Below are 215,727 nucleotides of genomic sequence, written 5' to 3'. Positions count from 1 at the left end.
TGGAATCATATGGATTTACAGTGAGTGGGCCCATGGAATCCGATAGATTTACAGTTGTAGGACCAAGTGCTTTAGCAGCTTCCCAGGGAAGTCCTGACAGCTTTGATTTGTTTAACAAGAGGACATTAGCCAAGAAGGGGACTTACTTTCCCTCCCCCCACCCCCATCTCATTAAGACACAATTTGTCAATTAAAAGGCTGAGTGCGGTCAATGCCAGCAATAGAGCGAGAGGAGCCAGCTTCTACCGAGTTTGGGGGAGGGAGGCTGGTTCCATCATCTCTTTCTTTCCCAGATGAAAGTTTGTATCAGCCGCTTTCCTCTAGAGCTGGTCAGGAATTTTTCAACACAACTGTTTTTTGGTCAGGACATACTACTTTTGAAAAAGCTTTGAGCCAGGAAGGTTTTTCTGGTCCAGGATGACTTTCTGGTCAGCTAGAGCCCACCCCCAAATAGCTAATAACCCAGTGGGTCGTGCACTCACCAGGGATGTAGAGACCAAGGTTTGAGTCCCTTCTCCATATAAGGCAGAACAGAGACTTGAAGCTGGGTCTGCACATTCCTGGTGAGCATCCTACCCATTGGGCCATCAGCTATTCTGGGGCCTGTCTTCCTCAGACTCTCCTCTTGGAGCTGTTCCATTTGGTATAAATAATTAAATATCCACAGGACCAGAGCAAGAGCCTGACTCCATAGGCTGGTGGTTAGAGCACTCATGTAGTATGTGGGAGAAACAGAGACTTGAACCTGAGTATCCTGTATCCATGCCCTAACCCCTGGGCTACAAAGTCAGTCTCTCTGGCTCAATGAATGGTTAATTATTTATACAACGTGAAACAGCTCCACTAGGAGAGACTGACTCTGTAGCCCAGGGGTGACTCTGATGATTATGGCATGCACCTGGGGTATGGTAGACCCACTTTCAAATCCTTGATGTGGGTCTTCCACATGCCCTAAACAGTGGAGTATTGGCTTTGCTGGGATGGGTTTATCTTTTTTTTGTAATTAAAATTGTCAAAGGGTCTTGGGTTCATCCCAGCACAAAACAGGAAACATTTTGAAATCTCAGAAATTCTCACAGGATGGGAAAATGGTTTCCCAACCAGCCTCCAATTTCCTGCAGACATTCCCAGGATAGCTGAAAAACAGTCCTATCTGCACTTGCTGAACAGATGTACAGGTAGGAATCTGGGCCAAATTCTTGAGAAGGATGTAATGATTGTCTGCTTCTGCTGCATCTGTTCTCTCAAAGCCAGAGAGACTCCCTCAAAAAGTGTTGATCTTTTCTGGGCAATCAGACAACAACTCTTTGCAGCTAGAGGTGGTCTGGTCAGATATTCGATGGAGACAACCAGGGGCGCCATTTCAGATTTTGGTGGTGGGGGGCGGGGTCAACTTTAACCATGATTCCAGGTGCTACTTAGGCAATGGAAATGTCTCTGGCTTTTTTTGTAGATAATAATTTAGAAATTAGCTGACAGGAGCACTATATCTAATTCCTAAAGAATCTCTAATACTCAACTCTAATACTAACATGTTGGGACATAAGAACATAAGAACAGCCATACTGGGTCAGACCAAAGGTCCATCAAGCCCAGTATCCTGTCCTCTGACAGTGGCCAATAGCAGGTGCCCCAAAGGGAATGAACACACAGGTTATCATCAAGTGATCCATGCCCTGTCACCCAATCCCAGTTTCTGCGAAACAGAGGCTAGGGACACCATTTCTGCCCATCCTGGCTAATAGCCATTGATGGACCTATCCTCTATGAATCCATCTAGCTCCCTTTTGAACCCTGACATGACACCTTGTGTCATGTCACTTAAGGAACACTGGTTAGGTTTAAAATTTTAAAGAAATTCTTACTCTTGAATATGACCATAGAAACAATTGTAGAAAAATCTAGATTGCTTTCTATAATTTATGCTACTTACTTTTTGCAGTTTACTAAGCTTGGAATAGCTCATTTAACTTTTGGAAACATCATACTAGGGCAAGACTCTGTGAGTTTATACTGCACCAGCTTGGGGCTCTGGAGGTATTACTATACTACAAGTAATAGATTAGAAACTGACTTTAAACAGGATTGAAACTGAAACTTTCAAGTTACTTTCACAGTATTGCCAACCCCAAATGTTCAAAAATCATGAGTCAGGCTCACCAAAAATCATGAGATTAGGTAAAAATAATATATTTTGTGTTCCTTTTATTTGTCTTCTGCTTCTTGAGCCTTTAAGGTGCACTGGGGTCACATTCTGAAGCTTTCTCCACAGCCAACAGGGCTAGAAACTCACTTTTTCTCAAGAATGAAGGCTGAAATCATCACATATCCACTTGACTCTAGGAGCTAGGGCTTTAAGGAAAACAGTAATCATCATGAGACTCATGACAAAATCATGAGAGATGGCAACATTGCTTTCAGTTCTGTTTAAAGGCTAATTACTTTCCAGAAGGCTCTTGAGAAAAAACACTACAGTGATTGAGTTGCAGTTCTCACGGACAAATATTTAAAACCAAACACCAAGAAAATTCCACTTTTTAAAGTTGAGAAAAAAATTGGGACTTCTGAGGTATATCAGGGCCACTGCAGGCAGTAAAGGAAAATAAAGAGGCACAGGAGTTCTGGGCAGCTTTTGCACTTGAAAAAAAGTTGGAGGGTCAAATCTTCTAGCCCTTAATTGGGTAAAACTTCTATTACCATCAGCTCCTGCAGCCATGTATATTAACATGTGCTCAATAATTATACACTTCATATTTAAATATTTTCATATATTTATTTCATATATTCATATATAAACATCTTATCTAGGGCTACATATTTTATATGCATTGGCTCAGGGACTATATTTTCTGGCATATTCTGAACAGTTCTGAACACAATAAGAACACAAGAATGTCCATACTGGGTCAGACCAAAGGTCCATCTAGCCCAGTGTCCTGTCTTCCAACAGTGGCCAATGCCTGGTGCTTCAGAAGGAATTAACAGAAGAGTTAATCATCAAGTGATCCATCTCGTTGCCCATTCCCAGCTTCTGGCAAACAGAGGCTAGGAATACAATAATACAATACCATGAATAATACAAATCATGACAATAATCATCGACTTTATGGACTCTATGGCTGCAATTTCTGTTCTTTGTTCTGAAATTGATTTGAATACAGCTGAAACCCTAAGAATATTGAGGAATAAACACATACTCATATGATACTTTCTCATTCCTTCCTTTTCTCAAACTCAGATAAAAAATGACAAAACAAAAATGGTTTTCAGCTAAAACATAAAATTTCACAGCAGCCATTGCTCTACAACCCAGCATGGGGCAGAACCTGCCACCCCTTGGGGGTTAAGTGACCCCCTCTCATCTGACTCTCATTCTTCATCCTTCCTGACCTCTGTGCTGCTTTTTATGCTGTCAGCCAAGACATCCTTCCCAATGGCCTGGGACCGTTTGCTGGAGTCTCAGAGAACTGGTCTTCTTGGTTTTGCTCCCATCTATCAGAGTCCTCTTTTTTTGCAGCATGCAGCAGAGAGAAAGGCTGGTCCAGTGAATAGGGAGCTAGCCCTGAGATACATGGGTTCTACTCCCCGCCCCCCTCCCCCGGCCTCGTGGACTTCCGGTATGACCTCAGGCCAGTGCCTTAGGGACGGAGTTTCAAAGGCTTTCAGGCACCCAAAGATGCAGCGAGGCATCTAGTGGGGCTTACAAAGCACTTAACCTAAGTGCTTTTGAAAATCTCACTAGGTGCCTAAATACCTTTGAAAATCTGGCTTTTAGTCCCTCTGTGCCTCAGTGCCCCATCTGTACAATGGGGATAACAGCACTGCTCTACTTCACCGAGGGGCTGTGAGGAGAAATAGGTTACAGATTCTGAGGTGCTCAGATACTACAGTGATGGGGTCACATAAGTACCACAGGAAGAGAGGGAACTTGTGTATACTACTGCTATCCCTTCTCTGGGTTTTGGCCCCTTCTTTTCACCTGTCCCCCTTACATGTCTCTGTTTTCTGAATGTAACCTTGGCTCAGGCAGGGCTTGGCTGTATTTCTTCTGAGTTCCCTACATTCTGTCTTCACTTCCAGATCCTTAATTGCCAGCCCTTTCTTATCTTAATCACCCTGCCTCTGTTTGTAAACAAAAAGCTGACTCCCTGCCCCTGGAAAACAAGATGAGACCAGCACCACTCCCCTGATGAACTCACATTCCACATTCAGCATGTCTACATTGGCAGAGTTACAGCATCGGGAGTTACCGCACCGCTCAGAGAGCGCTGAAGGGAAACCGCTGTTTTGTGTTCACACTGTCAGCTGCCTGCGCAATAGCATGTTCACACTTACGGCATTTGCAGTGGTATTCGGAGCGGTGCACTCTGGGCAGCTATCCCACAGAGCACCTCTTTCTCTTCTGCCGCTAAAACTTGTGGGAAGGCGGAAGGGATCATGGGGGATCCTGGGTCCTGTCCCAATGACCCATGATGCATTGCTTTTTGCATCCCAGCAATCCCTGTGCTTCTGTCCACATTTGGCAGCATCTTTCAACGGTTTGTGATTGGTGTGCTGGAATGAATCCCGAATGTTGACCAGTATGCTGCTCGCTCTGACCAACAGGTCACGAGTGGCAGTGGAGTAATTCCTTAAACTACAAAGGCAACAGGAGTGTGACATTGATCTTGCCACACGTAGTAGCTACGACATGAGATTGCTTGTGGCATTCACGGAGGTGCTGACCACAGTGGAACGCCACTTTTGGGCTCGGGAAACAAGCACTGAGTGGTGGGGTCACATCGCGATGCATGTCTGGGATGTGGAGCAGTGGATGCAGAACTTTCGGATGAGGAAACCCACATTCATGGGACTGTGCAAGCACATTCACCCCAGCCCTGCGGCACAAGGACATGAGAATGAGAGCTCCCCTGCCGTTGCAGAAGCGCGTGGTGATTGAACTGTGGAAGCTGGCTACTTCAGACTGCTACCAATCGGTCGCTAATCAGTTCGGAGTGGGAAAGTCGACCATTGGACTCGTGTTGACGGACGTTTGCAGGGCCATTGGAATCATAGACTTTAAGGTCAGAAGGGACCATTATGATAGTCTAGTCCGACTTCCTGTACAACGCAGGCCACAGAATCTCACCCATCCTGCTCCAAAAGATTGTGACTCTGGGCAACGTGCATGATATTGTAGATTGCTTTGCGCAAATGGGGTTCCCTAACTGCGGAGGGGCAACAGATGGCACGCATATTCCAATTCTGGCACCAGTCCACCTAGCCACTGAGTACATTAATCGCAAGGGGTATTTCTCAATGGTTCTCCAGGTGCTTGTGGATCACTGTGGGGGTTTAACAGACATTAATACAGACTGGTCCGGAAAGGTGCATGATGCACGCATCTTTCGGAACACTGGCCTGTTCAGGAAGCTGCAACCAGGGACTTTCTTCCCTCACCAGAAGATCACCCTATGGGAAGTCGAAATGTCCATTGTGATCCTGGGAGACTCGCCTACCCCTTAATGCCATGGCTTATGAAGCCATACATGGGGCAACTTGACAGCAGTAAGTAGCAGTTCAACAACAGTCTGAGCAAGTGCCGAGTGAGTGTGCTTTGGGCCATTTAAAGGCCCACTGGCGCTGCCTCAGTGGGAAGCTGGACCTGGCCGATGACAATATTCCTATGCTTATAGCTGCATGCTGTATGCTCCATAATATTTGTGAAGGGAAGGGTGAAAGCTTCACTCAGGGCTGGACCACAGAGGCTCAGCGCCTGGAGGCTGAATTTGAACAGCCAGAGGCCAGGGCTATTAGAGGGACACAGCATGGGGCCACAAGGATCAGGGATGCCTTGAGGCACCAATTTGATGCTGAAAGCCACTAATATTTGTTGCTATGCTTGGGAGTGCAGTGCTTGTAATGCTAGGAGGTGACTAGTGCACATGACGCAATATGTGGGTTTAACATAATTGTATGTTGCTTTGCAGTTCTCTTTTTGCTTTCAATTAATAGAATAAAGATTGCTTTCAAACCAACACAATTCTTTTATTAAAAGACAACAACTTTAGGAGAGAGTCAAACATAAAAAAACCATCAGCAGTGAGGGGGATGGGGGGAAGGGAAGGTCCCAGGAGGAGAAGGGGTCACGGGACGGCTAAAGATTTGTGTGTGTCCAGGGATTATATCCAACCTTTTCCTTTGGAGTACAATGCAGTGGGTACTGTACTTTTGCAGGGCCAAATTGCAGAGGGATAGATGTTGAGTGCAATGGGTAGTGGGAGTCTGCAGTGCTGGACTGTGAGGAGGGAGGAGTGGAATGCCGCAGGTATAGACTAGAGTCAGGAGGTTGATAAGAGTGTGCTGGTGGTGTGTGTGGGGTGCTTGGGAAAGAGTTTTGTGACAGCGGCTGCATGGGAGGGTGGGTACGGAGCTGCTCGGTTTGAAGAGCTAGTATCGCCTGGAGCGTGTCCACTTGGTGCTCTTATAACCTTTAAGAGCTGCTCCGTGGCTTCATTCTGGCATGCCGCATTCTCCTTTCGGTCCCTCTTCTCGCTGTCCCACCACTCCTTCAATTTCTGTTTCTCGGCGGCGGAGTGCATCATAACCTCATGAGAAAGTCCTCCTTAGTTCTTCTTGGCCACTTTCTAATTCTGCGCAGCCGTTCCACCGCCGATAACAAAAAGGGAGGCTGGGCGCCCAAGGACATCTCTGTGAAGTTTAAACACAACATTTTACAGAAGCTGTATTGTTTACAACACAGACGGCACTGATTCAGTGATTGAAAACACAGCCAGTACTCACACACCTGTCACTAACTGACTGACCCCAGGCAAGCGCACATGAGCCACAAGACCCCCAAAAGGGTGAGCAGCCGCAGGGGCAGGATAAATCGCTCTTCCCAGACCCTGCTGTACACTGGGCACGTGGCTCCTGGGGAGAGCCAGCACTGTAGCGGGGGCCTGATAATCCTTCCTGTTCCCACACTTTCCACAGGAGGTGATCATTATGGAAGATATCTCGCTGCTGAGGGTAAGCAGGGAATCAAGGGAGGGTCTTCTCCAAGCCTGCAGCTTCTACCCTGGCCCCTATGCGGCTGGCCTGTGTGCAGCAATGGTCCCCCCCCACCCCGTGATGGCACAATGGCACGGGAAAGTTATCGTTAATGGGGCAAGAAACAAAGCAGCTCTGCTGAAGAACATGCGACAGCAGATTGCCCAGTATCTCCACGAGAGTTTCCTGGAGATCTCTGAGGGAGATTCCCGTGAAGTGAGGGAGTCAATCAACAGCCTGTTCCGCCGCTCAGATTAGGCACGCAGCGGGAGACAAGCCTGCTTTCTGCAACCCTCCTGCCCACAACAACTCGCTTCAGCGATTCCCAAAATCAGATCCACTTACCAGAGGCCTCCTCTCCTGTTTGCACTTCACCAATCTCTGACAGCTGTGACTGGCTAGCCTCCTCCAGGGTAGAAAAGAGCTCCTGGCTGCATACATCTCTGACCTCTGAGTCATCCTCTGCCTCTGGGGCCCCCTCCCCATCCTCGTCCAAGATTTCCTCCTCCTGGCTCAGTCCACTCTCAATAGGCATTCAAGCCACCAAAGTATTCACAGTGGTCTTCACAGTGGAGGTGGGGTCACTGCCAAGTATCGCGTCCAGCTCTTTGTAGAACCGGCAGCTCGTGGGCACAGCATTGGAGCAGCGGTTTGACTCCTGCACCTTGTGGTAGGCATTCCGCAGCTCCTTCACTTTGACCCTGTATTGCAAGGTGTCCCGGTCATGGCCCTTTTCTGTCATGCATCGTGAACTCTGTCCATAGGTATCATAATTCCTACAGCTGGAGCGCAGCTGGGACTGGACAGCTCTCTCTCTCCAAATGCTGATGAGGTCCAGCAGCTCGGCATTGCTCCAAGTGGGAGATCGCCTGGTGCGTGGAGTAGGCATGGCCACTTGGAAAGATGCACTGAGACCACTGCACGCATCACCGAGCAAACAGGAAGGGGACTTTCAAAATTCCAAAGGAATTTACGGGGTGGGGATGACGGTTGCTCACATGAGGGCAGGGCAGTTGAGTTCAAATCCATGGCCAGAGAGGAGAGAACAGGCATTGTGGGACACCTCCCAGAGGCCAGTTGCAGCACTGTAATCGACCACGGTGTCTGCACTGGCACCACAGCGCTGTAGCCACGGCACAGAAAGCTCTATGCCTCTCGTTGGATGGAGTTTTTTTTAAAGCACTACAACTGCCCAGTTTCTGCGCACTGAGTGGCTTGGCAGTGTGTACACCTCGGGAGTTACAACGCAGAAAGCTACTTTACTGCACTGAAACTTGCCAGTGTAGACAGGGCCTCAGGCTGCAGGGAAGTTAAGAGTTCTGCCTGGAGCTAGGACATCCACTAGGAGCAGAGCTCCTGTACAAAACTCGGCGGGGGATGGGGGAGGGCTAGATCCCCCCCCCAGAGACAACCTGGGTTGATTAGAACTTTACACATCTAGCACAATATACTGGACAGAATTTGCAGATGCTATAGGGGAGGATGAGAAGGAATCCAAAGAACCTCTATCACAATCTCAGTATAGGATTATTCTGACACTTGTGCACTAGCATTTTTTCACGGCCAGTAAGAATACATCCCATTTTTGCCTCTCTCTAGCCTTGAAGTTTTTTACCCTATATTATGGGGAGGAGAAAGCTGCTGAGAGCATTTATTGTTAAATCTATTATGGGATGTTGGCCCCCTCAGTCTGGAAGTCCTTTCTCAAACTGGAGCGTCCATCATGCAAGAGCAACAAATAAAGACACTAGTCAAAGGTGCACCACTAAAACGGCAACACTCAAGCCAAGGGCTCATAATACTTCATTGATATGCTGTGAACCACAAGCAAAAGCCACATATAAATGTTATCACAGCAGCCAGCTGCCCTAAGAACGCAACCTCATGGACAAAGTCAAACTTTGGGGTTTTGAAAAGAAAAAACAAATGCCAGCTGCTCTCTCTTTTTAATGAATGCTGAAATTCTCATCTATGAGTTCTGAATGCTGGTGAGCATCTGCCTGCTCATCGCTGATCTGTCTAATCTAAGTATTTAGACAGATTACCATAGTGAAGAGTTGAATGTGTGTTTCCCACCACTGGGACCACTTAGGGTCAGGGATTATTACAGCCATTATTACAACCCTTCTAATGGCTCCAGCAGATGGGAGGACAACAGTTCCAGGGCTGATGTTTCTGAAAACAATAGAAAGGTACCAGGCTGAAGGAGGTGCCTCTCCTCTCACCTGACTATTGAATCGAAGTTGGGGCAAGGTCCTGCCCCCAATCCCTGGTAATGATGATCTTACTCCTCTGGTAACCAATGGTCCATGTAGCCCAGTAGCCTGTCTTCCGACAGTAGCCAGTGCCAGGTGGGCAGCTATGGTCAGAGGTCTCCACTGAAGAAGTGCATGTTGGAGAGCCCTTCCTCCTTTCCATGTGGTTCTGTGGATGACTCTCCATCTCAGCTCAACCTCAGAGCTATCAGCCAGAGAGGCCTAATTGTTCCTTGGTGTCAGCCAGCCACCAAAGAACCCCTCCCTCCCATCACCCAGGGGAACTACACTGAGCATATTCAGTCGAGAGGCAAAGAGAGTCAGGTTCAATATCTGCAAGAGAGCAGGTAAGGCCAGAACTGAATTACACAGCCATGGGCGTGTGGGAAAGAACCCAGGTTGCTGAATCCTGGAGCCTCATGGAGTTTCTGGAGGATACACAGCAGTGGAAGTTATTGTGGACTGGATAGCTCTAGATGTGAGCAGTGACAACAGCCAACCCAGGGAAAAAAGGACAAAAAAATCCTCCAGAAACCTCAGATCATAGCAGGTTAAAAAGCCTTTTAATTCATCTTTAATTACAAAGAGGGCTGTAACTGATTAACAAACCGAAGCATGAGAGGCTTCCACAGCAAGCTGCCCCTTTTAATAGCTCCACGCTCCACTGCACTTTAAATTAAGAGACTACATTCCATGGGGGATGTTATAGCTTTGCTATTTCTGTCATGTTCCGTTCCTTTTCTTTCAATGCTTAACTGTCAGAAGAGACTAAAAGACCCGAAGAACATAAGAATGGCCATAATGGGTCAGACCAAAGATCCATCCAGCCCAGTATCCTGTCTACCGACAGTGGCCAATGCCAGGTGCCCCAGAGGGAGTGAACCTAACAGGTAATGACCAAGTGATCTCTCTTGATGCCATCCACCTCCACCCTCTGACAAACAGAGGCTAGGGACACCATTCCTTACCCATCCTGGCTAATAGCCATTAATGGACTTAACCTCCATGAATTTATCTAGTTCTCTTTTAAACCCTGTTACAGTCCTAGCCTTCACAACCTCCTCAGGCAAGGAGTTCCACAGATTGACTGTGCGCTGAGTGAAGAAGAACTTCCTTTTATTTGTTTTAAACCTGCTGCCCATTAATTTCACTTGGTGGCCCCTAGTTCTTATATTATGGGAACAAGTAAATAACTTTTCCTTATTCACTTTCTCCACACTACTCATGATTTTATAGACCTCTATCATATCCCCCGTTAGTCTCCTCTTTTCCAAGCTGAAAAGTCCTAGCCTCTTTAATCTCTCCTCATAGGGGACCCGTTCCAAACCCCTAATCATTTTAGTTGCCCTTTTCTGAACCTTTTCTAATGCCAGTATATCTTTTTTGAGATGGGGGAGACCACATTTGTATGCGGTATTCAAGATGTGGGCATACCATGGATTTATATAAGGGCAATAAGATATTCTCTGTCTTATTCTCCGTCCCTTTTTAATGATTCCTAACATCCTGTTTGCTTTTTTGACTGCCGCTGCAGACTGCGTGACGTCTTCAGAGAACTATCCACGATGACTCCAAGATCTTTCTCCTGATTAGTTGTAGCTAAATTAGCCCCCATCATATTGTATGTATAGCTGAGGTTACTTTTTCCAATGTGCATTACTTTACATTTATCCACATCAAATTTAATTTCCCATTTTGTTGCCCAATCACTTAGTTTTGTGAGATCTTTTTGAAGTTCTTCACAGTCTGCTTTCGTCTTAACTATCTTGATCAGTTTAGTATCATCTGCAAACTTTGCCACCTCACTGTTTACCCCTTTCTCCAGATCATTTATGAATAAGTTGAATAGGATTGGTCCTAGGACTGACTCTTGGGGAACACCATGAGTTAGAATCATAGAATCATAGAATATCAGGGTTGGAAGGGACCCCAGAAGGTCATCTAGTCCAACCCCCTGCTCGAAGCAGGACCAATCCCCAACTAAATCATCCCAGCCAGGGCTTTGTCAAGCCTGACCTTAAAAACCTCTAAGGAAGGAGATTCTACCACCTCCTTAGGTAACGCATTCCAGTGTTTCACCACCCTCTTAGTGAAAAAGTTTTTCCTAATATCCAATCTAAACCTCCCCCATTGCAACTTGAGACCATTACTCCTCGTTCTGTCATCTGCTACCATTGAGAACAGTCTAGAGCCATCCTCTTTGGAACCCCCTTTCAGGTAGTTGAAAGCAGCTATCAAATCCCCCCTCATTCTTCTCTTCTGCAGACTAAACAATCCCAGCTCCCTCAGCCTCTCTTCATAAGTCATGTGCTCTAGACCCCTAATCATTTTTGTTGCCCTTCGCTGGACTCTCTCCAATTTATCCACATCCTTCTTGTAGTGTGGGGCCCAAAACTGGACACAGTACTCCAGATGAGGCCTCACCAGTGTCGAATAGAGGGGAACGATCACATCCCTCGATCTGCTCGCTATGCCCCTACTTATACATCCCAAAATGCCATTGGCCTTCTTGGCAACAAGGGCACACTTCTGACTCATATCCAGCTTCTCGTCCACTGTCACCCCTAGGTCCTTTTCTGCAGAACTGCTGCCTAGCCATTCGGTCCCTAGTCTGTAGCGGTGCATTGGATTCTTCCATCCTAAGTGCAGGACCCTGCACTTATCCTTATTGAACCTCATCAGATTTCTTTTGGCCCAATCCTCCAATTTGTCTAGGTCCTTCTGTATCCTATCCCTCCCCTCCAGCGTATCTACCACTCCTCCCAGTTTAGTATCATCTGCAAATTTGCTGAGAGTGCAATCCACACCATCCTCCAGATCATTTATGAAGATATTGAACAAAACCGGCCCCAGGACCGACCCCTGGGGCACTCCACTTGACACCGGCTGCCAACTAGACATGGAGCCATTGATCACTACCCGTTGAGCCCGACAATCTAGCCAGCTTTCTACCCACCTTATAGTGCATTCATCTAGCCCATACTTCCTTAACTTGCTGACAAGAATACTGTGGGAGACCGTGTCAAAAGCTTTGCTAAAGTCAAGAAACAATACATCCACTGCTTTCCCTTCATCCACAGAACCAGTAATCTCATCATAAAAGGCGATTAGATTAGTCAGGCATGACCTTCCCTTGGTGAATCCATGCTGACTGTTCCTGATCACTTTCCTCTCATGTAAGTGCTTCAGGATTGATTCTTTGAGGACCTGCTCCATGATTTTTCCAGGGACTGAGGTGAGGCTGACTGGCCTGTAGTTCCCAGGATCCTCCTTCTTCCCTTTTTTAAAGATTGGCACTACATTAGCCTTTTTCCAGTCATCCGGGACTTCCCCCGTTCGCCACGAGTTTTCAAAGATAATGGCCAAGGGCTCTGCAATCACAGCCGCCAATTCCTTCAGCACTCTCGGATGTAACTCGTCCGGCCCCATGGACTTGTGCACGTCCAGCTTTTCTAAATAGTCCCTAACCACCTCTATCTCCACAGAGGGCTGGCCATCTCTTCCCCATTCTGTGATGCCCAGCGCAGCAGTCTGGGAGCTGACCTTGTTAGTGAAAACAGAGGCAAAAAAAGCATTGAGTACATTAGCTTTTTCCACATCCTCTGTCACTAGGTTGCCTCCCTCATTCAGTAAGGGGCCCACACTTTCCTTGGCTTTCTTCTTGTTGCCAACATACCTGAAGAAACCCTTCTTGTTACTCTTGACATCTCTTGCTAGCTGCAGCTCCAGGTGCGATTTGGCCCTCCTGATATCTTTCCTACATGCCCGAGCAATATTTTTATACTCTTCCCTGGTCATATGTCCAACCTTCCACTTCTTGTAAGCTTCTTTTTTATGTTTAAGATCCGCTAGGATTTCACCATTAAGCCAAGCTGGTCGCTTGCCATGTTTACTATTCTTTCGACTCATCGGGATGGTTTGTCCCTGTAACCTCAACAGGGATTCCTTGAAATACAGCCAGCTCTCCTGGACTCCCTTCCCCTTCATGTTAGTCCCCCAGGGGATCCTGGCCATCTGTTCCCTGAGGGAGTCGAAGTCTGCTTTCCTGAAGTCCAGGGTCCGTATCCTGCTGCTTACCTTTCTTCCCTGCGTCAGGATCCTGAACTCAACCAACTCATGGTCACTGCCTCCCAGATTCCCATCCACTTTTGCTTCCCCCACTAATTCTACCCGGTTTGTGAGCAGCAGGTCAAGAAAAGCGCCCCCCTTAGTTGGCTCCCCTAGCACTTGCGCCAGGAAATTGTCCCCTACGCTTTCCAAAAACTTCCTGGATTGTCTATGCACCGCTGTATTGCTCTCCCAGCAGATATCAGGAAAATTAAAGTCACCCATGAGAATCAGGGCATGCGATCTAGTAGCTTCCGTGAGTTGCCGGAAGAAAGCCTCATCCACCTCATCCCCCTGGTCCGGTGGTCTATAGCAGACTCCCACCACTACATCACTCTTGTTGCACACACTTCTAAACTTAATCCAGAGACACTCAGGTTTTTCCACAGTTTCGTACCGGAGCTCTGAGCAGTCATACTGCTCCCTTACATACAGTGCTACTCCCCCACCTTTTCTGCCCTGTCTGTCCTTCCTGAACACTTTATAACCATCCATGACTGTACTCCAGTCATGTGAGTTATCCCACCAAGTCTCTGTTATTCCAATCACGTCATAGTTCCTTGACATCACCAGGACCTCCAGTTCTCCCTGCTTGTTTCCAAGGCTTTGTGCATTTGTATATAAGCACTTAGATAACCTGTTGATCGCCCCTCATTCCCAGTATGAGGCAGGAGCCCTCCCCTCACAGACATTCCTGCCTGTGCTTCCTCCCGGTATCCCGCTTTCCCACTTACCTCAGGGCTTTGGTCTCCTTCCCCCGGTGAACCTAGTTTAAAGCCCTCCTCACTAGGTTAGCCAGCCTGCTGGCAAAGATGCTCTTCCCTCTCTTCGTAAGATGGAGCCCGTCTCTGCCCAGCACTCCTCCTTCATGGAACACCATCCCATGGTCAAAGAATCCAAAGCCTTCTCTCCGACACCACCTGCGTAGCCATTCGTTACCCCTCTCCATTCTGTAAATTTACCATTTATTCCTACCCTTTGTTCCCTGTCTTTTAACCAGTTCTCAGTCCATGACAGGATCTTCCCTCTTATCTCAGGACAACTTAATTTACTGTAATAGCCTTTGGTGAGGGACCTTGTCAAAGGCTTTCTGGAAATCTGGTAAGACATGATCTCCCTTTACAGAAACCATGTTGACTTTTGCGCAACAATTTATGTTCTTCTATGTGTCTGACAATTTTATTCTTTACTATTTCAACCCTGTTAGTTTTCCTCTTTTTTAAAAAAAAATATATATGAGAAGGTTGTTGCAGCAGTGAGTTTTATTTGTTGGGCCATCATGCAGTAGTTTGCTCTAATGTTAATAGCAGCTATTAATTATTAGTACCTCCAACTTCAATGGACTCAGTCACAAGCCATTCTACATGGCGGCTACGTCCGAGATCCAGCAGCAGAACAGACAGAATTATTTCAGGTTTTTCCTTGGTCTATGTCACCTTTAGGTTTTCTCTGTACTTCTGAAAAGTGGCACTTATTTGAATGGTTTATCAGAATTATCCTTCCCTGTAGAGAGCACTGGAGTGAGTGCTCTTAAGGAGGAAAAGCAATATTTTCTTCATCATTAAGAAAAGTTATTCTCTCATTTTATTTATAAGAATCCTACGGGTTTCAGAGTAGCAGCCGTGTTAGTCTGTATTCGCAAAAAGAAAAGGAGTACTTATGGCCCCTTAGAGACTAACAAATTTATTTGAGCATAAGCTTTCGTGAGCTACAGCTCACTTCATTGGGTGCATCCGATGGAGTGAGCTGTAGCTCACGAAAGCTTATGCTCAAATAAATTTGTTAGTCTCTAAGGTGCCACAAGTACTCCTTTTCTTTTTAAGAATCCTACAGAAGTTTGAAACTCAATTCTACTTCCAAAACAAAGGGTTCGGTGATTTGTTGGATAATGAGCAGCTAGCTTGCAGCTAGAATGAACAGATGTGTTGCTGTTGACAGATTTTATTTTTAAAGGAACAAAGGTCACTGAAATGTTGGGTTTTGGTTTTGGTTTTTTTAAAGGAAAAAACACAGTTACACAAGACTTTAAAAACAGATGCAAGAAAATCAGAGGTAGATCAAATTTGGGGCTATCTGGCCTTGAGAACATCCCTTTAGGCTGAACTTTAAGAGAAAAGTGTAAATTTAAGGAATGCCCACAGCCCTTAATGTGCTTAACTCTTTAACCTCACTCTGCTCCCTGAAGATTGCTCTCTGAAGAGTCACTCAGAAACCTCTCTTTCCACTCTTCCTGCAGTGGATCAGTGCTGACCACAAAAAACAGCACAGGAAGTGAAAGCTGATGGTAAATAGATAAATTCCATCTCCTCCTGCTGAGTCATTTTTACAAACTGTTTTATCTTTCATGAAATAATATGGGTGCCTCCCCTCATTTTATGAAAATCTCAGATGTTACTTTTGCTTGAAGTACTCAAAGATATCTTCTGTGGCCCCCATGCTACTGTGTGTAGTCTATATTGTTAGAGGAACATACTACCTACATTCAAAAGAACATAAAATCTTCTTTGTAGGAACAGAGAGATGCTGGTTTTGAGGGTGTTGAGGTTTCAGGCCCTTGGTGTGCATTTCTAATTATGCTATTAGCATACTGAAAAAAATTGCCCTGCCTCTTTAAGTATGTTAAATACCGCAAGGAAAAAGAGAGAGAGATGATTCTAGAAACTTATAATAAGTGTGCCTTGCAGCTTGTGTTTGAAAAACTGCTCAAGCTTAATATATGTATAATAATTACTCTTTCGACTGTTTTTTTTAATCTGCACATTAGATTGAACTATATTATTAACAGATTATTTGCTCTGAGATATTTAAAGGAACATTCAGTGTTTTCCTCTGTTTTTAATACCTTCTTAGATGCGTGAAATTATGTTTTCTTTAGTACTTGATGGCTCAGAGATTAGTCTCAGAAAAGAGAGTTTTCCCCCACACTTAAAAAGGCCCCATCTCTTGTTTCTGAATAAGGCTACATTTATTACCCCAGGAAGAGTAAGGTGGGGTCAAAGGAGATGCACTAGCTGACAGCACTTTCCTAAAAAGTCTCAAAACTCAAAGGAAGTTTTGTGCAGGAAGTTTTCATGTGAGGGTCACAGATCACATTTACATTAATAGTTTATATCAAGGGTCAACTTGCAGCAAGTCAAGAGAACCCCAGCTGCCTCTCATCACTACCTCCTATATGAACAGTAAGGAAAGTCTAATATGAAAAAAGTTCAGTAATTTAAAAAACAAACCAACCACACATGCCACCCACAGAATGGAGGATCAGGTCCAATGCACAGTACAGGACTTAGCAAATGGGAGACCAGGGTTCAATTCCCTGCTTTGCCAGAGACTACCTGCATGAATGTGGGCAAATCACTTACTCTTTCTCAGTTTCCCATCTGTAAAGCAGGGGTAATAGCACATTACTACCTTACAGGGGTGTTGGGAGGATAAATACACTAAAAGATGGCAAAGTGATCATATTCTACAATAATGGTGACCATATAAATTCCAAAGACCATATGAACAGGGATACAGTAAGAACTACCATATATGAAGTGTAGTTGGTGCCTGTGAACTTTTTCCAGTCTTCCTCTCACTGGCTAAAATGTGTCACTTAAAGACCTTGGGGGTGAGTTTGACCCAGCAAACAGCACCTGAATTTCAGTTTCATGTTTTGGCAGATTTCATAACAAGAATTCAAGAGAAGCTTTACTTTGGTTTTGTCTCCTCTGACACCTAGAGCAACCCTTGGATTAAATCGCTCAGGTTTAATGGCACCTAATCCCAAAATAAAGCCAGCTGCGACTATAGGAAGGCCACACTCTGCTTGGCGCACCAACACAGTTTACATAGGAAAGGGTGTGTGTGAGGGGAACTTACTGGGGACTGACCCACATACAGGCTCTCACCAGGGCCAATTTCCAGTTAGGCACATTAGGCACGTGCCTGGGGCACCGGTGTTCTAGGGGCACCTAAAAATTAAAAGTTTGCTGTGCATGGTTCCCAGAAGGGTGCGGGGCCGGCAGAAGGGGAAACAGCCTCATGCAGCCCTGCTGGAGTGCTCCTGCCAGCAGGGAAAGCAAAAGAGCCCCCTGTGTAGGGCTGCCAACTTTCTAACAGCAGAAAACCGAACACCTTTGCCCTGCCCCACCCCTTCTCTGAGGCCCCATCCCTCACTCCCTCCATCTACCCTCCCTCCATCGCTCGCTCTCCCCCACCGTTACTCACTCATTTTCACTGGGCTGGGGGTTCAGGGTTTGGGAGAGGGCTCCGGGCTGGGGAAGGGGTGAGGTGCAGGAAGGGAGGAGGGTTCTGGCTGGAGGTGCGGGCTCTGGAGTAGTGCCGGGGATGAGAGGTTTGGGGTGCAGGAGGGGGCTGGGAGGTGGGGGCCGAGGGGTTCGGAGTGTGGGAGGAGGCTCCGGGATTGTGGTGTGGGAGGTGATATGAGCTCTAGGTTGGGGGTGCTGGCTCCAAGGTGGGGAAATGAAGGGTTTGGAGTGCAGGAGGGGCCTCTGGGCTGGGGAACGGGGTTGGGGTGTGGGCTCTGGGAGGGAGTTTGGGTGCAGGGGGGCTCAGGGCTAGGGCAGTGGGGTGGGGTGAAGGAGGGGGCTTCTGGCATGGGCTCTGGGCGGTGCTTACCTCAGGCAGCTCCTGGAAGTGGCCGGCATGTCCAGCTCCTAGACGGAGGGGTGGCCAGTGGACTCTGTGCACTGCCCCGTCCACAAGCGCCGCCCCTGCAGCTCCCATTGGCTGCAGTTCCTGGCCAGTGGGAGCTGTGGAGCCAGCGCTCAGAGGGGCAGCACATAGAGCCCCCGTGGCTTCCCCTACACCTAGGAGTCAGAGGGATATGCCAGCTGCTTCCTGGCATCTGAGCAGAGCTGGGTAGGGAGCCTGCCAGCCCTACTGCACTGCCAACCAGATTTTTAACAGCCTAGTCAGGGGTGCTGACTGGAGCCATCAGGGTCCCTTTTCGACCAGGTGTTCTGGTCCAAAACCAGACACTTGGCAACCCTACCCCTGTGGCAGGAGAAGAGCTCAGCAGTCCAGTGCAGGAGGCCCTGCCAGGCAAGTGGGTCCTGAGGGAACCCGGCCTGGATAGGACCTGCTCCTGCTCCAGCCTGTCTGATCACGCCACTCCCAGCAGACACAGTTACCTCCCACGGGGGCCGGTGAGTGCAGCTGGTGGGTAGGGCACGGGAGAGTGGGGGATTTGTGGAGGAACTGGGGGGGTTGTGGGGGAGATCTGTGTGTGCTGAGGTGCTGGGCAGTGGGAGAGTCTGTGTGAGGCACTGGACAGTTGTGGTGATAGGGCTGTGCAGGAGGCGCTGGTTGGGGGTGGGGGTGTTAGGGTTGCCAGTTCTGGTTTGATGTATTTCTGAAAGTTTCATCGCATCATGTAATACTTAATTGAATATTAATCTTTAATTGCTGGAGAGAGTTGGCAACCCTACGTGCTATGCAGGACGCTGTGCAGTTGTGGTGGCGGGTTCTCCGGCCTGGGTAGCCGGGGGCGCTGAAAATGCTGTGCCTAGCCCTGGCTCTCACCGGAGAGAAATCAACGTTTAGCAATAGAAAAACAACCTTCTCTTCTGCTTCCCCTTTTCAGCCAAGGAATTTAAAGTAATTTTTACTAACCTCAAACTTAGGAATGGACTAAAACATGCAAGGAAAATCCTGATGTCCTTCTCTGCTGTCACTCCCACTTCCAGCCATTTTATCTCCACAGAGCTTTCTTTAGACTCCTCCTCCTTGCTTTGCTTTCTCTCTCCCTTTTTATTTTCTCTTACTGCCTCTTTCCCCTCCTGAACCTCTATCTAGTTTTCCCTCCCACAGCCTCTTCTTCTTGTCACCACTCAGGTCAGCAGCACCCAGCCTAGTTCACCTCAAAGGCTGTATCTGTGGCTTAGCCTGTTTTAATCCTTGGGGAAAATCATTTGGAGTTTATTTGCAGCATTTTGAAGACACTCAAATGAGCGCAGTCAGCAAGTGCCAGCAATATCATATTTCAAACGACTATGCTTAATTGTGATGCAGACAGGCTCAGCCACTCCCCTCCAAAACTCTTCATTTACTAATCAGCTACTTTACCTTTTAGAGTAGTGCTTCTCAAGCTATCTGATGTGAGGGACCGGCAATTTTTTTTTCCAGTGTGCGCACAGACCGGCAGCCGATGGCTCGCGGACCAGCACCGATCCGTGGACCACCACTTCGAGTAGCACTGCTTTAGACCACTCTATAATGAGATGATTCGAACAACCTGTGACTCCTTGCCATCCTGGCTGAATTGATAATGAGCCTCAGCTGCCTTTCTGAAGACCCACGCAAGCTCCAGAAGGATGTGTAAAACCTAGCTAGGATAATGCAGACTCTTCAAGTCCCTAGTGCCAGCTGCTGGCTTTCAATCCATTGCTGAGTGCTCAGACACAGCACTGATGACAGGGACTTACCCCAGAATACACTATGAAGAGGGATAAGGGTTCACTTGCTGAATCCCAAAGGACTTTTTTTTCTTAAAAGTCCATTAAGAGAAAGAAGCGACCAGCTTACACATCTCAGCCAAAAAGGAGGACTTAGCTCTCACCCAGTGAACCCTTATTACAAGGAGACTAAATGGCCTCAATTTTTAACAGAAGAGACTTGATCTTCTGTAGATATTGAGCATTAAGACCCAGACAACCATGTATGCTATGTTTGAGCCTGGCTGACCCATACTGGGGAAGGCCGCTTGATGGAAAGAGAAGGGGCTATTTATTGCATGGGAGAATTACTTGGGGGGAAAGGGCATAGTAATCCACTGCCTGAATTCCTCCACACTCAGGATATGTCAACACAGCAAAGAGAAACCAGCAGCTGGCCTGTGCCAGCCGATGGCTGCAGAGCCGTTTCATTGATGTGCAGACTTCTGGGCTGGGGATGGCGTCTGAGCTCTGGGACCCTCCCACCCTGCAGGGTCCTAGAGGCTCGAATCCAACACAAGCCCAGAAGTCTGCACAGCAATGAAACAGCCCCAGAGCCCAAGTTGGCTGACACAGGCCAGCTACGGGTGTCTAGTTGTAGTGTAGAGATATCCTCAGTGCCACTGACACACATGCACAAACCACTGCCATGTCCTTCAAATCAGGATCAGCCAATTCTCCAGAAGTTTCCCCAGCATGTGGTTTGAAAGTGGCTATATTTATAAACAGGACTGAGTGCCCAGTTACTTATGGCTCAGCATGTGTAACTGCTCTTCTTTCCCCACAGAATCAAAAGCCATTCATATTAAAATGCCAACTAGATAAACAGATGTTGCAAGCTGATGCAATGACCTACAATGAAGTAATTTAACTAGAAGAACATTAATTGCAGGCAGTACTTGAAATCAGCAAAACCACTGGGCTTCCTTAAAAGTTGTAACAGGACCCAAATGACAGATCTAAAATCAGTTTGTACAGCTCACCCTGGAAACGGTTCAAACATTTCCTATCACTTCAGGCAGATAACTCCATTTGCAATGCAGATTACACTGATTTTGCTTAAGTAGCTGCAGAAGGCTGGATGATCTACTGCATAATTCATCTCTCCTAATGTCATGCATGTTAAATCAACTAGCTCAGTGATGCAGACTCTTAGAAGGGCCTGTGAACCAATTCTGACTTTAACTCCCCTCCCCCACACCATTTTGAAAGAACTAGGAAAGGGAACAAGAGGTGGCTTCATCACACACCTAATCTATCCAATACCCACCACTGACCCATTGCTACAATACTGATGGACCAACAGGGAACAGCATATTATTTCATAGGAAGCAGTCATGGAAATTGAAATGGTTTGTGAAAGAGTGGAAAAAGTACATATGTAAATATGTAATTAAAACATGCATTACCTCTTCTCTCACATACACAAAATTAAGTAGCTTTCCTGACCACATCCAAATGTAAACAGTATTAACTTTTGAAAAGTCACTTACACCAAGATATGATCAATGTGTTCATGCAGGGCTCAGAGCTAGCAATAACAGAGCTTTCAGTTATTTAAAGGATGCAGACTGAAAAATGTATCGGAGGATGTGAAGGGTTTCCTGATGCCCCACACCTTAGTGGTCACATTCCAGTCCCAGTTCCACTCTCTTGGTCCTTGGGTTGGCAGGAGCTAGGTGCATGCTGGAGGGAACGTGCGTGCCTGGGAGGAGGAAGCATGCCTTGCATCATGTCACAATGATTCTGCTCTCCAATTTAAGTGTATCTCTGGTTATCCCCCTGCACATGCTAAAGGGGGGGGGGTGACTATACCTTTTTTGTTTGCTTGTTTTTCTGACTCACGCAGCACTGCTGTGCTGTCTCCAACACACTTCCACTTCAGCCTGCCGTGTCCAGTGCCCTAGGTCCCCACAACTCCCCCAGCCAGCCAGCCAGCTGCTGGACTGCATTGGTGCCAGGCACCAGCTCTGGGGTGCAACTTTGACAAGTCAGCAGTGCACATAGAAAAGAGATGAATTTTGTTCCAGGCAACTGTTGAGGCAACTCCTCTAGGCACTGCCTCTTGAGGGTTGGGATTTCACATCCTCTGAGCCCTACCCCTCTCCAAATGGCTGCATTCTGCAGCAGACAGTAGAAGAATGCACCAGCCTGCAGTGTTGCAACATTTCTGCCACTTGCACCTCCAACCTGACTGGGACCCTAAATCAGTCTGCTCCTCCGAGGCTGCCAGCAGCTTAAGTGCTCTTGCATTCCACGCCACGTCTTGAGCCCAGCAGGCTTTGTGCGTCAGCCTCCTCCTGCGCTGTTGCTATTTCTTTGTCAGCTGTCTGCTGGCACTGCTATGTTTGACATCATAGGACCTGTGTAACACTTGCTTCTGAGACCGTTAGGATCAGCTCCATTTCCCTGCTGCATAAACACCCTGCCTCCAGGTTTGCAAAATGGACAGAAACTCCAGCAGCTTTACACAGCTCTATTCAGCATTTACACTCAGGTAAAAATCTGACCGACTGCAGAGGAAGAGCATCTGATAGCATTTCTAATATGGCAGCAGCACAGCAGAAAAATTCTTAAATTCTCTCTCTCTCAGGTATTTATATGGCCCCCATTACTGTAATATCTGAACGCCTCACAATCTTTAATTTATTTATCCTTGCAGCACCCCTGTGATGTACAGAAGTGCTATTATCCCCATTCTACAGGTGTGGAACTGTGGCACAGTGTGGATAAGTGACTTGCCCAAGTCTTCACAGAAAGCCTGTGGCAAAACTAAAAACGGAATCTCCAGCATCCCAGTTAACCACTGGACCATCTTTCCCCCTCTATTAATACAAATGCACAGCGAAATAAAGAGATTACACTCATTAATATTTTGCAAAGTTTTATTCGCAAATCAGAATGACAAATATATTTCATGCGTTCTGATAGAGTTTGTATTCTTGCCAGATACTCAATAAAAATCTGAGTATTTCTCCTAGTAAAAACATAGGTACAGAGGTTAAAAATAGCATTGGTGTGTCAATAATAAAATATCCATATTATGTCAATTGATTTATAATAAAATATTTATTTATTCTTTAGTCAGGCTATTGCATCCCTCTTCTTCAGATTCCCAAGGGGCCAGGCATGCATTAAAAATATAGATCTTCTCCCAAAGAGGCAAGTCCTGTAATATGTGCAATCATTATAATGAAGTACATTCTTACATTCTACTTTCAGTATCAAGAGGAAACCTCAAGGCTGTTGTACAAGGACAATTATATTTAAGATTCCAAATCATTAAGAGTGAAATTCACCCCTATGCACAGAGCCAGGATGAGGACTATGCACCACGTAAGTCTTCTAGATAGAACTGAACTAAGTGGTGCTTATATCTTGTACTGGTCCTTCTGCACAGGAGTGAATTTTACCCCAACAGAATACATAGGTGTAGAGGAAATATAGTAAAACGTATTAGGAAACCAGTGACTAGAGTTTGCACTGAAACCCCCCAAATATACACAGGCATTGGATTAGTATTTGAAAAAAGATCAGGAAATAGTTTTGCTGAAATATGAGTATTGCCTATAACACCCCCTGGTGGTTCCCTTGCACTGAATGCCACATCCCATACAAGTCATGTGAAGCTACAGCTCACAGAACAGTTTAGTAAGGAAAGGAGGGCAATGCTGTTTTATCTGGGAGTGACAGTACGGTTGTGGTTATTACTGCATACTCATGTCCTTAGCTGCACAGGGGTACAGCCAAAACTAAAGGGCAAAATCCTGAAAAATGCTAACTCATACTGACTTCAGTGGGAGGTGAGTGCGTTCAACTCTTCACAGGACTGGGTCCAAAGCAATGTCAGATCTTATAATCCAGGATGTTACTATAACCAGGGCTCAGGGGCCTGATTTTCAGAGGTGCTGCACACCTGCAGTTCATGCAGACTTCAAATTAGAGCTGTGGGTGCTCAGCACATCTTTAAATTCTTTCTTTGCTTATCTCAAAATCTCAGGGCCAGAGCTTCATTTCCCATATCCCATCTGACAAACTCAGGCTAATCTGAGCACCATCACCTGGGACAGGACAAAGAGAATCCTGAACTCAGAAACTGGGAGACAAGTGGAGGAGCCATTGATTTTTCAAATACATATTTTTAGTGTTTTCTTTATAAATATTCCTCTGTAGAATGAAAAGAAAATACTTTTTCTATGCACTATTCTCTTGTTATGTATCCATTACTACAGTACAAATTCACTTTTAGTCCAATGTTTAAGTCTATACAAGCGGATGTGTAAAAAAAATATAAAAATAGGTAACTGAACGATACACTGAAGACTTGGTCTCCATTAGCTTGTAAACACAGAGGAATTGGGTGAGTGAGTAGAAGAGCAAATATAATTTAAGATGTGGAACCAGGAAAATAACAATACTATTAATGCAATCATACATTAAAATATCAGCACAACAGCTAATAAAACTATATATATATATATTTGAGTGTAGTATATTACAACATATGAACACACTACGGACAGTGTTGAAAGTCCTCAGTATGATTGTATAATATAATTTATCAAAACCTAGGTTTTAATATTGAATTTGTACCATTTATGTTAAAGTAATATTATAATCCCCTTTCATCCTTAATAGTCAATTGGGCTATCTAGAATTCTGCATAAATACAGAATTGATATTTTGCTTGGTCCATGTGATACAGGTGCATTGTTGCCAGTGTTCAGCAATTACTCACTGTCTGGATACCTTATTAGAAAAGTGATAACAGCTCAGGACTTTAGAAGATGAGAGAGATGAAGAATCGGATATAATACATACTGCTGTACAAACAGTGTAAACTAGTTAAGGATGGTTTTAAGGACATGCATATATGACCAAGTGGCTCGGATACATGAAATATCCCTCTCCTGGAAGTGAACACAAAAATAAATTCCTTGCACACCGAAATAAACACGAATTCTTAGTGACCTAAACTGTAATCATTAGCAAACTTACCTTAACTTGGGAGATATTAAATATTATACACACAGAGAACTGCAGAGAGTAAGCAAAGAAGTAAATGGGTAGAAACATTGCTCTGTTGGGTACCTGGCTGACTCTTCAATATAAAAAGTGCAAAGAGAAGTGTTTGTTCTGCAAAGTGATGCTGACAAGTAAGCCAGACCCAGAGTTCCTCACAATGCCATTCTGGTGTTCAGATGCTGCTGCAGTACCTGCTCTAACTCAGAAGGCAGTTGTCCTCAATTAAAAACAAGGCTTAGTACTCAGGGAACAGTTGATCAAAGCAGAATTAAGTTAATTTTTTAAAAAATGTAGGGAAGCTACCTCAGATTTTACAATAAATATTCCGAACAAGGCTCAAGTCCATATTTCCAATCATCTACCCTAGACTTTTCTACAGTGGCCTATCAGCATAGTATCTAAGTCCTGGTTCAGATTTGTCATGCACAATGTCTCTCTAGCTCTCAGTAATCTAACTTTTCCTCCACTATCATCACTGTTGGGAAGCAGGCACTACTGCTGTGATAAGTGAATTTTTGGAAGCAACTTGTAACAAAAACAAAGATGTAGCACTTATTTCTCTGTGGGGAAAAAGAAAAAGGAGCTACCAAGACAATGCCAGTCACTGAGGCTAATGAGAGAGCACGGAAACACAGTAGAAACACTGAGGCAGAGCCTCAGCTGGTCTTAAATTGCCATAATTCCATTAACTTCCATGGAGCTAGGACAAGTTATGCCATCTGAGGCTCCATCTCGAAGAGTTTAGAATCAGACTTCTGAACAAGTCTAACAAAGTAAGGGAAGTCAAGAGCAGCTAAGAAAGTACTGTAGAAATCTAGATGAGAGATAAAAAGATTGCTGCATAATTCCGATACTCTGCAATTGGTCAGTTAGGTATTGTCTTCAATAGGAAAAAAAGGTATATTAACTTGAATTAGCTATCACAAGGCAAAATCCTAGTAAAAACAAGGCACTTGTAGTTTAAAATGAGTTAGCAGATCAAGATAAACCCTAGATAGCCATGTAGTCTTAACCTCAGCCAGCTAACATGTGCAAACAAACTGCCTGGTCTTCACGAGGGTTTTACCTTGTGTTTGCTAACGCAAATTCAGAATACACCTTTTCATCCTAGTGAAGACAAGGCTTTACAGGCTGAGGATCACCATAGACTTAGCCCTGGTCTACAGCATTGTTGAACATGAGGTAGCCTATTTTTTACATCAGCTGCTTCAGACTGTGGTCTGACATTTGGTGGAAACACTCTGCTTTCCATCCCTTTCCTTTGTAATTCTCCTAACTCTATTTTCCCTTCTCTCCTCCAGTCTTTTCTAACCTCCCCAGTTCTTTATCTACCCTTCCTAGCTATCCCTTTCAGTCATTCCTCCTCATGGATAATTTCCCACCTGCTTACCATTGTGCCTCTTCCCTCACACTTTCCTTTCTGCTTCCACTTATGCTACTCTTCCTTCCTGGATGCTGGATACTTCTTCCTGATGCATGTGCTATGCATGTTTTTATCCCCACTTAAAATCGGATATAAAGCTATGACTCAAATTTGATTTTTAATGCTTTGCAAAATGTTCACAGTGAAACCTGAAGCCAGGCAAAATTTACCTGGTATTATGTTTCAACACAAACTTGCAACTCTAACCTGTTAAAATCTCTAGCTTGGGATGACTGATACAAAACTGTTCAAATTAGGTGAAATTTTGTAGAACAAGCAGTTAATTCAGATGATTTTGCTTTGTGGTTTTAGCTACATCAAACCCAAAACAAAGGGTTGGTCTCCACATACTTTTGGTACCAATTTAACTATATTGGCTTAGAAACCAATATAGTTAAAATGGTGCAACCCCCTAGTGTGGATTCAATTATACCAGTATAGAGCTTATTTTCACAGATTTGTAGAGAATGGTCCCTAGTATAAAGCACAAATAGTCATTGGTCCAAGCAGACAGTATGGGACCGGCTCTATAGCCAGTGGCTGAGGCACTCACATGGGAGGAGGAAGACCCCAGATCAAATCCCTGCTCCAATGACTATTTAATTATTTATACACTGTAAAAACTGCTTCAACAGGAGAGACTGAGCGAGCTCCACATCAGAATATTCCATAGCCCAGTGGCTAGGGCACTTTTCTGCATCGAGGGAGCCCCAAGTTCAAATCCTTTCTCCACCTCAGGTAGAAGGGGGAACTGAATCCGGGTTTGCCATGAGTGCCCTAACCACTAGGCTAAAGCTTATAAGGAAGACAGCAACGGTGGTACCACCACTTCTCCCTGTCTTTTGCCAATGGCATCTCAGTCTTTGGGGAAAAAATTTTTTTTGCTGAAACTATGCAGTCCTTTGTGTTGATTCTGTGAATAGTTTCAGTTTGTTGAAAAATGCATACTGTTTATTGCAAAAAAAAATTCACTCAGGTCCACTCCTTACACCATTTCTGTGCCATCAGGCTAGAGCCTTCGATGATAAAATGGAAAAACATGATGACTTTTCATCATGACAAGGATAGCGGTATTATTGCAGACATCTCTCAGACACGTGTATCTGTGTTACTAATAATAATGATAAAAATTATTTGTAAAAGTTTTCTTAAGAAGCAATAACAGCTTCACTGCCATAAAGGCTGATCCTTTGGTATTAATATGCACATTCATATATGTGGCTCAGAATGTGAATTGCGCTACACTTAAGAGAATGTCAGTAAAAACGCAATGTTCTGGATACAGGTGATAACACAGTTCACAGATGAATTCAAAGAAGAATGAAAAGCTCTACAAGTAAAATTATTCTGACGGTGACAGTGGTGCCGCACTTCTCAGGGAATCCAGACTCCCCAGTTTTGTAAGTTTTCAGCGGATCTTGAATAATATTATGCAGGTGCTCTGTGTAATTTGAAAAGTGAGCAGCACATCATCACTGAATCTGACCACAAACCAGATTTGCTCTTAGGGCTGCATTTTTAGCCAGGATGAGGTTTTCCTCCCGTCTCTCTCTAGTGTGGAATACTAGATACACTAAAATATGCTGCTTTTCCTCAGATGAGTGCCATTTCTTTGGGAAAGATCTTCTTCCTGGTCACTTTCACAATTTCTCTGAAATAAAGAGGCTGCCATGTTTCAGTCTGTTGAATGAGATACAGAGCTCCTACATAGATTAGCAAACACATACTTAATCTGTTACCTATGGGGGGATAAGCAGTAGTGTGAAGAGAAACATCACTGAGTTTCTCTAGAGGTGTAAGGTGCATTATGGACATTTTCCCCATCAACTGGAACATTTAGTAGGCCACAGCGAGACACAGGATTCTAGACTGGTTTGTCCACTTTGGGGTGGCTGTTCCCAGATGAGATTATTGGGCCAAAACTAAAATAAGTGACCTCCCAGCCAAACTACAGCAGATGGCGTGTAGTGGGGTTGTTGATCTGACCCTACAGCAGGACATCCTTGTTCCTATTTTTCTATATTGACTAAAACTCACTGTCAAAACAGCTTGACAGAAACCCCTACTTTATCTTTGGCTAAATAGAGACTGGGAAAATGCATGTAAATAATAAAGCAAAAAATAAATAACATCCACTAAAAAACTATAGATGGTATAAGAACCTATATAGAATAGAATACTTAGACAAAAATGCATCAGGAGTACGTAAGCTTGTTATACTTGCAACCTAATGAATTTTTCGAATCACGTTTCTGCAAACCTAAAGTTTAAGCAATACAAACCGTCCAGTGATGTGCTCTCATGAGAAGCCACTGAACACAAGGGTTTTCCCATTTTAGATAAGACCTTTTATATTCAAGTGCTTCCTTAGTCCATGTTTGCTCACATAGCAACCTTCTGCTGAAGTCTATGGCAAAATCTCACTGGCATCAGTAGTGCAAGATTGGCCCTTAGCATCAAATTTCCATTCCCTATGCAAAGCCCATTTATTTTGGCTTTGCACGGGGGAACTACAATACACAGTGGGGTTTGGGATGAAATCCCCCTTCCCCACCCAGCACAGAGCAACTGCACCTCCTCGCCTCTCTCAGTTAAGGGTTTGATACCATGCTCATCACTATGGTAGCCATGTACCTAGTGCAACTTTCATACTACTCCCCCATATTATAATTTTGGCCAGTGAATTCAGTTTGCAGAGCCACCGGCCACTCCTTGCTCCCCATTTATGCTGCAGATAGCACTGTTGGAGCAATGGCCCAGGGTACACAAAAGGTACAGTATCTCATGGTCTGGTTTCTCCATGGGTTGACTACCCAGAACCATGGCAGTTCAGATTTTTTTGGACCTTAAGTGCCCATGCTAGGGGAGCAAGATTCACTTCACAGTAAAATGGTTACTTTTCCCTTCCCTTTTTCCCTTGTTTTTTCAATGTACCTACCGGACTTTCATCCTGCATCAGTGAGACCTTTCTCATCTGTGAGCGAGATAAGTGGTTGCACAGTGAGACAATACTGTAAGAGAGCTGGGGGAGGGGAGAGATGAGAATTAAGTGACACTTGCAATGTAGAAATCCCTAACATACTTAATACAGTGATAGTGCTTTACATCTTCAAAGCACTATGCAAATGTTAGCTTGCCCTCAAAGCCCCTCAGCGTAAGTAAGTATTACCACATCAGTATTAATGTCCCAATGCCGTACCTTCCATCGCCTTCTGGCATATTGCCTTTTGAAATTTTCCAAGTTAATGACAGATTCTCGCCTCACCAAGGCCTGCCGCTTGTCCATTGGCTGGAAGACAAGAGATGACAAGTTTCAGAGTAACAGCCGTGTTAGTCTGTATTTGCAAAAAGAAAAGGAGTACTTGTGGCACCTTAGAGACTAACCAATTTATTTGAGTATAAGCTTTCATGAGCTCCGATGAAGTGAGCTGTAGCTCACAAAAGCTTATGCTCAAATAAATTGGTTAGTCTCTAAGGTGCCACAAGAGATGACAAGTTGATTGCTTAGCTTTCCCTAGGGACAGAAAGTAAACATAACTCTGCTTGTGTCAGTTACACACTGAACTGAGTTAAAAACCAGAGAGAGGATGGCAGAGAGGCGCTCAGCCGAGGGAGAAGTTCTTGACTGTGCTAATTCTTCAGAGTGCTTCCCTCTGCTGACCTGTAGCACCTGTGTCTTATCTGCATTGAGCCTGAGCCCGCTGGCTTTCATCCAAGCCCCTTTCTCTGAAAGGCATTGGGAGCGCAGGGAAAGGGCTCCAGCAGGGGCTGTTGAGAAGGAGATGGAGAGGTGTTGTCAGCATACTGATGACATTTTAGCCTGTATCTCCACAGCCTTCCGCAGGGGTTTGACAAGTGTCGCTTTGGAATGATGATAGAACAGAACCCTGTGGGGTTCCTTAGTCAAGGCCCTTTAGGAAGGGAAAGAGGTTGCCTGGCTCTACCTCTGACCCCTTTGGAAGGAATGAGCGTGTAAAATTAATTCCATCCAGCTGCCATAGTTAAGTGCATAAGGAACCCTCACAATCCATGGTGCTGACAGACCAAGTAGTATTAACTTGAACATCTGTCATAGCGAGCTAGGAATTGTCATACCAGCTCAGACCTGTGGTTCATCTACTTCAGTGTCCCGTCTCTGACACGCATTCTGTATCTGTTTAGCTTTTTAAAGCCAAGTCACTGTTTCAACTCCTGAGGGGGTTTAAGGTCCCATCAAAGGCAAAATCTCAGTTCAGCCTTAACTCTAAAGTCATTATTAGTTCCTCCAGAGTAAAGGGGAAACAGACGAGTGTACTTTTTTCATTGTCCAAGCTGAGTGTGATGCTAAAAGCAAACAGCACAGATGGTGAAGGGCAAATTAGATTGATGATCAACGATCTGAAGTATTTAACAGAGACATTACTAAGAAAAGCTGCTTTTTTAAAAAAAGAAATATATGATTTTTAAACCTGATAGTGTTCCCTTTAAAAAATAATACCCCTTTCAGAGGTTCCATAGGGCTTAGTCAATATCCCAACTGCTAATCAGCCATGTCAGATCCTTCCCTATGTACACTGTCAGGTGGGTGGGAAATGATGCTACTGATGTCATTACTAGTACTTTAGAAATCAGGGAACTATATCAGTCCCAGTGCACCAATGAAATACTAACCATGGAAAAGCTGAGTAAGCCTCCAAAAAGCCAAATCATTGTTATTAAACAATCTGGAAATTTTTGCATTACACTAGTTCAGAGGTTCTTAACCCATGGGCCATGTCCCCAAAGGAATTCAACCAACTCTTCTCTGCTCCCATTCCCTCTCTCTGGTATTCTGCTGAAACTAGTTTATTCAGTTACTTGCATTGAGGTCCCCCATAAAGATGCTTCACATTGTACCGATCCTAGTGGTCCAAAACAACTGCATAGGATTCTGGGTACATGCGAGAGGAATCAGATGCAAGGAGTTGCACATGGGCTTATGTGATGAAAGAGGTGAAAGGAGAGATAATCTCTACTTAAGGGGAACATAAAATGTTACAAACATTTTAAGATTGATCACTAAACCTGATTCTCTGTTTTAATGCACGCAGCTTTTTCTAGAGATGAGCCTTAGTGACAAAGTTCAGATCTAGATCCTAGCTTTCTAGCTTTGGATGTGTTAATATTTAGGGTTTCCATGTTAGGCCCTTTAGAAAGATACGCTTCAGCCAAAGTTCAGAGTGAACCTTTCCCTAATTTCGTACCTCTTTTTTCCCCCCAGCATGTCTTTTTGGTGTGTAAGTTTACTGGGTTTACTATTTACCAGAGGGATTTGATAACCCCACCTCAACAGTGCTGTTTCGTGCTACCAATCGGCACAGGGAGACTTTATAGACACAAATAACTTTTTGAGGGACTTGTTAATCCAGTTTTGAAACTGGAGAATGTATAACATATGAACAAGAAATACTGAGAAACTTCAAAGAGATCTATCTACATGTCCTCTGCTACTCACACATCAAATTGTAATGCACCAACAGTGCTGCTTCTCCACTGACCCAGGAAGGAGGTCAGTAGCATACTGAAGCAATGGCAAAGACCCGAATAGGCTATAACTATGAGGGGTTTGCTGAGCAGTAAAACAGGACATAAGAACAAAGTTATAACAAAGATAGCTTTCAACTGGAAGTGATTCACATTACAAGAACTGGACAGTTATTTAAGATGGATTGCAGGAGGTGCTCATTTAGGTTGTGAAACCAATAGGTTCGATTCAGAACTGAACAGGAAAAGTAACCGAATACATAGGTTTCACTTGCATGAGGCCTGTCATGAAGTACCATTTTCATGAAATAGTGCAAACTAAAAATGGGAACTTTTCCCAAACTCCTCATAATAAAATGAGAGAACTTAGCTAACATTCAATATCAGTTACGGTACACATGCTACATCAGTAAATGGGGTCCAGGGAACTTACGTTGTAAGTAGATGTTATGGTGGTGGGAGATCCAGAATGCTTAGATTTAATTGGACGAGAATGAAACAAACAAGGAAATAGAAGCACCAGAGCAGGATGGAAAGTGCACCCTCAAAGATTTAAACATCTTGTCAGAAAACTGGTAATATTGTTGAGCAGACAGATTCTCTTTCACACAAGCTATAATGCTGTTAAACAGCCAACACTGTTCTAAACAATACACCTATAACAGGGTACAACACCACATCTTTTCTTGTCAATAGTTCTGCATTTTGCTGTAGCCCGTCTGCTGATGTATTTTACAGAATCTTTATAAGAAAGGGAGAGAGAGCAAGGAGGTGCCATAGGACATCAGCATCAATGAGGGACTCAGAGTTTTAAAGCTTTATGCACATGTATTCTGAGATACTTGTCAGCCCAAGGACAACCTCAGAGCCAGCAGCATCTAAGTGCAAGTTGTTCAGCTTTGGCTCTAAGATTTTAACAAATATTTTTATGCAACAGACAAAAGGTATGTAACACCTAGAAGATATGCTGTTAGATAGTCATGGCTTGATCATCAGAGGGGTTGAGATTTCACAAACCCCTTTCAAATGAAACCTTTTAGTGCTCAGCACTTCTGATAATCAGGTCATCAATGTAAAAACTCCAGAGGATTTACCATAGTATAGCAGACCACCACTCAACCCCTTTCTTCAGTCTTGGCCAATACCTGATCCTATCCCTTCTGGGCCACCAGAGGGCAGGGAGGCCATATAAATAGGACCGCGTGTTAAATGCGTACTTTTTCTATAGAAGAGGATATGAAAATGTCAGTTCTAAGAACACTTTTTGTGGGAAATCCAGGACAACTTTCACTGTTGCACAGAGAAATGTTTAAAGCCTAATGGCAAACACCTGAACCATTTGCACTGCTTCTGCTTCCCATCATTCTCCGAAACTGTCCTCAGCTTTGGAACCTGTACAAATAAATACAGAGGCTGCGATTTCATCTCCAATGACAAAGTATGTCAATACCTCTGAGAGAAAGGAGCTGAAATTATCAGCCTGCCCTCCATCTCCTTTAAAGATAGACAACATCTGTGCACAATTGACCCTGGATATTGAAGCATGACATGTCAGTTCCCCACATTATAAGGGGCTAGGCAGCATGCCACAAATGTGCTAAGTCAAAAAGACTGGTGAGAAATCGGGTTAGACCTACAAAATGTCACTGTTAAATGTCAGTTGAATAATCGTCAAAAAACATTTAAGTGCTCGTTCAATGGCAGAGCCCTTGAAGCTCCACCAAAATAATTAGTTTTTTGATACTCCAGACTGTTAATAATCAGTTGCCCCATATTGCTAAGTACCTTGCAAAGTTGTGATCTTGTCATTCTCAGCTGGACATGCTCCTTTCTCAGGAGTGGTACAGCACTGTCCTCCTTCAACTCATGAAAAAAGCACAGGCCTTGAGGAGTGGGTCATAATTATACTAGCCTCAGACATGCTAAAGAGCAGAGCACCTGCTCTAATGTCCCTTCTGTTCTGTGCTGGTACATCCATACACAGAGATAATCCAAAAGGACAGAAATATGGGGCCAGAAATGGGGCAGACAGATTCTGTACATTGAGGGTCTTTTCTCCAGATTTTGAAACTTACTAGATTTTCTTATTTTTCAAAATGAGGGGAAGAGAACTTAGATTCTGAAAAAGTTGTCTAGTCCCTCTGGACAGTGTCCTCTTCAACGTACCGTGCAGCACTGGGCAGAGCTCTAGGCTTGGACTCTCAAAGAAGCCTGACGCTCAATGGCAGTTGGGCACCTCCCTCCCTCCCTCCCTCAGGCACCCTTGAAATTACAAGCGAGATATAAGATTTATTAGGTCCTTGGTAAAATTTTCATTTAAGCACTTAAGTGACTTTTGAGCCTGAGTCCCTTTTTCAAAGATATTTAGGCACCTTACTCTCATTATTTCAGTGGGAGTTAGGCACCTAAATATCTTTGAGGATCTGGGCCTTCGGCACTTAGCAGCCTCAGTCTCATTGAAAGACAATGTCACTTATGTCCCTAAGTCACTTAGAAACTTTTGAAAATTCTACTTCCATCCTGTCGAATGTAGAATGTGTCTCAGGATAGGGTGCGTGCCTATTTTCTGCCCATCACCAGACACAGCTATTGTGCTTCAGATAGGTGTAAAACAAATATATACATTAAGCATGGTTTTTCACTAGTCTCCCAAAGTCACTATGAGAACATGGCACTTTCTGATTCATCATTCTCTGTGAATTGAATGAGAGTACACTGGTGCTTTGTAGATAAAAATAATAAACAGGATTATTCTTATAACCTTATGAGCAGCAGCCCATTACATTTAAATTATTAGCTTTTCCAGAACAGAGGAGTGGGCTTTTTGAGGGAGGGCAAGGGCGGACAAAGAGAAAAGTCTGACATATCATCTCTCCCTTTGTCCTCTTCTTTGTTCAGAGCATGATTATCTGAAAAGGGGGATTTTGGCCACTAAGACTGGAGAGTTTGCCTGAAGCTATACAGAGTGACTCTCACTTTTACCCTTTTTGGGAAAGCAACTGCATCCATTTCCAAATGGGCTGCTAGAAGCAGCACTGAGAGCAAACATCGTTATTTGACTCTTCTCTCATGGCCCATGCCAGAGCTAGAGACCCCAGGGGGGAGGGATTTCTTGCTTGATCATGTTGTTTGTATTGTGGTAGTGCACAAAGGCCCAATCAACATCAGCCCCATTGCAATAGCTGGCCCCGTACAAATCTGTGGGCCTGGCCCCAAGAGACTTCCACTAGATGCATCACAGAACTGGGCATGCAGATATTCTCTGACAATCTGCAGTCTTTATGTCAGGTCATTAAAAACATGGGTTTGATTCCTGCATTGGACCCCGCTATGGCATGGTCAAGTTCCCACTCCCTGATTCTCTGAGCTTCCAGGCAGCTCTATGTTGCACCACTGGTAAAGACTCCTTGAAAGGACCTATGCCAGTCTAGAACTGCCATGTGACACACAGGTCCACCACACTCCCTCCTGACCCACGACACACCCCTCATGCCAAAGTGGCAGGCAGCAGAGGGAGAGAAAGGAGGAGTGTGTGTGTGTGGAGTGTGAGTGTGACAACTGTGGTACAGATGCCCCAGCAGGCAATTCATTTTCTCTGCAGGGCATTTGCCACTGGATTACAGCCCCTTTGCAGTACCTCAGCCTCACAAAGGAGCCATAAGCCAGCTAGAGAATCTGGCCCTATAATTACTTCACTAAGTAGATGTTTAAATATCCTATTTCAGTCACAGACTTCCCCATCAGAGACTACAGCATTCTGAATAAGAGACTATTTATTGTGTCCAAAACGTGAAATGGTTACATTTGTGCACATAAATACAGCCCGAGCAGTTAACCTTTTCTTTGAAACACAGGAAAAAGGTGCATTATTCTGTTTAAACATTGACTTTTTTTCCTTTTCCTTTCTTGTAAGTTTCAAAAATGACCTTTGGAACAAACACACCAGTCTCAAGTTCCACCACACTGAGTCAATGAATTGTTTCCTTTGAGAGACCTTTCTTATTGTGAAATAAAAGTCAAAGATCTATTGACACTGCCTGATGGATCATCATCCTCACAAATAATTTTGCACAGCAAAATATACATACACAGTTCTCCAGTCATTCCATTACAGATTTATCATTCTGTCTTTCGAACAAAATATTTCTGGTACATAAAACATAAGGTACCTGTTTTTATGGCAAGAACTTCACATTAAAGAAATAAAAATGATCTAACACTGGTTCCCAAACTTTTTGCCTCAGGCCACCCCTTACCCCTGTCTGTGCCCCCCCGCCTCCAAGCTGGGTCTGGGAGCAGGGCTGCTGTACTGGGAGGGGGACGCTGACAGGGTTAAGGGGGCCAAGGCTGGGGCCACAGCTGGGGTCAGTGACGGAGCCTAGGCTGGGGCAAAGGCCGGCAGCTGGGGCCCAGGCACTTGACCGGCAGCTGGACCACTGGGAACAGAGACCTGGGGCAGGGAGCTGGTGTGGGGTGGGGTGGCGCTCCTACCCCAAACCCTGTGGAGGCTAGCCTGAGCCCCAGCTGCATCCCCGAGACATTCCTCTGCACCCCCCTAGGGGAGCATGCCCCACAGTTTGGGGACTTCTAACATCTGATGATAGTGAAAGAGAGACTGTACCCTGAATAACTAGCCTATAAAATAACCTTAACTTTCCTTCATTAGCTGCGATTTTCATGGTGTGAAATGATAAATCACTGCATCATTTGCTCCGTTTTAAAGGGCTGCAATAACCTTCATAAGTGTTTTTAATTATCTGCTGTACAGAATTATCCCCAGCAAGTCTGCAAGACTATTGCCCTCATCCAAACAAGAATGCTACCAGGTGATTTTATAGACTTCAAAGCATGTGTAAGCTGCTAAAAAAGGAGTGACATACTTTTTCATTTCAAGTGAATTACCTAATAATCTTCAGGATCTGTATGTTTACATATTATTATAATGTTAGTACAGAATAACTGCAGGGTTACACATGCCCTAGAACAAAGTGATTTCTAATTCTAAGGGTTCAGAAACTGGGCTGGTCACAACATCAGCACAAAAAACCACCTCCGAGTATAGGCTTTTGGTCAATAGTTTGTGCAACATTTCCATATTTCTATTTTAATGCATAGGTGCTGGTTTTGTGCTGAAGTTACACACTGAGATGATTTCTTATAGCTGCACATTGAGACAGACAGACAGCAAGGGGTTCTAATGAAGATTTTTGCCTATTAACCAACATTACTGTCTTGATTCTGCAACATCAAGATTCAAGCCTGCAAGGAATTCCTCACAGCAAGATCTATTTAACAGCTCCATTAGTGATTCATTAATATCTTTGTTGAAAACAGAGCCAAAGTTTCCATTCACATGTGCTTCATTTCCATTCTCCAGCTGAAAACTACTCATTAAATCCTGGATCCACGTGAGTTCCTCAGAAAGTTCCTGACTCAGAGATTCATACTGAGACTTTAGATCAATGTATTTCCCAGTGACATTTGCAAGACTAGAACCTACAGTCTTGATGTCATCCTGAAGATGTTTCTTCAGGGATTCAATTTTACGGTGCTCATACTTCAGCTGTGAAAGCTTGTGTCTCACATTTTCATTTTCTTCTTTGTACCAAGCTTCTTTTTCATTATATATGGAAACCAGAGCATCAATGTCCTCCTGCAGGGAATCGTGGGACATAGCCAGAGTGCTGAAACCATGTTCCATCAGAGAAATGTCTTCTACCACCCGGGCAAAGCGCTCAAAGTTGATGTAGGTGTTATTTGGTGGCATACTCAAATGACACTTGATGGTGTACTCTTTCAGACGTTTTGTCTTCAGCTGACTGTTCTCAGCCTTCTTGTTTTCTTGGACTTTTGTTTCTTCTATCAACTGGTGAGTCTTCAGACAGAAGAACCAGTATTACTGATTGTTTATCAAGATTGCAAGATATTGCACAAATTCAACTCTACACAGCAGACAAGGGATGCAAAACTGCATTTCCACAATGCTGGGGAGAAGCGTCGTTTCCAGTCATTGTTCATGCATTTGATTAAAATAAAAGGGGTGATGTGACAAGCATTGAGCATTCATTCATATGGGACAAGTGTAAATAAATTAAAGGGCTGTGAACTATTTGCATGCTACAGTTTGTGCAGTTAAATTTGCAAAACCATCAACATTTGTGGGGGAAAAATAATCCTGAAAACACTCCACTCAATGTTTTGTACAATACATAACAAAATTAGAATGATCCAGTGTTTAAACATCCACATTTGCCATGCTGAGATTGCAAAATTTATTTTCATTAAGAGATTTATCTACGGAGGCAAGCTTTGCTTAGAACAAAACAACACACACACACACACACACACAAATCCAAATACCAAGCAAATCCAGACAGCTACTAGCTCACTACACCAATGACATTTTGAGGGAGCTGATTTGTTTTCACATTTGGTGTGGTCAGCTCTTAACACCCAAAAGCACTACACCAGAGGTATGGTTTGTGTCCATGCAAACACTGATTAGAGATGAAAACAATACAAATTGTGTTCTAATACAGAATACTGTATGCCCATTTATTTATAGTCCAGTCACCTCTCCTTTGGAGTTTATTGTAATAACAAAAGTCATAATTAAGGCTTGCAGAAATCCAAGATTTTGGAAGGAACTGAAGCAGTTTTTACTACTGTTTGTCTTGCACCCAAGGATCTCAGAGTGTTTAGTAGCCAGTTATTTCTCATAACTTACCTGTGAAGAAGGGGAGTATTCTCCCTGCTTTGCTCATGAGTGAAAGTGAGACATGGAGAGGCTAAGGTTCACTGTCTGGTTCAAACTGATTTCTGAAAGCCGTAACCATGATGAATTCTCTTGCCGTTTAGGCACATAGCCTTTAGTGTGGAAATATAAATTCCCATAAAAATTCTATACTAGTTTGTCCTGAAGCAAATGTTCACCTGTTACAAAATCACCACCCATATTCTGTCACTATCTTTGGCCTTACCGTTATCCAAGGATGAGTGAGAGCTTCTTGAATTGTGAGCCGTTTCCTGCAATGAAACACAGACTTAAATGAGAGCCAAGCTGCTTACCATACACTTCTTTCAGGGTGTTTATGAACCAACATTTTAATATTGTACTCTGTATCTATAACACTGTCACCAGCAGCGACAGGATTACTTACAGTGAGGTACAACTTTCAGGCAGAAGGGTTCACACACAGTTTTCTGTCTTCAGTGTTAATACAGTGCTATCCCACAGCAGAGCTGTCAGCTCTACTTAATTTTCATTTCCACACAATCAAAATCTCTCCCTCTCTCATTGTTCTGTTAAAAAGAGGTGAAACGCTACTAATGTTTCATGATATGTTCTGTCTTACTAGTCTAACGTGCCTAATGAGTGAATTCTTCCTGCACACACTTGGTCTGCCTTTTTCTCTATATCAATTGATATAAGCTTAATGTAATCAAAAACGTCTTTAATGCACGAGCTATTAAGTCACCCCTGGAGCTCTTGCTTCCTGAAAGCAGTATTCCTGGGCGGGATGCTTCAGTACTAAATCATAAAATCTCACTTTCTCCTACAGCCTAGCAGCACTGCAAACAGTACACTATCACCTTCAGGCAGGATGGACATAAACAGGGTACTGCCTTCACAGCTGGTTATGGCACAGATATCAATATGCCTGATCTGCCCTGCTTGAAAGGCACTTGCTAAACCTGTGCAAAACATTCACATCAGACTCTAACATACCCCAACATATCCTGGGGTCTGAAGTTTGGAGAAATGTTTGCTGATGTGTTTGGACAGATACCCTAGCTGGCATCCTTCTCCCAACAACCCCCATTATTTACCTTCTCCCCCAGATGTCTTTAAAGGGCACCCTAGTGACCTGCCTTCCCACACCTTTCTGCAAATGGCCCCCACTCTGTTTTCAGGGGACAACCGATGACCACTCCCACTAGTACTAATAGACTCTTCAGAGGGCTCAGCAGCACATAACCCACAAGGATGCCCTTTCCTCCCTCCGCCCACCCCAACATAGTGCACGAAGTGTGGCAAGATAGTCCTGGTGCATCCAGCTCATTAAAAAACTTCAGAAGCAGAGATCCCTCTCCTATAATCCCTACTGCAGTAGCTAAAGAATCTCTGTGATTCCCTAATCACCACGAGGTAGGAGAAAAGCCCCATATAGCTGCTAGAGAAGTGCCAGGTGTACCTAGCTGATGCACAAGAGTTAATGGGCCATATTTGACACGAAGACAACTGAAGAGCAAGGAGTTTGCAGCAATAAAGGGTACGAGCTGAGTGCATCTCACTTCCTAGAAGGTTCCTAATGGCTTGGGATGTGGGAGCAATTATCCAACATCCATGACAGACCAGGGATAAGAGCCATCCTGCCTCAAATGATGGACTCTGTTAGGACAGTGAAGAGAAAATGGTGGCCTACAGGTGTGAGTAGATAGGGTGTCCCTCTGGAGGTTTGAGACTGATGAACACAAGCCTCCAAGTGAACACACAGGAGCTAGTTTCCTGACAATCTCTGCAAGCCAATCTGCAGGCTTTAGCATGTGATTAATAGATTCCAAGGCCAGAAGGAACCATTGTGATCATCTAGTCTGACCTCCTGTGTAGCACAGGCTGATAGAACTTCCCCAAAATAATTCCTAGAGCAGATCTCCTAGAAAAACATTCAACTTTGATTTAAAAATGGTCAGTGATGGAGAGTCCACCAGGCCCCTTTTATTCATAGATACTAAGGTCAGAAGGGACCATTATGATCATCTAGTTTGACCTCCTGCACAACGCAGGCCACAGCATTTCACCCACCCACTCCTGTTCCAATGGTTGATTACTCACTATTAAAAATTTATGCCTTACTTCCAGTCTGAATTTGTCCATGCAGAGCAGCTGCTTTTGAAACACTGAATATAAAATCAACTCTCTCTCTCTCTCATTCACACACACACACACCCAGGACATGTGAATTGAGATGTCATTAGAGGCAATAAAAAAAACATTTAAAAATTACCAGACACAAGGACAGCTTCTAAAACCCAATAAACTCCAGTAATTTGCACTTTACAAAAAAAAAATATATCCAACCCTACTGGTGAAAGAAAATCCATGCCAAATTTTGGCACATTTGGTGAATTTTGGTATAGGGCGTATTTGTAGGTCCTCTGTATATAGAGATTCACAAGAGACACAGCAATACACCTGTACTTAATGCCTCACTCTGGGACAATGACCAACTCTGTAATGAAACTCTGAACTGCTCAGTGTGCTCATTTTTGCCTGGGTGGCATGAAAGGCAGCCAGCCATTTTTGTACATTCACTTACCGCGTGTCTTTCACCAGGAGTTTCCGGATAAAGTCTTTTGCCAGATCACTGGTGTGACTGAAAAATTCCTCATCAAATTCGTAATTCACGGCTGTGATGTTGGCGAGAGTTTCCTGCTTCGTTTCTCCAAGGAAAGGGGATGCACCACTGAGCCTGAACAGGCCAGACAGGAAGATCATGTTTTGATTGGGGAAAAATAAAGTTACTTTGACGTGATTCTAAGATTGTGAAATGACAGCGTTAGAATGTGGGTCTCTCTTTCAGGGCAGCCAAGAAGATTTGGAAATAATAGGCTCAAATCTGCGTCACCATATATATAGCTACAAAACAGACTCACAAAAGCAGCATTAATGTGTTTCCATGTGCGACAGCAAAGACCTTATTCTCAGACACCCCCATCCCTGAGACACACACAGGTTATTGCCCCCCAGGGTAAGAATAATCCGCACTGGAGGAGAGGTCCAGTTGCTATGAATACATCAGGGGTACACACACAGATACTCACAGGCTATGTCAGGGAATGTCCCCCCATAGTTCCCATCAAGGAAGCCCTGTTCAGTGGCCTCTCTGTAGGCTTTTTGGGAAAACTCCTGCCCTGTGCTGTTTTTCCGCCTGCAGTTCACTGGCAAGCATCTATGCACAATGTGCACCTAGGGTTGGGCCCAAGAGGTCCACATAAATAGAGAAAATTAATTGCTCAGATTTTTGTGGCCTTGCCCTGATTTCTGCAGGGTGGGAAGGGGACATGGCATTGATTAAAATTAGTCCCCAGGACAAGCCAGGGGACTTACAATGCAATAAAATAGAACATGAAGAGCTAATTCTATCAGAGCTCAGCTCCATGCTTAAAACTGCAAAGACACACTGTAGTCATCATCCTCATAAAACACCATTCAGCAATCTTTTAGATGGAAAGGGCTGTGAGCCTGCCTTGCATCTCTCTCAAATATAACTGACATCCTTCATCTGAGACTCATATTTATCTAAATCCCACAAAAACCTGGGGTTAAAGCACTTCTATTAGAGTTCCTTTTTTAATACCAAGAGAGTTAGATATCCAGCAAGTGTTCTTTATACTAAGGAAACTGATCTAATCCCATTAAAATAGTACTACTATTCTTGCCTCCCCTGTTTGGACTTTGGTAGTGGAAGTTCAGGATGCAGTGGGTTCAAAACAGAAATGCAGCAAACCATTCAGCTCTAGGGGGAGTGACGTTGCTTGTTTAAGTGATTCTGCTCACAATGGGCCTTTATCATCCAACACTGTCACACTAACCAAGGATCTTTTGCATTACACCTTAATAATGGTGATTACGTCTGCTCAGTGAGGATACGAGAAACACGGAGGCACTATGCACAAAAACAGGGAGCTCCGAAACGCTTTCATAGTGTGGACCAAATCTCAACAGAGAAATTGCCATGTAACAACCCAGAACTGCCACAGCTGCTGACATGGGAAGGTAATATTAGAGCACCGAAGAGCTAAAAATACTTCCCTAAGTATTGCCCTATTTGACTACAGTCAATTGTTCTGACTACTTACGCTCTTCACTCATCCCCCACTTGTCCCTTTGTTCCATTTCAGTCAGGCAGAAACAAGGAGGAGAGCAGGCAACACGTGAAAAGCCAGCTCTTTGTGGCCCACCAGTGGTCACAAAACAGAGCTGAGAAATCCCTGCCATAATGTCTTTGGCCATATTTTTTCCCTTTCCTCAAAATCATACTGTGGGGCACTTGGCTTCTCTCCTCCCATCCACTGCCCCCTCAATTTGTGTCGTATTGGTCCTTTGTGACTTTGGGCAAGTCACTTCACCTCTCCACGTCTCAGTTTGTACATACATAGAATGGAGATGATGCTCTCCCAACTTTAAATCACTAAATGATCCTTGAAAGGCACTGTATAAATGCTGCTTTAGGACCTTGGCTCTATGAGAGTAATCATGAGGATGTAGAGAAACTGGAAAGGATCCAGAGGCAAGCAACAAAGGTGATCAAGTTGATGGAATGCAAGCCATATGAGCAGAGGCTGAAGGAACTGGGTATGTTTAGTTTGGAATAGAGGTGATTAAGGGGGGGCATAATAGTGGTCTTCAAATACTTGAAAGGCTGCCATAAAAAAGATGGAGAAAAGTCGTTCTCTCTTGCCACAGAGGGCAGGACAAGAGGCAGTGGGTTCAAACTACAGCATAGCAGATTTAGATTGAATCTCAGGAAAAACTTTCTACTTGTAAGAAGAGTAGGACAATGGAACTGCCTAGGGAAGTCGTGGAAGCTCCTCACGGGAGGTTTTCAAAAAGAGACAGGATTGCCATCTGTCCTGGACAGTCTTTAGACACAAGAAATCCTGCATCTTGGCAAGGGGTTAGACTAGATGATCCTAGTGGTCCCTTCTAATCTTATGGTTCTATGATTCTATGTCTCCATCAAGAGGCTGGCCCCAGTGATGATAACAGCTTACTACTTAGAACTAAATTAATTATTCCTTTAGCTCCGATGGTAGGGGCTCATGCTCCTGGGGCTGAAAGACCTGGGTTTGACCCCTGCAGTGACCTTGGTGTCCATAAGAACGTGGTCATGTGTGTTACAGTAAGTGATGGTATATATACACTCGGCATTCGTTAAGCATTTTGGGACCCCTTACAATGAGAGGCACCGTACAGTATCAACGGAAGTTAGTATCAATAAAATTAAGAAACAACTCTAGAAAAATACAAAATGGGTTTAAAAGTATTATAGTGTGTGCAGGGTCATACCCCACCCATTCAAGGGCTCACACAATCGTCTCCATCCCTTTCTACAGAGGGCTACTGTTTTTATGCTTGTTTACTATGCTAATCATTGCTATATGTATTAGCCTTTCTGGAAGCTACTGTTAGGGTGGGGAGAATATATATTCACAAGAACCGGGTAAGATGTTTTGATTTGTAAATGCTGTCAAAGGATTTACGTCAGGATAACTATGCCACTAAGGATGTGGATTTTTCACACACCTGACCAATGTAGTTAAACTGACCGACTTGTCTAGTGTAGACCAGGCCTGAGAGAGGCAGATATGAATGTCACCTAGCTGTCTGCGCCTTAGTCTCCATATCCAAATACCAGGACACTGACACCTAGCAACCGAAAGCCCAGAGGGAGACAGACATCCCTACCTCTCAGCAGGGAAGCTGAGCAACATACCCCTGCTCGAGAACAAAGGACTGGGGAATAGTATTCCCTCTAATTTTTTACGTCCATGTGCGGAATGAATTTTGTTATGTGCACCAATACGGAGGTGTTGTGAGACACATCACCTTCCTATTGGTGCACATAATAAAATTCATGTGGTGGGGGTTTGGAGTGTGGGAGGGGGCTCAGGGCTGGGGCAGAGGGTTGGGGGGGGATGTGGGCTCTGGAGTGGGGCCAGGGATGAGGGGTTTGGGGTGCAGGCTGTCCCCAGGCTGCAGTGGGGAGAGAGGACTTCTCCCGCCCTCTCTTGCTTCAGCAGCTCGGGGCCAGGGGAGAGGAGCCTTTCCCTGGCTGCGGCAGCTCCAGTGGGGCTGGGCTGGGCTGGGCCGGGCCGAGGGCGGGGCACCTCTCCCAACTGCGGCAGGTCCGTGCTTTGGCTGGCGGGCAGGGGCGCCTCTCCCTGCCATGGCAGGTCTGCACTGGGGCCGGTGGGGAGGGGCACTTCTCCCCACCGCAGCCCTGAGCCCCTGCGTGAGGCTTAATAGGCAGCTGCATGGCTGCACAGCTTAAACGGAACTTAACTGGGGAGGTATGAGGTGTGCGTTGGGGGGGTAAAAGTTGGCTGCTGGAAGGAGTCAGGGTTCTCACCTGATATCTGACCAAAGAGGTCGGTCAGACAGACAGACAGACACACACACACCTTGAACAATGGAGTTCACTAGAGCTCAGCTGGGCTCTGGGCTGACCTGAAAGGTCTTGTTTTAAGTACTCTATGCTACTCTTTAAGTACCATTCTGTATGCTAACCTAAGGACTTCCTATGCTATGTTCCAGTTGACTAATAAACCCTACTGTTTTGACAACACTGTTTGAATGTCACTGCAGAGGCTAGCGGACATATATTGATCCCTGGAGAACGTACAAGTCTCTACCAGGAATCTATCTTGGTTGGACTCACAGAACAGAGCTCATGGTATGAAGCAGGAGTGCTGCAGGCCCAGAGATCCAGTCTAAGGAGGTGGAGAAGCCGTCTGATTTACTCTGGAGGAAGAGGGAGACCCCTAGCAGGTCTGGCACACTGAAGGGGTTCCTCCTAGAGCAGTGGTTCTCAACTTGCGGCCCAATCAGCGCACGGGGGCGGCCCATAGTTAGTATTGATGTGGCCCACAATGGTAAATAGGGGGAAAACCACTGTCCTAGAGACTGTTCCAAAGTTGGGGGTATAGCACTAATGCTGTGGATCCGTGACACACCCCAAATATACTGCGATACAACAGAGCCAGGATTAGTAGTAATCTAAAGGGACACATTGTTTGCATTTCTTTTTTTTTTTTCCAATGGAGATTTTAGGTATAAGTAGAGATGGGTCAGACAAAACTCCTGTTCTGAACCACCTCCAAGTTTGGGGAAATTTGGATCTGGAATTCATGGGGCAAGCCCGTCTCTGAATACAAACTTATTATTGCAGAAGGTTTCTAGGTCATTTCAACCAGATGGAGCAATGCAAAAGCAAAATCAATGCTTCTATCTCTCTACAGAGCAAAGGTATATAAGTAGAAAAGAATTGTCCTATTGGAACAGAGTACTGCTCCACTCCCTCTATTATCCTGCCTCCAGCAAAGGCCTGTGTATGCGACACTTCAAAGGAAGGTGAAGGCCTCTCAGAACACCTGACTATCTGTGCATTACTGTCATCACAGGGTAAGCATTCTAACCTGTTTCTTCTCAACATCCAGTCTCCCTTCCCATTCATCTATAAACAGATGTAAATAGCAATTTATGAAGACATTGATGTCCTATCACGTTCAGATGTATCAGCTGATGACATGAGGAATGCAAATAAAGATCAAGGATCTGGACAATTTTAGAATTGCTCTTTAGCTGCTGGTGGGCTACCTAATGTGTCTCGGACTGTATCCATGTGCCCCTTACTGTACCCCAGGGCATAAGGGACTTCATAGCATCCCGGCTATGTTGTCAGCTTACAGCCCTTTTATAGCGGGCGGGTTCTAAGCTCAGGGAACAATCCAAAAGCTTTCAGCATGGCCTGTGGGTGTGTTTAATTCTGCTCCACTTGCTTTGCCCACCAGAAAGAGATTCCTCTTTTAAGTGTCTCTATCTTTGTTGGGCCTGATGCTGCAAAGATTGCTAATGCAAAATTCCCAACGAAGCCAATGGGAGCTCTGGGTAACGGCTGCAGCATGTAACCCATTGAGCCCAACCAGAAGAACCCCAGGGCTAGAGAGGCTGAGATTTAAGTGGGATTTTCAAAAGTGCTCAGTGTTAGCCTAACTCTGTTCCCACTGAAGCTGATGGGTGTTTGACATCAATAGCAGCAGCGGTCGGCCAACACTTGGTGACCACTTTTGAAAATCTCACCCCCAAAAACATAAGAGGTACAGGTGCTTCTGGTCCTATGTAGAGGCATTTGCTGGTCATTGGTCCTATCGCCTCTCTTTTAGTTTCACTTAATTTTCTTTGCTTTCTCTATTTTAAAAGGCCTCTGGAGATCACTTGTCCATCAGTCCCTTGCCCCATTCCTGCTGTGCAGCTCCTTCCCTAAGGGACTGATGAGAAGAGCTGCTTTTCACTAGCTTTCTACAACTTTTAAAGCTGTTCCATACAAGTGGATCGAATTCTGTACTTACAGTATGTAGGTGATGACTCCTATGCTCCTAGAAAACAAAAAGAGCAATTGATTGTAGGTTTTATACATGTGTGACATGAGTCAATTATAGCTGCTAGATTGGCAGATGAACTATGATATTAGCAGTCAGACAAAACCTATGTAAAAGTCAGTGCTTCATAAAAAGGAACATGAATTTTGGATACAGGCTCAAATGACGTGGATATCTGGGGTTTCTTTATATGGATTTCTTAAGTCATGTTGGTTCATGGTAGCTAATTAGCTATGGTACATGTCAGAAGCATGGAGGAATATCCGCACGGATGTTTTAGCCACTATGACCATTTTGGGCAGAACAGCTTGGTGTCGAAGCTTTCTCTATTCACAGCACTTTTATAAACAAAGCTATCACAAGGCATTGCAGGGACAATGGTGCCTTTCAAGAGGCTCTCTCCAAAAGGTGACAGCTAGCGGCAAATTGTTAACTCCTATTTTATATAGTTCAATTTTTTTTATATCGTGAGTAGAAGTTTACTATAAACAGCAGGTAAAAATGGAAGGATTGAAAGAACAGCTATTTACTGTATGTCAGCATTGTCTGATATGTAGAGAATGGATTTTACACAGAGCACCCTTAAGAAACTAGCAGTATAACATCTTGGAAGAAAAGTTAATGCCGAGAACTCACCACATATCTGCAGCTAGCCCAAGCGGTTCATAGTTCACTATTTCTGGAGCTGTAAGAAGCATTTATTCAAACATCAGCAACAGATTGAGTAATTAATTTTAGCAACATGAATTGTATGTGTAGGTCAAGAATTATATCAGTCCTTGGTAAAAAGCATGCCAGTAGTTATCTGAGGTCATTTCTGTTTAAAGTTCTACAGTGGTGTGCACGTGTGGCAGTAGGAATTTAATCTCCCAAACAGAGGGAGAGCTAATTTAGAGTCAATTGAGCATGAAAAGGGACCAAAGAATAAAGGACAGGAAGACATTACAATCCATCTACAGTACTAATTATACTTTCAGCAACAAATTATTTCATGTAACAGCATCCCTAAGCAGATGGATCTAAGCATTTTCTCCCCAATTATTTCAGAATGGCAATAAACTGATGCCATTAATGCCCGGTCTTTACTTAGTAATTGGCCAGTCAGGGGCTGCTCTAGCGCAACTTGCCCAAGGTTTCTTTCCAGCCAACACACCATTCATTACTATTGTTGTCAGCTGTTACTGTAGCATCTGTAGAAGAAACACCTTCTGGATGAAAAATATCCGTGTAGAGGACTGAACAAAGGAAGTGATAAACGGCAGTGTATCGAGGTGTGAAGAGGTGTCTAGAACAGGGCAGCAGGGATCAGTGTTTATTTAACAGCTTCATTTATTATCCAGAAGAAGAAGTAAATTAAACTGAATAGATCTCTGATTGGCAGGTGAAAAAACCAGTAAGGACCAAGAGATAATACAAGCAAACCTAGAGGTTAGAAACATGATCAGGAAGTCACAACATGACAGTCATCCTGGAGTAACAAAAGGATGGGAGCTATAATCCAAACAAAAGGAGTACTTGTGGCACCTTAGAGACTCTGGTTAGTCTCTAAGGTGCCACAAGTACTCCTTTTTTTTGCGAATACAGACTAACACGGCTGCTACTCTGAAACCTGTCATAATCCAAACAGGTTCAGTGGGAGGGAGTTATACTTAGAAAGCAGTAACATCAACAGAGACCTATATTACTCCATTTTACAGATGCAGAGTGGCTCTGACTTGCCACAGGAGAGTAAGTAGCAGAGATGGGATTAGTGCTCGGGGGGGAGGGTGTCCAAAATTTTAACCCTGTATTTATTTCTCTAGCTCACTAATTAGATAGCACCCTGATCTCTTCAGCTCAACACCTACAGTTTACAGAAGGCACCTTTTGGCTGCTCCACTGAGACGATTCAAGCAAGCCCTCTAGATGCAGTGCACCCAAATGGGGTGGCAATTTTAGGGGACTGAAAAGGCAGAGGTGTTGCTGGCTTCTCCCTGAATTCAGGAAGGTGTTGCTGGCTTCTCCAGTGAAAAGCTGCAACACAAAGGAATTGCTTGAACACTCACCTACGAACTCGGGTGTCCCAAAAATGTTCTTAAATTCAACTCCATCTTCTATTTTATGGGCTAGGCCGAAGTCAATGACTTTTATGTGTGGAATAGGAATATTCTTGTCTAGAAGCATAATGTTTTCAGGCTAAAAATAATGAAACAAAGATTAGTTATGTTATTTGTGCGGAAGCTAACAGATCAAGAGCCCAAGCAGTATCCTTTGAGTCACCTTTTCATGCTTGTACATGTTTGCAATACTGCAGAACAGGTAAAAACCACAAACCTACTCCCGGCAGTGCAGATTTCATTGTTTTGATAAACTGAACATATTTATGTAATGTGACATTCATTGTCAAATCATACTTGACAGCAGCAAAATTAATACTCCTCAGTATCTGAAGCCTCCCTCTCAAAAGCAATACTGTAATTCACTTCACTTATTGCCTTTATTCTTTTCTCTCACAAAAGCTGCAGCATGTCCTGCTTCCTAATAAGTCAGGACCTTCCTTGTTCTCTTCACCAGTTGCTTTCTCTCTCTGCCTGCCTATGTTTATTTTGTTAATTATAGTTGTTGTGGCAGGATGAAGATAAAATACACCTGGTTTCCAGGGAAATGATGAGACACCAGAGTTATTCACATAACTGTAAATAATTGCTTGGCTCAACTAGATGCGTTACGAGATATGTTATGAGACTGACATGCTGAGCATGGTGGTACAACATAGAGGGTGAGCTTACCATGGCCTGGTCCCTTCCACCACAATGGGGTACGTTCAGATCCTGGGATGAGGATCTGAATGGCCCTGAAATTAGAAGGGGCTAGGATTGGAGATTCTGGCCCACCTCCAGTAACAAGCTATTCTAAGAACACATGGAGAATTTCTGACTGTTATGCAACCAAAAGCACCAGGCCAAACCTGATAGAATTGTGAAAAGAGAACCATTAGCAGTCCCTAAGCAGCAGGTTCGACTCCATACTCTGTGCTGTATCTATTAATTATTTTTCCACTAACTTTCTTAGCCCCGTCATTCCTCCTTTATTTTATAGTTTTTAGAGCAACATGGCTAGCACAGCTCTGATGAAGAGCTCCAATGCTATTCAATTTTCATTTTTTAATCATAGCCTGGAAGCAATAGTCAGAAAGTTTGATTCCCTGTTGGCAGCTGCCTGACCATTTCAGAACTAATTCTCATGTGCAAGGAGCTACTGCTAACACACACTCTCACTCTGCATTACACTTGCAGACAGGCTACATGAATAATTTATTTTCACAGCCATTGGACTAAGGTGATTTTAGCTCCAGGCTAAGATTCAGTGCACACAGCTGCCAGCAGTGTGTGTTGCTGACGTGATGCAGGCCTATTTAGAACAGACTTGTGCTAGAGGCAGTACAGTGTGAAACAAGAAGTTAGTCAACAGTCATCTCTATTCATCGTCTCTGCATCTTGGTGCAGATCCTCACCTGATGTAAACAGATACAGTTCTGCTGCAATCAATGGTGCTGTGCCAATTTACACCAGAGAGAGCTGATCCCTGGTATTCTCAGGCCCGCATCTGGATTTCAGCAAGTGACAAGGTGCAGACTATACCAGCTGGAAGTAGGTCATGAGAACAGACTAGCAGGAAAGGGGGAGCTATCGGAAAAGTGGTTGCCTGGCTAATATCATAGGAATAAAACACAAATCCGTATTTCACTTCTCTCTAGTCACATAACTGGATACATGTACATGTCTGCCTTGTTCACAGTATAATTAATATTTTCATTATGTCACATTCTCCACCCACCATCTAATCCTCTTTACTGCTGCAAAACATCCCCCAGTATGTCCTGCTACCCCACTGATTTCAGCAGAACATTAGCAGAGGCCTGACAGTGCAATTATTATTGATATTGCACCAAGCTCTTCAGGGCAGGGTCTAGTCTATTGTGGGTCTTTGTACAGTGCCAAGCCTACCATCAGTGCTTGTAAGGAATTAGCAAGAAATGGTTATATATTTATTTAAGCTTCCTTTGTCCCCAGAATCTCTGTGGGGAGTGCTAGGGTTTATGGGCCACTTGGGAGAAAGGAATTTTCAGTTGTTATAATGGCTATAAAATATTTTAAATGTGATTTCCCTCTTTTACATCCCCCTCCCTCCTTTGGTGTATTGTGCATCTCCAGCAGTTCAGTGGCACTGGGTTTTGAGTTTTGTTTGTTTGTTTGGCTTCAACAGCCTTTGTTTTTGCAGACACTTCCACAGTCAAATCTCGGCAAGGCCACTAAAAACACACAAACAAGCCTCCCCCCCAAAAACCCATTTCAAACTAGTTCCCATTATATGTTCCCCAAACTTCTGTTTTTTTATGGCAAGATTGAAGAGATTGATAAGAGTGACAAGATAATTATGGATCTCCATTTCCCTAGTTGGATTATTGCTTAAAAATAAATGCCTAGCTTAATGCTGCAGAAGCTCTAAAAATAGTCCTTTAAAAGCCAGATGAGTGATATCTTGAATCCTGCTTTAAATCGCTTGTGAGTGATTTATTTACTGTATTTATGAAATGGTATCTCTTCTGCCCCACGTGCACATTTCTTTTTGCTCTTTTTCCAACATCATTATTGACCACTGAACTTTATTGACATGGGACATGTGGATTTCAGCAGCCAGAACTCGCCCTGGGAAGTTTTATTCATGTTCACATAATTATATTCCATCACTGAATGGTATCATATTTTTCAAATGCACAGTGTAAACCTTTGTTCTTGGGCTACGTGGCTTCAGGGTAACCCCAACATACTCACACTCATAAACAAACAAACATATGGACAGAAGTTTGATGAAGTGTACTATATTGCTGGGATATATGCAACTGCAACAAGAAGAATATATATTCAAGAGAAGAACTTGGGCATACATCTGCCCATGTAATACTCATCACTGCAGTAACTAGGCATCACACAATTCTAGAACCAAAATTATGATGAACAGCATGTGATCTACTCTAGGCCCCCCCACTCCCATTTTAAAGTTCCTCATATCTCCTCTACCTTCCACCTTGCTCTGAGGAGGGATGGAGCCATGTTTTGTACATAGTCCTGAAAATGGCAACATTTGTGGAAGCAAATTCCATAGCTGCAGGCCTGCTGCTGAGAATGCTCAGTCTCCCAGCCTCAAGTTTCATCCTTGTGGGGACAGAATCCTAGTTCCAGAGGCACATTGTTGTCGAGGCAGATCACAGTCATGGACAGAGACAGAGTCTCCCAGGAAGTCTGGGCCAGTTCCATGAAAGGCTCTGAAGATAAGGACTAAAACTATAAATTCACCTGATAGTACATGGGGAACACTGAGGTGATGTGCTCTCAGTGACCTGGATGACTAAGCAGGCCAGCAGCCATATTCTGAACCAACTGATATTTGGTGTTGGAATGACAGTGCCCACTAAACCAGTGATTCTCAACCAGAGGTATGTGTACACCGGAGGGTACAGAGAAGTCTTCCAGGGGGTACATCAACTCTTCTAGATATTTGCCTAGTTTTACAACAAGCTACATAAAAAGCACTAGCGAAATCAGTACAAACTAAAATTTCATACAGACAAGGACTTGTTTATACTGATCTATATACTATATGCTGAAATGTAAGTACAATATTTATATTCCAATTGATTTATTTTATAATTATATGGTAAAAATCAGTAAGTAAACAATTTTTCAGTACTACTGTGCTGTGACACTTTTGTGACACTATTTTTATGTCTGATTCTGTAAGCAAGTATGTTTTAAGTGAGGTGTAGCTTGGGGTATACAAGACAAATCAGACGCCTGAAAGGGGTACAGTAGTCTGGAAAGGTTGAGAGCCACTGAACTAATCTACCTCTTATTTCCTGGTCAAACATACATTGCCGAAGCTGTTTGAACTCTGTAGTTTCAGAATAATGTTCCTCATTCCTCACAGAATTCTAAACACAATCACTGTTGTAGTTTGTGCTATGTTTGGTAAAGAAATGAACTGGACAGGACTGGAAGCAGCATGTAGCACTCACAACGCACATACTATAACTTGAACCCAGATCGAGTGGGTCTCTACATAGGAAATGCTTGCCAGAAGTGGGAATATGGATTAAGTCTAATATTTACAAGGCAAATGTTATATTGACTGTTATTAATATTTAAAAGTTCACTTAGACTAATTTGCTTTGATGGAGTTAGCATTCCAAAGGAAAATTACTTAGAAAAGGACTCATGATGGTTACTAGTTTGTGAGTTCTCTGGGGCAGGTACTGTACATCTTCCAGTATGTTTGTAAAAGCATCCACCACGTTTTGGGTGCTATTATATGAACAATAAATAACAGTAGCATTAATTAAAATATCTGACACCCACAAGATGAAGGCTTCTTTGATTTCTCATTCTCATCACTAAAAAGAAATACAAGACTGGACATTAGGAAAAACTTCCTAACGGTTAGGGTAGTTAAACACTGGAATAGATTGCCCAGGGAGGCTGTAGAATCTCCATCATTGGAGATTTTTAAGAGCAGGTTAGACAAACACCTGTCAGGGATGGTCTAGATAATTCTTAGTTCTGCTTTGAGTGCAGGGGACTGGACTACATGACCTCTTGAGGTCCCTTCCAGACCTACGATTGTATGATTCTAAAATCTTGGGAAATACCATTTCTGCTTTCCACTGAGTGCTGTCATGTTCATCCATCACAGGAAGCCTCAGTCTAAAAAGCTAAGCATTCTACGCTTCCACCTTCTCTATTATCAAACATATTTTATATACCATCACATTTAAATGTATCACATATGCTGCATTATAGAATATGTGCTATAATTATTTCTTTTAACTAGGTCAATGTTTTTTACCTTTAAATCAAAATGAGCAATTTTCTTGGCATGGAGGTAGTTTACACCATCTAAAATCTCCTTAATGAATCTGGTTGCTTCCTCCTCACTCAGAGACTCTTTCTGTGCCAGAAAGTCAAAAAGTTCTCCTCCAGACACTCTGCAAGACATACAGGGAAGCCTTGGGTTAGCTACAGCAGGGTAAGGCACACAAACATCAATATAGTTAAAATGGCAAACAAACAAAATGCCACTCAGATCAAGCCCACTCTGAAGTGTGAGCCAGGATATGAGAGTTCTAGTCCCAGTTCCGCTACAGACTTCCTCTGGGATACTGAACAAGTCACAACCTCCTTATGTCCCAGCTTCTCCTACGGTAAACTGGGGATAATAATCCCCTACCTTCCTGGTGCTGAAAGGCTTAATTCATTAACATTTGTAAAGCACTTTGAGTCTCACCTAAAGAGTCCTATAAAAATGCACAGCATTTATTAATATATAAACACATATATATGTGTACATACGTACACTATAGCGCTGTTAACAAGTGACTTTTTTACTGTCCATTTTAATAGGGATGGAGGAAATAGAACAAACTGTAATATTGTTGTCTTGATGAAAAACCATTTTCCTTATCTTTCACCATCAGTAGTATGATGCAATGAGATCTGCCAATAGAATCTGCTTCCTATCCCAGGACATAGATAAAGACCTATTAGTGCTCTTATGAGAATGCTTGTTTGACATGTAACTGACAGAGAAACCTTTATTTTGTGCCAGATTTTAAATAAGCAAATTAACTAAGCCTGGAAGATACTGTAAGCTGTTTCCCCCAAACAAGGAAATGTGAAAATAATAATCTACTTACAATTATGACCTTTCAGACCAATAGTAAAAAAATATTTACCCCCAGACAAGAATTCTGCGGCCATTTTTGTTTTCTTATATTATGAGCTTCGGGACTGTTTTCTATATTGCAACATGGCAGAAGATCAACATAATGACTTAGCCAACATCTCTAGTGCTATTATTTTACAGGTCTGATATTTATACTATGATATTCCTCTTTCAGCTCATCACTTGTAGTACACAGCACAGTACATACTGAGTGCCTTTGGGCCTGCCTGATCCTGTCATTACTCACTCAAGGCTTCCTACTGAGGACCCAGCACTGAGCAAAGATTTCAGGATCCAGCAGTTACTATGGAAAATAAGCCACTGGCATCACTGATCAAACAACATATCACTAAAAGAACCAAGGGCTGGAGGCTTCAGATGCTTGAAGCTAAATAATGCTGGAGCAGCAGCACAGAAGTAGCTTGATTGCAATATGATTTTTATAGCTGTTCCTGCCTATTGCTGATTTGTTTAGCAGCAGGGTCATATGCAATCACCTGTCTGAGCTCAGGTTTCAGAGTAGCAGCCGTGTTAGTCTGTATTCGCAAAAAGAAAAGGAGTACTTGTGGCACCTTAGAGACTAACAAATAAGCTTATGCTCAAAGAAATTTGTTAGTCTCTAAGGTGCCACAAGTACTCCTTTTCTTTTTGTCTGAGCTCAGGTTCCTATGCAGTATTTTTTGTTATGTGACTATGACTCCCATTCCACCCTCTTCCAAATGAGCAAGTGATTTTCTGGGCACGGCTATAAAAGCTGCCCCAGAAAGTCAAGTGCAAACAAGAACTCGATGAAAGCACTGTTAAAATACACAACAGAGAACTGGGCGTGAGCTCATTTCTTAGCCTGTGCGGTTGCTGTGGGCAATGAAGTGTATTCAGCTCTTCCAAAGCCAATGACCAGAGCCGTCCCTGGGGTACGGCGAATCGGGGTGACTGCCCCGGGCCCCATGCTTTGGGGGGCCCTGTGAGCGGGGAGGTGAGGTGGGAGGCGGGTGGGCCAGCGGGGTGAGGAGACGAGCAGGGAGGTGAGTGGCAGGTGGGGGGGGGGTCGAGGAGGAGCCTCCCCTACCAGAACCTCCCCCTCCCCGCAGTGCTTCCTGCCTGCCAGCGGGCCCCATCAATCAGCACCTACCGCGGATCAGCTGTTTCACAGCATCAGGAGGCACTGGGGATGAGGGTGGAGGAGTGGGGCACAGCACGCTTGGGAGAAGGGGCAGAACTGGGCAGGGAAGAATCATAGAATATCAGAGTTGGAAGGGACCTCTGGAGGTTATCTAGTCCAACCCTCTGCCCAAAGCAGGACCAATCCCAACTAAATCATCCCAGCCAGGGCTTTGTCAAGCCTGACCTTAAAAACTTCTAAGGAAGGGGATTCCACCACCTCCCTAGGTAACGCATTCCAGTGTTTCACCACCCTCCTAGTGAAAAAGTTTTTCCTAATATCCAACCTAAATCTCCCCCACTGCAACTTGAGACCATTACTCCTTGTCCTGTCATCTGCTATCACTGAGAATAGTCTAGATCCATCCTCTTTGGATCCACCTTTCAGGTAGTTAAAAGCAGCTATCAAATCCCCCCTCATTCTTCTCTTCCGTAGACTAAACAATCCCAGTTCCCTCCGCCTCTCCTCATAAGTCATGTGTTCCAGACCCCTAATCATTTTTGTTGCCTTTCGCTGGACTCTCTCCAATTTTTCCACATCCTTCTTGTAGTGTGGGACCCAAAACTGGACACAGTACTCCAGATGAGGCCTCACCAATGTCGAATAGAGGGGAACGATCACATCCCTCGATCTGCTGGCAATGCCCCTACTTATACACCCCAAAATGCCATTGGCCTTCTTGGCAACAAGGGCACACTGTTGACCCATATCCAGCTTCTCGTCCACTGTCACCCCTAGGTCCTTCTCTGCAGAACTGCTGCCTAGCCATTCGGTCCCTAGTCTGTAGCGGTGCATTGGATTCTTCCGTCCTAAGTGCAGGACTCTGCACTTGTCCTTGTTGAACCTCATCAGATTTCTTTTGGCCCAATCCTCCAATTTGTCTAGAGGCGGGGTGGGGGCAGGATGTGAAGAGGCAGGGCGGGGATGGGATCTTGGGGGAAGGGGTGGAGTTGGGGTGGTGCCTGGGCAGAGCAGGGGAGGGGGGAGCACCACCCGGCAGATATGCGCCGAGTTTCTAATGTCCCAGGCCCTGCACCCTCCTAGGGATGGCCCTGCCAATGACTTACAAATGTTAACTGGCGCTGAGCAGGGATGATTATCAGTTGTATTTCAGAGCTTCCTCATGGTCAGAATCATAAGCAGTAGGACGCAGGACATGGAGCATGCTGATTTGGGAAGGAGTCGCGCAAAACTTTTGCTTTTATGAATAAATTGCTGGCAAACAAAAATTAACTTCACATGACCCAGGAGTCTGATACAACTATGGTTTCAAGAGCTGCATTTGCTCCTTCTTCCTACTAGTCTCAATCTCCTCACCATACAGTCTTTTCTCATTTGATCTTCTGTCTTCCTTTTAGGTGATGTTTAACAAAGCCAACCTAAGCACTGACACCATGCCAGGTAGGTTCTATAAACAGACAGTTTTCCTTCTACATTGAACATTTCAGGAGCAGGGGAACGTTGGCAAGTGGTAGCAGATTTTAGGGCCTTGTAGATCAGTTTAGAGGGGCCTGGAATAGATCTGCATAGATGGTGGGAGGAGAAAGGAATGTCACATATTTTCTTGGAGCAATTTGTTTGTTTACCAAATGTACACAAGTCCCATTTCCTTGAACAGAGACAAACCGCACACAGGCAATGCCCTGTGGCAGGCACCACTGCCCTGTCACCAGGAAGTAGCTGTTTTGGGCCTCTGTCGTGAACTCTCCAGGAATTTGACAGTCTGAACACACATTCTTCCTGTGGGCTTTTCTTCCGTGAAACCTGCTAGTCCACTCACCAAGGACGACTTGGCCTGGAAAAGTGAGCGTGGGCATCAGTCCACCTCTGGTGCAGCTGCTTTGTAACAGGGTGCCCTCGCCTCTTGTGAGTGCCCCCTTGGCCGAGTGCATGCCTGCACACCCTCTCTCTCTCTCTGACCGTCCCTCCTCTGGGACAGAGCAGCGCCCCAGGGCTCCCTTTCTGGAAACAATGTATCACCCTCTTGGGGCTTCCTGGCTCCAGTCCTCCAGTCGGGCCACTATAGTTCAGTCCCCCCCTCTGGGGTGTCTCACTGTTCAGGCCAGTGGCTAATGGGGGTTGGGGGGGAACCGAGGTCCACCCACTTCTCTGGGTCCCAATCCAGGGACCCTGTAGATAGCAGCTGTCTGCTGTGTCCCTTTATCTAAGTCACGCTGCCGCTCTAATTCCCTGGGCCACTTCCCCGTGGCCCTGTGCCATCTACAGCTTTACCTCAGGGCCTTGTCCTGATGGAATCCCTGCAACCATCTCAGGGCTCCTTCTCGCTCTCCCTGGCTTCCGACAGGACTACCTCACGGCACTACTGTGTCCCACACAGCCACTCTAGGAAGCTTGGAGGACCCTCTCCACTGCCCGCTTTTGGGGGCAGGGTGTGGCAGGGCCACAAGGCCTCCAGCAGTGAGCCTCAGAGGATCTGGTATACCCCATCACAATAATACAAAGGAATCTTAGAAAAGGGTTGACTGCCTACACAGGATACTTTATTCCGCATGATCTCCCCACTAGCTCTCACTGCACCCATCCTGAATGTTTATGCATCAGTGACTTAGAACACGCACGACATTAGCACAGTCTGCACTAACAGGAATGTCAGTAATATCACGATCCATTAGCAGAATCTTGGTTGACACTGAAGAAACTGCCAAGCTTTTGAGAATGGGAACTGTAGATGTATGCTGAAATAATTCCTCTTTTCTGGATTTTCCTTTTTCATTGTAATTTACACTGAGCTTGGTTCAGACTGTGACTTTAGGGAATTAGACTGTGGAGAGAAAATTTCTGAGGTAGAGCATACAAAGGCAAAACAAACATTTAACGGAAGATTTGTGAGGTAGTGAAAACTAAAACCCCTCACAGAGCTAGTTCAACACAAAAAAAACATCACAGGAATATAGCATCCTCTAAGAAGCAAAGAGTACTTTATAAACAGTAATGATTTAATCTCCAGCATCTTGGTAGGGTAGGAAAGAATTGTCCCCACATTACAGAGAGTTTAAGTAACTTGTCCAAGGTGATATAGTAAGTCAGTTGCACAAGTGTCACTAGAATCCAAGTCCCCGGACTAATAGACCTGTGTTTTAACCATTCGGTCCATGTTTCTCTAAGGAAAGAACTGTACCTTGAACCCAAAGATTACCTGAAGGGGGAAACTACCTCTGTTAGTTCAGTAAGAGATACATCACCTAACTTGGAGCTCAAAGAGACACAATGGCAGAAGAACCTACTCCTTCCCAGCTGCACCTGATTTCCCAAACATTTCTGAAGACAGTGCCTTTAGACAGCCACAGGTGAACGCACAGCAAAATGCTCTCAACACACTTACTCTTTTGTACCACAACACACAGATACACATTACAACATTTGTAAAAGTGGCAAAAAGTCCTGTGTCACCTTATAGACTAACAGACATATTGGAGCATAAGCTTTCGTGGGTGAATACCCACTTCATCAGATGCACGTAGTGGAAATTTCCAGAGGCAGGTATAAATATGTAAGCAAGAATCAGGCTAGGGATAACGAGGTTAGTTCAATCAGGGAGGATGAGGCCCTCTGCTAGCATTTGAGGTGTGAACACCAAGGGAGGAGAAGCTGCTTTTGCAGTTGGCTAGCCATTCATAGTCTTTGTTTAATCCTGGGCTGATGGTGTCAAATTTGCAAATGAACTGAAGCTCAGCAGTTTCGCTTTGAAGTCTGGTCCTGAAGTTTTTTTGCTGCAGGATGGCTACCTTTAAATCTGCTATTGTGTGTCCAGGGAGGTTGAAGTGTTCTCCTACAGGTTTTTGTATATTGCCATTCCTAATATCTGATTTGTGTCCATTTATCCTTTTATGTAGGGACTGTCCAATATGGCCGATGGACATAGCAGAGGAGCATTGCTGGCACATGATGGCGTAGGTTACATTGGTAGACGTCCAGGTGAATGAACCAGTGATGGTGTGGCTGATCTGGTTAGGTCCTGTGATGGTGTCACTGGTGTAGATATGTGGGCAGAGTTGGCATCGAGGTTTGTTGCATGGATTGGTTCCTGAGTTAGAGTTACTATGGTGCAGTGTGTAGTTGCTGGTGAGAATCACAGGACCTAACCATCACCGGTTCATTCACCTGCACGTCCACCAATGTAACCTATGCCATCATGTGCCAGCAATGCCCCTCTGCTATGCACATCGGCCAAACTGGACAGTCCCTACATAAAAGGATAAATGGACACAAATCAGATATTAGGAATGGCAATATACAAAAACCTGTAGGAGAACACTTCCACCTCCCTGGACACACAATAGCAGATTTAAAGGTAGCCATCCTGCAGCAAAAAAACTTCAGGACCAGACTTCAAAGCGAAACTGCTGAGCTTCAGTTCATTTGCAAATTTGACACCATCAGCTCAGGATTAAACAAAGACTGTGACTGGCTAGCCAACTGCAAAAGCAGTTTCTCCTCCCTTGGTGTTCACACCTCAACTGCTAGAAGGGGGCCTCATCCTCCCTGATTGAACTAACCTCGTTATCCCTAGCCTGATTCTTGCTTGCATTTTTATATCTGCCTCTGGAAATTTCCACTACATGCATCTGACGAAGTGGGTATTCACCCACGAAAGCTTATGCTCCAATACATCTGTTAGTCTATAAGATGCCACAGGACTCTGCCACTTTTACAGATCCAGACTAACATGGCTACCCCTCTGATACATTACAACATTTGGATATCTGTATGATTGTATTTTTTAAACTGGTGCCACACACATCAGACTAAGTTCCCTGTCTGCCCTAAGAACCCTAGCCAAGAAGAACATCCCCAGTCTTTCCCTCCACACAGCTTCTTCACTCCCACATTTAGCAGCTGGCACCTTATCCTTGTTGTGAAGGATGAGGCTATTCCAGCAAAAGCTAGTAAGAATGAAATGATGCTATCTGCTTATCCCTTGGAAACAGGTGATCACTTTGTTGTATGTACACAGACTTCAACACCCACCCCAAACACAGACTGTTGTTTCAGGGCTGAGAGCTGGCAGGACCCAAGAGGCCAAGAATGGAGGAAACGGAACAAAGAGCTGCAGCCCCAGGGTGACCTCCAGGTGCAAGGGCATGTTGTGGAACTGCTGAGCTGCACGTAAAAAGGATCAGCTGCCGACTTAGCAGTGTTCTTCCTGTCCCCTTGTCTTTGATGGAACATATTCTGCAGAGGAGGAACGGCAGCAGTCACATTTGCTATAGGAGGGGGCCATAGCCACAGCTGAGCCAGCAAGTTTTGGTTGGGGATAGGTTCACCTCTCTCCCCAGGGTACTGGAGATCCTCCTGTAAATACCCTATCAATGAATCAAACGGGAAGATGGGGTGGGGTGGAATTGGGTGGAGTACAAGGGAGAGTAAGGGGAGCTACTGAGACTGGGTGGGGACAGCCAGCTTCAGGCTGGGAATGGGCATCCCGGCAGTTCCTCCTGCCATTCCTATAGCAGTTCCTCAGCAGATGGTGCCTTGTGGACCCCTCCCTACTGCCCTGTACACTGAAGCCCCCTGCCCATGTGCCAGTGCACTGTCCCTCACCCCATCCCAATGGCCTCTCCAGCCCCTTCTCTGCATCCCGCTCCCCCTCCAGCCCCAGTGCACGCATATGGGGTGGAAACATAGCCGGGTCCTGCTCTTCCCTCCATGAGATATTGTGTGGATGGAAAATATTGTGGCGGCAGAAACATACATCAGACCCACGCCCAACATTTTTATGGAGGGGGGAGGAGCTAGTCCCCTCCCCCAACCACTGTCTTCCCCCCCCCCGCCAGCCCTGCAATCAAGGATATTGGAGTCAGCCTTTGAAGCCAAAGACCCACAGTCCCTGCCCTGAAAAGCTTATAATCTAGGTAAATTTGGTCATTGTGTCTCAGTGACAATAAAACTGAAAATAAAGACGACAAATTACAATATTTTCCAAATACTCAATAACTACTCTTAAAGTGGAAAAGGTGTTTGATGCCCCCAACAATGTGTTATTTCAGTTTATTTCAGAGGCTGATGGGTAGGTGGGGGAATGGCCAACTTTGTTCGTTTTAAAATTTTGTTGCAGTCAATCACGCAACTCAGAGATGGGAACGATACTAACTTGCCCCCTTGCGCACAGCTGCTCTCTACTGCCATGGACTCCGAGACAGAGGAAGCCTCTCTCTCCCTCCATGACTCCTCCACGATTTCAATCCAGGACCTTGCACAGCAGGTGAAATTCACTCCAGGGCAAAGGGCCGGCGCAAGACCTATGCAATGAGCCTTAAGTAGTGTTCTTTGTGCTAGCCCTCTACACGTGGTGAATTTCACCCAGCCACCTACTGAGCCTCTACCTGTTAAAAGAGCTACTTCCACTCATATCATCCTTATGTGTCTGGCGTGCATGCACATTCAATTCTTCCACTCTCTGCTTTCCCCTGCTTATCATTTGTCAGCTTCCCTAGATCAGGAGCATGGCCAGACACTCATTACAGTTCCCCATTTCCCTGTGGGATAAGGTCTCTGCTTCCTCAAAGTGGCACCTTTTAGAATAGATTTAAGGGGCTGGCCTTTGACATACTCCCTTGTTGCTCCATTGAACTCTGATGATTCTGAGGGCTTGTCTACACACGCACACCAGCTCTGAAATAACTACATCTGTTTTACCAACTTGAGTTACACTGAAATAAGAGGGGCCACTCACAGACTTGCACCCAAATAACTAAAGGTCTGAACTCAAACTGATTTAGTTATTGTGCCTCCAGTTTGTGTGTAGACAAGCCCAGATGCTTTGAGCATCTCCCATCCCTGTTGTAAAAAAAACAGAACATTTTGGGAGTGGGGGATTTCTTTTGGCTCAGTAATTGACAACAAACAGTTGCAAAATTCTCTTGAAAATGAGATTGAAACCAGCAAATTGATAGCAAATCTCTTAAATTTGGGGAGAAACAGACATGTACTGTGCTCAGCTCAAACAAAGGCAGTACAGCATGGACTTGGTGTTTCTATGGATCTTTAAGCTGTGATGACTGGCTTGTTCTGAGTCAATGTCATACCATTTACAGCATGTCAGAGTGGCTGACGAATAGTACTGAGATGGAACAGACACTCCTGGAAGCCACTAAAATCAGCAGCATGTGACCACTTAATGCTGCTAGTTGTCAGCTTCAGCCTGTGGAGAATTTCACACCATTATGCGGTGAGCTGTTTGCACAGTCACAGGATGTATCTGAAAAAGGTGACAGTGACACATTTAGGGGATGATTTTCAATAGTACCCAAGACTTACGTACATTTGGTCAGTCAAATTGCTTGATCAGCTACTTATTTTAATACCCTCCCCCAGCTTTGTACAGTGGGACTATCCTGGACAACATTGTCGCTGCTGTATGGACGTAGCTGTATTGTGTGTCTGTCTGTCTATGCTTCCTCAATAGTACTGCAAGAACAGTACTGTGCTCTGCTGGGATGTCATTGGCAGGCCTCCTACCAAACCTCGGCTTCTGTTCACCTTCACAGCAAGCTGCAGTGACACGGGGAGAGAGAGTTCCTGCTGCTTAGGTCATTTTGCATTACGTGTTACATTGCCCAGACTGTGTTGGAGGGGTGGACATGCTGTACCGAGTAGTGAATGCCCAAGTCCTCCCCATTGCTACAAAAACTGAGCTCCCGTGGCGTGGCTGTGGAAGGACATTTCTCCTCTACATGGTCTTCTTCACCTCTCTCCCTGCCCTGTTTTGTGCTATACAAAGGGAAGGAAATCCCTTATGTTGACATTTATTTGCATGTCTGTGGCGCTCACCTTGAGATTACTACCAGATTCACAAACTAAACCACCCACATACCCAGCCCAAGTATATAACCCAAACAACTTAATCATTCCTGGAGCACTGTAAAATTACCTGGCACCTCACACACCGTGTAAGACAAGTTCCTAGCCCTGCAGAGTTTATAATCTAAGGCCAGGAAGCTGAGGCATTTCAGTTTTAAATTGTCACACATACAGTGACAATGTCACTGGGAAGCAGAAATTAACCTGGGCAGAAGAACGTGTGTCATAGAAAGGCATACAGTACCACCCAACCCATCTACAAAATGGGGCTACATCAACTGTTTGGACTCATTTTCCATTGGTGTAGGAAGGGCAATGCAGTGTTAGAAATAGCTGGCTGGATCCCGCTGTCATTTTGTATCCAGAGATGTTGCCTTGGGAGAAGTATTTCTAGATCAATGGGTAAAGCACCACTAAGGGGACCAGATTGCAAGTGTGAAAAATTGGGACACTCTTCCGGGGGGGGGGAGTCGGGGGGCACAGCTGCGTACATAAGATAAAGCCCCTAATATTGGGAAGGTCCTAAGGGCCACTGGATCAGAAGATGTACAGCTAATTTATTGGTTATTTATTGGTTACTGTTGGAACTAGGAATTTTGATACTATCCTGAACGAACCCCATTAAAATGACAATTCTTTAATGAATAAAATCCCATGAGAGGGATTTTCGCACTCCGTTATTGTCAGCAGTATTAACCTTACATTGAGGGATTGCTGATGACATTACACATAAAGGCAACTCCCTGAATGCAAACTCAGAGTTCCAAGCCATGCCACATGAATGTTTCCCACTCAAGGCTTTGTTAACAGGATTCCCAAGCGCACCGCCAGCTTGCCGCTGCTGTACATTGGTAAAGCATACAGACACACAAGTAAAAGTTTGTTGTTATCCAAGCCAAGAAGCAGGTGAAGAAGTCAAATTGTTTTCAGTCCTTTTAAACAGCACAAACTGGTCTGTATTAAAAAGCAAAATCTGAAGCCAGATGATGCTTAGCCTTGTTTTGCAAACCATTCTTTCCTTTTAGGTCACACACTAGATGAAGAGTATGTTCTACACAATCTGTGCAACTGGTTCTTGGGGGAGGAGGTTCTTTGTGTGAGGAAGCTGCAGAACCCTAAGGATCTGCATTTCCCCCCTGCTGTTCTGGATATTATCCTTCTGGCTAAGGACAGAAACAACCACAACCTCTTTTGCCCATTACCTTCATCCTCACCTGTACCCCAGTCAGACACAGGCGTTCCCATTCATTGATCCAGAGACACTTTCTCTGTAGCACTACCAGCTCCTGCTGACTCAAGGAGCAAAAGTACATGTCACACTCAGGTCTGCCACATGGTGGGGCAGAGCACCACAAAAGGCTAACTAAATCGAGCTCATTGGCAGTTTTCAATTGAAAACGCAATTTCTGCAAAATCAAATTTTTTTGTGGAAAAATCTAAACAAAATATTTTGTTTTGGGTCAATTCAACATCAAATTGGTGTTTGCTGGAGTTGTTGCAGTGCATCATGAGAGCTTTAGTGCAGGCACCTTATGCTCTACATTTTCCTCTATTGGCCAGGCTCCCTGGCAGGACTACAGCTCCCAAGATGCACTGCAGTCTGTCCTCTAGTTGAATCATCACAATGCATCATGGGAGACCAGCTTTACTTATTAATAGGATTTCACAGCAATTCTATTGTCCTTGATTCGTCATCAGGTTAAACTTCAGACACACTGCAGCAGTTTACCCAAGGATTTGACTCCAAAGCCACATGCATGTGATACACTGGAGGCGATGCAGAATTGGGCCGTAAAATAGTTAAGGTATCTAATTGTCTCCTTGAAAATAAGGACAGACACCTTAAACTTGACTTAATATTCTTTGAGAAGTGTCAATATAGAACAGAGGACAGTTTTGAGGTGCTTGTGAGAGTCTGAGTTGCTGAGGAGACATGCTGCAGCGTTCTGTACTTGTTGGAGTTTCCTAATTGCTGATGGCTTCATGCCCAGATATATCGCATTGCTGTAATCCAGCCAAGAAGTGACTAAGGCATGAATAACTGAGGCCAGGTTGTCATTCTCCAGGATGGGACAGTCTCTCTTAGCCAACTAGATGGTATTAAGTGTTACTCTCAGATGCTGCTATGCAAGAGTTTAGTTTCAGCAAGGAATACAGGAGTACTCTTAACCTATGGACTGAATTGACCAATTGTGGGTGTGAACCTTCAGCTAAAGTTGACTGCATTGTGGCTGCAAACCTCCTCAGAATGCTTTCATATGCCCACCAGCATCACCTCTGTCTTGTTGTGGCTCAGCTTCAACCAGCGGTTCTTCATCAATAAGCTGATCTCATCCAAAGCATGGGGCTATCTTGGTGGTACTGGTGTGGTCATACATGGTGAAAGATAAGGAGCTATATGCTATCTGCATACTGTTGGCTCTGCGGTGCATATCATCTGATCAGTTCATTTAAGGGATGCATGCAAACAGGATCTGTTGTAATGACTGGGCCTACCCATTTGCCCTAATTGTGAGTTCTACTGTAAGGAGTGAACGAACATTTAGTAAATGACACAATGACTTATAACAATACATTTTGATGGGAAAAAGTACAAAAGGGAGGCAAAGAAACTTAATTAGTCTATACAAGAAGGCCTACAGATATAATTCAAGGACTGCGTTAAGACCATGCCTGGTAAACCAGGGAAGCATGGGACCAGAAATTAATGGATCAAAATTGGTGTGTCAGAAGCTAGGCCTTACTGATGAACAAAACAATGAGAGGATGGGCTATCCTGCCCATCATTCCCTTTTGGGATCCTCAGAAAGATATTTTGGAGGGAAAAGTTGGCTACCATGACACTGGCTGACTGAAAAAAGGAGAAGGAATGAGCGTCACCATCATGGCTGCCACCCCCACCATTTCCTGGGACCCTGGACCTTTGTTCTAATCTTGAGAGATGTTCTGACCACTCCAGGCCAGAAAGAGGGAGCCAGATGTGCACTGCTCCGGCTAATTCCTGAACACCAGCTGGGACTGACTATGACAACAATGCAAAATAAAAGAACCACTGCAGCAAGTCTCAGAGACCAGGTTAACTGACTTGGGCTTGTGGGGCTCATGCTACAGAGCTAAAATATTAGTGTGAATGTTTGGGCTTGGACTACAGCCCAGGCTCTGAGATCCACCCCCTCACCGGTTTCAAAGCCCAGGCTCCAGAACTTCCACACTGCTATTTTTAGCCTTATAGCACAAACCTTGAGAGGCTGAGTCAGTTGACCTGGGCTTTGAGACTCACTGCTACGGACTCATGGACTTTAAGGTCAGAAAGGAGTACTGTGATCATCTCGTCTGACCTCCTGCATATTGCAGGCCACAGACCTCACCCATCCACTCCTGTAATAGACCCCTAACCTCTGGCTGAGTTACTTAAGTCCTCAAATCATGAGCCGCCTTTTACACTAGTTTAAACCTGCAAGTGCAGAGGAAGGTAAACCCTCCCCCCTACCAGGGTCTCTGCCAAACCAGCTCCAGGGCAAAATTCCTTACTGACCCCAAATATGGCGATCAGTTAGACCCTGAGTATTGGAGAGGACCCACCAGCCAGACACCTGGGAAAGAATTCTCTGTAGTAACTCAGAGCCCTCTCCATCTAGTGTCCCGTCTCCAGTCATGGGGGATTTTTGCTACAGGCAGTAGCCAATGGGCTATTTTTGCAATACCCTTTAGTTCCCCATCCCTGGCTCTCTCTTCCAGTGGGTTCTTTTCCTTCCCCAATTTATTTCTTCTCTTTCCTATCCTTCTCCTTCTTCCTTCTGCCTATTACAAGTCTAGCTTAGCTGGCCAAGACTGCAACTTTTGCAACATTACTGCAAGCCTGTGACCAAAAAGACAGCTAAAACAAATGCCCGAAACAGTCCGATACCAGTACAAGTTTGCCAGGTCTCGAAGTGCATAATAAGACCGGGTGCTGTGTGTGTCTTTCTCCAGCAGCAAACTTGCAAGTGAAAGTTAACATCAGAGGCAGAAGCTGCATTTTCTGTCTTTGCTGTTCTTTTTTCTCCCCTTTCGTGTGTGTTTGTCTTGTTTTGCCTTCTAGGAGACTGGACTAGACTTTAACAGCAGCAGCAGCAGTTCCAGCCCATCTCAATTACCTTCTTTTTTCCCCACAAAAGGACAGTTACCACCGTCTTTAACACCACTGTCAGACAAGGGTTTTTCCCCTCTAAAGACTCTCTACAGCTAACGGAAAAAGGAACATGGGATGGTGTTAAATGAAATAGTTATTTAACGCTTTACATTTCAAATGCTTTTTCTTTCTGTTTTTCTTTCTTGTATCTTTAATAAAAGGTTAAAGACAATTTCTAATAATGTTTTTGCCATGGTACTAAGCAGGCTGAGGTCTCTGTGTACCCAACCCTGAACCTTGTTTAAAACTGTTTAATGTTGGACAATACCAGGATCATGTTAACATTTTTGACTATTTGGGCACCTTTATTTCATCTAAATTAATACAACAGATCCTTGCTTTACCCCGGTCCATTGGGTTCCTTATAACCTTTGAGATTAATTTGTTTATTAGACAATTCTGCTTTAAGAAACCTTTGAAAGAATCATCTAATTAAAAAAAAGCCAGATAAGGCAAGTGACAGTGCTACCCGGGGCACTACAGCAGGCTCCACCTTATCAAACCAGTCAGCAATGGGCTACAAACACAGTACCAAGTGTGTACTGCTGACAGGGCTGGGATTATATCACTACTGTGTAAAACCTCAATAAGGGATGGGCTAACAGGTTGGAGAACATTACAAACTGGTCCAAACTTCTGCCTGTCTCCCTAACAATTCTGACAGGTTTAGAACATGTGCCTTCCTCCATGCTTCAACTCCCACCATACCCACAATTAACTTCCTCCCTCCTTCCCCGCCCCCAACTCTCCAACCAAGGGAGAAGCAGACACATTTGTCTATAATCAGATTCCCATCACCGGCTCACCCATTCTCAACTCCACAAGTGAAAAGAGTGAAGGCAGAGCTGGTGCTAGGGAGGCGAGAACAGTGCCAGGCAATGCTTAGTGCCCCAGAGCCATCAGAGCTCTAGGCATCAGCTGTAAACTGAAGTTTTCTTTTGTAAAGCCTCAAGAGGATGCAGAGCATTTGAGGGGTGGATGAACATTGGATGTTTCTTGGGGTGGGCAGAGCAGGAGAGGAACTGAAGAAACTGGACCCTGTTAGAGATACTTGCACTTCCTCTAAATGTACATGTTAGGCCAGCAGTGAGCAAACATTAGGTAATCTCTGTGTTCACAAACCAACAGGACTCCATGGTTTTGCAGCAGTGACCCGAGAGGACTAGCAGGCACATCTGTCTCTAGAGCGTGTGCTGATTTATTCAGGGGAGGCTGTTTACTGGTGACCTCATTCTGTTTTCCTGCCTAGGTCTGCTGTTGGTTTCTCTAGCCCTATGGCCCAGCAGTTCCATTTTAAGAACACTCCTGTGCTCAGGAGGCCTCCACAGCTCTTTCCTGTTCCCATTTGCCTCATCCTACAGCGGAGGATAAGGAAATCACTCTACTCACAGCTCGAGGATAAGGACCATATCTGTCCTGTTCTCGTAGACGTCGTGCAGCTTGATGATGTTGGCATGCAGGATCTGCTGCAGAATGTTCACCTCCCGCTCAATTTCCTCACGTCTCACCCCCCGGCGGCTGGCCCGGCTCTGACGCTTCTTAATGAATTTGGCAGCATATTCCACTCCAGTGCTTTTCTCTCTGCATTTCTTCACTATCGCAAACTGGCCACTGTAAGGACAAAGTTATAACAGCAATTACACTAAAAGCTTTCACAAATCCCATGGGCAATACCATGAAGCTCCCACAATTAGCTTGCATAGACAGGGTCTGAACCTGCAAATCCTTTGGTGAATAACTCTTATTCTTACCAAAAAGAAAAGGAGTACTTGTGGCACCTTAGAGACTAACAAATTTATCTGAGCATAAACTTCCGTGAGCTACAGCTCACTTCATCGGAAGCTCACGAAAGCTTATGCTCAAATAAATTTGTTAGTCTCTAAGGTGCCACAAGTACTCCTTTTCTTTTTGCGAATACAGACTAACACGGCTGCTACTCTGAATCCTTATTCTTACTGCTACAGTAACAATTTTCAGGATTGGGTTAATAAATTGTACACTTTGCATTCACCATACTTTAATGCAGTGCTTTAGACCATGCAAAACAAAGTAACCTGTCTGAATGGAAGGGAGGGTCCTAGATACAATCATCAAAGAAATTTTTTAAATCATCAAGGTCTGAGAGCTCAAGTCATCAAAAACTAGAAAATTTAAAGTGAGTCCAAACTGCCCTTCATTTGCTAAGTGAAGTTCAGGAACTGAAGTACACAAAATACAGAATGCCGTCTGATGCTCTGGAGGGGTAGATAATACCTACTACACACCTTTGTGTCAGATCTGCAGGGTGTAATTTTCAGAAGGCTCAAAGAGTACACCAGCCTTTGTAATTGGAGAGTTAGAGACAAGTGCCCAGTTTGCATGTACAAGTGCAAGTTTGTGTGTGGAAGATGCTGGTCCACACACATTATTGCACTCGGCTTGAAAATCTGGCTCTCAATGTTATTTGAAACTATGCAAGTTTCTTAATGTCACTTTAAACTAAGAAGAATGTTTCCCTAATACTTAGCAGGACAATAGTCTAATTCACTGCATCAAACTTTTAAACGGCAGGCAATTGTTTGCAGTTGCAAGCAGACTTTTCCTGACAGCAGCTGCTAGATGTAGAGGTCATCATTCCAGTCCCAAATTTAATATTTTCTCCCATCCCATAAAAAGGAAACACTTGGAGATCAGATCAGTAATACAGAGTATAATGTCCTACATGTTTCAGTCTCATTTACGTGATGGGAGCCTTGTGAAATGAGACATTTCCTTTAACAGGAAAGTGCAGGGGAACTCCTTGTTTTAACCTGCATGAGGTCATTATCACTGACTCTGTTCCTCAGTTAGCTCCCGCAAGACGCATTGTTAGATCACAGAGCTGCCACTTTGGGTGCACAGCTGATAGTTGTTCCATTTCGTTTCTCTTTATGAGAGCTTCTCATAACTGGACAAAATGAAAGATCATGTCCAAGGCAGGAATATTGCACAAGATGGAGGGGTTATTCATGTGACTCTCTGACCAGTTCAGTTCTAACAACTTATTCTGGACAAAGAAATCAATGGTGTGTGAGTATGCGTGTGTGTATATATATATATGTTTAGCCATGAAAAAACATAATAAGTTTACAAAGCAGGATAGGAAGGCAAGGGGATAGCCTTGGACTATGCAGTTAGTCTGTACAGGACATGTACATAAGCCACTGATGTTTACTCAAAGTTTTTTAATAGAGAAACATAGAAGGAGGATGGTCTTGTGGTTAAGCCAATGGAGGGACTCTGGAGATCCAAGTTCAATTCTCGGCTATACCACAGATTTCCTGTATAACCCTGGTCAAATCACTTAATCTTTCTATGCCTCAGTTTCCCCATCAATAAATGGGAATTACACTTATTTTCTCCTACTTGTCTTCTCTATTTAGATTTTATGCATTTAGTGCAGGAACTCTCTCAATATGTGTTTTACAGTGTTTCACACAAAGGGGTCTTGACTTCATTGGGTGCTACCAAAATAGAATTATTATTCATAATCTATAGATGTTTCCAGGAGTGTCACTCCAAAGCCTAGAATGCCTGTTGAATCAGTGTGAAGCAATGGAAACAGCTACAAGCATGGCTGAGAGCTTTTTGTTTAGAATATCACCAGGGTCAATCGTCACTGGCACTCTCAGACTGTTACTATCCAATTTTTAATTTCTCAGCTGTTTTTGGCACACCCCCCCCCCTTTTTTTTTTTTTTTACATTCTACAAATTCCACCCATACAGCACCATGGGCTTTCCCCTAGCAATAATAATAAATGGCATTTGGCAAGCTAGCAAGATTCCTCTTAAAATCGGCTGCCTTTAATTACTAACACGGCTTATGTAGGATGTAGCAGACTGTCACTTCAACTGGATCTGAAAAACAGACTAAAAAATGTGCTGTGACAAAAATGGGTTGCTTTTAACCAAAGATAATGTAGGGGATTTAAATGGAAACACTTATTACTTATTATTATTTGGCTTGATGTAAATTTGCACTATTCATAGTAAGCAGAGAAAGCAGCAAGCACATGTGTATGAGCATATGTTAACCTTGTGCACAAAACCATGGTTGGTAGATAGGTCCGTGAAAAATATTAACAACAACAACATCTGAAACCAAGTGAACCTTGCCCAACTTTAGCTTTCATTACAAGCTTCAAATTCAGACAGGTTCATCAAAAGGGTCCCTGAAGTTCACAAGCCTGGCCAGATTTAAGGTTCCACACAAAATTTGTGCAAAGTTGTTCAGTTTGGATACAAATCTCTCACATTTCAGGTTCTTTCACTCAGATTTTGTGAAACCAAAACTCAAAGCTGAACTTGGGGCAGGAGGGGGAAGAAAGAGCAGGATAAAGCCAGATAAAATGCTGGCACAAACCTCTGCCAACCAAAAGGATGAGGATTCACACAGCTCTTCTAGCCAGTACCAGTACCTCTGTTTAAATTACAGTGCTAAATAGAAAAAAGAAAAAAGAAAAAAGAAAAGGAGTACTTGTGGCACCTTAGAGACTAACCAGTTTATTTGAGCATGAGCTTTCGTGAGCTACAGCTCACTTCATCGGATGCATAGCTGTAGCTCACGAAAGCTCATGCTCAAATAAACTGGTTAGTCTCTAAGGTGCCACAAGTACTCCTTTTCTTTTTTCTTTTTTCTTTTTACGAATACAGACTAACACGGCTGTTACTCTGAAACCAGTGCTAAATAGGTATCATTTCACCAGATTCAGATATACCTCCATATTAGGCTGCAGGGAATTCAGCCACAATTAGAAAGAGGAAGTGGTCAGTCTACTCCACTCATCGTGAGTTTAATTCGTTTACTGGCATCACTTAGTTCAGCAGAGAGTTAAGTTTTCTCTACTAGTGAAAATGCTGATCTTTTATACAAATTGACAACACCTAAACAAAGTTCTTTTATAACTATTAAATAGGCCATCTCAGGGTCTTCTCCAAGGTGATGGTGCTTTCAGGAATATTTATTGATCTTTTCATTATCAGCAACACATTGCTGTTACGTGGAAACCTGGTGAGACAATGCAATCATGTGGAAAGTACAGGATGAAATTCACTTCCCAGTATTAGCAGCTACCTTTTGTTACATAATTGCATCCCCACTGGAATTCACAAAATATTGATACTGATTTATGGCTGGGGGAAAAGTAGAATGAATGTTTAGACAATGTGCTGTTGTATATGTGCTGGGATAGTGACAAATGAATCCCATTATAGGGATACAAAATATTAAGCCACCTGAGGCTTGGATCTGTGGTTAACATCAAAGGCTTGGTGTTCTATCCAAGCACAAGAGGCATAAAAAATGGTGACTTGTATAGAAAGCCGAGTCGGTTGGAACATTTTTGGCAAAACTAAGTTTTAAAATCTTGAAAGTTCCTATGAAACAGAATTGTCGTCCTCAGGTCCAGTCAGCTCTAATAGTGTGTGCAGGGGGAACCTGATCCTGCATTAATGAGAGCACTTCTGTGAAGACAAAATGATTACTCATGCTTAATAGACTACAGAGGAGTTCAGAGCTATGGTCTCATTAATAAGAGGAGGATCAAGCTTAAACCTGTATCTCTTCAGAAACTCCCACTCTCTGCTCGTGCCCTGCCCCATTTTCATACTGTGTACTTGCAAGAGAAGGGATGCAAGATTTCGTACTGCACAGAATAAAAGACAATGCCCAGCACTTCACTTCACTTATACCCATGAGCAGCATCCACTCCCCCTTGTGCTGGCACACTATAACTTTGAGCAACCCATTGAGCACAAATGGGTAGGATCCTGGCCCAAATGTATTTGTTCAGTATCAGGTATATCCTCATTCAGGGCACTATATCCCAAGCTTGCAGCTAGTTCCATAGTTTCTACTATGAGCTTATAGACTACGCTCTATGCAAGGATCTCCTGATAACAATCACAAACATACTCATTAAATGCAGGTTTGAGAGTAGCTGCCGTGTTAGTCTGTATTCGCAAAAAGAAAAGGAGAACTAGTGGCACCTTAGAGACTAACCAATTTATTTGAGCATAAGCTTTCGTGAGCTACAGCTCACTTCATCGGATGCATAAAGTGGAAAATACAGTGAGGAGATTTATATACACACAGAACATGAAAAAATGGGTGTTCATCATGCACACTGTAAGGAGAGTGATCACTTAAGATGAGCTATTACCAGCAGGAGAGTGGGGGGAGAGGGGGAGAAAACCTTTTGTAGTGATAATCACGGTGGGCCATTTCCAGCAGTTAACAAGAACATCTGAGGAACAGTGGGGGGGGGGGGGAGATAAATAAACAAGGGGAAATAGTTTTACTTTGTGTAATGACTCAACCACTCCCAGTCTCTATTCAAGCCTAAGTTAATTGTATCCAATTTGCAAATTAATTCCAATTCAGCAGTCTCTCATTGGAGTCTGTTTCTGAAGTCTTTTTGTTGAAGAATAGCCACTTTTAGCTCAGAAATCGAGTGACCAGAGAGACTGAAGTGTTCTCCGACTGGTTTATGAATGCAAACACCTAAGATTACAGGCTTTCACTTACATTGGAGAAGCTATGAGCTGCAGTGATTTTCAACATTATTATATCCTTCACTGGCTTGTATGCAAGTGCAGTTGGGAATATAAATTATGTAGCACACACTGCAATTGTATTCACTACCTGATAATGAAACACTTTAAGAACCTTACATAATTAACACAGAAACAGCTATTTGGAGTCAGTCTTAAATCTACAAAAGGCAAGGAAACCAAGAGTTAAAACCTTCCCTTTACCCTAGCTTGCCCTGGAATGCCTCGGTAGTATGGGGTAAAATCTCACTCACTAATTTCAGATTCTTATAAAAACATATTGATATGTTTATGAACCTTAGAGCCATTCCAAACATTTCTGGTGTGGGCTAGAAGATTTATTTATTTAGAAGACTTTTAGTGCATTAGACCTGATGTATGATTAGACTAATCTACAACTACCTGCTTAAAGAATTTTGACAACAGACTACTAGTGTTAAAGTTCTCCCTTCTTTAATTTACCATTATGCAAAATCCTTACAACAGAACTTAATAGAGAATGAGATTCCTGCTATAGAATACCATAGATTACTTTAAAAATTCTATTACAAGATTTGATCCCCCAATAAACCCTGTAGGTTGTCTAGAGTGATTTCTATAGAACCTGATAGTTTTAATTCCTATTAAATCCTCCAGGAATCATCTACCAGAGTATTCTTTCCCAGGCAGGATTGTTTGATCATGTGTTTCTAAAGGAATTTGAAAGTAGCACTAGTTTTGTTTACTTCCTTGTCTTCATGGCTGTGTCATCAATTTTATTAGTACAATTCTGGGAAGAGAAATCACTATGTTGCATCCGATGAAGTGAGCTGTAGCTCACGAAAGCTTATGCTCAAATAAATTTGTTAGTCTCTAAGGTGTCACAAGTCCTCCTTTTCTTTTTGCGAATACAAACTAACACAGCTGCTATTCTGAAACCTATGTAACCACTGATTCAGGTGTGTACACACCACACACTCTTGTACGTATCCTAAATAAAACAGTGGTGTTGGGTAGCTTGGAGTTTTATTTTTTTTTAAAAATCTTTCAAGTTATCAGTTGCACAGCATAAAAATTGGTTTCCAATAGGTATTTATAATCCAGGGGGGTGCTGACTATTACAAAAAAAAATTTTAATTATGGCTTCCTGAGACATGGACTTTATTGAGTATAGGGACAGTTCAAGGGCTTGAGACAGTTGAAAAGAGGATGAAAATAATGGAGAGAGTGCATAAAGGAGCCAAATACACCATTGGTTAGCCAGAGATGTTCAGAAAAAGTTGATGTAATAGCACTGACATTATGAATAGTCCATATACATACACTGACCCGGAAACCTTTTCAGGTTTTTTCTTACATTAACATCAAGTGTTAATCCCCTTCCCCACTCCCTGCTTCTTGCTATATGGTGCAAATATATTCACTTTATATATACTTGTTGCCAAGATCCCATGTGTCTTCATTACAGTATCAGTGGACAATCAAAGCATTATTGGAGCATTCTTGAAGATGAATGGCCCAAAATAGCAGCTAGTGTTTAAAGATTTTCTGCACCACCAGTTCATTCTTTTATAAGGAATGGATATTCTTCAATATATTAAGGCAAGATCTAAGAGTTGGAGGGAGGGATGGGGGAAGACGAGAGCACAATAATCTCAGTCAATGGTTATAAAAGCCAGCCTGTTGCTCTCCTTAGACACTGACAGAACCTGTGTCTCAGTTACCCAAAGTGCATATTTCTTGCAAAACCCCATAAAATTATCTTTTATGACATCAAAGGGATTTCCTCTCACCATATAGCAGTTGACATTCACTGCCAGGAATGTGCTCTAGCTTCCTTGTTAACGATCATAAAAAATGACAGCATACAGTCAGAAAAAAAACCCGGTACTACAGTATTTCCTTGTGACCCTGACCAAAATAACAGCCCCTCCTCCCATGCACCATGTAAGAAACAGTTGCCTGCCCCAAAGAGCTTGCAATATAGACAAGACAAGGGCTAGCAGAAATGAAATATGACCTACATATGTGGAATTGAAGCACAGTTAGATTAAGCCACTTACTTACATTAACACAGAATCTTTAGCAAACCTGATAAATGAATCCAGATCTCCCAAGTTCTAGCCAAGAGCTTTAACACAAGCCCACGCTTCCTAGTGCATCAGTGAAATAAGGATGACTGAAGTCCTACATCGCAATATGAACAGCACACACGCAATATAATCCCAGAGACAGACATTTGCTAATGTTTTTTTAAACTAGTGAAGTTTGTTGCATTCCTCAAATATTTGGACAGCAGTACTGCAGTCCTCTCTCCCCACCACAGCCCTGGGGCAGCCTGCACCCAAAACCCCTCATTCCTAGCCCCATGCCCCACCCCAGAGCCTGCACCCCCAGCCGGAGCCCTCACCCCCCCCAAACACTCCAACCCTTTGCCCCAGGCCTGAGCTCCCTCCCACACTCCGAACCCCTCAGCCCCACCCCCACCACACATCACCTCCACATAATAAAATTCATTCCGCACATGGATGTAAAAAATTAGAGGGAACATTGACAGTGCTTAATGTATTTAGATTCCATTTTAGAAGCAAAATTTAGATGAGTACAAAATGCAGTTTATTTTATCATCCTATAGTTTATGGGCAACAAAAAGACCAGAATGATTGACACCACCAGTTTGGTTTGCTCTTTTTTAATGGTTATTTTTAATCCTGGTCTCGGAGGGGTAATCTTAAACTGAGTGGAGTGAACGAAACGCTTTGTGGCATCCCAAGAAGGCAGACAGCAATGCTAACAACAGTAACATCACCATGAAACATTAGAATAAAAATAGCCTAATAAGATGTAAATATACATATGGGATGGCATCCCACCCCCCCACCCCTTCTTCTTCTATTCCAGGAATACTGCTTCCTAGAGTGGCCATCCTGAAATGCTGCAAAATGCATGAATAATATTGAAAAGACACCGTGAGCTACGGTGTCCCAGCCAGACCCTCTTTCCCTGTTTGTGGGATGGGGCTGTCAGGCAGTTGACTCCTCCTGTGATTTGAGAAGAGCAGATAACTTTTTTAGGTTCAAGTATCACAAACATACATTTGGAAGTGATTAAGTTACTGTTTTTATATTTTGTTTTTTAAAAATGCTACGATTTGGAATATCTGTAAGATAGTCGGGAATCCACTGACAGGGGCTTCTAGACATTGGTATACCAGTGAAAGATGTGATATGAAGCCAAAAGAAAACACCTCTTACAGTTTGACTGTAGTCAGAAAATGACAGATTGTGCAGTTAAGGCAATGGGACTCAGGAGAAGAAGGATAGTCCAGTGGTTAGGGTGCTAGACAGAGACTTGGGTTCAAGCCTCTGCTCCCCCACAAACTTCCTGTGTGACCTTGGGCAAGTCACAGCGTCTGTGTGTCAGCTCCACATCTGTAAAATGCAACTACTACTAAACTCAAACTAAATGATAACATAATTATCATTGATTATAACAAAGGGGCCTGGATTTCAGTTTGGGCCCCCAGGCACTACTGTCATACCAATAATAATTGTAATCACTCTCATTTTTATTTTCTCTCAATACCTTTCTATTCACATATGCCCAGCCCAGCCTAAAAGTCACTAAGCTGAGTTCTCGTGTCATCCGCCCTGCAAACTCAATCTTGGACCCAAGCATTGAGCCGGGCTTCCTTCCGCTTCCACTTCTGGAGTCAGAATATGGCTGACAATTCTGTCGTTGCACGAGGCAGACCAGAACTCAGCTCGCTTTTTTATTCAGAGATGTTAACAGCAAGTAAGCTCAGCAGAGGGTCTGTAAAGAAATGTTAATAGTAATTTAGTTCAGCAGAGGGTCTGTAAAGCCAGCAGATAGAGCTCAGGACGTACGTAGAGAGCACACAAAATATGTTGAGCAAGCACAATTTTCCAGTAATTTTTCTGACCCTTCCTCCATCTGAATGGCACCACAGGGTAACCCTACTGGGCCTTTTAGTGACAACAGGTGCAGAAAGTTGAACGTCCCAGTTTTCCTTGACACGCCTGAACAGGCTGTTCTTTCCTTTCCACTTGAGGACAAACAGAGTGCGTCAGACTAAGGGACAGAGGTATGATAAGCAGCAATGTGTAGTTGTAAGCAATTTTGGCATTTTACCTCTGCCTGATGCAGTGATATTACACATGGTAAAGTTCAATAAACTGTGGTAGAGACAGAAAAACGTGCCTTTTTAGGGAAGCAAAGATGACCTTCCCCCACTTACTTTTTTGTGTGTGTTTTGTTTATTATGTTTAGCAAGGTTACACTTAACTTCCTACTGTGGTCCAGTTCCTGCTCAGATGTGCACTTCTCTAAAGATAGAAGCTGAGTTAAAGCAATTATGCTTGGTATGCCAGCCAGCTGGCTTTAACACAGTTCAGTCACATTCTGGGCCAAGGGACTTCAAGTGAACTTCGAACATCAGAAGAATAAAAAACTTAAACTGTAGATTTAAATGCAACAGAAAGCTTGGGAAGGGATACCATAAATATATACGTCTTTTTCTTTGCAATTTCTTTACACATTTATTCTCCAAGAGAATATCCCCAAAAGATAAAGCCGCCAAATCAATAACATTGAATGGGAACGCTTGACCAAAGATCATCTGTAATCAAAGAAATGTCTCTACTCCATATTATGGATCTCTGTGAAAATGCAAGGACAAACCCATTAAAACCAAATCACCTGTGCCAGAACACAGTTATTTTTACATAGGCTGTACTGTGCTGTTAAATACTTGCTACATTTCACCCCAGCAGTGGCTGCATATCTGCAGTGGTCAAAGGAATTACACAGTGATATAGTGTATGCAGTTTTTAAAATGTAATCTGAGATCTGTGTGGATGGAGAGGAATCATATAAATTTGAATAAGATATTTAATCTTTTAGAGAGAAAATACTTATGATTTTTTACTTTAATAACTTAACCTCTAGGATAGGGGTGGGCAAACTTTTTGGCCCGAGGGCCACATCGGGGTTGCAAAACGGTATGGAGGGCAGGGTAGGGAAGGCTTTGCCTCCGCAAACAGCCTGGCCCCCACCCCCTATCACCCCCTCTCACTTCCCACCCCCTGACTGCCCCCCCTCAGAACACCTGACCCATCCAACCCTCCCTGCTCCTTGTCCCCTGACCACCCCCTCCCAGACCCCCCAGGACCCCGCCCCCTACTTAATCCCCATTGTTCCCTGCCCCTGACTGCCCCAACCCTAGCCACACCCCAGCCCCCGACCGCCCCCTCCCGGGACCCCCATCCCTAACTGCCCCCCAGGACCCCACCCCCTATCCAACCCTCCCTGCTCCCTGTCCCCCCCATTCCCGGGACCCCCCAACCCCCTGGGACCCCATCCCAATCCAACCCTCCCTGTCTCCTGACCGCCCCCCTCCCCGATCCTCTGCCCCATCCAACCGCCTCCCTGTCCCCTCACTGTCCCCCGGGACCTCCTGCCCCTTATCCAACCCTCCCTCCCCCCACCCCCTTACCATGCTGCTCAGAGTGGCAAGACAGGCTTACTGGAAAGGCTGGGAGGTGGGCAAGCACAAGCCGCACTGCCCGCGCAGCAGCAGCACTACAGGGGAGAGGGGACAGTGCGGGAGGGGCCGGGGCGAGCCTCCCCAGCTGGGAGCTCAGGGGCCAGGCAGGATGGTCCCGCGGGCCGGATGTGGCCTGCAAGCCATAGTTTGCCCACCTCTGCTCTAGGACAAAGAAACTTCAGAAACTATCTATTAGGCCATTGTTTTACATATTTGTCCCTTTAGGGGAACTTTTAAATTTTCTTCTATTAGAATACTGAATACATTTTAAAGAGACAACCACTAGAAGCACTGAAGAATGGAAAGTATGTATGGACTTCCAACTGTCAGTTAGATAACAGTACCATAAGATCAACGTACATGTTAGCTTATTTCCAAGAATCATCTTGACTGTTGGCAGGGCATCCATATGGCCCTGGAAAGCAGGATGCTCTGATATTTCAATACTGTGCATATTCCCAAGAATGTGTCAGGCAGGAGAGGCCGTTGATGCAATTCACACTCATGCTTTACCCAATGCCTGTGACAGGGCTAATTTTAGGGTTGCCAGACTTTTCAGGATTTGCCAGTTGTTGGCTCTCTTACTATTTAATGGAATAAAAATGATGTTTGGTCTCTTGACAACCCTGATCTATAAAAATTTTAAAAAATAATCCCATCCCATGCTATATATCCTCTGAGCTAGGCGATACTATATTTTAATCTGAAGATAAGCATAGCCATCTGTGCTTACTGACAGCAACCAATTCGTTCATTTTCTACTGTACGTTATGAGGAAGATTTTCAAAGTCAGTGGCAATCAGGTAATTAATATCTAGTATCATGTAATGTTGAGAAGAATCCCATCCTATGCAGCATTGCTTATAGTTGAAGGGTCACATTGCATAGTACCTAGTGAATTATATAGAATGACTTCTAGTTATATTTTGTGTGTTGTTAGAATAATCTGGAGATCTATCAATAGCATGGTATCCATTCTAGTAGAAATAAAATGGTTCACTATGAATGTTTAACATTTTCCTGTGAATTTAAAAAAAAAAAACAGATAATTTAAGTGAATTTAATGCTAGCGAATGATGCCAGAATGACCTAGAAGTAGGATTCATCTGTGTGACTTGAAAAGATCACCACTAGAGGGGAGAGGGTAACTCAATCTTTATGGCCCATTCACTCCTTGCCAAGCTCAAATAAGGGACAATTAATATCAATTATGGTGGTAGTTTTGATGCCACAGACTTCAGATATGGACTTTTTGTTACTACTGACCTGGACTCGATTTGAACCAGTGACTTGGAGTTGAGAAATTTCTATATCCTATTACCATTTCCTCAATGTATCAGTCTCCATCTCTTTGTTTCTCCTTTACTTTTTTAGGAGGTGGGAAGGTTTACATAGTTTTATACCTCAGTAATTACTATAGTTGCCTGGCTTTCAAAGGTAAGCCCTTTGTTCAAAGCCTTTTTTTAAAAAAGCACAGGAACTCTAACACTGCTGTCCTCTCACAGTTAAGTAATTTTTCTTAATGGAATTTGTCTTATTACTCTACTGCTGGTCAGAAATTGTCCTCTCTCTTTCTCTGTATTGCCTGAAAGTTGCCTACCCAATTCTGCTGGTAATTTTAAGTGGCATGTTTTTCCCAGCAGAGAGGCAGCCACACGTTTTGATAATTCCCCATACTAGCTGTTTTTTCAGTTTTTGTTTTCCTATGACGCGTGGCTCAGACATAAATCATGCATGGTTCACAAGCTAAATATGTAAAAGGACTTTCCTGGAGGATCTCTGTGGTCACACTTACCACTTTCTGAAAACAGAATGCCACAGTATTTTTAACATGTTTCACTTCTAGTGATCACAGACAGCGAACTATACAGTGAGGTCCAGCAGTCCATTTCAGGCTAAGCTACTTAGATTGCAAGCTCTTTGGGGCAGGGACAGTCTTTCTCCACAACACCTAGCACAATGGGGTTCTGGTCCACAACTAGGGCTCCTAGGAACTATGGTATTACAAATAATTAAATAAATAAATAATTGCTTCAATGAGAGTTTAATCTGACCACAGTACATAGTAACAATCTATATCAGCGGTGGGCAAACTAAGGCCCGCGGGACCATCCTGCCCGGTCCCTGAGCTCCCGGCTGCGGAGGCTCGCCCCCTGGCCCCTCCCCCACTGTCCTGCCTTCCCTGCAGTGACGCCACCGCGCGTGCAGCGCGGCTTGCACTCGCCCACCTCTCAGGCTTCCAATAAGCCAGTCCTGCCGCTCTGAGCGGCATAGTAAGGGGGAGGGGGGGTTGGATAAGAGGCAGGAGGTCCCAGGGGGCAGTCAGGGGACAGGGGGCGGTTGGATGGGGCAGAGGTTCGGGGAGGGGGTGGTCAGGAGACTGGGAGCGGGGCGGGGGGGGAGTTGGATGGGAGGGTCCCAGGAGGTGGGGGAGCAGGGGGGTTGGATAGGGGGTGGGGTCCTGGGGGAACAGTTAGGGATGGGGGTCCCAGGAGGGGGCGGGGGTGTGGATTGGAGCGGGGCAGTCAGGGGACAGGGAACAGGAGACGGTTAGATAACAGGTGGGGTCCTGGGGGGCGGTTAGGGATGGGGGTTCCGGGAGGGGGCAGTCAGGGGACAAGCAGCATGGAAGGTTGGATGGGTCGGGGGTTCTGGGGGGGGCAGTCAGGGGGCCCTCCATACCGTTTCGCAACCCTGATGTGGCCCTCGGGCCAAAAAATTTGCCCGCCCCTGATCTATAGCATGGTATTTGAGACAATGGAAAAGAAATCTAAGTAGTGGAAAAGTCGTTGGAGAAAGTGTCACTTTACTCCCATGCAATTTTATGGAACAAAGACCTTATAGTAAATCAGGGGTGGGCAAACTTTTTGGCCCGAGGGCCATATCGGGGTTGCGAAATGGTATGGAGGACACGGCTGGGTAGGGAAGGCTCTGCCTCCGCAAACAGCCTGGCCCCCACCCCATATCTGCCCCCTCCCACTTCCCACCCCGACTGCCCCCTTCAGAACCTCCGACCTATCCAACTCCCCCTGCTCCTTGTCCCCTGACTGCCCCCTCCCGGGACCCCGCCCCTAACCGCCCCCCCGGGACCCCACCCCCCTATCTAAGCCCCCCCTGTTCCCTGTCCCCTGATTGCCCCGACCCCTATCCACACCCCTGCCCCCTGACCGCCCCCTCCTGGGAGCCCCATCCCTAACTGCCCCCCCCAGGACTCCACCCCCTATCCAAAGCCCCCCACTCCCTGTCTCCTGACTGCCCCCCTCCCCAAACCTCCGCCCCATCCAACAGCCCCCGTCCCCTGACTATTGAACCTTCCATCTAAACATCTCACAGTATTTAATAGACAGTGAAATAACCCTCTCAACAGACCTTTGAGATAGGGAAGGAAAAAACACCTAGATAGGCAGTAAGTGATTAATCTCTTTTTACTTAAGGTGTCTTATAGGCATGAGGCAAATCAGAATACTTCCAGCCAAACAAGAGACGGTGACATTAGGTTGTGTCACTGCACCCTGAATTGTCTTATTACTCTTCTAAAAATGGACTGGCTTTTTATTCTGTTAAAGACACTTTGTTTTGTTCATAAAGATCAAAAATGTCAGTTGCTAGTCAGTTCAAAGTATGGCATGGCATTTTCACAGACAAGTCATATTTTTACTTTTATTAATTCATTTTATGATGCCATTTCAAGCCTTCTTGCTTTAGATTAAGATTTAATATAAATGATTTGAAATTCCCGGTGCCATCCAATAAACTTGGCGTCTGATAATACTGACTGCCGTTTCTATAACATCTCTCTTCCAAAGACCTTTACAATCTAAGCAAAACTATCACAGTCTGTATAAAAAAAGGGATCACTCTGCTCATCACCGAAATGTAGCTACTGTTGTGGCATACAGAGCCTTTAAAAGAGAAGTACTGAAGTAAATTGAATAGGAGAATGTAAATTACCCATTTATGGGGATACGATTTTGTCATGGAGGTCACAGAAATCGTGAATGTGAATAAACGCCATGCAATCTTGGAAATGGCTGTAAAACCCATTTGATTAGGCGTTCCCTTCATTGTCTTTCCAAAATGCAGTCCATGTCATATGCTGAAGTCAATACAAATCTGTACTGATAATTGTTTAACTGTGTACACACACAGTGGTACCCGCAGCCATGTACATATTATGAATGGTGTGTAGCACTGGCAGAGGTGCCAATTGGGAGGTAGGGCCAGCCGGGGGGGGGGGGGAGAAAAGGGGCAGTTTACACTGGACCCCCGTTTGAGCGGGTCTTCCAACCGAGTGGCATGGCAACCTGGCACATAAGGTTGCAGTGCCACTCAGATTTGACCCACTGGTCCCTTGATGGGGGAGCTGCTGACATAAATCTGAATGGAGCTGTGCCCCTGTGCCAGGTCACACAACGGCAGGAGGGGGGGGGGAGAAGCCAGACCACACCCCATTGGAGAGAAACCATGCTACCACTGAGGTGGCAATGTGGTTCAGTTGTGCGTATCACTTGTTTAGTTGTGTTCTTATGTATGCTGATGTTGTGTACGTTGATGTAGCAAAAATGACATTGTTTGGTTAACTTTCTGTGACGTATCACTTTTTTCCACAACCTGTGCTGTGAAATTTACTAAAAATTTCCATGCCAAAATTGTAGCCTTACCCATTTGTAATTTAAATCAGGACACTGGGGCTAATACCGCCACTCTTTTGAGCAATGCTATCGGTTATTAACTGCCATGGATTAAGTGGTCGGGATATTGGCTTTACAGCTCTCAGCTACAACACCACCACACTGGGACACTGCCTGAAGAGTGACTCGGAAGGAACAGTGCCACCTACTGAATCACCAGCAGCATTTTCTTTAGTAGCCAGGCATTTCTTGGAAGTCTCCCAACCAGGTAATGACCAAGCAGATTTGGCCCTTCTGAAGTTGCAGGAGTAGATCACAGGCTCCAGTAATATGCTCTAGCCCAGCAATTCTGCCCATTTCCCGATAGTCTGACAAGTATTTTACATAGTCTCAAGCACAAAAATAAAACATGCATACTAAAATATTTTTCACTTATCATAGTAATTGATGAGGCAGAATGCAGCAACTGGAATGACAACTAATAGAATCCAGAAAACTTTGGAAGGTCAGAGCTGACACTTTTAGAAGTAATGGATGGATTGATAGGGGTAATTGCTCTGTGCTGCTAGGCTGAGCATGCTAGTGTATAGATAATATTTGTGTAGTGGTTTAGTATAACCTTTCTGTACCTTCAGTTTAAAGGTCAAAAACTGTTTAACACGTACAGGCTGCATCACTTATATAATGCACCCGAGAGCAGGAAAGATAGAACTTATGCTGTGCTATGAAAAGACATTCAACTATCAACAACTCCTTGGTTCACATGGGCCAGAGCTGGCTCAGGCAGAAATGAAAGGAGAGGAGAAATTTTTTTTTAAAGCTAGCAAACAATTCAAGTCTTTAGAAAAATCCACAAGGCCTATAGTGAGCACGTTTCTTTAAGCCGCCAATTTCTTTGTTCGTCAGGGATTTTTCTATTCTTCAGTGTAACTTTCTAGTCTCATTTAAAATCTGTGCTACAAGTAGCTGATGAGAATCCACCCTAGGTAGGAGGACAGCACAATGTCTATGCTGTTTATTCCCTCTGCTGCTCCAGTGCAGAGGGAAGGAATCTTAAGGGGGCAGTGGGGGAATAAATCTCTCATTACCACTGTTCTGAGCACATAGGATGGGACATTCAGATCAATATTGAGTTCGTTTCCTGGGAAAACAGCAGGTTCTGTGGTGGGAAAGAATTGACAAACTCCTTAGCATCCAATTACAGAGCAACACTGAAGCTTCATTGAAGGCCGCCTGTCATCCAGTGGCAGATTATTGACAGGCAGAGAAACAATGGTGAAGAGAGAAAGGTAGCCCTGAACAAAGAGTGGAGAGCTCCATAATGCATCCTTTAGTTAATGAATTGACGAGGACCCCTTTAAAAAGGCAGATACACTGTGTATCTTCCAGTGTAGGAAATCCTATGACTGAGGATTCCTCCATGCAAGAATATGGCAAACAGTTATTCCAAAAAAACACCTCCTTCAAAGGGTAGCGTGGTAACTTGTTCCCCATACATCTGAAAGAGGAGGGGATGGCTTTCAATTGCATCAGGTACACAGCATACTGCTCTCTCCCTAAACATGGACCAGTTTTACTCCAAGCAACACCTCCAAGCAGTGGGACTAGTTTAGCTATTTGGATTATTTTAAACTTCTTTCCCCTCTAAAGTGTCAAAATGCTTTAAAAGCCCACAGCCCATACTGAGTTCGTTAGAAACAAGAATGAATGAAGGAAAATCCAGAAGGAACGAATGTTGTAGACTCCTGATCACAACCACACATATGGTGGTGAAAGATACAAGTGTTGGAAATGCTCCAGCACTAAATTCAATCCACACCTGCACGTTCCCTTCACACATATGTATATTCTTCTGGATTTAGCAGCAAAATATTAGAGAGGTGCTGGTCACAACTAGAGTATGGCAACACTGCACATTAAGCCTGGGCTCTGACTCAGGTTTGAGACCAACCCCCCTTTCCGTCTATGCTCAAATCAGACTCGGGTCAGCAAGCACTTAGGTCCCAGATCATAGGACCCTGCAAGGGGTGGGTCAGAATCAGCGTCCCACTGTGACTGACTCCAAGCCCTGTCATTCTGCTGTGTGGACACAGGTGAAGCTGCAGACCCAAGTCAGAAGGTCTACATAGTGCTGTATGGACGCAACACAGCTGTGAGATCCGGGTCCAGCAATTGTAAACTCAGGTTTACAACACAGTGTGGACACTCAGGCACAGTTTCGAAACACCCAGTCCCACAGACCCAGGTTTAGTGTGAAGTGTAGATGTATCCATAGACTTTAATGCCAGAAGAGACCAACATATAATCTGACCTCCTGTATATCACAGGCCACCAACGCTACAACTCAATAGTTAAGGTACAGTTCCATTATGCATTTAAAGCAGGGAGTCAACCTCTGTGCTGTAGCTCACGAAAGCTCATGCTCAAATAAATTGGTTAGTCTCTAAGGTGCCACAAGTACTCCTTTTCTTTTTGCGAATACAGACTAACACGGCTGTTACTCTGAAACCTCTGTGCTTTGCATGAAAAATACAGCATAACCTCCCCAAATTTAAGCACTCACTCTGAATACTGAATGGATTTAAGGGCAGAGTTAAAGGTGTTTGGGTGGCTTAATTGTGAATTTTTTATCTCAATATGTCTGAATTTCTTTTAAGTGTAACCTCAACTCTAAATTTCCTGGGTTTGTATTGCTTGGCTTTGGGATAATTACAACATCCCGAAAATGCTTTTTACCCTTACTTTCACAAAATGTACTCTCAACCATAACACCATCTTGACAAATTCCTACAAAAAAACTGTAGAAGCATTAAGGTCTTTGCTGAATAAATTTTCTTGTGAGGGTGGCACAACTTAAGCCGATTTAAGCAGTACTTATTTTATTGGACTTTTTAAAAACATGATTTTTTAAAAATTGTAAAGCATTCACTCTTAACATTTCTCACCATAGCTTAATTTGGAAGAAATTAAACCAAAATAATAAGCACTCTATTTTCAGTTCTATAGTATACTAAAATCAGTAGACATCTCATTTTCTACTTCCTTTGAACCGGATACAAAAATATGTCTAGTGTTCAGTTATCTTTTAAAATCAAAAAGACATATTCTAGAAAAAATCCTCTCAGAGAGATAAAAATATTCTTTGGAACCTTATTTTTTCCTTTAAAAAATTACTATTCCTGCCTCTTTCATGAACAAGTGTCAAAATCTGCCTACATCACAAATTTTCTGGCAGAACAAAACAAGGCCCCTAGCAAAATGTTGAAAAGGAGCCATTTTAAAGTCTTTCAATCTCTTAATTTAATCAAAGTTTTAAGAAAATGTTCTAGTTTGTTAATGAGAACTAACCCTAAATAATAAAATTAGGACTTCTCTTTTTGTTAAGATGATATTTTGAAAATACAAGGATCTGTTTTCTTCTTAAATGTCCAGAGGGTGACTGGCCCCTTTAAGATGGAGCAGGGCACAATGCCCAACTGGGCTTAAGGGAAGGCACCTGGACCTTATAAAGGAGGACAGCACTGAAGGCAGGTTTAGGCAGATGCCTTCAGGGAGTAAGAAGGCTCCTGCAGAGCCCTACACCAGCAGGACGAAGATACCAGCTGGGAAGGCCCGTGGAGAAGGCCAAACTCCAGGCAAGAGGTGTTGGGAGAGAAGCAAAGACAGACCCTCAGAGAGGTGGGGTTGTGCCCAGCTTGGAGGTGGGGTGGGGAAAAAATTAACTTAAAGGGATGATAGACATGGGTTGGGGGGTGGGGAAGCTGGGCCCAGCTAAACCTGGGATGAAGACTTTGTAGGCCTGTGTTCTATTCTGAAAAACTTTGTGCAGGCTTAATAAATTGGACCCCAAAGAGGAAACATTTTGAATATCTAAACTATGTTGACATTAAAGCGACCTGAATGAAGGGAAAACTGAGAAAGACCTCAGTTGAGCCATGCTTGACCATCAGGGGGAGCTACAGGGCAGGCACACCCATTTGACTCCTCATCAGATCAGTCTTATAATGGGACACTGCTGATTTTAACATTAATCATGGGTAGGCTATTACTTTCCCCATACTAAACCACATACACCTACAGAGTTGAACTAGAACCTGGTTCTACTGCTCCAAATACACTGGTCTCTCCCATGTGAGTTAAAGGAACATTTCAGTTTCCTCCAAACTACAGCACTGCAATCTACCAATGGAAAGAAACATTCTCTTTCATACACAGCACCCTATTTTGTTCTCAGTAAAGCCATCAGTGATGAAAAAAACATAATCCACTGATATCAATGGGAGTCCAACTGGGTCCAAGGCTATTCACACACACGCACACACAAAACTTATTTTCTTCAAATATAACCACTGCATGAGATTTCAAGGAATTGTAAGTGTCATTTGCACTGAAGGGGCATATGAATGTTTAGCATATCTGGCACGTAAATACCTTGCAACTCTGGCTACAACAGTGCCATGCAAACGCCTGTTCTCACTTACAGGTGACACTGTAAATAAGAAGCAAGCAGCATTATCTCCCATAGATGTAAACAAACTTATTTATCTTAGCGATTGGCTGAACAAGAAGTAGGACTGTGTGGACGAATAGGCTCCAAAGTTTTACACTGTTTTGTTTTTGAGTGCAGTTATGTAAAAAAAAAATTCTATTTTTGTAAAATGCACTTTCACGATTAAGAGATTGCACTACAGTATTTGTATGAGATGAATTTAAACATACTATTTCTTTTATCTTTTTACAGTGCAAATATTTGTAATAAAAATAATACAAAGTGAGCATTGTGCACTTTGTATTTTGTGTTGTAAAGGAAATCAATTAATTGCAATTATATTTTAAAATTGTTTGACAGTCCTAAAAATAATATTGACCTGCAACTCAAAACCAGCTTGCTGAATTCTCTTCACACTTTGCAGAAACATTCTCCTTTGCCTTCACAGTAAATCTGACTATTTTCAGGCCAAACCAGTTTTCCAGGCCAAAGTTATAGATGGGCTAAAATAAGATGTTACAGTGGAAGCTGGCTGCTATCTTAGCCACTCCCTAATACACAAACACACACAAGAGATATATTTTTCATACATATATGTATGTGTACACACACACACACACTCACACACACACACTTTCCTAGTATTTGTTTGGCTGGCTGTCCAGAAAAGACCAGTGTTGAAAGAATTAAACATTGCTTCGAAGGATTTTTGCAGTTAGAAAAAATAAAAGCCCTGACCTGAAGCTATGACCAGTCCACACAAGAGATCCACCTCCTGGACACTACAGTGCTAATAAACGATGGTCACATAAACACCACCCTATACCAGAAACCTACTGACCGCTATTCCTACCTACATGCCTCCAGCTTTCACCCTGACCACACCACACGATCCATCGTCTACAGCCAAGTTCTGCGATAGAACCGCATTTGCTCCAACCCCTCAGACAGAGACAAACACCTACAAGATCTCTATCAAGCATTCTTACAACTACAATACCCACCTGCAGAAGTGAAGAAACAGATTGATAGAGCCAGAAGAGTTCCCAGAAGTCACCTACTACAGGACAGGCCTAACAAACAAATTAACAGAACGCCACTAGCCGTCACCTTCAGCCCCCAACTAAAACCCCTCCAACGCATTATTAAGGATCTACAACCTATCCTGAAGGATGACCCAACACTCTCACAAATCTTGGGAGACAGGCCAGTCCTTGCCTACAGACAGCCCCCCAAACCTGAAGCAAATACTTACCAGCAACCACATACCACACAACAGAACCACTAACCCAGGAACCTATCCTTGCAACAAAGCCCGTTGCCAACTGTGCCCACATATCTATTCAGGAGACACCATCACAGGGCCTAACAACATCAGCCACACTATCAGAGGCTCGTTCACCTGCACATCCACCAATGTGATATATGCCATCATGTGCCAGCAATGCCCCTCTGCCATGTACATTGGTCAAACTGGACAGTCTCTACGTAAAAGAATAAATGGACACAAATCAGATGTCAAGAATTATAACATTCATAAACCAGTCGGAGAACACTTCAGTCTCTCTGGTCACACGATTACAGACATGAAAGTTGCGATATTACAACAGAAAAACTTCAAATCCAGACTCCAGCGAGAGACTGCTGAATTGGAATTAATTTGCAAATTGGATACAATTAACTTAGGCTTGAATAGAGACTGGGAGTGGCTAAGTCATTATGCAAGGTAACCTATTTCCCCTTGTTTTTTCCTCCCTCCCCCCCCCCCCCCAGATGTTCTTGTTAAACCCTGGATTTGTGCTGGAAATGGCCCACCTTGACTATCATACACATTGTAAGGAGAGTGATCACTTTAGATAAGCTATTACCAACAGGAGAGTGGGGTGGGGGGAGAGAAAACCTTTTGTAGTGATAATCACCCATTTTTTCATGGTTTGTGTGTATAAAAAGTCTTCTGTATCTTCCACAGTATGCATCCGATGAAGTGAGCTGTAGCTCACGAAAGCTTATGCTCAAATAAATTGGTTAGTCTCTAAAAGGTGCCACAAGTACTCCTTTTCTTTTTGCAAATACAGACTAACACGGCTGTTACTCTGAAACCTATGACCAGAATGTACATTACTGGAAATTTCTCTCAGCAAGTAATCACATCGCTGGGGAGTATCTGTGCATAACACATGTTTAAACTATGACATCTTTTCTTATCATGGGTTGGCGAGCTCCTCCCATGTGTAGAATACCCCAGTTATCTCTGCTTTTCAGTTTCACTACAGTAAGTAAATATTTGTGAGCCATGTTATTAAAACACTGATTATATGCCAGGCTTCAAGGTCTTGTCGCTGGTAGTAAAACACTGAGTTTGATATCCTTTTAAGTCTATTTAAACAGTAGTAAATTCCACTGAAAAGGGCACTAAGGCAGTGGGAGTTGAAAACTCAGCACCTTGCAAGACAAAGCACACTGAAGCCAATGGGAATTGAGAGTGATCAGCACTTCGCAGGAGGCACTCAGCAGCCTGAGGGATTGGGCCTTTCAGAGCAACTAGCATTTCAGTCTTCAGCATACAAATCAATCCTGTTGATCCTACCATAGAGTACGGAAGGAAACAATATTGGCCAAAATAAATACCTACAGTAATTATGGGTATATTTTCAGAGCATACTTCCTGTTTTATTCTTCCGTGAAAGATCAGTGTCATCTAGTTCTCACACATTTAAAAAACCCACAAGAACATTTTATCTCCCATCAAAAATCTTACAGTTCAGAGACAAGTAAAAAAAAAAAAAAAAAAAAAAAAGAGAGAGATTCAGAAGCAGCCTTGATAAAGTAATGAAATGACAGTTCCCAGCTGGACACCACAAGAACAAAATCTAGCTCATGCACTGATTGGACCTTGCAAAGTCGGCTACTGAGCATGGTGACATAGCCAGTTTTTCAGGATATTTAACAATAGGCGACTGCATAAACCAAGAACAAGATCAAGCCTTCGGTCTCAGGCCTTTTCAAATAAAGCCAAGTAGGTTTCTCTTGTGAAGCAGGAGAAATAGCCACTGTTAGTTCACCCAGAATGACCTTTTACTTAGCTCATCAGAGTAGCAGGAGGCTGATAAAGGGTTTCCTTTTTCTTCCGACTGACAGGAAAGCAGATTTCCACAGCACTAAAGATACGGACATTCACTTGAGTCTTATTCTTTTCCTTATTATTAATCATTTTATTATGATAGTGCCTAAAGATGAGGGTCCCATGGAGCTAGGTGTGTATATCAGCAGAGTAAGAGACAGTCCTGGCCTTGAAGAGCTATAATCTCAATAGACAAGACATGCAAAGAGTGGGGAGAGGAAATATTAATATCCTCATTTTACAGATGGGGAACTGAGACGCCAAGCAGTCCTGCCTTAAATCTGCAGAGAATAAAATGCAAGATAACAAGGCAACATACAGTGGTTGTAATTTTTAAAGCAGAGATACTGTACATTGAGTACAGTACATTATATTGGGAGCTTTATTATAGGGAGTGAACAGCCCAATTCATTAGCAAATCATGACTGATTTTTTGTAGCCCTGTATTGTATTAAACTCCTTTGTTGTTCAGACATTTGGAGAACTGGATGTTGGAATCTATCTTTTGTCTCATTTCCCGCCCCATTCAGGACTGCCCAGAAGCGGGCATACGCTTTGATCTGCGAAGGACAAGGTAGCATACACTGCCCCTTCCACTACACAGAGCCCCACTGAAAATAATAGGTCTTGAAGATACATAATGGTCCATTCCCCAAGCTCTGAACAGAAATACCAGGACAGACAGATGATTGAGTAAGAAATGAACTAGCTGCAACATGCAGTTAGTGACATCTGAAATAACTTCGCTATTGAAAATTAAAACACAAGAAAAATGAATAAAAAGAGGATCCTAGCAAATATGCAGGAAGTGAGGATTTCAGCCAAAGTCTCTCTTCTCCAACCCAGTTTGAAACCCTCCAAGAAATGCACAGAAATGGCATGCATGTGCAGCCAAACTCGATCCCTCTAAGGTCTACAGTCTAAGCACAGCACTGACTGATGGTAATGCAGGAAAGACCAACTTGGATTCAGCACAGCTTTTGTGACAAGTGAGCATTGCTCTGACTAACCCATTCCTGGCCTCTCTGGGCAGTATGTAGTACCGAGGAACAAGATGGCTGTGTCACCACACTGATTTCCATACCTTCAGAAGGCTGTATGTGCTTCTCCAGACACAAAAAGGTAACCTGTACCGTGAAGGCACACCTGTCTGCCCCTTTGTAGGCCAGGGTGCAGTATCAGAAGCCACATCAAACAGCCAGGTGTTTCCTGCTCATTCCTATGGCCAAGAGGATTTCAGACACGCCCGAGTATTTACTAGCCCTAAGTTGGCAGAAGCGTTCCTTGCTTCTCACACACACTGAGCAACTTCTGGTTTTGGTTCCCTTCTGACATCAGCTCAGCTCCTGCCCCCTAGATCTGTGCAAAGAGGGGACCTTCCCAGAGGTGAAAGTAAGCTGTTACAGACCAGTATGGCATACCAGCAAGAGCTGGTACACAGCTGACCGTACCGGCAGGGGGCAGCTTCCCCAGGAGGCAATTTAAAAGGGCTCCCGGACACCGCTACTGCAGCCGGAGTCCCAGACAGGGTGATCAGATAGCAACTGCGAAAAAATGGGACGGGGTGGGGGAAGGGGGGTTAAATAGGTGTCTATATAAGAAAAAATCCCCCAAAACGGAATTGTCCCTATAAAAACAGGACATCTGGTCACCCTAGTCCCGGGCCCTTTAAATCGCCACCCAGGCCCCAGGGTAGCGGCGGCAATTTAAAGGGCCCGGGGATTTAAAGGCCCCACCCCTTCTGCCCAAGTTTCCCCCCCGACCCCCTTTTAGGACCCTGGCCCTGCGTACTGGTAAGTCCCTAAGTTACTTTCACTCCTGGACCCTCCATGTGTGGATCTTCTCCCTCCTGCACCAAAGGCTGCTCAGCCCTCTCCAAAAGAGGAGGCCTCATGGCTGACTCCGAACCCACACAGGGCGACAGGCTCAAGACAGAGCATGCGGGGTGAATGCACATTATTCCTCCCCCAGTGCCATAGACTTGCCTGTCACATATCGCCTAGGGCTATACGAACATCATTTTCACAGCCCCTGTGGCTGCTATGGCCAGGGAAGTGGGAGGGTCCAAGCCAAGAATGACAGGCCGCTGGAAGCACAGGGTCTTTCAGAGAGCTATCAGATTTAGAGGAGGAAGTTGTTGCCCCACTATCATGACCGGACAAGAAGGTGGGAAAAGGAGAGGGGATCTGCAGAGATTTCTTCCCCCAGAATTGCCTCCCATGGTAAGGATATCCTGGGCCTCTGGATGGAAGAGGAAGATACTGTCCCAGGGACCCGACTCATGCCAGGCACGGCAGAACAGCACCTGAAGTTCCTACCTCTGCCGTTCCTGCAGCACTCTGTGTTTGACGTGCTTTCTTAGGGGAAAGACTTCACGCAAAGCGTCCCCGTGAGCCACATCACACTTCCAGACAGCTCCATATGTGTAATACACAAGGTGGAACAATACTGTCAGGAGGACAAAAATGACAACATCAGCCTGTGGATGAGACTATGACATATTTAGGGGACAGTCTAATGACTCTAAAAGATGCACCCTTCCATTGATGATGATGATGTTATTTAAACAGTAAAAAGCCATACATACTGGAAAGCCCTTGTCACCATAAATCCATTAATCAGGGGAGCTGTGGTCTTTAAAATTAAAATACAAAACACTTAACATAGCTACTCCTTTTGCCTGCATGCAAACTTCTTTTAGCTGTTATTTTTGCTTTGAAGACAATGAGACTGCAGGCCTGGCACATTTAACAACCCAATGTTTTATGTCTATTACTAAGGTGGGGAGGGGGTGGGTGTGTGAGAAAGAGAGAGAATGTGTGTTGTGGTGTTACTGTGGCTTTAGGGGGATGAATAGAATCTTCAGGGCGTGGGAGCAGACAGTGGGAGGACGCTGTTGGTTTTAGTTTAGTTTGATAGATTGACTGAGTTAAGATGCTTGGTATATAAGTTAACTCTATATGTAATACAGATTGTTAAATTACTAGCAATGAATTATTATTAAGATTTGTGAATTACCTGAATACAAAACAATACATGTGTATGTCTGTGTGTATCTATCTATCTATCTAAGAGAGAGAGAGTGTGTGTGTGTTGACTCTAGGGTAATTATTGGAATGATTTTACCAAGAGATGTGGTGGATTCTCCATCGCTGGAAGCCTTTAAATCAAAATGGGACCTCTTTCTTTAAAAATGTGCTTTAGCTCAACCACAATATAGGAGTTTAATGCAGGGATTACTGGATGAAATTCTGTGGCCTGTGCTATGCAGGAGCTCAGACTAGGTGATCATAATAGTCCCTTCTAGCCTTAAAAATCAATGAATAAATACTGCAAACCACTCTAGAAGGCTGCGCTGTCAATGCTATTAATACCAGCCTTTATGCATCTTTGATACTGCACAGTATTAAAAATATAATTTAAGAAGGACAACTTGGCCCACACTGCTTCAGACAGAAGTGTCTGTCAAGCCCTGTCTCATTCATGTGGGCTCTGTGTGGTTAGAATGATCTGCCACTGCACTGCAAGCACATCTGTTCAACACTTACAGTAGGAAACAAAAAAATGGACAGGAAATGCTCACAGACAGCCTGTAGTGGACTGTCACAAACTGAACAACCAAAAGGGCCACACAATTTGCCATTACGTGAATAACAGTGACATTAAGAAGTCAAAGAACCTTTTATATACCCCTGAATGGGTTTCAGGGGGTTAATGCTAAAAAACATTCTGTGGAAAATACCCTTTGGAATTTCCATTCTCTAGGAAACATCCCTGCCGTCACATAGGTACATGGGAACTGGCTCCTCTAGTCTGGTTTCCTGTCTCCAAAAAAGGCCAGCCCCAGATGCTTTAGAGGAATGTGTAAAACTCCCATAATGGACAATTACGCAGTTGGATACCTTTGGGTTAGGAGCAAGATGGGGAACCTCTGTTCCTAACCCTGGGACAGGCAAAAGTTAGCTTATGCCCTGAAGTAGGAGTGTTGATTAGGTCTCATACAATTCTGCCCTAGCTAGTAGAACAGAGGATATTTTTATTATCCATATAAAAGTCTAGCCTTTTTTCTTGCCCTCAGTCGTAACAACAGTGGCACAAGACCCACTTCAAATCTGCTCATCACAAAGGCTTCTGGCAGGACTACAGTACTGCAGGATAGCAAGAAAGTGCCATGTCCCCTCTTTCCACATCCTGGCCAGCGGAGCTCTTGGGAGCAGCAAACCAGCTAAGCAAACCTGAGTGTTTGAGGTAAACATCAGACCCAAGCATCAACCTCTGCAAAAGATTTGTTTTGCCCTTTTGAAGATGGAAAGTGTGACAAGTGCCAATGTTTAGTCCATCAAAAATACAGTTATAGCTGTAGTCAAACGCACTCAGTCAAGAGCAGCCATCCCCTAAGCAGGAATGTATCTCCAGGCTGAATCTCTGACCCCAGGGCAGAACAATGCTGGGCTGTAATAAGAAATACTGTGCGTCTGTGTTTCTCGCCATATATTTGAGTAAGCTTTCACATTTCAAGGGTCATGATCTTCTCAGGCTGATCAATTGTGATGGAAGAGATGGCTCCCAACCCCTCAGCTGTAATAGCATGTCTGGCCAAGCCCACCTACGCCATGGAAATAAAAGCCTAAGATGAATCCAGTCTCTCTGACTTTAACCAAAAGCCCAAACCCTGAAGTGTCCACTGCCATTAAATGGAAAAGGGTCATAAGGAGCAGGAGAAAGAGGCTTTGTACATCTAGCAGGAGTTGGTCCCATTGCTTGCTCTTCATGTACTCTCACCTTGTGTGAACAATGTTTAAGTTGATGCTCAGCTGTGTTCTTGGCAGTTTCTTGCTGCTGTCCTCCAAACTAGACAGATGACAGTGTCCAGCAATCCACCTGCCACCCCATGTGTTTGTCTCAGAAGTGTTAAAAAAAAAAAAAAAAAAAAAAAAAAAAAAAGGGTGGAGAACTAACAACCAGGCATCTTCTGGCCACCCATTTGGGGATGAAGCTGTGGCTCTTTTCAGACTAGGAGTAGGCAGCAGTATGCCTTGGCTGAAGTTATGTTTGGATAGCCAGTTCATTTCTCCCCTATCTTAATTTCTCTAAACTGCTTTTTATATACTATGAGGGGGAGGGATTCATGATGCAGCTTCTGCAAAGTTCTAACTCTGTTTCCCATGTCGGCACCTCCTAAGGATTACAGACAGGATCACTGATACATGGAGTCAGACCTGTGTCCAAATCTAGCACAGGAGCCTTCCCCTCTTCCTCATGACAGCATAATGCAGTCCGTAAAGCATGCAAAGTAAATATACAAAATTTACTTAGACTAGATTTGTAAAACAGCAATGCATGGACAGTGTGCATGAATATGCAATGTTCTACTCTATCACTCGTGTGTGCAGGAAAGAGACTACACTGTCAGGTGCATCAGTTTAAATCACACCTCAGTGTCCGATAATGTTGCAGTGGATACATATCCTGTTTCCATGTCTAATGTTGTTGTCAGCCCCATGTTTATGGTGGAGAATGGGTGCCAGGAGTTTTGAACCTTCACGTCACATTTTGAAAGATTACTGCTGCATTTGAGGGGTTCAGTACTGCAATCTCAGATAGGTGACTGTGCATAGCCACAGCGGTTATAAAGTTTGCAGTTGTTCTTGTCTTACAGCTGAGCTTATCAGGCACGTGATACCAAGTCAGAGTAGGGCTGAGTGTTAGCTGATTGGGAGGGATGATTAAAAGCTATATTTCTATATCTTGGACACTGCTTTCCTCTGACCAAACTGCAGCCCCGCCTGTAAGTGTCTCATAGCCAGAATGTAGCTACTCCAGAATGTAGCAACTGGCTCCGAAGAGCTGCAATCCTTTCAAATACATAACTGCAAGGATACCTGAAATGAATCCCGGTGATGAAACTCTGATTCCTGGGTGTGGAGGCAGGGATCCCTCCTCCAGGATTGAAAGGACACAGAGCATCTCAATTAACTCCTATTTCTAGCTTCATCTTCAGAGCTCAAAATAGAAATGCAGGCTTTGCTTTGCATCTGACTGCAAGAACCAACTGAATCTCGGAACTGAGGACTCAAAATGCTGACTCTCAACTCTGCAGTATGTTCTGCATGGGTAAAAATAGATACCTGAGTAAGCAGTAAAAGTCACATTCTCTAGAATAAGCAAATGTACTACATTTATACCTTGTAGGTGGCACAAGGCTAAATCTCTGTTTGTCTGTATATATAGATACACACAGATTTTATATATATATATTTTAAAAATATGACTTTGCAGACTTAACTCAAAGTTGCTTTTGCTGGCAAACAGACAAGTTCAGATAATCATATATTGAAAGCTTCAAAGCTTAGAACTGAAGTCCCAAAACATCTCACTTGATCCAGAGTTCTAGAATTAAAGTGCAATGCACCCTCATTAAGCAGCACCTGTCATTTTGCTTTTTCCAAGTTACGGAGGTATAGGTAGTGATAGTGACCCTAGAGTTGAAGATGAATTCAGATTTACACTTAGAGCATGACTCAATTTAGTTTCCATTTTATACACACTAACTCTTCCTAGAACAACTGAATGTTCTACACATTCTTCCTCTCTGCCCCTGACAAAACCCCATATTTTCTTTTTGAAAGAGGAAACATTTAAAGACCAGCCCTTCCTAAAATTCGGTCCTGAGATTCTCAGTTTTCTAGGGTCCCTTTGAGCTAAAGAGCCATAATCACCACAAACTCCAGTCTTTACACGCACACTCTGATAACATATTGAAGGCAGCCTCTTTGAAAGTATTTATATCAAAATAAATTATTCCCCTGGCATAATCTATTCTAGCTTTGCCAGGTGTAGCTGATGGAACTATCAAGTACCACCAGCTCCTTCAATTTTCCAGTGCTGCCTGATGGACCAGATGTGTTCTGCACTTTGCCCTAGGGAGACAAGTTGGGCAGCACGGGTGAAGCGGGTGTGACAGCTTTCACACGGATGCACAAGAGGCCAAGGAAAAGGGAAGGAGAGGTTCTGTGCACCGGAGCTGGGGAGACTGGGACACACTATGGAACTGGGAGTGCGGGAAGCTCAGAGCCTTTACTGCTACAGCACCCGCACATGAAGAGTTCCACTGATATTACTGCATCTGCAGGCTGTTGTGATTTGTACGTTGTGAATGGTTCCACGTTAGAGCTGAAAGGGATTTCGCTGTGGAATCAGCAAGCGTATTTGGGCAGAAAGAAAAGGAGGACTTGTGGCACCTTAGAGACTAACCAACTTATTTGAGCGTAAGCTTTCGTGAGCTACAGCTCACTTTATCTGAATGCATCTGATGAAGTGAGCTGTAGCTCACGAAAGCTTACGCTCAAATAAACTGGTACTCCTTTTCTTTTTGCGAATACAGACTAACACAGCTGCTACTCTGAAACCTATCTTTGGGCAGAAAGTTATGCTTGGTGAGGTTGCTGTGGCTGTGGACATCCTCAACTGCGGGGTTATAGCCAGTTGCTGTGGATGCGCTGATTGATGACTGTAGGGAGGGGTCCATATCACTAGTACATATTTATGGCTTTCGAGAAGCGCCTAGAGCAAAGGACAAATGCTCCCTTTTTAAAATGGATGTGTATATAAATAAATAAATGTGTTTGCTTTACTAGCGACATCCTGGATTTTTACTGAATGTGCTGGTTGAATCTGAACTGGAACAATCTTAATCCTAAGTCAATGAAGATTTTTGTTCTGAAGTAATAAATAATAGAGTCAAGGAGATACAGTTAGAAGTTGAACAACTGCCAAAGCATGGAGATTACATTTCATACAAACCTCTTTGTTTGCCAATTACTTACCTGGTCACTGCTCCTGTAAATGATCTTTTTATCCACCTGTTTCTGCCAGCATTGAAAGCTGCTGCAAATACGAAATAATTAAAAGCAGCTATTGGCAAAGAGCTCCATCAGCCAACATTGGAAGAAAATCTTCTCTTAAAGTTGCTGGAACATGTCTAGTATGTTACTTTACTTACACTAAAGCAAGTAATCACTTGTCACAGACCCTGTAATTACTGCTCAGAGATCAAGGCATGATAACCAGCTCAAACTACAGATTCAATGCACAGCTGGAACAAGAAGTCTGTGAAGCCCTCACAAAATCCGAAAGAGTGAAAATAAAGCCAGCATAGGAAGTCAGTGTGACATTATATGCATTATAATTCCAACGATACATCCTGAAATTGTTAAGAATAAAAAAGCAATTCCAATGTGGATCTCCCCTGCTATAACCGTTTACAGGTTAAAACTGTTTACCTACAAAGTCTGAATTGGTAACAGAAAAGCAAGGAGTCAGAGTCTAGGCTTATCCATTAAAGTCTTTCATTGAACACGTTTTCCCTGTTGCAGTCCTAGATAAGTAGACCCAAATTGCTCATCTGTACAGAGAGAAGATTTCCTCCCCTGGTAACTAATCATGATCATTCGGAACACTTGGAAGTCAGATGTAAAAAATGTACTAAAATGTTAGCTAGAATAGTTTTGCAGTGTGCATTTCTTGGCTCCAGGGGATGAAATCTCCTTATGGTATGCTGAGAGTACTTGCGCACATACAGGAGTTCCTTCTTCTGGCTGATCTAATGGAGCAGTTCCTGTAGCTCACTAGGAAACGACCATGTTTCTGGATCCAAAGTCTAAGTATTGCATATGGTTGTCAGATAATCATGGTGCCACTACGTGAAAGGTCAAGGGATTGCTACACACCAAAAAGGAATGCCGATTTTTACCCACAATGTTGTGACAATTACAGCACATAATACTAGGATATAAAGTGACACTATATAAAAGATACAGTAAAAAATTCTGTACTGAGTAGAGAACTAGAAGATATTAAAGCAAGATGATACTAATGGCTATAATTCAGGTTACCTATGCATTTTCATTACAAACACACAGACACAAATGTCATTTCAGTCACAAATTTTCACCTTCCAAGCTGAAATATCCCAGACCCAGTCTCTGCCCAAAGTTAATCTGTTTCAGAATGTTTGAGCATTTCTGAGAGAGGAGAATGGGAGCAATGGAATAGCCGGGGGTGAAGATAAAGATTTGGCAGGTGTGACTAAGTGGGATTTTTTGTAATACTTCTATGAACCCTATGTGTGTCTCAGTTTCTTCTATATGCTGCATTGTTACCCAGTGGGGAGAAAAGGACTGTTTGCTCTTGGGACAAGCTAGGAGATAGAGGTGTGAATGTTGCCTACCTGTTTGGCCCTTAATCCCCGTATCAGTGGACCTCTTGAGAATACAATGGCAGATCCAATTGCCCGGACACTTAGCAAGCAATGACCCAAAGGGACATGGACTTCACTGCCTCTCAGCAAGGAGACTGAGCAGTATTTCCCCACCTGGAAAACAAAGGACTGGAGAGCTGTGAGGTGGGGGTTAACGTGGACTTGGGAAGCAGTCAGGCACACCTGGGCGTCTGACAAAGAAGCTCAGATAGACAGAGAGAGATGGAGCTTGAACAACGGAGTTCACTTCAGCTTGGCTTGGCTCGGCTCCGTGTTAACTACAACGGACTACGCTTTAATCTTCATTCTTCTATGCTAGCCTAAGGACTTCCTCTGCTGTGTTCCAGATGACTAATAAACCCTACTCTTTTGATAATGCTGTGTCAATGTCACTGCAAATGCTTGGAGGGGTGCACTGATCCCTAAAAACTCTACAAGTCTCCATCAGGGGTCTGTCTCTGTTGGACTCACTGACTGGAGTTCACAATATGAAGCAGAAGTGCTTCAGGTTCAGAGGTCCAGTCTAAGGAGGCGGTGAAGTCATGTGGCTTATCCTGGAGGAAGAGTGAGTTCCATGGCACACCAGAGGGCTTCCTCCTAGAGACCATTCCAAAGCTGAGGCCATAGCACTGATCTGTGGATCTGTGACAGCAGGGAAACAGCCCTTAGTGAGGAGTTTTAATATGACTAACTTATGGGCCTTTGAAGACCACAGTATGTCCATGCACAGCCATTTATCAAAGACAACTGCCTGATGTCCAGCAGGCGATAACTTAGCTGCATGTTAAAAAATTATTGGAGGTGTGATCTTTTTATGGGTATGGGCCTTCTGCATTCAGTGCACTGTAAAGTGCAAATTTAGTGGAGGAGACTTGCCTCATTCAGTCCCCAAATCCAGCAGAGCACTTAAGCATATGCTTAACTATCAGCTTGGGAGTAGTCCCATTGATTTCAAAGGTAGTAATACTTCAGTGGTAGTTAACACCCGTAAAGCCCTTTGAAGACTACAAGTGATATGAAGGTGCTAACTACTAAAGCTTAAAATTTGATTTTTGCAACACTTTATTGTTTTAAATGTTAGAAAGCAAATGGAGGATTGGAACAGAGAAACTTTCTACAGACTGAAAATAAATTTTATGCTAAAGAATATGTTTCTGTTGTAATATATTGGGAATAACACCAGTTATCTGGGACCTGTGCTGTTCAACTCAGAATGGACAAAAATCAATGATTTAAAAAAAAAAATCTGATTTTTTTTATAAAATGCTTTTTGAGGAAGAAACCTATCTAAAGATAGTTTTAATTAAGATACATTATAGCTCAAAGATATCTCATCATGGAATAAGCATTATAAATTCTAATTCTACAGTATGAGACAATATATTCATGTAATGTTTAAGAAAGGTTTTGTAAATGAGTTCCAATAGTTCATGGATTAGGGACCCAATCTTGTGGGGTTCCAGGGGTTTCTGTACAGAGATGCTTAGTTTTGCAGTTCTCAGACTATAGATTTGTGTCTCCAGAGAGAACATGCTTGTTAACAGCAAAAATGTTTTTAAATAAATAAATAATATATATAGGTGAGAAATAACAGACCTCAACCCTATTGTCCCTTTGCAAATTTATGTACACAGAGTCAATTCCTTACCTCTCTCTAAAAGTGCAAAGTTTCAAAAAGTTCAATGAATAGAAGATTGTTGGGGTCGGAATAGATCTGGACAAAGAAGAAGTCTGAAGATAATGTGAGAAGGGAGCCACAGGGAGTAGAAACAAAAGTGAAACTGTTTGAGCAGCAAGAAGAAAAGGAGTACTTGGGGCACCTTAGAGACTAACCAATTTATTTGAGCATAAGCTTCCGTGAGCTACAGCTCACTTCATCAGATGCATTCAGTGGAAAATACAGTGAGGAGATGAGCTATAGCTCACGGAAGCTTATGCTCAAATAAATTGGTTAGTCTCTAAGGTGCCACTAGTACTCCTTTTCTTTTTGCGAATACAGACTAACACGGCTGCTACTCTGAAACCTGTTTGAGCAGCATATTCCAGAAGTCTTGAGGTCTTTCTGAGTGTAGCCTTCATTGATTTGAGATCTACCGTACCATTCTCTCACTAGAAGGGAAAATCTATAATGGCAGCAGGCTGTAAAAGAGACCCAGTGTGGGAATAAGAACCATTCAATAAATATGTTTGCTGATGATGTTTTAAAGAAAGTCACACCAGTAAACTGGTGGAAGTCATTTAAGCACTTGGATTCAGAGACCCTTGAAGTGATAATTTCACTTTTAACATCAGTAGCTTCTTCTGCCGGTGTAGAAAGAATATTTTCTTCCTTTGGACTAAGTCATTCCAAACTGAGAAATCATTTGGGACCTGAAAAAGCAGAAAAGCTTGTTTTTCTTTTCCAGATTATGAACAAACAGGAAAATGAACAAGACGACGACTGAGTTAGCTGAAGAAGCCAATATTTTAAGTTTCTCATGTTGACCTGGCGCACATAGTCGATTTAATTTTTTTTAAATATTTCATTTAACTATTTTAGTTCAAAACAATTTTAACAAAAACAAACCTGATTTTAAAAAACTTGAATGTTTAACTAAATTCAAAAATTCATATGCTTGTTTTGTTAAAATATTATATGTTTGCTGTTGAAGAAAAAAATCCAGAATACATAATGTTGTTGTTTTAGTTAAATAAAACAATTTAAATATCTGTCTGGTGATGTTCTCCTCCTAATACAGCATGGCAAGAAAATCCTCCCAATGTTAACGATTAACTTGTTGAATTGGAGATAGTTCACCTCCCAATGACTTCATAAATATCTGCTTCAATTACCTTTGGTAAATGAAATAACCAAACAATCATTCATTTTCTGATACAGCTGTAAAACTAATCTGAAAAGTTTTCAAAATAAGTCACTTAAAAATGTATAGTGTGTACCTTCTAAAAATGAAACCTACATCTATCTCCAAGTTGTGAAGAATATGTATTAAGGTTATAACAACCAACAAGAATGCACTTTTAATGTAGAAATCCATGATTAAATCGAGTCTTCCAGACTAGTGATTTAACTCAAATCCACCCTGGTTCAATTTATTCATAAATGATCCAGAAAAGTGGGTGAACAAAGAGGTAGCAACATTGGCAGACAATACAAATTACTCAAGACAGTTAAGGCCCAAGTTGACTGCAAAGAGTTACAAAGGAATCTTACTAAATTGGGTGACTGGGCAAGAAAATGGCAGAAAAAATTCCATGTTGATAAGTGAAGAGTACCACAAATTGTAAAAAATAATCCCAACTATACATACAATATGATGGGGTCTAAATTAGCTGTTATCATTCAAGAAATAGATTTTAGAGTCACTATGGATAGTTCTCTGAAAACATCAGCTCAATGTGTAGCTAACTATGTTAGGAACCATTAGGAAAGGGATAGATAATAAAACAGAAAATATCATAATGCCACTATATAAATCCATGGTATGCACACACCTGAAATATTGCATGCAGTTGTGGTCACCCCATCTCAAAAAAGATATATTAGAATTGGAAAAGGTGCAGAGAAGGGCAACAAAAATTATTAGAGATACAGAACAGCTTCCGTATGAAGAGAGATTAAAAAATCTGGCACTGTTCAGTTTGGAAAAAGACCACTCAGGAAGATATGATAGAGGTCTATAAAATCTTGACTGGTGTGGAGAAAGTGAATAAGGAAGTATTATTTATCCCTTCACATAGCACTAGAACTAAGGGTCAATTGATTAAATTATTACGCAGCAGGTTTAAAACAAACATAAGGAAGTACTTCTTCACACAACACACAGTCAACCTGTGGAACTCCTTGCCATGGATGTTGTGAAGGCCAAAAGTATAACTGGGTTCAAAAAGAAAAAGAGTAAGTTCATGGAGGATAAGTCCAACAATGGCTATTAGCCAAGATGATAAGGGATGCAACCCCATTCTCTGAGTGTCCCTAAACCTCTAACTGCCAGAGACAGGGACTAGAAAACAAGGGATGGATCACTCAAATTCCCAGTTCTGTTCATTCCCTCTGACGCATCTGACATTAGCCACTGTCAGAGACAGGATACTGGGCTAGATGGACAATTGATCTGATCCAGTATGGCAGTTCTTATGTTATCAAGAAGAACACCAATTAAATAGTTCATTCATTCTTACAAGATATTGCAAATATCACTGCATCTGTCACCCTCTGAAGTGTGTTGGTGCCATCTATATGCACTTACCTTCCTAGCTCTTCCCCAATTTCATAAACGTCTTCCACCTTCTGTTGTTTGAACACAGCCATCCCTGGACTCCTCATTGATGCACCTAGATAATGTGACTGGAATATAAAATACAAAGATGGTAAATTAATTGTGCAGTTTAAGAGTAGCACAAGCTCAACCACAGTAAACAAAGAATCATTAAAAACACACTTCATTGTGACTCTATTCCAGCTCATTACGTTCAAAGTTACCATCAGCTGATGGCTGTTCTGTGGACTGTGTGAAATAAATGTGGTGGTGTGAGTCCAGCTGCCAGGACCTGATCCTGGGTGGTGCTGAGTACCCTCCACTCCTATTGGCTTCCAGTAGTGTACAGCACCATGCAGAATGGGCAAGCTTGCACTACTGCTGTGCAGATCAACAGAGGGATTTGGTCTCCAGGCACCTCTCAAACATGAGTCATTTCAAACAAGGGGAAAAAGCAGCAAGGGGCAGCTCAGCACTTGCGTACCTATTGCACTGCACAGCCATGAGATACAATCAGGTTCATTTCCCAGGCCTGCTCCCTTCCTGGGTAACAGCGTCTGAGAGATCTGCAGAAGCAGGGCCCGACACTGGGGGTTTCAGGATCAGGAGCGTATCACATTTCTATGTAGTGACTGCCTCTGACTATTTTAGGAGCAGTGATGGATTTTGAAGGGTGTCTTGCCCAAAGGAAAGTTATGGTAATATAAATCACAGGGCCTTGACAGGGTGGTAAGCAAGAGAAGTAAGTGGCTGGGTGGCCTAGGAGGAATAGTCCTTACTTTCTGTGCTAGAGGTATTGAGTTCACATTCGGGGGATGCTCTGGTGGACAGGAATTACATTTTAGGCTCCCAAATTTTTGGGGCGGAGGATGACACAAAGAACAAACCACAAGTGACAGATTTTATTCACATAATTTAAGACACTATTGGAAGGAGATCAGACGCTACAGGCATGAGGACAGTGTAAGAACCTATACAGAACAGAATTCTCCAACGCAGAGCTCCTAGGCTTTAATTTTACATTACAACATTTTTGAGGCAGCTGCTGTGTGAGAAGGAACTAAAAAGCCTATCTGAAAACCTTTTTTTTTTTAAGTGTTCATATTCATTCAAATTCCTGTGTATCAGGTGTTTTATCCCAAGGAGTTTTCATAATAAAATTAAAAGGATAATGCTAATGTGAGTGACTCTCAGTAGGGGAAAAAATTTAGGCCCAAACAGGCGGATCAGATGTCCTGATTTTATAGAAACAGTCCCGATATTCGGGGCTTTGTCTTATATAGGCACCTATTACCCCCCTCACACACACATCCTGTCCCAATTTTTCACACTTGCTATCTGGTCCAAGATCCGAAGTGTGACACTGGAGTTGTTAGAAACTGGTCAGAATGCCCTATGGATTCCATTTTTAAAAAATAACCCCCCAAAAGCTGACCCCTCGACTAGATCTCTTTTATGAACAATGTTGCTTTTCATTCCTGTCCACTTAGTTCAGAGACTGCTACCTCCTGAGCGGAAGTACAAGATCATGGACCCTGTTCCTTAGGGCAGTGATTCTTAACCAAGGGTTCACTTACCCCAGGGGGCAAGCAGAGGCCTTCCAAGGGATACACCAACTCATCTAGATATTTGCCTAGTTTTAAAACAGGCTACATGAAAAGTACTAGAAGTCAGTACAAACTAAAATTTCATACAATGACTTGTTTATACTGCTCTATATACTATATTAATGTTTGTCAACCTGGGGGGGGGTTTGCAATTTATTTTATAATTATACAGTAAAAGAGAAAGTAAGCAATTTTTCAGTACTAGTGTGCTGTGACACTTTTGCATTTTTATGTCTGATTTTGGAAGCAAGTAGTTTTTAAGTGAGGGGAAACTTAGGGTATGCAAGACAAATCAGCCTCCTGAAAGGGTTACAGTAGTCTGGAAGGGTTGAGAATCAGTGCACATCCCCACAGTAAAGATTGATAAGTTTTAAAATGGGAGCATGCTGAGCAGCTTACAATATGGTTTGGTCTTTCCTGTGTAAACAGGACCCCACGGTTATACTCATGTCATGGACCCATGCTACAGCTACTATGCAGTTCAATATTTTTAAGTATGTTTGTACATCCCTTACAAATATTTATAATGTTACAGTAAAAATGTAACTACCCCAAACTTATCTAACAGAAATTCTAGTGCACACCTGAGAAATACCCCTGTGTATTTCAGGCACAGCTGTGATTACCACACCTCTCAATTCAATTCTCATTTGCCCATGTGGATTAGCCCCAATGCTTGCAAGCAATACATTAGGAACTCCCAGTTTCTGTATCTCTGTACAACTCTTATGAGCTTTTTAAAGAATGTCTTTCACTCTATAATACTTTTGCACACTGGAGAACTAGGAGCATAAGCACATCAAAACCTATTTTGATCCTTTAAAATTATGTTCGATCTAAATGCTGCAACAAGACATGGCTATTTAGATAAATTAGTAGACTTGTAATGTCTTTAGACACTGTGTTAATAGCTTTGAAATACTGAAAAACCATTGAAAGGGACTCTGCCAAATTGAAACTCATGTTCCTTTAAAAGATTTACCTGTTTTCCCAACACTATCTTAAATCATAGCACTGAAAGAGTTGTACAAATCGAACTGCCTTATCACAATTCATGCTGTTAGTTTGCTTTTTCCACTGCATAGACTAGCCAATTTAGTCTCACTCTTTTTTTGCAGGGGGGGGGAGAAGAAGGGAATTGTCAGGTTTTTACACTTAGGAAACAAACACTGCGGGTTACGGGGATTCCTTTCCAAGGATAGTGTTTCCATTTAAACTAAGAAAGAAAATCAAGGAAACATTCCCCCCACTGCCACGTACTGCTTTTTGAAAGCCTGTTTTAACAAAGCTTATATGTTGGGCCTACAATTACTTCTCAGTGACCCCTAGTCTCAAGAGGAAAGATTCCTGTCTCAATGTCACATCAACCCTTAACCTGAATAGTGAACTATGACTAACATTTACACTCATAAAACCTTATCAGTAAATGAAGGGATGCAAATAAGATTACAAATCCCTTTTTTAAAAAGTCCAACTCAACTGATCCTTGCAAAGGGAGGAAGAGAACCAGTATCTGGTACCCTCCTCTGCTATTCCAGCCTTTTCCATAACTATTTAATACATTCCAATAGCTCTTACTAGATGCTACATTTAACATCTTTGTTGTGCATGCTTTTGTACAATACCATTTTCTTAGTATTTTGAGATCCAGATGAATTTTGTGATCATTCATTTTCCTTTTCTTACCGTTTCAATAATATACGATAAGCACTCCAGCTGTCTAACTGATCATGATTGCCCTGTTATATGCCCATGCCTAATGTCCATTATCCATTCATATTTTAGTAAATGCTCTACAGAATTGCCTTTCTGCAATTCCCAAGTTTGAGATGCTGAAATGTAGCTCATTTGTTCCCTAAATCCTCTTTTGACCCTTTCCCAAATAATGATGGGTCACTATTTTACAGTGTAGTAGAACCTAAGGGAAACAATGGAAATCCCAACACTGAAGACATTTAAAACTAGAATGGATAAAGCACTAGCAAAATATACAGCAGGGAACAATTCTGTGCTGCTGACAAGGGTGGACTAGATGAGCAAAAAGGGCTTCTATCTCTTATTCTCCCTTTCCATCTCCATTCACCTTCAGAGATCTTAATCTCCCTTGTTGATTACTGTTGCTATATGTTGAGCATTCTGAAAGGTTCAGTAATCTGTTATTTTGTTCATTGTTTACTATTTTGTTTTCTTCTCCCCAAATCTAATCCCACTACTGGCATAAAAACCTCTCTCCTCCAGCTGAAAATAAACAGCTCACTAGCAGCTTCACCCAAACTAGTGTATCCCTCAGGCAATTCTTTCGTCTCCTCAAAAAAGTTCTAAGATTAGCTCTGCTTAGGGCTTAAAGAAACAAGTTTACTACCTTGTGTTGGGTATCTTAAAAAAAAGCTTGTAAGGCGTGCAGTGCAGAACAGTACATATTTCCATTCCGAGAAAATATTTTATTCATAGATGTTAAGGTGGGATTTTCAGAAGTGCTCAGTGCTTACCTAACTCAGCCCCTCCTGACTTTAATAGGAGCAGAGTAAAGGCAACTTGAGGACTTTTGAAAACCCAACCCTTATACCGTGTTCATATCACTTTTCAGGAGAAAGTTCTAAGTGTGTGCAGCAGTTCACAACTAATGGCAAGGCATTTCTGGGAAGATACTTATCTATTACAGTACTAAACTCTGCTGAGACTTGTCAAAAGAATGTAATTCCTTTAGGTTGATTGCTCCCTTTATCACAATCCAAGATGTAAGCCTAACAACAACATTACTGCGAACAACGCTAAAAAAAAATACCATTGCCCTGAAAGAGACACGGGACTGTGACATGGAGGGACAAGTTGAAAATACTGCTCTAAGAATGAAGAACCTGCCCAAGACACCTCTGGGGGGAAACAGCTAGGTCCTGTCAACTGACCATTTACTCATCTCCCCTGAGGTTATCAAGTGGAAGTTTTGCCTGATTTGAATACATCACAGTGGTAGCCACATACAAAAAGAAAACCCAGACTTGCTGTTTAGATCTTCCTTGTTTCTATAGCTTTATAATTTGCTCATCTATTTCTGAAGTGACTAAAGAAACCAGCTTCTCTGTTGATCTTTGAAGCACATCTTTCTTCCAGAAGGTCAAACCAGCAAGCCTTCCCACAGGTATTATATACTGTAGTAGCATCCAAATGTCTCAGTCAGGACCAGAGCTCCATTTTATAAACTGCCTGAAAGAGTTTACAACCTCCAACCTACAAACCTTACAATCTTTGATATGTTGGTGTTTCCCATTCTATCACTACAGCCTATTCTATAAAACCCTCCACTCCACATTACTTCTGCAGATAGGCCTCACTGGCTCTCACCCAGCTGTAACTGTAGTAAAAGCCCAAAATAAATCACACACTTAGGAACCAAATTGCCTGTCATTAGCAAATATGGAGGCATGGGGGCGGGGGGGGGGAGCTAGCATAAAATGACCTTCATGGTGTTAAAATGCTTTTGGAATGAAATATTCCATTCTCAAGTGGCAGTTACTGTTCATAAACAGATCTATTTCCAGACATTCTGTGGTAATTGTAGAAAATTAGGAAGATTTCTCCCATACTCAGAGAACTAGATTATGCCATTTTTGTTATGATGCATTCAGAGGTTTGGAGCACAATCAAACCAAAGAAGGGATGAGAACCTTAATACTTTTTTAATCAGGTGGTCAATTTTTCCTTAGGTCAACTAGTGAAACCAAGTCAGCTGAATCAGGGTTGGGCACTCAGATTTGGTTGATTTAAACACCAAGGCATACACAATATCCTGGAAAAGCAGAAATAATCTATTGTATTTTCTGCCAATCTATTTTTATTCCAATATATCTCAGGCACTTCTACACAAAAACCATTCGTGATGCATTGGGCTATGATCATTTTAATCATTTTGGCTCTAATCCAAAGCCCATTTAAAAGTTGATGGGAGTCTATTGACTCCCAGTGGGCTTTGGATCAGGGCTACTTTTAAACTAAGATTCAATTACTGATGTTTGAAAGCATTTTATTGTGAGAAAAAGGTTATCCAGATACCTCTGCTGCATCTAATGTGCAGCAGTGACCTCAGCAGAGGATGTAGCCTTCTTCATTTTTCTCCGCTGGTTTTGTTGGACACTGTATGTGCATAAATGCATTCTCTTTCAGATTTTCTTTTCTGTGCAACAAGTAGCACCGTGTGTCCTGATATTTAGGTAAAAGGCGTTAACTAAAATAAATACCAGGAACACTTTTAAAAAATAGTTTTTAATCTGCAGAATAATCTCTATTCAGCAGCATCAGTATTGGTAATGGAGCTTTAATACTAGTTCAGAGTATTATAGTACTTTTTAACTCAGGAATTCAAAACACTTTACAAACAAATAAGCCTCCATATCTCAGTGAGTCAGAATGGTGTTATTCTCATTTTACAGATGAGAAAACCAAGGGAGAGAATTTAAGTGATTGGCCTATGGCCAGCAAGTCAGTGGCTCTAACCACTAAAAGGTATCCCTTGCCTTTTTTATTTTACATTCATGAGTTCTATTATATCATAAAACAGGCCTTGTCCACACAGGATAGCTTTTTCTGTATAACATAAGGTGTGAATTTGAACAGATATTGTTATATGAGTATTATCCCGGTGGGCAGATACTAATACTCCAGTATGCAACTCATTTTCCAGTTTATCTAATGTTGCTTGGAAAGGGGTTTAAACTAAATTGAACAATGCACTCATACCAGAACAAGTGACACGAGGGGGTTATATCACAGGACTATCCTGTGTAACTGGGGAAACTTTCCCATGTAGACAAGGCTTCTTTCTGTAGTCACTTAATTATTCTAGGGATGTGATAAGTAATGACTGGCCTGCACATGATAAATCCATAATAAATGCCAACCATTCAATCCTAGTGGGATGATAGAAATTAGATCTGGAAAATGTCTAAACTCTATTAGATCATTTGGCCTGGCCCCAGAGGGTGCAGGTTCTTCCCTTGGATATGTTCTCCATTTATTTGCCAAACAATTTCACTTTCCCAAATACACATGACATGAAGTCTCTCTCTCAACCTAGTGCTGAAATCAGAGAAGCTACTTCTGTGGCCTCATTTTACATTATATATGGTAAACAACCACAACAATTAGAACTAGATTTTTCCTGCATGGAATTTTTCACAGGAAAAATATCTTCATCAAAATTTTGGGGCTGAACACATATTGTTTCAAACTGACATACTGAAATAAACATAAAATTTCATTTAGATTTCAAATGTCATCTACTTCTGGTTTTTTAAACTCCAAAAATAGGATTGTAACATTTGAGTTTTTGGTGTTTATGTGCTTCCTCCACCTCCATTTATTTTTCCTCCTTTTTTCCACTGGAAAAGGTTGGAAGACTGTAACAAACTGAGAGAAAATGGGGAAAACCTATTTAAATACAAGAGTAAAAAGGTGTAAAAAAGTAGTTTTTCTCCACTTTGCCAGTTTTCTAACTTTTGCAAGTCAAAAATGTTTTCCCATGAATAATCTAGTTTTCACCAAACCCCTATTTTTCTATAAAAAAAACCTTTGTCAGGAAATTTTCAGCCACTTCTACTACTTATTATCCAGACATCTCTGAATGGTACATTCCAGACGTGCCAGTAACTCAATGTAACCAAGTCTTGTTTTAGAATCACCCCTATTGTTGCCACTAGTTCTCAAGAGACCCCCCTTTCCATTCTCCCAAGTTACTCTGGGATATTTAGCTCTGTGGTGGCTGACCACACACTGCAGTTCAAACCCCTTCCACTTCAGCAACGAGTGGCTATCCTGTCCTCTCTGCAGCTAATTATGGGTCAACAGAGACAAGCTAATTGCCTGGATTGCCATTGTAACTGATCCTAAGGTGTTTGGATGATGCCATAGCAATGAGCATGGAAATAAATGCCTAGACAGACAGCAGGGGAAAGCTCTTGATACATAATGGGTCTTGGAATGGACAAGCATGGAATTGCAACCCACCTCTCTATTCCTGAGTAGGCTACCTTCAAGCCTTTTGTTATCACAAGTGATAAACATCACAGGATTTTGACTATTAAATTTTTCTACCCTGAAGTCAAACAAGATTTGGCTTGCACGCTCTATGAACTTTGGCCACATGGACCAGTGAAGGCCAAATGAAGCCTGGGCCCACCTCTGGAGGACTGTCAGGGCATCTCAGACAAGCTCTTTACCTGTGTGCCCATGAACCCGCTGCTGAGTATGTTACAAGTCTCCCTCTGTGCCCAGTCTGTAAATGATAGGAACCTGTTATAACCCCAAGCTAGCATGCTTTAGCTCTTCATCTGTGAAGGTCCCCAGTTCAATCCCTGATGTATAAACCAGGATGGCAGCCATCACAACCCTAGATGGGGAAATCTCATTCCTTTGATCTTGATCTTCCCCTAAAGCGAGACAGCCTAGGGTGTTCAGTCAAGCGTGCACTGTACTGCATCCTGATATTCTGTTTCTGACTCACTGTCCCAGATACCAACAATCCAATAGTTACTACCCCTGTTTGTATGGAAATAAAAAATGAAGGGATCCACCCCACATTCCTGCAAGTCATAAACAAACAAGGCTGAGGACACAAGTAGAGTTTATGAATAGGTCTCAATGAGGTCACCACCACCCAATGGGTTAGAAACAAAGCCAGTGTATTAAACCAGCCTAGCCTACAACACACTTTTTAAACACAGTTCTAATCCCACCCCCCACTGGCTAGCCCATCAGCCTATGCTAAAAACAAATCTAGGTGGAACAACATTTATGTTTGGGTCCTTAACTCTGTTTGAAGTCCAGTGTAGATGGGATCTAGTAGCAAGAATGTCATGAACCTGTACAGAAGTGCTTTTCCATAATGGCTGCTTAAAGGAAAATTAAGTAGCGAAAAACCTCTAATTTGAGAAAAAGCTAAAGAAGACAGAGGAAAACTATAAGGGGCATAAGTGAAGTGAGGCAAAAGCCAGAACAAGAAGGATTTTAGTAGGACCTAGCTGCATAATGCTCATTCTGAGAATGCATGGACTACCAAAACATTTTTTTTTTTGGCCAGCCCTTTGGATTACCATGTTGCAGATCCATTTTTCACCCATTGCCATATCCTGGAGTTACAGCATATTGGCATAGTAGGTGCATTCTAAGTGTGACACCTGTGCAGAGATTATTAGGCTGATGCTTTAACCTAATCCTGTATAGCTGAAACCTCTTAATTTGGGAAGTTAACAGGATGATAGGAGACAGGTGTTATGATGATCTTCCACCTTCTAGGAAGAGCTTGATAAAATCCAGCCTGGTAAGGTCCCATGCTTTTCCTTTCTCGGCTTTGTCAGCTATTGCCCATTCCTGGGAGCACCACGTGCACAGCCAACAGTGTCCCCTGGCACCTCTGCAGAGCCCACCGGTCACCTATTTCCTTTCCTCCCTAAAAGCCACAAGCAGGAGAAGGCACCAGATGGATAAACCACCCCCACCCCTGCCCTGAGTCTAGCCTCACCCCCCGTACCTGGGAAGGCACCGCGACCAGGGCAGGGCAGACGGTCAGGAGCCGAGCCCGGCGCTGCCAGCGAGCTCGCGGGGGCACTGGCGGGCTGAGCCCTGCTGCACCTCAAGAGCCACCCAGCGAGAAAGCCCAGCAGCAGGTGCCGACCCAGGCCGGAGGGGCAGCCCGCCACGCCGCTCTCAGCCCGGGGAGCAGGGCGCCCTGGGGACGCAGGCTGGACAGCCCCCGCCCGGGGAGCTGTGCCAAGGAGACCCAGGGGCGACCCCTCGCTGCTTCGGCGGGGGCCAGGCAGCCCAGCCGCCTGCACTAGGCATCGGCCGGAGGGCGCGGGGCAGGGAGCGGGGTCGGCTCGCGGCGGGGTCCGGGGCGGGCGCTACTCACCCTGGGGAGCCGCAGTGTCCAGGCGCTGATGCTGCCGGCTGCTCCCCCTGCGCGCCGCTCCAGCCGACTCCCACTGCCGGCAACGGGGAGGAGCCGCTCCGCCAGTGTCAGGTCGCGGCTGCGGGCGAGCCCTGCGGGATGGTGAGCTGAGGGCGCCCCCTGCCGGACTGCAGCAGCCGCGTCCCACCAGCCCCCTCCTGGGAGCGCTCAGGCCCCGCGCCCCCTCACTGAGCTGAGATGCCCATTTGGGCGGCTGGGGGAAGGGCAGTGCCAAGAGGTTTGGAGCCCTGTGCACTATGGAAATGAGGCCCGCACCCCACCTTTCTGCCGGGGCCTGGGAGCTTCTCTTTGGGGCCTGGTTGCAGTAGCAGTGGTGGGGCCAAGTGCCAGGCCCGAGGCCAGCCCTCCATCCGCTGGGGGCGGCCAGGCCAGGTCCATGTCAGTGGTGTTGGAATGTGGCACACGGGGTCGCAGCGCCACTCCGGGCTTTGTCTTGGAGGCTTTTCTGGTGGTCAGGAGTCACCTGAGCTGGGGGCCTTGTGCAAGTGACCCAAATGCACACTGATCAATCTATGCCTGGGGTAGAGGGGGTGTTAAAGGGTGGCACCAGGCTCTGGTCATTTAAGGGGTTTTTAAACATCTAGATGATTAGTTTTGAAAGAACCTATTTTGTGAGTGAGTTCCTGACAATTAGAGGAAGAAATTAAACTATTCCCCATCTACCCCCATTAGCCAGGTTGGTGAATGTCTGTGTTGTAGATTAGAGAGACAAGATAATATCTTTTATTGAACCAACTTCTGCTGGTGAGAGAAACAAGCTCTGGAGGAGCCACACAGAGCTCACTCTCCCAGGCAAGGATTTTCTCTGGATTTGTGCCTTGTGCAGCACAGAGCACTTTGTTGGTGCTCAACAAATACCAAATGAGAATAAGGCTAATACAACTTCTGCTTAATGTTGTAAATAGGCATGTGTAGAATTGCTATGAAAATTCATCAATCCAGACAAACGTGCCCAGGCCCTCTCAGATTATTATCTGCTGTCCCTGGAACGTCTTTCAGCATATCTGCAATGTGTCATTTCACCCATCAAAACATATGGGTTGCTTTAGAACTACAAAATGTTTGTTCAGGATGTATTGGTATAGAGAGTAGCATTTTCCCTGTTTGCTAGGAACAAACAACCCACTGGGAGGAGTGCTCAGTGTGGGAACCGTGCTTGTAGGGAAGAACAGAGACAAATGACCATTGACCCCATCAGAACAGTACTTTTGCTCAAAATGCAGTGTTTTGTGATAAACTCACTCAGAACACTCATATAGTCTCCCTTGAGGAATATGCCCATATCACTTGTGAATCTGAAGCTGCAGTAGTGACATCATACACCCTTTCTAAAAAGAGCCCTTTTGTGTGACTATTTTACAAGTGTCCCAGTATTGCTGATTCCATGTGTTCAAAAATCATGAGCCAGGAAGCTCCACAAAATCACGAGATTGGTTTAAAAATCACAAGATTTGAAAAATAATACATTTTAGGTTCTTTTTATTTGCCTTTTGGTTGTTGAGCATTTAGGGTTAATGTTTTCAAGCTTTTCTCTGCAACCATGAGAGCCAGAAGCATTGTAGGTTAACATCTAATCCCAGAAAACATTAATAATACATATGCATCATTTGTAATGAACAAGCTGGAACTGAACATCAATGCCAGTTTGCCTTCATTTCCAGTTGGGTAAATACCAGTTTTAGAGAGAAACTTGCATGGGGCATGCTGGCTTCTGTCTCTCCAAGCATTGGGCTTATTCCCCTTCAAGAATTCCTAGGATCAGATATAATGAATTTCAAAATCATTTCACTCTGTCACATTATTGAACTGGAGCCAGCCTCGAGGCAGTGCTCTGCATTGCACTTCAGAAGACTTGGCTTCATTCCCGGTCCCGGCCTCTCTCCTTCCTCCAAGTCAGCAGAATTCAACTGCGACCCCTTCTAGCTGATTAAGGAGTGGTGTTCATGGCCTTTGAGTAAGTTCCACCCAGTTCCCCAAATCCAAAACGAAAGTGGCTGCATCAAATGAGGTTGGAATGGGGAAAGATGGAGGGGGAGGAAATGGGGAGGGATTCTAAAGGCTCTAACAGGCCTCTGGAGGAATCCAGATTTCTTCAACAAGGAAAGTGTACAGACTCTTTCTCCAGCCTCAGTGCTGAGGTTGTCATCTGATAGCTTGAAACACCCTTATGACAAAAGCCATGTTAGTTATCAGAGGAATAAAGACACTCATGGAAATCTTTTGCCTTTTGTTTGGACATGGCTGGAAGGGAGGGTGACAAAATAACATGCCTTGTACTGACACTTAAAATTGCAATGGCTTTTCAAACCTGGGTGAGCTTTCCCTACCCACTCTATTACATTGAGGAGTGTAACTCTGAGGCCTGATCAAGTTGGCACCTATAGCCTACATTGCAAGCAGGGGTGAACTGGCTCTAAACAGATCTTTTCCACCTCTAACCTCTACACTTTAATCCAAAGCAATAAATATAAAAGATTAAGGGTTAGAATAAGAAGAGCTCCCCTCTTCTCTGGGGCTTGTATACACCCCCCTTCCTTGGCTGCTGCAGTAAGAGCTTCTGTTCCTATTTCAGTCAGTTCTGACCACTGCAAAAGGTACATTTCTGTGCAGCACATAGTATTAATCTTAATTTAAAAGAACACTGTGCAACCATAGCCTTAGATCTCAATTAAATGTATCTTTGACAGCCTGCTGGAAATAGATCCTATGCAAAGTATGGTCCAGTGGGTTTGTAAAAAACAATCTAGATCTTACCTCAATAGAAAAACTTGCCCTTCTATCATTTATATAAACCCATCAGAGGCTCTCAAAGCCCTTAGATCAGAGATCTTCAATCTGTGGGGCACCCCCCCCCAGGGGGGCATGGAGTAATGTTCAGGGGAGCCCATCTGGGGCCCAGACCAGCCCCCACATGGGGCAGGAAGGGACCGCCACGCAGCTCTGCTCCTGGTCCCAGCTGCCAGCCCTGCACCCGGGCTGCCCGGGGAGCTCAGCCTGGGGTCCTGGCTGCCCAGCCACAGTTGCAGGCCGAGGGTCCACTCCCACCCCCAATTGTGGCCCCAGCCTCAGACTCCTTACCACTGTCTGCATCCCCTCTCCCAGAGCCATGGCCTCACTCCTGGCTGGGGGAGCACCGACAGGGGTAAAAGGAGGCATGAGGTAAAACGTTTGGGGACCACTGCCTTAGATAGATATTAGCAAACTGCTTTAAGGTCCAGAGATGCCTCTCTGTATGACACATTATTCTACTCTAATGTTTCATGGCAGTTATGGATCCTGTGAAAAAGACTTAATTGTAGAGATCATGCTCCAATTGCAGAGATAGTGTTCGAATTGCTGAGAGACGTCATGTGCATGCAAGACAGTAAGACAGGAAAGAGAACTCTGCAATTTGAATGGATCTCAAAAGAGGCAGCACATTTCTGGAACTGAGCAGCCCCATAAAGCATTGAGCTTTGGAGGTCAGCATTTGCTCTCTCTTCATTGGCCATGCTCTGTCACACACATCCCTTATCTCATCTCATTTAGGAAGTGATAGAAAAGGAAGCACATATCCTACATTCCTAAAGGAGAGTTCAAACTTGATATGGACTGACCAAGAAAGCACCATCTGTGTGTCACTTACAGAATATTGACAGTGCCTTTAACTATTGCTTCAAGTGTAATTTCCCTCTCGTATTTGAAGGGGTTTTAAAATATTATGTTGCAGATGTTACACGTTACACACACACACACACACACACATATGCACAAAAGCCGTGTTAAAACATTATTAAGGTTGCAAAGTCAAGGACTCAAAAGTTACAAAATGCCAGAACAAAGGTTGCCTTTGCAATCTTATTTTCGTCACCTTGTACATATGCATGATGATACGGCCTTTAATTACACAACCACATTCTAGCTTTTCCACAGGTCCCTGCAGTGAAAGTCCTGCTCAGCCCATCTTTGTCTGGAGCATACTCAATGTGGCTAGAATCTTAGGGAATTAAGATGCAAAGCTCTAGCAAATCTCTATTGAGCCTTAGAACTAGGCCAAATTTTGGCAGATTTTCACTAAAACAACAAAAGGCACATCTTGGACACAGAGGCCCTCTTTCTCCACAGCCAAATTTGAAGTCCCTACCGCACCAAAGCAGGGGTGGGGCGTGCTAGAGTTTTTTTAAAAATAGGTCACCGGAAATTTTTAATATGGGTAAAACAATGTATTTTCCCCTAGTTTGTTCTCAGAAATGGCTGAATCTGAACGCTTTTGGCTGAAATGATTAAAAAACATCAGCCTGAAGCAGACACCCAGCATGGAAAATTTTAGCCCAAATGGTTTAGAGACTGACAAAATTAAAAGCAACTGAAAACAGTGTCTTAAAATGGGAAATGGGCAACATTTAAAGCAGGAGATGCTAGCTGCCATGCTGCAACCAATGGGTATAATTTTTCAGAATAGCTCCTTCCCATGATGACGAAATACCAATTTGGTAGCTTGCCTTTGGATTTTCTTTAACCTTTAGTCTTTCTGCTTCCCTGGGAAAAATATTCAAGGTCCAGTATGCCCTTTGTTTGTACTGAGTGAAATAAAGACTTCCAGTACTGAAGACTTCACTATAATTAATATGATCACACAATTGTTTTAGTCTTTTATTTTTTTATTGACAGCCTGGTTTGATAAGGTTGGGTGGGCTAAGGGGTGGGATTTTCTAAAGCACTGAAGTCAAGTGGGAGCAGAGTTAGAACAGTGCTAAATGCTTTAGATTAGAAAATCCCACCCTAGGGGTGAAATCCTGGTAAATGAGATTGGTATAACGAGGTCCCCAGTGGACTTCTGCTCTTCTCCAGTTAGAAGCGACTCTTCCATGGCTAGTTTGTGCCACTCCAGAGGTTCAAAGACACCACAGTGCTTTTTAACTGGGTTACCTACAATTTTTAGACAAAAGTACATAACAGAGGGCATATGGATAAAATCATATAAAAATAATTCCTATTAAGGGTACAATTATTTGTCACATATGATTTTTCACTAGTATTTGAGCATATTTGCTTTGCCCTTTTATTAGACATGTTCATGATAAGAGCTTCAAGGCAAAGTATTTGCATATGTAAACATGAGCATCAAACTGCAGTTTTGTTTTTTAACTGAACTGGCTAATCGAAATTATACATGCTCATTTCACTTACTGTCTTACTGGCCTACATGTCTCCTTAAAGCACTGCAGTTCTTAAACAATAATGACAACTCTGGCTGCCTATTAAATCTAAAAAGACTCAACTTTTCAACATGAAAATTCGGTGTCACACTAAACCAGGATGTTTTCAGAATACAGGTTGTATCTGCCAGACTTTCCTAATACAGAGCACCCCCAAAATTCTGACACTGCATTCATTAGCTCTCATGACACTAATGCTCATCTGTGTCCACTCTTCTTGTAAGTTCTTTTGGCTGAAGGTTTTTCCCAGCTGTTTTACTTCCTCTTCTTTCCAAGTCTTTTAAACCAAGCTGTAGAGCTAATCAAAAAAAATTTTCATTTAAAAATTTTGTCTGTACAATGCCTAGCACAATGCAATCCTACCCCAACACAGGGGCTCATAGGTGCTGCTGCAATACAAATATTAATTTTTTTTTTATTTTTAAAAATGGCTTTTCAACTAAAGAAAAAAATGTCAGAAAATGTTTGTCCTGAGTCAGGACATCACCTCCATGCACTTTACTGAAGCATCTGAATGCCAGCGCTGGTTACGCCTTATCCCTTCAGATTACCATCTTCAGCACAGAAGGTCCTTACGCCACCTACAGCCATGTTCTGTCTTAGATGCTCTTCTTTATCCTTTACCGTGTCTTGTGATTAGCAGAGATTTCCCAGTTGAATGAGCTCCCACACTTTAAGAGCCTACTGTGCTCTGACAAAGCTAACATCCTATCAACTGCCAGTGATGTTTGCTATTATATCACTATGAAATAAAGCGATCATGCTAGCCATACAACTGTAACTGGTTGCATAACACTGTTGAAGGGGACAGCCCTAGCAACGGGTAACATTTTCAAAACTGCCTGAGTGACTTTAGGCTCCCAAGTCCAATTTTCAAAAGTGGCATAGGTGTTTCAGAATTTAAATCTCATTAAAAGTCAATGAGACTTAGACTACTAATTATTTTTCGAAAAAGGGGCTTTGGGACAGATTTTCCAAACTTATTTAGGCAACTAGTAGTATTTTCAAAAGCACTTAAGCAGATTACGCACCTAACTAGCACACACTTAAATGAGAGGTTTCAGAGTAGCAGCCGTGTTGGTCTGTATTTGCAAAAAGAAAAGGAGTACTTGTGGCACCTTAGAGACTAACAAATTTATTTGAGCATAAGCTTTCGTGAGCTACAGCTCACTTCTGTAGCTCACGAAAGCTTATGATCAAATAAATTTGTTAGTCTCTAAGGTGCCACAAGTACTCCTCTTTTTTTTTTTTTTTTTTTAATTTAAATGAGAGTTCGAGTCAGACTTTCAAAGGTATTTAGGGGTCTATGGAATTTTCAAAGCCCCCTACACAAGGTAGGTTCTTAACTACCATTGAGATTATGGTATTAGTTAGGTGCCTGACCTGCTTAGGGGTGTTGAAAATCCCATGGACTCCTAAATATCTTTGAAAAATCTGGTCTAACATACACGTTTGCAGTTTGGATCTTCCAAGTTCAAATCCAAAATTTCATGTTTGTTCTTCTACAGAAACTTTTCCATACCCCACTGCATCATGCACAAAAAACAGACTTTAAATACTGAACTTTTCAGTTCCAAAATAGCTTACCTTACAATCAATGTAAGAAACACAGAATAAACTGCATTATTCAAGGAAAATTAGATTACTGCAGAATAAAGTTCTCTTCTTTCCCTTCTGCCCCCTGGATCATTCACAGCCACTATAGCTGTTGGTTGCAAAACAGTTCCAACTTCAGGTAGATGTTTTTCAAGCTCAGACTCTGCCTGAAGATGAATTTTTCTGGGAAGCTTGAGCAAAAGCCCTGTAGCCATTTTAAACTTAAGGGAAAGTGAAAAGAGTCTAACCATGCTTATTGCAGACAGATCAACCGAAAAAATAGCTGTTCAAAATGTTTTAAAGAAGCAAACCGGGAAAAAAAGGACACAAACCCAATTCCACACCCTCCTCACACATACACTTTGTAGGTCTTATATATTTAAGTTTATAAAACTAATTTAAGGCTGTAGATTGGTTTAAGATGCTTATGCAGCTTTAAAGCCTTCCATCAGTGTCACTGTAAACTGGCTCCAAAACGTAATCTGGGGAGGAAGCTACAGCCTTGAAAGTTGGTTAAGGACAGAAGATACTCATTCTGTCTTAAACACTGAATGTATTGTACCAGTACATGCACGCTCAGGCATGAAAATACATATTCAATCTACAATACAAACATGCCTTTGAATGAGTAGTACCTATTATGCCTACAGGTGCACATGAGCGATAATCACATCACATTGAATGTTTGAAGTCTATCTAGGCTTCAGACTTTGATGTTGCATTGAGGTTTGTCACCTTCTTGGCTGACAGAACCCTTCCCCCCCGCCCTCCGTTCTTAAGGCAAGAAGTTTTCACAGCAAAACTAAAGAAGTGGGAGTTGTTTAATTAGCCAATACTGATTTAGGAAGGTCCATTATCATGTTATGTATGTGTGTTATTTTTAAAAGGGTGCAGAGGCACTACTGTTAGAAAAGCTCATGTTCCTATGATCAGGAACGGATGGTCAGACACTGCACAATTTATAAAATGCCATCTAAAGCCAAAATCGGAGTTGAATGTTGATTGTGTATGATTAACAAGTTGAGAAAAACAGTAATTTGACTGAATGCCACAAAAGTCCTTCTGTCCCCTCTCTGTTCTTTCACTGAAAAAAGAAGAGCTCAAGAGTGGCTTATTTATTATGAACTAAACTCAAAACTTGATGGAGACACCTAGTGTTATATGTCATTTGTATTCCAACCATAATCAGAAGAGACTGAGAAAAATCAGATAGTGACCTTGCATGACTGGGAAAAATTAACAAGATGGTACCAGCTTAAATAAGGTACCTACCTTAAATAAAAAGTTTCATGTTAAGAATCTCACCTATTACAAGACTTTATTTATTTTATTTTTTTTTGGAAAGTGTGCATGTATTTACCCCTGGAACCTGCAGGCCACTGGCTAAGGCCCTGATTCAGCAAGGTATTTTAAACAGGTGTTTAAAGCATAGCACATGCTTAAGTACTTTGCTGAATCAGCAAATACAAAACCAAATCGTTATGTGCTAGAAGTGTAAAGCTAGTGTATACTAGTCTAGATATATAACCGTACTGCACATTAAGCAGGAGAGGTCGTTGTTGGGCTTATCAGAGGAAGGTGTGTACCTCTTTAAAGGGTTAGAGAGGCATGGAGTGATTTTTACAGCAGCCACAGAGCAGGTCAGCATCCCTCCCCCCGAGGTGACTGGAAGAGAGGAGGTACTATATAGGTCCATGCTGGGTAGGAAAAGCTCTCTTTTACCTGTGCTAGGCGAGCAGCACCCACCGTCCCACCCATGGAAGTGGTCAAATACCAGGTTGTCAGGATGTGCTGTGGGCATTACACTAGTTGCTCCTTTCTCAAGCAGGCTGGGAAGGAATTTTTCCCTCACCGCCAGATTGGCCAAGGCAAAGTGGGGGTTATTTCACCTTTCCTAGAAAGTATTCAGGGGAGCTTAGTTGGGGCAAACATTAAATGGGAGTTAGGCTATGATGTCAAAACTCATTATGTAAAGGTGGGGCAGACATCCAGTGCAGGTACTGCATAGGGAAGGGATACAGCACTCAGATAAAATGGATTGATAAAGGAACAGAAATGGGCGGTTCGGGACTCCTATGACTGGCACGGCAGAGAGCCAACCCCTCCTCCTTTATAACTTCCCCCAATTCTCATTCGAGGGAGGGGATGGTGAGGTCCCAGCAACAGGTTGGCTGGGGTCCAGGATGGGTTAAGGAGAGAGCTGATGAAATCCCTCCTCCCAGGGACAATAATGGAATTACTTTCACTGTACACTTTTATCTGCTGGGTATTCCCACACAGTTAAGAATAAAGTTGCGGCCTAATTAAGCCACATCCAGTGCCTCCAGTACTTCTGGCATAGGTGAACAGTCTTCAAAATTGCATCAAATGCCAGTTGTTTTGATTAATTCAGACAAGAGAAATTTCATTAAAGAGAATTCCTGTAATATGATTCTCACACTCTCATTCCCTTGTTCTGTTTGCTTTCTTTTCCTTCATTCCAGAACAATTACAATCAGACAATACTTGCTCCAGCCCTAGACGAGAATGTTCCACTAAAACTCAAAATTGATGATCTGACTTTTAAAGGACTTAGAGTGTCAAAATGTATTCCTCTTCTAGATGTTTTAATGGCTCCAGCACATACGTCTATTAAAAATAAACTCAAGCCAAATTATAATGCAAAGTAATAAATGGTTTATTTTTCTTTCAATCTTACAATAATCTTTAGCAAAATAAGATCAGTTAAGTTTTGTGATTGAAAGTGATTTATTATACCATGTACCGTTGATTGTTTATGAAATATGGGTACTAAGTTTTATTTAAACATCTGTATATAACTCCAGAGTAGAAAAAATGACTAGTTTCATTTCTCAACAGTTTAACAGAACAAACTGGCATGGATTGTGAACATGACTTATTTGTCAAATTCAAGAATGCTCTTACTCTAGCTGTTTCAAACCACAAAATCCTATTCTTATTGCTCAGACACCCTACTATGTGTACATACCTGTACACCTACAGAAGAACAATGAAAAAGCAAATTCTCTCTCCTTAACTACATATATACTTTTAATTGGTAAAGAACCTATCCAATAATACTGGATTATAATACTGTAGGCATAGGTGGGAAGGGAATACTGTGCAGTCCTAATAATAGCTAAGATTTATAATGCACCATATTTCTCTGTATAATATAATAGAAGACAACATTTTTTACAAGTTACTTTGTATTTTGAATCATGCATAATGGCTGAGGGAAGAATAGTCTGCAGGATTTTAATTTAGTGGCTTGGTTTACATAAACACACAATGTGAGCCATGCATAACAAATATTTTGCACATATGTACATAACCTTGAAATTATTTTGTAAAGTCTGTAAAAGTGTTGTAGTGAAGAGACGTGAAAGCACTAAACAAGATGTTAAACATACAAAAAGATATTTGGTCATCAATTTTTAAGTTGCTCTTTATTATTTTCATTAAGGGGTTTATTTCCAAAACAATGGCAGGGATGCACACTTAAATCCTCATGCACTGTTTTGAAAGTTGGCCCTAAATGTTAATATTATTTGTTGACACATTCCAGCTTTTGAAGGTCACTCCGTGTGTGTCTGATGTCACCTGATGAAGATACTGAATGTGTGTAACCTTGCGTGTTCATTTTAAAAGGTGAACATTAGTGCTCTTGAAAGCCACCAGATTAAGCAACACTCAAAATCCTTTATTTGGCCACAGAGCAGGATGGACAATAGCAAAGCAAACTTCCCCTGCCACTGCCTCCTACTATATGCACCTCGCTCCTGTTCTGCAGGGATTTCTAGGAATGAGAGTACAGTTCAGTCTTTATTGCCCATTTAAATTTTTGGCCCTTCTGCCCAAGACAGCAGCAAGGATGCCAACTGAGATGTAAGCACCAGGCTACAGGGAACCTGACGGAAGCCACAACTCATTTCACATATGGTACCCAACAAAACAATTTGAACAAATGGTATCTGTGTATCAGATTTTACATACTTGCAGTTCAAAACGGTAAACAGTCATTCAATGTTACTGTACAACTTTTATACCCCAGCAATAACATTTAATACAAACTGCAGGAACACAAGAAATTAAATTTAACCATCAGCAACATCATTTCTTACAAGGAAGGGGCCTGCAACATTGCAAGTCATCTCTACTGCTCCATAAACTTGTCAGCTATGGGGAACATCCTGAACAGCGGTTCAGAAGTTAACAGTTTTCTCTTCATCACCTGAGGGCTTTTTTGTGCATTCAGTTTGAAAATGTTTGTAACATCACTTAACTGGTCTGTAATTAAGGCTCAAAATAGCAAGATCTCAACAAATAGTAGGCTAGCAAAATGTTCCAACCTAGTATTTTCAACGTTGCTATGCTAAGGAAGAACTTAAACAAGTTTACAAAAATGGACGGATTTCATTTAACTCTTGAAATTTTTTTTAAAAAAAGTAGAGACACAGATCTGGTTAGAGACCAGCTCCTCCAAGACACTGACAGCAAACAATCAGAACATTTAAAAAGTTGGTCTGATTTGTATATTCAAATACTCATTGTAGTAGTAAGTATAACAGAAATACAGAACATGCAATAATATGAAAAACTTGCCTAGTAAATTCAAGTATAAGGCAAGAGGTGCAAGTAAGAAATTTACTGCTTGTACTAATCATGCTAGAAATGTTTTAAAACACAACTGAAATAATTCTGAAGATCATTCCAGTTTTCTCTAATAAGCATAGGGGCTTGTTGCGTATTTGAACTTATATGTTTTGCTAGTTAAACAAACAAACAAAACAAACAAGTCTTTCAATATATATCTAACCAAGATTTTCAAGTTACATGATATGCGTTGATCTTATTCTGTTCAGGCTTAACACTGGACAATTTCTGTATAAAGGAAATATTTGTTGAAAAGCAAAATATCTTTAATCAAGTTTCAGCAAAGCCAACAGAAATTAAAAAAAAGGAGTTGTGAAATACCACCCCACTCCTCCCACAATATTCTAACCTTTTTTACACGAATGGGACTGAAATAGAAGAGTAAATAAACATACCATCTAATGGCTGAATGGAAGGTTATTGAAATCTGATACTTTAAACTGCAATTCTCACTGCTTTATTGCCAAGGAAAGGAAAACACCTTTGAGAGAGAGAGAGATATTTAATGACTTTTGTTTGACTTCTTATTTTATGTTGCCCTCACAAAGGTAATGTTTAGATCAAACAGACATTCTGATGATTGAAAAGCTGGGAAAAGCTTGGGAAAGAAGACTATCAAACAAACCTAAACAGAATAAGAACAAAGCAAGAAAAATCCATCAGGTTCTCTACCTAACCTTCTAACAGCGTACATCACAAAGTGAAACAACAGTGGTACCCAACAAGCTATTCATAGTCACAATGCCAGAGACAATGCTAGGGGAATAACACTGTCTATTTCCTGAGCTCTCTCGTGGATACATATGCATACAGCATTCACAGCAGCATGTTTTTGGAAGTGTGTTATAGGGTTTATTTCCACAAAAAAAGAATGTTAACCAACTTCTTCACAGGCTCTGTGGCCTTTAGATTGCTCTGATGCACTTCTAAAATTTATTTTCCTTTCTAAGAATACTGTAATGTAAACATTGCAATGTATAGTTTTTATTCATTAAAAAAGTTGTTCCCTTGGGTGCTTTTCTAAAATCCAATCATCCTCCTAGTATAGACCCCAAACAGAGAGAAGAATAGGACTTATTAAAAAACAAACGTTACAACTTAAGCAACAGAAAATCTGCTACATGTTTGTGGGACTCCTGTGGTGAACTCCATCTCCTTAACAGCTGCTTGTCATTTTTTTGAGAAGTTGTGGCCAGAAGAAAAACAAAAAGATTAAATGGCAGAACATGATGGACATTTCCCTCTGCACTAAGGGGAATCTGATAATATAAAACAGCTGTTCAAAATAAATACAACCATTATGTTTTGCACTGTAATTAAAGTAGTCTGAAAGATAAAATAAAAAACAAATACTCATTTAAAGTATATATACACACACACACACACACTTTCTTTTTAGCTATCCCATTTTCATGCTGCCTTTAGAGAAACAGAGCAACGTGAAAGCTCTTGCTGTGTTCCATTCCATACCCTCTCAGCTGTAACACAAATAATGGTTGATTTATTCATGACAATACTATGAAAGCCAGTTTTGTGCATCTGCCTGAAACTGAAAAATGATGTCTTTTCATGTTGTGGGGCTGTGCTATGCAAATTTATAACTACATTCAGTATAATATACAAGTTCAGAAATGAGACAAAATGGTAGATGCTACTTCTTCACATACAGGCACTGTGACGAGGCACTTCAGAAGAACAACTGGCAGCTCAGCTGTTTAACTGATTGAAAGACTAATTTTTAAGTGCTCTATACAGTTGCATGAACACAGAACACAGGTGTAAACAGAACTGTTTGGCCTCCGATACAAAACAATATTTTTGAAAGAAAGTGCTGAGGTTTGGAAATCTGTCCTGCATATTTCCAAATGCTACTATTTAACATTCAGTTTTAAAGGATTAATAAAATAGAAGTGTATTTGAAGTTACCCCATTCAATAAGCTTTGGTCACGATTCCAAAAAGAGAGCGTAAGTCAATGAATTCTCTCAACTATCTTCTTCGTCATCACTAATAAGGTCCCTTTTGTCTAGGCTAGTCTCCCGTTCACGCAGGAAGTCCTCACGAATGGCTTCAAGTTCAGTTAGCTCCAAGCGCACTTTCTCCAGGTGGTAGGTCCTCCGGTTCCTGATCTGACGCAGCGGGAAAGGATTCAGATCCCCAAAAGCAATGCTGATCAGTTTCCTGAAAGATTACCTAGCATTAGACGATCACAACGGGATCTATGGCTTTTAATGGCAGTTTTAAGCTTCATTCACTTTAGTGCTTTATACATGGTGCAAAATGAATCTCTGGCATAGCTCTCCCCATGTACCTGGTGTGTCTTGGGTGAAATGCTGAAATTTCAAGGTAGCTTTGGAAAAGAAGAAGTTTTAAAATGACCACTTTAGTTACAGAATCTCCCCTTAAATGCTGGCCAGACTGCAGAAGCAGCTGCCAAGTCTACACTATGCTATGGTTTTAAGGACATTGAAACATTGTGGCAGGAGGTGTAACCAAGCTTTGATTAACAAGAGTTTCATCAACCAGGGTGGTTACTGATTATTTATTTCCTACATATTCCTTATTTCAGATCTTCTGCTTTAGTTCTGCTGAAATTAATTCAATACTATTGCCTTGAGAAATCTGACATTAGGTTACTGTACAAGTCCAAATGCACTGCACTTTCAAAATAAATGGGCTACAACAACAGTTGCATTCTGCATTTCATGGCTCCAGAAAGTACTGCACCAGTTTCCGTATTAAAAAAAAGTACTATAATTCTATTTAGCCTATTCTTGTAGGAGAATAAGCAATATTGCTGATCTGCAACTGTGATAAAACATCTTTAATGATTATATCGGAAGTTCTCATTTTCCCCACAATAGCTCATTTGAGCACCTGATAAATTGATCCCAACTGTTACTGAAATTAGTTAGCTTCTCTTAAGATGGTCTGCAGTTTACAGATTGAAAGGCTGGGATTTTCCTACATTCATATTGTAGAAGACTCAGAGGTCTTATAGGTTGAAACAGTAATTTCCTTGCTTCTATGCACACAAACATCAATAACCTCTCACTAAATATATACTCTAAAACAGGTCATCTAAGGTACAATTTTATCATAGTGAGACAATTAGGTATACAACTCTTATTTCCCTGTACATTATTCTGAAGCTGCACCAATGCACGCATTAGTCGGGACTTTTCCAATTAGGCAGCTTAAACTTCAGAAATGTGTTAGTGCCCATTAATTATTCCAGCCTCTTGAAAACGTCCAGGAATCACATAACTGAATGTCTATCTTTTCTGTATTATGAATAGGATGATGTGTGTTTTTTCACAAGACTGGACTCACATCTAGAATAGTCATTTTTCTACATTTTTTAAATCACTTAGCTTTACAAGTTCAAAAATATTTTTTAGAAGTAAATTGTAAAATGGTGAACTTGAGAGGCTAGAAGGGCATGAATCATGTATCTTATTTTACAAAGATTGATTTTTAAATTAATCAATTCAGCTTAAATCCACAAGGTGGCACTGTACTACTATAAAATATTTTCAGAGAGTGTCCATTTTAAAGTCAAATACAGAATGGGATTTAAAAAATAGAACACAGTGCGCATGTATTACAAAGCTTTTGTACACCAATATGTGCCTTAACTTAAACCATCAGAGAATGTCAGTCTGCCATCCCTAAAATAAAAGGAATATAATTTAAAAAAAGTAAATAGTTGGGGCCCCAAGTTTTCCAGACTTAAGCCAATCTGGTTTAGTAAACACGCCTTGGTAATACAAAAAGGTTTCTGTGGGAGCTGCAGTAATCCAATTTTAAAAATCAAAATTGAATTCTATCACTAGGTGTTATACACATTTGTAAAAAAAAGAAGGTCCAGTTTGACAAGTCTTGTAAGCCTCAAGACTGACATTATCTCAAAGAAAAGAGCACCACTGTTTAAATTAGGGAGGCACAACAATTCAGCCTGCAAACATCAGTTTCTGGCAGTGTTGTTGCGGAAAGTCATTTTAATTCAAAGGAGATTATAGGTTAAAAATTCCTGGAATACTCAAAAGGCTCAGGTTTAGTAAGCACTAGTTCCATTTATCTTTCTGTTGCTTTGTATGTTTAAAAACATTTCCACCCACACACACTTTTCCCCACTTGTAGGTTGGGAGTCATGTGCAACATTTTCCTTTGGCCAAGAAGAACTAAACACAGCTCTCCGCAATCATTTCTTAAATCATCATTATCAAAGGGGTGGGGGGAGGGAGTCAATGCTCAGGTACACAAAACAGTCTGGGTTCCATCCCCTCAGAGCCACTTTATTCTGGGGAGCCAAAGGCAAACTTCCCTCTGCTATGTGGAAGTGCAGAAGCTTTTCACTGGGTCAGCCCCTCACATTCATCTTTAAGCACTGGGTGAAACCATACAGACAAGTTAGTCTTTTCTTCCATTCAGAACTCCCAAACCATACAGGGAGCTCTGAACAGGAATCAGATTTTAAAGCCTAATTCACATACAATTTAGTATAGTAAATACCACCCAACCTGCACCCTGAGTTTACCTGTTATCAGAGAACAGCCAAGAATGTTAAAAAAGTTTCAAGTGTATTACTGTTGTGCCGAATTCTAATCCAAACAAACTGCTATTTTATGGAAAATAATTTTTTTGCTATTATTTAACTTACCACCCTGCCTGTATCAAATATTTAAGAACATTAGGTGCTAATTTATGCTGAACACAGTGCACATGAACTGCACTCCCTGTGCAAAGAAGAATGAAGGAGAGAATAGCACTTACAGCACTGTCTAGTTCCCGTCATCTCAAACACACGTATAAAATATTCTGACAACCCAACGCTTGCCTATGTACATGTATTAGTAGTACACAAGGTATCCCTGATTCAACAGGACATATCCACCTCTCTTACTTTTTGCTTAGATTACAAATTGTTACGGGCGGGGACCATCATGCTGCGTGGTTCCACTGCACCTAGCACAATGGGGCTCTAGGTGCTACGGCAATACAAACACGAACAAGAGTAAACGGCAACACTACAAAGTAACTACAGTAACAGGGGGTTAAACTGCCAAATTGCTTAGAAGATGAAGCTTTTTATCATTTTATCAGCAGCTACTTTTTTGCTTTTGAATTCTGAATGGGGGGAGTCTTTCATATACACATTTTAAGGAAGAGGATAGACAGAAATTAAACCAGTGACTAGAAATCTCACTAGGTATTCTTCTGAACAGATGCCACCCATCTAGGTGAAGAGTCTCATTTGTGCCCCAACATAAAATGTTGTAGATATTGAATATGTTTTTAATGTACTTACCTAGCATCAAGAATGGTGCGAGTGAAGTATCGGAGATACTTGAATATGGACATTGAATCTTGCAGTTTTAAGATCTCCTCTTCTTTGTATTTAAAAAGAGCCAGGGCAAAACGGAAAATTACCTGGATATTCAAAAAAGGTTTATATATACACATTACATTCTGAATACAATGATTCACACCTTCACTTTTATTACAAAACTGATTTTTAGAAATGTTGTGATCTTTCTGCATTAGTGTGTGCTCTTTAGCCTAATGGCAGCCTTCTGTAGAGGAAACAGCTCTGTTTGTGATGCTCAAACATTTTTTTCCCCAGGTACAATAATAATTTGAGCACCATCTAAACTAATGTCCAAAGGCTTCTGAGCTCCTTACAAAAACTAATCTGTAAAGCAAAGACAATATGGCCTAATAAACCACCAAAGCTGTTTCAGAGTTGAAATTAAAAAAAAATATTTTGCATTATATTAAAAAAAAGTAATTGGCTTTTCAAAACCAATTCAACTTTTGCCAACAGCTGCTCAGTCAGTCACTGGTAGGAGTTACAACAGTCTTGACACTCTCTCCATGATAGAATGGGTTCAGCAGGCCTAGCACTTTGCAACTCTGTACAGGTATATCTTATCACAGTATTGTGGTCTTTTAAAAGTTATTTTAAATAAACACACTAAAAAAAAAAAAGAAAAGAAAAAAAGCCACACTGTAAACTGGAATGTTCACTTAAGAGAAAGCTATGGCAGTGAACTTACTACTCTTGCCTATTTTCCCCCATCTCTTTCTCTTCCCCCTTCCCCTATTTGCTTAAGTGCTGTGTTCCTGTTGTATCTAAGTGTCTGAGAAAAAAAAAACCTTTTAAATAAAACTGTACGTTTTATTCAGCTACCATTTCATATGTGGGTTTCTGCTGAGGTGGGTACGTTTATAGGCAACTGTTTGTCGTCTCTTTTTAATGCTAAAATTCTTAATTAATGGGTTAGGTGCCCCGAGCACTAGATGGGGGTCTACAGAAAATTTAAAAAAAAATTTTGCTGTAGGGTGACAGGAAAGCAACCGCCACCTCCATACTCTCAGCCAAGTCTTGCACTTTCCTACACCTCTATTTTAGAATATTTGTAACCCAGGAAATACTGGTTAGATATCTGCTTATTTCTCAAAAAGGACTTTGATGCATCCAAATCCCAAAATTTAGACTTAAAATGGAAGAATTTGTTGGCTGGAAAAGCTGTTCTGTAAATTTCCTCCTCACTCCATTTTTTGACCAGCTCTTAAAACTAACATACTCTTGCAAAATACAACCATCCCCCATCTTGGATTTCTCAACACCACAGTGTCTTGTTACAACATCTGATATGAACTGAAGAACATCTAGCTCATACAACTCACCTTTGATCCCTCATATAGGAAAGAGTCCCATATTTTAAAGAGGATGTCACTGACCACGCTGTCCACAAATACTACCAGAAACCAGTTGAAAGTTATGAGTGTGTAGTCAACTTTGTATTGTTCAAAGTGAGCATGCAACCGTGGCAGTTTCTCACTCATCAGATCCTTGAACACTCGCTGGTCAACCTAAAGAGGACAGACATATTATTACTGCTGCTAAGTACTTACACAGCTCTGTATGTGTTTCAAAGCACACCACTTTTTATTAGACATTTATACTGTAGTAGTACTTAGAAGTCTCAGTCAGGTCTGGGCCCCCATTGTACAAGGCACTTACATATACTAACCAATCTAATCTCACAATAGCCCCATTGTTGGAGGCAAGTATTATTACCCAATTTCTAAGAAGTAGCTTTCAAAGTCAGGATTAGATTGAAACCATATTTCAGCGGCAGTTTTCAAGACTGTTTTATTTTGGCATAATGCATACCTGAGAGCCTAGCAGAGTTTTAGTATAATAATCACGAGGCATGAAAACTTCCACTATTGTAACCAGACACCAAAAAGCATCTTCCTGTTCCAAGTAGAGAAGTGCAATTGCTACCAATCTAAAAATAAAAAGAGAGTTTTGAAAAGAAGCCGACTAAAACACCAATCAAATCTATTAAAACAAAGTTCTAAAATAAAACAACCTTACTTTTTGTTCAGCAAGGAATAATGGACTGATAATGGGCTATACTAACCAATTTACTAAATACATTTAAAATTATTAGGCTAGCTCAAACAGGAGGCATGTCTTGGGTGTCAATACTTCTATTCAGCTAAATAAGTGGACCAATTAAGGCAAAAGGAAGCCAGCTGATTTGCTGGAAGCCATTCAGTCAGTGGCTTGGCCAAATTAAAGTAATGGGAACCTGTTGGTTCCAAGGCCATTGCTGTGGTTCCTAATCCTCACAGCCTCCTTTAAATGGCAGAGTTGAAAATAAAGATCCTCCTACACTTTATACACAAAGGAAGTCATGTGCATTATTTAAATAGCCTTCTGTAACAGAATTAAAGGAGTTACAAGTTCTTAAAGCTACGGTTTTATGTATAACAACACTACCAACTTGAAATTTATCATAATTTTAAAAATGAGCAAAAAGTAATTCTAAGGACTATGCATGCCCGAGACCCCATGCCGATATTTATGATCTTACTTAATATTTATGATCTTACTTTACTTACTTACTTTACTTAAAAAATATTTATGATCTTACTTTACTTGTGTTTCACATAAATAATCATTAAAAACTAACGGACTACATAGGGGAAACAGTGACAATGATTACACATAATTTATTCTGTGAGTTTGCTGCCAAACTAACAGAAAAAAGGTAAATCAATATTTCTCACCAATCTCTTCCAAGTTATAGTAATTTTAGGTCTTAGTTGAGATATTAGGCTAAAAAATTTCAAACTGAAGCATGATTTTAAGTTGATATGTTCCTTTAATTTCCAAGTTATTTAGTGAGCTTTCCAAAAGTATCTAGCCTCTAAGTGAAATTACTGTGCAGCTTTTCAAGGTATTTTGTGATATACTAAGGCTGCTTTGGCACAGGAGAACTTTTGCGCCTGCAGTGAGCCCCACAGAAGTCAATGGAGCACCATGCGCTTGCAGGGATCAGCCCACATAAAGCATCTTGTAGGTTTGGTGCCTTAGAAGTTTATTTGCCAAAAGCTATTGGGGAAAAAAAAATACACTGATTATATTTTGTTGTATAAAGTAATAATCGTCTCTCTTTTCTGGTAACAGAGAGAACTGAATTTCATTTTTGCTTTTTGTGAAGAAGATGGGATGGCCACTGAATCAGAAAAAAACCAAAATTAAAGAGTGAACTGTTTGAGGAAAAATTCCCGTAGGGCTCTACTATAAAGCATTCGTAGTGAAGGAGCTTTCAAGAATGTAACGGCAAGTGTGGCATATTCAGGGCTTCCGAAAAAGTAACTGGTTGGGCTGTGTAGTTTGAAAAATAAAATAAAAATACTAATGTGTCAGTCTCACTTTTCCATTTCATGAAAACTATAACATGATCAAAGGACATTTAGCTGCATTTCTGGTCTTCCTGTTTGCACAGTCAAGGGGAGCGATGAAAACCAAAGTTACATTAAGTGCATATAATATCAGACTTGACTTTTCTTTTTCAAGTCAGATTGCCTTAATCTAACATCACTTGCTTGCTGAAACTTCTGAATGTGGAAACAGTAACTACTTAGGACATCATAGAACTTTGACAGCTTCTCAGATTTTGCAAGGTGAAGCAAACTACAGTAAGGGCATAGATATTAACTTTTCCTTAAGTTTCGTGAATCTGCTGAAGTCTGACAATTAATGTTCAAAAACAGCAAAAACATTTTATAATTATTTTAATAAGTTAGGTCACACTCAGTCTGAAATGCTTATTCAGCCGTGAGGTTTCTTGCATTGTCTCCTTAATCACCCTGTGTTGGCCAAGAGCATGATGGCTCTGATCCAGAATGGCCATTCCTTTTGTGATCTCCAAGGGCAGTTCATTTTTTGGCATAGTACAATCACCTTCAGGACCCAAGTTTTTCTAAGCATAGGTGACTGATAAGCAATCAAAAGGGAACACTTCTGTTTCTTGTACCCTCTACCCTTGTGTGTAATCCTATAGACCTTGTTTAGGCTCCCAATTCTTGGACAAGTCCAGTGGCAAAGTTGTTTAACTAGTTATTTCTTTCATCTATCTACCACAGTAAGCAAAACTGACTAACACACTTCATTCCGCAACACCACTTTTTGCTAGGTTCTTATGTCAGCAGCTCTCTGTACAATTTAAGCATTTCAAACCAAGAGATTCCTGGGGTCTCCAGATAGCAACCCGTCTGCCTTGATTTGGGCACTTTGTTTTTTAAATCTAAAAAAAGCAAACTATACATAATTCTCTCTAATGTATGAGGATTTCATTTCATTACAAAATATCCTGAAAATTTCTGTGTCACACAGCGTTATTAGATTCATCTACATGTGAATCAGATTGGATTGCATTTCCGCACTCTCTTCTTTTGCCCTCTTTCTTCTCTTTACCAACTGCCAGTACAGCAATATTCCAATCAAGTGTCTCAAAACAATCATCAAGGAGAAGTGACAACTTTAAAAATGGTGGTGGTGGAGACAAAAGAAAACCAGGAAGGAAGTTACAGAAGAGAATATTACTTCCCGCCTCCCCCCCACGCAGCCCGAGCCAATCTCCCTTACCACCAGATTCTTGCAATCCTTTATTTTATTTTATTTCTGGGTCATATTCTCTTAGTAAAAAAAATAGAAGTACCAATTGCATAGTGAATACTAAACAGAATGTTCTTGCCCTAGCTGAGGCTTATATGAAAATAACTGGGGAAATTTTGGAAATATTTTGCACACATTAAGAGACAAGATTAATTTACCACAAATTCCTCTCAGAGAGGAATCCTTTTGGGCTTGTCTACGCTATTTTTTGTTGTTTTTCTTTTATGCACACATATGGCCTCACCAGATTCATTTGGCATAGATTTCAAATCAGGATAAAGCTGCACCAGTGCAAGTCACTTTACACCAATGCAGTAAACCTATTAAACTCCACAGGTGTTCACCAGTGTAATTACATCAGTGAAAAACTGTATCAATGGGGGGAAAAAAGTTCAGACAACCCCCTCTTTTATAGAGGCCTTTTATGGATCCTGAATACTTTTCTGTACTTAAGTTAGAAATGCTACAAACTCTTGAAATGTTTTTTAGAATAGAAACACCAGAGTCAGGATTTCCTGACCAGATTTATTAGCGTAAGATGCACTAGGGCAAATGATAGGATCTGTGGCCCTTGACTCCTGGGAGAATTCTGTGCCAAAAAATTAAAAATTCTGTGACCAATATTTTAAAATTCTGCATATTTTTGGTCAAAATAATGCAATATAATCCAGCTAGTTTCAATTATTTTGGTCATTTATTTAAACTACAATACAATGGATGGAGAATGGGAGTGTGGAGCATTGGAGGAAATCATCAAACCCCCTCTGTCTAATAGTAATGTAGCTAGTATTGACCCTTTACTTCTAATTATTAGGTCAACAAATATATGCAGCCACATGCTCAGTGTTACATCATAGGCAACTGAAGAGCAAGTAAGGGCCAGGGACTCAAACTCACAGTCTATACTGACTATTGACCATCTCGAAAAAGGTCAGTAGCAAACAGTTCATGGAGCACATTTTGATAGGAAATTTTTTCAGTCCAAAAATGTATACCAATTCTAATCAATAAAGGACCACAAGCATTTATAAGACTATACTGTCCTTTACAATAAGGCTCCTTTACACCACTCTGGCAATGTAATAGAGCCTTAAAATTTACACACCTGTTTTATACTCCTGGGGGAATTCACTAAGAACAATTAAGTAAGCAGACAGGCTGCTACATTCTCCTCTGCCAGAGGGAACAGAGCCTGCCCTACACCTACCTCTTCAGAAATACCCCAAAGCCCTGCCCCTCCACATTGAGCGTGCTGCAATAGTGTGCGAGAGGGACAGAATGTCTCTGTCTCTCACACACAACTACCCAGCCCCTGCCAGGTGGTGATTTACATCTCTACTGGCTGCTTTGGGTGTCCAAACCTACCTGTCTGCATTGCCAGAGAGCGGGCGCATTACCACTCTTGTGGCTTCCCTTTGCTTCTCTGTCAGAAGTCATTTTTCTGCGGGTAAGCAAATAAATCTACGGGAGCAATGAATTCTGCGCACATGCAGTGATGCAAAATTCACCCAGGAGCAGCCCTTCTAGTGCCAAACGTTTTTAACCAATCAGCCAGAGCTTTCATTTTTTTATGTTTTAAACTAAAGACAGATATTAAAGCAACACAAAACTTCAGCTCAGTTAAACACCACATTAATTGTATGAGTTCCCTCCAATCCTACCTCCTCTGCAAAAATCTATTTTTACAGGTTTCTGTCAGTCTATGTTTATGGCCCAAGCATGGATTTCTCTCCTCATTAAAAAAGCCAACAAATCAAAGCACTTGATCAAGTCGTCAACTCTTCTGAACAGAAAAAACTGTGATCATCTAGTGCATGTCTTTGAAAAATGAACAAGTACTCCAAAATGTGGTACTCCAAAATGTGGCCCTTAGATTAACTTGTTCTTCATATTATAGGAGGGAGAACTAAGCCCCTTATTTTTCAGGAAATTATTTATCAATTTTATGATCACTGTCTTAAAACGACATTTTTAAACATTATTTTGAATGACTTTTTTCTTGCAAATTCTTCCTGTTCAATAATTCAACTATTGATACATTTATTCCCAAATAATTGATATATTTATTCCCAAACTGTTACCAAGGTTTGAAACAACTTCCAAATTATCAAATCAGCAAGATGAGGAATATCTCTAATGAAGGCAACAATAAAAAAAAAATTCATCTTCCCAAGGCACAGTGCTATCCTTACTGTACACATCTACCAAGTGTTTCACTCTTATTAATCAGATTTGAAATATAATACCTGTTGAGACCTTGGCAATATCCTATATCAGGATTTCTCCACGAAAATGCCAGAAGGACATTTCTTAGCTTCTGGATCCCTTCAGAAGTGGGGGAAGAGTAATGCTTGTTGTTTGGCAAAGTTCGCAAGAGATCCAGCTCTATTTGTTTGGATGCAGGATTCTGTTTTTCAAGGGCATTCTGAAGCAGGGTTTGGAAATATCCAGGATCAGTACTGTCCTTGCACTTTTTAATGTGGAGGTTGATGCACCACCTCCACATCTTGGAACGATGTTCATGCGGGATTCCAGAGCGGATAAGATTCTTCAATTCTGGACAGCATATCATCTCCCTGTTCATTGTGCTTGCAAAATAGTTTTCCCATTTTACCCCTGTGGAAATCTCCTGGTTTTCAGTGAGAGAAATGGATTTCAGATCTAAGGCTCGCACCTTTGCTACTAATTTCTCTTCCTCATCGTCTTCTGGGACTGTCTGAAACCCATAAATATCATGTTCACTGTAAGAAAAAAAAGAATATGATTTCTACAAAAAGTTTGCAGTCTGGTATGTTCTAAGGAAATTCCAAGTAGTCATTCTTAAGTTACTTTGGTAATAGTTTATACAGCAATATCCTTAAACCATGCCAGAGCTTTCATACTATTTTAATAAAAAAGTGTCAAAGTTCCCTATTTAGTTTATTACAAAATATATTTTACTTTTTGAACAATTCTGTATTCAGAGACTGTATCTACATTTGGAATTAATGTTATGTAAGTCACTGCAAGGAGTTTAAGCCATAGAATTATGTACACAAAATTATGGGACAACCACGTTATATTAATATCTGGAATAGTTAAATGTATTGGATAATTTTGCTGATATTTAATTTGATACCAAATTATTTAATATAATTGAAACAAAGTATTGTGCTTACAAGGCCTGTTATGTGATTTCACAGATATAGTTATGCTATTATTCATGGAGGGAAAGTAAACTAGAAATTAAAAAAAAAGAAACCTATCAACTTTCATATGCAAATACCTTTGGCCCAGCAATAAACATCAGCCAAGATGCCTAGGGTATAAGTGTACTGTTCAGAGGGGAAATGGAGGATGAGAAAACATTGTATATTCATTCACCTGAAGTACTTTTAGGATACTTAAGACTTTACAATACATATGAAGTTTCATATCTGAAATCCACTCTCCACCCACCCCTCCCTCCAAATACAGACTGGATTCCCTCAAAATAATTAAATTAGCCTCAGGTTTACCTGACAAGGAAAGGTTTAAAGAAAGCTTGTTCTGGTTGCTCACTACTGTCCACTTTTAATGCATCTTCGAGCAATCGAGTAATGACATCATGAGTAGGTCTCTGTTCCTCAGAGCAAACAGGAGTCTTCATTTCTTGAAGCAAGATCAAGTATTTACTTTCTATCTGACAAAGTTTGGCTTCCAGGCTAGCACACTGTAGAGAATAACATGCCAAATTACTGTACTAATTAGAAACACAAATACATGTCACACTAAGTATTTCTAAACATCTGATTCAAAATTCACACAGCCTAAAGATCAAAGGGATACAAATCTATAACCTGAAAATAGTCAGTTTTCCTCTCCTATTTTTACATGTCCAGATTGCACAAAGCGACTCAAACATTTGAACAAACATTCCGAAATGGATTTTATTTTATTATACTGTTTATGATAGCAAATACTATAATTAAATGCTGCATGCTCAGACTGGAAAAGACAGTTACTTTTTCTGTAACTGGTGTTCTTTGAGATGTGTTGCTCATGTCCATTCCACAATAGGTGTGTGTGCTTGACATTTATGTGCAGGGCTAGTTCCTACACGGACCACAGACTTTAAGTCTGGAGATTTCCCATGTAGGCCTCCCACCCCAAGTCTGACGCATAGGACACCAACTCCACAGTTGGGGACTGGCCCCTGAACAGGACCCTTTGGAGCATGTTCACCGGGGTGGACCACCAGCGGTGGGAAGTTAGTACAGGTCCCGGCACAGTGAGGAATTTGTCCATCCTGTCTCTGGACTGGGAGAAAGCCGAGGCCAACCAGAGCTGAAGGGGCCACATCCTGAGTCTGGTGTGACGAACCACATACGTGCATGCCAACATACGACCCAGAAGTTGGAGGCACACTCTGGCACCCATCACGGGAAACCTCGTGACCACCCTGATGAGCTCCCTCAGGGTTTCGAATCTGTCTGTAGGGAAGGAGGCTCTGGCCGATGTCGCGTCCAGAATCACTTCAATGAACTCTATGCATTGCACTGGTACCAATATGGATTTGGTGCTGTTTACCAGCAGCCCTTGTGGAGCATGTGGACAGGAGTGTTACGTGATCCTGTACCTGTGATCTGGAGCTGCCTTTGACCAGCCAGTCGTCAAGGTAGGGAAAAATCTGGATCCCCCCCAACGCCTGAGGTAGGCTGCTACCACAGACATACACTTTGTGAAGACCCTGGGAGCCACTGATAGGCCAAACGGGAGGACAGTGAACTGGTACTGTTCCTGCCCTACCGTGAAACGGAGGAAATGCCTGTGGCCCTCGAATATGTGAATGTGGAGGTATGCGTCCTGTAGATCAAGGGTGGTGTACCAGTCTCCAGGATCCAGGAAGGGGATGATGGAGGCCAGAGAGACCATGCGAAACTTGAGCTTTACCATGTACTGCTTCAGGCCTCGCAGGTCCTGGATGAGCCTGAGGCCCCCTTTCGCCTTCAGGATAAGTAAATAGCAGGAGTAGTACCCCTTGTATTTGAACTCCGCCAGCACTACCTTCAACGCTCCTAAGTGAAGGAGCCGCCGCACCTCTTGCTCGAGTAAGCCCTCGTGAGAGGGGTCCCTGAAGAGTGACGGGGAGAGAAGGTGGGATAGCAAGAAATTGGAGGGTATAGCCCTGGGAGATGGTGTTAAGGACCCATTGGTCCGAGGTCAGCCGTGACCACTCTGGGAGGAAAGTACATAGGTGGCTGGAGAAGAGAAGGTCGGGTGGATCCCTGGTACAAACTGTTAAATTGTCCCTGGGCCTTCCATCAAAACTGCCACTTACCTGCCTGCTTGCCCTTGGAGGGCCCAGGCTGAGGCGCAGGTCAAGATTGTTGTTGTGGGTGCTTTTTATAGTCCCTTGATTTTTTTTTTTTTATAAGGGGGCTCATATCTGGAGTGTGTGGCCTGACTAGGAGCCTGCTACGGTTTGAATTTGTCCTGGCCAAGGCCAGGACATAGAGCCCAAGAGTCTTTAGTGTCGTGCGAGAGTCCTTAAGACCGTGTAACTTCACGTCTGTTTGTTCCGCAAACAGGACCTTGCTGTCAAAAGGGAGGTCCTGCAGGGCGTCCTGTGCCTCACTGGACAACCCTGATAACAGGAGCCACGACGCTCTCCTCATGGACACGTCGTAGGCCATAGAACTTGCAGCCGTATCCACAGCATCCGAGGCTGCCTGAAGGGCCGCCCTGGTGGCAGCTGTGCTCTCCTCGACCAGAGCCTTAAACTCCTTTTTAGCATGCTCCTGGAGGGAGTCCTCAAACTTGGGCATTGAGTCCCACAAGTTGAAGTCATATCTGCCCAGCAGGGCTTGGTGGTTTGCCACCCTCAGCTGGAAACTTGAGGACGAATAAATCTTCCTACCGAATAAATCTAGTCTCCTCGAGTCCTTATTCTTAGGAATAGGAACTGGTTGGCCCTGGCGCTCTTTGTGGTTGACGGCCTCGACCACTAGAGAGTTGAGGGCAGAGTGGGTATACAGATACTCGTGGCCCTTCGCGGGCATGAAATACTTTCATTCTGGCCTTTTAGAGATGGGGGCAAGGAAGCTGGGGTTTCCCACAGGGCATTTGAGATCTTTGCCACCCCTTCATGGAGTGGGAGAACCACCCTGGCTGGCGCTGTAACTGAGAGGACATCAAAGAGGGAATCCGAGGGCTCCTCCACCTCCTCAGCTTGTAGGCTGAGGCTTGATGCCACCCTTTTCAAAAGTTCCTGATTGGCTTTATTGTCCCCTCCTGCGGGACAGGAGGAGGAGGGGCCGTGATTGCCTCATCGGGGGAGGCCGAAGAGGGGGTGCGGTGCTCTGCGTCCCCACCAGTGCCGCAGGACCCACCACTTGGTCCCCTTCGGACTGCGGAACTGGGGAGAAGCACTCCACTGACCCTTTTCTGGGGGGCTGCAAGGGGGGGGCTGACGGTCTTTCTGAGGCTCTGGCCACCAAGCGAGTCACCGCTGGAGGCTGTGTCAGGGCCCACTGGTACCACTGTACCTGCCTCGGCACCAACGGAGCAGACTGTCCCGCCTGGCTCACCGACTGTCAACTTTGAAGGGAGGCCGGGCTGGCATACGATCTACTGCTATCCCGGGATGGGGATGAGTGACGGTGTCAGGAGCGGTGCTGATCTCAGGACCGTGATCCCGGTGTGGAGGAGTGGGAGTACTGTCAGTAGCGGCAGCTCTGCAAATGGCTACGACGGGCGGATCCGCAGTGGCTGGGTGCTGGCGATCTATGCCTGGGGCTGCAGGAGCGGTGCCACGGTGGGGACCTCGAGTGGGATGAAGAACAGGAGCAGCACCGACATCTGTACCGCGAGGGACTACGATAGCTTCTTGGAGTCAGCAATCTCCAGTGCCGTCTGTCCCGGTCCCGGCAGGCCACGCTCTGGTGCCGTCTGTCCCGGTCTGATCGCAAGATCTGCGTTCTCTCGAGGCGAAGCGGTGCCTGGAACCCCTGCTGCTCAGCACCCAGCCAGACAACCTGATGGGGGTCTATGGGGACCGGTGCGGGCTGCACGCAGGACGGTCACTGCGTGGAGAACAGTGTCGGGAACTTTCCCTCGACTGCGAGCGGCACCGTCCGGAAGGCGACTATGGAGGTCTGAGCACCGGTTTGCCTCTGGACTGGGGAGCCGCTGGCTTTGGTGCAACAGGTACTGGTAGAGACATAACGTCTCAAGCCGCCTGCAGGGCCTCCAGAGTGGGCCGGGCTACTTGGAGTGGGCTACTCCGCTCGATTTTAGTAGGAGGCCGCGAGGTCGATGGGGATCAAGAACTGCCCAACGCAGGTCTAGTCTGTCCCCCAGCCTTGCCCCGGTGCCTTGGTGGAAAAGACCTCTTCGCCTTTTTAGAGTGTCCCGTGGATGGGGAGCAGTGCCAACTAGTGGAAGGCACCGATGGGTCACCGTGCACCGATGCCATTTTGATGGAGTCGACCCTGTCCCAGACACCGCTGCACCACTCCAAATAGGCACCGAGCACTGCGGCACTGTAGTTCCACGTCTGGACATGTCCTGCTCAAACAACATATCCACATACATAAACATACCTAATTAGCCCCAAGCAAACCATAACTTGACCACTTTCATTCAAATACCCTACTCACCTGTACACAAATGTGCTCTAAATCTACATACACTGACAAAGGCTACAAAAACATTTATTCGCCCTTCACACTCACTAAAGCTTACTGAACTCAATGTGTCATATTTAGTGTACTATTGTACATGACAATACAGTCTCATCCTTAACTGCATTTCCTGACTTGTGTGTACTGAAAAGCAAAATGTTGTAATATTAATGTTGAGGAAACAGCTTTTTGCATGAAATATTCCTGTGCTCATAAATTAAGACTGCACTTTTTAATTCACTGGTAATGTCAAGTCATACAAATATCTGAAAAATCACTCATGCAGCAAGATTAAATAGATTGTAACATGCACAGTGGCACTCATCAGAGAGTCACCATACAAAACATATCTAAACAGTTCCATTTCTACTGTTTAGTGAAGTTTCTTGGGCAGATTTACAAATGAAATTGCAACATGATGGAATATAAACAGCATGTGTGGGGGGATAAGTCATGCCCACATTACCATGTGTCACTCTTCAAGACAACTGAGAAATAAAACTTTTAAAAAGACAATGGATTTAAGGAGCTGTGCAGTTCTGAGTGCTGAAAGGATCATTTTCAGTGTTTAAACATTTCTCCAATATCTATTTTAGACATTTTCAAACGGAAGTATAGAAAAGCTGGGTTAATCTGACCTTTGCCATCAAGTCTCTCTCCCTTGTTTCTGCATTTCTTCGTAGAGCAGAAAGTTCCAAAATCTCCTTATTTAAAAATTTATTCTGGGTTTTGTACCCCTGAAGATTGTCCTGTTAATAAAAATTGAAGTTTACCATCTATAGATATTGACATTTAAACTTCTATTTGAGAATATACAGTAGAATACAGGACAAGCAGTCACTATTAGATCTTGACCCGACCTGAAGAAGAGCTCTGTGTAGTTTGAAAACTTGTATCTTTCGCCAACAGAAGCTGGTCCAATAAAAGATATTACTTCACCCATCTTGTCTAGCTATTAGATCTTGTTAATTAAATATCACTATCAAACCAAATAATATTCTTTTCTAGCCTTGCACAAAAAAGCCAAACTTACATTGCTCGTACAAATCTGCAGGAATAGGTTCAATCAATTGGTACTATATATATGATTACTTCAAAGGCTATGTCCATGATGCAGAAATACACGTATCTAGCAAAAAAGCTCTCTCGCGTCAACCTGTCTCAACCCTGAACTCCAGAGCTTGAAGTTCGGGGATGAATGAGAGAAAGATGATACTTTTCAAACAATCATCTCTTGCTACTCCCACATCCTCAGCATTCCTCATCTGCTACATCCACTTCTGTCAGTAGATAAAATACTATTTGCTTATTCATTTCTGTAGTTTAATCCCTTATTATCCAGAATTCCTTATGCTCTGATGTAGGAAGTTGTGGATTAAAATGTCAAAAACGCATTTTCCCTTTGAAAGTTTTGTTTAAGTAGGAACACAATCATATTCCAAATTGTTTTGGAGTACAGTAATTATCCAATGGCAAGCAAGCTTAAATGGTAGTTTAGGGAGCTACCAAAAAAAAATTTTTGTTTGAACCCAAACTCCAATATCCTATAAAACTGTGAAAGGAGTTAGGGGAGAAAGTAGGTCACTAGCAATAGGGCCAGCACTATTAATTTTGACTTTATTGCTGGTCTATTCCTCCTTTTACGTCTGAATCACCTTTCCGTCATTTTACAATGGTCTTTTATTCCCCCCCCTTATTCCTTTTGCTCTCATTTATTTTTTACCGGTTGTTCTTTGTTTCTGACTCTTTCCTTACATCTTTGTTTTCTTCCTGCCCCCTACTTTTTTCCACTTTATTCCCGATTACTTCTCATGGTATTCTTCCTCCACAGCAATTACTGTATTCACAGGCACCGACTTTCCAAAGTGCCGGGGCGGGGGTGGGGGAAGGGGTACTCAACCCTGGCTCTGCCCCAGGCCATGCCCCCTTCCCCCAAGGCCCCGCTCTGCTTCTTCCCGCCCCGCCCCTTCCCGCCTCTCCCCTTCCCACCCCCTCCCCTGAGTGCGCCGCATCCTCATTCCTCCCACCTTCCTCCCCACAAGCCTTCTGAACACAACGAAACAGCTGATTGCGGCAGGCATGGGGAGAGGGGGGGAGCACCCACCATTTTTTCCTCCATGGGTGCTCCAGCCCCGGAGCACCCACAGAGTCGGCGCCTCTGTCTGTATTACTGAAAACACAATATACTGTACTACAGCAGAATTGACCAGCACAACACTTTAGTGGCTATGGATTATAGTCCTGCAGAGAGCAAAATGTAGATCCCAAGCTGCACTGGGAAGAGAAAAAAATCTCATGGGTGTGAGTATTCTAGAGCAATACTGCAGCTTCTAGTGATCTCCTACACATGATGGCCTATTGTGAAGCATTACAGAGAACTAAGGATTCCTCTACCCCAAATGGAGAGACACACTGCTCTTACTTTTAGTCTGTCCAGCTCCTGTAGTTCCCTGTTAAAAGAGGATGACATGGAAAAATTTGCTGTTCCACTTTGGGAGAATGGATTGTCCTCACATTCACTGAGCTGACGAGAGAGTTTCATGATCACTTCATCTTTGGCTTGAATTGTTTCCATTAACATACCCAGCTGCTCATTGAGTTCTCCAACCTTGCATTTCAGATTCTTTACTTCCTGCTGAAGACTATCTTTTTCCAGATTTAGCTTTTCAAGCTGGTTGTTGAGACCCAAAATCTGATCATCTTTTTGGTGTAGCAGCTCTAATTTGTCTTTTGCAACCCCATCACAAAGACGGCTTGCAAAGTATTTATCGTACTGGGAAGATCGGACTGTCTGCTGCAAGAGTCGCACAAGTTCCTGAAAAGAGTAAAGTAAAGTGAGGGTAGAGAAAAGGCATGAGACATTACAGCCTAAGAATATAATTATGTAAAACGAAAGAAAAAAAGAATTGGAATATTACATGAAGTAACAAGTGTAAATGGAATAAAGTCAGTGGGTTTCTGGAGGCCACTGAAGCAAAGAATAATAATTCTAAGTGGGTACATACATCTGGCACACCATTAACTGATGTATGTATTAAGCTATATTATGTGTCAGGCTTGCAGAAAGCAGTGACAGCTGGGGCCCATTACGTAGCTGAAGAGTAGAACTGAGCTTATTAAGAGGAAGCCCTAATAGGCGATAGATTTCAACAGGATGTAATGGGGCTGTACTTTTGGGATAGAGGAATGGAGCTCCTCCCCACAAACTGAGATGAAGGGTGGAGCCTGGGGATGAGACTAGTGTTCTCTCCTGGGGGCCCAGTGAAGATGGATTTGGACATTCACAGTGATTTGAAGAACCATGTAGATGTGTCTAGGTTGAACCAAAGCTTACTGTACTCAATGTGTCATATTTAGTGTACTATTGTACATGACAATACAGCCTCATCCTTAACTGCATTTCCTGACTTGTGTGTACTGAAAAGCAAAATGTTGTAATATTAATGTTGAGGAAACAGCTTTTTGCATGAAATATTCCTGTGCTCATAAATTAAGACTGCACTTTTTAATTCACTGGTAATGTCAAGTCATACAAATATCTGAAAAATCATTCATGCAGCAAGAACCAGGGCCTCACGACAGTGGAGATACTGGTGGGTTATTTTGTTCCCTAGTATAAAACAGGATACAGCAGAGAGAACTGTGCTTATAAGCCTACCTATCAAGCCTGAGATCCTTGGAAGCGTTTGGAGCAACCCTATGGATTTCGAGAGAAAGGTTTCCCCCTATAACAAGAAATCCAGACTCTCTTTTCTTCGTCCTCCCCTGGGGTTTATCACCTTTCTTTAGGTATTTTATTCCAAAGACTGAACTGCTGAAGAGAACAGCTGGAGCCCTAACCCAGCTGGAAAACCTCAACTCTCTCTTACCAGAGTGTTCTGCACAATCAAGGAACCAATGCTGAATTGACTGGTCAGAGATGAGGTCATTGATAATCTAATGGCTATCAGCATATCACAGCATCACCTGGGGTTGGTAGTCAATCAGGAAGCGGATGCTAGGAGAATCTATCAGTATACAGTGTTGACTCCAGGCTTGATTATTTTAACTCATATCTAGGAATGAATCTACACACCCTAAAAAAGTTTCAACTGTTACAAAATGCAAAGACTGTTTAATCATATAGGTTACTGTGAACACATCCTTCTGGCGCTCAGCTCCCAAAGAACCCAGTTCAACATATCTGTCCTGATATTCAAAGCCCTCTGCTAGATTAGCCCTAGCTTCCTTTAAGATAATAATTCTTGGCTATGGAAGAAGTAGCTATGACAGCTACGGTCTACTGGACCAATGAAACTATCAACAAACTGGAAGGAGACCTGTGAGTGTAGAAGTTTAAGAATTCTCACAGGAGCTAGATCTAGAATAGGGAACTCACTCCTATGAGAGTGACTGACTGCTTTCCACAAGTAAATGTGGAACTCATCTAAATTGATTCAGCTTTCCCCTCAATAAGGTCACACAGGAAAATTCAAAACAACCCGCCTCATAATCTAATAAAGTTGGAAAGAAACAGAGTTGTTTCTACTAGTTTTAAATACGTGGAAATCACTCATTTACTACAATTATAGGGGCTATATAAGTATCTACATAGCGTGTGGATCAGTATTTAAAGCTGTTGGTCTAAGCTTTGTACCATGCTCTATCAAACCCTGTTGGTGATACAGACTGAATCCAAATGAGGCATAAATGTTTCTTTTTCTCTAATGTGATTAGGAAAGAGATGGATCTCAGACATCAGAAGTTCTCCGGGGGAGAACACAGGGGGACTGCAGATACAGATGGTGAATAGTCTTTAATTGCCCACAGACACACTCTGGAAAGCTGGTTTCAATGGGTAAATAAAGGAGGATATAAAAGCCAAAAGAGCAGTTACTGAACCCTATGCAAACTAAAGACCTTTCCATCTCTTAGTACTCTGTTTTGAGATTTTCAAATGCACAGGTACATTTAGCATTGGTATTTGTTATCAGATAATTAACTACCATTGAAATTAAATAGTTTAAAAGGGTTGATTTACTCTCAGTTGTGGACAGGCCTGACAATGTTGTGCTTGTCCTTCTTGTGTGAATTACCTTTTGGCTCGACAAATCTTTCTTTAGCCTTTCTAACTCTTCTTGCTGGCTTTGAAACTTCAGTTGCATTTCAGAAGCTAGTTTGTTGCCATTCCCAGAATTCCATTCAACTGGGGATGTGTCGCTGCTATTCCGATTTTTGCTTGATCCAATCATTTCTTTCAATGGACGTCTTGCTTTGTATGGAATGCGGCCAAAATCAAATGGAAAGGCTGAACTAGTCATTCCTGTGTAAAACAATTTATTCTAGTTCACATCTTTTAATAAAGAGGTTTCAATGCATTCAAAAAGTTCTTTATAAAAATATATATGTCTGCACTTGCTCATTAAAATTAGACTTATACTGAAGTTTAAACACACCCAACATGTCATTTTTCAAGTTGCTTCTTTTGACATCTCTTTTGGCATTAAAGGTCTTTATTTTTTAGAGAGACCATGAATGTCAGACTGAAGAAATAATACACTTGCCAAATTGAACAGAATTTTACATACTCACTACAACAATGAAAGATATTCCAAGCCACCAAGTTTACTTTGCCATGGAAGCAAACTAGAGTTAACTGTTAACATTTCTTCTGTTTTAAACAACTATGGCCCTAACCTTAAAATCAGACCCAAACAAGCAGCCACACCTGTGCAGCACCATTTAAGCTACTAGTGTTCTGCATAGGTATGAGGTCCCTCCTGAATGGAGCAGATTGCAGGGATAAGTGCCTTTGTTTAGACCAGGGGTCGGCAACCTTTCAGAAGTGTGTGCCGAGTCTTCATTTATTCACTTTAATTTAAGGTTTCGCGTGCCAATAATACATTTTAACGTTTTTTAGAAGGTCTCTCTCTCAAAAAGTCTATATATTATATAACTAAACTATTGTCATATGTAAACAAGGTTTTCAAAATGTTTAAGAAGCTTCATTTAAAATTAAATTAAAATACTGATCTTATGCCGCGGGCCCGCTCAGCCCGCTGCTGGCCTGGGGTTCCGTTCACCTAGATACTGGTGGGTGGCCAGTACCCCGGCTGGCAAGGGGCAGGCAGCCAGAACCCCAGATTGGCAGCGGGCTGAGCGGGGCCAGCGGCCAGGACCCCAGGTCGGCAGTGGACTGAGCGGCTCAGCCCGCTGCCGGTCTGGGGTTCCATCCGCCGGCTCCTGCCAGCCAGGGTCCCAGCTGCCGGCCCCACTCAGCCTGCTGCCGGTCTGGAGTCCCGGCTCTGTCCACATAGAGTAGGTACCTACTTTCTCCCTGGTTCTGGCCCATTCTCTTCCTCTCTCTGAACTGAGATGAGGGTGGGAATGCACTGAGAACGGGGGTGGGGGTGAAGGAGCAGGCTGGGGGTTGGGATGCAGGGTCTGGCCAGGAGCTAGAATGAGGGAGGGGGCTCAGGATTGGGGCAGGAGGTTTGGGTGTGGATCACTTACCTGGGCAGCTCCCATTTGGTGCGAGTGGTGCAGGTGGGAATGTGGGGGTGTGTGTGCAGGAGCTCCCGTTTGGTGCTCAATGTGGATGTGGGGATGTGGATGTGGGGGGTGCAAGAGTCAGGGCATGGTGGGGCTGGGTATGTGTGGGGGGTGCCGGAGTCAGGGCTGGGGTTGTGGGGGGGTTCAGGGGTCAGGGCAGAGGGCTGGGGGTGCATGAGGGGGGTGCAAGAGTCAGGGCAGAGGGCTGGGGGTGTGGGCTGGGGTCGTGGGGGTGCTCCCAGCCCCCTGTCCTGAGTGGCTCACGGCAGGGGGCTGGAGGGGATATGCCGATTCCACCCCCTTCCCCAAGGTCCCCGGAGCAGAGAGAGGTGCTGCGGCTCTGCTTTTCCCTCTCCCCCGCTGTAGCAAGGGCCGTCAGCTGATCGGCCACAGGGCGGGGGAGAAGGAGGGGCAGGAACCCTTCACGCTGGGGGAAGAGGAGGGAGAGGGGGAAGCTTGCCTGCCCCGCAAGCAGAGAGCGGTGAGCGGAGGCAGAGAAGAGTGGGCCGGACTGGGCAGGATTTTCAATTGCACGCTGCTGTCCCCGGCAGACAGCAGCTGCCATTAAAAATTGGCTCACGTGCCGTCTTTGGGACGCATGCCATAGGTTGCCGACCCCTGGTTTAGACAGAAGAATGCTATCTCCTACATTAACTAATGCTTCATGACAATCGAAGAGCTCTAAAGAGTAGTGAAAATTTTCATGAAGTTACTCCAAAAACTTATGACTATAAGAATTAATCAAAGCATAGATGCATTTCCCACCCATTATCCCCCTCCCTCGTCAAGTAGCAGCAACCAGGATGTTGTTTCTCCATTTTGGATGAAGAGTGACACCTCTGAAGTCTGAAGCCAGTGACTCCCCTAAGCAGCTGGCTCTACGTAAGATTATAACCAAAGATCTTGACTCTTTCCTCCCCTCTTGTTGCCCGGCATCTCAACAACAAAACAAAGATACACCTGCCCATGGAGTCAAACAAAAGAGATCTCTTGTATACCTTGTCACATGCACCACAGTATACAGTATTATGGACAAACCCCACTGTTTGACCCTTGAATACACTACAAGGAGATAATTTCATGTGCAAAGGGGTGTCTGTAGACACAAAGATTTGGTTTACAAAGAAATGACTGAATTTGTGTTATATTTTCTGAAGATACAGCTAACAGTGTGGTATATTAACAGAAAAAGAATCTTCTGGTACCTTTGTTTCCTTCTGATGCATGTTTCCGCCTTTCTTCCAGTGCCATTGACTCCTCTAAGTCCTTTGGGGTTGGATCTAACATCTCCCACTCTTCGCTGGTATAAAACACACTCTTACGATTTTCACTGTTTCCTTTTCCAGATCTTAAGGAAGACATTGAATTTCTATGGAATAAAGAAAATAATCACAGTGATGCCATTTTCTCTCTTTTTTGGGGGTAATTTTTTTTAATTTACCTTTTTAGTCACATCGTACATGTACACCTTATGAAAATCACCCAAACAACATACACTTTCAAAACACATCAATGAATCCACTTTGTTAAACAGAGCTTAAATTAAAACCAATGCTAAATAAAATGCAAACAAAAACCAAGTAGTCATGTCCTGTAATACCTACTATTAGTATTTAAGCACTGATCATAACATATTCAAGGGCCAAGAGAGTGGCTTGGCTGCAGCACGTGGTACTGTGAGGCAAATGACCAAAATACATGAGACTCCTATGGTCTTTCACTCCTGTCTCTGCTCCATGTGTTTTGGCAGTGAAACATTTGGTTTTCTGGGGAGTGGGGGTTTTGTTTTTTTGTTTTTAATCTGTTTACTAAAATAGTTCTTTATTTTAAATTTCAGGGTAAACAACTGCTAAGTGTTAAACAGAATAGGGAGTATGCAGGTCAAAAGGCCACTGTGTATTATCGTATCACAAACTGAATTAACATAAAACTTAGGGTCATCCAAAAGCTGAATCTATTGTAGTTACACAGATGTTGAGGAGAGAATCTCCATGCTAGTCAGAATGCTGCCAAGCTATTTGCAAGGGACTTGCAAGGGCAATCTCTAGGGTCCAATCTGACAGTTTTGTAGAAAGTGTAACCTATTTTTCATATGAGTAAAAGATTTTATGCTGTAGGAGCACTGAAATCACAAAGGCCTAAACCAACACTGCATATCAATATATTTGTGCACTTCAGATCTGGATCTGAACATTGCATCTCAAGTCTCTTTCTAAATGTAGCACAGCTACATTTAAGGATCAGTTAACTTTTCAAATACAAGTATGTTTAATCTCCAGCCCTTAAGGATGGAGGCCCCATCTTCACCCTTCCCTGAGAGCAGTTCACCTCCGGTTTAAGGAAAAGTAATTGACTTACAATGCATATTTGACCATATAGGTGTCTCACTAGTGATACTATTTGCTGGCTTGACCCAATGGTTCCCTAAAGTTTCACAGGAAATCTGTCACCTGAGCTAAGTGATCTAATACACTAAACATATCACAATGCCACAATTCCAAATAATTTGGTTCAATTAAGCAGTCTGATAATGATCATTTTGATACAGTTTTTTAAAACACAATGACAGGTTTCAGAGTAACAGCCGTGTTAGTCTGTATTTGCAAAAAGAAAAGGAGTACTTGTGGCACCTTACAGACTAACCAATTTATTTGAGCATAAGCTTTCGTGAGCTACAGCTCACTTCATCGGATGCATCCGATGAAGTGAGCTGTAGCTCACGAAAGCTTATGCTCAAATAAATTGGTTAGTCTCTAAGGTGCCACAAGTACTCCTTTTCTTTTTAAAACACAATGTAATCCTTCATAAAGCAAGGAGCATCTCATTTGCAAACTTGACTGGGATTTGATTATGTATTCAGTAAACTTTTCGCGGCTATTCTTTCTGTGTATGTAGGACTACACGATCCACATGGGACAGCAAGCCTGTTATTTCTAAGTTACCAGCTCAGATGCAGCCCCAGTCCTTAGGCAGACATCTACGAAGTCTGTGTGTAGTGAACGTGGCAGTCTCCGACTAGTTCCTGGTGAACAAGAATCCACATCACAAAACTCACGGACATCTCTCTAGTAATTCTCAGTATAGAAGCAAAGGACTGAGCTATTCTCTTTCCGCAAGAGGTGAGCTTTCCACTGCCCATGCCTGTCTTGTCCTGTGGCTGGAGGACTTCAGTCTCAAAGGCTGTTAAACCTCCCCCTTTCCAGAGTTTTAAGATAACTATGTTTAGAAAGAGTAATGAGGCAAGAGAAACAATAGTAAGCAAAAGGTATTTGAGAATGTTTTTCAAATATTCCCCAGGAGGTTAAGTATCAGGATAGTTGGTGTTCAATTTCTACATGTACTTCTCATAAGGACTTTGCTGACTCTTTGAGGATTGAGGATTAAGTATGTACTATTGGACTACAAATTAACAGTAAAGAGTAGCTGGTTGAATTCCTTTATAATATGTATTTAAATAATTAAATACAGCATACCTTCCCTTCCCTCCCCCCCACACCATTACTGAAATTTATGTAAAGCAGTAGTACCAGAGGACTTTAGGTTTACAGAGCTACAACAGCAAACCAAGGTAGTTTATTCTTTTAAATAATACTTTAATTATATATAATTACACAAAATATGTGAAAGTTCAAAAGTGATCTACTGGCTCATTCTATATTATGAAATCCCATCATATGATTAGGTAACTCAGGGGTTATTACAGTACATCCTTTTAAACAAGCAGGACTCTACATAAACAAAGGAGGCTGCAGGAACTGTCAGCATAAGAAGAAAGGACTATTGAGCTCTGAACATTTATCTGATCCAATTAGTTTTTAGTGGCTTTAATTGTTGAAAGCTGATTTAAAATGAAAGCAACTTCCATCTTAGGCAAGTGCATTAATGTGCACATATAGTACATTCTTTATATGCAACATACTCTCTTCACTTCCCTCTTGTAATGTCTTTAATGTTGCTTAAGGCATATGCAGATATTACAACAAGCCCCTGCTGTCAAGCAGATGTTAACCATATGTTAAAGCTCTACACAAAGAACTACTGTGATGAAATTGTGCTGCATGGCTAACGAAGCAAGGATGGCCTTGTGTTTAAGATACTGACCTACGGGACTCAGCAAGTATGGGCTCCCAACACTGCCACAGACTTCTTCTAAAACTTTGGATAAATCCCTTCATCTCCGTGCCTCAGTTCACCTTCTGTACTATAGAGTTAACAATAATTCCAAATTCTTGGCCATGAAAAACGCATCACGGACCACGAAATCTGGTCTCCCTGCCATGAAATCTGGTCTTTTGTGTGCTTGTACCCTATACTATACAGATTTCACAGGGAAGACCAGCATTTCTCAAATTGGGGGTCCTGACCCAAAAAGGAGTTACAGAAGGGTCCCAAGATTATTTTAGTGTGGTCACGGTACTGCCATCCTTACTTCTGCATTGCCTTCAGAGCTGGGTGGCTGGAGAGCAGCAGCTGTTGGCCAGACACCCAGCTCTGAAGGCAGCTCCCCACCAGCAGCAGTGCAGAAGTACAGGTAACAATTCCATACCATGCCACCCTTATTTCTGCACTGCTGCCTTCAGAGCTGGGCAGCTGGACAGTGGTGGCTGCTGACTGAGGGCCCAGCTCCGCAGGCAGCAGCGCAGAAGTAAGGGTGGCAATACCATATCATGCCACCCTTACTTCTGCGCTGCCGCCTTCAGAGCTGAGCTCCCAGCCAGCAGCCACTGCTCTCCAGCTGCTCAGCTGTGAATGCAGCGCCACTGCCAGCAGCGCAGAAATAAGGGTAGCAATACCGCAACTCCCCCTACAATAACTTTGCGACACCCCACACACACACACAAATCCTTTTTGGGTCAAGACCCCTACAATTATAACACCGTGAAATTTCAGATTTAAGTAACTGAAACCATGAAATTTATGATTTTTATAATCCCATGACCGTGAAATTGACCAAAATGGACCGTGAGTTTGGTAGGGCTCTACTAATAGTGTGTTGCAAGAATTAATCAATCTTTGTATAAGGCACACAGATACTAAGGTGCTGAAAACCACAATATGACCTATACAAATAAATAAAATTGCTTAAAGTCCTGATACTATCCTTCCCATTCCTCAACTATATTAGCTCTGCATCTTAGGTATTTCTAGGTTGCCTATCACGTCAATAGCCTGCTTAGCCATCATTAACTATTATAGTACAGTAAAACTCAATTCTAATCAGGTTTAAAAACTGATTTTTATTTGTATTTTAAGTTTATGATTATGAAGATGTCATTAACTACCCCTTAAGGATCGGATTCCATCAGCACTCTACAAGCAGAAATCCCTCACAGCTAATCAGAGTTCTAGCTTACGTATAAAAAAAATATGTTAAAAGAACATTAAGATTGCAAATTCCAGCACTCAAAAGTTAGGAAGTTTAAATAAGGTTGCCTGTGCAACTTTCATTTGGATCCCTCATGCATATGCATTATGATACAGTCTTTGATTACATAATCACATTCTACTTCCCCCCCACCCCCAAGATGCCACCTTATTCAGTGCACTGAATGCACAGTGCTCAGTTAATGAGCAGCTATACAATATTTTCTTTTATCCACATTATTCAATGCATGGGCCTAGGCCTTATTTACTGCAAGCTATTCAAACCCTGCTCTGAAGACAGAATTATTAATTTCCTCATGGGATTTTCCATGGTGCTCATCTCTACGGTATGGATACTTCAGAAACAATTAATTTATCTTCATGAAACCCTGTGAGATGAGGGGGGTTTAATCCTCATTTTACAGGTGGGGAACTGAGATGCAGATATTAAGGTCAAGAGTAATCACTATTTTGGGCGTCCAACTTGAGATGGCTAGGATTAGATTTTCAAGAATTATAGAACACTTTATATGTTTGAAGCACAGTTCCCAATGACTGCAGATGTAAGTGCTCAGCACTTCTGTATATCAGACACTACGGTCTCAGGCTGGGCACCCAGAAAATGAAGAACACACAATCAGTGACCACCTGTGAAAAGTCTGGTTAAGTTATCTGCTTAGCTTCACACAGGATCTCTCCAGCACAGGCAGTGATAGAACCCAGTTCTCCAGTGCAGCACTCAATTGCCTTGACCATGAGACCATCCTTCCTCTTCCTGCAGCCTCCTGCCTCATTCATGACACATCTTCCAACTTCAGATTTCTGTGCCTAACAGATTTCATTTAAAGGTTTCCTTATTTAACTCAATTGCACTGGTAATAAATAAATAAATAAATAAATAAATAACTTCTTCTCATTGTCAGCGCAAGAAGGATGTGGTCTAGTTGACAGGACAGCAGCCACTGCATCATGAACTGCTCTAACATCATAAGAAAAGGATCAGCTGTCCTTCGAACAGTAGCAGAAGGTCACTAGACAGATTATATGAAATGTTCATAAAGAACCTACAGTAGTAGGAGAGCCAGATATCAGCCACTGTATGACTGTTTTTGAAAACAATTAGTGTCGAAGAGCGAATTCAAGTAAACTTGTCTTAAAATAGTTACTTCCATTCTTTAAAATGCTTAAAAAAAAAGTTTCTTACTTTAAGAAAGTGGTTGTCACAACTTGCTCAGTGTTGGCCTGAGCTTCTTGTATTTAATCTATAGTACATATCTTTTTTAAAAATGGAAAAAATAAACAGAATATAAACAAAGAATATAAATAGGGTTTTTAATCTCCAAACTACTATTTTAAGTATTAACTAATGAATCACCATACCGCCACTGAAGTAAGCAATTACTACTCCCATTTTACAGAAAAAGGATAGGATGCAGAATGGTTAAGTATTTAACTTTCCCAAGGGCACAGAGAAATAGATCCTGGCTTCTTGTGCTCAGACCATAAAGCTATTACTCACTATCTGACAGATTGTTCATTTTACATCAGATGTTTTACTAACACTACTGTATCTCAATACCCAACTCTACCTGTTAAATTAGTAATCCTATTATGAATAAATAGACAGTCTACTTTAAGAGATATTGTGGCAATGGACAGGCCACTAATTTTTCCAATTTCTTGCTTAATTTGTACATTCTCTCTCTCCATCTTATACTGGCCCCATCACTACAGTATCTGAGCAACTTGTAGTATCATTGGCCATTTGCTAGGGACAAGTACAATTCTTACGTGGAGAAAAGAACTCACTTGATCTCAGTACCCCATTGTTTTAGGGAGAAATTGATGGCACTTTGTTGGACTGGTGCTGGCTGGCAAGCTGCTTGTTCTCCTACCAGTTCCGTGGGAGCAGTCTCCACAGCTAGGACATTTCTAGCTTTCTCTGCTGAGACATTTGGATTCAGGGTACTCAGATCTGAGAAAGGAAAAACATTTGTTTATTATGATGATTTTATCACCTTAAATTGCACAAGGCCCCCACAAATGCCATGTTCTTAAAAAGATGTATTTGAACAACAACAAAATAACAAGACTTTGTCCTTATCCTCAGTATGCTAAGATCTCATTGCATTCATATTGTGTGCATTAGCTAATAAAATCTCAGAGGTACACAGTGTTCTACGTGGCTGAAAACAATGTATTGCAAATGTGTAAGCTGAAGAATGTACTATGGGTAGCACAAGGCATTAGTTAGAGGTTTTTAGCAGAGGTCTTCTGTTAACCCTCTGCACAGCAGTTATTTTCACGCCAGTGCAGTTTAAAAATAAAACACAGCCTTTGCTGATGTTAGCAATGAGCAGGCTTACAAATATCCTGCTTTGAAGTCACACAGAAGATAAACAGGAAGATCTCTCAGATTCTGAAATGTTAAAAGGGAAAGTAGTAGAGAAAACATTTAAAAAATATTGGTTAGGATGCAGAACACTGAAGAACTAACAAGTCAGAAAGGTAGCTGGTACCTTACACCTCTGAAAATGTGGGGTGAAATCCTGAATAGGTAACAGCGAGTTTGGTGCTCTCATTTTATATCTTGTGCTGATAAGGTCTTGCAAAAAGTTCCCACAGGGCCAAATCTTAGTCTTACAGAGTCCTAAATTCTATTGGACCATCGCTAAATGAAGGCCAGCTTCTAGTTAAAGGGGCCTTAGCCTAGTCTGCTGCCATGTGCACACAACACCTTTGGGTGCACCTTTCAAGCACCAAGACTGACGTGTGTGTGTGTACTTAAAAAAAAAAAAAAATCACCTGTGCATGCAGATATCGGTGCTTGCTTGTGCATATGTCTGCATGTGCAGTCTTCAATGTTGCACGAGCACTACTGGATGCAACCTTCTGAAAAAATCAAACCTATAGCTATGTGCATATATTTAAGAGTGCAAGTTGTAGAGTTCATGAAAAGAAGCTAGAGTATATGCTGAGTACACAGTTTTCAAATACAATTTTGCTTAGGCAAAACCATTCCTTCATACACCTCATTCATCCCAAAGTCCATCCACTACTTCTGAGTGAGGACTATTTTCCAGCCAAGTTTCAACTTTCAATCATCAGCCACTTTTGCTGTAGCCCCATTTAAAAAAAAAAAAAAAAAAAGGTTGCCAAAATATTCTTACACTGACAAGAGTGAAATTTTGCCACTTCTTCTTAACTCTGATAAAATTCATTTTCTGGAAGAGAAAAAGTATGGAAAAGTATGGAAAATTTCAGCCCAATAGCCAAGTTCTTCAAAAAATGATGGGCACTCCCTCTCCAGCTATAGTCTTCATCCAAAACCACTTTACAGTTCGGCACAACTAACAAGACTCTCCGCTCCTGAGCACTGATATAGCAAGCATGTTTCAGCTCAAGAGTAGTGTGCGCAGGCAAAAACTGAATAAGGCACCTGCCTCAGTGCCTGGAACTAGCCAGTGCTCTCTCAGTGCCTAACTTTCAAGAGTAAATTCAAGTGGTTACAAAAATTAACAGCTGCAATCCCAGAAAATCATCAAGACACTCTGCTTGAAAGCAGATGGGGTGACGGGGTACAGACAACCATACCGCTGGAAACACTTTGGTAGCTAGGTTTATGTAGGTCAAGACTGGAAACACACTCAAGATTTTCATTACTAGGAAAGAGGTTCATTACAAAGCAGGCACTACATGTAAACCAGCAGGGTAAACTAGAGTAAACGACCGTGAAATATCTTTAAGACAAATATTAAAAAGCTGCCCCTGTACCACTGGAAAAACAGAGAGAAACAAGTATAAATCCTAATGGTTGTAACCAGAAGCTGAAGTGTTATCAATTCTACTTGCACTCACTTTCCTGAGTTACAGAAAGTACAGACTTATTTTGTTACCCTTAAGTTTTATGTTAAAGCATATGCTTTAGAGCAGGGGTGGGCAAACTTTTTGGCCCAAGGGCTACATCACGGTTGCAAAACTGCATGGAAGGCCAGGTAGGGAAGGCTGTGCCTCTGCAAACAGTCTGGCCCCCGCCCCCTATCCGCCCCTCCCACTTCCTGCCCCCTGACTGCCCCCCTCAGAACGCCTGACTCATCCAACTCTCCCTGTTCCTTGGCCTCTGACCCCCCCCCGATCCCCAGGATGCTGCCCCCTATCCAACCCCCCCTGCTCCCTGTCCCCTGACTGCCCCAAACCCTATCCACACCCCCGCCCCCGACAGGCCCCCCGGAACTCCCACACCTATCCAACCCCCCCAGTTCCCCGTCCCCTGACCGCCGCGCCTCCCCCCCCCCAGAACCTCCACCCCATCCAACCCCCCGCTCCTCGTCCCTTTACCATGCCGCTCAGAGCGGCAGGAGCTCGCAGCCCTGCCACCCAGCCAGATCCAGCCACGCCGCCCATGCTGCCCGGGAGGAGCAGCGGGCCAGAGCGCTGGCAGCACGGCAAGGTGAGGCTGCAGGGGACGGGGGACAACAGGGAGGGGGCCGGGACTAGCCTCCCAGACTGGGAGCTCAAGGGCCAGGCCAGATGTGGCCTGTGGGCCGCAGTTTGCCCACCTCTGCTTTAGAGTGTATCTTGAGCAGCAAGACAATCTGAAGCAGTTTTCTGAAGCTCCATGTGTATAAACAAAAGTTCAGATTTATAGCTAGTCAAACAGAAAATACAAGAGCTCTTGCGTTGAATGGAATTGTTTTTCCAATTATTGATTTTTGTTTCCGAATACTTCATGTAATATTCCAGTATTTTCTTTTTAATATGTGTGATACCTTCCCACAAATCTCTGCCTTCATTCAGTTTAAGTTCCCAGGATGGATTTCCATAAGCTTTTGGCATTTCTACAAATACCACCACAACTCTTAGCAGAAAACCTCAACACTGCTACAAAGTTTCTTGCACAAAGCTTTACCAGCGAAGACAATTTATGCAGTTATGCATTGCGACAGAAGAACAAATCTACATTTGACTATCTGCAGGCACTTGGCAATGAGGGCTGTAAGAGAACCTGAACAGAATGCTTATGTGGGGCAGAAATCATTGTAGAACCTTCTGCAAAATACAACCAAATGGCTCCAATACTAACTGTATAGTTCTTCTATATTGTGTACCAGTCTAAGCAAAACTTGCAACTGAAGTCTTTTATAGAATACTTGTGATCATACTGCAGTTTTGAAGACGGTAACAGATTACAAGTAACTTTAGTAACTCTATAAATTGTGTGCCAGACGTGGGGTGGAAGAAAGAAAAAACATCAAAACAATTCTCACATTTTTCCTCCATTACATTTTGGAGAACTAGGTTGCATAACTCGGAGAATAAAGTATAATTAACGAACTCTTACTGACACTTGGGATGGCATCTTATAGTTCCTGGCAAATAGTAATTCACCTCTTAAATCCAATACTCAAAACTCGGATTTTGGAATACATCTTCCAGTCTCATGCACAACAAAATAGACGGTCATAGGTCCATCTACTGTAGGTCAATGTACAGTAGAAAACATTACTAGGGTCATGAACAAAAGAGGATACCAAGCTCCTACAGCACTACATATGGCTAACCTGAGTGGATAAACGTTTTTTTGCTGGAGTTAGTCCATTTACAGTCATGAATGAAAGTTCCACAGAAAAATTATTAACTATACAATGCATTGTGTAAAAAAGTTAGTTTTCATCATGCTGTGTGTTTATATCGATTCTGCAATTGTTTTCTGACAGGTGGCAGAAAATATAGCATGCAACAGATGATAAAAACATCTGCTACTAATTACAATGTAAGACTGTATGCAGAAAAGGACAGCTTAATTTCTTCTCTCTGGAAAGACTCTGATCCATGTCGTCAGCAGTCAGACAGTCTCTTAAAAAAAAAAGTTCTTATTTTAATCGCTACTTCAGCATGGTTTTCCAGAACTCACTACGGGTATGTCTACACTGCAATTTAAAAACCGCAACTGGCTTCTGTCAGCTGACTCGGGCTCGTGGGGCTCAGGCTAAGAGCTGTTTAAAGGCAGTGTAGACATTCGAACTAGAGCATGGGCTTTGGGACCCTAAGCCTCACAGGGGTCCTAGAGCCCAGGCTCCAAACCAAGCCTGAAAGTCTAACACTTCAATTAAACAGCCCCTTAGCCCGAGTCCCTTAGCCTGAGTCAGCTGGCATGGGTCAGCCGCAGGTGTCTAATTGCAGAGTAGATATACCCTATGTTTTCTGCCTTCTGCAATACTGCATTTATTTAATAGACACTGTCTGAATTGACTTTCAAAGGCTCATATAGCCGTTGAAAGGCTGCACTGATAGCCATAGTCTCAGTTCATCCTACTGACTGCTGGACTCCACAACAGCTTTTCTGATTACAGCAGACAAGGCCAAGTTCTTTCCAAGTGGTGACATTCAGCTTTGGAGGAGTGCTTTGTATGATCTACCAGTATGTAAGACAGCAGAAGTTAAAATTTTTGCTAAGTTTAAAAGGAGGAAAAGTGAAGAATTTTTTCTCTTAACCAACAGCCACACTTCCGATTATTGCAAAAAAATTATAATGTACCATTAGCATCACTCAAATGCAGAGGATGAGGCTGCGTGAAATAATGAAGCTGAACTCTACGCCCTCCTTGTATGCTTTACAACATTTTATGTACATGATCACAATCTGTTTCTAAACTGGTAAAACGGAACATTAAAAAACACAAACCAATCTCACAAACGCTCTTGGAACCAATAAGATGCATGTAACCTTGTAATACTGTCACCCTTATCTTTCCTAGTCATTATTTCCTTGTATGTTTATGACCAACACCTGGACCTTGTTTTAAGCTATTTGCTCTCTGGGGCAGAAGGTAGGCCTGTTATTGTGAGCCAAGGCTCAAAGAAAACATAAAGGAAGACTTGCAACTACGCTTGTTGTATCACTTCTGTGGACAGAGTGAGACCACAAAAAGCCCCCTAATGCCAACTGGCAAAGGGGTTACAGAAATGTCCTGATTCTGGTATGTACATTCTGTTTCACCAAAGAATGTCACGTGAGGTCTTAAATCAAAACTAGGCTCAGAGTGGTCATCAGTATTGTTATGAAATTTATATACACATACTATGTAAGGAGTTATGTAGAGTAACTCCTCACTTAATGTCATCCTGGTTAACGTTGTTTCGTTGCTGATCAATTAGAGAACATGCTCATTTAAAGTTGCACAATGCTCCCTTATAACGTTTTGTTTGGCAGCCTCCTGCTTCGTTCACTGCTTGCAGGAAGAGCAGCCTGCTGGAGCTAGCTGGTAGGGGCTTGGAACGAGGGTGGGCCAGCAGCCCCCATCAACTTCCCTAAGATTCCTGTGCAGCAGCCGCCCAGCAGGCTATCAATTGCCAGGCAGTTCAGCTGTCCCTCCCCGCACCGCCCTGTGCTGCTCCCGCCCTCTGCCTTGGAGCTGTTCCCAGGAGCCTCCTGCTTGCTGTGCAGGATGGGGGAGGAAGGGGTGCTAATGTCAGGGTGTCCCCCTCCCTCTGTACCCTATCTCCACATAGCAAGTGTGGGGACACAACAGGGCTCAGGACAGAGGGAGCTTGCTGGTAGCAGCTGCTGTCTCATCTTGCTGATCTACTTAAAAAGGCAGTGTACTTAGAATGGAGTCAGCATGCTTAAAGGGGCAATGCACTTGTGTCTCTCACACACACATGGGGTGTGTGTGTGTCTGTGGGCATCTGTCTCTCTCTGCCATGCTGTGTCTCCTCCCTCCATTCGTGCTGCCTTGCAGAGTGTAAGGCTACATTAACAACATGTTAACCCTTGAGGGGTCAGCTGAGTGCTAGTTCATCTTTCAGCAGTAAGGCATTCCATGGGAAATATCCCACTCTCTGACTCCACCACCTCAACCAAGCTTCACAATCATCATTGCTGTGTACAGTATCAAATTGTTTGTTTAAAACTTATACTGTGTAGATGTATATGTGTGTGTGTGTGCACAATCTTTTGTATAGTGAAAAAAATGTCCCTGGAACCTAGTACCCCCCATTTACATTCATTCTTATGGGGAAATTGGATTCACTTAACATTGTTTCGCTTAAAGTAGTATTTTTCAGGAACATAACAACAACGTTAAGCGAGGAGTTACTGTATATATACTGAAAATATGTTCTTAGATTCTGTATCAAGGTATGAGTCACCATCAGAAACAGGTCTGACGAAAAACAAGAGATGTTTATTCGCCTCTCTCTCTGTCAGATGTAAATTAAGCAAAGTAAGTTAACACAAAGGATATCCATTTACATACAAAGTCAACAGAGAGATGTGAAGTCAACTGGGAAGGAGCACACAGGAAAACACATGTCCCACTGGTTATGCTGTCTTTGAGCAGAGACAATGAGCCTTAGGGAGTATAAATAGAAGACAAAGAGGACATCCCCTTGTCCTGCACCTAAGGAAGTAAACTTACAGTGCATTTATATTAATGAAAATGGGATCTCAGCCAATCGTGGCTGAAAATGCTGCAGAGGACTTCAGGGGTGAGAAACTTCTTTAGACAGGAGGTTAGGCTGTTACTAAAGGTTAGTCTCTAGAAAGCACATTATGATTTTGTTTTATATTTAACCTTTTGTTTCTAATAGTCTTACTTACTATCACTTGAACCTTTAATAAACTTTTGTTGTTTTCACTATAAATATATCTAAGTGTTGTGATATTAAGCAAGGCGCTGAGTCTGAGCTGAATCGCACAAGATGGTGTGTACACTGTTCCTTTGGGGATGGCAGACCTGGTATTTCTGTGGGTGCTCAGTGAATAAGGGATTGGACACTACAGGGGAATGCTTCAAAAGGACTTAGGGACTGGGGTGCAACCAGGGCCGGCTCTAGGATTTTTGCCACCCCAAGCAAAAAAATTTTTGGCCACCCCTGCTTTTTTTTTTTTGTGCCCCCCCACCCCAACTCCACCCCTTCCCACCCTCTTCCCCAAATCCCCGGCCCCGCCTCCTCCCCCGGGCATGCCGCATCTCCCCTCCCCCATTGCTTCCTGCAGCTCCCCCACCCCGCAACCCAGCTCACCTCCGCTCCGCCTGCTCCCCTGAACCCGCGGCCGCTCCGCTTCTCCCCCCTCCCTCTCAGGTGACGGAGAGGCACTGCGTTCAGGGGAGCAGGCGGAGCGGAAGTGAGCAAGGGTGGGGGAGGGCGCAAGAAGTAATGGGGGGGGGTAGAGGAACCACTCCCCGCCCCAGCTCACCTCCGCTGAGGTATATTTGAGGAGCAAAAAGACACCCTGACATCAGGTGCCTAGGAAGTAAACTGACAGCGAGTTGGCGTCATGAAAAAGGAATCTCAGCCAGCTAAGCCTGGCTCCACTCCACCACTACCGCCTCCCCTGAGCGCACAGCCGCTCGGCTTCTCCTCCCTCCCTCCCAGGCTTGCTGCGCGAAACAGCTGTTTCGCGCATGGCAAGCCTGAGAGGGAGGGGGGAGAAGCGGCGTGGCGGCAGCACGCTCAGGGGAACAGGCGGAGGCGAGCTGGGGCACATTTCTAGTGGCGTCCCTAGAAATGTGCCACCTCAAGCACCTGCTTGTTTTGCTGGTGCCTAGAGCCGGACCTGGGTGCAACTATTGCTAATATGCAAGACAAGGACTAGCATTGCCCAGAGGAAAGTGCTTGAGTGGTTAACAGGCTGGTGGTGTTGGAGTGGACACCCAGTTAAGCACAAGCAGGACACCCTCACACTGGAGGCAGTAAGGGTGATAACGTGACCACTCTTGTGGGTAACCTGAGAGCCATCACAGAAAGGTATGGATCCCATGTCAGTCTAGCACTTTTAACAAGTACCTATTTGACTCCAAAACATCCACATACAAGTTGACTGGGGAGGAAAGCAAATCTTGCACCTGAACAGTGAGTCACTTTACTCAACATCTAGAAGTTTTTGGACAGATGCAGTAGTAATTACAATATGCCTCACTATACTATGTTGAAGATGTATGCAAATAATTTTAAAACCACATTACATTTATGCACATTCCTTTGCTGAAGCAATTAAATATATACAGCTCATCACTAGCACAAAATGCACACAACTGTTTGACTATAAGAAAAACAAGTTACTGTGTAACTATCTAGGCTCTAATCATAATCTTCCCTCTTTTTTAAAGTGGTGTTTTATTTAAAAAAAGTTAACGCCTTTTTTGTTAGGGGTTTTTTTTTTTTTAAGAAAAAAAAGTTAAGCTTAATGAGTTTCTTTTCTTTGAGAAGGTTTCCACATTACACAGCTAATCAAAAACATCAGTCCAGGTTTGTCAAACAAACAATCTGACCCAGTAAAAAACAAAATGTAGCTTTAAAACTTTTGTTCTATTAAGGAGATCACTAGAAAAAGCACTAATAATGGAGATCAGAAGTTAATGAGAAAAGTAGACATCCTCACCACTATTAGTCTGAAGCAAACAATCCAATTTAAAACGAGGCTACATCCTGCAGTCTTGTGGTGAAACAGAATATTTGAGTTATTTCATCAGATTTGAAGTATTTTGCAGGAATTAATGCATAACACAATATTACTGGAAACAATGGTAACTGCAATAGGTCATTTGTGATTTCAATACCACTTTACCATCTTCCCTTAATAATCAAGTACTTGATATCGAAGTCAAAATAAAAATGGATTCAATATTATAAACAGTGGAAGATGTCAAAAGAAAGATGTGCTCTGGTTGAGCTCCAGTTTACTTATGGCTTTTGTCATACAAAACAAACTTGGCTGCAAAAAAATAAGATGGAAACAGATGAAAAGCCTCTTATCCCACTTGAAATTTTTTAAAACCAAATTTCAAAACAGGAGGATGCCATGTTCCTAAGGCAGCACTGAGGAATGGTGGAATTCAATTCCAGGTAGTAATAAATTCTGTGATGACAGCTCAATCCATTAAATATATAACAGGAAATAAACACCACACTGATATGCAAATGAAGTGATAGACATTGATGAATATAAACAAACATCTAACTAGGATTTTGTGGTTGGGGGAAAAAGGTAGCTTTGTCCCTCTCTCAGGAAGCATGGAAAGAGAGAGTGATTTCCTTGCTCTCCTCTGGCCTAGTTACAAATTGTTGATACGAAGTCTGGGCTTCATTCTGTTACATTACTTTGAACAGTACCTTATGCTGCAAGTGGTCCCACAGGGGAGGTGGCATAAGCAGGCCCTCTATGAACACACATCAGTCCCTCCATCTCATCTCTTTTCTAGTGTTCTACAATAGTTGTAAAAATTAAAGAACCCTATTTACCACCTTCTTGCATTTATACAGCACTTTTTATCAGCTCACCACAAAGGTCTTTGCAAATATTAACTAATTAAGCCTCACAATATCCCTGAAGTTGATAATTATTCCTATTTTGCTGGCCATAGAACCTGAAGCCATAGATAAATTGTTCTCATGTGCTTTAATAATTACACACTTACTGAAAGGACTTTTATTCAAGTTTTCCATATAGCTCACCCACTTTCTTGGGTAGAGAAGCAGCAAGAGAAATTTCAACATAGTAATTTCCCCAAAAATATTATTATAGAACTTGAAAATAGGAGCTTATTGAAAATGCCTCCTCAGCCATAATTATAGCATCACTATTGGGATGCTAGAAATATATTTGAAGATACCAATAATTTAAAGAAACTGCGTCCAAACCATGCTCCTTTAAAATATCAGGATAACTTTGTGTCTCGCCATTATATGAACTAAACATCAGTGCTGCTTATTAGCTGGAAGGGAATCTGAAACAGGAGACATCTACCACTGTTCAACAGTTTTGCTAGATATATAATCAGAGGAAATTATCCATTACTCAATAATTTCGTAGACTCCAGGGCAGGGTGAAGAAGAATGCTCTTATATGAAACTATTTCTCTTCTAATCCTGTCTTTCTCAGACTAGGATAATAGGCTTCTAACTACTTAATACGGGTGTGCAATTTTGAATATACAACATCTCCATTCAGTTGTTTTCCTTTATGTTTTAATGCTAGATATATCGATAACTTCTCAATGAATACTTAATTGATGAAGCATTAGGCATGGTGCACTGTTGTAAACAGAATTGTGAAAAGCTTACTGACATTGAAAGCAGTTGTTGCAAGTTATGTCAAAATATATGGGGCTTGTTATAAAAATGCAGTATACTAATATTAATTAAAAACTAAATGTAGATGAATGCAGTAATATCAGATTGCCAAAAAACTAAGACCCAAATGAACAAACAGAAGCTATAATAAATTCCAAGAAACTGAAAGTTCAAGGCACTGGAAAGTACAAATTATTTACTTGACATCCATGAATGTACAATGGCTCCATTACAAGACATACAAAAGTAGTATTACTATATTTGCTTTTCATAGCCCACTTTTTCATAAACATGAATATTAAAAGAAACCAGTAACAAGAATGCCTCCTTGTCAAGTCTACATCAGACAGAATGGTAGGACAACCTCTACTTTTCACTCTAAAATGGTTTAAATAAGAAATCTGAGTAACTGAAAGAAAAGAAAAATTACTTCTCTCGTATAATCTAAATAAAAAAAAAAGATATTGCAATGAATAATTTGTTTCTTGATCTGAAGCAGCACTACTTCACCATTCAGATGATTAGTAACTGAACCTGCTTTCAAAGACTCACTTTTGTAATGCAGCTTGTATATTCTGCTACAAAGTATGTAATCAATAGCACAGTAGGAGGTTTTTACAAGTTATAGAGGTAATTTACAACCTCTGATCAGAGGGGAAAATCCCCTCCCTTTGTAAAGCACTTAACAAATCTACAGATATAAATCACTGTAGATTCATAGATATTTAGGTCAGAAGGGACCATTATCTAGTCTGACCTCCTGCACAACGCAGGCCACAGAATTTCACCCACCACTCCTGCAAAAAACCTCACACCTGTATCTGTGCTATTAAAGTCCTCAAATCTTAGTTTAAAGACTTCAAGGAGCAGAGAATCCTCCAGCAAGTGACCCATGCCCCATGCTACAGAGGAAGGCAAAAAACCTCCAGGGCCTCTTCCAATCTGCCCTGGAGGAAAATTCCTTCCCGACCCCAAATATGGCGATCAGCTAAACCCTGAGCATATGGGCAAGATTCATCAGCCAGACACTACAGAAAATTCTTTCCTGGGTAACTCAGATCCCACCCCATCTAATATCCCATCACAGGCCATTGGGCCTATTTACCATGAATATTTAATTACCAAAACCATGTTATCCCATCATACCATCTCCTCCATAAACTTATCGAGTTTAATCTTAAAGCCAGATAGATCTTTTGCCCCCACTGCTTCCCTTGGAAGGCTATTCCAAAACTTCACTCCTCTGATGGTTAGAAACCTTCGTCTAATTTCTAGTCTAAATTTCCTGGTGGCCAGTTTATATCCATTTGTTCTTGTGTCCACATTGGTACTGAGCTTAAATAATTCCTCTCCCTCTCCGTTATTTATCCCTCTGATATATTTATAGAGAGCAATCATATCTCCCCTCAACCTTCTTTTAGTTAGGCTAAACAAGCCAAGCTCCTTGAGTCTCCTTTCATAAGACAAGTTTTCCATTCCTCGGATCATCCTAGTAGCCCTTCTCTGTACCTGTTCCAGTTTGAATTCATCCTTCTTAAACATGGGAGACCAGAACTGCACACAGTATTCCAGGTGAGGTCTCATCAGTGCCTTGTATAACGGTACTAAAACCTCCTTATCCCTACTGGAAATACCTCTCCTGATGCATCCCAAGACAGCATTAGCTTTTTTCACAGCCATATCACATTGGCGGCTCACAGTCATCCTATGATCAACCAATACTCCAAGGTCCTTTTCCTCCTCCGTTACTTCTAATTGATGCGTCCCTAACTTATAACTAAAATTCTTGTTATTAATCCCTAAATGCATGACCTGACACTTCTCACTATTAAATTTCATCCTATTACTATTACTCCAGTTTACAAGGTCATCCAGATCCTCCTGTAGGATATCCCTGTCCTTCTCTAAATTGGCAATACCTCCCAACTTTGTATCATCCGCAAACTTTATTAAGTGGCATGTATTATTTTTAGAAGTTTAAACAAGTAGTAAGGAAGGGAGACCTAGTAAAAATAACTAGTCTCATATTTTCAAATCCTCTGTGGTAGAGAACAGTCAAACTACAACTACTCTCTCAAATGTAGGCAGGGAATTGGGTTAGAGGGTAGTGCTGCAGCAGGCCAACAGGGGAATCTGAACTTTGGGGAGCGGGGGGAGGAGACTCGACTTAAATTTCCTCTGTTACTATGGAATGAACCAGTCTAAGCCAATGAATTTTAAAGCCTTTTGAGTTTTGCCAAATACTGGAAAAATATACCTGACCTTAAAAGTCTGCATTAGCCCAAGGGAGCTTTCTTTCATGTCCCATTTGGAATACAATAGAATTACATCAAGATCTATGTCCTCATTTCTGGATATGATGGAAGGCATCAGTTTTCTGCAATAATCAAAGAGCAAACTGAATCGAAGTGTCTGTCCTACATCAGCAAAAACATAAAAGTTTGAAAAATGCATTGCTGCACTTTCTATACCTCTTATATCTCTGAAAGTTTATATTAAGCTTGACTAAAGATATTCTCTTTCTGTCAAACCACACACGCAAAATTTGAAGTGAAAAGTTGTCTTTCACTGTCTTAAAGGTTGGGAGAAAACATCAAACTTCTAATGAAAAGTTGGTTACTAATTAGAGCTGCTTCCACCTCTCCATACTTTCATAAGGACAACTATCAGAATTAGTACCGAATATTCAATATATTACCTGCACGTAAGTCGTGTTGCACAGTAACACAGTAGAAAGTGAATTATTATCACAAAATGAAAGTGGCATATCTTGAAACTGCATTATTCAGAAAGACATCGTACTTTATAAATTAGTTTATACCCACTCACTCTCATTAGGGCACCATATATTAGGCATTTGATTAGACCTGAAATCAGGTTCTCTTTTAGTAAAGTATATGCTTTGAAAGGACAAGACCTTTGATACCAGGAATGTCTATCAGTCTTTTTCAAATTGGGAACAAACAAGAGACTAAGTCCATGATTTGGCAAAGCACTTAAGCACATGCTGTGACATTCCAGGGTACAATCTAGACTAATGAGTAGGTGTGCCACCCTGGCCCTGCAACTCTGAGTGCCTTACAATGCTTTGCTGAAGTAGTTCCCTCCTGGGCTGCTCACAAACTGTCTTCCACAGCATGCAAGTCACATCCTGAGTGTTTGTGTGTAACTGCAGGCTGCCAGCCACACTTGGGTTAGGCTCTGGCTCTCACCAGCCTTAGTTATACTGCAGGGTGACCCCAAGACACCCCCAGTCTTAGATTTTCCCCAGACATGTATATCCTGCACTGCCCAACCCCCTCTTCTGGACAATGCAAATCCGTTATTTCTTTAATAGAAATAATATGCATAAAAATGCCACCATAACTGGAGTTTCCCAAACACTTCAATTTTAACATACTGGATTAAACAATAAAACAAGTTCATTAACTACAAAGAGATAGTGAGTACAAGTAATGAGGCATAAAAGTAAGAAATGATTACAAGAAAAATAAAAATAAAACACAACGGGTGTCTAACAAACTATGTTAAACTCAAAATATTTTCTCACCACATGTTTTCAGCAGTCTTGTTTTGCTTATTCTCCCCCACCATAGCAATTATGTTTACATCAATGCACTGCCCTTAGCAGTAAACGCATGAGCTTTATTTGGTCTGCTACATTTGTAATAACTGTTCAGAATGTAGAACAGGATAATTTTTTATGCTTTCTGTAGTTGACCAAAGTAAAAAAAATCAACTAGACTCTTTCCGTCTGAAAAGATTTTTCTCCCTTCCCACTGAGGAAGTAGACCTTAAATGCCAAGAAACGAAACATGCCACATTTTAAGATATTCTGACAATAAAAGGATGAATTAACACCCTTTAAACTGAGGTCTTTCACACTATGTGACCCCAACTTAACAGTACTCCATTTTGTTTCCATTTACAAAATCTATTCTTCTAAGTATCATTATGTTCCATGACTGAAATAGGTTAGGACAGCCATATGAACTTACATTTACATCTAAGAGGCACATTTATAAACACAAGAAATTAATATAAATATATTGATTTTAGAGAACATGATTCTGCAAACTTTACAAGAACATTTGCAATCTGCTTTAAAGAAGGAAAAAAAGGAGGGAAATTGTAGAAAATTTACCATGAACAAAATCATAAACAGAAATACTACATGCTCCATATGTGTAATTCAAGTTTTCAACCTACCTATATTGTCTTTGGCAACAAGACCTTTGGAAAAGTCACTGGGTGTAGGTGAAGTTCTGCTGTCCCTCTTTGCTACATCAAGGTTATTACAATATTCCCATCTCTTCTGTTGAAGTTCTTGAAGCCAGTATGTCATGTCCTGACGGGTAGCAGCCTACAAAAAAGAGACCACAGTACTGAAAAACAAAGACTGATACACGTGTCAAACATGAATATAATTTAACTTGTATTGAAAGGAAGACAACAGAGGTACCAAGTAGAGCCCTATGTGGATACAAAATTTGTATCTGCATCCGATCCATAATCCGCAAACATGTTCTGCACATTTGCAGGACTCTACTGCCAAGAGAGCAAAGGTGCCAATAACATTCCACTAAATATGATAATCCAAAAACGGCTTTATTGTAATTTTAGATAGATAGATACACACACAAGTCACTAATAAGCCAAATCGACCTTTAAAAACTAATCATGTATGCCTAGTTTCTCCACCTTTGCATCTCCATCTCCCCAAGTCTCAAGAAGCTGCTCCCATACTATAGCACAGCCCTGATGTGGTTGCTTCCTTGACAGCCTCCTGAACATTTAAGTTAGCCCAAGACACTATGAAGAATTCTTAATATACATGAATAAAGACTGCAGAAAAAACCAAGTCTCCATACCTACAATCAGCAAGAACCTGATTCTAAGTATTTGTAATGTGCTTGGCTGAAAGTGGACAAGAATATATACTGTTACAGTGCGTCCTTTAATATAATATATTTACATGTTCTGTTACGTATCTATTGCTATATGAACTATTAACTCCTACAGCAAGAGGAAGTGTAACAAAACTGCAATGAAATAAATATTTAAGACATTTAATCTACAAATTTAAAACAGTTAAGTCCTCTGCTAATTAACAGAATGAGCAATGGAAATGTAAACATCTTTAAACTATGCAGTAAAACCCAAATCTAAATACATTTTTATCATATTTTACTTGAGAGCATTTGTTGCCATTATTCTTATCAGATTGGTCTTCTCTGTTAAATCAATAAGGAAAAATGACTGGGTAGAACAGGGATCAGCAACCTTTGGCAAGCGGCCTGCCAGGGAAACCTGCTGGCGGGCTGGGATGGTTTGTTTACCTGCAGTGTCTCCAGGTTCGGCCGATCGCAGCTCCCAGTGGTCGTGGTTCGCCATTCTGGGGCTGCGGGAAGAGTTGGCCCAGCCCGCGCCGAATCCCAAAGCCCCAATTGGCCTGGAACGGTGAACCGCGGCAAGTGGGAGCTGCGATCGGCCAAACCTGCAGATGCGACAGGTAAACAAACTGTCCCGGCCTGCCAACGCTTTCCCTGATGGGCCGCGTGCCAAAGGTTGCCGATCCCTGGGGTATAAGGAAGAGGATTATGGATCTGGTAACCAGATTTTACACAAATGACTCTCAACACTTCACATGCAGAATCAGATAGCTTAAATCTCTTGTCCTGGTGCCTTGTTAAACAAAACTCCCAGAAGAGACGATACCAAAGGTTCACTTTTATTGGCTGCTGTGCAAGGCATACATCCTGCATGAGGTATTTCAAATTCCTTGCATCAGCAGAACCCAGTTTCACACATTCTGTTCTTTTTCACCCACCAGTTGTGGAGAAAAATTTGCATTATAAAATGAGATAGAAAATGACTGGTTTGCATAGTATCTGCCATGAATTGAAGAACAAAAGTGAAAAACAGAACACAAAGTAAACACTCATCTATCCATTCAGCTATCACTGGGAGTGACTGAGTCAGATCTCTAAATGTCTCTCCTTTTAGGTCCAATCTTTGACATCATCATAAGTGAAAATGGAAAATTTCCTGGCTGTAGAGTCCTTGAGAGATTTCTAAACCAAACACTGTTCTCCACATCTATATCAGAAGTTATCTCCTGCTCAATTTTTATCCAGCGGCAGTTTTATCCAGTTACTAATAAATTATAGAGCCAAGGTTACCTGGTAGATTAGTATTTCCCTTTAGGTCTCTCTATATGTAGACTTTGTCAACTATCATGTTATTGTCTTAAAGCAGAAGGCAACTGAGTATTTACAGGGCTATACATCTATACAGCATTTAGAATTTAAAAAGCTGTTCTCTGTTTGTCACTCAGTAGCAGCTTCTAAGTCTCACTGCCTCAAGCTTTTTTTTTTTAAAAAGGTATATTTATTCACATCAGTGTTTCTGTTCATAATTTGCTCATAACCATTTTCATGCTATACTCCTCCCCCTCCTCCCCTCCCCATATTAGTTACCTAGGAAGCGACAGATTAAAAACAGCAACAGCTTAAACTCAAAGCCCTGGCTGTATTTGATTTCCTTCTTCAACTGCACTCAGACATTCCCAGCTTCTTGGGATCCCACTGTTGTGTCTTAAGTCAGCAGGCAATTGTGCTTCTGCTGTAGTTGCCTTAGGGTATAAAACTCATATCTCTGTCCCATTTTTAAAAACCAAACTCATCATTTTCCCAGAAGAATTGTTAGTATCACCGCTGTGCCCCAAATTTATTAGCTCTCCTTCCCCCACCACCCCCTCTCCATTTATATTTGTTGTGACCAGATTACTGGCATGTAAAATTAAAAAGTCCATAGAGGAGTTTTTAAACTAAGGGCTGGGGTTACCATACAACCGGATTTTCCCAGACACTGCCTCTTTTTTGAGCCTCCTTTCTTTGTCCGGGCAGATTTTTCAAATAGCAGGAAATGTCCGGGGCTTTTGCAGAGCACACGAGCTGCAGTTCAGAAAGAACCCTGACTGGTCCACTTCCCAACTGGTCCCTCCCCTGAAAGCCACAGCTGTGGGATCCCACCCACCTAGGACCCAGCTCCCAGCCCTAGGGAGGGGGTCCTGGAGGGAGGCGCTGACTGATGGCTGTAGCTGCATCCTGGGCTTGTACCAGCCACCCTGCAACTGTGACAGGGAGTGACAGTGCCCTCCACTTTCAGTGAGTATCCCTGCTGCAGGTACCCCCTCCAGAACTGTACCATCCGCCCTCACAAATATTCCCCTCTCCCACAGCAGTGTCCTTTCTTTGGAAACCTGAAATGTGATAACCCTAGGCTGAGGGAAAGCTGACAGGTGCGGAGGAGCATGCAGTTCAGACAGAAACATCCCTCAGGGAAAGATCTATTAATGGAGGATTCTCTATATCCTAGTAAGGAGAAGAGGATGGAAGATGATTAAGTACAGGTAGGATCTAATGAGAAACAGCCAAATGAAAAAGAGTCCCATCCAATTACATCACATAATGGCAGACAGCTAAAAAGGTGTCAAGTTTTATAAGTGCTTATATATAAATGCTAGAAGACTAAATACTAAAATGGGTGAACTTGAGTGCCTGGTATTAAATGAGTATATTGATGTAATAGGTATCACAGAAACTTGGTGGAGTGATGATCGTTAGTGGGACATAGTAAAACCAGGGTACAAAATATATAGGAATGACAGAATAGGATGTGCAGGTGGGAAGTGGCACTATATGTGAAGGAAAGCACGTAATGCAGAGTCAAATGCAGTAAAAATCTTAAATAAACCAAACTGTACCACAGAATCTCTACGGATAGAAATTCCATGCTTGAATAATAAAAAGACATCAGTAGGGATATACTACAAATCAGCTGATCAGGATGCTGATGGTGAATGTGAAATACTCAGGGAGATTAGAGAGGCTATTAAAAAAAAAAACCCACAATAATAATGGGGGATTTCACTACCCTCAAATTGACTGGGTACATGGCACCTCAGGACAGGATGCAGAGATAAAATTTCTTGACACCATAAATGACTGTTTCTTGGAGCAGCTAGGCCTGAAACCCACAAGACGACAGGCAATTCTTGATTTAGTCCTTAGTGGCGCACAGGATCTGCTCCAAGAGGTGAATATAGCTGAACCACTTGGTAATAGCGACCATAATATAATTTAACATCCTTGTGGGGGGGGAACACACCAAAGAAGCCCACCATAGTAGCATTCAATTTTAGAAAGGGGAACTATGCAAAAATGAGGAAGCTAGTTAAACAGAAATTAAAAGGTACAGTCCAAAAGTGAAATGCCTGCAAGCTGCATGGAAACTTTTTAAAAACACCATAATGCACACTCAAATTAAATGTATACCCCAAATTTAAAAAAAACATAGTAAGAAGACCAAAAAAGTGCCACCGTGGCTAAACAATTAAATAAAAGAAGTGGTTAGAGGCAAAAAGGCATCCTTTAAAAATTAGAAGTTAAATCCTATTGAGGAAAATAGAAAGGAGCATATTTCAGCGTGGTAGCCGTGTTAGTCTGCATCAGCAAAAAGAATGAGGAGAACTTGTGGCACCTTAGAGACTAACAAATTTATTCGTAGGCTAGCCCACGAAAGCTTATGTACAAATAAATTTGTTAGTCTCTAAGGTGCCACAAGTACTCCTTGTTTTTTTTAGAAAGGAGCATAAACTCTTGCAAGTCAAGCGTAAAAGTATAACTAGACAGGCCAAAAAAGAATTTGAAGAGCAACTAGCCAAAGACTCAAAAAGTAACAGCAAATTTTTTTTTTGGTATATCAGAAGTAGGAAGCCTGCTAAACAATCAGTGTGCCCACTGGACGACAGAGATGCTAAAGGAGCATCTCCAGGAAGATAAAGCCATTATGGAGAAACTAAATTAATTCTTTGCATCGGTCTTCACTACAGAGGATGTGAGGGAGATTCCCATACCTGAGCCAATCTTTTTAGGTGACAAATCTGAGGAATTGTCCCAGACTGAGGTGTCATTAAAGGAGGTTTTGGAACAAACTGATAAGTTAAACCAGGGGTGGCCAACCTGAGCCTGAGAAGGAGCCAGAATTTACAAATGTACATTGCCAAAGAGCCACAGGAATACATCAGCAGCCCCCATCGGCTCCTCCTTGCCCTGCCATCCCCAGCACCTCCTGCCTGCTGGCAGCCCTGCCGATCAGCACCTCCCCCTCCTTCCCCATGCCTCCTGCCTGCCACGACAGTGTACAGGAGGCTCTGGGATGGAGGGGGGAGGAGCAAGGGTGCAGCAGGCTCAGGGGAGGGGGTGGGAAGGGGCGAGGCCCTCAGGGTAAGGGGTGGAGTGTGGGCAGGGCCTGGGATTGAGCAGTGGAAAATTGGCACCTGTAGCTCCAGCCCCAGAGTCAGCACCCATGCAAGGAACCACATACTAACTTCTGAAGAGCCGCAGGCAGCTCTGGAGCCCCAGGTTGGCCACCGCTGAGTTATACAGTACTAAGTCACCAGAACCAGATGGTATTCACCCAAGAATTCTGAAGAAACTCAAATATGAAATTGCAGAACTACTAACTGTGATATGTAATCTATCATTTAAACCAGCTTCTGTACCAGATGGCTGGTGGATAGCTAATGTAACACCAATTTTTAAAAAAGTGTCCAGAGGTGATCCTGGCAATTACAGGCCAGTAAACCTCACTTCAGTACCAGGCAAACTGGTTGAAACTATGGTAAAGAACAGAATTATCAGACACATAGATGAACATCATTTGTTGGGGAAGAGTCAACATAGTTTTTGTAAAGAGAATTCATGCCTCACCAATCTATTCGAATTCTTTGAAGGGGTCAACAAAAATGTGGACAAGGGTGATCCAATGAATATAGTGTACTTAGACTTTCAGAAAGCCTTTAAAAGGGTTCCTAACCAAAGGTACTTAAATAAAGTAAGCTGTCATTGGATAAGAGGGAAGGTCCTCTCACGGATCAGTAACTGATTAAAAGATAGAAAACAAAGGTTGGAATAAATGGTCAGTTTTGAGAATGGAGAGAGGTAAATAATAGTGTCCCACAGGATTCTATACTGGGACAAGTGCTGTTCAACATATTCATAAATGATCTGGAAAACAGTGAGGTGGAAAAATTTCCAGATGATACAAAACTACTCAAGATAGTTAAATCCAAAGCAGACTGCGAAGTTACAAAGCAATCTCACAAAACTGGGTGACTGAGCAACAAAATGGTAGATGAAATTCAATGCTGATAAATGCAAAGTAATGCATGTTAGAAAACATAATTCCAGCTATATATATACACAAAATAATGGGATCTAAATTAGCTGTTACCACTCAAGCAAGATCTTGGAGTCATTATGGATACTTCTCTAAAAAATACCTGCTCCATGTGCAGCAGCAGTCAAAAAAGCTATCAGAATGTTAGGAAACATTAGGAAAGGAATAGATAATAAAACAGCAAATATTATAATATCTCTATATAAATACATGGTACACCCATATCTTGAATACTGTGTGCAGATCTGGTCACCCCATCTCAAAAAAGATATATTGGAATTAGAAAAAGGGTACAGAGAACAACAAATTATTAGGGGTATGGAATAGCTTCTGTTTAAGGAGAGTTTAAAAAGACTGGGATTTTTCAGCTTGGAAAAGAGACCACTAAGGGAGGGATATAATAGAAGTCTATAAAATCTTGACTGCTGTGGAGAAAGTGAATAAGGAAGCATTATTTACTCCTTCACATAACACAAGAACTACGGGTCACGCAATGAAATTAATAGGCAGCAAGTTTAAAACAAACAAAAGGAAGTATTTCTTCATAAAACGCACAGTCAATCTGTGGAATTCCTTGCCGGGGATGTTATGAAGGCCAAAAGTACTACAAGGTTCAAAAAAGAACTGGATAAGGTCCTCAAGGATAGGTTCATCAATGGCTATTAGCCAGGATCGGCAGGGATGCAACCCCATGCTCTGAGTGCCCCTAGGCTCTGTTTGCCAGAAGCTGGGAGTGGAAAACAGGGGAGGGATCACTTGATTATTACCTGTTCTGTTCATTCCCTCTGAAGCACCTGGCATTGGCCAGTGTTGGAAGACTGGATACTGGGCTAGACAGACCACTGGCCTGACCAAGTATTGGATGTTTTTATGACCCCTTTAATCTATTTAGTTTGAATCTATCTGTGGGGTTTTTAATTATGTTGTTACTGTATTTTACATTGTTTTGTTTTATCATATTATGCCCTAAGCACTATTGTGAGTAGTGCTTTTATAAACCAGGTCAGTTCACTTGTATATTAGTATAGATCAAAGTAATTGTTAAATGTATAAGAGTGTATGTGGTGTTTAAACTTCATGAAAACTAATGGGATGCTACTTGCATTATTTTCACTTATCTGTATCCTGTTATAATGCAATAGCAAACATCTACATTGAATATACCCTGTAACTAAACACCACATCAAATGAGCCATCAAACAGGAAAGAAGCCTTGTGAAATTCAAATGAAGAACTGTAACACAGAATTGGGGAAACTACGGCTCGTGAGCCGAATCCGGCCTGCTGGTTAATTTCATCCAGCCCACGGGAAAGTCTCCTCACTGTGGGCCAGAAACCCCAAGCCTTGGTGCTCCCCATGCAGGGCTGGAACCATGAGTGCCAGTTCGCCCTGGTGCAGGGGGAACCTAGGGTTGCCAGACCATTAAAAGTCCAGTCAGCTTCGCACAGCTCCCGGAAGCGGCCGGCATGTCCCCACGGCCCCTAGGCACAGAGGCGATCAGGGAAGCTCCGCATGCTGCCCCTGTCCCCAGCACCGGCTCTGCAGCTCCCATTGACCGGAAACCATGGCCAATGGGAGCTGCGGGGGCGGTGGCTGTGGGCACGAGCAGGATGCACCGCATAGAGCCGCCTGGCCGTGCCTCTGTGTAGCAGCCAGACATGCGAGCCACTTTCGGGAGAAGTGCGAAGCCAGGCAAGGCAGGGAATCTGCCTTAGCTCCACTGTGCCACCAATCAAGAACCGCCTGAGGTAAGCGCCACCTGGCCAGAGCCCATACCCTGAACCTCCTGCCCCAGTCCTGAGCCCCTCCTGCATCCAAACTCCCTCCCGGAGCTTGTACCCCGAACCTCCTCCTGCACCACAACCCCCTGCCCCAGCCTGGAGCCCCTCCTGCACCCCACACCCCTGCCCCCTCCCATACCCTGAACCCCTCATTTCTAGCCCCACACAGGAGCCTAAGGGAAGCCCTGAGCCTCCACATTCCCCCGTGGGACTGGAGCCATGAGAGCCAGCTCGCCCCACTGCAGGGGGAAGCCTTGAGCCTCCACACTCCCCCCCCGTGGGGCTGTGTGTGGCCCAGGACTGATTTTTTCTATGGGTCTATGGCCCCTGATAGACAGAAGGTTCCCCACCACTGCTCTAACAGAAAAATGCTAATTTCAAAGCAAGTGGTCGTTGTGTGCGATGATCGGAGGTCAAAGACTCAAAATGCATTCCTCACTCTATATCAAGGTGGATAAAAATCAATAATCAAAAAAATATGATTTTTTTGATAAAATGCTTTTTGAGGAAAAACTAATCTAATCTAATCTAATGATCTATCTAAACTAATCTAATGATAAAGATACATTATACCTCAAAGATATCTCATCATGGAATACAGATTAGAAATTCTAATTCTATGGTATGAGACAATACATTCATGTAATTTTTAAGAAAAGTTTTGTAAATGAGTTCCAATAGTTCCTGGATTAAGGACCCAATTTTATGGGGTTCCAGGGGCTTCTGTATAGATTATTTAGGTTAATCTTCCTATCTACCCACTGGGACTCAGCGCTCAGTCTAGAAGATACCATCAGAGAGGCTTTGTTTTATAGTTCTCAAACTGTGGATTTGTGTCTCCAGAGATAACATGCTTGTTAACAGAAAAAACGTTTTTAAAAATAAATAAATAAATAATATAGAGGCGAAAAATAACAGACCTCAACCCTATTGTCCTTCTGCAAATTTATGTACACAGAGTCAATTCCTTACCTCTCTTTAGAAGTGCTAAATTTCAAAAAGTTCAATGAATAGAAGAAGATTGTTGGGGGCAGAAAAGATCTGGACAAGGAGAATTCTGGAGATAAACGTGAGAAGGGAGGGACAGGCAGTAGACACAAATGTGAAACTGTTTGAGCAGAATATTCCAGAAGCCTTGAGGTCTTTCTGAGTGTAGGCTTCATTGATTTGAGATCTAACATACAACTCTTCTCACTAGAAGGGAAAACCTCTAATGGCAGCAGGCTGTACAAGAAATGCAGTTTGGGAATAAGAGCCATTCAAGAAATATACGTTTGCTGATGATGTTTTAAAGAAAGCCAGAGCAGTGAACTGGTGGAAGTCACTTAAGCACTCGGATTCAGAGACCCTTAAAGAGATAATCTCACTTTTAACAGAAGTAGCTTCTTCTGCCAGTATAGAAAGAATATTTTCTTCCTTTGGAAGAATTTATTCCAAACTGAGAAATCTTTGGGACCTGAAAAAGCAGGAAAGCTTGTTTTTCTTTCCCAGATTATGAACAAACAGGTGAAGACGACTGAGTTAGCTGCAGAAGCCAATATTTTAAGTTTCTCATGTTGACCTGGCTGACACAGTCTATTTAATTTTTGTTTGTTTTTTAAAAAAGATTTCATTTAACTATTTTAGTTAAAAACAATTTTAACAAAAACAAACCTGATTTTAAAAAACTTGAATGTTTAACTACATGCAAAAATTCATATGTTTGTTTTGTTAAAATATTATGTTTGCTGCTGAAGTAAAAAAAATCCTGAATACATAACACTATTGTTTTAGTTAAATAAAACAATTTAAATGTCTGGTGATGTTCTCCACCTAATACAGCATGGCAAGAAAATCCTCCAAATATTAATGATTAACCTGTTGAATTGGAGATAGTTTACCTCCCTATGACTTCATAAATATATACTTCAATTAGCTTTGGTAAATGCTAATTACCAAACAATCATTCATATTCTGATATAGCTGTAAAACTAATCTGAAAAGTTTTCAAAATAAGTCACTTAAAAATGTATAATGTGTACCTTCTAAAAATGAAATCTACATCTATCTCAGAGTTGTGAAGAATATCTATTAAGGTTTTAAGAACCAACAAGAATGCATTTTTATCATAGAATCATAGAATATCAGGGTTGGAAGGGACCCCAGAAGGTCATCTAGTCCAACCCCCTGCTCGAAGCAGGACCAATTCCCAGTTAAATCATCCCAGCCAGGGCTTTGTCAAGCCTGACCTTAAAAACCTCTAAGGAAGGAGATTCTACCACCTCCCTAGGTAACGCATTCCAGTGTTTCACCACCCTCTTAGTGAAAAAGTTTTTCCTAATATCCAATCTAAACCTCCCCCATTGCAACTTGAGACCATTACTCCTCGTTCTGTCATCTGCTACCATTGAGAACAGTCTAGAGCCATCCTCTTTGGAACCCCCTTTCAGGTAGTTGAAAGCAGCTATCAAATCCCCCCTCATTCTTCTCTTCTGCAGACTAAACAATCCCAGCTCCCTCAGCCTCTCTTCATAAGTCATGTGCTCTAGACCCCTAATCATTTTTGTTGCCCTTCGCTGGACTCTCTCCAATTTATCCACATCCTTCTTGTAGTGTGGGGCCCAAAACTGGACACAGTACTCCAGATGAGGCCTCACCAGTGTCGAATAGAGGGGAACGATCACATCCCTCGATCTGCTCGCTATGCCCCTACTTATACATCCCAAAATGCCATTGGCCTTCTTGGCAACAAGGGCACACTGTTGACTCATATCCAGCTTCTCGTCCACTGTCACCCCTAGGTCCTTTTCCGCAGAACTGCTGCCTAGCCATTCGGTCCCTAGTCTGTAGCGGTGCATTGGATTCTTCCATCCTAAGTGCAGGACCCTGCACTTATCCTTATTGAACCTCATCAGATTTCTTTTGGCCCAATCCTCCAATTTGTCTAGGTCCTTCTGTATCCTATCCCTCCCCTCCAGCGTATCTACCACTCCTCCCAGTTTAGTATCATCTGCAAATTTGCTGAGAGTGCAATCCACACCATCCTCCAGATCATTTATGAAGATATTGAACAAAACCGGCCCCAGGACCGACCCCTGGGGCACTCCACTTGACACCGGCTGCCAACTAGACATGGAGCCATTGATCACTACCCGTTGAGCCCGACAATCTAGCCAGCTTTCTACCCACCTTATAGTGCATTCATCTAGCCCATACTTCCTTAACTTGCTGACAAGAATACTGTGGGAGACCGTGTCAAAAGCTTTGCTAAAGTCAAGAAACAATACATCCACTGCTTTCCCTTCATCCACAGAACCAGTAATCTCATCATAAAAGGCGATTAGATTAGTCAGGCATGACCTTCCCTTGGTGAATCCATGCTGACTGTTCCTGATCACTTTCCTCTCATGTAAGTGCTTCAGGATTGATTCTTTGAGGACCTGCTCCATGATTTTTCCAGGGACTGAGGTGAGGCTGACCGGCCTGTAGTTCCCAGGATCCTCCTCCTTCCCTTTTTTAAAGATTGGCACTACATTAGCCTTTTTCCAGTCATCCGGGACTTCCCCCGTTCGCCACGAGTTTTCAAAGATAATGGCCAAGGGCTCTGCAATCACAGCCGCCAATTCCTTCAGCACTCTCGGATGTAACTCGTCCGGCCCCATGGACTTGTGCACGTCCAGCTTTTCTAAATAGTCCCTAACCACCTCTATCTCCACAGAGGGCTGGCCATCTCTTCCCCATTCTGTGATGCCCAGCGCAGCAGTCTGGGAGCTGACCTTGTTAGTGAAAACAGAGGCAAAAAAAGCATTGAGTACATTAGCTTTTTCCACATCCTCTGTCACTAGGTTGCCTCCCTCATTCAGTAAGGGGCCCACACTTTCCTTGGCTTTCTTCTTGTTGCCAACATACCTGAAGAAACCCTTCTTATGTAGAAATCCATTATTAAATCGAGTCTTCCTAACTAGTGATTTAAATCAATTTGCTTTAAATCAAATCCACCCTGCTCTATATCGTCAAAGGAAAAGCCCACGTGGGTAGTGACCCTGTCAACTTGTTTTCTGTGAGAAGAAGCTACAAGTATGGATTCAGGGAAAGATCCTGCATCTCTGGAAAGTTTGGATTTTAACAGGGCAGAATGAGAAGACTGAGATCCCCAGAATTCTTCTGGGTAGCCCTGAGACACTTTTGGGAAACTGGCAGATTATTAGATCTTTGCCACCATTCGGAATTATAGATTGTGATTTACGCGAACATATATTTTACCTGCTTTAAACTCTCAAAAACTCACTTCCTTTTCTTAGCTAATAAATCTTTAGTTAGTTAACTGTAGAACTGGCTACCAATGTTGTCTTTGGTGTAAGATCTAGAGTACCAATTGATTTCTGGTAAGTGACTGGTCTCTTTGGACTGGAAGCAACCTAAATGCGATGTGATCTTTGGTATAAATGCCCCATTTATCACTAAGTCCCATTTGTCTCAGTAGCAAGATAGACTTGAGCGTCTAAGGGGACTGTGACTCCATGCTAAGATTGGCATAGTGATCCAGGAGTTCACATTTGGTACTAGCTTGGTGAAATCTAATTATAGACTACACCACCAGTTTGGGGTATCTGCCCTGTTTTCTGACAGTCTGCCATGAGGCAAGCACTTACAGTTGTGAGCCACATCAGACAGCGTGACACCTGGTAAGAAATATTTATAGGATTTGTGGGGGAAAGAATGCGACATTACACTCCATAATTTTATGGAAATATGCTTATGATATGGACATGGCATAACTGAGATACAGTTTAGGCAAGATGCTCATGTAAGTTATCACTGGAAAGGTTATTATATACTGAATGTGATTATCCAATCTGCATGCCTGTATCATTTCTGACAGGTTTCAGTTTGGTAACCATATTAGTTAGTCTGTATCAACAAAAACAATGAGTCCTTGTGGCACCTTAGAGACTAACTATGCTTTTGTGGGCTAAAACCCACTTCATCAGATACATGGAGTGAAAAATACAATAAGCAGCATATATATTACAGCACATGAAAAGATGGGAGTTGCCTTAACAAGTGGGGGGGTCAAGATCTTGAGATCTCAAGCTGCAGGCCACTGCAGCTGCCTTTCAAGCCTTTTTGTAATTTGCCTGTAACAATACTGAGGGTGAGAAATTACTCTTTGTAACCAATTTCTTTAGTGAATCAACCTTAGTATGTGTGTTTTGTTTTATTTGCTTGGTAATCTGCTTTGTTCTGTTTGCTATCTCTTTAACCACTTAAAATCTACCTTTTATAGTTAATAAATTTATTTTATTATTAAACCTAATTTCTAACTGGGGGGGGCAAGAAGTCGTGCATCTCTCTCTTCACATTAAGGAAGAGGGCAAATTTTTATGAGCTTGCGCTGTGCAGATTTTTCTATACAGTGCAAGACAATATACCTTTGGGTCTGCACTCCAAAGCAGGTAGACACCTGAGTGCTGGGGCAAGTCCCTTAAGCGGAGTGTTCCCAGAGCTGATCTCAGTGTCTGTGTCTTTCTGCAGCGGGGTGCGGCCCTGCCTGTGTGCGCGCGCTAGAGGAGGCTTAAGAGCCTGACTCAGCCAGACCAGGTTAAAGGGGGCTTCTGCTGGCTGAACAGGCGGGCTCAGTGATATCTCAGCACATCAGGTGGCATCTTAAAAGGGGGGCAACCCCTCACAGGAAGGTTGGTTTTTTCCCCTCCTTTCTATGAAACAAAGGGCCTGATTCTGCAAACAGAAATCGATGTTCACTCTTGAGCATATCCAGCCAAATCAATACCATTAAGTGCAGGTAGCAAATGGTTCCAGGATAGGCCCTATTATTCTAAAGCAAGGGTGTGAAGACGTGGGAATGTTCTTAATGTTTTCTCTGAATACCGTGAGGGTGCCTCAGTTTCCCCATGGCATTTCTTAAGTATCTAGGCAGTAGGATAAGGGTATGTGATTGTTACAGAGTCCTAGAGGGCCAGCTTGATGGTGTCTGCATAGAGAATGGCCGACACCCTGTCTCCTGGCAACTGATGGCCTGGGCCTCTCCTCTGCAAAGGTGCCAACTGAAGGTGTTGGAGAACAAAGAGATCAGGTGGCCTCCTGGCCCAGGAAAGGGACAAAGGCGAGAGGAGGAGCTGGAGAGTTTCAGTTTGGAGTTGGCTGGGGAAATGGAGGGAGGCCCAGATGGGACTCTGGCCTCCCTGTCCCCCAAGACGGACCTGACTGAGGGGTCCTGTTCTCTGTACCTACAAGCTCTGTTTTAGACCATGTTCCTGTCTTCTAATAAACCTTCTGGTGTATTGGTGCATGGTGTAAAGAGGGGATGCTGAATGCTCCGAGGTCAGCCCCAGGAAGGCCAAAGTTGTATAAGCTTCTTGCCCTGGAGACAGTCTGCTTAGAGACAGGAGGCTTCCCCAGAGTCCTGACTGGCTTCGTATGGAATAGTTCCAGAGCATCGCCCAGTGACTCCGTGACAAAGGGTTCTCAAATTTTTCATGATCTGGATCACTAGAAGACAGATAATTTCGAAAACCACCTTCCCCACTCCACTCATCAAGGGCCTGTGGTGGCAATTACAGTAATTGCTTATGAAGCGAAGTAATATTAAAAAAAGCCTTTAATGTTCTGTTAACCTTCTTTAATGTGCTTTAAGAGCTAGAAATAAGAAGGAAAGCCAGCACCATGCAACCAGCAAATTGTCCAAGGACCACTGATGGTTAAGGCTACATTTTAGTCATGGGTATTTTTAGTAAAAGTAATAGACAGGTCACAGGCAGTAAACAAAAATTCACAGCCCGTGACCTCTCCATGACTTGTACTATATACCCCTGACTAAAACTTGGGTGCTCTGGCGTGGGGGTGGGGGAGAGAGAGAGGGACAGCCCGAGTGCACTGTGGGTGCTCTGAGGGGAGGTGACCCTGGGCACCACTGGGGGGGGGGGGGGGGGGAGAGGCAGTGCGCATCCTGGAACCACTGCTACTGCTGGGGGAAGGGGCGTTGACGTGGCTGGCAGGCTCCCTACCCAGCGCCCTGGAAGTGGCAACATGTTCCTCGGCTCCTAGGTGGAGGTGCGACCGGGGGCTCCACACACTGCCACCTTCCGGAGCGCCTGGGAACCACGGCCAATGGGAGTTGCGGGGGCAGTGCCTTCAGGCGGAGGCAGCGCACACAGTCGCCTGGCTGTGCCTCCGCCTAGGAGCCGAGGGACATGTCGTTGCTTCCGGAGAGCCCCCCTGAGGTAAGTGCCACCCAGAGTCCTCACCCACTCCCACACCCCCAACCCTCTGCCTTAGCCCTGAGCCCCCTCCTAAACCCAAACTCTTGCTGCTACTGCAGGGGAAGGGCGCAGTAGCCCAAGACTGCCCCAGCAGCAGTCAGGGCAGTTGGCCCAGGACCACCTGCTGCAGAAGTCCCAGAAAGTCATGGAATCCGTGACTTCCGTGACAGACTCGCAGTCATACTGAGGGTCCACCAAACCCAATTTGGGACCCGCATATTATTTCATGAAGACTGTGACACTTTTCCTGAAACGTTTTCAAATGGGAAAACGGTCTCTTCAGAGTAATTGAGCTGATTACCTGCAACTCCCATTAAGTTACAAGTGCTGAGCAACTCTGAGGATTAGGTCCTGAATGTTAAAAAGCTAATCTGAAGCACTGTGAAGTACTAATATGTTCTTCAATAATACAATCATTTCAGATTGTGGTGCTGATGCTTATTTCTTATTTAAGCTTATAAATACTGAATGGGAAAGACTGTACCATGAGATTTGGAAATTATGAACAAGAAGCAAATTGAGGAAAATTAAGCATATGACATAGGGGGGGATGAAAGCTACACTTGATTCAACTTTCTTCCTCAGTAAGGTCCTCGTGCTCCTATGTGTAATTTTTTCTTAAATCAGCTAGGCTTTTATCCTGCATTAAAAATTTAGTAAGGGCCCCATCCAACTCTCATTGACTTCAACAAGGAATGGATCAGGCCACCAGTATTTTGAACATCAATTCATCTTTATTTTTATTTCTGCAGAACTTGGCTGAAAACAATTTTAGTTCTTAAAGTATTATTGTTCTGGTTACTTTTGAGTAAAGAGATCAACTAAATCCTGGATCCAGAATTCTTATTTATGGTTTGTGTTGTCGCAATATCAAGGAGCCACAATCATGGACCAGGACCCCACTGTGCTAGGTGCTGTACAAACAGAATAAAAACCTGCCAGTGCAGTGAAACATACACTAATGATCACCTCCAGCAACTAAATCTTCACTTAACCAGTTCCTTTCAAAATATCCCCAAGATACCAGTATAAAAGTTTGCTTGATCTTTAAATAAGGACTACATATATTAGGCAATAGCTTTTTTGATGGTCAATCACATGGCTGCTTAAGACAAGCATCCCAACCCTGTGAAAGGTAAAAACAGATGACAAAGAGATTTGCTTTTATTTCTGATACCTATACATCACCTCTGGCCTCTTGATTGTGCTTGACCGAATGCAGACTTCTAAGACCCTACCCTCACATAACCCCTCTCTTTCCCAAAGGGCCTCACATCGAAGAGGGATCTGAGATCATAGGAACCAAGAAAAGCTTATGCAGGGAAACTTGAGTAGAGGAGCTACATGTTGCTTGCACTAGCATGACTAGGTCTAATATATATATTTACTTAATTTTATTATTTTTTACTACAAAATATGTGCTGCAATACAAAGCGTGTCATGTAAAAACTGACATTAAATGAATAGAAATAATATTTAAAGAGAAACACTTCCCCCAATAATGAACAAATATATTTAAAGTAAAACCTTGTTCTGTAAGCTGAACAGACCTATGAAAAAGTCTTTCATCGTGAGATGGAACAAAGGATGCATACATAAAATACAAGGTCATAAGTTTAAGGTTCCAATCCTGTGAAGGCCTGAGCGTCTGCTACCAGAAGTTGAGGCAGTTCACTAGTGCAGATCAAACCTTCCACCCTCTACCGCTCCCTCCTGAAAAAAGTGTTACACTTTTTTTGTTTTCATCATATATAGAAATATTTCCTTCCTATGAAAGCCTCAGATTTTTGATAAAGCCAGATTTGTTGCATGACATTTTCATTTAACTGAAAAGCCATTTTTTATTGGAATAGTGTTTTGACAAAAAAATTTCAACCAGCTCTAGAGCTCAGTTCCCTTCACAAGATCAGACAAGGTACCACAAACATTTTTCTTTCTCAAGGTGTTTGCTTCTGGGGGTAGTTTGGGACCCTACTTTTGGCCTGTGTTTTGAAAGCTGTTCTTTCCATTTCTTGGGAAAAGACAAAATTTATGGGTTATTTTTAAGTTCTGGATGTGTACCCGAAGATGCATTATGGGGTACTTCCACATCAAAAAGTGAACACACATATGAAGGAGAGCCTTTCATTTCCACAAACATATAAAGCAAAAAATTATCAGCTAAAGAAGCCTTTTAGATCATTTGACAGAGGAGATCTTTGCCTGTAACCATACTGTATCACTACTTTAAAAAAGAAAAACTGTTTAACAAAAGACATGCTAAAAAGGAGCAGACAGACGTGGAGCGTAGTTAATCCGCCTCCATGAGAGGCGGTAGCTGCGGGGACAGGAGATGCTCTCCCATTGACATAGCACTGTCTACACTGGGCTTAGGGCGTACAGCTTTCTCTCTCAGGGGGGTGAATTTTTCACACCCGAGTGAGGCAGTTACACCAATGTAAGTTTGTAGCGTAGACCTGGCCTAACAGAGCAGCACCTGACATTGGCAGCGCTTAACAGTAACAGTGACTGAGAGCAAGCCAAGGAGGAACGGTAACATCTCATTTACAATCGCAATCGCAGACTGTGGGGAAGGGGAACCTGCTGGCTGGGGTCACACGGTCACATTTAGCCAGACTCCATTGGAAAGTCCCTTGTTTGCTACCTGGCACCCAGAGTGTCACAAGATCCCCTGTGTAAAAGATGGGCATCAAGTGGTATTTTATAGAGTGAGGAAGCCTCTAGCAGACATCCGCTGTCATGGGTACCCAGGCTGGGGGAACACCCCGCGGGGCTTCGGATCAGGAGCAGCTACCAAACAGGTGAGGTGACTGAGGAAAGGGGTCCCTGACTGAGCCCACTGGGGGCGGCTACAGGGCTTTAAGAAGGCCCCTCGGGTGCTATAGAGCTGGATCCCTGGCCCAGCCCCCCAGGGGATTCCGGGCATGGGGGGCCCTGAAACAGAGGCGGGGGGACTGGGGTCTCTGTGGGGGATGTGCGTGGGGGAGGGACCCCTGCCCCAACCCCTCCGGAGTCGGAGGACGTTCCCTGGCTGGGGGGCCTAAGGCGCGGGTTGGGGTGTCCTAGGGGGGCCCAGCAGGCAGCCTGGGGCGAGGCCCAGGCCCGTTAGCGGCGTGGGGGTACCTTGAGCACGGTGACGGTGCCGCCGGGACTGTGCACCTCAAAGGCGGCGGCCTCGTCCCCGGTAGCGGCGGCGGCCTCGGGCTGGTGGTAGCTGAAGCAGGCGGCGGCGATATCCAGGTGGCCGAGCGGCAGCGCCTCCTGCGGGCCTTTGAAGTAGTACAGGTAGCAGCGGCGGGGGTCGAAGACGAACCAGCGGCTGCGGAAATTCCGCAGCGGGCCCTTGCCCGACAACTTCTGCAGGTAACCGCACAGCTTGGGGGTGCCCGGCCCGGCCTGCTCCGCCGGGCTCAGCGGCACCGCGGCGTCCCCGCCGCCGCCCTCCCCACCCTCGGCGGACCCCGCCGCCGGCATCTCCCCTCGCCTCCCTGCCAGCACTGCCGCGGGCACACAGCCTCGCTCCGGCCGCTCCGCAGAGCAGCCCAGCCCAGCCCGCCGCCTGACGGGACTTGTAGTCCCCGGGCCTCCCTCCGCTCTCTCGCTGACAGAGGACGGGGAGCTACTACGGGCGCTACCCGGCCATCTCCTGCCCGGCCCCGCACAGCCCAGGCCAGCCGGCCTCTCCCCTGGCCAGCCTGGCGCTGCAGCCGGGAATCTCCCCCGCTCAGGGCCTCGCTCCGCCCCCCTCAACCACAACTTGTGCACTCGTGGCTGCATGTTCGTGCACACACGTTCTGGGTGTGCAGACGGAGCTGGGCCCCTTCCATGAGGAAGTTAAGTTGGGCCCTACGCATGTCTTTTCGGTCCTGAGTACGCGGCGAGCGGGAGCGTTGCTAAATCCTGCCTGCCAGATGTCCCAGGACATTTGACATGATCCAGCTCAAGTTTTGGTTGCTTTTACAGCAAGGAAAGTCTGCATAAGCAGGTTTCAGAGTGGTAGCCGTGTTAGTCTGTATCAGCAAAAAAACAAAACAAAAAAACCAAGGAGTACTTGTGGCACTTTAGAGACTAACAAATAAATAATAAAGGTGTCACAAGTACGCCTCATTTTTTTCTCCATAAGCAGACACTACCCAAACCTTCTTGGGATACTTCCTGACTTACGTATTGCCAGTAATCAGACCTCTGAAATTGGGTTTACCCTTAATGCCTCCAGTAGCCCCTTTGCAGGAAATCATTATGAAATGGGCTGTAATTGGTGGGGAAGAGTACCTTCTTCCATTTTTGGCTAGTATGCTCCACGTCTGCCCCTTTGAGGTATTCCTTCTTGGTGTATTGCTACCAGACTCACTATTATGACTACATTCAACTGTATTTTCCATATCATGGCCTAACCTACAAATAAGATTAGATTAGAATCTCTCTCAGTCTTGTGGCATTGTGTTACTCATCTGTGAAATCTCTATATTAATTTCAGTTACTTCTGGTGTAGTGCGTTAATTAAAAAACAATAATTGTGTTACAGAAGCTCAAGATGTGCACATGCCAAAATTGAGTCCATGGACAATCTTTTTGTAATGCTTGTATTTACTCACAGGTCATTTTTTGTTGCCCACCCATTGAGTCACACAAAATTCAGCCCCAATTCTGCCTTGATTTGCACCCTGTGCAACCTCCTTGACTTCAGAAATTTGCTGTGTATCTCTGAATCCGACATGCACAAAAGCCACTTGGCCTGTCTTCATCTCTATATCCCCAGATCAGTCTCAATTACCATAGAATCATAGAATATCAGGGTTGGAAGGGACTTCAAGAGGTCATCTAGTCCAACCCCCTGCTCAAAGCAGGACCAATCCCCAACTAATCATCCCAGCCAGGGCTTTGTCAAGCCTGACCTTAAAAACCTCGAAGGAAGGAGATTCCACCATCTCCTTAGGTAACCCATTCCAGTGCTTCACAACCCTCCTAGTGAAAAAGTTTTTCCTAATATCCAACCCAAACCTCCCCCACTGCAACTTGAGACCATTTTCTCTTGTTTTGTCATCTGCTACCACTGAGAACAGTCTAGATCCATCCTCTTTGGAACCCCCTTTCAGGTAGTTGAAAGCAGCTATCAAATCTCCCCTCATTCTTCTCTTCTGCAGATTAAATAATCCCAGTTCCCTCAGCCTCTCCTCATAAATGATGTGCTCCAGCCCCCTAATAATTTTTGTTGCCCTCCACTGGACTCTTTCCAATTTTTCCACATCCTTCTTGTAGTGTGGGGCCCCAGACTGGACACAGTACTCTAGATGAGGCCTCACCAATGCCAAATAGAGGGGAATGATCACGTCCGACGATCTGCTGGCAATGCTCCTACTTATACAGCCCAAAATGCTGTTAGCCTTCTTGGCAACAAGGGCACTCTATTGACTCATATCCAGCTTCTTGTCAACTGTAACCCCTAGGTCCTTTTCTGCAGAACTGCTGCCTAGCCACTCGGTCCCTAGTCTGTAGCAGTGCATGGGATTCTTCCGTCCTTAGTGCAGGACTCTGCACTTGTCCTTGTTGAACCTCATCAGATTTCATTTGGCCCAATCCTCTAATTTGTCTAGGTCCCTCTGTATCCTATCCCTACCCTCCAGCGTATCTACCTCTCCTCCCAGTTTAGTGTCATCTGCAAACTTGCTGAGGGTGCAGCCCACGCCATCCTCCAGATCATTAATGAAGATATTGAACAAAACCGGCCCCAGGACTGACCCTTGGGGCACTCCACTTGATACCGGTTGCCAACTAGACATGGAGCCATTGATCACTATCCACTGAGCCTGATGATCTAGCCAGCTTTCTATCCACCTTATAGTCCGTTCAACCAGCCCTTATTTCTGTAACTTGCTGGCAAGAATACTGTGGGAGACCGTATCAAAAGCTTTGCTAAAGTCAAGGAATAACACGTCCACTGCTTTTCCCTCATCCACAGAGCCAGTTATTTCATCATAGAACGCAATTAGGTTAGTCTGGCATGACTTGACCTTAGTGAATCCATGCTGACTGTTCCTGATCACTTTCATCTCCTTTAAGTGCTTCAAAATTGATTCCTTGAGGACCTGCTCCATGATTTTTCCAGGGACTGAGGTGAGGCTGACTGGCCTGTAGTTCCCCTGATCCTCCTCCTTCCCCTTTTTAAAGATGGGCACTACATTAGCCTTTTTCCAGTCATCCGGGACCTCCCCCGATCACCAGGAGTTTTCAAAGATAATGGCCAATGGCTCTGCAATCACATCAGCCAACTCCTTTAGCACTCTCTGATGCAGTGCATCTGGCCCCATGGACTTGTGCTCATCCAGCTTTTCTAAATAGTCCCGAACCACTTCTTTCTCCAGAGAGGGCTGGCTGCCTCCTCCCCATGTTGTGCTGCCCAGTGCAGTAGTCTGGGAACTGACCTTGTTTGTGAAGACAGAGGCAAAAAAAGCATTGAGTACATTAGCTTTTTCCACATCCTCTGTCACTAGGTTGCCTCCCGCGTTCAGTAAAAGGCCCACACTTTCCCTGACCTCCTTCTTGTTGCTAACATACCTGTAGAAACCCTTCTTGTTACTCTTAACATCCCTTGCTCGCTGCAACTCCCAATTGTGATTTGGCCTTCCTGCACGCCTGAGCAATATTTTTATACTCCTCCCTGGTCATTTGTCCAAGCTTCCACTTCTTGTAAGCTTCTTTTTTGTGTTTAAGATTAGCAAGGATTTCACTGTTAAGCCAAGTTGGTCGCCTGCCATATTTACTATTCTTTCTACACATTGCGATGGTTTGTTCCTGCAACCTCAAGAAGGATTCTTTAAAATACAGCCAGGTCTCCTGGACTCCTTTCCCCCTCATGTTATTCTCCCAGGAGATCCTGCCCGTCAGTTCCCTAAAGGAGTTAAAGTCTGCTTTTCTGAAGTCCAGGGTCCGTATTCTGCTGCTCTCCTTTCTTCCTTTTGTCAGGATCCTGAACTCCACCATCTCATGGTCACTGCCTCCCAGATTTCCATCCACTTTTGCTTCCCCTACTAATTCTTCCCTGTTTGTGAGCAGCAGGTCAAGAAGAGCTCTGCCCCTAGTTGGTTCCTCCAGCACGTGCACCAGGAAATTGTCCCCTACACTTTCCAAAAACTTCCTGGATTGTCTGTGCATTGCGGAATTACTCTCCCAGCAGATATCGGGGTGATTGAAGTCCCCCATGAGAACCAGGGCCTGTAAGCTAGTAACTTCTGTTAGTTGCCGAAGAAAGCCTCGTCCACCTCATCCCCCAGGTCCAGTGGTCTATAGCAGACACCACCACGACATCACCCTTGTTGCTCACACTTCTAAACTTAATCGAGAGACTCTCAGGTTTTTCTGCAGTTTCATACTGGAGCTCTGAACAGTCATACTGCTCTCTTACATACAATACAACTCCCCCGCCTTTTCTGCCCTGCCTGTCCTTCCTGAACAGTTTATATTCATCCATGACAGTACTCCAGTCTTGTGAGTTATCCCACAAAGTCTCTGTTATTCCAATCCCATCATAAATCCTTGACTGTGCCAGGACTTCCAGTTCTCCCTGCTTGTTTCCCAGGCTTCTTGCATTTGCATATAGGCACTTAAGATAACTCGCTCTCAGTATGGGGCAGGAGTCCTACCCTATTGCGCTCTCCTGTTCATAGAATATCAGGGTTGGAAGGGACCCCAGAAGGTCATCTAGTCCAACCCCCTGCTCGAAGCAGGACCAATTCCCAGTTAAATCATCCCAGCCAGGGCTTTGTCAAGCCTGACCTTAAAAACCTCTAAGGAAGGAGATTCTACCACCTCCCTAGGTAACGCATTCCAGTGTTTCACCACCCTCTTAGTGAAAAAGTTTTTCCTAATATCCAATCTAAACCTCCCCCATTGCAACTTGAGACCATTACTCCTCGTTCTGTCATCTGCTACCATTGAGAACAGTCTAGAGCCATCCTCTTTGGAACCCCCTTTCAGGTAGTTGAAAGCAGCTATCAAATCCCCCCTCATTCTTCTCTTCTGCAGACTAAACAATCCCAGCTCCCTCAGCCTCTCTTCATAAGTCATGTGCTCTAGACCCCTAATCATTTTTGTTGCCCTTCGCTGGACTCTCTCCAATTTATCCACATCCTTCTTGTAGTGTGGGGCCCAAAACTGGACACAATACTCCAGATGAGGCCTCACCAGTGTCGAATAGAGGGGAACGATCACATCCCTCGATCTGCTCGCTATGCCCCTACTTATACATCCCAAAATGCCATTGGCCTTCTTGGCAACAAGGGCACACTGTTGACTCATATCCAGCTTCTCGTCCACTGTCACCCCTAGGTCCTTTTCCGCAGAACTGCTGCCTAGCCATTCGGTCCCTAGTCTGTAGCGGTGCATTGGATTCTTCCATCCTAAGTGCAGGACCCTGCACTTATCCTTATTGAACCTCATCAGATTTCTTTTGGCCCAATCCTCCAATTTGTCTAGGTCCTTCTGTATCCTATCCCTCCCCTCCAGCGTATCTACCACTCCTCCCAGTTTAGTATCATCTGCAAATTTGCTGAGAGTGCAATCCACACCATCCTCCAGATCATTTATGAAGATATTGAACAAAACCGGCCCCAGGACCGACCCCTGGGGCACTCCACTTGACACCGGCTGCCAACTAGACATGGAGCCATTTATCACTACCCGTTGAGCCCGACAATCTAGCCAGCTTTCTACCCACCTTATAGTGCATTCTTCCTCCTGGTATTGCACTTCCCCACTTACCTTAGGGCTTTGGTCTCCTTCCCCTGGTGAACCTAGTTTAAAGCCCTCCTCATTAGGTTAGCCAGCCTGCTTGCGAAGATGCTCTTCCCTCTCTTTGTTAGAGATTCTCTTTGTTAGAATATCTTGTCTGACATTCTAATTTTTGTCTCATAGTCTTGGCACTATATGAAAAAAATTATGTCTGAATAGTAAGTGCTTCTGTCACTAGATCCCACTTTAAGGCACAGATGAGGGACTAGAGCTTCTCAATTCCAAATCCCCTTGGTATAGCCAACATCATTAGTCCTCCATTCTGAATGATGTGTAGAAAACCGTGGGGTTAAACAGAAGTAAAATGTTTAGTCTCAGTTCTTGGGTTTCCAGCCTTCACTGGGTCATGCTTCGTTTCATATGTAGCTGAGGAGTTATTTTCTCAAATTTGATTTCTACAACTGAATTACCCATTTCCCTGTTAACAGAGCATAGCAACTTTCAGTATTGTTTATCAGCAGATGGTACATTATGAGGGGATATTTTAATCCTAGAGGACAGATAATACTTAACTGGCATTGATGCATATTCAAGCTATGTAGAGGTGGCTCAGCTAAAGGAGGCCACATCAGTGCTGTGCTTATCTTGGCATATCTGTTAAAGCTTTACTTGATGTTGAGGCTTTGTTAATAGACATGGGGAAAAAGAAGGCTGATCTCACTTACAGGGCAAGTAAATGTCACTTCTATAATATAGGCTATTCAATAGTTCCCCTACTGAATAGTCCCATAATGTGTACAAATTCAAAACCCTGCAACTGTCAACAATTGCCAAATCATTCAAGGTCTGATCTTGCAAGGCACTGAGCATTCTCAACTTCCACTGACTTCAGTGAGAGTTGAAGGTGTTACTGGGCTAGCTGCATTGCTGTCCCTTCTCGGGAGTCTCTGAATGAACCTCCTCCCTCTACCCACACAGGTGTTAGGCCTTTACCCCTTATGGGATGGAATTCTGCAGTTCATCCACTTTCAGACCAGGACTTCATTTACAGTCCCTTGGGTACCCGCAGAGTGATTCAGCGGGTCCACCTGCGGGTGGAGCCTACTAGGGTTTCTCTGTTGGAGCCTGTGATGGCCAGGGCTGGCTCCAGGCACCAGCTTTCCAAGCAGGTGCTTGGGGCGGCGTTCAGAATGGGGCGACAGCCCGTGTCCCGCGGCGGCAATTCGGCGGCAGCTCCACCGCTCTTCCCGCTGCGGTGGCTTTTGGGTGGCAGCTCTGCCGCTCTGCCGGGGGCAGTGGCAATTCAGCGATGACTGTTTGGGGCAGCAAAATTGGTAGAGCCGCCCCTGGTGATGGCATACCTTTGCAGTGAGACTGAAACAGCTTCTTCAAACACAAAGCATGATTTCTATTTTGCCATAAAGGTACACAGCCACTTACAGAGATTTAAAATAACTAATCTTCACTTCAAACTTAGGTCAACATAGCTATGGTGTTCCGGGACTTTGAGTGCTGTACCTATGCCAACCTGACCCCTAGTGCAGACACAATTAGGTCAACAGAAGAATGCTTCCGTCATCCTAGCTAGAATGGCTCAGGGAGGTAGAGTTCCTACAATGCTGTAGTCTGCGTCTACACAGTGCTGTAGTCTGACTATGGGGTTACAGCAGCAGCGCCGTAGTGTAGACGTGGTCAAAGACCTACATGCATATTCCCTTACCTAAGCTTAACCTCTCTCTAGCTGCAACTCAGGCAGCTCTGGCCTACACTTCTTGCAGCCTTCTCCTTCTGTCTCTGTCAGACTGCCAGCCTTTTCACTGACACATTGTGACCAGCCTCTCTGACCACTTCCCCTTCCCTTTCTGTCACGGGCACCTTTTTAACTGGTCAGGATCTCAGCTCTGGCAAAACAAATCCTGATAACTTTGCTGGCACCTAGAAATAGCATCTCCCAGTAATGGACCCATTATTCTCCTTGCTGCTTTGAAGGTATGTACCTGCACCTGTCTTATCAGTCTCATTGTTTTAGCTTTCCTGTGTGGTTCTTTTACAGTCTCCTTTGATTTTTCAGTATGCATTTAGTCAGGCAGCCTACAAAATTAAAACCAAGTCACACATATTCATAATACAGACATTTTCCCAGTTTGTCACAGAAGGCACTCAGCATCTCGCAGGATCAGGCCTTTCCTGTAAAGTGTCATTTACCAGACAACACATGACACTTTCTTCTTCCCAGTTTCCAGGAGAGATGTTGGCACTATTTAGAAGTCTCACATTGCCCTGGCCTCGTTCATTCAGATATGCTTAAATACCAAAGAGATTGTCTTCAGTATTTTTTCTTTAACGTATCACATGACCAGTAGTGGGCCCATTCCTATGAAGTGTTTAGCACCCTGATCTTGCACCAGCAGCTGCTACTGGCATCAACAGAAATTTGGGGGTTCCAGCAACTCACAGAATCAGGCTCTATACTCTCAAGACTTTTGCTCTCAATACTTCTCTTTTTTCATACTTGCTGTACAGCTTCCTCACTTACAACACTCTAATCAGCCTGTACTGTTTTTACAGTTAGTTCATTGAAACAGAAAGTTCCTCTTCTTAGGAAGGTAAGTTCCTTATTTCATGCATGTTCTCTTTCTACAGATATAATCCAGATGTGAACTGAAAAACGATAGCTGCATCTTTCAACATTATTATTGTGTTTGCAGTAAGTTTGTACTCACTTTACATGCTTTTTTTTTTTTACATCTTCAGCTCTAGAATGCAGAGTCCATGTGGGTGACATTCAGTTGTTTGGCAGATGTTTAGAAAATGAAAATAAATAGCAAATTAATCACAGAGGGTGAAATTCCCCTCGTCTGCAGATGGCCAATATAAGGCCTGCAAAGATCTCCATATAGGGCGAAAGTGGGAGTTGATGGAGTGTAGGCATTATGCTGGTCCACCACAAAGGAGTAAATTTCACCCAAAAAGTGCAACATACACGATGAGTTTTCTATGGTTATATTGATGATCAGCTCATAAAGCTTGACAAAATATTTACTTTTTCTTGTTTTGGTAAGTTTGACCTTTCTTAAAATGAACCAGTAATTTTGTAGGCACATTATTGGTTCAAACATGTTCACTTACAAAACATATCAAATGAGAGAGCCATTTTTACTCTGAATAATGAGAACCCTTCAACTACTTATTTCATAACATTTGGAGGGTTTTTCACCATGTTGTGGATATAGGTATTCGCAGCGCTTGAAGTAAGTTCTCATTTCAATGCAACAGGAACAATAAGAAAATCAGTATCTAGGGCATGTTATTTAATACAAACGTATCAAGAATACAATCAGTGCAGAACCTTTGGCTCAGACTTTTGTGGTTACACAAGTGTAGGAAATTGGTAAATTCTGAGCAGCACATCATCAGTACTTTGCCTTTGGTTAAACACTTACTGCTTTTGGTTTGCAGAGCAGTAGAGCCACACCTAACAAACACAAAGATTGGGCCTGAGCTGCAAAATTCAGATCCAGTTTTGGGGGTCACTCTGAAAAAATATCTTGCAGAGACTGAACCACAAATGCAGTCTGTCACTATCAAAGATAATCATTTTCTCTGTTGCAAGAACCTCTGCAGGGTTCTAATGTGAAGAACTTTGAATTAGTGCTATGTCATTTGTATTGTGGGATGGATGTGCCTACCCACTGCACTTCAGGTTCTTGAGAGGGAGGGCACAATGCTGTGGAAGACAGGAGGCCAAGGTGCCCTAGGCCACTTTTACAACAGGAGCCAAACAGGTAGAAAGTTGCTCTAACTTAAGCTTGCTAGATGTTTGCAGTGTTTGTAGCCGTGTTGATTCCAGGGTATCAGAGAGACAAGGTGGGAGAGGTAATATCTTTTATTGGGCCAGCTTCTGTTGGTGAAACAGACAAACTTTTAAGCTTACTCAGCTCTTCGTAAGCTTGTCTCTTTCCCAACCAGAAGTTGGTCCCAATAATATTACCTCAACCCACCTTGACCTGCTAGATGGTCTCCTAGAGACCATTCGGCTGGCAGGGGATCAGAGGAGCACATCATGCTCCATATCCTCCCCCACCTTTAGGGCAGCTTGAAGGTCATTTGAAAGTCCCTCATGAATATCAAATGTATCCAGTTTGCAAAGCAAATCCCGCCTTATGTATGAGCTAATCACCCAAAATATTAAATTGTACGTACTATAGTTTAACTGATTGGAAGTGGTCAGGAGAGTTGATCACTATTAACATACCGTAAGGTGTTCAATATTTTACTCTATAGCAGTGGTTCTCATCCTGTGGTCTGTGGACCCTTGGGGGTTTGCAGACTATGTCTAAGGGAGCTGCAAAAGGTTGTCATTACCATAGAACAGTGGTTTTCAGCCTGTGGTTTGCAGACCACTGGGGGTCTGCAGACTATGTCTAAGATTTCCAAAGGGGTCTGCACCTCCATTCGAAATTTGTTGCAGAAATATGTCTGCAAATGAAAAAAAGGTTGAAAATCACTGCTCTATAGAAACACTAGATGGTGCTCCTCTGCTGTTTCACATTCTCTATTGCAAGTCTTGCTCAATTTTTATCAAAATGGAAAAAATGTATCCTGAATAGGCCTGCAGATTAAAGCAAGAAAGATATATATGTACAGCTCTAAATCATCTGGCTTTTGTATTAAGAGCAATTAAGGCACAACACTATTTCAGTGGGAAAGATGTAATTTAGCTTTATTAGCTCAGCCTCCGAGATTAAAAAATGCCAAATATATTGTAACGGGAAAGTTGTAAAATGTATTTTTTTGTTGTGGTAGAAGAGCATCTCTTGACAAAGAAAACTGCTTTTTGCTTGTTGTATGACAATGAAGGGGAAGGAATCAAAGGAGAAAGGTCGCATAGGTTTCTAGTTATATGTTTTTGATCTGAATCTGACATCACAGGCAGCAGAGGCAGTGAGGATTTTAGAGGACAAAAAGTAAACAGAAAACCGTTTTTTTAATTACCTAAACTGGGGGGGGGGGGGGGACTAAGCCAGGGAAATAATCTACTAATTAAATTGATGGATTCTTATGTTCCTTTGTAATGAGCAATTTTTTCCATTGTGTAATCTACTTTGATTTCAGATGTAGCATATAGGAGAAAGACCAAATGGAAAATGAGAAAGGAAGAGACATGGACACAAACCAACATTTCTGCATATATTTTTGTGCAATTTTTTATATTCTACATTGGTGGGAAACAGAAAAGATCCCAAAAGTTTCACTGACTGCCATCTATGAAGAACTGGTTTATAGATGAAGAAATAAGTTTTTTTTTTTTAAATTTGTACACTCCTTGATTAGACACAACAGTGTGAAATAAACAAAAATAATTTCTCTTTGTACTCCCTATGGCCTTGACCTTACAGTCAAATCCATGTAAGCAGATCCTTGCAGAGCCCCACTGACTACAACAGGTTTCTGCACAAGTGCAAGGAACTGCCTGGATCTGATTGCAGGGTGGGGACCTATGTCTGCAAAATCCATGTCCTGCTAGATGCATAGATCTCTATAATTCTTCTTGCATATTCATACCAATAAACGTTTTAAAAACTATCCAGACAGAAGGGGATGAAATGTAAGTAAGAGGGTTAACAATTTAGTAATGATGAATTTTCAAAGTATTAATCATGGCTTTGGTTAAGTGCTGAAAACTTGGAACACTTAACTGAACCTCTTTGGTCTAGAAATCAGCCTGGGAATCTCTCAAGAACTGCTTTTCTCAGGAGATGTTCAGAACATTTTGGGGGGACAGATTAGAAGCGTCATATCTTCTTGTGAACAAGGAGGAAACCAAAATGGCTTCTGTTCAGAATAGTCTCTTGTAGTATGTATTTCCACTTCTGATACAGGTTAAAATTGAGATGTATAGAAATTAAAAAAGGTTTACTTTTTTTTTTTTTTCCAAATGCCAGAGGTTTAATTCAGTTCTTCTCAATTGTTAGCCAAAGTTTGCCTCAAACCTCCCCTACAGTTTTCTCTGGGCAAAATTCTGCTGTCCTCTCCACACAGCAGATATCATCTTTGAAGAGAGGAGAAATTCTCTTATGGGTAAAGTACAGATCTGAGAGTCAGGTTATCTGGGTTCTGTATATGTCACTGGTTCACTGTGACCTTGCAAAGGTCATTGAGTATCTTTTTGTTTCCTTGTGTGAAGTGGGGATAATGCTTCCTCATGTTGAGGTCTTTAGAGAGACTTGTAAAATATTTATTACATCCTGCTGTACTGTACATAACTGAGTGTCCTATATATGTAGGGAAGGCTGGGAACTGCTTTGCAGATCTGAAAGCAGAATTTTACAAGTAGTCCATTGAAGTAATATGAATAATGCAAGCAGGACTAGGTGCCAAATCTAAAAGAGCAAGAGGCAGGGGCAAATTCTGTTGCCATAAAACCTGCAATGGTTGTACTGGAAATAGGGGGCGGACTGCAGTGGCAACACTGTACGCCATTTACACTGACTGAATAATCAAGTTTATAAACCAAATTTAAGCATGTGTAACCCCTCTGCCCATCAGAGTTGGCAGCAACAAGGGCCAGGTTCAGTATCTAGGGGTTCCATTCCAATAACACAATGCAAAACCAGCTCGATCCCCCACCCAGTGACCTAGGACAAATATATACCATCCCCACTGGGCGCCTCCAAGAGGCAATACTTCCCCTCTCGCAAGCACAGAGTCTGAGTGTAGCCAAAAGCCTTTTAATAACAGAGAGAAAGAATGTGGCATTATGTTGGGGAAACACCACCAACAGGATTCATAACACAACCCATGACCAAAAAACCCACCCCAAGCAAATTGGGGCATGTCCTTTCCCTTTGGTTCTTGAGTCCAGCAACCCAAAATCACTCAAAGTTCCAAAAGTCCAACAACCCAAAAGTCTCTGTCCCTGGTCGGGCAGCCCCAGAGTTCGAAAGGTTATCTGCAGAGTTTTACCTCCCAACCTGGGTGGAGATGGAGGCGGGGGAGGTAAGGGGCACCTTTCTTGGTCCAAAGCTGATTGCCCCACCTCTCCATGGGGCTCCGCTCTGCCAGCCGCCCTCATGAGCTGCTCCAGGCATCCAACCAACTGCTCTGCTCCACCAGCCGCTCTGCTCTGCCAGCCATCCCGCAAACTGCTCTGCTCTGCCAGTCGCTCTGCTCTGCCAGCCGTCCTGCAAACTGCTCCGCAATATATCTTCGGGCTCCCCCACTACTTAACACAACACTCAGTGATTTCAGCTCTTCGTAAGTTTAGCTCTTTTGTGATTTCAGCTTGTAGTAGGGGAGCCTCAGTGCTGGTGCACCATTAGCCCAAAGTGAATTCAGCTCAGCAGCCTGTAACTAGACTCCTAATGGAATCACAGTTAGCTCTGATATTCCACAGTGGAGAGAGGAGGAAGTGCAATTAGCATATAAGGCCCTAACCAGGGGGCCCATACCACCAAGTATTAATACCTGTCCCCAGCCTCTCTCTATTCACTGGGTTTTGGAACCCGTGACTCTTGCCTAGCGAGTGCTGCTAAGTTGATGAAGTCCCTCCATCATAACAAAAGGCCAAGTGCAGTTCCACTGTCCTTGATTCACATAATCAGGATAATAACAGTTTATTCCTGCCCCACTAACAGAGAAACTGGGGCTCCTACAGCAGCCAAAGTGACCATCTAGGCAGGGTGGGTGTGCCTATGCAAATGAGATCAGCCCCTGAAGTTCTTTTCTACAACCCACCATGACTCGCCACCAGATGTCAGGGTAGAGCTCATCCTGACTCTGCTTACACATGGTATTTACTTGGTTGTGGCCAAAGGGAGCCAGAGGCAAGTAAAGACACAAGACCTGATACACCACTGCACTACTCCAGTTTTACACTTGGTTTCAAAAGAGTAACACGGAGGTCTACAGTCCCTGCCCCAAAGAACTGACAGTAAGGGGCCAGTCCTGCAACCACTTACAAGAATAACTCTAACCATGTGAACAGTCAATTTAAGTAAAATGGGGCTAAATATTTTAACCTTTGGAATTACTTCTGGGATGAATCGGGCTGATCACAGGCACTGACTTTTGTTTTTGTTGGTGGGTGATCCTCCCTCCAACCCCCCGTGCGAGCAGCAGGCGGGGCCTTGGGGGGGGAGGGGAAGAGGCTAAGGGGGGTAAGCCATGATGCAGGCACCGGAGTCCATAAAAGATTAATCTGGACTTGCAGGTGCTGAGCACCCCTGTTTTTTTGAGGTGGGTGCTTGAGCCCCAGAGCACCCATGGAGTCAGCGCCTATGGGACTGATGCTATGTACCATCATCTCTTTCTCCTGTTAATCTGCAGCAACTACAAACAGGCTGTAATGAAGCAAGAAAACAATTCCATCTTCTCTCTGCAGCTTTTTCACTCTTCCCTAGCCTGCTACCTTCCGAGCCACACTCTATAGGCCAGCTACATATGAACTGGGTTCTTTCCCTTGATCCAGGGACTCCTGCAGGAATTGAACAAGCCATCACCTGATCCCTAGTCTCATAGCATCAGCTAGGAGGCAGGTGATTAGTCACAGGTGGGAGCTAAACCCAGCTTCCTTAAAGGGCTACCCTACCCTACCCTACCCTGTGACAGAGTCCTGGAATTTTCCATTGTCTTTGGTTTCAGAGTGTTTTATGACATCAGCTCTATCCTAACATATTTGCATTTTTTCCTATTATGAAATAATAAAACTACCTTTTCTTACATAGTGGCTGATGTGATGATTTACATAACATGCCTGTGATGGCAGAGCTAGTGGAGGGTGTCCTTTAGTTTACCAAACAAAGCTCTATAGCCAGAAAGTCTACAGAGTTCACAAAATAACTATTTGCATTTACAGAGGACCTTTTATCTAGGCTTCTTAAAATGCTTTATGCAGTGCCCCTGTGAGATATTATCCTAATTTTACACAATGAGAAACTGACGCACACAGAGATTAGGTTAATTGATATGCCCAGGAGCACACACCAAGTTATCATTAGAGTCCAAAATAGAACCCAGGAATCCTGACTCCCTGTGTTCCAATAGCCCAGATCTTGAGCAGTGTCTGAGAAACACGGAGGGCAACTCAAGAGAGTGAATTGTGAAGGCCCCAGTCCTCGGTCCAGTCCAGCCCCTGGCTTAAGTTAGAGGCTGCTCTGATTTATGCAGGTTGTCGAGGTCACTCCTACAGTCAAGGATGATCAGGGCCTAAGGGAGCTCCAGCAACACCTAGGCCATTGCCAGAAGAGTGGTAGTGTTGAAACCACCAAGGTATTGCTACAACATTTTACAGTCCCCCTCCATTGAGGGAATTCACTGATAGTCAGGTAAGAGGACTCCTGCTGGTGCAAAGTTGCCATAAGACAGGATAGTATGGGAGACAGCATGGCTAAAACCATGTTCTTTATTTGTCTTCCAAAGCTATCTTCACATCCTGCATTCTGTTACTGTTGATACCACCACCATGTTCCCTGACTCTCAGGCTTGTAATATGGGGGTCATGATCTTCGACTCTTCCCTCTCATTCTCCCCTTAAATCTAGGCTGTGTCCAAAGCTTGCTCTTGTTTCCTCCACAATGTTTCAAAAGATCCATCCCTTCCACTTCTTGCTGACAGCTAGAATTCTCATCCATGCCCTAATAATCTTCTGCCTGGATTACCGCAGCCTCCTCCTGCCTCACATCCTCTATACCCACATGAACCCCTCCCCCCGCACCCAACATGTAGCCACAATGCCTTCAAGCTTGTCATTCTGACAACATCCCTCCCCTTACTTAATTCTGCACAGGCTCCCCATTCCATGTTACATCACATGGAAGTTTTTCCCCCCCTTACTTTAATCTGCCCCTTCCTGATTTTTACCTGTTTCTATCTCTTATCATGTGGCCACTTGGCCCCTTCTACTTCATCAATGACTACAGCCATGAAATGACATTTCTTCCACAAGCATCTTGGTGCCTGCTTTCACCCCTTACATGGAATGAAGTCCCTAACTTGATCTGCAGGTCACTACTCTCCCCTCATTTAAATCCCTGCAGCAGACTCACCTTCTCCAAGATGTGAGGCAGGATGGTCTTACAGTTAAGGAACTGGAGTGGGGCTTTGGAAACCTGGCTTCAGTTCCTAGCTGTGTTGCAGAGTTCCTGGGTGACCCAGAGCAAGTCACTGAGGACTGACTTAGCTCCCACTGATTTCATTAAGAATTGCAGCTGCTTAATGCCCCTGAAAATCAGGTTCTTAATCTGTGCCTCAGTAAAATAAGGATAACACTAGTACCTTCCTCACACCCTTTGGCTGTCTTGTCTATTTAGATTATAATCCCTTTAGGGCAGGAGCTGTCTCTTATTACATATTTGTACAGCACCTAGCACAATGGGGTCTTGATCTGATTTGAGGGCTATAGGGGCTATTGCAATACACGTGATACTAGTTCTGCTCAAGAAGTGATTCAGTGTAACCGGGTCAACCACCTCCCAGGCACCCAGTCATGCCCCTGCAGTGCCCTGCTAACAATTTCTCCTATACATTGCATCTTAAACTCCACACAGGCTTTTCTTGTTCATTCACCATCCTGTTTCAGGGGTCCAAGTTTATTCACATAAATAAAGCTCCAAAATAAAACTTAAAAGTCCCCCCAAAACACCCCATTCGCTTTACCCTCCTGTCAGGTCACTCCCAGGCTTTTCCCATGTGGGGCCTTTCCTGGTTGAAGCCTCAAGTTTCTAGCTGTAGCTCCGGCTTCCAAACCCCCTAGTATTAAGGTCTCCCTGCAGAAGCCTTTCTTGCTTTCCCCCTTGCAGTGCAGCCACCTGCTTCCCTTTATTGGGAGTTACCTGATTCAACTCTGGTGGCCTATTTAGTAAACCAGGTTTGCTAGCCCCAGGCCTTCCAGCCCTTAAGGGGCAAGCCACCATGTTACACTCAATATTAATATATATATTCAGAACATGTATGTGAATCTCAAAGATGAACACATACCTACACTGGGTATCCACACTGCCTACTGCTGTAACTCTCATTGTTCACCTTCTTCATCCTCTTTGTACCGTGTGCCACTTTCACATCTGTAGTATAGACTGTGAGCTCTTTGGCAGGAACTGTTTTGTTTGATGTGGTCTGTGAAGCATTTAGTACAATTATGAGTGCTACTTAAAAATGTAATTATAATAAGCAGACTGTTTCTGTACAATCCAGTGTCCTTCAGAGCCTTTTCCTTACTAGCTCAATTCTCAGGTCTGTTAATTTCCTTTTCAAAAAGAAAGGCAAGTGGGTGTATTTTGGCATCTCTGCTTTGGTCTTGGACGAAATCAAGAGGCACATTCAAATTCTGGAAAGTTCAGATCTGGATCTAGCAGTTGACTAATAAAAATATCAGATACTAGCACTATGTGTTAAAGCATGAGAGCAAAATTCTCCTATCATATCCATATTATGGATGTACATATTTGGTATGATATGGGCCAAATCTGGCATTACATTACACCAGTGACACTATATTGGTTGCACAAATATAGCAGACTTGTATTTGAGTCACACTGCATGCATAACACCACTGATATCTGTACTCTGGAAAAAAGTCCGCAGTACAGATGATTGAGGAAAAATTCCCTCAGACTTTTAATTAAGATCTACGATTTTCCTGTCATCTGTTCAGAACTGCTTGGGGAAAGTTCCGAGCAATTTGGGTGATAGAAGTCGACTGCTGCTTATTGTATGTGTTTTCCCCCAAACTGCTGTTGCTATATCAGCACTCACATGTATAGCAATCTCCTTTTCATTATCAGCCCCTTTCTAGGACTATAGAAAATAGCGAATATGTAAAGTGTCCGCATAAACAGGGCAACTAATTATATTCCTAACTGCAAATATTGTAAATGGTGAGGGTAGCTATCTGGGGAGTGCCATCTAAAATATAAGTAACTGTCATGCTGCTTGTCATTTGTGGAACCTGTCTTGCTACCCTAGTGCTCTGAATTCTCTGTTTAAATCAATGGGATATTAAGGCCTCATATTTAGTGCACACAGCAAGTGTTGTAGGCACAGTCTACCTGGAATGTTTTAAGGGCATCAATCAGTTAATTTAAATATTTGCTACACAGCTACCCAGTCTCAATACTGCTGCCTGTTGACATTTCTGGAAGTGGGATAGGTGCATAAAGCCAACTATCCACCTCTCCCCTGTATCCAATGCTCTCTCTGTACTCCCAGCCCTCCTGGCTGTTTATTAGGGAATATATTGTTTGCATCGAGGGTTAATTCCCCTTAACAAGTGGGGGAAGTGGTCTGGGTCTGGTAAGTCAAGACAACACTGTATCTCTTTTATTAAGATCTCAGTCTTTAAAAGCTCTCATTGAAAAGAAAATTTACCTTGAGAGAATTATACTGTTCAGTACTAACAAGTAACATGGGGTATGGGTTTTGGGGGGTAGAGGGATGGAGGTGAGGAGGATGGTGAGAGCAGAACTTTTCTGAAGTGAGGATGAGTCAGAGATGATAATGATGACGAACATGATCTGCTCACTCTCAATACAGTATACTGGGTCAAGCCCTTCAGTCCTTATTCAGACAAAACTCCCACTGAAATCAATGAAAATTTTATGCAAGGAGGGACCAGAGGATGCAGGATGTGGCTTACTGCTGCTCAGCTCATGGTTCAAAAGATCTCTTGTGAATAATAAACTGTAATAGTGGGAATCAAATTTGATTAGAAATACACTGAAGGGAGAACATGTCTCAGATTCTAATAACTTACTGTATGCAACTCAAGTCTTTCTTCCAAAACTTGTAAGAAATATTGTTTTGTTTACCTGGGAAAAATCCATTCAGCAAAAAGCACTTCTTCATAATGGAAAAATAATGTACAGACAGGCATTTATTAACTGTGCAGCCAGAATCACACAACAATGAGCGGCAGTCACCTAAGAGCTGTGAATCACAAGAAAGCATTACCACTGCTCAACATGAGCTCTTCACCCACATTCTAGAAATTATCTCAGCATCAGTGTTTATACAGCACAACAAAGACTCACTAAAGCATTAGGACACAAACAATAGCATTAATTTTGTGATATGCAATGAGAAAATACAAAGAAATGGCAAGTGAAGGCTGATGCTTTGTGGTTATCACACCCTGTTTTCCCCAACTATTGCAACCCTTATGAGATGGAATAACAATGGGCCATATCCTGCAATCATTGTTCATCCTTACTCAGGCCAAACTCCCACTAAAGTAAAGGTACAATGCAAGATCTGTACAGTTATTAAAGGTGATCTGCAAAGAAAATAAATATAGGCATTTGCCCTTTTCGTTTCTTTGTGGTGAATAAAGATCTGAAGATTTTTGTTTGTTTTTGTTTTAATGCTGCTTATTTTACATTAAAAATATCATGGCTTGATTTGTTTTAATTCTGCTAGAAAATTCCTTGGAAGACAAAAGAGCTTGAGTGAGGTTTTTTCCAACCCTCAGAAGTAATACCGTCTGGCACAGAGTATCCATATAGGACCTGCAGACCCACAGTAAAGTGTTAAACAACAGAGAAGAACTGGCAAGAAGGGGCCTTATCCTTTGTGGCCTTGCACCTTCTGTAATCATTTACTCCAATGCAAAATGGATGTAAAATGCTACCAAATTAGAATGGTAGCATTTTTCTCTCACTTTGCACTGTTGTAAATGACTACAGAAGGTGGAAGGCCATGGAGAATCAGGTTAAAGGTTTCAGAATCAACAGCTGGAAAAATCAAGTTGCTTGTGTTGGAAGCACAGTGGCTCCCTGGAAGGAGAATTTGGAAGAGTCTGCCTAGAAATTAGGTTTCAGAGTAGCAGCCATGTTAGTCTGTATCCGCAAAAAGAAAAGGAGGACTTGTGGCACCTGAGAGACTAACAAATTTATTTGAGCATAAGCTTTCATGAGCTACAGCTCACTTCATCGGGTGCATGAAATTAGCACCATGTAAAGGTTTGATGGGGAATTGTGACCAAGTGTGGGTATGTAAGAGAAGACCCAGAAACTGAGAAGAGACAGAGAGGCAGGTAGAGGCAAAAAGGAAGAAAGCGAAGCAGTAGGCTGTGAGCATAGTGGAAAAAAATAGTGTGTGCTTTTGGGTCTGTTGGCTAAAGAGGCTTGGAGGCTGTAAGCCAGGAAACTGCTCCTTTTGTTCTTGGTTCCATCTGCATTCAGACACAGAACTTTGTACATTCTTTGTAAATAAATAAAACCGCATCAAAGAACTACCTGACTATCACCAATTTCTACTCCCATCTGGAACATCGCAGAGCCCTGAAATCAGAGTAGCCACTCTGCTCGAAAAGGGACAACAAAACATTGTGATACATTGATGTGATTATATATACTCTGTGAGATCAAGTTATTGTTGTTATTAATATTCAGCCAATCACTATTTAAAGATTAGCAATTTTTACCTGGTTTATCAGCATTCCAAATCAAAAGTTGTGAAAAACAGACAGCAAGAATTTACAGTGCTTTAGAAAGCAACCTGTTTTCACTGGAGCAGTGTGCTCTCCTCTCTCTACTGTTTCTCACACAGAGAAATCCCTGCTGATTGAATGAGAATACTGCCTAAAAATCTGAAGTAAAGCAATGATTGTTTAGATTATGTAACCATATGAAAGAAACATGAACACAACAGAGTTCTAAACATGCTTCTGCTGATAGCAGTGGCATTACAACAAGGGTGAGGTTTTCACACACACACACACACGCCCTTTGTGTAAGGGAACCCTGATATCTGTAGATCCAGCCATGGGAAAATTCCTCTTGTGAAGATACCGCAGAAAATAGGCAAGGGCTGTCCTCAGAGGACCTCTTTGCAAGCTCTCGCATAGAGGGAGTGAGGCTGGGGAAAAGAGATGTGTCTGGAGCAGGACTGCAGCATGGAGTACTATGGTTTTCTGGGCAGTGTTTTGACCCATAGGACAGCTCCAGGGAGGCTCCTGCAACTGCAATTATGATAAGCCCCTTTGATGGTTTACAGTCAGGGCTGCTGTGGCCACCAGATCGCCCAGGTTTAGGGGGGTGCAAAGCCAGGCAGGTAAAGTCACCTTATCCTCTCCTCCCAATGGGGTGTGAATTCTTTGCTGCATCTCTTAGAACCCCAGCACAGAGTCTCATCCCCAAGTTTCACTAGGTATAAGATTGGGCCCTGTTCCCAAGAACTTTTAGTTGGAGTCACAGGAGATTATGGGCCTGATACACTACTGCCCTGCCCCTTATATAGTCCTTTGTACCTGTGCAGAATAGGTATAAACGTGCTCCCAAATTGCACTTGTAGTGTTTCACACCCACTTTGCACAGATATTAATGACTATGCACAGTCCAGGGCAGGTCAGAATCAGACCCTATGCAAGTGTTTATACGGTCAACTGTCCTCCAGGCTTGTTGGAGTGAACATACCTGTTGATTTGTAGAGCTGCCTCATTTCTAGAGATCTGGCAGAAACATGGGCCAGATCCTGGGCCGAGACTGAACTGTACAGAGCACAGTTAGGGGGTGATGTGCAAAGATGGATTAGAGCTCTACTCTACAACCCCGGATCCTGATATTGCTCTGTACTGGGTCAGCCCCTTTTAACCTAGGCAGTACATAGTGAAGGAGAAGTTGCAGCTGCTTTGTAACCTCTTCCCCAGTGGATTTTCTGTTCTGGGGACCCCAGGCATAGATTTATGCTGGCAGAGGCTGATATAAACTCTAGAAAAATTTGACCCTTGTGTTCCTAGGGAAGATCTTATTTGGGGCTTGGCAGTAGGCAAAGGGACAGAATAACTAGTCCTGCTGTGTAGCATTGCATAGAGAAATGTAAAGTCTCAGAGCTCTGTTCCATGCAGCAATCTGCATTATGTATTAGGGAACAATAATAAAAGGCATCCCAGAAGACACACATACAGTGTTAAGGCCAAAATTCTCAAAAGCTACATGTGCTATCAATTGTCTCTGGTTTTGGGTTCACAAGTTAAGACAATTCAGGTTTGATTTTCAGAGGTGCTGGGCACCCATAGCACCCAATGACTTCATCTGGGATTGTGGGTGCTCTGCACCTCTGAATAATCAATCAGTCCCAGATAGCTCAAGTTTGGCATCCAAAGATCAGTGGCCGCTTTTATAAATTTGGGCAAGTTTTTAAACTTAAAACTGCAGGAAAGCATCTGATGTTGAAAGAGCTGATGACATTAGCTCTAAACATAAAGTCCATATAATTTGCATTTCTGTGAAAAAATGAACACCTACCAGTTTGACATTCCTATTTTTAACAGTTTGCAAATGAATGAACAAAAGCGTTTGTTCCCTCATGCAAAGTGTAAAAGGCTCTAGTCAAATGGGAATATTATTTCTTTCCACTTATAAAAAGAAATGGTAAAAGGTCCTCTTGTCGAAGGTTTTAAAAAATGTTTTTATTTACCCAAGGGAATGGAATATTGAAAGACCAGCATGTTCAGTTCCTACATTAAAATGGCCATACTGGGTCAGACCAATGGTCCATCTAGTCAAGTAACCTGTCTCCCAACAGTGGCCAGCACCAGATGCTTCAGAAGGAATGACCAGAACAGGGCAATTATTGAGTGATCGATCCCTGTCATCCAGCCCCAGCTTCTGGCAGCCAGTGGTTTTGGGAACACCGAAAGCATGAGGTTGCATCCCTGACCATCTTGGCTAATAAGCATTGATGGACCTATCCTCTATCAATTTATCTAATTATTTTTTTAACCGAGTTATACTTTTGGCCTTCACAACATCGCCTTACACCGAGTTCCATAGGTTAACTGCGTATTGTGTGAAGAAGTATTTCCTTATGTTTATTTTAAACGTGCTGCCCATTAATTTCATTGGGTGACCCTGGTTTTTCTATTCACTGTCTCCACGCCATTCATGAAGTTATAGACCTCTATCACAGACCTCTATCATATCCCTCCTTAGTCATCTCTTTTCTAAAATGAACAATCCCAGTCTTTTTAATCTCACTTTATATGGAAGCTGTTCCATCCTCTAATAATTTTTGTTGCTCTTCTCTGTACCTTTTCCAGTTCTAATATATCTTTTTTAAGATGAAGAGAACAGAACTGCATGCAGTATTCAAGGTGTGGGCATTCCATGGATCTTATTTATCCCTTTCCTAATGGTTCCTAACATTCTGTTGGCCTTTTTGACTGCCAGTCAAATTGATCAGATGTTTTCAGAGCACTATCCACAATGACTCCAAGATCTCTCTCTTGAGTGGTAACCGCTAATTTAGAGCACATTTTGTATGTGTAGTTGGGATTATGTTTTCCAATATGCATTACTTTGCACTTATCAACACAGAATTTCATCTGCCATTTTGTTGCCCAGTCACCCAGTTTTGTGAGATCCCTTGTAACTCAAAAATGACAACAATGACTTAAGTAGATACATATTTAAAGCCCCTACTGTGATTAGTAGTGAAGGAGAACAGATCAGCTCAATCTAACTTCTTAGTTAGATATGTATTTAGGTAGGTTTTTAAGATGCTGTCTTATATAACATTTTGTGCAGGTAACGTGGAAGTGAAATACTGACAAAGACAGACTGAAATGGCTGTTTGATGTGGACAGAATACGGACATCAGGATGTGCCATATAGTTCTGAAAAGCAGCTCATGTGAATGCCTAGGAGCCTCTATTCTAAGTGTTTACCCCTCCCAAGAGAAAATTTTGACAGGTTTCAGAGTAGCAGCCGTGTTAGTCTGTATTCGCAAAAAGAAAAGGAGTACTTGTGGCACCTTAGAGACTAACAAATTTATTTGAGCATAAGCTTTCATGAGCTACAGCTCACTTCATCAGATGCATTCAGTGGAAAATACAGTGGGGAGATTTGCAACTCACTTTATTAGTTTACATTGTTTCAAAATTAAAACCAAGTAGGATTTATTCAAGTATGCATCTTAAATGGGTATATATCACTGTTTAACTCCACACTGACTATTCTGGAGGAGTCAGCCTTCTGTAAAAACTATGTGCTGTGCCCAATCCAGGCTGCTGCTGGCCCTGACATAGCAAGAGGGAAAACACTGCAAGCATTTAGCCCCTTTCTATGCAAGTGAGAATATTATACACATATGGTTATATTAACAGAGCTGCTCCAAATAGAAGGCCATGCATTCTGGAAGCAAAATGTCAGGAACATATGCTGTATATACCAATGCTATACTTGTCACCAGTATGCCATATTAGTCAGCAAGAGGATGGCATTACACCTGCACAGGCAGGAAGCCCCTCTCTATAGTTGTTTGGATGACTGGCTCACTAACGTATCTCACATGAAAAAAGTGCACACTCTGGCATTTCTGAATCTTGTCATTTTGCTCTCCCTAAATGGGCCATCATAATCTTGAGGCTCATTTTTATGTGAGCTCTCACAGCTACCTCTTTCACCCTAACTTCCTTTCTTTGGAGAAGTCAAGCCCCAGATAGTTTGTCTCTCCCCCTGCGGGATGCTGCAACAGCTGAGGTCAGCTGAAGTGCTTTCACTTTCTCCCCACTCTGAGTATAAACTAGAGGGTCTAGTCATAGGACATTCTTGGTAAGAGGGTCTTTGGTTCTGGAATCTGCTTCCTTCCCTGTCAGAGTCCTGACTCAGTCACCTTTAGGACACTCTGCAAGACCTTCCCAGGGCCAAGGAAGGTCTGCTGGAGCAAGGGAATGGTACCATGAGTGGGAGATGCTGTTTGAGATTGGGAACTCATTTTATTGAAACTGGTTTAGATAAATTATGTGTACCTCATAGGCAAATGTCTGTCTTGAAAGATGCTGGTATGAGCACCAAAGCAGTTCTGTTAATGTGTGTCATGCTGCAGCATCCTGAGTGGATAAAAATATCCAATTCTTGAATGACGGTCATTGCCACAGATAATGCTGTTGTAAGGCGCAGGGCCAGAGGATGAAGCCAGCACACTATTGGTGCTTGAGGCCTGGTGCACTTTCCTCTTCACTCTCTCAACCACCTCTCTTCAGCCTCTTTGATTCCCTGGTGCAGCGCAGCCCTGCAATGTAGCCAGTTGCTAGCTGCATCTTCCAAGCTTGCAGTACCAGCTTTAAAGTTTTCAAGTTCCTCTTGCAAATGCCCTTGACATTGAGCCTTGGTTGGCACAGTGGCCTTGGAGCATCCACTAGTTCTCCATACAGGAGATCCTTTGGAATGCATCTATCGTCCATCTGGTGCAGATGACCCAGCCTACAGAGACATCTGTGTTTGAGAAGAGTGATTAGACTTGGCAACTTTTCTTTCTCAGATACTTTGATGTCAGGAAATTGCATTTCCCACTTGATATTTAAAATTAGAAAGACCGAGGGTATGGAAGATGTTTAGCCTTCTCTTCTACCTGCTGCAAGTGGTCCAGGTCTT

The 215,727-nt window shown here is 43.0% G+C and overlaps 2 protein-coding genes and 1 long non-coding RNA gene across 6 annotated transcripts; 1 reads left to right on the top strand and 2 right to left on the bottom strand.

Moving 5' to 3' along the window:
• Window positions 1-35,579: 35,579 nt before the first annotated feature.
• On the bottom strand, window positions 35,580-128,717 carry DAPK2 (death associated protein kinase 2). Of its 4 annotated transcripts, none has more exons than XM_074966094.1 (10): window positions 128,674-128,717; window positions 105,722-105,819; window positions 69,248-69,469; window positions 53,829-53,967; window positions 48,992-49,121; window positions 47,583-47,631; window positions 46,917-46,943; window positions 41,102-41,254; window positions 38,762-38,807; window positions 35,580-37,656 (listed from the first exon to the last, which is right to left on the bottom strand). In XM_074966094.1, exons 2-10 carry the CDS (start codon window positions 105,796-105,798, stop codon window positions 37,006-37,008), a joined length of 1,494 nt encoding a protein of 497 aa, XP_074822195.1. In that variant the 5' UTR covers window positions 105,799-105,819; window positions 128,674-128,717; the 3' UTR covers window positions 35,580-37,005. The 4 variants fall into 4 exon arrangements, with proteins under 4 accessions (XP_074822195.1, XP_074822194.1, XP_074822193.1 ...); XM_074966093.1 differs by lacking the exon at window positions 128,674-128,717 and adding an exon at window positions 114,860-114,998; XM_074966092.1 differs by lacking the exon at window positions 128,674-128,717 and adding an exon at window positions 115,238-115,366 and having other exon boundaries at window positions 35,581-37,656.
• TBC1D2B (TBC1 domain family member 2B) lies at window positions 105,722-191,104 on the bottom strand. The gene is made up of 14 exons (XM_074966090.1): window positions 190,754-191,104; window positions 172,554-172,707; window positions 158,076-158,241; window positions 152,108-152,271; window positions 149,447-149,673; window positions 146,794-147,186; window positions 145,010-145,120; window positions 140,226-140,419; window positions 138,975-139,469; window positions 133,930-134,047; window positions 133,440-133,625; window positions 132,058-132,179; window positions 128,674-128,927; window positions 105,722-105,819 (listed from the first exon to the last, which is right to left on the bottom strand). Exons 1-13 carry the CDS (start codon window positions 191,102-191,104, stop codon window positions 128,732-128,734), a joined length of 2,877 nt encoding a protein of 958 aa, XP_074822191.1. The 3' UTR covers window positions 105,722-105,819; window positions 128,674-128,731.
• Window positions 190,848-202,124, top strand: LOC141995175 (uncharacterized). Its single transcript, XR_012641266.1, has 3 exons — window positions 190,848-190,993; window positions 199,001-199,064; window positions 201,473-202,124. It is a non-coding gene; the product is annotated as an uncharacterized LOC141995175 (long non-coding RNA).
• Window positions 202,125-215,727: the final 13,603 nt, after the last annotated feature.

This window comes from Natator depressus, chromosome 10 (genome assembly GCF_965152275.1).
Source record: "Natator depressus isolate rNatDep1 chromosome 10, rNatDep2.hap1, whole genome shotgun sequence".
Classification (NCBI taxonomy): Eukaryota; Metazoa; Chordata; order Testudines; family Cheloniidae; genus Natator; species Natator depressus.
This window is presented reverse-complemented; position numbering and strand designations above follow the sequence as displayed.

Coding starts and splice junctions, on each gene's coding strand:
- DAPK2 (XM_074966094.1), bottom strand. CDS start 105,798: ATGAGGAGTCCAGGGATGGCTGTGTTCAAACAACAGAAGGTGGAAGAC. Junction 49,122..53,828: donor TTGCTCATTTTGATTTAAAG/GTAAAAAACATT, acceptor CATTATTTTTAG/CCTGAAAACATTATGCTTCT. Junction 38,808..41,101: donor CTCCTGGTGAAAGACACGCG/GTAAGTGAATGT, acceptor GTTTCATTGCAG/GAAACGGCTCACAATTCAAG.
- TBC1D2B (XM_074966090.1), bottom strand. CDS start 191,104: ATGCCGGCGGCGGGGTCCGCCGAGGGTGGGGAGGGCGGCGGCGGGGAC. Junction 139,470..140,225: donor TTTAAACCTTTCCTTGTCAG/GTAAACCTGAGG, acceptor TTTTTCTTACAG/TGAACATGATATTTATGGGT. Junction 133,626..133,929: donor AAACTCTGCTAGGCTCTCAG/GTATGCATTATG, acceptor TGTCCTCTTTAG/GTTGACCAGCGAGTGTTCAA.